The sequence below is a fragment of the Thunnus thynnus genome, chromosome 2 (genome assembly GCF_963924715.1).
Source record: "Thunnus thynnus chromosome 2, fThuThy2.1, whole genome shotgun sequence".
Classification (NCBI taxonomy): Eukaryota; Metazoa; Chordata; class Actinopteri; order Scombriformes; family Scombridae; genus Thunnus; species Thunnus thynnus.
In genome coordinates this window covers 28,762,747-29,035,899 of record NC_089518.1, presented here as the reverse complement: position 1 = coordinate 29,035,899, position 273,153 = coordinate 28,762,747, and the positions used below count along the sequence as shown (strand labels likewise).

At 39.8% G+C, this 273,153-nt stretch overlaps 6 protein-coding genes and 1 long non-coding RNA gene across 10 annotated transcripts; 4 read left to right on the top strand and 3 right to left on the bottom strand.

Moving 5' to 3' along the window:
• Positions 1-2,778: 2,778 nt before the first annotated feature.
• On the bottom strand, positions 2,779-17,241 carry LOC137200317 (E3 ubiquitin-protein ligase KCMF1-like). The gene is made up of 7 exons (XM_067615035.1): positions 17,071-17,241; positions 14,939-15,106; positions 12,652-12,791; positions 8,621-8,722; positions 6,279-6,459; positions 4,893-5,211; positions 2,779-4,396 (listed from the first exon to the last, which is right to left on the bottom strand). The coding sequence occupies exons 1-7, from the start codon at positions 17,084-17,086 to the stop codon at positions 4,069-4,071; spliced, it is 1,254 nt and encodes a 417-aa protein (XP_067471136.1). The 5' UTR covers positions 17,087-17,241; the 3' UTR covers positions 2,779-4,068.
• Positions 17,242-22,499: 5,258 nt separating this feature from the next.
• lipg (lipase, endothelial) lies at positions 22,500-28,489 on the top strand. The gene is made up of 10 exons (XM_067614966.1): positions 22,500-22,779; positions 23,890-24,080; positions 24,392-24,571; positions 25,422-25,533; positions 25,617-25,835; positions 26,127-26,369; positions 26,605-26,725; positions 27,163-27,390; positions 27,505-27,609; positions 27,739-28,489. Exons 1-10 carry the CDS (start codon positions 22,689-22,691, stop codon positions 27,749-27,751), a joined length of 1,503 nt encoding a protein of 500 aa, XP_067471067.1. The 5' UTR covers positions 22,500-22,688; the 3' UTR covers positions 27,752-28,489.
• Positions 28,490-38,820: 10,331 nt separating this feature from the next.
• Positions 38,821-41,831, bottom strand: LOC137172451 (uncharacterized). Its single transcript, XR_010924981.1, has 3 exons — positions 41,684-41,831; positions 40,612-40,708; positions 38,821-39,736 (listed from the first exon to the last, which is right to left on the bottom strand). It is a non-coding gene; the product is annotated as an uncharacterized lncRNA (long non-coding RNA).
• Positions 41,832-72,009: 30,178 nt separating this feature from the next.
• Positions 72,010-77,250, top strand: si:dkey-193c22.1 (uncharacterized protein LOC567837 homolog). Of its 2 annotated transcripts, none has more exons than XM_067614955.1 (9): positions 72,010-72,194; positions 74,032-74,059; positions 74,176-74,325; positions 74,415-74,535; positions 74,729-74,941; positions 75,144-75,227; positions 75,741-75,882; positions 76,163-76,325; positions 76,459-77,250. In XM_067614955.1, coding segments are annotated over exons 2-9 (1,110 nt in total). In that variant the 5' UTR covers positions 72,010-72,194; positions 74,032-74,057; the 3' UTR covers positions 76,694-77,250. The 2 variants fall into 2 exon arrangements, with proteins under 2 accessions (XP_067471056.1, XP_067471046.1); XM_067614945.1 differs by having other exon boundaries at positions 72,011-72,294.
• Positions 77,251-79,031: 1,781 nt separating this feature from the next.
• cspg4ba (chondroitin sulfate proteoglycan 4ba) lies at positions 79,032-105,927 on the top strand. The gene is made up of 10 exons (XM_067614934.1): positions 79,032-79,354; positions 84,892-85,055; positions 87,499-91,071; positions 91,557-92,030; positions 92,532-92,708; positions 97,153-97,351; positions 98,352-98,483; positions 100,736-100,908; positions 101,386-101,569; positions 101,669-105,927. Exons 1-10 carry the CDS (start codon positions 79,279-79,281, stop codon positions 103,720-103,722), a joined length of 7,206 nt encoding a protein of 2,401 aa, XP_067471035.1. The 5' UTR covers positions 79,032-79,278; the 3' UTR covers positions 103,723-105,927.
• Positions 105,928-119,357: 13,430 nt separating this feature from the next.
• Positions 119,358-132,259, bottom strand: snx18a (sorting nexin 18a). The gene is made up of 2 exons (XM_067614892.1): positions 130,366-132,259; positions 119,358-120,858 (listed from the first exon to the last, which is right to left on the bottom strand). The coding sequence occupies exons 1-2, from the start codon at positions 131,900-131,902 to the stop codon at positions 120,605-120,607; spliced, it is 1,791 nt and encodes a 596-aa protein (XP_067470993.1). The 5' UTR covers positions 131,903-132,259; the 3' UTR covers positions 119,358-120,604.
• A 5,296-nt stretch (positions 132,260-137,555) lies between these two features.
• Positions 137,556-260,148, top strand: arl15a (ADP-ribosylation factor-like 15a). 3 transcript variants are annotated; one of them, XM_067614906.1, is made up of 5 exons: positions 137,556-137,614; positions 182,492-182,636; positions 187,018-187,077; positions 201,599-201,807; positions 258,075-260,147. In XM_067614906.1, exons 1-5 carry the CDS (start codon positions 137,561-137,563, stop codon positions 258,225-258,227), a joined length of 621 nt encoding a protein of 206 aa, XP_067471007.1. In that variant the 5' UTR covers positions 137,556-137,560; the 3' UTR covers positions 258,228-260,147. The 3 variants fall into 3 exon arrangements, with proteins under 3 accessions (XP_067471007.1, XP_067471016.1, XP_067471023.1); XM_067614915.1 differs by lacking the exon at positions 137,556-137,614 and adding an exon at positions 138,730-139,123 and having other exon boundaries at positions 258,075-260,140; XM_067614922.1 differs by lacking the exon at positions 137,556-137,614 and adding an exon at positions 146,946-147,014 and having other exon boundaries at positions 258,075-260,148.
• Positions 260,149-273,153: the final 13,005 nt, after the last annotated feature.

Genomic DNA, 273,153 nt, shown 5'->3' with positions numbered 1-273,153 from the left:
AGATAATAATTCAGCGACTTGGCACAGATTGCGCTTTTACGTTCCCAGCACTGTGGCCGTCTGTGCTGGGTTTAATTTAAGGAGTCTCTACAGTAACGCTGAAAAATGCTGGTTTGATGCTGGCACACAGCGAGTGACACCACTTACATTCAATGGGATAATGGTTTCCATTTCTGGTTGGTTAAATCAGTAACCAACACGAAATGGAAACCATTGATTTCCCACAGTCAGGGGTCTGCAAAAATGTTTCAGTAACAGAAACATAGTTCATGCTTTATAAGAGGCATTTGTTGATTAGATTCAGTGAAGTGATTTCTGTATTTGTGGTTCTTGTGTTCATCTTAATGGACAACAGGCAGCTGGGAGAAAGTGTGGATCCTGTAAACTGTTAAAGGTCTGATAAGGGAGCAGACTAAACTGTTTAAAATCAGGGATCACGCTACAAGTCCACTTAACTCAAGCTTGAGGTTTATAGTGACTTCTGAAAACTTTAATTGTAAGTAATACAGCACATTTCCCCCGTGTGATACTCCTCTCCCTTGTAGATTAAACATTCAGGGCAACTTCTAATATGTAATCATTAAAACAATATTAACCTTTGTGTTTTGAGTGTCATACACAACTTAAATGATCACAATTTTCACATTTTTTTAAGTCTGTCCTAAAACATAGTCAGGTATCCAATTGAACATTGACACGATTTTCTTGCCATAATCATTCCTCCTGTTCATACTGAACATTAGAAGATCCCTTCAAAATGTACGTGATGGGGGACAAAGTACTCAGCCCTCCTTATGTGCAAAAATGTACTTAAAAGTGTATTTTAAGCTAAAATGGAGTTTCAGCCTTCAAAGCCAAGTAGATATCTTCTCTTTTTAGATGATCTTTAGATCTTTTTAGTGCCAAAGTCCCTCTTTTTGTTACTATATTTCGACCGCAACCCCACAGGGAAACACTTTCTGGGGAAACACAAAGAGGGAATTTTATGCTTAGTTTCCACTGAACTTTAAAATGCATTTTTACACAGAAGCAGGACTGCATGGATTTAGTCCCCTGTTTCTCTGGGGTCATGTTGTTAGAAAACAGTTCCCTCAGGCCATTATGGACAACAGGAATTATAACAGTAAATCCTTCAACAGACTGTACATATGGTGTTCCCTTGTCTTAGGGACTTACTATTAGACTTACTATACCTCTATGTATTATTGAAGAGCAACACTGCACAACTAATTTTAATCATGCCCTTAACGAGATCTCTGAAAATACTCATTAGCTCAGTTTTTACTGATGGAACCTGCAACTGAGGCACATCTCCAGGTGAGAAATGAGGATAGATAAACCGGTAACCTATTCATAAGACCTTTATAAATAAACAGCAGCCAATGACACCCTGACATACAAAGAGTGCAATGATGTGTAGTGTCCTGTCACTAATCTAGCTGCAGTGATAAATGGTCACCGTAGTCAGGACTGACAGAATTGCCTCTGCCACTCTGTATCTTCAGAATATAAGAAAACAGGCCTTATATCCATATAGAAAACTCAATTCATACTCAGTTTATCAATTAAAACTAAAATATGAGCTTTAAACATGAGTTTGTCATCTATCCAAATGTCCAAGTACTTATATTTGTGGAATTGTAAAATCAGGAAGGTCTGATGTTCACCTTGTAGAAAACATGTTTAGTTTTATCTGCATTTCAAACAACTTTCCACTGTGTGGAGATTGTTAAAAGCTAGCTGCTGCTACTGAGTTAAAATCCATTGATCTAGATGTCTGAAAGCTTTGATAACCTTGTGAGATCCCTGCATATTTTAATATCTAAATATGGAACATCTTTTCTGGATGAAAAATATTTTGACTGACCTCTTTTGTTAATCCATCCACATTAATAAATCTATATGTAATAATTTATCCCACCACTTACTTTTTAAGATCTACAAGAGGGACTTGTGTGTCTGCGGGGTCACTCAGGTCAGACTGTGTAATATAGAGAGAAAATTAAAAATGTGTGGTGATCCATTCTCCAGCGGTTACTTGTGCCAGAATGAGAATGAGATGTGGTTGACAGCTCTGAAAAACTATTAAGTGGATTATTTTGATACACATACTGTTCCCAAATTGTTGTTGCTCCAAGAATATTATGGAATTTTTCCTTCATATTTCAGATTCTTTGACCCTACATGGTCAGTTCACAGTCTGTCCTATGACAGCCAAATAAAATGTGGCAAACTAAATTAACTGTATTTAATTTGGTGTATGTGAAGAAGTCATGTAAGGGAAATAACGCAGCTGGACACTTTAAAGAGCATGCCATCCTTATGCCATCAGCTTGGCAGAAAGGGTGGATGAAAAATTTACAGTATGTGCTTGTTTGGAATTTGATTTACTGTGTTTTCCAATAATTAAAGTGCACAGTCTGTAAAACCTCAACAACCACAGCTGCAATGGCTCGGGGGGCGGGGGGCGGGGGAAAACACGGCTGTAGGTTTGTGGTGTTTTCTGACAATGAACAGAAGAAAACGTTTAGGCCAAATGAAGCTTAAATGATGCATGTCTGTGTTGCTGCCACTTGAGTTTCACCCGTTCTTTAATTAGTGCAGCATGTTAATCCGACTTTGCGCCGTTGCTGTGAGCGAGGAAATGCATCAGGAGAGGACAAAACTAACGGAAAATGACCTGTAAGATAAGTGTTTATTTTTTTTAAACCATACTCTGTACATGCTCGCCAGTAAGTTAGCAACTGAGAGAAAGAAAAAACAAACCAGAGAGCAGGATTGGGTTAGTTCATTTCCATCCAAAACATTTTTATTGTCCTCCAAACTGAAAGGTTTACCCTGTAATTTGGCTTGTTCGCTGAGCCAAAAACATACATTGCATTTCTTCAGGTAGCAGTGGAGGCATACAAAGATCTTTTTTTTTTTTTTTGACCGAGAGAAATTTCATGGAAAGAGCATACAGGATTCTCTCCTTCAAGTCACATGATGAGTAATCTTTGCATTCATGAGTAATGGAGAGAGGATTCATTTCAGATCACGGGAAGCTTGAGAGAGTAGCATCTGGTCTTTCCGAAAAAGAAAAGGGGGAAAAAAAAAAAAAAAACAACCGTATGAGACCAGGGTTGTGTGTTTCTTCCATGTTATAAAAGGCCTGAAAATGGTCACACTGAAGAGATAGTTTCATCTCCGTTTGCCTCCGAGTTGTGTATCGCCTTTATGTAGAGCATCTGTAGTGTACACAAATGGACACTGGATATGCAATTCAAAACCAAAGTGCCCACAGTCGATATAAAGCAAGGTCACATGACCCAAAACAGGTGGTGTCACACAAGGGGGAGGGGAAGGTTGAGACTGGACATGAATGTAACCAAACGCAGCCATCAGTCTGTTTGTGTGTGTGTTTGTTTGTGTGTGTGTGTGTATGTGTGTGTGTTTGTGTGGTGCACAAATGCCACCCATGTGGCAATCAGCACCGTTAATTTACAGTTACTCAAGTGTCGAAACAAAAGAGAAAGACCTCCCCGTCAGGTGACTGTGCAGTTAAAAATGGGCACATGGTGATTTAAGCTCATGCTTAAGTTGTGGTAAACCATCCAAGCACTTCTTTAATTAATAACTATAAATACACAGCAGCGTTTTTACCGGAGAGGTTTCTGTCTGCCGCCTCTCCCTTGGGTGAGTGTGTGACGTGTTTGTCTCTTAAACAGCTAACTACGCTTTTTGCTCATCTGCTAGAGGAAACACGGGTTATGTGGAAATTGATTATCAACTTTCATATAGATTTTTCTATAATATATTTATATAGTTATTTTCCTTTCTCTCACGCACCCACCACGCTTGCTTGCTTTCACATTCTCTCGTCTCACTACTTTTATTCAATGTACACAACGTAATAAACATGGGGTTGAGTGGGGAGCGACAGAGCTGAAATGACAATCACTGAGAAAAAAAAATAATAAAACAAAGCCAAAAAGAACTGCAGTCTTTTTCGTCATCCATTGGCAGTTGGACTGACACAGCAGTCAGCCAGTTACAATGGTGGTTTGAGGGGAGGGAGTGGCTATGTCATCAAAGGGGCGGCGCTGGGGGCTCTTTCTTCGTTGGTGCCGTTTTAGTCGTCGTTTTCGTCGTCTTGGTAGCCGGGGTCGTCTCCTTGAGATTGAGGTTCTCCAGTGCCACGTCCAAGGTCATGACCTCAACACAGCCCATGGCCTCGAAGTCAGCGAAATTCCGCAACGAGCCGTGACAGTCGTCCTCGTCTTCGGAGGAGGAGGCCGAGGCGTCCTCGTCTGGCAGCAGTGTGGACAGCAGCAGCTCCGTCACGAACAGGCTCCTGTCGGCCCACTGGGCCTCGCACACCTGCCGCTCTGCCTCAGACAGCCGCGGTTCGCTCAGCCTGTAGGAGGACAATTTATCAGTGATGAGACGAAGCTTAGAAGAGCAAGTAGATTTTGATAATGAGAAGGAGACGGATGGATGAAACATTAGGTGAGAGGAGAGTAAATTAGGAAGAACAGCTTAGACTTATAGCAATAATTCAACATTTTGGAAATACGCTTATTCACTGTCCTGTTACAAAAGGTGCAATATACGACATTCGGCCCCACTAGATGTCCCACTAGAGCACCAGCATCTCAGACCAAAACAAATGCATGTATCGTTTACTCAATAATGATCAAACTGTCAAACAGGGTGTTATGTGCCAGACTATTTCTCAGCCAAGCGTAGTGACTTTTACTTTCGGACAGAAACAACTTACAAAAGACGTGAGGGTGGAATTAATCTTCTCATCTAATTCTCAGCAAGAAAGTTAATAAGTTGATTTCCCAGAATGTTGAACTATTTCTTTAAAACATTTAAAAGAAATGCAGTAAATCGAGCAACAGTCAGACCTGCTGAGTAGAAACTGGGAGCTATGTGCAGTATGCTGTGTGTTGGCCTCAGGTGGACCCGGGTTGGGACTGGGGTTGGTATTGTGGTTGGCGCTGGGGTTGGGGTTTGTGGCAGCTGAATTGGTATTGAGGATTGCATTGGCACGGCCGCCGCCCCGGGTAGCGTTTCGGGCCGTCTCAAGCTGCTGTCGCGCCGCCTGTGCCTGCTGGCGCTCCAACTGGAGCTGCATCTGGAGCTGCTGGAGCTGGGAAGCCGAGGGGCCGGAGCTGAGCTGGCCGCCCGCTGAACGCCGCACCCCCGACAACTGGGACAAAAGTTCTAGAGGAAAACGGTGGAGACGACAAGGATGTGATGTCAGAACTTGTGAGGGAGAGATTGGAGGGTTTTTATAGTTCAATCCTCTACTACGCTGAACCTGCATCAGTTTTACTCCAACCGTTAACGGTGGTTTGTATAAAAGATCAATCAGTGCCGGTGCACCAATTTCCTGACAGTAGTCTCATAAAAACACCATCTTCCAGTAGATCATGGCAGTAAGGAAATAGTACTACTGTTTTAATTTTTTTTTTTTAATAATATAAGTTTAAAGTGGTAATATGTACATAAAAGATTAGTGTCTGATCAACTCCTGTAACTACCATTCATGAGCTTAATAAAAAGTACAGCACTATAACTCAAAAGACACACACACACACACACACACACACACACACACACACACACACACAGAGTAAAACAGAGCCTCGGCAGTGAGTGTTTCAGGCTAAAACTCGACCAGTCGGATCAACGGCCCAGCAGGTACAGCAGGTCATTAAAGGGGAGGGAGCACTGGCTGGTGTCCTGTTTATGAGGCACACTGAACAGGGACCCTCATTATGGCACAGCTGGAGCTGACATGGCGAATACCAAGCATTGAACCGGATTAAAATTGGGAACAGGATAAACATGGAATTGCCACAGCAACAACTCTGCCCACACATTACTTTAATATCCAAACTGCCTTGAAGTGCAGACTGAAACAAAACACACAGTATCTATAGTATCTATGTGCTTACAGGAAATCTATCTGTATGTGTGAGAAATGATTAAGACAACAGGTTTAAGTGTCTATTGATAAGTTGCCACGTGCCTGAGTGAGTACTGTGCACCAGTGTTTTGTGTGTCAGACCTCCTGCAGTTGCAGCTGGGTGATCCTAATTATTACAATAACAAGAAAGTAACTTTTCTGCCTGACTGCACCAATAAAAAAAATAAAAAAAATTCTCTGTGACCTGCATCAGGCTCCACAGCTTCTTCTCTTCAGAGAAAGTCAGTATTTTCTGAATAGGTTTATCCTGTAACCTCACATCTCTATGTGTGTGTGTGTGTGTGTGTGTGTGACTGACCTGCTATGGGGTCCATGGCCTCTCTGCTGTAGTTGGAGCTCTGTGAGGAGCTCTGACTGGTGGAGAGCCCCCCTGTGGTGCTGCTGGTGAAGTGCATGTTAGACCTGCGGGCTCTTGGACCCCCTAGCCCGCGCCCAGGGTGAAACATCCTCCTCACATGCCGCACGCCACTGGACTCATCGTGAAGCTTGTCGTTAAGAAACACATCAAGAAGCATGATAGAGCTACATTTAATGATTATTTGTTATTATTAAGATCATCTTTTTTGATTGCACTTTCAAGCTATAGACCATTAGTTCCCAGAACTCAAGCTGATTATCTTTAATTTGCTTATTTTGAGCGTCCAAAACGCTCAAATACACTAAAAGATATAACAGAGAAAAGTGGAAACATATTTGAGAAGCTGGAACCAGCAAATGTTTTGCATTTTGCTTTATGAATGACATAAATTATTTCTTCTGTGTTGAAGTATTAATGTATTAAATCAACTTGTAGTTTCAGTACTGCCACTCCTTTAAATGCTCACTACACACAGGTCTTTGGTACCTGCTGCAATCGGCTGATATATTTGCATGGTACCCTCATCTCACATGAACACTTGCACAACACACCACACCGGCAACATCCACAAACAAATAGCTATACCTGTATTTCGTGGAGCTTGTAATGCACTTCTGCATCTTTTGTTTCCTCCACAGCACTTAATTCAAAGTGCTCTATAAACCGACTGTCAGACTGCTGTCGTCAGTCCTCAGTGAGCTGAACTCAGTAGAAATAGTTTTGCTCATTCAGACATGATATTTCAACTCTCATATGCTGCTCCCTAGCTATTCTGAACAACTCACATGTATACCTGTATGTGGTTAATTCAGCTTAATTCCCTCTGAACTGCATTTTCAACCTCAAAGAAATGAGTATGCGTTTTTAGAATATAATTAAATTTACTAATACACTTAATGTCACTTAGAAGAGCCTTACGTTCTAAATAGATTCCATAATTTAGTAACATATAAGATAGGACTATTTTTCAGAAAACTGTCCAGAGATTTAGTTGACCGAGTTCATCCCCAACAGCTTTCAAATTAAATCACAGGTTAATGCGTTTCTTTCTTAAACGCTCACATCCATTTTTTTGGCTGCACAGCGCTCGTAGAGAGAAAGTAGAACACATCATACAAACAATGCAAACCATCAGGGATGCCCTGACCTAACGTCTTCTCTTAAACATACCTATTTCTCACCTCTGGGTATCTGTCAATCAAAACCAATCTCATACTAGTGCTCTCTTTTTTCCTAAATCTAAAATCTGTATACTTCCCTGCTTGAAACTCAGTGGAATCTATTTTATGTACGATAACATGAGGTGAGGGATTACAGCGGCACTAAAAACTGAATCATGGCTGTGACTGAATGACTATAACTGATAGCAAAAAAAAAAAGTTTTATGATGAAATTGACAAATCAACTGTATTTAATGTGGATCAGTCACATCATGAGCCATAACCAATACGCTTCATTAGGTCAGAAAAGGCATCAATATCGATTCAGTGTATTGGGTTGTTCCATCCCTACAAACCATCAAAACTGCAGTGTCACTTGTCATCAAAACCTCCACTGGATACTTTTAAAGCCTTACTTATAGCTTAAAAAACAAAAAACATACAAATGGAGGGCAGTAATACACACTGCATTTCATCTGTTACTTAGCAACACTAAACAACATATTTCATGATGTACTTATTGCACCCTCATCGCTCTCTTTTTTGAGGGCCACTCCGAAGAGAGACAGAGATTTATGGAGGAGAAATTAAACCAAAGCTGAAGCAAGTCTGAATAAAAACACCGAGATGAAGACTCTTAGCCTTCTGGCAAACAGTATGCAACTGACTAATCAATCTGAATGAACCCTCTCACCTGAGACACCTCTTTTTTTTTTTTTAATCTGCACAATGACAAAGAAATCATTACTGAAGAGATTCTCTACCCACTATTGTGATTTGGAAAACTACCACCAGAGGCTTTAATGTTATTAGCAAAATGTCAACAAATGTCAGATTCAGTGAACAGAAGCCGGCTTGGTGCGCTAATCTTTGAAATGACAACACAATCTGGATGACACAAACCGCACCGGGGTTCCTTTGGGTGAGACATGAACCACATCTCTCAAGAAGCGTAAGAATGAATATCTAAATAGTCTCCACACAGAAACCTTCAGATAAATGCTTCAGATGACAAACCACAAATTCAAGTTGTTTTTGCTTGTACTGTTAGCTGGCAGTTAATGTGTTGCAGAGGTTAACAGTGGTATTTGTGGAGGTGGGACTTATTTTTGCAAAGGATATCAAGTCTCTGGGTGCTCTGTGTTCAAGTGTGAGATGAGCAGCAAAGTCATCCGTCACATGATTCGGGTCTCCACCTGGCAGCGCTGCACATATGGGGCAAATCTAGAGGACAGGAAGAGAGAGCGTGAGCATCGATATCAGCACACTTCACTGAACATTCAACATTCACCAGTTGGTGCTGGATGCTTTTCAACAAACACTGAGATTAGTAAATATCTACTGTACAAATGCTGTATTCAAACATGAAGAGAGAAGAGGATGTGATGTGTGTAGAGCTACGGCACTGCTGAGATTAAACGCAACTGAAGGCTCAGACTGATTTTAACTTTTTGACAGTTTGGTCAGTTAATTTGCTGGTGGGAAGCTCCCCCATTAAAAATTTGACAGTCATCTGCCAAACAGCATCACACTGATGTGCCGGGCTGTTGTGCGGTCAAACTCGGGACAAATAACCATTGTGACACTATGAAAAGAGTTGTGTGGATTTGTTAGGTAAAAGCCTGTAAATGAAAATGAGTTTGGATGACTTCCAGTGTTCACTTAGTCAAAACAGGTAAGTCAAGTATCTGTCAAACATCCCTTTTTCATACAAAGGACAGTGAGTGTCGTACCCTGAAGGCTGGTAGAACGTGACACAACCGTTTGTGATCGTGAACACATTATGATATTCCCTCGCCTGCTGTCTGTCCCAACTGTAGCTGCTAACTGTGGTTATTCACTCACCAACTTGCATCATTAATTAGCTTCCCTGACAGTCGCCAACATCCTGTTCAGTAGAGCTGCTGCGGTTACCGTGGTAAAGTAATCACGTCATACCCACCGCAGAATCAAACTGATCACTGCTGAGTGAGCGAATCACGTGATTCGGGACATTAGTTATTCTCTCAGGCTTTACATAAAAAGAATGACGTGCCTGCCGAATGCCGACGAATATTCCTGCTGCAAAGTTGGCCTCTTAATGACAAAACACTGGAATAAACAGACATTTAGTGTATTCTTTATAAAGGCTATAAATAATAGACTACTACATGAATAAATGCATTTGAAAGTTTACCGTATTGGTCCAAATGGACATTTTTTTCCCCTGGAAATACGTCTGAAAAAGGGGGTTGTCTTATGTTCAGGGTCTAGACAATTATCACAATTACAATTGTCACAATTGTCACAATTAGCACAATATCAGATCTTCTTTTTGAATGGATAAAGTAGCGGTGAAAAACCGACTCCTACACAAAGTGTTGCATTACGGGTTGTTTGTAGCATTAATGTTGCTAGGCTAGTGAGTGTCTTAAGAGTCTGTTTATAGTGAGTGTGTTAGAGTCAGTCAGCACTAAAAGTGTTTTATTAGTCCACTTTAACCTGAAGGCTCGTGTAACATGTTTTTCTGCCACGGTGGAAATAAATTTATGACGAGTGAAAATGAGTCCAAAGCGTCATCCGGTGTCTCTACTGCAGAGACGGAATATGTCAAGGTGCCAAATACCACTGTCACCGATGATAAGGAGCTCAAAAAGACAAACAGGCGGTTGTATTAATACTAACGGCCGAAGAGAGTAATTTTTGACCTCTTCCGAGAGCCTGGTAGGATGAGTGAGTATGTAACTATACTATGATGTAAGTATTTTTCCAAAATAGATGTTAGAAAAGAGGCGGTCATCTTAAAATCAGGGTTGCCTTATATTCAGGCCAATATGGTATTCAGGAACCAATTATTTCATATTTTATAACAGCTGAGTTTTATTTTATTTATTTATTTATTTTTTAAATGGTGGTTAAAAAAAAAAAATCAATACTGTGGCAGCTCTACCATTCAGACCGACACAGCAACGCAGGTCAAACCCATGTCGGAGGTCTATCTGAACAGGTCAATGTGCTTCACCTGACCTCTAAACCAACAGTAGACACTGGTTGGAGACTGCTCAGCTTTGGGAAACTGGCGTTGTAACCAGGAATGGAAATGAAGTGAATATCTACGTTTAAAACATTATTTAAACAAACTTGCTGAAAACAGAGACGTGGGGAGAACGAGAGAAGAGAGTAAAAACAGAAAGTGTGAAAGTGTGGGCGATGCATGCATGCGTGCATATGGACAGACAGAAAGGTGAAGCTGAAATGTAACTTTTATCTGGTAATTATTCTATGTTTTCAGTGTAATTCTAGTTAAGTATATGAGATGTAAGATATGATGGACAATCAGTCAGTCAAACATCACAGAAGTGGGCATGAAAGCATTTGACTGGTAGTAGTTAATTCTGAAATATTTTAGCAACATACACAGTCTTGGTCTTCTTAAAACGTACTAGATAAGAAATACTAGAGCTATTAGTCACACTGTGGTTAAGTGCTACGCCTTAAAAAAAAAGGCAATATTACAATCATTTCTAAGCACGGAAATCATTTTGAATACATCGTTTCAACAGGCATGACGTGTTCACTGTAACTCAAAACCCATTAAATCTAGAAAAAAGGTCAGCACAGCAGTAATATAAAGTGTGCAGTAATCGGGCTACATTGTTATGGTAAGAACTTCTCAGTTCAAAACAATGTTTTCTTACTTGCTGTCAAAAGAGAAACAGTGAATGTCTATAAATAGAGCTGCACAGACGACCTGACATCACTGGTATTTCAGTTTTTCTTGCAGAGTCAGAGGCTGACATCGAGAACTAGGTTGGACTGTTAACATTGTGAGGCACAACAAATATAGGTGGTAAACATACAACACCATACATTCAAAACCTACAGTATCCTCCAACCTCTGGGACATTCTCAGACACTGATTCAATAATGCCAGGATTAGACTACACGATATTTTTGTCTTTCACAATGGTCACCATGTCAGAGATTAGGCATTCATAGTGCCATAAATTCTTGCCATGTCTTGGTCGGGAGACTGGCAACACTACAAGTATGACGCTGACCAATCATTGTTCACGAGCTTGCGCAAGTTCATAGGTTGTTGGGGAGGAGGATCAAGAAACTTTCAATAATGGCTACAGAAGCACTATGTGTGATGCTGGCGGTCTTGCCTTATGAAAAAGAAAATAAAGATCCTGTCAACAGTTCCTGGGTGTCACTAAGAGGACAGTATGAGCTATTTATCCTTCAAAATGCTAACAAATGTGTTAACACATCAAGAACATTACATAAAGCAACCAGGTTTGCTGTATGTAAACAGAAGGTCTGGTGGAGGAAAAATGGCATATATTATATACTCTGGTAAATGAAGATACAAAGATATGTTTTAATATCAGGTGGTTTCCTACTCTCTATAATTGAAGGTCTCTCTGCACATATGTAAACACCGACACAGAAAGTCAAAGCTGTCCAGCAGCTATCCAGCTGAGCTGAGCTGCATTTAGTGTCTCATACAGCAGGGAGATCAGTGGCTCATCTCCTCCTCTTCCACTGGCTGATCGTTTTCTTGATTTCAGTTATAACTGAAAAACTATAGTTTCTCAATTATAACCATCACTGATGACTGGCAGCAGGTTTTCCCGCCTGAATCAGCCTGTGGAGAAGGCGAAAATGAGCCACTGCTCTCCCTGCTGTCTGAGACACTAAATGCAGCTCAGCTTGGCCGAATAGCTGCAAGAGAACAGCTTTGACTTTCTGTGTCAGTATTTACATATGTGCGCCAGAGAGTACTCAGTCATTCTATTGGTCAACATCAAGGAAGACGTCCTTAGAGATGTGAAACCAGGCAGGAAAATACAAAATATTCTGGCATGCTAGACTTTTCGTTGGGGTGTCGTGAGGCGTCTCAGACGCCACATTGCTGTTCTTTGATTATATCACACTACAAGGCCCGTTCATTGTTCATAATCGGGCCTGGCTCTGAAAATTTGCCAGCTGTGACAAAATCAGGCAAAATTCATGTAGTCTGATCCCAGCAATTGAGAAAAAATTCTGAGGTATGTGAGGAAAAACAACCCAAATGGAAATGTTGCCTAATGTTAAAATCTCTTCATATCTGCAAACATCATGTGAAATTTTCATAGATGGCCAGGTGTCAAACTCCAGCACAAACATACCACTTCTGTGGAGGTCTCTGTGTGCTCTGCAGCCACGTGCTCCTGCAGGGAGATCTCTGTGTAGCCCATCCTGCCACAGTAGGGACATGTGAAGGCCTGGGGCTGCTCCACCGAAAAGGCTTCTCCACCGTAGTACAGGTCTGGAGGGAAACCAAGGTGGACATTTAGTGATTTTATTTGGTGGCAGCGGAACAAGCTGTGAACATAACACTGACATATCATGACAGAGTTGTTAAGGCGAACATTTTAGCAAACAATAACTTCACATTTTGTAAAGCACTTTTTAACTATGTTTTGAGTGTGCTATACAAATAAAATTATTATTACTATCGTTATTATTAGTATTATTAACTGCCTGTTTACACACCCACCAGACACACATTGGCATTCATTTTGAGTCGTGTTTTCCAATTTTCACTTTCCTACGAGATCTTTTTGGGTCTACACAGCTCCTGAGGGACATAACTTTGTCTGTCTGCTCTTTGAGGCTGAGCAGGTAGCTTATAGTGGGTTTATCTGCTGGAAACAAGGTTGATGAGAGTGGTGAGGCTGGATCAATATTTGAAGACCAAGACATCAAAACATTGAGTTGGAATACGCAAAAAAACACTCCATAGAGCTGAGGAAACTGTAGATTCAGGTAATACTTCTCTGTTGTTTTGTCAATGTGATTGAGCCCTTTCACATTACAAACACTCATTGTTGATATGAGATAACTGATTGGCGAAGCTTTAAAAAAAAGTGCTTTGTAACAAACATTCCCTTGTCTGCTGCACATGAAATCACCTAAAAGAAGCAAGCTTACCTGTCGCTGACATAATAGTCAATATCATGAATGCAACATACGGCTCTCGTTACAGCTTTTCCTATTTTTTCTCCATCAAAACAATAAAAAAATGTTGAATTCTACCCTTACACTGAGGTCTTAAAATTATACAATATGGAGCTCTTTGTGCAAATACTGAGATCTATCTTAAAACACAAGCTGTCTGTCTAAGAAGGACTTCAGCTATGCTGAAAAACAACACAATATGAAGCAAAGACAAACACATAATCGAGGACCTCTTCACAAGTTCACACCTTCCTCTATGTTTTCTGCGACAGTTTGTATTTTTTTTTTTAAACAGACTGTAAAACAGCATTTCCAATGTGTGGAAACATATTTCACAGCACCAATTCATGAAATAATGATTGAAGCAGACATCCAAAAGCAAAGGGAGTCACGCATTCTGTCCAAATTATAATTTTATTGCTGTTCAGCATGTGAGATGATACCACAAAAATGCCAAGTTGACCAAACATGTATAGTAGCTTAACGTGAAGTCTGTATGCTAAAGGATCTGAATATTTCTATCTCATCGCTGTCACAACACTTTCTCAGACAAAACGAAGCCAACAAGCCCAATAAGACACTCCCAAAAACTCCTCACGCTGTCTGGGTCAAATCAATCACAGCTAAGTCATTTGGGAGCAGCCTCCCTGTCTGAAAGCAAAAGCAAAGGCCAGTGAAAGATAACACACACTGTAACAGTTCAACTTGTGCAGGCTTATTTAAGCCAGTGGAGGGAGGTTTACTAAGACTGCCAGTATTAGTGGTTTATCCTTATTATGACATACCGAGAAATGCAGGTTCTTGATGGACTTTAAAGCTCCGGTTTTAGACTTGCTGTTTAGTAAATCTGTGACTGGGATCTATGCAACTATGTTTACCTTTTAAAACATAAAGTCACTGCAACAAGTTTGAAAATCTAGTCTGAAAAATGACTAATGACATTTATTTACGACGCTATTCATCCTCTTTGTTTTGGCACATACTGCCAACATGCCTGCAGCTGGACTATCACCCATCACACCACATGAACACTGGCATGCAGATAAAGTCAAACTTTTCTTTGATAGTTCAGTGGTGATACCCGTCTTGCTGCCAACAATAACGTCTGACTCAGAACTGCAGTTTCAGGTGATAAAACCACAGTGAGAAATCAGTTTATGGGATGATGTCTGTCTGGTTTAGGGGATAGCTCAAACTGTAGAAATGCAGCCACATTCAGACATCTGTGTTTTCTTGCCTGCCTGTTAGTGGAGTCAACATCTGTATATCACAATGAAGTGTTACCAAACGTCTTTAACCTCAACAACAAACACCGTATGAAAATGCTAAATCACAGGTGGCTCATAACCTCATGTAATGTGCAAACATAAGACAAATTCACACTTTTCATATTTCTTACAACCTGGATAGGCACTCAGCTGTAATTAGCCTGTAGGGAATATCGAATGTACTCACCAAAGTCGACTCGGGTTAATATACACTGCATGGGATGCTCTGTGGTGTGTCTGGTTGTGGTTGCACCGCTCTCATAGCACGATGCGCACAGATCGTAGTCGTAGCAAATTAAACATTTGTATCGTCGACCTCTGAAGTTGCCTTTTAAACATGCATCACAGCTCACACCTGAGGGAGGAACGACAAGAGAAAGGACAAAAAGAGAGGTCAAATGTTGAATATTTATGTCATCTTAATTGGGCTCATCAACACAGCATATTTTTTTGACAAGTGGAGTGCAGCCTATTTTAAAATTTGACGTGTCACTACTCAAGGTTAACTTTGAAGAAAAACATCTAGATGATGAAAACAAAAAACTGGTAACAATTTATTACGTCCTCTGTGTTCTTATTGCGCATTAAACAGGATGTTAAGACTTGGATTCCCTGAACCAGAAGATGATGATCTAGATTCACATTTATAAAGAATACAAGTTAAATACATCACACATTGAACCATATCTGACTGAGAATTGCGCAGAACAACTTGAACAGGAAGGTGACTGCCTGTTTGCAAATATACAGCTAAGATATTAAGAAGATAAATGGTTTTAAAAGTGACATTATCACAGGATGAAATGGCATCTGGTTTGACATCCGGATATGAGGCTAACGAATGATGCATCGTGTTTATTTCATTGCAGTTTATCAAGGATTTTGCATTTTGTTGCTTCAGTTGTTTATTTGCATTTGCTCTGGTTGTATAGTGGTAGGACTTGGGTGGGCGAGATTGGATTTGTGTTTGTTCTTGTGTTGGTGATATTGTCCCTTTTGTTGCTTGGTTATGAAAAATGCATTCAAATGAAACAGTGCAGCCTAAAAATAACCAATCTGAAGAATCATCGCTTCTTCTGACACAGTCCATCTAGATTTAAACATTAAACATGTCACATGGCTTCTATTCATGGTAAGGACACTGAATTATATATTACTTTTTTTTCTAGAGAAAACTAGCTTCTCTCATAACACCTGCCTCATCTATAAATCCTCATCACAATATCCCCACTGACGACATATTTAAAAAGCTTCAACGTCTGTCTCACATGCGGTAAACGTCAAGTCAGGTCCAGGCAATCCTTGATTGACCAGGACAGTCGTGCAGTGTCGGTGTCTTGCATGACACCAGGCTGTCTAAACTCCCTCTTATCTCCATTCATAGCTATCAAGCTGTAAAACCTCAGAGTCAACCTGATCCTGACGAGTAGCTGCAGCAGCAACGTCAGTGACAGTCACAACGATAACTTCATGTTAAACCTCAGAGCTGAGTAACTTGATGACTGCTGGCAGTAAAGTTGACAACAACACAGGCATGGAAAATAAAGGCCGCTCAGGCCTGACTAACCTTCGTTACTGGCCAACATGAACCACTTAACGAATAAACCAGCTGCCGTTAGCTAGCTTAGCTGCCAAGCTAGTCAGCTGTGACTGACTTTACCTAACTCTACTTTTTGGTGGTCGGTGAGCCGAAACAAATATTCGTAATGTAAGCTGACATCAACTTGACACTAACTGCGAACTTCAAGCCTAACAAGGTTGGCCACAAGGACGAGGTGAGTGTTGGTTTGCTAAATGTTAGCTTGCGAAGCTGCAATCTAGCGTTAGAGGCCAACTTTCACCAGGAAGGAGGCTGAAACTAGCTTAACGATGTGACAAGCCTCAACCGCACACCGCCAGCTGCGACTCGCTGCTCTCCACTGTTTCCTATTCTCGGCACTCCCCCTTTTCTACCCAGCTCGTTAACCTACATAACCTAGTGCCAGTTAGCTTGTCGGCTAGCTGCGATAATAGCCCCACTTAGCTAGCATTAACTATCTCCTTCCGCTTATTTGTCAGCGTTGTTTTGGTGAAACTAACAGCTGCCTACTAGCTGTTGTACACTGTTAAAAACATGACGTCGACTGCAAGGACCGTTTGGATTAACTTACACTCACATTTTGTGGCCGCCATAATGCGTCCCCAACGAAATTACACTGCAACCTTGCTGCTAACACTAGCCAACGCTAGCTAGGATGAGCTGCAAAACAAGAAATTGTCGGCTAGCGGTGCTCAGCCAACGTTTTCTATCTCAAACACTGACTCGAAGTGTGTTCTCACCTTCATGACGGGACATCCTACGAACACTAACGCAGCCCCTTGCTCGGGCTCCCTGGCTTGCAATAGAGAATAATATAAGTGAAGAGAAGAGAAGCCGGGGCTGGCTGGCTGTCCCTGGCCTCTTCCCTCATGAAGGATCCGGTGTGGCACACCGCCTCCTCCTCCTCCTCCGCCTCCTGCTGTGTCACTGCTCGCTGCGCCGCTGCTCCGTCCACACGATGGCGCTGCTGTCTCACTTATTGGCATGAAGATTGCTCTTCGTTACTGTAAAGATGACACTGACCCCACAGGGAATTTAAAAAACACTTAAAGATCCCCTCCAGACATGTTTTAAGATGTATATATAATACTCTACTTTGAATAATAATCTGTCTGATATGGTTTTCCCATAAAAAAAGTTAAATTATCTCGTTAAAATCCTTAAGATGACATCTTATTTTCTTTCATTCTAAATTCAAGAACCTATAAATAGGCAAATATATTTAATTTCAGAGGTTTAACTTGCTGGACACAAGGTGTATCAGTGTCACATCACACTTGTGTAAGTTGAATATTGGATCAGGATATTCTTCCAGGATGTGAACTACAGGGGAGCTCCTGCTGGCTCCTCTTAATAAGACACAAGCTCCCCTGAAAACATGATTTGTGAAGTTTTGAAAGGGTCTAAGATATTGACAATATGCTATTTTTTCTAATTTCCTGTATCTTCATCATCGTGTGTAAAATGAGGCTATTGTCGATGTATGATTCATGTACGAGGGTGATTCATCAATAATTCACTTTGATAAAGATACCAGCATGCATGCTATCCTTGCCATCACCATCGAAGTGTGGTGGCGCAATATCATAAACTTAACTCACTTTAACTCAAAGATCAGCAAAAAAAACAACAGCCCACCAATAATGAAAAATAGGCTCCCCTGACAACCATGGCATAGTTCGCATCCTGTTTTTCACATCACAAATCATGCTGGTAGTTCCACCCCTTAAAGTCGTATTTTCAGTGACCACAGAGAAACTTTCCACTTCCAGGAGATGAAAGTGAAAACAGCCTCTGAGTTTCAAGCTCTGCACATACATCATTCTGTACAGTGAAGCTCAAACATCCAACTGTAGGAACAATAAGGAAAACAGGGGGACTTTAATATTAGTTTAATTTAATAATTAATTGAATAGAATAGAATGCCCTTACTGTCATTGCACAGCAGTACCGTGAGATTAAGGGTGCAACTTTCTGAGAGGTGCCACATAAAAAGAGGATGTACTGCAAATACATTTACAAGAACAGATAAGTAAAAATAAACACTCACGAATATACACGATTCAAATTTACACCTCAGATACACATTGCACATTCACACATACATTCTTTCGTGCTTCCTCGACATGCACACGTTAATGCATACATACATACTAACTCCAATAGTTACACACATACATATCAAGTAAAAAATAAAAATTAAAAAACTAGCATTGATATTAAACATACAGACATTGACAGTTATTGGATGGTCAGTATTGCACATAAAACTTATGTTATGTCCCTGGCCTTAAATATTTTGACAACCTTTACTCTTAAATAGAATATAAATAAACTTTGTTGTTATTTGGCTTTGATAAAGGACTCCTGAGTATTATTAATACCTAGTGGATTATCAAAGTGAAGTAAACAGAATTGAATTGAGACAAACTTTTATTCCACAAACACGTCATTCTTCATAAGACAACTACTGAACAGTCGTTGACACCCATCACCTGTTAGCCTAAAAAAACTTACTTTAAGCACCAACTTGAGTCAAAAACTCCCAAATTTTTCCAACTGACAATATAAAATAACAGTTGACAAATAATTACAACAGCAGTGTGTTATAAAAGGGAGCAGTAAGGGCTTTTCCGAATTTACACAGTAATGAATCAAATCCAAGTCCTCTTACTGGAATAACAAATACATGGTTAAGTAAATGATACAAATGTTAAACTGTGCTAACCTTTGGACTATCTCACATCAACTCTACTGATCAAATGCACCGCCTGGGCTTGCAGATAGCAAAAAACAAAGTAAAAGCAGTCACTGTTCACCCCATAAAATAATTGCAAACCTATACGAAACAAAAATAGAGAATTTTTAAGAAAGCTCACCTTGCAGCACCCCTTGCTCTTTGTGAAGTGTTTCATTTGTCCAAATTATACCTGAAACACCAAGATTTGGCAAAACCTGTCAGTTTCTCAACGTGACACGATGTATTTTTGCAATAATAACAACATATATGGCATATATAGCCACTAGATAATTCCCAAATGATCATGACATGACATTAAAGTTATCCTGAAGAATCCTACAAACAAGATAATTGGAATGGAGTTTCAGATGTGATGGTCATTTCTAAAAGGAGAAGGCAGGAAGAAATATGATGGAGGGTATGTATGTAAGTAGCTCTAAAAAAGCTAAATGCTTCAAAAGTTATGGGATCTTAGACAATTTTGCATTAACCACAAAACAAGACTTACAGGGTATCCAAAACCTTTGTGTGCGTCCTCTCGTTCTGGCGTCATGGTTTCATACCTAAAATGTTGTACAATAACTTCAGGAATGAATCAGAGGTTGCTCAAGATAAAGATGTTTAGATTATGCTCTTTGTGGTCTGAAATCTGCTCTTTCCACTGAACAGCCTGCGTAGGTGAGTGTTTTAATAATTCACAGCACCTCGTTGTTGGGTCCTGTCAGCCAGACCTTGTAGGGCAAAATCAGGACAGTTCAGCATAAGGCAAATTCAAACTGGCACTCAGACTGGCCAGCTGGTTGAGGTACGGGTTGAGGACGGAAAGAATAACAACACCATTAATAATAATAATAACTTTTGTATAGCACCTTTCATTACACGCAAAAAAGTGCCAACGTCATCAGTCAAGCTTTCTCTTTCAATTTTACGGTAACATTCTGGGAAGTCCTTGATTTCAATTTGTTATCTGAAGAACAATATTTTTTCATTACTCTAATTTTAAAATAACAAACAGAAATTAAAGAGGGTGCAGACTATATTTAAAATGCAGTCAAGCTAAAAATATGTTGGTCTCAAAACAGAATCTAGGTCTAATGGAGACAAATATTTGTACAAAGTGAGAAAAATGTCTATCTTTACCCCAAACTGGAAGGTTGAGGTCAAACAATACTATCAACCGTGCCAATAAGACAGCTCCACTTTTTGGAAAAGTTCAGTTTTTGACAGCTAGGAAGCTCCTTAAGGATCTATCTTGTTGAAACTATTTTTGAAAGTGTGATTTTTTTTTTTATATACAGTGGGGTCCAAAAGTCTGAGAGCACTTTTCCATTCAAATGAATGGGAAAGTGGTGGGTCAGTCATATCTAGTCATAGGATATCTCTTGACACTACTGTGGATGGTTTTCTAAAAAACAGGTCGTATAAAGGCTTGACTTGAGATTTCATTCACTTGAATGGGAAAGTGGTCTCAAACTTTTAGACCCCACTGTATATATATATATATATATATATATATATATATATATATACTGTATATTCTAAAAGTTCCTCTCAAACACTATACCATCATGACTGTAACGTTTAAGCCAAAATTCCCCATGGGGTATTCAGTCTCATGGTCACTTGGTTGTACTTTGTCTTGCCTATTCTCTGGTTTCTGCCATTAGTTCAACAACATGGAAGTCAAGTGGAAAGTCTCCAAATTGGCACAGATATCAAATAGATGTGATGCACCAACCCACCGCTTTGCTTCTCTTGCCACGAAAAACAAGATATGCGTGAAGTAACGTCAGTCTTCAGTCACTCCGAGATCCTGTAAGCTAGTAAAGGAAATGAATAACTGGTTGAGTTTTCTGTTTGTTTCAGTGGGGCTTTCCACACATAAAATCATTTGCATGAAATTAAGTAATTACCTAATTAGGGGAAGCAAGAAAGACGGTTCATTTGAATCAGTTGATCAGACCTTTGCAGCTTTCACAACGGCTGCACAGTGCAGTGTCATCATCTCCGCTCTTCCATCCAGAACTAACTTCCGTGAAGGAATCATTTCTATAAGAGTGAGTGAGCAGGATGGATTTTATGCTACGTTGCATCATCTCATCATTTGAACTCACACCTTCTGCTATGTTATCACAAGCATATGGTTATTAATACATGGGTGCTTGACCCTGTTCTAAGAATAGGAATGAGTTATTTTGGATGCTTTGTATCACGCACAGCCTCACTTTCATCATAAAATAGATATTTGATCTTATTAATACTGTTTTTTAAAAAAAAAGACTATATATAAAAATGCATCATTTCTAGCCATGTCAGTTCAAGTCGCAGTGACACTGTAAGAGGCCTGATTGATATGCATTTGACAAAGATATTATAACTATTATTCCCATATAGATAAAGATTTTGGTCACAATAATAACCCTAAAAATACACTGTTGAGAGACATGATGGAGCAAGATCTGTCTGGCGTTACAGCTGATCTACTTGAGGAATAACTCACAATATAGACCATGATGAAAGATGTTAGGAAACACTGAATATGTAAATGTATTTTCGGCTTGTGGAGCTTGCAGTGAGCCTTAAACCCACTGACCTACTGCACAGTCAAACCGGCAGGATGACTTTGTTTTCGGACAGGCGCAAAGGATGTTTACAATCAAGGTAGCAGGGGCTGCTGGTGTGGCAGGTGACACTTCCTGCTGGGTAGAGAGCGCTGATATATGTACACAAAACAGTGGTGTTATTGTAGCAAAGACCCCTTGCGTGAGTGCGCCCATTCTTCGCCTCATCAATTGAAACTGGTCGGTGAGCTAAGCTGATGGTTTGGCAGCACGCCAGGCGGAGGGGACGAGTCTTTCAGCGGGGGAGGGAGCCTCGCTATCCTCCCCCCCTTCACACACACACACACACACACACACACACACGGGTCGGAGCCTTTTAAATATTCCCATGGAAGCGCAAAGAGGGATTGTGGGTTTCCCACGTATGATAATGAGCAAAGGAAGTTTTTTTTTTAATTTTTCATTGTTTATATCACACTGTAACGTAAAACATAATACAAAATACAGCAGTCTGAGCACCGGTCCTGCCTGCTCCGATCCTCTGCAAGCGCCTCCTCCTGTCAATACGTCTCATAGCCTCATTGACTGTTTTGCCTATTTTTACACATTGTTTGAACTAGGTTAGTCAACAAAGGTATGGAGCTACGACCTTCATACCAACACTGAGCTACTGGAGACGTTTTATGGCGCCTTGCGTCAGTAGTACACATCCCACAAGGGTTAAAGCGCAACGTGAGACGCCTCGACTACAACTTCATTCAACTTTGCCACGCCTTTTCAACGTAAACAAATGGGGGCTTGACCAATAAGATCCAAGATAGATCAGCCGATGATCAGATGACTGAAAAGGAAAAACTATTTAAAACTCTAATGAGACACTTGATGCAAGTTAATACATTTCTTGAGCGGCGCTTTCACAGGAGCGCACCAAAAAACGCACCGCCGGCTCTGAACTCACTCATCCAGGCTACCTATCGCGCTACCACCGGCACAACAGAAAGACATTTTATATTCTCAGCAAGCTTTTAATTCCTCCACACCCGCCTGTGACTGAGAAATGAATCATAAAACCCTTTTACTGTGGATTTTCCTACAGTGTGCCGCTGCGCTTTTCTCGCCTGCTCTTGGAGACAACGCTGTTCTTGAAGGTAAGAAATGGCTTTGTGTCTATTGTTCATTCATTTCTATCATTAATTTATTTCCCAGCCTCAAGGGGAAGTGTCAAAACAGCAAACGTGTAAATTAGGGGGGAAAACGCGCCTCTGAAAATGAATGAGAAGCCTAAACAGCCAGTGTCCGACACATTCGCTTGATTAATTAGTATTTTTTTTAGGCTATTAGTTAAATTAGGCTACAAATACGATCAAGTGTGGCGGGCAGAGTGAGCGAGAAAAACGGGGATGGATTTAAAAGACGGCGACGTGTCCTTTTCGGGAGAGCAGCAGGAGTCTCAAAGTGGAGGACACACAACGCCACGTCTGTGTGGACTATTTGGAAAGATGTTCTGCTGAATCCGCGTTTTACCACGGACCAGCTTACGAGCCTTTTTTTACTACCCAGCTGAAGTCATTTTCGTCTGTGTGGCCCATCACCAAAGGCTGTTGAGTTCACCATTTAAATTCAGATGTGACGTTTCAGCTGTGCGCCACGGGATTCATCCTGATTGGTTTTAATCAGTTTATCCAAAATACAATTACAGCAAATGCATGTCTCTTACAAAAAAATCAACTCCGGTTGTGTATTTTTAAAATACCCCTTTTTTAATTGGCAATATATTCATAATTAAATGATTTTTCTTAACCTGTCAGCATCCTCTGAATGTTTCCAAATGCTTCAGACAAACGCTTTAATTTTAGCTTAAGGGTTAGGAGCAGAGTGTGTTAACGTCAGATATAATTACACAAGCTGTGGTTGCAGCTGTGTGAAAAGAGAGGATGAAATAAAAGAAGAGAGGGGTGGTTTGGCTCCGTGCCTGCATCTTCGGTATGACTCGCAACCAACCGGCATTATTGTAGCAGATGTGTGCTGTAAAAGCACTTGATTGGCTGTCTCAGCCACTCCCTGTAGTTTTGAGGGATGATTGGCTGGATGGTTTCTCAATTGTATTTGAAATTGAAGCAATTGATATGAGATTAGTGTTTAATTTTTTTTTTCTATATGAGATTATAGGCTTAAGAAAGACTGAAGAGACAGTAAGAAATGCATTTAATCAGAGATTTCCTTCTATTATATCTAATATCCTGTTTATTTTCCCTCAGGTGCAGACAGTGGATTGGATGAATTGTCAACAGACAGCAAGTCTCTTGCTGGCACGGTTAAGTACAGCATGAGAAAGAGTTTAGATCTGGACCACGAGGGCTGCAATCTGAAGACTGGCGAGAAGGAGTGTCTAGAGGAGTGTGGCTTCAACGCCACAGCCAAGACCATCTTCATCATCCACGGCTGGACGGTACAAATGAGCACACAATGTTTTTAGATCACCCACATCTATTTTGCAATTTCTCCCCCTCTTTCTCTCTCTATGTGGGTCACTCTTGACAAGATGCAGCCTCACTTCTACCACAGTGAACAGAGCTTGTGTGTGTGTGTGAGTGTGAGAATTTGTTGTCTCTCTGGATGGATTTGTTGTCTCTCCAACCAGAGTGCTTTGATTGATGGAATGTGACATAACTGTGTGAGTGTGACAGAGGTCACCAGGTTAAAGTAGTTTAGCTGAATGAATGACTGACTCAATCCTGTTGTCCTTTTTTTTTTCCTTAGATGAGCGGGATGTTCGAAAGCTGGATGCACAAGCTAGTCTCTGCAGTCATGCAGCGTGAAAACGAGGCCAATGTGGTGATCGTTGACTGGTTATCAATGGCTCAACAGCTCTACCCTGATGCAGTCAACTACACTCACACCGTCGGCCTTGATATTGCCGCCATGCTCAACTGGCTTCAGGTGTGTACAGTCAACTTTGTTCCTCGTATCAGTCATGTTTGACTGTATTTCTTGAACTGACTAATCAAACCTTGCAAATAACTTTCCCCTCACTCAAAACTGAACCAGTTAACAATAAAAAAACCCCCATGAGCACTACAGAAACCTCAGGCAGGTATCGTCACTCATTCCCAACTTGCTTGGTCTTAAAGGCGAGGTTTCTAAAGTATTTAGGGTGGATGTATACATGAATGTCATAGATGTTTTGGGATGCGTTGAACAAATGATTAATGAGGTGTGTGTATGTGTGTGTGATCTGAGCTATCTTGACAGCTAAGTTATTTAGGCTGAGTGACAGAACACCTGAGTACCTTCAAATCCATAAAACTTGTCCTCCTTCTGTCTTTCAATTGCATTGTGTGAGCATGACGGGCCCGTCAGAATGAGTCTGCAGAAGTAAAATATCATTAAATTATCTGTTAGATTAGAGTCCATTCTGGTGAGCTAATTTTGGATAGTTTTGGATTTCCTAACTGGTCCAGCCAGATTCTTGTTTGTTTACCTCACACTTCAGAAAACTTTATATTTTGTCACAAAATTGGACCAGTGCACTAATGTCAAGAGAGTAGAGATTCGGGCATCCTGCCACGTAGTTGTAAGTGTAGACAAAGAGTATTTAATGGAGACAAACTGAGACAGATGGTGGAGGCGCTGTTGCATGGAAGGGACTGTCAGTAGACTGTGCTCGAGTTAACTGAGCTTGGCTCGGTTGCAGGCACGACTGATCATCACTGGCTGAAATCCAGGATTTGTTCAGTATGGGTTAGTGTTCATGGTAGCAGCTGCTGATGCAACTTTTTTGTCTTAACAGGACGAGCGGCAGCTGCCTCTGGAGAATGTGCACCTGATTGGCTACAGTTTAGGCGCTCATGTAGCAGGCTACGCAGGAACATTTGTTGAAGGGACCATCGGCAGAATTACAGGTAAATTCATTGAGAATCGGCAAAAAACTCAAAACAAAATTTGCTACGTGATTTGCCTAATCTTCTGTCTGATTTTTATTTAGGTCTAGACCCAGCAGGGCCAATGTTTGAAGGAGTAGAGGAACAGAGGCGCCTCTCTCCAGATGATGCTGACTTTGTGGACGTGCTGCATACTTACACACGAGAGGCTTTGGGTGTGAGCATTGGGATCCAACAGCCAATTGGGGACATTGATATCTACCCCAATGGTGGCGAAGTGCAGCCCGGCTGTGCATTGGGCGACGTGCTGGCAGTGGCTGGAAGTAAGTGCTCATAAAAATGTCTGTCTTTGTTTGAAGGCTCCAGCTGTCCAGATGAACAGTTGTCAATTAAACAACATCTGCAGTAATTGGGGATTTTGCAACAAATGTTTTAGTGTCAAGATTTATGCCATTTTCACCTTAGTGTTTTTTTTTGGGAGGGGGGCACAGTAGTTATGGGATTATGTTCAGCCTTTTGCACTGACTTTATCGCTCATACATTTGCTGTTTAGTATAAACTTGTAGTCTCTATCAACTGTTGCTTATCTAACATACCTTCCTCAATTTCTCCAGATTTCATGGAGGTGATGAAGTGTGAGCATGAGCGAGCCGTGCACTTGTTTGTGGACTCTCTGATGAACAAGGACCACATGAGCTTTGCTTTCCAGTGCACTGGCCCAGATCGCTTTAAGAAGGGCATCTGCCTCAGCTGCCGCAAAAACCGCTGCAACAACATCGGCTACAACGCAAGGAAAATGCGCAAGAGGCGCAACAGCAAAATGTACCTGAAGACACGTGCAGACACTCCCTTTGGAGGTGAGTAAGGACATGACACTTTTAACCTGCTGTTGGTTTTATCTTTTACTCCTACTTTATTATTTTACTACTTATCTGAATAAGATACTGATAAACAACTACCGGTTTCTTATCTCTATCATATCCAATTCTAACATGTTTATGACTCCACACTTGCCAGTCTAAACTACTACTGTAAACAGCTCCATTGCAGATCAAACATTAACTCAAATTTTTTTTATTTTTTGTTTTTAAGGCTACCACTACCAGATGAAGATGCACGTGTTCAACAGAAAACAGGCAGACAACGCAGATCCCACCTTCTATGTCAAGTTGTACGGCGCCCATAACGATACAACAAACATATTTGTTGATGTGTAAGTACAAATCCTAAATACTTCCTGCAAAACAGAGTTTCTAACAACACCTCAGCATGACAGCACCTAAATCACTGTGCACTGGCTTGTGATTATAAATTTGGACTTGTTTGTGCACACTTTTTTTTTTCTTTTTCTATGTACATCCAGTCACATTACAGATTTGTGATGTACAACTAGCTCAAACTAGGAAGGGAACTTCTCATAACTTCCAGTTCAAGTTTCCAGAGTTGCTAATTTAACAGAACAATTTGACAGACAGCTTTCACTAGAAATCTTGGTGCAGCTGAAACTGTTCAGCATTTGATGTCTGCTTCAGTCACTCACTACTTTTTGTTTCATGCAGAATAAATGACTAAAACACAATTCTACTAAAATGCCCATTTTCAGTTGTCTTGATACCTGACTTAACCTGATCCTCCTTTCTATTTGTCCAGCCATGATGACACTGTCGGTCTGAACTTGACCAACACCTTCTTGGTGTTTACTGAGTCGGAAATCGGTGACCTGCTGAAGATCCGTCTGATCTGGGAGGGAGACACTGAATCCTGGAACTCCGTCTGGAAGAACATTAAGAAGACATTCTGGGCCTGGAACACAAAACCTCCCAAACCTGTGCTGGAAGTCCGTCGAATTCGTGTGAAATCTGGAGAAACACAGAAAAAGTAAGTTGAGGAGCAGCTGAGTAGTCACTGCACTTCTGTAATCATGCAGAATTATGTTTTTTTTATTACTCTTTTTAAAGATTTATTAAGTTTGGTTTTTTTATGTTATCACAGGTTTACCTTCTGTGCCCAAGACCCTTCAAAAACTGAAATTTCTCCAGGGGAATCGATATCTTTTGTGAAATGTCGTGATGGCTGGGAAGTGAAACCAAGAAAACGGTACAAAACATGATGAAATGTTGGATGAATAATCTCTTATGAAATGACATTTAATTATAGTGTAAATGAATAAGGAACTGCAGCATGGTGTATAATTATTCTTAGTAAATTACTGTTTTTGATCAACAGGCTGCCCATGTAACAACTCAGCACTTCCAACAACCAATGCACCGTCACCATGGGGACCCAACATGGCTAAGTGAGGAGCACTGCCTTCTCTTTATTTGAGCACTTTTCGTAGGAGGATGATTGATCAGCGCACGGTGAGAGGGTCTTGATGTCTCAGACTCTGAGCTGCACCTAGATGGTTTCCATTGGTTTCTGGAAACGAGGACTCTGAGGTCTGTCCGGCGTTGGAAGGAAAACGGGGCGCAGGATGGAAGTTGGAGCAGTCTTAACCGTTAAGATTGCCGAAGGAGTTACAGAACTTTCCTTTTGTGTGAAGTAGAATATCAATCTGTGTCAATGGACATACACCAGCAATTGTAGTCGCTGTACTGTACATTTTTAAATATTTTTTTTTTATTTATAAAAAAAAATGGAAGCACTGCAAGACCAACGTTATTTATCAGAGCACATCCCATTATGAAGCATATGTTGAATGCATTTCTCCTAGATGCAGTACTTGTGTATGTTAAGTGTGTTGTTGTTGTGTGAGTGATTGTTTGTGTCTGTTGTGACCAATACGTGTGCCTTTCTGCTGAGTGAGATTACCGATACACTGTATAACTGAAGGAGATATCTGATCTCATTGCACATGATCTTTGCGGTTCTGTGCATAGTGTTACTGTTACTGTATGTGGCTTTTTTGGGGTGTGTGTTTATGTATATAATGTAAATAACTTTTTGGAAAAATAAATTCACATGTTCTTTGTACTAACTTTTGCCTTGTCTATGATTTTCATTCTCATATGTTGCAAGATCTCTTTGCTTCTTTTTATTGCGTTCTATCTCGGTAAGGCTGAAATTATAGTCACTCAAAATACACAAAACCTCTGAGCATCTACACAGAGGAGGGTGTTATGGGTCATCATCTGTAGGCCTTTTCACAGCTAGACAATAGCTCTGTTCTGTATTATTCAAGTCTCCAGTAAGCCATAGCTGTGAGCAAGTATGCACAATACCAGGACCCTGAAACTGAAGCAGCTAGATAGAACTCAGCCATCATTAATGTTATTATTTATTATGTTTACAACCCTGCCTGTGCTTTTTTTCCCCCCTCATTTTGGCCACACCCAACAGTGCATTTCGCCTGACAAATTGAGGTCTGGCTTTGCCTTAAGCAGAACTCACAAATCACTTCTTTGAAACGGTCCTTTGGAGTGTCAGCCAAGCAGACTAGTTTTATCCAACTCCTGCCAGGAGGAGGGACTGTAAGGGAAAACATAAAGCCCACTAACGTTATGCTTAAAATCTATAGTATCTAAGAAGTATAAAAGTAAAAGCCACATAAATGTATCCATTTGTCTGCCACACACATTCACCTACATGCTGCCAAGAGAAGCATGTTCCAGCAGCCTTAAAATCAGGTCTCAACAAACAGATCAATTGTGCTACGTGTGTACTTCTTTCAAAGTTTCACTGGGACAGAGACAGTCAGCCACCTGAAACCTCACTTGTCAAACCTCAACATTGCTTCCTCTAAACTGGAGAGTTTATAGAAAAATATACCAAAACTGAAACACCTTTTATGTTATCTAGAAATATTAAGTACTGCACACGTCTGTTTTTTGGGGGGTTTTTTTTATCTTTTGGTTTGTCGCCACATGTTCTTACACGTGTACTGACGTTGTTCAGTATCTTTCAGCTAAACCACAACTTCTGTTATGTACCAGTCAGATTGTGAGGCGTAATAAATAAAGAATGCCACAAACATGCCCGATTTGTAATGATACATTTGTTGCGGCATGAAGCGGTAAAGTGGCAACATCCTGCTGAGCCTCTAGTCCCGCTCATGTGCCTTTTAAACCTCACGCCAGAAAAACTGCATCACAAAAACTCAAATAGTTTGTGTTACTCCATCCTTTGCCCTGTCATGTTGAAATACCTGGAAGCTGAGTGAGAGGAGGTATGTCGCAAGTGTGTTACACTTAACATCAGGTGGGTGTCTAAAATTCTCCAGTTTTAGTTGTTGTACCTCTGTTAGCGAAAACGATTCATGTCTTTTTGTTTCTATCAACTCTCTAACATTATCCTCATGTTTCCTGATTGTAATTATCTCCAACACTCTGTTCTATTTTGTCCTCATTTCTCACTGCAGTATGTGACCCATTTTCCTCAAAGCAGACAACCTACAATAAACCCAGATGTCTGTTACTGGGAACTTGGAGCTGTTGTGCCCCCACAGTAACCAACATACTACCCAGAGTTGGTTCTGTGACTCATTTTATCTCCATAGTCTTGAAGTATCTTAACCCCCTTGATTCCATCTGCCTCCAGCATTTAACAAACCACAAACTCTTTAGTCACCGTCTCCTTTGAAGTCTATAACTTGGACTTCTGGGTCTCTTGCATTAGCCAGACACTAAAACATTTCTGGATCAACCTCACCAAAGTGTTTTAGATTGTGGTTTGACAAGAGTAAAAAACCTCTTAAGTCAAGGCCTAGCTGACTTTGTTCTGGAGGAATAACTGCATCTCATGGTGTCCATTAGCAGGTGGAGTTTGCTCAGTTGTCATCTCATGATGTGAGTTGCTGTGACTGGTTTTGGTCTGGTGTTCCAGGACAGTCTGTTTTCCAATTTTCCCTCAGTCTGTTGTCCAGGGTCCTTGTCGTTTCACTGATGTAGTGCTCCTTTAGGTGGTTGTTAAGTAGGAGATAGCCATTAGCTAAAATCAACACGTTATGATCAAAACCAAATCTATTACAGAACAAAAGCCCGTTCTAAGAAGCAGGTTTATTGAACTTTCTGGAAAACTTTGCAGATTAAAAACCAGCTCAGGTCATTGTCCATCAGACCATGTTCCAGATTTGAGAAGGTTTGAGTTTTAATCTGCAAATTTATTCACATAGCTTTTTGAAACAGGTCCCTGGTGGACATTTGTGTAAAGGCACCATCCAAGATTCAAATGTAAACAAAAATTGATTGATTGAGAGCTAATTTAGTACATTGACTATCATCAGACAACCACTCAGTCTTAGCTATTAAAGGTTTCTGATGCTGGTAAAGTTTACCTACACTGGTAACATACAGTAAAGCCGGTCTTTTTTTTTCAATTATGACCAGCTAAGAAACAAAAAACAATCTTACTGTGTCTAAATCAAATCCTAAGAGATTACAGAACTGTCCACATTAGCTATGACAATTATTCAGACTTTTATATGCAGCATGAGCTTTTGCTATATGCATCATAGTCTACCTATAAACCATCCCAACTGTATCATTAATGCAACGTTCTGTTCCAAGTGAATGATAAAATTTCAGGGGAATTCTACAAAATGACAAAAACTGAAACTGGGCAGACAATATGGTTTTGTTTGCTAGCTAGAGAGACGATACATTCTCACCTTTCCACTCAAAAAGGAACTGAGTATTCACAGAATCACTAATATGCTACAGTGCATATGTAGCTCTTCTGAGAAGAGGAATCCATGCTGTTACCATAAAGCCTACAAAGTGGAATCACATAATTAACTTTAAGAAAAACTGGTCCTACATCTGCAATCCAATGGTAAATTCATTTGTGCATGCCCTGCGGGGGAGTAAATTAAACCTGAACAAGGTTGCAAATCTAAATGTTTGTCTTTGGAGGTGCCTCATGCAATGTCTCTTTCATTGCTTCCAGATCGTTTGGCGCAGCACGACATGAGCAGTCCTGTGTTGTTGGTTACCCCGGCGCCACGTGCCTGACAGATTAAAGGGTGGTAGTGCACACATTGCCACATGTTGGGATGTTGGCTCAAGCGCCACACCAGCCTCTGCCCTGTGGATCAACAGCACAGGGGGGGGGGGACTCACCTCACATGATCTGAGCAGTCCCTGCACGCACTGATGGAAGTCCTCCTTCAATTGAGAGGAGCCACTTGAAGGATGTGTCTCAAATGTTTCATGACATGACAGCGATCACAGTGGAAAGTCTGTCAGTACAGGCAGCTGTTGACCTCCCTACACCCACTGGGTCTACTGTAGTCAGTGTGATGCCAGCTGAGTGGTTGTGGCATGCCGGTTAGAGTCTGGCGTGAGTTGAAAGCATTGTGGTCACATGGATTCTCGGTGTTTCCAAGTAAGACGTCCTCTAAATTTTCTTGGAATGTAAGAGGCCAGAAGGTGGACCCTCTTGTTTCCAGGAAATATGTTCTTACATATTATTATCTGAACAAATAAATCACTGGACATTTAATCTGAGAATCGTGTTTTTGAAGATGTGTCATGATAATAAAACTGGATGAGTAAGACATAAAATACTCTTCTCTTTTACTTGTTTGTTTTCCCTTTTGGCGATAATGGAAGTCAAACGGAGTCATCTACGTATTTGGCTTTTTATCAGTCTTTCCATTTAATGCTAATCACATAATTTTGTCATGTGGGACATTGGCAGACAGAAAACACTGATTAATAAGCAGATGAAAAGCATGCGACTTTCGCTTTGTTCCCACCAGGTCAAAGTGGAGCATCATCTGCATCATCTGTTAAACTATAGCCTGCAGATGATTACCACCTTAAATACATGGCTACCTGTTCTACATAGTTTCCAAATATCTCATAGTCTTATTTATTGTTATGCCCTTGTACACTGCACCAAGTTACATACCTGAGGAATGTCATGACGTCCAAAGGAAAGTTGAGAACAGTGCTCACATGCAACAGAAGCGTGCTGTTCCTATGACAGCAAGTGAATATTATTATTAGCCTATCATGAAATAGCCGGTCAAAATGAATATCCAATCAGAGATCACATGCTTCGAGATCTATGCTTATGTTTTGACAGAACACACCATGTTTGTTTACAGGCGGCTATAATTACACTGTCACCTGGTCTCTGTATACATATGTGAGTGCTTGTAGGGGAGTGAGGGGGGGTTATTTTCCATGAGATTCCTCAGTTCTTATTGGTGCGTACAACAAAACTTGACACCGCTTTAAGGGTGTCACATTTGTTTCCCTTTGTGCCTCTAACTGTACATTGTGTTTGGGTTCAGTGCTGTGCTATGATATTATGATGTCAGGGCCTCAGAGGCCTTCAGTTGACTTTTACGACTAGCAAGAATTCCTAAGGTCAAGTTCATAATCAGAGGTGCCTAATGAATCATCACGGTGCAAAGGAGAAGTCTGAGGTCATCAAAACAAAGTAAATGATAATTTGAACCAATTCCCTGTAAGGATATCGGCGTTCCTAAGTGACAGTCCTTCAGTATTTGGTGCGATGCGTATGGTATGATCATCACTTAAATTAAAGATCTTGTGTCCGGTGTTTTGGGGTCTGGCTTGTTTTATACTCTTGTGACAACTCTGTCTATTATTAGGAGATAAGACTTATCATATACTGTATTTATAGTTACATGAGATTTTATTGGCATCACTTGGAGATAAGCAGACAAGGGCACACGGCTTAACACATGATCTTATTATTATCTGTACACCAAGAGGAAGCACAGATGTCAATAATTGAATTTTATATAAAATCCTGCTTATGGGTAAAGTGTTGTTTTGCACAAAGAAAGAATTGCAATTCTATTCAACATTATTTTCTATGTATATACAGTTATGTGTGATTTGTGGATATAGAAACAAACAGAAAAATCTATTGAAAAGCTGAGTGACCTCATGTTTTTTCAATCAAAGATCGTTGCTGTAGGTAAAAAAGGGCCAAAGAACTTAGGATGTAAAAAGGATTTTGTTTATGCACATAAACGTGTTATTTAGAAGTATGTAGAACCATATAATAATATATATGTATACCTGATGTTTTACCAGAATACGTTTGATATTGAGGGCTTGGAGCCAAAGGGGTGTAAGTGCCATGTGGGGCGAATATGAGTTTTATATATCAAATGAAAGTTCTCAGTGAGATCTTGTCAGTGCCAAAAGGACACAACTGAAATGATGACCCATAGGTTGTAATTAGAAGAAAACTGTAAGGCGTAACAGTAAAAGTGGAGTTTTGGTCAGTGCCAAAAGGGCGTAAGCTCACTTGCGCCCTTTTAGCACTGAACAAAAGCATTGTGGGTAGAGCATTCTAACAACACTTAAGTCAAAATGGCTGAGAGGAAAGCATGGTCAAACACTAAAAATAAATATTTGACAGCAGAGGAGGTTTTAATGAGTTTGATGGAAGATGAACCAGATGAAATAAATGATCTTGATATCGATTCAGAGCCAGAGGGTAAATTCTTTTATACCTTGACATAATGACAGAATGTGTACACTATGTTATGCATATATGCTATGTACTCTACGTACATGTTATGTAAAAGAAAAGCATTAATACATTTTTATATTTATTTATAAATTGTTTATTTAGGAGTGTATCTGACTGAGACCCAGGAGAAAGAGCAGCCAGGAAACAAGGGAGAGAGAGTTCAAGAAATAGAGAAAGAGAATCCAGAATATGAGAGAGATTGAGCTCAAGAAAAGGGGAGAAAACAACCCGGAAGCACGGGAGTGAGAGCTCAATGCAAAGAGACAGAGCAGCCAGGAAACAAGGAAGGGCAACTTGGAAAAAAAAGAAATGGGGAGAGAGAACAAGATGAGGGTGAGACTGAGGAACAAATCCTTGTGCTAGAACCAGTGCTGATGGAGGATGTTGCTAAAAATGTGGAAGAACTCAGCGACAATGATACGCAAAGAGGAAGGAAAAGAAAAATACTAAGATACTGAGAACTGGGGGAAAAAACAAAGCAAAAAGACTGAGAAGTTTAGGCTAAAGTTATGTTAACATAGTTAATATCTGTGTGCCTGCAAAAAGAGTAAAGAAGAAGAACTGTGCCTCTTGTCGGTACAAATGCAATGACAATTTCCCCGTGTCACACAGGTTGAAAATATTTGAGCATTTTTGGTCAATGGGAGATTCAGCCAGGCAAAAGGATGTCATCATTAACCATATATTGAAAACAGAAAAGAAGAGGCAGAGAACTAAAGGAGACTCAAGAAGACAGAGCACATCTGAATATCATCTCCATGGAGCAATGAGTAGCCTGTACTACTCACGCAAAGTGAGCACATACAATCTAACAGTATATGAATTGGACACTAAAGGAGCATGGGGGGGGGAAGGTGGTCGTGGATCATCCGAAATAAGCACTTGTGTGTTCGAGTATCTCTCTGCACTTTCGGATGTAAATCGTGTAGTTCTATATTCAGACACATGTGGTGGACAGAACAGGAACGCAGCTTTCTGCTCAACGCGCCTTCATGCTGTTAAAACCTTTCCCTTCTCTGTGATCGACCATAAATACATGAAGTCTGGTCATAGTCAGATGGAATGTGACAGTGTCCATGCTGCTGTAGAGACAGCAAGAAGAAAAGTCCCTATCTACAACCCAGATGGTTACTACACACTAGTGAGAGTGGCAAGAAGAAATAAGCCATACCATGTTCATGAGCTGAGCCACAAGGACTTACTTGACTTCAAGTAATTTTCAAGTCAGATAATCAAAGGCAGAGTGAAAGATGAAGACGGAGAAGTTGTTCGCTGGCATAAGATCAAGTGGTTTCGCTATGTAAAAGAGGACCTCAAGACAGTTTACTTCAAGTATGAGCTCTCTGACCAGTCGTTTAGAAAGATGCAGGTGGCACAACGAGCAGCCAGAGGAAACCACTATGTCACAACACCACAGCAGATGTACACAAGTCCTTCAGAATTAATGCACAGAGTAAAAGCAGCTGACACTGTGCAAAAGAGGAAGTATCCCACAGTGTTATGAGGAGTTTTATAGCTCTTTGAATGTGTCAAATGAGTAAGAACACCCAAGTCCCAGGACACATCAATAAATGATAAAGGCAAAATGTATTAAAAAAAGGTTGATGTACATGCAGTTATACCGACAATGAGATTAGCTTATGTGTTTATAGAGGTTTTTAAAAGTTTTAAACAGAAAAATCAGTATCAGTTGTGTATGTTCCTTGTAGCCTAGAATTTTAAAAGCCTTAATGAAAGTTGCAGAGCATTACTTCAAAATGATGATATTTGTTCTTATCTTTTTTCAGTGTTGACTTACTTACATAAGCCCATATTCTGCATTAGTCTATCAGGAAAATGTTTGTGCCAAAAAGGCGTATCTCCCTCTTTTGCCGTTTTTTTTAAAAATGTTAACCCAGTGAAAGAAAATTTCTCCAATTAACTATTTTGATTACCCATTACCTCCTAAAGGACTTATATAGACTGAAGATTTCTTTCTTGTATTTTGGGTTCCTGGTATCTTCATAGTTTGCTTAATTGACCAAATGATAAATGAACTGCCTGTAGCTGAGACTGTGCTGTAAGTATCATGAATTAAGGGTGAAGACAGGTTAATGGGTGTAAAACAAAGACAAAGTTAAGTACAGGAAAACTGAAAAAATGAACCAAACGGAACATGGATTTCAAGTAATTCACATTTCCCATGGACAAATTAATACATTGATGTTTCATGATAGCAAGTGAATGGTAATTCTGCTCCAAATATTTGAATTTGATATCTCTCTGATTTATTTTTGGTACAATGGAAGAAAGAGAAAGGAAAAGATTGGAATGAGTATTCAGAGTGATACTGTTCAGAATGACTTTAGGAAATATGTTATTATGAGTTCAGAGCACCGGGTATCCAACAAAGAGTGACTTCCCCTCTTAAGACTTCTGGTTAGCTGTGTGTGCTGTTGCTGTCATGTTTTTACAAAAAGCTTTATATCCCAGAATTAAATCACGTTTGTTCTGGAAATCCCCGGTAGCCAAATAATTACAGCGCATGCCACATAACTGCAACGTCCCTGGTCCCTGACTTTGCATGGGACCCTTGTTGCATGTCAAACCACTCTGTCTCTCTCCCCTTGTTTCCTGTCTGCTTCTCCACTATCATCTCTCCATTGAAGTCATTAAACTCATCTATTTTATCAAACATAAAGAGGGAGAAAGAAGACAGGTCGAGCAGGGGTCATTGTCCTGACGTGCAGCTCCTACACAGCTGGACCTCTTCCTGGCTCTGAGCTGCCCACTCGCTGCTGTCCTCAGTCTCCCTTCATTGTCTGACAGGGAGTTACTTGTATCATACCATATCCAACCATGACCACACCCCTACCGCTGACTGCCAACAGAAGCACAACTGGAGAGACTGGTTAGCCAATGGTGGAAGAGCTGGCCATCTGGTAAACCCAGTTGACCCAGTCAGCAGTGAGTCTGCATCAGCATCGCTTCTCATTATTTTCTCTCATGGAATTTGCTCATTTGAGAGATTTATTAATGTTGTCTGAATGTCACATATTGTTCGAGACTTTTGCTTAGAAATGTCAAGTGGAAATTACAGAGTGATTTCCCAAACAATAACTCACACAACTTTCACATGTTAAAGTAATTATATTGTGGGAAAAAGGGACTTGTTGCGGAAGCGAAATGAATCACATTTCCACGTGCAGGGGAAGTCTGAAATATGATTGCACGTACACGCAGAGCTTCAGCACAACCTCCAACCGAGTGTCACTCCATGGGATTTTTAACTGTTTTTTGATGCAGTCCTTAACCTTTTAAAGGAGTGATCCTAAATTGTGGGAAATACTCATTTTATTTCAGATATATGATTAGATCAATACCACTCTCTTGTTAGGCACAGGAGATGATTAGTCTAGCTTGAAAGCGAGGGGAAAAAGCTGGCTTGGCTCTTTCTCCAAAGTTCATTTGCCTCCTAGCACCCCTAAAGGCGCCTGTCGACTGTGCAACAACAATGATTGTGAAAGTAGGTGAAAGAAACGCCTGTAATGAAATCTTGAAATCTGGTCACGAGCTGTGTCATACTGCATAATATCAATATAAGGCATGTCAGATCTGTTTTGGATTGCCAATCAAAGATTTTACCACATTCATCTCATGATTGTCAACTTTCATCTCAGACAGCCCAAAATCTCACAGTGTAAAGGGGCCTTTCAGCTCACTAGTTAACACGTTGTATCTTGTTTGTTTAATTTGTACACAAACAGTAATGTAAAAACAAGAATTTGTGGTTTCAGGAGGATATAGATGATGTAGCTATGAACAACAGTTTATCCATCCGCCCAGCACTTCTATGTGACGTCTCCAGCATTAGCGTTGTTTGCCTGTTCACTATGGCAGCAAAACTCAGGACAGTCACTGCACCCACTGTTGTTGTGCTAAGAAATCATTTATAGCATATAATCCCCCCCTGAAACCACAAATTGCCATTATTACATTTCTGTTTGTGTCACTATGAAACAAATAAGACACAACATGTGAATCACTGAGCTTTAAAGGAAGATAGCTGTTTCCTACTCCCTCCAGTGCTTCAGGTTGATATCAATCTTCTTGTCGAACTTGCAGAAAGAAAGCAAATAAGTGTATTTTCCCAAATTGTTGAACTATTCCTTTAAAGTCCCCCTTCACTAAAAAAATGTGTTTTGTTTTTTGTTCTTTCACATGGACATTTGAGCTTCACTATGCAGATGTGCACTAGATTTGACATCTGCTGAAAAGGGGAGGGTTTCTCTGTGTTCAACTAAATCTGAGTTTATGTGTTCTTACAAGCTTGATTTGTGACATCACAACTAGTTTGAAGCTGATCATGGTCGAGGACACAATTTACACAAGTGTGATGTGGAAACTTGAGGCATCCACTGCACATACACTGAGAAGTATCTTGCATCTGTGACCAGGAAAGTTCCTGAAATACATTTGGCATTGCCTCAAACCAATGCCAGACTCCCCGATGGGATGGGTCAGAGATAACAGACGAGCAAGTGTAACAGAGAGCGCCCTCTCATTCGTTTACTCAGTAGCTCATGAAACCATTCGGTAAACAAAACTTTTGAGTCATAGTGGGTCCAACCCAAGATAAAAAGGTAAACATGTGACGCCTGTGTTTTGGAAACATTAGCATCCATGCGTAGCTGTACATGTTCACTGAGTTCACAAGTACCACATGAAATGTAGAGATTTAGAGATTATTGAAATAATCAGACAACATTTATACAGTTCCTCTGTGTGTGGTCGTCTCATGGATTCAACTGGAATTATATTTAATGCTTAATTTTTAGATATCAAGAATTCAAAGCCAACAGGGGGTTTTAATAAACCTATATGAACCACTACAACATCACTTACAATTTGATTATGAAGCTTCAGCCATCCAAATTAATCAAATCAATTAGATATCTTTCAATGTTACAGTCTTTTTAGTGCCAATTTCCCTCTTTTTGTTACTATACTTCCACTGTAGCTCAACAGGGAAACACTGTCCAAGGAAACACAAAAAGGGAATTTGATGCTAAAAAGACTGTAAATGTGGCAGATATCCACTTGATATGATTAACTCAGACTGCTGATGTCTCAGATAAGCTTCAGATTAACTTTTAAATACATTTTTTTGCAAATGGATCTTTTAATATGAACTGGAGGAATGATTACAGCGAGGAAAACCTCTTTCAGTGTTTACATGGGCATCTGACTGTTGTTTTCAGACTGACTTGAAAAATTGTAAACCTGTCCTTTAGCTCTCAAAACATCCCCTTGAGGAGGTCAGCAACAGGAAAAATGTCCAAACATTCAAGGTCTAAAGCTCAAATTCCCCCCAAAATAGAAATAAACAGACAAGATCAGACAGAGACTGTTTTCCTCTTCTTACTCAGCATCACACAAACTGAAACTATCCCACAGTATCACAGGGAACATCACTGTTAACAGGACAATACTGGATTGAAACACCATGATTTACTCTGCTCCCACACTTACCCACCCGAACACGCACACACATACACATACACACACACACACACACACACACACACACACACATACACACACACACACACACACACACACACACACACACACACACACACACACACACACAAACAGAGCCTCTGATGCTGGCCTGAGCATTATCATTTCTTCTGAGGCCGTTTTTTGGTGTCAGGAGCGTAGGCTGAGACTTTCTCATGGGAACAAGCCAGACAAGTACGAGGAATGCAAAGAAATGCCCTTCAAGCTGAAAGAAAGTGAAAAAAAAAAAAAACTATAATCTGCTGAGAATAGGATTTATGTAATTCTCACATGTTACAAAAGGATACATTCGGGTCTCTGTCTACGGTGAATTTTTAGAGCAGGCACGTTGATTTTGTTTAATTCCTCCAGCCATACCGCCCGAAATCAGCTTATATTTAAAGTCACAAATACATTGTGGGCACAAGAGAGCAGGTCAGCATCTCAGCACCCTGTTGTGTTTATAGCAGAATTACAAGATTATTAAACTACTTATAATTTTATTTTTCTGGATTTTTAATGTGATTAACTATGGATATCCATATTTTGAGAAGAATTTTAGGACTGACATCTGACAAAAGTTAATGTAGAACTGATGTGGCTGTGACCTGACTTGCTGCTTTGGGTGTGGATTTATATATCAACACTTTCAGCCTTCTTACTGTTTGTTTTCACACATCCCGATAACACTGATACCATTAGTTTGCTGCATACATACTGTAAATGATTTAAGGCGAGTCACTTCTTTAAATAGCTGCTTTGTACGTGACTACTCATGATTATGGCATGTATGTCTGCGTAACACAATAATCAGCTTTATGACGACTAAATAAACCAAACACTTAGTATTCAGTTTAATCTCCATGTGGATTGTTTTGTAAACATGGCCATGTTTAGGTTTAAATAACACGCTCAATAAATGACCAAACTCATTATGAGACTATAAACAACAACGGTCAAATGAACGTTGGTCTTTTATGGCATGGATTCAGGTCAGCACAGCATTGTGTTTTTGCCGAGCCAAATCCATCAAGTGTATAGAAATTATTTGACTTTGAAGTCACATGGTTTAATTCATATGATGTGAAGATTGTAACTCACTTGTACAGTAGATCAAACACAGCCGAGTGTCTACAGCCCGACTCACAGCAGCACCAGACAGATCCCACCTCAAAGGAAACTTCACTTTTCATCAGAGCTACAGTAGTGTGGAATGAGGATTTACTGTTAATCTTTTAATACCAACACCATGTTCCAAAGAAACATTTTTTTCTTGGGGAAGACAGTGAGAAGGGGCAGTTGTAAGTGAATTGAGGCCATCCACTCATCCCACGCTCCACTCCTTTAAATGTAAAACTTACTTAAAAGGTTTGCAATTTCCTAGTAAAATCCAAGGAAGTTTCCTGGAAAGAACAATGCACTGTAATTTGTACAAATTGTAAGAAAATAGACACAGTGCTCAATTGGTCCATTTTGATATGATTAATGCCAATTAATTGCTAACCTAGAGTGGCTATTTAATCCATTAGAACTGAACACTCAGTGTGTTTACCAACCAGGAGCTGGTTGCACCAGTTGTTCTTAAGTTCAAACATAGCCTAGTTATAACACAAGTGTTTCCTAAGTAGGGATTTATGCATTACAAACAGGTTTCACCACACAAACTAGGTCTTATGTTGAGATTAGTTCTTACTAAATAGACCTACTAACTGACAGTTCTAACTGTGCAGCTACCTGAATTAACTGACAAACGTTAGCTTACTAACAACGTCATTTAGGTTTGCATAATCACATTTTTTCACTCATTCATAACTGAATTTATTAGTAAGCTAACAGCTAATGTAGGTCAGTTCTTTCAGTTAACTACACAACAATCAACTGAACAAACTGACAAGTGTTAGGTTACTAACATCAGTTAGGTTAGCATGATCAGATTTTTCTTTCATTCATTTATAAGTGACATCTTTGGTAAACTAAAATCTGTCAGTTCGTTCAGTTAGCTTCACAACTGACAAACATCAGTTAGATTAGCATAATCAGATTTTTTTCACATTCAAAACTGACATTATTAGTAAGCTAATGTAAATCAATTCATTCAGTTAGCTACACAACTGACAAACATTAGTTAGATTAGCATAATCTACGGGTTTCTAAACCATGCCCTCGTACTCACATTCTGTACGTATGGATTATATGCCCTCTTCTGTTCTTCAGCGGATGGACCTGCCTTGCAAAGATTGCAGTAACCACATCCACCCAGTAAATTCAGTTTTATCTAGATTTAACAGCAGATTAGCAGATTTAGCTTTGTGTTTGTGGAGTTTCACAGCTTTTACGTGTACAAACTTACAAACATGAATCCAAGGGCATGGTTTAGAAATCTGTGCACACAGTTTACAAATCCGTTAGCATGGATTTACACATTAAGTTTTTTTTCCATCATGTGACCCTCCGTACTGATGTTATTAGTGAGCTAATGCTTGTCAATTTGTTCAGTTACCTACACAACGGTTAACAGAACAAACTGATAAACATGAACTTACTAATAACGTAAGTTAGGTTAGCATGATTGAATTTTTTTTTTCACTCATTCAAAACTGCATGAATACTACTAACTCTGACACACATATTTCTCCATGTATGCAGATATAAACAAAACCAAGTCATACATGTACAAGTTGAAAATGTTGTTGGGCCTCCTAAAATTGTTTTTTTTTTGGAAGTTATCACTTCCTGTTTACACTGAAGATTGCTTTTGATTGGATGGGGCTTTCCTAGCAATCAATTTACACATTACTAAAGCTTTTATTAGCTATAATATCTTTATTTATATAGCACCTTTAAAAACAGAGTTTACAAAGTGCTTTAACAGACAAAGCAAGTCTGACATTAAGAAGACAGTGGAAGGCAATAAAAAACAATAGAGATGATAAAAAGATTAAAAGATGATAGAAAGATGATAAAAATACAACATGAGATAAAAGCAAGTCTGTAGAAATGGGTTTTAAGAAGTGATATAAAAGAAGTTACTGATTTTGCTAACCTTATCTCCTCAGGCAGGTCGTTCCAAAGCCGAGGGGCCCTGATGGCAAAAGCACGGTCATCTTTAGATTTAAGCCTTGACTTTGGAACAGCCAGAAGGGCCCCACCTGAGGATCTAAGGCTGCAGGCTGGCTCGTACAGGGTCAGCATTTCTGTTATGTAGCTTGGAGCCAGACCCAGACATGCTTTAAAAGTGATCAGTAAAATCTTAAAATCACTTCTAAAACGAACAGGATTGGGGTGATGTGATGTCATCTGTTAAAACCAGTAAGAAGACTAGCTGCTGCGTTCTGAACTAGTTGTAGGCAAGAGAGGGATTTTTGTCTTATGCTGGAAAGGAGGGAGTTACAGTAGTCTAGTCTGGAGAAAATGAGAGCATGGATGATTTTTCCAGGTCAGAGTGGGAAAGCATTGGCTTAATTCTGGAAACGGTTCTTATTTTCAGGAGGCAGGACTGGACAACTTTTTTAATGTGTGGTTCAAAACTTAAATCAGAATCAAATAGTACTCCTAGATTTCTGGCAGTGGGCTTCATGTTGGTGGATAGGGGACCAAGACTGATGGGGTTTTTTGGATTTGGGGGACTGAACAGTATGATTTCTGTTTTTGAGTTGTTAAGTTACTGAGACAATCTATAACAGCAGCTGGGCTTCTTAGGTCACCGGGTCTCAGGGGACAGTATATCTGTGTGTCGTCTGCATAGCAGTGAAAAGAAACATTGTGTTGTTGAATGATTTGTCCAAGTGGAAGCATGTAGATGGAAAATAAAATTGGACCTAAAATCGAACCTTGAAGTACAGCTATGACATTCTTTAAGCTGTGATAGTGATTTAGTAACTCACTACTGTGAAACTAGCAAGTAGTACTAAGAATTTTGGAAGGGCGTTATTCACAAACTTAGTAATGGATTTATGAATAGCTGGTGCAACCCAGTCTTGGGGCAGTTCAATTGGGCTGATGTGAAAACAGCATACAGCAGCTGCAGCGTCCAGAGACAGCTTGAGAGAGGTGGTCTTGGTCCATGTCCAAGGAAACCCGAGTACGGCATTGCAGTGAAAACACAATACAGGCCAGATTGAACCCTAATGTAGCCATGGGACATCATTTGCCTCCGGCTCTATGGTCTTCTCAATAGTGATTTCTGTGCTCACAAAACATTTCTTCCTCTAAAATTCTGACCAATGGCTTGGTTATTACAATTTCCATTGCTGCACCTTCTCACAGGTACTTAGCATTTTTCTTTTTTGGTCTGCCTGTCCAGCTTAAACCCAAATCGTATCAAACAGTAAGCTAAAAAAATAATTCAGACCAAGTTAACAGGTTGATAGGTGCAGTATAGCCCTGCTTTGTCAAGGACATAAGTAGTATAATATTACAGTTTTTTTCCAGGAAACTTTGGGGAAATTATTAGGAAAAACATACTTTAAAAACTTTCTGTCCTAAACCAAAGAAAATAAAAGACGAAATGTGTTTTAGTTTAATTAAAACTATAAAGAATAAATCATTCAGAGGACAGCAGTGAGACAAAAAGGAAGACAATCCTCTTTGATCCAAATATACAACAAACATCTGAAAGAAATTTTCCAAGATAAAAAACAGTCATCAATGAGAGGAGATTGAAGAAAGAGGCAGATGTGTGTCTGCATCGTTTGGACTGGCATTTCTGCTTGTCTTAATTAGAAACAGGAGAACATGGAGGAACTTGATTATTGAACTTGGCTAGTGCCACTATGAGTTGCAGTCTCTTGGACCGACTGCAAAATTATACCTATTGCTTATAGATACTTGGTCTCTTGATAACCATATAGCAACAGCTTAAAACCTCTGCTGTTTATATGCAAAGAAGTCCCGCCCTATATTGTGCACTTTGGACTTATTGTATGAATCAATCATCAGTTAAAACCTCATACATGCATTCCAAAGGCAGACATATACCAGGTGACTGTTTTCCAGTGCGCATTATTCCATTGTGGTGCTAAGTGACTGAAAAGTAGCAATAATCAGTATTTTTATACTAACCATGGGACTAAGTGTAACGTGAAAAGGGTTACTCATAGTCAGGGGAATTATCATCTAACTCTGCAGTTCCCCTAAGCTCTATAAAGCGTTTTAAAGTCTTTCAGTAGTTATTTTGGTTTTATGACCCACAACACTTTGGTTCACTAGATTCCCTGATCAGTGCTGTTTCCAGCCATGTTTGGCAGCAGTTTTATACATTTAAATCAACTGTTCACTACCTGCCCTGCACCAAAAGGCAGACAGACTAAAACCTAAAGCTAATGCTAATGTTGCTCCGTGTCTTCTGCATGTGTAAATAGGCAACACATCAGCCATAACGTTTCAATGTGTTTTTACAGTCTATTTCTCTGTCTCCAAATGTCTAAAAAAAATTAATTAAATTTATAAATGAATACTGCTTTAGGTGAATCAATTAACCCTTTAAAGCGCTGCTGCCAGTAACTTATGATGTAAAACATCACAGACACTAGTGTTTGTTTCATTTTAAAGGGAAATCATTTCGAAATCAGAATTTAACTGAGGTCTAGCCACATGAAAAGTTTGTAACTTCTGCAAGATTAGAGTTTCATTTTGATAGGGAATTGTGCCATCAAACTACAGTAAACTAGTACTGGTTGCTACAAATTCACTTGCATTGTTAGTCATCTGTCATTTTTTCAGACTGTCACTGATTTTTGCATCTGTGTCAGATTAAAACAAATACAGGTTTGTGTTACTTTTCCCCCAAAGATTCCCTCCAAATAAAACAATGACTTGTTATCAAGAGGAGTTCATCCATCAACCTTCCCACCTTCCCGATGTATGGGAATGGACCACCTGAGCTTTACTGTATGTTATGGTATTCGGTGGGAATCCGTGTTGAGTAAGAAACAGAAACAGCTGGTTCTTAGCTTGACATGGATTATGCAAGGCCTGAAGGCAGATGACAGTGTTCCCACCTCGAATTACACTCGCTGTGGGACATCTGCAGACATACCTAAGTACACTAGCGCTCGCACACAGCTCCGAACCCGACTCCTAACCCGACCACAACCTTTCCAAAGAGAAGAGGATCAAAGGTGACCATAAACAGGCGACACTCCTGTTCAGTGCAAACACAGACATAGTCATGGGCAAAGACTCAGAGGTTGAGGGATTTCCCCTGGTATTGTGTATTTTGTGAATGAATGAGTAGCACACAATGGTGTGGCAGACAAGCTCAAGAGATACACGGACAAAAGCTTTAGGGGAAAAAAAGCTGACTGACTGGCACACACGAACAAATCGTAACCATTTCCGCCTCTGGGGGTTGTGAGTTACTCATGAAATAGTATTTCAGAAAGAATGAAAAGGAGCTGGGAAAACTGAAAGAGAGAGCGAGAGGGGGGGAGAAAAAAAGCACAAACGTGTTGATTGGCTCAGGGCAGGGTGCCTGATTCTAGACCCATTGTGATTGGCTGAGAGGTATGGCCTCACCTTAAAAGAGGGTTACTCCAGTTCAATGACATTGAGATTTCCATGGTGTGTGTGCGCATGTGTTGGCGTGGCTGGAAATCTACATTCACTACAACAACATGCTGTTCAAATCAACTACAGGCATGTCAGAGAGAGATAACAGCATGTGCAGGCATTGATCTGCGCATTCCTGATCCCTAAGTCACGTCATAACACAGCTGTATTACTTTCACATCATATATTTGTCAAATCAACTGTCAGAACACGCCTCATAAGTCATGATCAAACAGCAACCGATCCGGGCTCATATTCATAACAGAACATCTAAAGATATTTTAAATGAAAGCTCAAAGACCTGATTAAAAAAAAATACTAAAGCAGTTTGCTTCACATTAGCAAGGTTCAACAAATAACTTCCTTTTCAGTTGCACCATTCAGGCATTTAAATGTGACAGGCAGCGTGTCAGCGTAATCAGCAATGGCAAGGAAAGTAATCGCTTGGAAAACACCACTAGGTACCATAAAATCAGCATTCAAAGTAGATTCATTGGTAGGCATGTACACATTCCTACTCTGTGTAGTGGAGCCATCCCCCCATGCCAATTCTAACCTTAACCCTGACCCCTTCCCCGCTCTCCTCCACCAAACCTTTAAACTGACCCTAATCCCTGGACCGTGACCCTGTGCTCACTTTGAATGTTAGCCATTGAATGTGTGGCACTTAGCCAAACAAAGGGACTTTGTGTCAAATCCAACTCGAGCGCTTGGTGGGAAAGTGGGTGTGATGAGTTATTTCCCTACTTTCTAAACTTTTGATCTTAAATTTATGGTTCCGCCCAGTATTATTCCAGATGAAGATTTCCTAATCTGATTCTGGTTATTACAACTATGACGCCCACTTCCTTCCCAGTTGAGACTGAGTAAACTGTAATGATTGAGTTTTTTATGACACATGGGGCTGTAACAAGCTGTAAACCAACAAGTCCATCAACTTCAGCAACTACATACGTTTGACCATGTGCACTGCAGAACAACACATGGGAGCATTTTCTAATCAAGCGCACCTATCAGCAGTAATCATCAGGAAAACGTCATTTGTATGCACTGTTAAAAAATAATGATGTTTTATGATGTGACAATGCTATGGTTAAGGTCTGGTTAGGTGCAGGCACAAAAAAACACTTGATTAGGTTAATGGAAACTCTTCTGCCACCACATCTCTTCTGATTGAGGAAAACTGTCAACTTTTATATCAACATGTGAACTGTGCCACTGCTTCGGGTCATAATTACTACAGCTGCTAGATGGCATCTGTCACTCAAATGTAATTATATGTCATTTTTGGGTGACATTATGACATATTGTGTCATTTTTCTTGGGGGGACAGTTTCCTGTAAACACTGACATATTATCTATTTCCTTATTAAGCTGATACAGTGAACGTGCTAGCAGACATTTTCCTATTTTCACATTCAGCAGATATGGTTTAACATTCATTTGAAGTCGTGTTAGTGGACAAATGTGAATCTAATACCACCTCTCTCTTTAGCTCTGTTTGTGTGTTAACCAAAACTTGAGGGAAATTTCTGACACTTCAGTTTCTAGTTCACTAGCTAGCCATAACTTTGTCATTTGGTGTTAAGCAGGTAGTGTAAAGTGGGTTTATCAGCGGCTTTTTGATGACAAAAGCTGTCTGCTCTAACTTGAAAGGGGGTTGATGAGAGCAGTGAAGTTGTGGGGCTTGAAAACCGAAAGACGATAAAACAGTATGTACAACCTTCTTCCCTGCAGGAAAACAGGATTCTTGTAAACGGAGTCTGAAATGACGCATTTGGCTTGGAGATTTCAGCATAAGTTGGACACTGCCAACACCCACAGGAGACAGGCTGATTGACGCAACTGCAGACATGATCTCAGCCATCAAAGTTCAACACAAAACTGAAAGTAAGTATCTCATGATGGGTGGGTGGACCTGAGTTTACCTGAGAAGAGTGTTTATTCTGTCGCCTCATAAACACAAGTTCATCACAATTTTAGGTATTTACAAGAAGTCTGAGCTTTGGCAAACCGGTCAATGTGGCCTCCCTGTGTTGTGTACTTAGAGTAAATTTGGAAATAGAGTCTTATTTAGTAAAAAAATAATGCTGGGGTATTTCCCAGAACACACAGGAAGCCGAGTCGAGCTCACAGAGCACCAGACAAAAATAATCTGTTTGAAAAGATGTAGCTTTACACTGAGCGCAGGCAGCGTAACATGGTCATGTAGAGTAACATGTATGACCATCAAACATACCCATGTGTGCAAATGTGAAGATGAGAGGAGGTTGAAGAGGGTTTTATGTCAGTTGAGGAAAGTACAGCCTGCTGTACTTTCAGGGCTGTTACCAGACAGCTGGAGAACACATGAGCACACACCTCACCCAACAGATGATGCTAAAAAAAATATAACAAAGCATGAACGTTTGTGTATTTAATTCCATCATTCCATGTGCCATGACAATGACCTGCAACATTTTACAGAAAATGGACCATCTAAGCTGTAAGGAAACTTTCTTGCCCAGACTTCAACCTCTCAGGAAGACCTTTCTCTTGTAGGAATCCCAGTGGTAAACCCGTACCCCAACCACGGCCTCTCAAATTATATTGGTGAAGCTTGTTGGGGGTTGGTAAAAAACAAGCATTGAGTGAAAGGTGCAATTTAGGGAGAGAAATGTTCTAATTATTGTTTGATACCATTTTATTGTGTCTTTATCTTAGGATGACTCATATTGAACAATATGTTGTCCTTAAGGTCAGTTTTGTGACAAATCTGACTGGTGGGAGAAAAAAAAAGGTCAAGGACAGCAAATATTTCCAAACAACCTCCAAAAAGAGCAAATTCCTCTGAGCAACAATTGGCTCATTCACATTTGTCACAACTTGTTCTATTTGCTAAAAAGCTTTATTGCTTTTTCATCCAAAGTTGAAGCATTTTCCTCTCAGCCCACTGTAGCGCCCACCTTCAGATACAGTCACGATGCCCTGACTGAAATTTTGAATTCCTCATAAGTGTCCATGATTTGTGTTTTTATTGTTATTGTTTATACTTGATTTTCAGTAGAAAATACAATAACTTTGATATGACACATATTTCTTGTTAAAATTACAACTTGAGAGCTTGTCATCATTTACACTGAGTTTACAGTAAGTTTACAGTATGCAAAGTTAAAATATTCTTCAGCTTACATGTTTTTGTGTGTTTGATTCCAATGAGGGAGCACTTTTCATAGGATGCCAACTATTGACAACCATGAAATATAGCAGAGCACCTGTGTTGAGTGAACTATCACCTAAGGGTTTCTTGTATGGTGAGTGACAGTTAGTGACAACTTTGAAGTTCCTAATAAAATTAAATTGTTCAAGAAGTTGTTCCAGTTTTCCACAGTAAGACACTGACCTTTTGAAAACAGTGACATATTGCTCCAAAATGATTCATTGTAAAATAAATAAATAAATAAATAAAAATACATTTAAAAAAAAATGAATAAAGTTGATCAACACACTTTTAACGCCCACTGCAGGGTTAATGACAGCAGGTCATAAAGATGATGGAAGTTACCAGGGGCTTAACTACAACTTAAGATATTCAGCATGTGGTTGCAGAGTCAGTAGTGCTGGATTTGCACATCTGTTACTTCACTTTTTTTTCTTTGAGAGACAACTTTCCCAGCAGCAATAAAAAGTCACATTTCAAAAATGTTTTTGATTTGAAAAACCAGATATTACAACTGTTAGCTTTTTATTTTCATGTACAGATTTTAACTTCTGACTTTTTGAAATATAAGATAAGATAAGATCAAACTTTATGGATCCCATGAGGGAAATTTAGCATTACAGCAGCACAAGAACGAACCAAAGAGGTAGATATAATATATGTATATATATACAGATAACAACAAAGATGAAAGTTAGAATGCTATATATAGTACGTTCCCCATTTTTCCACCCAATTGTGATCCATTTCCATTTTGACGCACTGCAAGTAAACCTTAGAAAACCTTCTGACCTATTTTCACCAGAACGATGAATTCCAAGACAGAACAAGTCACATAGGAATCTGAGTTAAACTATAAAAAGATCCATAAATTCAAAAGTAATTAGAGGGTGGGGATGATATCCTGCCTCTTTCACTATGCACAATTATGTGCAATCAGATCAACAGTAAAATGCAAACATTCAAAGAACAGACCTAATTCAGACTAATGCTTGCACTTAGTGTTTTAATGAGTAGGAGAGGCATTTCACAATAATTACATGGTAAACCTGTCTATGTCTGCCTACAGGTATGACTTCACATGAATGCTGTTGGAATGCTTCGCAGACATAAAGACCAAAGGACAATTCCTATGGCTTAAGTCTATCCAATCCGTCCAGATCAGGAATGCAGCAGCACAGCCGAGCAGCTCAGACACCAATTTCCTAAGCTCTTCCTGAGGAGACATACGCGCCACACAGGAAAGACAAAAGCAGCAGAATTGACTTCTGCCCTTTATGTCATGACTTAAACAATCTTAAAGTATTGTAGCTAAACTAAATCTAAAATCTTGTTTCACCTCCTGCGTGTGTTTCAAACTCAAACTCCAGAACAAAGTGTTGGAAAAAGGATCCAAATTCCCAGTTTTTGTATAACTTCCTGATTTAAATCCTTTCATTCAGTTCAGATTAAAGATTCATAGTCACTATGTTCACTTTTTTTCCCTAAGATAAGCGATTGCATCACTGTTCATATAATGCTGTGATGCTAGCTGGCTGTTTCTGAGTGTATTTAGTTTAATAGTAAGTTCAGTTTTGCTCATTTCAGGACAAAACTAGGCTCATATAAACACTGCAAACAACACAGTTATCACATCTTAATTTTTTCTGTTATAAAGTTTTTAGCTAGAAAGTAATGTACTGTATATCACAGCTGAGGTAACAATGCCTCTTTCAGTCACCAATGACAAAAGCTCCAATGCTAAAACCTACTGATCCAGTCAGTGACAATGATGATCAGTATACACTCAGCTAAACACCTCTAAGATGATGAAAGGTTTATGACAATTTGACCACTTTATTTTTTTTTGCCTGTGGTATGTGATCATGATAAAAGCCCACACACTGGCCTTCACCTGATCCCTTCTTTTTAAAAACTCCAAAAACAAGCATTGAAAATTACATCTGATGACATTTATGGTCTCGTTCCAGAAAAAACAAAGTTTTAGTTTCTCAGGATAAATGTGCATTATGTAAGTGAAAACTTTGCTATACTACCAACAGCAACAAAAACACATGTAGCATTTTGTCCTTGATTATATAACGAAGGCAATATCGGCAGCGGAAAGGAATGTGCTCATCAGATCAGACTGTTCAGAGAAAAATTGGTGTGCTTAACACCTTTGTTCTCCATGACAAAACGTTTGGCTGCAGACGAGGGTTCCCAGCAGACTGTAGTTATCACAGTGAGTGTGTGTGTCTCCGTGTTGTCCGAGTGAGAGAGTGTGCTCAGCCATCTGAAAGATAGACTTGATATCACACCACTCTGTCTGTCTGTCACGTAATTTGCCATGCAAAGCCCCTCTGACACCACCCACCAACACGCAACAACACAGCTTGGTCTCCTCTCATACAGCACATACACACACACACACACACACATACACAGAAAGTCACAGCCCAGTCACCTCATACACATCCCACCAGTTCTCACCAATAAGATGTCAGGGAGTCTCCAGTAACAGGTGTTTAGTGTGTGTGTGTGTGTGTGTGTGTGTGTACCGCAAAAGCTGTCACTCTTAACATTGAGAAAAGCTGTTGCTTTGCTCTTTCCACTGGCTTTAATTTATTTATTTCCTTTTAGTTTTCAGTTGTTTTGTTCAATTTTCAAGGGGTTTGTGGGGTTTTTTTGTCTTTGTTCATTGCCATTTTTACCTTCTCCATCTTCTTGACACCTACTCCTGTCTTCAGTTGTTGCATTGTTCATGCACCCCTTTGAAGTTTTCCACCGCCAAATACCACATACCGCTCCTTTTTTTTACAGTGTGTATACTGTATGTGTTAAACATGCCCTTTAGAATTACTACACCAGTGTGGGTGTGTTTCAGTACCTCATTTGCACCCTCCCTTGAGCCGCTATGTATGCTAGGATGAAAAGACTCTGTTCATTGCTGTTGTTGTAAATAACAAAAGTCTAGTCCTTCTGTATGACTGTTTTTTTCCCTGTTGGCTGTACAATGTGGCCTGTTGAATAAAATGAGTAGCTTTCGGTTTCAGAATAGACAAGTTTGGTTTTGACCTCATTGCTTAAATTGCTGCCTACACCTGTTTCATTTTTATTGACTTCTCGTGCCTCTAACCGCATTCGCAGACAACAATGTCAGTAGACAATGCTGACAGTCTGCACGGACTGAAAAAAAAAACCTACAACAAGTCTTGAATGTCTTGCAGCTTTTCAAAACAACATGAAATATCAGGTTTTGGTGTCAGACCTCAGACCTTCAGAATTAAAAAGCAAGGCTCTTTGTCAGACTATTTTAAGTTGTTCAATAATCCCATAAGAGGAAATCCAACCCTGAAGAGTCTAAGATTTTAATTTGTCTACTGAAAGTCAACACACTGACTCCAAATGCAATGCAGTCTCACCATACAGGAGTTTTGTGTTTGGAGAAAAGTGCTCATCTATAATCAAAAACACAGTAGATCAATAGATCTCATTCACAAATATGCACAGCTTCAGCTGAAAGCAATCAACCATTCCTTAGTTGTTGTTTTCTTTCCTTAAGTAAATCTTGAAAATGTAGAAATGACTGACTGTAGTGTAGCCAACTTCAGAGAGAGTGGATATCCAAAAACACAATAAATGAACTAACTAAATCATAAAATGACTGTTGGAATGCAGTAAACACCAAAGACGGACAAACAGTCTAAGGAAAACCATTTTGTTGGTGCAGTCAACATATAATTAACATAAACAAACAAGCAAGGGCAGAGATACCACAAGTGTTACAGCATGGCTAGAGGCATCAAATGAATAAATTGTTTAAAATTATATGATCTATCCTCAATACACTGAGTGATAGGCGCTTAATCACATCCTATTTTAATTCTGCTATAAGTCAGTGTTATGCTACATTATATGAGCTAATGTGCACAGTATGATATTCTAGTAGGTAGTATATAGGGAATTAATGCTCATTACTTTTTTATAGTAGGTAATGATTATGTGACCTTGGATCATTTGCAATCATAATTGGTGAGCATAAATGTTTTCACATCTTTTTCTACAGTTATTATTGTGCACCTTTTTTGCAGATGTATGTTGCATCCTGGACAACCATCAACACCACTCAAAAAAAAAAAAAATCAAGCAATTTTTGTGTCATTTAAGTATTTTTAAGGATACTTGATCTTGTTAGTATTCTAGTGTGAATGCAGTACATACTCAAAACAGGATAGAATTTATATACATTATGCAAATTAAACATTGTGACATTGTGTATAATAAAGGCCGGAAGGTCTTGAACACAGGCAGGAAATGTCAAACAAAGTAAAGATCACAGAATTCAGGATTGAAGGGTTAGGAGTGACTGTAAGTATATAGCTAGTGAGAGTGTAGTGTATAGTGTATAGTGTATAGTGAGAGTGGAAAAGTGTTTCTGTACACTAGAGCTGATGAGAGAATGAGCAACGTGTGACTCACAGGTGTGCAGGGAGGAGCAGGATCAAACACACTTGGGACATTTCCAGAGTGATGAGTTTTACTTCACCCTGTTTCACTGACAAGAGATGATGCAATATGCTTGCCTATAGGGCAGTAATTAAACAGACTTTTAGACCGACACTGCTGCGTATATTTTACAAAGAGAAAGAAAAAATGTTTTTCCTAAGATTTAATTTGGTTTAATTTCTTTCCTTCTTTTCCAGAATCCAAGAGCTGTCTCATCACTATCACCATTAATATTTGTTACATACTAACAAACAAAGCTAAGAAGAGACTAAACACGGTCCTGAAAATAGGTCTAATCAAGTGAGGGCCTTCACTATGTTTGCATGCTAACCTTTTTTCCTGTTTTCCAGTGAAAATATACTCTAAACATGCTTAGAATGAGTATTTAGTATGTATTTGGGACACAGCTGTGGTCTGAAAAGTTCATAATTAACGCTAAACTATAAGTACAGTCACATTATGTTGCCGTTCAATATTATTTCATTTTCAACCCGAAAAAAATATGAGATCACACCTCTGATGATGACGGTGTTAGTATTAGTGGACTGAGCACATCCGGCTGGTCAAAGTAAAACAAAGGTGAACCCTGACCTGCGAAACCATGTGCTTTCTGTTTCGGTATGATCCGGAGATCATCTTTAGCCACATATTGTTTAAACCTGGACCATCTCCATTGGTAGCTGCTTCCTGCAATATGTACGCTTGTTTCGGTATGATCCAGAGATCCAGAGATCATACTGAAACAGAAGGGCTCATGCTTGGATTCTTCCATTGGTCAGTAGAAGCGAATGGGAAATGGATGTAATATTCATAGGACAGAAGTGTAGTGTGACTATACAGGGACATATAATGCACATTTACTGGTCTGTATTTTTTTATCTGGCTATACTGGAGTACCTATGCATGATTTACAGTAACCCAATGAATGCGTCTTGGCTGATTTCCAGCAGCTACATCAACAAACAGTAGAAGTAGGATTTCACATGCAACACATGGAAAAACCCTCGAAACAAAGTCGCGGCTGTAATGTAGAAAAAACAATCACAGCAGGTTGAAGCCTGGGCTTTTGACTTGCAGGGAGCATTTCTACTTACAATATGTTCACCTCAAGTTTTTGTACTTTGACCATGTTTAGCATAGATATCTGACATCATAACAGTATATAAATAAGAGAAAATCACAAAAAGCATAATATGTCCCTTTTAAGAAGGAGAGAGGTAGGATGCTGAAGATGGAGAAAGGGAGACAGCAGGTGTTGTCATGAATGGATGGGTTTTTTTCTATGATGTTGTGTGCATGTAAACAGCTACGTCTTTAGCCGCATGTTGTTTCCATTCAAGCATAGACCATTTCCACTAGTAATTGCTTCCTGCAATGTGTAAACTTGTGGCATTTTACAAAAAGGAAGTGATATTTCACTAAAAGCTCCCTAACCGTATGTCATTCTGCAAAGAATGGAAACTTTCTTTGGTTTCAGTTCTTCTTCATAAGCCATCATTTATCTCTCCAGCACTCTGCAATGCCCCCTCACAAGTACCTTCTTGGTATGTGATATGCTTTTTTTCTTGACTGCACTGACACTTGACACTGATGACACCTCACAGTGTGTCTGCTCTCAGTTTCCATCTCTCATCTCCAACATTGGTTTTGGTCTTAAAATATACATTCTGTGTGGGTCATATGAGTTACCTCTGTGACGTTTACCTCTGAAAAGTGGATAGTTTATTCTTCCCCATGTTGTTGATTTTAGATAGCAAGCAGAGCAGATATGTGACAATTTTATCATATAAAGTTTATTTACTCAGCATGTCACCAAAACTCAAACTCATTTTTCTGGATTCATGGGAGCAATTTGGCTGCGCTGTGTCAATTGTAAGTCATACAGTCATACAGTCATACATCAACAGGCGTGAGGGCATGACCTCACTTTTAATACGTCATTAGCAGATACTCCTACAAGAATCATGATGCTATTAATGGAGTCACACACTACATCTCATTTTACATTTACTTTTTAGGCCTTTAGTTGACACACATCCAGAGCCTTTTAAAATGAGTGAGCAAGTAAGGGGTGTGTTAGCAAAAACTATGGCTGAAGTATGATATTTTGGAGATTTTATTGACACATTATTTGATATTTGCAATTTGTGGTGCATGGGCAGACCTGCTATCACAGTGTATAATATGTGTACAGGGTCCCATCATACCATGGGGGCACTTGCAGGTGGAATGATAAAAAAATCAGGCTAAAATCTGTAGCCATGCTATCAGTTGCATGAGTCTGTTACACATCAGAAAACAAAACTGTTGGGTGGATACAAAAATGACAGACAGCTTTTCTTTTCTCAGCTCCTTACCACTAGTAGGGCAAAAAATACTAAGTTTGGCAGAGGTGGTTGTTACCTAAATCGAAAAGGGTTTATTATCTTTATAGTGGCCATTTTCTGACATCTGAGACTTGTCAGGCTCAGCTCTACATGCTAAAGGCTGAGTCAGTTGCTTCTTTTAAATCTAAGCTCAAAACGTACTTTTATTGGTCAGCTTTCCCTGATTTTATTTGATTCTAGTTTTATTCTGTTTTATGGATCTTACTATTCTTATTTGTTGTCAGTCTAGCTAGTTTATGTTGCTCTTTTGGTTCTTTTATCCTTTTATTGTTGTGCGTACATATCTGTGATTCTATGCGAAGCACTTTGTAACTTTGGTTTTATAAGTGCGATATAAATAAAGATGCTCATTTCCATATATATTTATACTATATTTTTCTTCTGGGGCTCCACCAGAGTAGCTTTGCATGATTCACAATTCAAAAAACTACTTATTTATCTTATCCTGGTCTTTTATGAAGCCCCTCAGTTCAATCTTTGTCTCTTTAACAGGCAGTCTTATCTCCCATCTCTTCAAGGTCCCCCTCCTGATGAACCCACTCTGTTCTGATTGGCCAGCTTCAGGAAGCCTAGCGAGGGGTAGCACGTATCAGAAGTGTGTTAAGTTATTTCCAATGAAAACCCAAGATGTCCTGTTACATTGCTTCATATTAAAAGCTATTAAATGACTAAATAATGGGAGACTTTTATTGTGAAGAATTTATAATAAATTAAACATGTTCACCACTTAATTATTAGAGCTTCATAGGCAGTGCTACTCTTCAATAAAAACAGTTCTGCAAAACAAGATGTGAGATATTTGGAGCTCTTTGTTCAGTGGCTCAGTTAGAAATAATGCATGGGGGAATAGTACAAGCAGGAACAGCCACAGTGATGATGTTTGATGACGAGCTGCAGATGACCAGCACACCTCCAACAACTAAACAATTTATTTTACTTTGCCCTGCTGTGTAATGGAAAAACACTCACAGCGTGCCTGCATTACTCGAGTCATGGCTCGGCATGACTACCCCCAAAATAATGGCAAAATGCCATAATGTTAGCAGAGTGGAGCAGTGAACTCATGCACTGTGTGTGGAGCAGATCACACAGATCAAGATCAAGAGTTGACGTCAGCCTGGTTTGAAAGTAGAAAACGCGGGAAACCAAGCACTCGGAGCAGTCTGGAGCCGGTGCTTTTTTAATCACAGGGATTACTTCTATATACATTTACCTCATTATTTGACAGACCATTCCCTGACCTAAACCATGTGGTTATTATTGTAACCATCACGACAAAGTTCCCCTGACCTTAATGAAGTAGTAATTTTAACCCAAACGATGCTCTTTCTCTAAACTTAACCAAGTTGTCTTGTGCCTAAACCATAGACTGTATATAAAGATGTAGCAAGGTGTGACATCACCCATTGGTTTGCAATGGAGCGAGTTTGAAGCCCAGAGTTGCTGTTTATGGTCAGCGCCATCTTTTCCATTTGGAGCCAGGACCTTCCAAATAAGGAGTGCAGGATGTTGCCTTCAGTGCTCTGGAAGCACACCCTGCCACCTTGGACTGAAGCTAACACGAGCTTACTGAACTCCGAGTGGTGCATAATTGGGCTAAAATTACCTAACTAACACAGCAGGTACAGTATTGTTATCAAGTAACATTAAACTTACCGAAATATTGTAACAATAGTCTGACTCAGTGCGAATCCAGGAGCGGGGCAGAGCAGTAGGTGAGCAAACTGTCAATCACAGCTGTAAGTTGACGTCCACACAGCAGACATCAAAGCTATGATTCGTCTTGGAAGGGTTTTGGAAGGCACAGACAAGTGATACTGTTCTGTAGATTGTAGCATTGGATCAAATGCTTATATGTGTTGTTGTAGATGGCAAGGACAAACAAATTTTGTTGTTTTATTTGCAGAACTTGTGGCTTTCATCAGTCTAAGCAGTACATTGTCAGCCTCAGTTGTACAAGTCACTAGGGGTGTAACTGGGATATTGTCTAGTCTGCTTCATTTCCTTGATAAAGTTTTTTTCTACTGCCTTTTATACCCCACGTACATTTAGCTGCCAACAAAATATTCAAAATCGTATTTTAACCATGTACCTGAACTTATTAAATAAAAAAGGATTAACATGCTATCAAACCTGCAGTAATTATATTAACAAGCATGTTTTCATATGAGTTTGGAATCAATGGCAACTTAACTTTAGGACAAAAAGGGAGGTGGGGTAAGGCTTCAAGAGAGAATTAAATGTTTTGAAAGTGAGAAGAGTCGGTTACTCTTCTTGGCCTTTTGATAACCCTACTCAACATGTGATGAAACAACATAATGACCTCTGTGTTTCTGGTAGATATAATAAACCATGTTGTGTTATTTTAGCAGTGAGAAAACGTTTCAATATCAGTTAGGTGATGGGAAAATGCACTCTCTGGAACATTTGGCATCATTTCAGTTCATTGTTGATTCTTACAGTGTCTAGTAGTAGGGAAAGTTGACGTTCTGCAAAGGTGAAACTATGCAGTTGGACAAAGACATCTCTGTGAAAGATAACTCGGCACACCCGCAGACTCACTGGGAAGTTTTACCTTCATTTAATCCAGCGCATTACAGCACAGGACCTTTTGTGAACCTCATGATATGACTTTCTTACTGTTTGTAAGACCAGTGTTAGGCAAGTTTCTTGAACATTGTAATAATAAACACATTATACATATTACTAATTTAAAAAGTAATTATATTTCTTTACTAATAACTCAACAGCAAAAGTAATTAGTGACATTACACAACCTCAAAGCCTCCATACCCTCATGTTAAATCTTCTCTATTTAACACATGTAGAAAAAGCAGCGAGCCAACAGTTTGGTGGTATTTACTACCATCAACAGTTAGCGCAGCATTAGCCCCAGTGATCCTTTACCAGTGGTTAATGTTAACAAGCCAGCTAAGAAGACAAAACATTCAAATAAGACAACTTTGGAGTTAGCTGGAGTCACAGTTCTCCTCTCATGAGAGGTGTGACTTTGGTTTGTATTGGAGCCGGTTTGAAGCCCAGAGTTGCTGTTTATGGTTGGCAACATCTTTTCCGTTTGGAGCCAGGACCTTCCAAATAAGGAGTTTGGGGTGTTGCCTTTCATGCTCTAGAAACACACAAATCTACCTTGGAATGAAGCTAACACAAGCTTACTGAACTCCGAGCAGTGCACACTTGGGCTAAAGTTACCTAACTTACACAGCACGGTACTGCAGCCAGCATCTAGTGGCCATCGGTGGCATTACACTTTAAGATACTTCCACATTGGCTTCAGCCTCAAGCCATGGTGGTTGCCGCTTGGTCCCCACACCTCCAGCTCCCGTGTCAAGCTAGCATACACTGGACCAGTCTGTCCACTCAATGCACAGAACAAACTGATATCAACCCTCCATCAAACTGTAAGGTGGCAAACAAATCAACCCCCAAACTGTCTAATTGTCTATCTAATTTAATTACAGAATTTCAAATTGTAATCCCTATAACACTACTTGTTATTGAAAAAAGTAATAACATTACTGTAACACATTCGTAATGAAACAATCTGATTTCTAGCGACACCAACATTGCTTATTTTATGAAGAAAAATCTCTCTTGCTTTGAGTCCACATTCCATATCTTGATAAGAAGACAAAATAAGCTTGCAGGACACTGCGGGAAAACAAATGTTTCATCATACAACATCATGTCTTGGTGCAAGATGAAAATGTTCCCATTACTTCCTGAACATGTTGTCTGTAATAGTTTTGAAGAATCAACATGTGAAATGCCCTCAAATGTTCTAAGTGTCTGAGGAAGAACACTGTGTACAACGTCAGGTGTGACGTGGTTAAAGATTATGAAAATGCACAATGATACCCTGTGTGGCTTTGTGAAAATGTGTTAAGTTCCCTGGATAAGATTCCAAGGCTGTGAGAAACCTCCAGAACATGAGTCACAATGAGCCGGATTAAACAGTTACCTATGTTTTAAGATTTTGTAATGTTCTTATGTGGGATTGGGTTGAATGTTAAGCTCTCTCAGCAAGATAAAATCCAGCATTTTTCTCTAATAACGTGGTTTGCAAAACAGAGAGGCGTTGTGCCCATAAAGATAATTCTGTATCTGTTATAAGGAAGCAATTTCTGACTTTCCTGCTTTTCCCTGTCACCTGAGCTCCACACCCATTTACACACCTGCTCCTTATTCCCACATCAAGCCACGTCTCTCATCAATCCCATCTGCTGATGAACCTTGGCCAGACTATTATTGTGCTACCATAGCGTTCATGTGCTTGTTCTGTTCTTTTTGCCTGTTTGTTCATGATCTGTCTGTTTTATTAGGGGTTTTGATGCTGTTTGCCTTCTCTCCTTTTGGACTTTTGGCCTCAATGAATGACCACCAGTTGCTGATCTATTTTCTGAACATTAACCGAATGTAAACCTCTTTTTAACCTTAACTCCTCTCCCTTTGAGTCCACATGACGTTTATAAGAAACATCACAGAATACACTTGTGTTTTTTATGTATGATAAATAAAAAAATCAACTGTAAGCAGTTTGATTGAATCCATCCGAAGTTTGAAACTACCTTTCATGGCCTTTGAATTATAATGTTCTATCTGACATTTTGTCAAAAATTGGTCACATGAAATTGTTCTTTAAGTTAACATTTTGGGTAGGTTTATTTGTTTATTTTTTGTTTTCTGCATTATTGGCCCTAAAATTTGAGAAAAGAAAAGGTTATATCTCAAAAATTCAATCTCTAACTTGGTGCTATAAGGCTCCAACTGCAAAGCACCGGTCAGCACTAGAAATGTAGGTGGACCAATCAGGTTCCTGCTGCTTTACCATGTGACCTCACTGCTCTGTGACTGTGGTTAATGGAGCTGAAAAGATCATGAAATGTTGCTCAATCTTAAATTTTGAAACCTCAGAATTGATTATTTTATGGAAATTTTGATGAAGGACACTGTTACAAATGCCAACTGTGTTAAAAGTCAGACTTATCTTGTTTGGACATTTTCGTGACCTGATGATAACTGAGTTTGTGTCTGATGATATAACTTGTGTCCTGCAGCTGACACAATGATGACATTCAGAGCTCAGACACCAACAGCAACCTCAGTTTGTCCAGACAAAAAAGAAATAAATTTGGGAGAAGAAAAAGACAAGAAAGACTCTGGAAAGAAGAACAGACAAAGAAGACAACAACAATATAAAGTTGAACAAGGAGAGAAAATATCAGCAAATTAATTGAGAGACATTTTTTAATGTTCTTTCAAATTGTCTTTTGGTGTTGGAAAAACTTTATAACTATATTATCAGTTCAAATCTGCATGTGAAAACCAAATGTAGTTATGTCTACATTTTAAACACGCAGCTTAATTGTTGTCTGTGCCCAAATATCTTAAACCATAAACTCCCTTCAGTAGTTCATACTTTGATTTTGTGTATTAAAACAAAATCAGATTAATCTGTCTACTTTTTTCAAACAAAATCATTGCCTTCTGTGAAGCCTCAGCAGATAAAATTTTTAATCCCAAATGAAAAATGAGTTCTCAGAATCAGAAGATTCAATCTGAAATCCACCTGATATAGAAAACCCTATTTAAAAATGTGATAGGATGGTTGAAAAAAGCTAGTAGGTGGACCTTGAGTTCAGATGTTTTTTGGCAAGCTTCTGCTCAGCAGTTATGAGTTGCACTAAACCTTAAATGGTAGGTGCTGATTAACATTTGTTAAATTTGCTTTACTTTAAATGTTTTCTATTATAATTTTGCTTTTTAATGATGAGTGACAGGTTGCAATGCATGATGTAAGGCTCTAAGATACAATGAACTCCTCACATTGTGTCTTAAAAGCCTTTAATACAATATAAGAAGAAAGCAGGTTCAAATGTTAACTGAGGTCTGGTAAGTTAGTAATACAAAATATGAAAGACATGACAGGTGATTGTAAGGACTTGGCCTAATTTAAAGCCATTTACTAGTCATTTGGATGCAGATATTGTCATCACTTTACATATATGAGTAGATAAAAAAAATCCTGGTGGATTTTTTAATATTTTATTTGGAGTTCAATAGTGCATGATTAACTTTTCATCAGTGTGAAACACTTACTATGTATGATGGTAGAAAGTGAGGCTCCTCTCTCTCTGCTCTGAGGGATTCATATACCTAAATGTCAGCATGCCTGAGACAGAGCTCAGTCTCTGAAGTGTCAGCTCTGTCTCTCGTTGTTAGCCTTTACGGTGCGCGCTCCATGACAATGCAGATCAAAGAGTACAGTGCCGGAGTCATTAACTCGCTCCCCCTTGTTCTCCTCACTGAGGCTTTTGTTCCCATGGAGTTCTCTGAGGAATCTAGTCTCTGGACAAATGAAGAGCCGTGTCCAGTTCTGTTCTGTGCGAGGCAGTGTGAAGGCCAAGCCAGAATAGTTTGGTGAAAGTTACACCGGTATTTATGCTGGAATTATATACTGACATTTTTGTGTAAAGAAAATCTATAAAATACATTAGCTTACCTCAATTTGAATGTTTATGTATGCCAGCTCCACAGTATTTGATACTGGTACAGACTGTGGAAAGAATGTCTTAGATCTTAGCTGTGAACGCTGCACGCAGTGAACTGAAAAGCAAACAAAAGAAGCTGAATTAAAACATACCAAGCTCAGACTATTCTATATTATTGTTACGGCAGGTGTGTGTGTTTGTGTGCGTGTGTGTGTGTGTGTGTGTGTGTGTGTGTGTGTGTGTCATACCTTTTTTAAACAACCAAAAAAAAAGGAACTGAAATATGGCATCGAAAACATATATCAGCTATCGGTAATTTGTTTGTTGGATTCCTACATGTTGTTATATGGTGATGTGCGTCAGTGAATTAATTTTATAAACCAGTTGTCCTGTTCAAGGACATAGGAGACTGGAGCCAATTTCAACATGTACTAAGAGAGGTGACGTACACGTTGTACAGGTCACTAAACTTTAATGGGTTACATGCAAGCAGGCAAACAGAAACATACACTCGAATTAGTCTCCAGTTCAGAGAATCACAACTAGAAAACTAACGCAGACACGGGAAGAACATGTAAACTCCACAGAGAAAGGCCTCGCTGGTTCTCCTTGCAATGAGGATGACTGGATTAACCTGCTAGGGAGGCCTGGGGCGAAAAATGAGCTGCTGAGCCGTTAATCCCTTGTTCCTCCAGCTTTCTGTGCAATGTGTACAATTTTTGTATGCCTCTGGTCTCTGATTTGCAGGTGTGGAAATTTGATTAAGCATATTAATTTAGGAATATGCAACATAAAACAAAATGTTGACACCCTCTTCAAGACAGGACAACAAGATCAGAAAACGCATTACCCACCATAAGGCCCTTATCGTGTTGATTATGCGCATTAGTGCTGCATGTGCCCAAACTAACGAGCCAGTTGATACACAATGAGCTTGGATGCTTTTGGGGCACTCAGTTGCTCACTTTACCTGTTTGGTAACAACCTTGGCTGTAAGGTGACTAAGCCTCTAAGTACTAATCCTCTTTGGTGATGCATTTTCATGTGAATAACTGGCCAAAAATAAGTAGGACACTCTTTAGATATATCCAGTGCAGCTACAATAAAGTTTGATATCAGGAAATGTGAGAATCATGTCTTTTGTTTAAGTCTCAGAATATTTAAAGGCATACAGGAGGAAACTCCTCCATACAAGAGACAGAAACAACAGGTTCTAACTTTACAGCAGATTCAGTAGAGCCCAATGTAATGCAGCTGTGAGACATGTTACAGTTTGAGTAAGGAGCACAGCCGCGTTCTTAGACACGTAACACACACAGCTGAACTGTCACCATGTCAGCCTATTTATATGCTGTTAGTAGGTTCACCTTTTGATTTAAAGAAATTCTTCTCTGCAAAGGGTGTCAGAATTCACAGTAACTGAAGTAAAAGAAGATGAGACAGGTTGAAGGCAAGGGGAACATCACATCAAATATTGATAATATATGACAGAGTAGGGTGTGTTTTTCTTCTTTTGAAAGGCTCGGTCAACTGGTTTTCAAATTAGGATGTTATCCTTGGATGTGATTTTTTTACATATAGGAACTGAAAACTTGACATGTACATTCTTCTCTGCTGAGAAAGGGATGTTTTCATGTGTCATTCAGCATTTCTCACAGCTTTCAGGTGGCTGTTAGGTAACATGTCTCTGCATGCATGTGTTTTTTTTGTTTTTTTTTTACTCCGCTCCATAAGGTGATCAGTCATGTCAGGTTCTGAATATTCCAGAGTTTTTGGAGGGCTGCAGATTGGAGGGAAGCTCTTACCTTCTGTTGACTCAGTCAGTGCTGGAAAGAGACATGACGCACTGAAACTTGACTCCTTGCACTCCGCAAAGAGCTTGGACTATATAAAGACGAAACTGTTGCCACAAGGTACATCTGAACCCCCTCAACCTGTGCACTTACGCGCACACACGCCATCACACACGTGCACATCTACTTATCATTTATTTGCTTAGTCAGTTTCCCTATCAACTGCCTTATCTTCCCAAACATCTTCACTCTTTTTTTCTAAAGAATGCACTCTTGAGCATCCTCAAAGGCTCGTTAGCATTCATCTGGTGCATCTGACAAGAATGGCCACTCTGTTTCTCTCCAATCAATCAGAGGGCCCCCTGAAAAACCGCATCGCCCTCTGAGCGCCAACACCTCTGTCTTCGCTGCTCTTCTGGCGTCTGCAGGACTCGGGGTGTGATTCCGGGCACTGGGATACCTAGAAACTGGGCCTTGTGGTCAGTGCCAGTTTCCATGGTTCCCCCCTGTCAAAGGGACGTTCTTTTCTGGGTCTGGTGTGTTTGTGAAGTCCCCGTGAAAAGATGGCTCTGTGTCCTGAGGTCCCGAGTCCACCGGCAGCAGAATTCCTCTGTGACTCTGGCTGAGTTGGGGTTGTGCAGCACAGCGGATGGAAGGGAAAGTGGGGGGAGAAAAACAGAAGCAGCATGTTTGGGTTCTGGCTCCGTGCCACGCATCAGTTAGCCGCTCCGGGGACTGGGTCACAGAAGGGGTTCACAGGAGGGAAGTAAACAGGCCAGTGTATACACATTTACACCAGCAAACACACATTCATCAGTGAAGACACAAGTAGATATCTGTGCATGTTGTGCATCCTGCCATTTAGAGTTTCCATTCATAATCTGTGAAAGATTGAGCACCAATTTTCACACAAGTGAACAAACAAACCCCCTTTAGATATATCATAATATTCTTCAAAAATCTTTCATATGAAGATTTATTCACATCTTAGGGCTTAGGTTGAATTTTTTTGCAGTGTAGTTTGCTTATTTACATATTTTCACAGTGTAGTTTTCGTGAGTCATTGGCTATTGGCACTCCCTGCTTCATTGTTTTGTCACATGTGAGGGTCTATATACACACAGAGTAGGAAGCTTCTGTTTAAACACCCACAGTGACTCACAGGAAGGAGAGGCGGAGAAACCATCCATAAGTGAAACTACACACATTGGATTCCCAGAAATTTGTGAAAATATTTCTCATGAAACTAGGAAAACTACTATCTCTCTGATATGTTTCACTGGGAGGAATAAATCCACTCATTCTCTCATGCTTAGTCACAAAACATGATACCAGCAAATCACTGCACATCAGATATCTTCGTCCCTGCTTCTTACAGTAAACGGAATATGCAGTCCCAAGTTTTGAATAGCAGCTGACTTGACATCCTTGTGTTACAAAAGCACAATTGTCCCAGGCTGGTATGTGTCATAGAGTCTGATTTCAAAATGACAACCAGTATCACTTGCCCATCCAGTTACAGCAGTGAACTACTCACACCTTACAGCTCTACAAGCTCCACAATTAATTTCTTGATATTTTTGAGATTTGTCTATTTCTTTTCAAGTGTCAGGTTTCATTATTAATTGAATGTGCAGTTCAAACACAATTACCAACAGACTAAACAATACTGTGCTGTAGTAGTACTTGGGAATTTAACATCATGAAACCTCAGCCACCTGATGGCTGCACTGATAATGGGCATAGTCATGAAAGCATGTAGGAAACCTGTTGTGATTTCGGCTTCCTATCTTGATTCTGTATCTCAATTATGTGCGGCCAACATGTGTTAGTAATCGCCAAGGAGACCTGCGCCACAAAAGACTGTTTCCCTTTTTCCTGCTGACGTTTTCTCTTGCCATTGTGATCTTGAGAGGATATTTAGTGGTAAGATTATAAGAATTTTTAGTCATTTAAACTGGAATCGAGCTGCAATGATTAGTAAACGAAGTTGATCAAGAAAAAAATTAATCAGCAACTATTTTGATGATTTATTTCTTTCATTAGAATTTAGAAGAAAAAATGCCCAAATTCTCTGGTTTCAGCTTCTTAAATGTGAATATTTTCTGGGGTCTTTATCCCTCTGTGATACTAAACTGAATATTTTTGGGTTGTTGTTTGACTAGAACAAAATATTTTAGGTTACATTTTGGGCTTTGAGAAACAGTGATTGACACCTTTCACCATTTTCTGACATTTTGTAACCCAAACAACTAATCGATTAATCGAGGAAATAACAAGCAGAAGAATTGATAATGAAAATAATTGATGATTGTTGATTGCAGCTCTTGACTCCTGGAGTCAATTAGACCAAAAAAGGTACATAACTAAACCATTAAAATCTCAATAACTCATTTCAAATTATACTGTCAATCACTATGGAAGATCTCTGACTGACTGATGCTGTCATTGATAATAAAAAAATATTATATCCTTTTGTATCTCAAAAAGCTGAACACTGATGAAAATGACAATGAGTTTTCTGAACGATTTGACAGCATCAGCTCGTCTCGCTCCGGGACACTTCAGCAGGACAGTTGTTTGCTGTCACGGTGGCCTGAGGCTGCTGAGCTTTCCTGTTGAAGGACATGAAGTGTGATGGTTCACTCTGCTTCCCTGCAGCATCCGAGGTGTCACTCAAGCTCTGATTTGATATGAAAGGCTGATGAGCAAAAAAAAAACCCATGATGGATGTGACATTCTGCCACTGATTTTCAGCATTTGTACACTTTCCTTTAATCCTTGCATGCAGAGAGTTGCTGACGGTTGTTTTACAATCTACCTATTCTTTTTGAAATTTTCTTAAAATAAAATGATGTTAACACTTCTAATGCTTTTTCCACCATCACATGTTCCAAGTTCTCCTCTGTGCCTACACAGAAAATAGGCTTGTGTACGTCAATTGTTATTATCTTAATACCACTGTGCATACAATAACTCCCTTAAGGATAATATCATTCTTAAACAGGCAGGGGAAAATGCTGTGAATTTTCACCACAGCGTTCAAAACGGGCTGACTCCGCTCCTACTGTCAGCTGAATGCCTGACTTTGCACTCACTGAACGGCTCCGTTTCCACTGTGGCTTCTGAAAAAGCACCTGGGACTCCCCACATCGTGGCAGATGGAGGGAACAACCACACACCCACTCAGGGTTGGAGGCTCCGCTCCGTGGGGCCAAACATAACAATAACCCTCGGATTGGTCAGCGCTCCTGTGCTGCTCTGCTTTCAATGAATTTGCAGTGTTGAATCCAAGGTTTTCCGTGGTCAGAGCCAATAAAACCTCTGTCCAGAACTACACTACACACTGTGACTTTTAAAGAGAATTATTTATTGGAGCAACACCGCCTTTCATTTAAAGTGGGTATCTAGTGGGGCCACCTGTACAAAACAATATCTGTATTACTATATTGCATGCATATTAGTGGTTTTGCAATAAACTTGAAAGTTGCGTGCAAGGTGTAGACCAGTGTGAACTTCAATGTAAAACAAACAATCCTCACATATTAATTCACTATTTGTTTTGTGTTCAGTCCCTTTTTCATAAGGTAGATACCATTGGGCTGAATTATTGCGGGCAAGACATTGAAGTGCAAGTGACAGAGTTCTTCCTCCCTCTGCTGGACATGTGCTGGCTGTACTGCTACCTTCTTAAATGTCACATTATTCCTGGGCAGTGGCAGTTTAGTAGGGTTGGGAAGGTTATTCTGTTGCTGATTATAATTATCTCTCTCTAATTGTAATCAATAGTATCAAGTATTCGATTGGATTATTCTAGTGCCAATTTTGTTTAATTACTTAAGACTTACAGTTTTAAGGATCCAGTGGTGAACTACTTTGCAGATTATAAGTTTTTTTAAGACAGACAAATACAACAAAATACAACCACACACATAGAAAATAACAAATCACACAAAATCAAACATAAATCAACTCAGACATAATAGTCACACATTTACAACCAAACCTGAAAACAAAAAACAAAAAAAGAGGAATTCTACATGTTCATTGTCATATATAAAATAATAACATTATGTGGAATATAAAAACAAATATATTTATAACAAAACACTTCTTACCCATTCTCAGCTACAATGAACTTTTCCCAGTGCTTAAGATAATTTGTGTCATTATATCTACTTGCTATATACCCTTACAAAATGAAGTAACGTTTTGGAAACATCCTAAATTGATTAATATTCACAGGATTCATCCGTTCAGTTTTAAAAATAAACATTTTAACATTATAATAACAATAATTTTGCAATTTGTTTCTGTAATATCACCCAGTACAACTGAGAAACGGCTCGGCTGGAAGTTGATTTCTGAACATATCTTTATTTGAATCTCCCTCCAAACGGCAGAAACAAAATGACAGAACCAGAACAAGTGATCTGTTGATTCAGATTCCAGGAAACAAACACAGCATTCATCCGACTTTGTAATGCTCCAAATCTTTAGCATTTTTCTTCAGTCATCAGTTGACTGTTACTCTCTCTCCGCAGTCATCATTAAAATGAACAAAAAAAAAATGTTTTGGTAATACTCGTGTCCCACGGACAATATTAGTAATCTGAAAGTAATCTCCATTTTTCAAAAGCACATTTAATTTAATCTCTTTGTTATATAAACCTTTTTCAGCTGCGGACATTTTGACTGCAGACACACTGCTTATAGGACTTAATCATGCCCACCCGCTTTAATGTCATACACCACCACAGTAAGTATGACCCTTATAATGGATCAGAGTCCTGTGAAACACAAATTAAACAAGCTTGTATTCTGTTTTTGTATTACCCGAATGAAACATTAACAGATTTATTGAAATAATAGACTGATGTTAATTATCTAACTCAAGCTGTTGATATTGGGATAAGAGAACATAAGCTTAATTTCCACAGCTATGCTGATGACATACAGCTTTATATTTCATTGGACCCAAGTGACAACCAAACCCTTTGCCATTTAAAAACTGGTCTGGCTGCAGTAAACAAGAGGACCAACTTTCTTAAATTAAATGGTGAAAAAACAGAAACATTATTAGTTGGTCCACAAACAAAAAGAGAACTAGTTAAATCAGAACTTATGAACCTGGGCATTATCCTAGAGTCAGACTTAAATTTTAAATCTCACATAAAGAAGGCGACAAAAGCAGCTTTCTTTCATTTAAGAAATATTGTAAAGGTACAGCAGTTCATATCCCAGCAAGATGCTGTAAAACTTGTTCATGCATTCATTTCAAGTAGCTTAGATTACTGTAATGCTCTTTTCAGTGATCTTCCAAATCAATCCATTGATAAACTACAATTAATTCAGAACTCTGCTGCCAGGCTTTTAACTAGAACAAGAAAGAAAGAGCATATCACCCCAGTTTTAGCTAATCTGCACTGGCTCCCAGTGTCTTTTAGGACTGATTTTAAAGTTTTTTTACTTATTAACAAGGCTCTTAATGGTTTGGGACCAGCTTACATAACTAATTCTTTGTTGTTTTATAATCCTTCATGGCCTCTTAGATCCTCTGCTGCCAGCTCTGCCTTTTTCAAACTATGAACCAAAACTTTGGAGTTCCCTGTGCAAGGATATAAGAGATGCAAGCTCTGTGAACAATTGAAAACTTATTTATTCAACATTGCTTTTAACAAACTGTCACTCCTCCTTTGTTTTATTCTTATCTTTTACATATTTTATTGTTCTTATGCCTTCCTTTGTTTTATTTCTATCTTTCACATACTCTATTATTCTTATCATACTTGCTCTTGCTATTTGCTGCCTCTTTTGTTTGCTATTCATTTAATTTCTTGGATTAATTGCGCAGTATTTGCACTTGTTTTAGTTTGCCTTTTTTAATTTATTCTCGTTTCTTCATTTTATTGTAAAGCACTTTGATCTACACCCCTTGTATGAAAGGTGCTATATAAATAAAGTTGATGATAATAATAATAATAATAATAATAATAATAATAATTATTATTATTATTGATGTTGTTGTTGTTGTTGTTGTTGTTGTTATTATTATTATTATTATTATTATTATTATTATTATTATTATTATGTATCAAATACATGACTATACACATGTATTATCTGTGTGCTTGGCATACATAGACAGCCCACATAAAGTCTTCCTTGTCCACTGAGATGTTAAACCTAATGGACCTTTTTTACAGCAGTTATTTTGATGTCATAGCAGGAAAAGCACATTAATAACAGTAATAACGACCGCTTTCACTAACATGAGTCAGTTCCAGGACTTTGGTACTGTCTTTAATTGAAAAGGCTTAATGGAACAGAGTAATCATTAATAGTTAATAGTTACACCATTTCCTTCTATGTCAAGTAATAATGATTCCCAAGGGAAAAGGCTGGTTTCTTCAGAATGATTTACAGGCAAAGGAAGGATAAAAGAAATTTCTAAATTGTAACCACCAGACCCTCTGCATAGGTTACACATTACAAATCATTCAAAACCTAACAGGTGACTATTAAAGAAAATATTAAGCAAACCCGTGGTGCTTGTTGTTTCTCACAATTGCACTGCTTCAGTAGGTCTGACTATAATAACAAACTAACAAATTGCTTAAGAAAAAAAGAATACATTAAAGAAATATATTCTTATTGTAGCTGATCCACATTTATTTATATGTATGTGAAGATTCTTAGTCATCCTGGTCATGGTATATCCAGAGGAGCTTAGTCAAGGGCAACTGGACTTGTTTTAAATTCTTCAAGATGTTTCACCTGTCATCCTTTTATGTAGCTGTAAGCAGATGATTATTAATGTATTTGACAGTGTGGAAGTGGAACCTGGCATATAAACAGCTAATGAATGACAATATAGTGAAACACAGTTGTAATAAAATATGTCTTAAAAAGGAGAATAAACACTTTAAAATGTCATATCTGCTAATAAATAAATTATAGTGTTATAAACATTAAATGTTAAAATACTGCTAACAAGTGCTAGTGATATATTTTATTACTGTCAGTTTGTAGTATATTTATTCAATCTAATGAACAATTCAAATTTGAAAGTTTAAAGTGACTATGCTTATAATTTCCATCCTCTTAACCTATATCTAGAGATTGTATTCAATACAAGCCTTTATCATGAGATGTGGGCCCTTAAAAAAAAAAAAAAAAAAAAAAAAAAAAAAAATATATATATATATATATATATATATATATATATATATATATATATATATATATATATATATATATATATATATATGTGTGTTAATAAAATTAATAAAAATTAAAATTAAAAATTTGAATAAACATACTGCTGACAATCATTTCTATCTATATGCACGTACAGTCGGATGATAACTAACAGCTTGAATTTCTGCCGTTTATATGAATGTGGATCGTTCTTTACTATGTAGTTCCGGAGTACTGCTGGAACAAAGATGTTGATGACAAGATAATAATCCCAAATATAATCTAAGTATAATGTTCATGGGCACCTGTGCGTTCAACTAATAAAAATAAAACGTTTTTTAAAATAATTATAGATATAAAATAAGTTATTCGGCTACTCACTAGATAAGATGTGAGTTACTTCTGACTATATTTCTTGGATAAACGCCGAATCGTTTTCGTGGCCAAACCAGAAGTTAACAGCGCTTAATTCTCTCGCTTCGCCGGTTCACCTCTGCGTGTGTCAGGCCGACACCTGACCGGCTGTTGGAGGACATCCAAATACTCCGCTGAGGCTGAGGTCAGGGCATCGTCTACCATGAAACAATGAATTTTATAACAAAACCACGTTAGTCCGGGCATTGGCTGCGACGTTAGGTGCTATATTTGATTATATTATGGTATGTTGCCGTTGTCTTCGAGTGTGTTCCTAACATGTCTGCTGTTCCCTAAACAATGAAGAAACACAGAGCCGCAAAACATATAACGTTACGGAAACGGTGCGAACTGCAACCGTTCTTCTGACTGATATGTGTGTTCAAATTGAGACACAATTGTATAGCTAACTTAGCTTAAACAGTAAACGGCAGCTGACAACAGATCTACTCCGCTTTGATACCAATCTAGCCGTACCTTTAGTGTGCAGCTAGCTAACATCACGCTGTACTGCGCCGGTAACGTTACCGTTATAAGCCTAACGTTATATCGTCGCGTTATGTGTTTTCTTTGTTATTTTTAGGCGGAGGATGAGCAGCACCGATGTGGCTTTTAACAAAAAAAAAATGAAAACACGGTGTAAGTGTGTAAAGACACACTAAGGGGCGCTCTGGCACACGTAAACAAAACCGGGCACCAGCTTATAGTAAAGCAACCCCGTAAACCAATTTTTTTTCATAGGATGGCGAAGTTATGACCCGCCCTACTCTGCTTCTGATTGGCTAGATATCGTTGCCTTCGTTGTTTTGATTGGTTAGGTTTAGGTATGAAGAGTGAGATTGGGTAGGGTTAGGGTAAGAATATCAGGTTAAGCCAATCAGAGGCAGAGTAGGGCGGGTCATGACTTCGCCATCCTAGGAAAAAAATCGCTACCCGTAAAGGCGTGTATTTTGTAACTATTAGCTGTATTAATATTGGTTAATACTAATCTTCATAGTATTTTTTACAGTCTATGGTTAAAAGCGAATTTACTTATGCTTTATATATAAGTCATAAGCCATTAATTAGAGCAACTTTCGGGTTTTTCAGGTTGTGAAAAATCGTTCTTAAAGTCATTAAGTTATTAATAAACTGTATCAAGTGTCTCACTTTCTAATAAGCCATCATGTCTTCATTACAAATGCTAATATAAGCCAACACTGAAAAACTGTATTTAAACTGTAATTATAAATGTTAATAATATTTTTTATAACAGCCCATCAATTATTTAACTGTAAATGGAAATAAATAGATTTTCATCGAAAAGCTCTGCAGCATTTTTCCAAAAGGTCAGGGGTCTTAGATTCCATTGAAGCATCTACCTGATCACCTAAAGGGCTAAGAAGACTAACACCTTATTATTTTCATAATCTATCAATCTGTTGATTATTTTCTCAATTAATCGATTAATTGTTTGGGCCATAAAATGTCAGAAAATGGTGAAAATGTCGATCACTGTTTCCCAAAGCCTAAGATGACGTTCTCAAATGTCTAGTTTTGTCCCGACCAACAGTCCACAACCCAAAGATATTAGTTTACTATCATTGAGGACTAAAGAAATCAAAAACTGTTCCTATTTGAGAAGCTGGACTCAGAGAATTTGGAAATTTTCCTCATAAAGAATGACTCAAAATAATGAATCGATTATAAAAATAGTTGCCAATTCATTCAATAGTTGGCAACTAATTGATTATTTGACTAATCGTTGCAGCAGTCAGAGGTCTTTTCATAACCATTAATAATGCCATTAATTAAAACTTACAAACCCTTAGAAAGGATGCTCTGTTAGAACATGAGCTCAAGAACTGCAAATATAGTATACACCTTACTTCAGATGCATTATCATTTTACAATTTACACATCTTTTGTGTGTCTGACAACTATATAACATCAGATTTTCCTGTTTCTTACATTCTGTGTCCTTAATCTTTTGATTTTTGTAGGTGAGGCACCCAGACTGAACTACAACATGTAAGAGCCTCATATACATTTTAAAGAAGTTTGAGTAACATTACATTGAATATTAATTTCCTAACCCTAACCTTAACCCTTTTTAAGCTAATGTCTTTTGTTTTTTATTTTTGAAGGTCAGGGTTGAAATACCACGTCTCTCTGCCTGTGGCTGTGGGCGCCCTATTGGTGGGTCTTCCATACTCCATCTCTCTAGCGGCCCAGTGGCTATATGGCTGGCCCAATAAGCCTGGATATAAGAAATACGTAGAAGCTCTAAAACCAAGGTAACTTGTGAAATACTATATATCTGTTTTTTCCCTGTGAAATACAATTTGGTTACAAATTCTGACTCACTGTTTCCCTTCTCAATCAGGCGAATATACTGTTTGACCAGAGCTGTGCTGGAAACACTTAAATACCTACAGTATGGGAGACTTTACTTTCAGTGGAAGTCGTGGTACAAGAATGACGAAAACCGTAAGCATTATGAGAAGGTGTGTTAAGGATAAGTTAGAAAAACCTGCTTGTTGTCATGTATGTGTCTTTATGTAGATCATGTATGTTAGAGACCACACATTCCAGTGTTATTGTTTCTAGAAAATGTTGTCAGTCTATGAAACACTTTATGTAATACATGTAACAGTTTGTGATAAAAGTCTCCATTTTGTCTGTCTGGATACTTGAAAGGGCATCACATTTGGTCGTCGAAGCAACAAACTGGACCTGTACCATCCGCCCAGGTTGGGTAAGTCTGAGGATGTGCGGGCACCATTGGTCATTTTCATCTACGGAGGTGCATGGGGCTCTGGAGAAAGAGCCATTTACTGTTTGTTGGCCAGACAGATGGCTGAAGAACTAAGTGCAACTGTCATATGTCCCGACTACTGCACATATCCAAAGGTAAGAGTTTAGAACAACACACAGTAGTCTTGTTGGCATTTGATAAGATTTCTAGCTCATACTGTATGACTGAAATATGAAACGTTCTTCTCATACATCCGTGAACTGTAGGCTAGAATTATACCCACATGATAGATAAGAAATTTAATTAGAAATGTTAGTGTGGTATCTGAACTGACTTCTACTTTCATCTGATCGCCAGGGGAATGTTTTAGGGATGGTACAGGATATTGCTGACTGCTTGGTTTGGGCCCAAGAGAGTGGACAGAAGTTCAACTTTGACAAAGTAAGAAACATCTTTTAACTGTTCTGTAGAAATTCAGGAAAGGGCTGATTATAATGGCAAGATTGACCGTTCTTTCTATGTGAATCCTCAAAAGAAGAAAATCTTTTAAACCTTCTATGAAATGAGACTCGTCATGTCATCGCGTACATAAAGCCTACAGGCACAGTATCTCAGTATTTCACAATCCCTTTCAATATCACATAATCTTTGCAGATAACAGTCCAATCTCAGAAGAAAATTATGATCTTAAAGTATTTTCATGGGACATTTTTAAGCCTGAGGTTTAACATAACTAATTTCTAAAAACTCTTCAGTTTAATAACACTGACCCATATATTTCTAATGTACTAACATGTGAAAATATTTATATTTTGTTGGAGAAGTTGGGTTCTTTTTAGACATTTTGCCATCATTCTGCACATCCATGTTCACCCAGTGTTACTGCTGAAGGTTGCTAACATGTCAGTACAAGCATGTTGTTCATTCTCTGTCTCATTCTTCATTCTTTTACAGGACAACATAGTGTTAATTGGCCATTCAGCTGGTGCACATTTGTGTGCACTGACCACACTCTTTCTCACTGACTCAAGAGAGGAGCTTTTCATAGAGGCAACCAAGCAGCAGGACATTACACTTGCAATAAGAGGAGTTATTGGTAAGTAAGTTTGTATTGACAACAGTTTTATGCTAAAAAATGTATGTGTGGCTCAAAGATGTTTTCTGCCTTTGAATTATTTGGTGGTGGTTTTTATCGCCTTTTCCATGACCTTAGGGCGTTTGACAACATTTCTAACAGCTGCTCAAGCTCAAAGCAAAGTTCTTCAAATACAGTTTTTCAAAAAGAAAAGAATTGTAGATTTGCTTTTTTCATATTTCCGTCAAAACCGATGTTCATGTGAATGAGTTAGTTCGTCTCTTTTGCATTTCCTGAACAGGTCTTAGTGGCGTCTACAACATCATGGACCATTACGAGCACGAGCAGAAGCGAGCGATTGAATACGTTTCCACCATGCACAAAGCCATGAATGGCGTAGAGAACTTCCCGTACTACTCGCCCACACACATGCTGCGGAAGTTGAGCCAAGACAAACTGAACAGGTGTGACGATGCAACAGCTGAGACTTTATTTCTTATCTTCAACAGCAATGGAAGCATTTGGTTTTTTATCTATTTTTTACAGTATCGATATGAAAATGTTTTAGCTATAGTCTTCTCTTGTCTCCATTTACAGGGTGCCTCCATTCGCTTTGCTCCACGGTACCAGTGACATTATCGTACCCGTTGAATCTTCCACAAAGTTCTCTGAGCTCCTCACCTCACTGTCTGTGCGGGTGTCGCTCTACCTGCTGCCCAGAGTCGACCACACTGAGATCGTCACCGACCTCATGGCGTCAGACAGACGCTTCTACCATCCCATCTACAGCTGTATCAAACAGGAGTACAGAAAACTTCTGGGAACCTGCTGACGTCCCATCAGATCATCCGTTCATCATTTATATTTACTGATTGTGCCATACACTTGATTTGTTTACAGTAACTGCTCTAATACCTCAAAGTGTATTATATTTAGCCTTGATTTCAACTTGATTCTTTTCAATTGTAATTCAATAATTCAATAATAGTTCATCATTTAGCCATCTGGTTGTGTGTGTGTGTGTGTGTAATTGAGTAAATCCAGGAGTCGCTTTTCTAATCATTTATAATGTATGGTCTGGAATCTCTTTTTTCTTAATGGATGGTAATCTGGATAACATCATACTGGATAACATCATACTCAGACTTTATAAGTGAAAGGTATCATGAAGTAAAAACTTTATAATGAAAAATACATGAATACGTGTAGTATTAACATTGAAGTCCTGCTACTGAAGTCTTCAATTGAAGTGACAACATTTTGATTCATGAACTTGCCTGTTTATTTAATATAAAATATTTTCCTGACTGTAACATCTTGTTCTTACTATTTATTGATCTTTGAAAAGAACAGACATTAAACCCACCAGAAGAAACTGGTAACACTTTTCTCCTCGCCTTGGGTCTTTTAACTGTCCACAGATCTCTCACAATTTTATGCTTAATAGATCAAGGTGCAGTGTTTGACTTGTATTAAAGTTGTATATCTGATCCGTGTTGTACATACATACAGTACTAATCTACTAGAGTAAGAATTTGGAATATGTAGGCAGTACAGCAAACCCTGAAATACACATTGGTTTAAAAATAAATGGAGGCAGTAACATGTAAGACACAATGCACAAATATGCATTTATGAGCATCAATTAAAGATTTTTCTACTGGTACAGTCAGCTTCCGGGGCTGATCCAGCATTACAAAAGATAGTAATCATAATTTTCCTTATTCATAATTCATAATTTTGACTTATTATAGTAGCAGCAGAAGTAGGAGTAATAGAAATAGTGCTAACACGAGTAGTAATGAAGTTAGTAACACTAGATGTAAAAGCAATAGTATTAAAAGTAGTAGCTCTTGCAATAACAGCAAGTAGCTAGTAATGTACAACAAAAGTGATAATAGTAATAGGAGTTGGTATATTTTTATCTTAACTTTCTACTTACTTTTAGTGGGCTCAACCATAATGTAGAAATATATTAATTTGCCATAATTCCTCTATTTAAACCGTCCCACCACCTTTTACTGACATTTTACTACTATTCTTTTATGACTATTGGATATCAACCTTGCAGCAAGGCCTGGCTCATATATATTTATATATATATATATATATGTGTGTGTGTGTGTGTGTGTGTGTGTGTGTGTGTGTGTATACTGGCTCAAATATATATACTATATATATACAAATATATATAAACCCCTCATCCCAATAGTGCATGACACTTTAAATTGGGACCCATGGCAAACATGAACTCAGTTAACAGTTCCATCTATTAAAACTGCATAGGCGGAATTAGGTGCTTTTGACTGGGGTCCCCTAGGACCCCAATACATCGGTATTTTTAAAAAAGCACTAATTGAAACAGAAATGGGAAACAATATCATTAGGAACAAATTCATTAACAAAGTCATGAAAAATTGGAGTGATAGAATAAAGCACCTGTGAGATATGACAAAAAGTATACCTCAGGGGTCTGCAGGTACCCCAGTCAGTAGGATTAAGTTTAAAGTCATTTAGAGCGGTGGTTCTCAATGTTTTTCCCACCAAAGAACCCTAAATTAACACAAAATATACCAGACCCCCATTTGTTAAGATTTTGACCTCGGGTCCCCCATCAGGTAAGACTTTTGCTTTAAGATGCTTTATTACAGAAAGTGTATGAAACCCATGACCAAAATAGTCACACATTCTGTCATTGTGTTACTTATGGATGGCATTATAGTGAAAATAAATTATTCTCCTTTTTGCTGGGGACCCCCTGGTACACCCTTGAGGACCCCTGGAGGTCCCTGGACCCCACTTTGAGAACCATTGATTTAGTGCATACTTTAAAAGGCTTTAACTTTGGTTTTATAACTGTGACTTTTATTTGATATTAATGATTGTTCATTATTTAGGCAAAGGTAATTAATAAGCCTACTAAGCTTTTTTTCCCTCTCCCACATTTATTTTTCTTGTTTGTGTTGTATTTTGTTTTTGTTTGTAACATGTGCCAACAAATAAACTTAGACTAAGAGCTCATTACATTTATATTATTAACACACTTATTTTAACATGACTGTTCCTTTTTTTAGCTTACATTTTGAAAACTGAGATTAACCTTCTGGTTTTTTTCCTTTGAGGAGAACACACGCGCGCGCGCGCTCACACACAGATACATGCACGCACGCACGCACGAGGCGGAGTTTAGCGAGGATCTGCTTCAGTGGTTTAGTTCAGCTCAGTTCAGTTCAGTTCAGGGTCTGCGCTGCATACCGGTGGTCTAATACTGCGTCTTGGGGGGGCGACTAGCTGAACTCCCTGTGTTGTTTTTTTGGAGACGTTACCGAAGCCTGAAGAAGTGAAACCCGGTCTGTAAATATGTAACCGTTACCGTTTTGGTCTGTTAACGTTACTGTTTCCACCGGGAGAAGGAAGATGGACACCAACAAGAAGAAGTTGTGTCTCGGCGGTTTGCTTTGCTGGTCGCTCCTGGTCGAGCTGGCGTCGGGAGGTAACAATGCAACTTTTTTAAAACAATTTCAATTAAAACAAACAAGATTTAAACGAATATAAAGGTGCGTTTAATGACGTTTTGTTCATACAGGAGCAGCGTCACTCTGTTGGTGAATTTTGACGAGTTTCCCTCAATGTTTTGTAGTTTACTGAGGAAACCCTGAATGCTACTTAAAACCCAGCACCTCAAGAGTTACAACATCCTAAATAATATAATTAATCTTTTTTTTTTAAAGCTTGTCAGGGTATTTGTGATTTCTCTCATACAGTATGGCTACAGCCCTATTTCTGTAACATCATGAGCGAGTCTATAAAAGCAGGCTAAAAAAAGCATGAATTGGCCTTTAGTATCACAAAGGAATGTTAAATGTTTTCTGTACGTGTTGTTGAGTCGCTTCAATGGTCCACAGGTTAAAAAATGTTGTTTTCAGTCAGTGTAACACTCAACAGGATTAAAAAAAATGTGAATACAGGTTGGTGTGTGACACAAAGGAACAAATATTTTTGATTCAGTGTCACTAGAACTGCCTCGATTAGTCGATTAATCGATTAGTTGCCAAGTAATAAATGAATTGCCAGTAATTCTGATAATCGATTAATCATTTGGTCTTTTTTTTTTAAAGAAGAAAATGTCCAAAGTCTCTGGATCCAGCTTCATAAATGTGCATGTTTTCTGGTTTCTTCAGTCCTCTATGACAGTAAACTGAATATCTTTGAGTTGTGGGCAAAACATAGACATTTGAGCATGTCACCTTTGATTTTGGGGAAACAGTGATCAATGTTTTTCACCATTTTCTGACATTTCATAGACCAAACAACCCATCGGTTAATGAAGAAAATAATCAGCAGATTAATCAATAATGAAAATAATTGTCACTTGCAGCTTTAAATGTCACGATTAATTCCAGCAACAACTGGAATAAACATTTAGTTAAATTAAAAATCAAAACAGCATGATTCTGCATTATTATTATCATTATTATTATTATTATTATTATTATCATTAATATTATTAGTGACGCATTAAACTATGGATAATCTATGCATGCATGGTGCACACAGTGTACCATAAGACGCCAGAGTGCATCACCTTATCAGAGGTGGCAGCAGAAATGGGACCGTGATGCCCACTGCACTGGAAGAGCTATCTGACTATGACAACGGCACACTCAAATGAATTCATAGGAAAAGAACAGTCGCTGTGTTGAGAGACACATGTTGACAGATGTATATTATTTACATCCATACGGGCATTCATTCATTAGCCTGTCTGGTTGATTTGATCCTGGGCATGTGTCATCTAAATTCAGCTTCATCCAGGCTGCGCTCCTGGGGATCATCAGGAATTATTTCACCGTGACTCACACTCGCCATATACTTCACTGAAAATAACTATATAGTATAGGCATTTGCTTTACCTTGTTGCATTTCTGAATATGTGCATCCTCTTGTCTCTGCTTACCTTGAATTATGAAACAAGCCTTTGCTAAAACAGCCACATCCCAGGCTTCAACAATGCATCTGCAGCACAGTGGCTTGACAGTCAACAAACCAAAGAGGCACTTCAGTCAAGTTGCATCTCCGTTTTGTTGTATAAACTGAGCACACAGGCACTGACAAGCACTGGTCCTGCCTTTCAAATTAACTGTAAGCGGGTGTTCACTAAAAGTTCACTGGCTTTGTTGTTTGAAAGAGCGGTTTGTGAAATCTCACAAAAAAATGTCCCTGTCATGCAGAAACTGCCCTGCAGACATGTAGATTACAGAACAATGTTCAAACACCTCCTGTTTATGCTTCTCGGGGCACACAAGTCAGGTGTACGTGGGTATGTTTACTTGTGTGCATTGTTTTCTGGTCTGCTGCACTCTTTCATTTACATACCCCCAAAATATCCACGTTTCAGCACTCGAGTGTGCCAAAAAAGCTGAAACAACCTAAGTTTTCTTCCAAAAACAACATAATTACTATCTTTTACAGCTTTGCAGGAATCCAGCTCCTTATAGTCGAGCGCACTATGGGGAAGACCCGTGTTTTTAACCACACATGACGTTCAATCATTCGAGTTAAACGTCATTGTGATAACACCAGAATACAATTGAGCGTGCATGCCCATCCTTGTGAATTTAAGAGAAAAATGTCATTGCGTTCCTCTTGGCCAGTTTTCAGAAAAGCTTCCTTCATGTTATGCACACAGAGTCAGTCAGATGAATGAACATGACGTTTATATGAGAAAGGACAATAAATTCAGTCAGTCCGAATCAGGGCCAGGACAAATAATCCTGCTTGCTGTGCACCTCTGAGTCAATCAATTTTGTTTATTTTCATCTACATTTAACAATTTGCTAACTGGCGCTACAGGCACTTTACACCTGACTGAGAATCACAATTTAGGACGTAGCTGGTCAGTTAATGACAATTAATTCAGCTAACACACAACAGGAATAACTGAGATTGACAAGCACTTCTTCAGTCCACTGCCTTTGCTAGTACTGAAAGATTTGTTATATCATATATAAATGATGATGTAATAGGTATATACTGTATAAATATCTAGGCGTCTACGGTATATCAGCAGGTGGAGCTTTGAGAGGAATCATTAGTAAAAGTAAGACCATATTCAAACATGTTGTAAACTTTTTCACGCTTGTCAGTGTACTTCAGCTGAAGTTTGGGGCCAGTTTTTCAAGGTGTTAATCAGTGAAAAACAGTGCTTTCGATATTTTTTGCGTGTGCATATATATGCACCAAAGTTGGCTATATTGGTGATAGGGGACTGGAACCATGTGAAGTTTGCTGGGAAAGATATGTAAATTAAAATAGGCTGATGTCTGTTTGGGATAAACAAATTAGACGTGTGCACTTTGTTTAACAGCTATGGGTTTGGTAAACTAGATCAATGTCAACTAGAAAAGATCAATGTTGGTTTGTTAAGAGAATCTGCGTTGGCTGACATATGGATATGAATGGATATGACACAATGACAACTGCGTACATTTAGGATGATGAAATATGACTATGGTGCAGAGAATTAGGGTTGCAACTAACAACTACTTTCATTATCGATTCATCTGCAGATCATTTTCTGAATCGTTTTGTCTATAAAATGTCAGAAAATAGTGAAAATTCCTATTGTTTTCCAAAGTCAATGGTTATGTCTTTAAATGTTTTGTTTTGTCTGGCCAACAGTCCAAAACTATAAAGACATTCAATTTACCATTACATATGACAAAGAAAAGCATTAAATCATCACAATTGAGAAGCTAAAACCAGCTAATGTTTTAAATGCTTAAAAAATGACTAAAGCAAATATTCGATAATCAAAATAATTGCTGATTAATTTTCTGTCGATCTGCTACTCGATTAATCGTTGCAGCTCAACAGAGAATTATGTTGTATATTTGATCCAAGGTGCTATATCTTTATGTGCCCAGTTGAGATTTGGTATTTTACCACTCAGTGTTGAAACTCAGTCTGGAAGAAGAAAAGTGGATTTGTTCAATGTGCCAACTCAGTGATACAGAAAATTAGTTTCTTTTTGTCTTCTACTGTCTTTTATGCAATACCTTGTTTTGTAAGATAAAAACAGAAATTGATTTTGTAAATGTGGTTGTTCACATACAAAACATTTGAATTAGTTGGTCACTTAGAGAAAGCCAGAGATTAGGAAAAAAGTTGATACTTTATCAGGATAAACTTTAGACTAATAGCATTCCTTCCTCTGCTATTCGGAGTGCAAATTATTTGAAATTTTGCACATAAACTAATCAGAATAACAAATGATTAGTCGGTTAATTGATTAGTCAATCGTCATAAAATACATCAGCAACTATTTGCTATTCATTTATCATTTCAGTAATTTTTTAAGCAAAAATGCCAAATATTTGATGGTTCCCTCTTCTCAAATGTGAGGATTTGCTGTTTTCCCTTTTCATATGACAGGCCTCTGAGAAAAGTACCATATTTTCACTAGAAAATAACTAGAAAATAATCATCAGATTAATCAATAATTAGAATAATCATTAGTTGTATAACTAAAATATATGCTGTTTGAAAGTATATACAAGTAAATGTAATGTAACAGATGTTTGTCTTTTGGTTTATATATGTGTTAGATATTCTGCTGTATATGTTTTTGTTGTTTTATTGTGCTGACTTGTAATCTCACGTGGTATTGGTCAAATGTTTGGCACACATATTGATATTTTTGATACACTGAGGTTAAACTAAATTGTCTGTCTGCAATTAGCTCCTGTTGATTGGTGAGTGGGTATTGAGATGGCTGAAGGGCTATTTTCCATGGTTTAGTGGTTTAATTGTGTTACTTTACACTGCAGTTTATATAGATTGGATTTGGTCAAGCAAACTACCCATTAGTGCATTAACCCTTTTAGGAAAACAATGCATTAACTCACATTAACTTTATCAAGCTTTGTCAGTGAGTCACTCCGGCCCATTAGCAGTAGGCCACCCTTGCCCCTGGGTCATGAACTACAAATAAATCAAACGTGGACTGGACACGTTTCCTCACAGAGGCGAAGATGTTTATTAACCTTTGAGTCTGTGTGGGACTCTCAAGCTCATTAAAAACTAAACTGGTGATGCCCGGGCATGAAGGCTGAGATGAGAAAGCTTCAGAGGGCGTTAGCCCAGATTACAGGGTGATGTGAAATGGCAGGGAGGTGAGGTAGAAGAAACAGCTGGGTTCATCTGCCACGCTGCTTCTGGAACATGGGGCAACAGACAATGCGGGGACGTCAGAGCCTTTCATGTTCAGGTTGAAGGTTCCTGTCAGGGCATGGCAGGCCCAAACATGTCTGACTCCCTCCAAGCCACTTCCACATCCAGTGCCTCACTTTGTATACCGCTGTTGTGGCATTAAAGTCAAATACTTTTAAAATTCACATATGTCATTTTGGCAGTTTAGGACAGTCCATGAACAACTTTCTCGCAAACCTACAAAGACATAAACCTGCAATTCTGCCACGATGCACAGGCTGGAGTTTGTTTCATCCTAAAGGTAGTTATTATTCTATAGGTAAAGTTTTAAAACTCATAATTGTGCTCTTGTCTTACTTGAATGCACGTAAATCATAATAAGCACATAAAGAATGAACACAACTGGCCCACCAGGAAGGCTAAGCTAAGCAGAGAATCTTACAAGCATACTTTTAAATCAGGTGAGGTATAATTTGTGCACTGTGTGTGTTATAAAGCTGTGTGTGTATGGGTGGGTGCGCTTACCTCTTACACGGACTCTGCTCCACTTGTAAAGAACAACCAGGATGATAATTAGCCTGGCTTTTATATCTAAATGTCACATGTTGGCTATATTAAGACCACAATGCTTGACTTGACTTGCTCTGTGTTTGCTGTATTCACTGCCACTGTACTTTCTGTTCCAGCTCTCTGTCACACTCAGCTCAGTTTGAGTGAGTGTTACAAATTGGTTTAACAGCCTGCAAAAGACATTTGAACATATACGTTCTGTCCCTTCAAAATCAATCTCTTACTAATATTTAGTTTGTCTTTCTCCAGCTTCCTTCTATGGCGATGGCTTTGTACAGCTCAAGGCAACAGAGTCGTCCGACCATAACACGCTCCGCATTCGCTTCCGAACCTCCAGCACCAGTGGCCTGCTGTTTCTTGCCACTGGCCATACTGACTACTTCCTACTAGAGCTCCATGCTGGTCGCCTGCAGGTGGGTACATCCATGTCCCCAGCACATGAGCATATGTGTTCAAGCATACATGAGCATACACACATGTACACGCACATATATATACATCCACACGCACATATATATACATCCTCATGCATATATACATATTTCCACACAGATTTTTGTGCTGGACGACACACTGACCACCGTAAGCTATTTCTCCATCTCAGCTGACAGTGTCAGTCTCTCAACACAGTAACACAAGTAGACAAGCCTGCGTGGTATGAACTGAGTGTCAGCTTCATACCAGTCACTTCTTGTCACAGGATTATGAAATCTTTTTATCATTATTATTTTTTTTTTTATTGTGTTTGGATTTAGTGCCAGATGATAATCACTTGATCACAGTGCAAGGCACATCTACCTCGCACCACCTCCAATCAAAAATGTCATATTTTCTTGAATTGTCAAAAACTGTTTGTGTTCACTTCACTTCACTGCTGTTTCTGTATAATTCTATGAAAATGTAATGTAACCATCATTATTACTTAGTCTGTTAGATGTCAAAAAAATTGTGAAAACATGACTATCACAGTTTCTGAGAGCCAAAGTTGATGTCTTCAAATGTCTTTGTTGTTTTTGTTGTCTTTGTTTTTCCAAAAGTCCAAAAGATATTTAAATTACAATATAAAACAGAGAAAGGAAGCAAATCTTCAGATTTAAGAAGCTGTAAACTGTGAATGTTTGGCATTTTTTCTTGAAAAACAAATTAAGAAATTTTCAACATGAAAAAAACATGTACCACTTGTTTTGTTTTTTTTGTTATTCTGTCATCATGGATAATTGAGATGGCCAATAAGAGATATCAATGAGAAGCTCACCCTAAATTACATTGTAGAATGATCTTAAATTGCCAGGTCAGAGAAATTATGAGAACCTGGCTTTAACGTTAAATTCAAGTTAAACAGTAAAAATGCTCATATTGTCACTATATTTTTCTGTCTTGAAATATGCTGTAGAAAGAAATTTAAAAAAAAAAAAGCTCAGACATAATCTTGTGCATTTTGTCTAGATTTAATGCCAAAAATAAGGGTGGGTTGGTGTCCCATCAGGGTGCACTATTTTTAGCCCACAACACAAGCATCGCTGAGAGGATTTAGGGATGAAATACATTTGTCTCTTCAAGACTGCCTCTGGAGTGTCCTGTAAGCAGCTCTGCCAGGCTAAATCAACATACAGAATAGACAGATGTATGAAGACATTTTAATATGTAGACACTTTCAGAAGAAAAACAGGAAGTCCTGAGGTATCCATTATTGTTTTGTGATCAAACTCCACAAATTTTTGTGACTAAGCTTCTATTCATGTTAGACTTTTGCTGCCGGGAATGAATCACACTCACGTACTTCAGTGAGCACGAGGAGTGAACTGCTCGTCCCTGTTCCTTAAACTGGCACAGGTCACCAAATAATTTTTTTCGCACAAGTTATCCTCGGGCTCGGGGTCTCATTCCATGTGAGTCAGACATGAGCGTCTCTCCCTGGAAACCCATGCATGAATAGCAGGGACTCAACAGCAAGCCTTGACAAGCATGTCATCTAAATGCAGCATTAGTCTGAGATGGTGACATGATGCTCCGAGGACATACCAGAAGGCGAAGGGATAATAGTGGTCTTCCTGCTTTAAATCACAGGCAAAGCCCACTGTTATAACAACAGGTGACGTCATGGAATGTGTGCCGTTGAAATGCTGTTTCTCTTTCCAAGTGTCATTATGTCTGTAGTTAATCATTTAATTCATAAAAGTCATAACATCATAGGTTATATAAATAATTATTTCATATGATAAAATGAAAATGTTTTTGTATTTATTTTTTGTTTTCATGCCATACAATTTTTTTTTTTTACTATATCATTAAAATATTTTTCAAACAGTTGTCTTAATGACCATTTTAAATAGTTGCAATCCCTACCCTCATATTTAAAAAAAACAAGAATAAGAGTCTAATGCCACTCTAGCTGCTCTGTGATGCTTAGTTACAGCAGTGCTCTGAGCTAAATGCTAACATCAGTATGCTAACACTCACATTAACCATGCTAACATGCTGATAATTAGCAGTTGTGGTGTTAACCATGTTCACCATCTTAGTTTAGCGTGTTAGCTTACTAACTTTTACTAATTAGCACTAAACACAAAGTACAACTGACTACTTGAGTTATTACAATTCATCTATAAATGTCCCGAATTTCATGGCAATCCATCCAATAGTTGTTGAAATATTTCAGGCTGGACCAAAGGGGTCGACTGACGGTGCTAGCATGGCTAACAGTAATTATATTTATTGTGGGCGTCACAAAAATGGTCTATTCTAAACCGATAAACCCGAATTTAGATTGAATTGTTGCTTAGTTCAGTGTGTCTTTACTTTTTATTCCTGTACTGTGACAGAATTTGTAATCCAGTTGTTTCTTTCTTCTCCCAGCTGAAACTGGACTTCGGATCTGGGGAGCAAGTGTTACAGTCAGAAAGAGGCACCCAACTCAACGACCTGGCATGGCACTCTGTGGAGGTCCGCCATGTGCAGATCAATGTCACTTTGACTGTAGATAAGAACTCTCACACAAGTGTAAAGATGCTGGGCTCCCATCACGATCTTAACATCTTGGATGGTCTTTATGTCGGAGGGTCAGGCGGCCTGGACAGACCTTACCTCCCTAGAGACTCAGTCGGCTTTCGAGGCTGCATGGATGACGTGGTCTTCAACGAACACGACTTGCTGTCATCACTGAGGCCGTATACTGGATTCAAGAATGTCCATGAGGTGTCTTTAGGTTGTAGTCCCCAATTCTTTGCCACTGAAGAGGACGCGATCAGCTTCTTCAGCTCCAGGGCCTACATTTCCCTTCCACCCTGGAATGCCCAGCAGGAAGCGGTATTCCAGTGTGTTGTGCACACTTCAGCCAAAGAGGGAATAATCCTGTACAATTCTGCCAGAGAGGGGGACTTTGTGGCTGTTGAAATTCAGGAAGGTTTGCCAGTTGCCATTGTTGGTAAAGGTGGGACCAAAACAGAGCTTCGGTCACTCACATTTATCAATGACAAGAAATGGCATACAGTCAAGGTGCACTTCAGTTCTAAAGGTCTTGAGCTAACTGTTGATGGAGAGATGGTGAAAAGCAGCATTAGCTCTCGTTCAAAGGGGCTGCAGCTAAAAGGCTACCTTTTTGTTGGAGGTATTGATGACAGCACCAGATCAGAAGTCAGAAAGGTGGGGCTGGTGTCCGTGTCTGGAAAGCGTGTGCGTGGAGGCTCCTTTAAGGGATGTTTGAAGAACATTGAAGTCAACGGAGTGAAGATGGGTCTCTCCAATGCTGTAGTCACCAAGGATATCTCAGTTGGTTGTGAGCCAGAGAAAGAACTAGAACCATTGACCACTGTGAGTCCAACGAGTGCTCCAGGATCCCTATTTCACTTGGTGACACCAACACCTTCACTACACATGTCAACACTTGCAAGGGGCTTGGACAGAAGGTATGGCTCTAATTTTGTGCAGCTAAAAAATCTTGTGGTCCAAGAGGGTGGTCGAGCATCTCTCGAGGCCAAACACATCAAGGTACTCTTGGACTTCAAGAAGCTTGGCATTCGACAGTCTCAGATCATGTTCCGAATTCAGGATCAACCAATGCGTGGTCAAATAAGGCTTGATGTCGATCAGGACCAAGATGAGAACACCTTCAGCATGTTGGACCTTTGGCATGGACGAGTAATGTACATCCACGGAGGCTCTGAAGATCCAGATGACTTCTTCATGTTTTCAATTTATTCCAGCAGCAGAAAACAAGTTCCTGATTATCTGAAGGACAACAAATTGTACCGCTACAATATCACTGTCACACCCACCAATGACGCGCCTGAATTGAGTCTTCCTGAAGGAAATCTTTTTGTTCTGTTGGAAAACTCAAAGAAACGCCTCACCACGGATGTTCTGAAGGCCACAGACATTGACAGCAATTACACTGATCTTGTCTTCTCTGTGCTAGGTAACCTGAATGCAGATGCAGGATATTTGGAAATTGAAAACAACCCAGGCACTGCAGTGACCTCATTCTCTTATTCAGACTTGGAGGAACTGAGGGTGTACTATGTTCACAAGGGGGTTAGAAACTCAAGGATAGTGCTTAGAGTTAGCGATGGGGAGAAGGTCAGCAACACTGTGGTCTTAAGGGTCATGGCTGTAGCGCTTGAGTACAAGATTGCCAACAACAGAGGCCTGGAGATCATTCAAGGAGAGACCGCTATAATTGGATCAAACCAACTGGCCGTGCAAACCAATGCTGTGAAACAAATTGTAGACATCCGTTATGATATCATTGAACCTCCGCAGTATGGAGAGCTCCAGAGACTTCACTCAAGCGGTGAATGGAGATCTACCGACTCGTTTTCCCAAAGGCTTCTAGAAAAAGAGCGCCTGAGGTATGTTAGCACGTTTCAAGAAATCCAGACATCTAATGTCACAGATTACTTTAAGTGCAAAGTCAATGTAGCTGCAAGGGCAACCACTGAAATACTCTTCCCAATCACTGTGAAGTGGGTGAAGTACCACCTGGTGAAGAATGCAATGATAGACATGGATAAAGTTAGAAAAGTGACACTGGACTCAGAGAATCTTTTTGCTACAGCTGAAGGTGTGGTCCTCTCAGAGGATGACCTTTACTATAGGGTTCTCACCACACCAAAGAAAGGAAAACTCCTGCTGGACACCACAGTTTTAAAGAAGAACTCAACCTTTAGCCAAAGCAATGTCACAGATCTCAAAGTACATTATGAGCTAGTCGACAGGCCCTATGAAGATACAAGTGACAGGTTCAAATTTCAGCTGGTTTCCAAACATGCTCAGTCACAAAACTATGATTTCCAGTTCTTGATTAAAGCTGATGTTAACAGTGTGTTTATGAGAAATGATGGACTCGCTCTTCAGGAGGGAGAAAGTAAATTGATCACAAAAGATGAGCTTTTCGCCGAGACGTTGAGCACAAAGGATATGTACTACACTGTCATAAGCAGCCCCAAACATGGAAAGCTAGCCCGTATTAGTCAGTCCAATTCTAATGCTAGCTACAACAACATCTTAACCTTCAGTAATCAAGATATATTAGAGGAACGGATAATGTACATCCATGATGACAGTGAGACTACTCAGGATGAGTTCACGTTCATAGCCTCCACCAGCAAAGGGTTCAAATCTTCCATCGCAGAGGATGAAATAGGCACCAAAGAAGGAACGTTCAACATATCCATTCAGCTTGTCAACGACCAGAAGCCAGTACGTGTCATTGATAAAGTTTTCCAGGTAGTAAGAGATGGACAGAGGTTACTCACTTCAGATGATTTGCGTTATCATGATTCAGACTCTGATTTTGATGACGGCCAGTTGATTTACACCCGCCGCGGAATCCCAATGGGAGACCTGGTGCTGGTGAATGACACTACTCATCGACTTTTCCAGTTTCGCCAAAAGGATTTAGAAGAAAAGCGAGTGTTGTTCATTCATAAAGGTGTAAGCACGGGCAGGTTTGTGCTCTTTGTCTCTGACGGAAAACATTTTGTATCAAGTCTTTTAGACATCAGTGCACATGACCCTTTCTTGAAGGTTGGCAACAACACTGGCTTACTGGTTCAGAAGGGACAATCAGTGACGTTTTCCACCACTAATTTTAGTGTCATATCAAATCTGGACATCAGAGATGACCGGGAAGTCACGTTCAAGCTGATTGAGGCTCCTAAGTATGGAAGACTTTATCGCAATGAAACAATGTTGGAGTCATTCACACAGTCTGATCTCAAGAATGGGCTCATATCTTATCAGCACAATGACAGCAAACATCTGGCAGACTCTTTCAACTTAACAGTGAAAACTAAAGGCCTTCAACTTGCAGTGAGGATCAATGTGAAGGTTTACCTGGAAAGTCATCAGAGGCCACCCATTGTGCAGCATCACAACACCTTACTGGTGGAGGAGGGAAAACCAGTTAAGATTGGTGAAACTAAACTAGAGGTGAGTGTGTGAGAGACAGTGTTACCTCAATTCAAGAAATATGTAAACCATTTTGAAGGTCAATGTCACCATTTTTATCAGTTTTTAAGTATTCAATATTATGTATTTGAAATATCATTACAGTTTGATAATTCCCTTGCCACAAAAATCTAGAGAATTAATTTCATATTTTGTTTTTTAAGTCAGTTTTCTAAACATCTCTTTTAAACACATAGCATGATTATAAGAATAAGAAATAAAATCTTAATATAGTAGCACCACATTTAATTAGACAGAATTGAGGCTACAGTATTAATTATCAAAAAGAGCAGTTTTTACTGCTCTGGTATTAAAGGCTGCTCAAAGGTTAAAAACTGCATGCTGATGGGTGTTTGTACATTTTACAATGATGTCATGTTACACCAAGAGCAAAATGAAAAATAAACCTTAGTGACACATGGGGCATGTCAAATTTAACCACTGAATATGGTTGCTGATTGCTGCAGGTCACTCACGAGGACAACCTGCCATCTGAGATTGTATTCACAGTCAAGGCGGCCCCCTCTCATGGCTTTCTCCAGCGTTTTGTGGAAGTGGAGGAGCGTTACGTCGGAAGCAAACAATCTCCTGTCAAGACATTTACCCAAGAGGACATTAACAGCGGGAACATTCAGTACATGCAGGTGGATCCCAACAAAGTCAACGACACCTTCATTCTCGATGCCACCAACGGGGTCACTGACGTCAACGACATTAGGGTGTCTGTTGACATTATCCCACGCCTCATCCCACTTCTGGTCTCCAATTTCACGTTGAACGAGGGCGCCTCCAAGGCACTGACCCAGGAAGTGCTAAAAGTCACCAACCGACACTTTTCTGGAATCAACTTCCTGTATAGTCTGACCGAGCCCCCGAAGCATGGTCACATTGAGCACTCTCGACATCCCGGAGTTCCCATAACCTCTTTCACCAGGAGACAGGTGAGATATTCGTACAGACAATCTTGTCATTATTATATAGCAATATAGCAGTTGACTAGCAGTTGGAGTGTTGGATGGATGGATAATTAGATTTATTACTGCAGCTACTATTTTCACACTCATACCAAACAATAAATACACAGAGGTCCTTCCTCCATCCTTCTTTTTTGTCTATTGCCACTTTACCCACAAGCTGATTTAGGAGGGAATGTTTTCTGTAATTTGACACAAATTTGCAGATATTTTTACAATGTTTGTTACCTGAAATACATTTTTTTTAAAAGAGGATTACCCTGGTTTGACCGCCCTTTCACCTAATCGTGCTTGAATCTCATGACCTTGCCACAAATTGATTTCTAAAATCTTACAAAGCAAAAATGTGTTATGTAAGAGTAATGACATATTAAATAAATGATGACTGTGATTTAAGAGTCACAAATTATTATAATGTGTCTTGATTTTCTAAGGTTCTCTCTAATCATTTTCATGTTTTATAACCAGGTGGAACATGAATTCATTTACTACGTACATGACAGCAGCGAAACCTTAGCTGACAACTTCACTGTGGTGGCCAATGACACAGGCCTGAGGAAGCAGAGTGCGGCGCAGACGGTGTACATCCAGGTTACAGCTGTCAATGATGAGCCTCCTGTTATTACAGCCAACAGGGTCCTCAGGGTGAGTCTGCACTGCCGCTCTATATTTATACTCTGGACTTTTTTTTTTACTAGCAGGTCTGGCACCATAGCTTACTGTCAGACGATTTTCATGTGGGCAGTGTTGCAAGTTGCCATGGCTGGCTGGCTGGATGAGGGAAACTATGTTTGCTATGTGGAGGAGGGTCCAGGGGGTTTGGCAGCACAGAACAGGCTTTGACATACATTTTGAGGTGCAGCGGGCTTGTAAGAGGAGCTGTTTTGGTGCTAAGATGTGAAGCTCTCAAACCAAATCCTCTTTTTATCAAAATATACAGCATTACTGCATTTTGGTGAGCTAATTTAAAGCAATGTTGCTTCAGTGGACTGAAGAGAATCTGCTGTTTAATATAGTCTGGGTTGCCTCCAGGCATTAGTCAGACATAAGGTCTTGCCGCTGCAAATATATCGCTTGAATTAATCCATCCCAAAGCATCGTATTGTTGAGTGACATGATGGCATGGCCCAGAAATGGCAAACACTGTTACTGCACCATTCAGTTCTATTTCCTCTACTTCACATCTATCCGCCTATCCATAAAAGAAGAAGAAAAAAAATCCTGCTGCTTATTTATGACCTGTCCATAAAAATGACTTTTACTAACATATATTTTAAATATGTTTCTTAAATCATAAGTCGTAAATCAGATCAAAGCTGTCTCGTGTGTCCATGTGCTGAGCAGTACTGACTTGTCAGCTTTAGACACTGGAGTTGGGAAAGGTCCAGCTGGAAAGACAGGCTGAAGTATAGGTCTCTGTTGTCCAATGCAGCTTTGCCCCAAATGCCTCAAATTCCTCTGGGATTCTGCAGAGTCAGAGGAGAGCTACTTCTAAATTGCACTGCATTGAAGAACACTATGAAGCAGGTTGAATCTCATCAGTTTTTAGCTGAGTAGTTTTGGAAGGGTGCTTTTTTTGGTGGTCACTGTCAAATTAATATGCACACATCATCAACCTGTTTAGCTGAATGTGATCATTAGTCATTATATACTGTTTTACTAGATGTTAGCAAAAACATTAACTGGGTTCTCAGTGTCCACAAGGTGGCTCTCTGCTACTGCTCTTCTATTGTGCAGCATTTTCAGAGATTTACAGGTCTTTAAACACACGATTGTGTATTTCCCTACGTGATTAATCAGAAATTAACCTTTCAAACAGCTTTGATGTTTGGTAAATAAAGCTTGAAAAAGGACTTGCTGGGACTGGAGTTCAACAGATTTATATCTATCATGTCTGCCTCAGGGATTGTGTCTTTTTAAATTTTAAATCGGCTTGGTAAAGAGTAAATATTACAGCAGCAGGAACCAAAAAATATTGTATAATGGAGGAGTCTGTTTTAAAGAAACTATATTTTTGTCATCATCCAGTGGTCCCTAAATCAAAGGACTTTAATTGGTAGAATTATAATTTGCATGCACAAGTAATAAAGCCAACAAATAACTGAAATTTATCTGATATCTTTCATATTCTTATGTCCAATCCAAAAAAATGTTATCCACTACAAATGTATTAATTTTCTAATCATTGCAATGACATTTTTGACAAATGATTGACATTTTGTTTCTGTTTTCCACATTCTGTGACAGACATATAGAAGTAATGTTATTAGTTTAAACTATAGGGACTAAAATCCATCAGTTCCTCACAGAGATGTGAGAAGCGTTTCCTCATAATTGAATTGTTTTGAAAGTCTCTTCTCTAATATGAACACAACAAGTACAAGTCTTCAGTCTGAACAGTTTCTTTTACATCATCTTTTAGTTTTTATATCTAACATGTACAGTGATTAAAAAAGGGAAAACAATGAGAAAACAGTAGAGAAATAACTTATTTTATGCAAGTGAGATAAAAACAAGGCTTATTAAAGAAAACCTCAACAAATAAACAACAAAACTGTTGAGGTTTGCCACTCAAGACTATAAGGAATTCAGTAAAAGAGGATCAAAGATGTAAATAAGGTTAAGTGTTGTTTGTTCGTAGACTTCATTTGAGCTCTATCACTAAAGCCACAGCTTGATGAGCAGTAGACACCCCATCCTGTTTGAGGAATAGATCTCAACACCAAGGGGCAAGTTTGTGCAAATTGATCTCATGTGTCTTTCCTTTGCATTTTGTGAGTCACACTGATCCCGTTCATCAAACTGATCCTGCTGTGACTTCCTGTCAAGTGGGGGATTATTTGAGGTGCAGTCATTTCCCACCAGAGGAACACACACTTGCATGCGTGGCGAGTGTTCTCACATGTGGAGACTTTCTGCTGTGGGACCAATGAGAAGTGTGTGATGTCCTGTGTTGTGGGTGGTTGTGGGGTTTACAGGTGCTAATTGGAAAAGTACCCCATGCTTCTGTTCCAGTAAGAGCAGTGCAGTTAAAACACTTAGAGCCGAGTGACAGACCAGCTCGCTGCCAGTTAGACCTCAGCCTGTAATTTTGCCATTTTAGGTACAATTTTAGGGCCATTTGGACTCAAGTGTCACCTAAAATGTAGTCATTTTGCAAGGTAAAATTCAACCTAAGATACTCTGTGACCTTTCAGCAGCTGTTTTGTGACAAACTGTTATGACGGTTTTTTATACCCACTTCCCCTCACCCTACTACGTGCACTTCAACAGTCTGTGATCGCAAACATTTCTCACAATAACCAACTTTTAGAGAGGAGCAGAGGGAACTTCGTGGTAAAATACAGCCTGCAAGTTTACCAATGTGTGAACACTGAAATATTACTGTGATCACACCCTTAACGTAAAATGCTGCATGTCATGCAGTTGCATTGCACTTTGGCCCACAAAAAGTGCTCTAAGGGGAAATTTGCACTACATACTGCCTGTCTGTAAGTGACACTATATATGAATTATAGACGGTAAACACTGGAAACAATGAGCTCTAACCAGAGTAGATATTGGAAACAAACTATGACTAAAACTTTTTATAAACCTGATCATTTGTCAATTATTTTTGCAAATAATCATTTATTTAAAATCATCTAAAAAAGTTAGAAAACAGTGAAAATTCCAATCATGCCCATTTAACAATAGGTAGTTGCCAGTTTTCTGTCATTCAAATAACCAATTATTCAACTAATCATTTTCAGCCCCTATTTTAACATCAACAAGTTTTTTTTTTTATTATTATTTACTAATTTGACTAATAATTTACTAAAACAAAATCCTAGTAATAACACAAAAAGTGCGACCATCACTTAGAGAAGGGATTAGTTTACCCTATAGCCACTGCATGGGCATGAAGTGCAAACATTTTTTTTTTCATATACATGCATCAGTGCAATGAAATCACTATAAAATACAAGGTATCTATAAAACTATCAATTTGACAAACAACCGGCAATGATTGAAAAGTACCAATTCAAATGATCCAGTATAATTCTCATGATTTTCATTTTAGCTGCAGAACTGTCAGTAATATTTGGGGAATTACAACCTGCGTGAGGGACTGTGGCATGTTATGCAATTGCTGCTGTGGCCTGGAGTATAGAAGCTCATCCTGTGTTGTCAAGTGTCTGCACGGTTCAGTAGTTTTGTGTACTGTGTGTCAATGAATTCCTCTGTTCCTCTGTGGAGAAGTTAGACTGCCGCGTTAGCTCCAGGCTTTTGAATTTACATGGAAGGCAGGATCTAAACTGTGCCCCTCCGACACTCTGCAGTGTATTCAACTGTTTACAGTCTGCATGGCTATATTTAGTCCCGAGTTGTCCTTCATTTAAATTACGCTGCTGAATGTAACTTGAGTGATGCCACGACTGCCATTTTTCCATAGGTTGTTATGGTCTTACTGTCGTTTTCGTGCCTTAGTTAGAGATGGTTTTTATAGCATTTCTGCTTCATTGGATGATGTACAGTGGAAAAAGGCTGAAGAGGAGAAAGAGAGAGAAAAACATGTGTAATTGCCTCGGAGCTGAACTCACACCCACAGCATCCTAGGTCCACTGTGTGCGGTAATGAATGACAAGGACACGACAGTTGTTTCCATGTTTTTTTTTCTGTCTCACTTCCTTTTCAACTGTGTACTATTTGAATAGAGAGGAGGTGTTACACAGTTGCCCTACAGTGCATTTAATTCATAAAAAAGGAAATGAGAAATAATACTATTCTCCTCTTACAGACTTTTTTCAGTATACCTGTATCATGTGGATGTATTCAAGACTGGCATCTACAAATCCATCAAATAAGCTTTAATTTAGCAAGTCTTTTGTGCCATTGTAATATCTTGTATTTCATTTCTAACCATGAAAACGGCATATGCACAATTTCAAGAGAAATGTCAAAATTGCATTCAGTTGTCAAATATGGTTCCTACACATATGACAAGCCCTGTCAAACCAAACATCTCTGTTCCCATGTTCCTGGAGGTCTATATTTTCATATTGAGTACTGATGGCACCTGTTGTGTCCTTGTCCGTCATGTATCCAGGTTTGGGTGTCCTCAGTGACAGAGATCAGGCTGGAGGACCTGAGAGCGCAGGACATGGATACACCCCCAGAGGAGCTCCACTTCATGGTGACCCCACCCAGCAACGGACACCTGGCCCTGAAGAGCGCCCCCATGAAGGCGGTGCTTAACTTCACCCAGGCCCATATAGACCAGGGGCAGCTGCTGTTTGTTCACAAAGGTAAAGTCAGTTTTTTTCTATCACTGAATATTAACACTAAGTACTGGAGAAGACTGGAAAGGAAAGAAACTTTTACTATGTGTAACAGGATTTTTGTGTCAGTGAGTAGTTTAAAGATCCCCTGCGGACATTTTTAATAGTATAAAAATACTGAATTTTGAATAATAATCAGTGTTTGATATGGTTATTCCACAAAGACAAGTTCAGTTACCTTAATATGCAAACATTCTGTTGAACACAAGATGTCACCTGTATGAGCACCGGAGGCTTCAAGTTTCAACATCACACTTCTGCAAGTTGTATACTGCACCACAACTGACCCCAAACTAGTTGTGATTTCACAAATCATGCTCATAGGTACACACATTAAACTCAGATTTTCAGTGAGCATCGAGAAACTTTACCAGATGAAAGTGAAAGCAACACATTTTTGAGTTGAGGGGGGCTTTAAAATTAAAAAAAAAAGAAATGTAGCTACAGGAATATATTTCTAAATATTCCTCTGCTTCTCATCAACTTTAATTTATTCTCTTTCATGCTGTTGATGTATTGCAGTCCTTTTCTTACTGTGTTGTTTTGATCCAAGATAACTTGCTGTTGTCTTTCTTCTTGCGTCCACTAGAAGATGCTATTCACAAATTCCAAACCCTTTGATTTGCTCACTGCCAGTGTGACTCAGTGAAAACAGTCAGCAGCAGAAACAACATGCAACACTCTACATTAGCCATGAAATTACATGAAAAACACTGATATCGTTAAGACAGACTGGACCGAACGCCAAAGTGTGGATTATTCTGATAATAATCAGAAATGCTGATCAGAAACCTTTTTTTTAATGTGTATTTTACAGAAACCAGATGCAGCTTATTTGTATTTGTGCTCCTGCCAAAAACAAAATGAAAACCTATACTCACAAAACTCTGTTGTTCTTTATTCACAGCTGCAGGCAGCCAACAACTGTATTTCATAAATTTCATCTTTTGTTTTATTTGATGTCCAGGTGCCATGTCAGGAGGATTCAACTTCCAAGTCAACGACGGTGTGAACTTTACTCCCAGGCAGATCTTCAGCATCACTGCCAGAGCCTTGGTTATCACTTTAGAGAGAAACCGTCCACTCAAGGTGTTTCCAGGTAAATCACCCCCTCTGAGTTAAAGCTTGTGAATTAAGGATAAGGCCGGATTTACAGTATTCTACTGTTTTTTTTACTTATTATCAACAAATCCCATGAAAATCACAACCAGTAGCGCCTTACTCAATCTTTTAATACCCACCCTATGTTTGGCACTCAGGCCTACGATGTAAATCTTAAAATATAGGTCACAAAAATATAGTTTCATGTGTTCAGCTGCATCTTTTTTTAGCAAATAGGCTTTTGTGTCATTATGCAACTGCACAGCTGCTTCTTGAAAATGAACTGAAACATGTTTTTTTTCTGTTTCTCAGTCTTACACTCACAGTGGCTCTTTCTAGTTGTACTATTATTAACCATAGGCAAAGGTTTGGCTTCCTCTTTATTTTGTTTCTTTTTTTAGGCCTCAGTTGAACTGTGTGTGCTCTTAAAGCGACATCTTGTCCTCTCAATTTCTGTATTTTGAAAGATTTAACCTGCTCATATTTTCATCCTGACTACCGTCTCTGACCAGAATTCCTTTGTTTAAATAATTCAGTACCTTTCCTGCAGAGAAGTCATTACTTAACTAAATAGCAGACTGGTGAATCAATTCTGCCATTGCTCAGTGTTTTGATACGCAGTGTGCTACTTTTAATACTCTGGAGCTAAAAATAGTCTGCATGCTGTCTGTGTCTGTAAACACATTTCAAGGTTTCCTGAGATTTCCAGTGGTCTGGTTTGTGAGTTAGGAGGAAAAGATATTGGGAGGGTAGCAAACTGCCAACTGGCACGCTCTGCTGAGCTTCCCAGCCACAGGGTGAGTGGCTACTTGAAAAGCTGTGCCACTGTCTGTCTGAGGCAGCCCTGTTCGTGCTTTGTGCCAGGCGGGGCAGAGAAGGGGGGGGCGGGATCGGAGCTTTAACTGACAATGTGAGGTTTTTATGGTGTGAGGGGTGACATGAAGCACTTTGTTTTTGCTCTTCCTCGCAAACTCCTCAAATATTTGGGTGCTTTGTGTAAAACTATGCAGAGACTCCTCACTAAATGGTTGGATATGCCTAATTCAGAAAATCAGCGTTCACCTGAAAGCATTCTTCATGTGTCAGATGCAAATAACACACAAAACTTTATAAGTGGTTCTTAGTGTGGGGAAGTACATTCATGATTTCTTTCAAGATTTTCATGAATTCACATAGCAAATTATTTAATACAATAAAAATATAACCAAGTATTATTACATTTGTATAATGGGAATCTGTTGCTGTATTCACCTGTTTAATTAGAATAATTTCATACATTTGTCATTATCCCATATGCCTAAATAACTCTGTAAACATTTTTCATAGTGTTTGTCTTACATCAGTCTTAAATTTCCAAAGCAGCACACAATTTTCTCATTGCCCAGGCATGGACTAACCAAGCGAATTTAATTATGTTCCTCTGAACATTTCTACATTTTACATGTGTACATACTGTCACAAAAGGCTGCACAAATGTATCACGATATAGTAAAACCCTTTCTTGTACAGAAAGAGAGAGGTGGAGCAAGACCTTGTAGGTTTTCATTGTTAAAAGAGCAGAAAGCCCATTTCTCCCTCTTCCTGTAAGAGAGAAATTTCCCATGAGAGACAGACAAGGATAGTGGGAGTGCTTGCGAAAAGTGATGAATGAATTTCACTGTGCTTTGACCCCTCTTTCCCTCTATCATTGCCTTCCATCATTTGTCAGTAGTCTTTTTTTAGTATTCTCACAATCCTGACAGTGGCAGCAGAGCTATGGAAATCTATGTAATTCATCTTGGGAAGAAAAGAACCTCTCAGAAGCCAGTCCCTGTCATCTTGCACAGATGTTTCTACTTCCCCAAGTGGAAGATTTCTGCGCCTTCAAGGAACTGATCCACTTTTTAATTTCTTATTTTGTTTTTATGTAACACCCCGCACTGCAGTTGGACAGTGCTGTAAAAAAGTCTGTGATGTCTGCAGTGCAGCTTTAATTTGACACATCAAAGGACTCTCATCGGGTCTATTCCAGACCTTGTTTTGCATAATTTGGAGTCAAAAAGATGTGAAATGCTTCCAGAGGGAAAACTTTCTGCATTTGATGCAGCCACACAAGCGTTTTAATAATGTGGTCACAGCTAAACTGAATACCAGATGCAAGGAAAAACTCTTTTTCTTGACAGATACAGTCATTAACAAATGTTTAATGATCATTAATCTAAGCCACTTCATCTGTATTTTTCTTAAGTCAATTTCATGTCTTTCATCCAGGCTCTTCAACACCAATCTCAAATGAGGATTTACAAGCAGTGACCAATGACATCAGCAACACCTCCAACCGCATCATTACATTCAGTGTGATTCGGCAACCTAAACTGGGGCGTCTGGTGTTGAGGCAGCCTGACAATTCCACAGTGGACATCTCCACTTTCACACAAGATATGGTGAGTGAAGAGCTGGAGGTCTTAGCAACACTTTTGTCTCATTTTACAAAAGAATATTTTAAAATACATTACAAAGGATGCAACTAGAGTAAGATTAAACATCAGAGTTCCTCTATTCATGTTGAAAGTTTCCAGATTTCCATTGTATGAATAATAGATGTTATGCATCTTCATTCAGGAAACCAACTATGCACTTCTCTAGCTTAATGGAACATGCAAGGCTTTTATGTAATCAATTATTTCTAGTAAATTATTATCTGACATGATTAAAGCTGTGATGCGCAGTGTACTGTGTTTACTGCTGAGAAAAACTAATTTAAAATAATGAAATATTGAAAATGTGAGTCAGAATAGCCAATAAATATTGAAACCACTTATCTGTTCATGTTGATTGAATTGTCAGCTCACTTTAGGAAAAGCTGGATCTGGATGTTGTGCAAATTTGTTGAATTATTTTGGATCTATGGTGTTTTTCAGGTGGACAGGAAAGAGGTTGTGTACATTCAAACCCCCATCGAGTCAGTGGGCTGGGAAGCCATGGACTCCATGACCTTCTCTGTGGCATCACCGCCTGCTTCTCTGGACAGCCAGACCTTCAAAGTAGACATCTCCTATGAGAACACCGGACCTGAACACAACACAGTCCTTCTTGCAAACACAGGTAACAAAAAACACCGACTGACATGTTGATGACTTTACAGTATAAGTTGGAAACAAAGATTAAACAAAGTTGTCCTTGGTGATGCTTTCTTGGTACTAGGTGCTGAGGTAACAGAAGGGGAGAGTGTTGTCATTGATGAGTCCAAGCTGGACGCCACTAACCTGATGTCCAGGCTGCCGACGCCTCAGCGAAGCTCCCATGAGGTCTGGTTCCAAGTGACATCTCTGCCTCAGTATGGTGTCATTGTGGTGGGTGAAAGAAACCTCACCAAGGAGAAACCTAACTTCTCTCAGTTCATCGTCAACAAATATGGTATCACCTACAAGCATGACAACTCGGAGACAACTCGTGATTTCTTTGCATTCAGTGCATGGATAAATCCAAAGGGCAAAACAGCGCAACGTCCTCTAGATGACAGTGATGTTATTGAGGAGCGTTTCAACATTACAATCACACCTGTGAATGATCAGCCACCTTTGCTAAAGACCAAAGCGCCGAGTTTGACAGTTGTACAAGGAGATACAGTCGCCCTTAGACCTGAGAACCTCAAAGTTGAAGACATAGACAATCCTCCTGATGAAATAATGTTCTCTGTGATTAGCAAGCCAAACAATGGCTACCTCGCTCTTGAAGGGAGTTTGAATGAGTCGACTGTGGCCTTCACTCAAGCCCAAATCAATAACGGAAGTGTTTATTTCATCCACGATGGAAGCCCTGCCTCAGGGGTGTTCTACTTCAGTGTCACAGATGGCCATCATAAACCAATTTACAAACTCTTCAACCTAGAAGTGACAGAGATCACCATCTCTCTGGTCAATTACACCGGATTGACACTAGAGCAAGGCAAGACTTCAGTATCACTGACTGGAGACAATCTTGCTGCCAAGACTAATGGGAAAAACACTACAATTCACTACCAGATTACCATGCCTCCACATTTAGGCAAACTTCTAATGGACAACCAAGAGGTTACGCAGTTTGAACAGGAAGATTTACAGACTGGAAGGCTGTCCTACCATATGACTTCCCTTTCCTCTGCAGACAGTTTTGAGTTTACTGCTTTCACTTCAGAGGCAAACCTGACTGCCCAAGTGTTTAACATCACTGTCAGACCTTTGATCCAAGTTGGCAAAGGATTGAGGATACCAAATGAGATTACTGTCAAACTAAACACTGGATTCCTTAATGCTTCTAAACTGGCTAATATCAGCGGTAGTGATCCTGTATTTGAAATTATCTCCCATCCAAAGTACGGCAAGGTGATTCAGACAAAACCTAAAATGTCCAAGAAAGCTGTACCCGCTAAGTCCTTCACTTTTAAGGATGTGATTCAAGAGAAGGTTGCTCTGGAGCTAAATGCCAACATGACTGGAGTTCAAGAGCTAAATGATTCATTTGTCTTTGTACTGAAAGCTGATAACGTGCAACCTGCTAAAGGGGAGATCCACTTTACCATTGTGCCATATGATTCGGCACTTTTTCCAACCACAAAGACTCCTAACCCAACCACATCATCTGCCCCTCAGACACCAATCCAAACATCCAGAAATGGAACTGCTTCACCGGTCCTGTCTACAGCTTTCCTTTCCACCCAGCAACCAAGCAAAAACCAACAGAAGTTCAATGGACGTAACCGCTGGGGAAACTCCAACAGAACTAGCATCTTCAGTACGACTCTTGGCAAACCAACGCGTGGAGCGGAGGATTTTCACTTCAGGAACACACCAGTTCGTGTGGAGTCATATCCTCAAAAAAGCTCCAACCCACTCCTGGTGATCTTACCACTGCTGGCCCTGCTGCTGCTTGTAATCATCTTTGTAGTGCTGGTTGTCTTTCTTCGACACCACAGGCAAAGGAAGCAGAGCACCACCACACCAAAAGAGCCACCTTCTGGTTTTACAAGCAGTCAGTCCCACCAGGGGCAAAGCCAGACAAGTGCAACAGTTCCTACAGTAACTGTCACTCCGTTAAACCCCAGCTGCCCAGGTAGCCCTTTTCTTGATCGGTTATTGGCACCAAATCAGGGCTCGCCATATAACACCATCGATTCAAACATGCTCGTAAGTTCCTGGAGTAATGGTGCTCCTGCTGCATCTTCTCAAATTATTAGAACCGCCACTCCCACTCTCCAGAAGAATCAGTATTGGGTATGATCTTCCCCAAACCAACTCTTAGCTGTATGTGTCAGAGAATATTGTATAACAGAGTAAAATGTGGTCGTTTACTTGATGAGGCGGAGTAGGGATTTCTTTCACAAGTTCACCTTGTAGTATAAAAAACAACTTTATTATAAGTTGAACATTGTTTTGTATACTACAAGTGTTGCTGGGGTTTTGACCTCTTCATACTTGATGAGGCTGCAATTAATTATGACCTATAACAAATAATTAGCTTAAAGCTACATCAATCAATATTTGTGTTTTATATTGAATTGACAACAAATGACTGAATGAGTGTTACGTGAAAGATATTGCTCATAGTGACAAACTCACAGTGTGTTATCTGCCAACTCTGCAGCTTTATGATACATTTTAGCTTCTTTTAGCTTGTTGTTTTGGTTTTATGGTACATTTTCTGTATATTTCAGTCTGGGAGGCACCAAAAAAGCCATAAACATACTATTACCTGTCCAGCACCTAACGGGAACAGTTAGCTACAAGCTTGTGAAGAAAGTCAAATGTTTACCAGCTGAAGACCCGGATTTTTTTTTTGTTGCTAGGAGGTGGTGTAGACCAAATCAGAGCTAAAAGGCCAGTGAGTATTGGACGTAAATTCGCCATGTGGCCAGAATCACAACTAATGCTGCTCCCTATACGACGGCAATTGTATGCTAATAACAACCATAACAACTTTATGGCCACAACACTATATTTGTGTCCGTTAGCTTGTTTTGGAGTTCTTCTGCCTCCTAGTGGCCTAAAAACAATTAATGCAGCTTTAAAGATGGATAAAGAATACAACCATTAAGTCCTTTTGCGGTACATTAATTAACATGAGGACAGCTTTGACTTCCCTGAGAGTCACACAATCCAATTAAACACTACTTTACAGTCCAACACCAACCACTGTTGTACATTGGGTTGGTGGAACAAACTATGTTCATTTGAACATTTGCAAAGCAGTTATCATTGTGGTAAGTTATAACCTATGTTTGGTGCCTAATGTATGTTAAATCACTCACATTGTTACGTCTTCCTCATGCACGTTGAAGTCTCTCCCGTTATGGGTTATGATCATCTGAGTGGAAGCTTCTAATAACAGCTTGAAACTGTGAATTACTAAGACTGACACTGGCACAGAGATGTATTGTCTAAGCATTTCAATTGATTGTGCAGATTTTATATTGTTATTATGTATTATATATTATAGTATAGCTTACAATTTTTTGTAAACTCAGGTATTTTGTCATTTACTTCATGTTACCTTTATGAGGGTTGCATGTATCACCAATAGTTGAGGTCTTTGTTTAATGTTACAGGTTTGAATAATATAAAATTGAGGCAGAGGCTTCTCAGCATGGCTGTATATTGATATGGGACATTAAAATGGCTGCTTCTGTGCCACTAAACAGTTTTTTTTATTTATATGCCTGATCAAATCACACTGGTTAAAATATTAGCACTGTTTTTCTTATGTTTTTTTTATTTTATTGTGCATAGTATTTTTATATTCTCAACAAGCATGTATGAAAAATCAAGGCACTGATCTTAAAGATTACACAAATGCACACTGTATTCTGCCCACCTTCACCTTAGTAATTAAAATTCAAATAGTATAATTTTGTACTTAATTCACAAGCTCCCCTATGGCTGAAAAGATGGTGGGTCGACCTACTTTTTGGGAGACTGAGCTGCTAAACTGAAAACACTCATTATTCTAGGAATGACGTTCTGGGGTGAGTCATTTTATATTTTTGTAGATTTTTGTAAAAATTAATTGGATTATTGTCAACAGGACAGGTTGTTAACCTGTTTGAGCAACAATTTCACAAGAAACCAAGAATTTCTTTGACTGAAATGAGTGCCGATATTTACGTATATAGATTATTTATCACTGTCTAACTTGTGTCCTTAAACTCTTGACATCATCTGCTGTAGGCCTTTGGTGTTTGACACTTTAAGAAGTGTCTGCTGTAAATGAAAGGTACTGTTCTGATGTGTTCTGGCAAGCAATGAGAGAAAAGAAACTGCTGTTACAGAAAACCACTGTAAATTCTACTGTATGTCATTAATTCATTTTTTTTACTGAACAGAAGTGTTTGTCCAGTGTATTCCAGTCTCATCTGAATGATGTAACCTACTATGTAAAAGTGTCATATTTATTTATACCATATTTTTAATAAACCACTTTAAAATGTTTGCAAGGTTTATTTATTCATACTTCCCTGCCCTGTCTTACCTTCTGCTATGATAACATAGTAAAATCCTACAGTGTGTGTTTGTGTGTACGACCCATGCAAGTCTTTTTGACTCAGTATCCGCATATTTCTCCTCTAACAAGATTTACTAGTGTCCAAATTGTCCCTTATTTCTTCCACTTAAGCAAATTTTTGGCAGTTTTCTGTATCACTATAATTTCAAGTGTACTTGCAGCTTGTTTCCCTCCTCTAAATGATACTTCACTCGTTGCAACAAAAAACACATTGCACCAGAGGACTAATTAGAAAAGGATTAATTACCATTATCATTTCTTCCTGTTTCCTGCAATTACTTTAATTGTGGTTTTCTCGCATCCAAATGCAATACAATCAAATGGTGGATTTTGTCACATTATCTGCACCAAGGTGTTGTGTGTTATCCATCTCAGTAAGAAAAGTATTGTTGCCAAAGCAAACGCTCTCTATTAATGTCATGGATACCCAGAAGGTAAACATGTAATGTGATTTGGGATAGCACAAAGATTTTTTTCTGAAGCTGAAACTTCACCGCTGTGAGTCAGCCCACATGACTGATGGTATCATGCAAAGAAAGCAATTACTTGTTTTCCTGACCCCACACTAAATACTGGGGACATTAAGAACCTATGTCACATGTGCACAGGTGTTTATTAAAGATAACGATGAGCTCATAAAGAATGCAAATAGTTTCACAAATAAAAAAATGCACCCAGTTCAGGACTCATACACAATGCTGCTATACCAAATGGTCTTGTTGACAGTAAATGAGCTTATAGGAACAGTGAGGAATGGCATCACATGTGAGTTGCAAACTTAGCACAATGATGTCAAGCGACAAAGTCCACAAACAGGAACTGCACTGGGTTACTGTTGTTAACCACAATATTGACATTTATAAAAAGGAAATTCCAACACAACTCAGGACAAACAGAATCAGATTGTTCAGTTGAGTCTTTGACTCACTGAAAGTGCAAATTACAAAATGTACTTCTTAACAAGAAGTGGAGGACTTCACTGCAGCTGATCTATTTCCACACTTCCTCCCCACAAGCCACATAAAGTGAAGTCTCACCGTCCACGTAGCTCACTGAGTGTCAGAAGTAAAATCCATCAACTAAACAGACATTTTTTCAACACACTTTAATCTTTTCATAGACTCAGAAGTCAAATAAAACCCCTACAGCACTTTCTAATCTGAGAAGCATTTACTAATGTAAAGCAGCGTAAAGAAATGAACGTTATCAGGAAATATATGAGAAGCTCGAGAAGCAGTGCTCACAAAGTGCAGATATTTTAAAACCAGAAAAGGTTCTGGATACATTTTGCAAAAAAAGAAAGGAAAAAACAAGATGAATAGAACAAGTTTTGTGAAGAAAGACCTTTTTTCAGGTATTTATTATTTCTAATATTATATTTAAATGTGTCCTTCAAATATGAAATGTAGACAGTACAGTAGAGAGGTTTTAAGGTTGTAGATACAGTTTGTATATGAGGGTTTTCAATAGCTTTTGGCAATGTTGACTGACCACTTCAAGTGTGCCTGCAGGTTTATTAAAGAACATTAATTATTTTTAACAGTGTGTGGTGAACATCAGCATCCATGTTAAGAAGTATAACATGTCTCATCCTGAACAGTATCTTCCCTTTGCATGTGTGTACAAATACACAAAGATATACACATGCATTATGGTGTCTTTTCAGAGTCATGCATGTATTACCTGCCATTTTAAGGAAGTGCTTGTGCTGACAGTGTGGTGTGTTATCTTACTATCTTGAATCGCTGCCCACATCTCTAATTTTTCAAGTGATTTAAATGAGTCTGTTGTGCTTTTATAGTCTGCGGCTGATGAAACAACCAAAGCTAATGAGAGCTTTGCAGAAGTGAGAGTCTCAGTCTGGTTATCAGCCTGGTGTCTCACCACAATCTGAACAATCTGTCAGATCATTTGAGGATAAATAAACTGTCATGCAGCTTCAGTATAGATCAAACTTAGATTACAGCGTATGAAGCATCTGCAGCTTTTGAATATACACAAATGAGTGGAAGGAAGTGATTTAGATCACCCAGTCACTCCTTCAAACACACAAACACATAAACAAACACATACAGCACACATCTGTGTACTTCCTCAATTTGAATCCAAACTGAACTCCAACCTCAATCCCAAACTGTGAAACCAAAATTGTTTTGTGTGGATGAAAACAACTTAAGTGATTTTGTCATCACAGAGGTAGAACTGAAATTATGCATTCACGTCGACGTACACACACACACGCACACTCTTCAGTGAGACCACACACACGGTGAGATTGACTATTTGTTTTTAGGGATGTTGATGATCTGAAAGACTGAACTAAGATGATCCAGAGACTGAAACAAGCCAGCTCACACACTATTTATTGTCTGAAATCATCTGCAGACATGTTTTGCACATCATGTCAGATTTACAGTCTGGTGGAACACAACAGTCTGGAAAAATACAGAGGCAAGAGCAAAATGGTTTAGATACAAATAATTTTCAACATTCAGTAATAAATTTCACTGCAACGTCACACGATAAGTTCAGGCTTCAACAGTTTCTCAACAATTTGGTCTTATTAATGTCACAGTTTTTAAAATGACACTTTCTTCTGTGGCATTTTCGGGTGTGGAAAAGTTAAACACACATTGTTGCTCATCAACAAAAATAGCAGCGCTTCCTCAAACAGCCAAAGTCACACAAGTAAAAAAAAAAAAGGTCTATGTCATTCAAAAGATGGTTTAAAAATGACAATACGGGGCCTTTGTGGAGTTGAAGTGACAAAAATAGTGTTTCATTATGTCTGCAGCAACGCACATTATCAGCTTTACATCATTAGTTAATGATATCTTACAGCTGTCATGAGAAAATAAGGTTTTATTACACATTTATTTATTACAAATGTGAATTTATGACAAGCGTTGTTACATTTAGAGCTCTTGTAAACATATGTTGTTGCATCACAGTTATAAATGAGGAAACAGTAACCCATACAATTATTGGTTTGACATCTAATTGCAAAATCTTTGTCTGGCAATTTCTCTTGTCATTCTAACTGATGCTGTCACCATGAGCAGTGTGTACTCCTGTGAACTAAAGTCAAATTATAGCCATGAAAAAAGAGGAAACTAGTGTAGAGAAAATGCTGACATCATGGTATGCAGTTACAAAATGTGGATGTCTGGCAGGAAACATGTCACATGTTGGACACTCAGAGCTGCCAGGGCTTAAATTATCATTACACTAGCTGTCTGCAATGTTACCCAGTCACGAGGTCAGCCCTGGACTTTTAATGCAGTTGTCAGTCCAGCCTCTAAATTACGACACCAAGATTTACTAGTGAGCTAATGCATGTTGTCATACGGCTAATATAAGTTCCCAATATATGTATGTGTGTGTGTGTGAGAGGGAAACTGAGACAGAAAGTCAAAGAGAGAGAGAGATAATTAGCCAAGATGAGCTCTTGCCCTCAGATATAGATCTCAAAGTGATCATTGTAATTTAAGGGTTGGTAATTGTGGGGCAGAGGGTTAAAGAACAATAGCACCCTGCAAGTCAAGGACAAGAGAGACAAAGCAGTCTTGGCTCATTTGGTTTAATAAGGTTCCACAAAGACAAACCCAATGAATCACTTAAACCTCTGGTTACATTTTACAGACAAAGACAATGTTTAAGTTCTAAAAAACACTTTTTTCTTTTCCCTCTCTGCCATCTTATAAACTATTAGAAGGATAGCAACGTCTCTGCATTTGAAGCACAACTAACATGTCCTTTAGCTTTTTCATAAAAGCTAATTAACGCATGTAAAATACTGCAAAGGGTTTCAGAATCTAACATGCTAGTGTTGAAAGTGTTGGTGGTTGCCTTTTAGGAGAAAGCTGTTGCGCAAATGATGAAGTAAAACAAAAAGGAACTCGAGGTATTTCTTCTTCCTTCTCAGAACCTTTGACCCAAGTGGTATCAATATCAGACACTGTTTTATCTGCTACAAAACTACGTTGTGCTTTTGCTCATCTGTTTGGGAGAGGATTAGCTGCTGGATTCATTGATATGAATCTTCTCTCTGGTTTTTTTGGCAGTGAGCAGAGTTTTCTCTCTCTGTGCTGCACATGGCAGATGAGATCTGAAATGGTACCAAAGACAAACAATGAAAACGAGAGGCTGTACCGCACCAAAGTATTTATTGCAATGTTTCAACCTGCTAGGTCTGTGTCAGACCAGGCAGTCATGTGACCACGAAACAAGCTATATATATACAGGCAAGTGACAACTCCGCCTACAATTTAGGAGATCACATGATACAAAATGTGTTTGTCTGACAGAGACCTTGCAGGTTGAAACAATTCAATAAATAAATATAACTTCTCTTTTTCCTTGTTGCTGTTTTTTATCCTGCATCTGAAGGCAGCTAGGGTTGGATGTACACACTATCCAAGTTTTTTGTACTATGCATGCATGGAAAGTAATATATAACCAGGGAAAACTACGATATTTACTTGTCATATTTAAGTGTCTCTTGGGATAATTTTGCAGGTGTAATTGACGATAATATTTGACTTGGTTTGAGGGATTGTTGCTACAGATTGTGATGAATGGCACACACAGCCATTTAAAACATGTACAGTGCTTCTGCAGTTCATTTATCTCCTCCTGACTTGTCCCTCTAGGAGTACATTTTTCACTAAATTGCTTAACAACCCTATTTTTGCTCTTTTATAAAATATAGGTATCTCTCCCCCTCTCTCTCTGCTCTTGATTTAGCTGTTTTGCTGCCTGTAATATGCTCCAAATTACATTTCACTTCTGCAAACTGATGGCAACATTTTAACCATTAGGTCTCATTGGTAGCAGTGTCTTTCCTAATTTTGAAACCTGGAACTTTTCCTAACAAATAACACCAAGAACATGAGGGCACCCTGGGTTGTGACCCAGTCAGTGTTCCCGTATAATCTAATATAGACAACCTCTTTATTATATTAGCATCTGATACACACATTTACACAGACACAACACACACACACACACACACACACATGCAGTCCCACGTGCCCTACTGTCCATTGATTTGGTAACTGTAGGTCAAAGGCTGTCAATAGATTCATCCACAGGGGGATCATAAGCAGATGTCATGCAGCAGATGTCCGTCCTGATGTTGTGCTTCCCATGAACCCTGCACAGACTCCTACATGAAGCATATTGTCTTCATTGTCTTCATCACTATTACACAGTGTGATGCAAGATGACTATTGACAAGTAACACGGATCACGAGCCAAAAATCAAATCCTCAGCATCACTATCACACGGAACTACACTCGACTCAGTTTCATCTTAATAATCTGTTAAGCAGTGATGTTTCTGAACAATGAACCTGTACAGTAAGAGGTGTGTGTGTGTGTGTGTGGTAACTTTAATAGAGGTCAGACCACCAGTAGTCCGTGTCAGCTGCTCTATTTGATGACTGTGGTCGACTGCAGTCTGTGGGTGGCAGTGGACAAAGAGGGTGGTTAGCTGGTCAGCACAGTGTGTGTGTGTGTGTGTGTGTGTTTGTGTGTGTCTGTGTGTGTCTATGTGTGTTAATGTTAACGTTAATATTGATATTTTTATGTTTTGCCTGACCTTGTCCAAGTCTTCCCAGAACAGATGAGTCAACCAGTCAGTCTGGCTCTATATTATCATTAAATAGCTCACAGTTTTGATTTAATTTAAGCAAATACAGCTTGAAAACAGAGATGTTCCCTGCAGGGATCATCACATGTCATCTGATTTTAGGCCCTGATAAGCAATGTGCGCTTCACCACTAAATCACCATCACATAGTTTAATGTAAAAACAAGAAAATACTCACAAAAACACTCAGATTAGTGTGTGATTGACAGACATTTGCGAGCATCTAGTCTTGAGTGAGAAAATCATTGTGTGAATGGGGGAAGTGGCCTCTTCCCTAGTTGTTCTTGCTTGTTTATTGTAATTAGAGCTATAAATGAAACTCTCTGATGGGGGGGGATGGGGGAGGGGAGAATGCACATTGGCCCACAAAGACAAAAAAGTGTGTGTATGTGTGTATGTGTGTGTGTGTGTGTGTATGTGTGTGTGTGTATCTTGGAGAGCAGCCAGAGAGAGGTGGGGGTGGGAGGGCAGTCAGCGTTTTTCAGACAACATGAATGAGGCCCCACCGGAGAGAGCTTCCTGTGTGAGGGCTATAAAAACAAAACCGGGGCTAAAGAATGCCGAGTGCTCCCACATTCCTGAACATTCTGCCAGGTACAGGACACGCAGCATGTCCTCCGCTCTTTCCTTGAACAAACTGAAAAATACAACAATTCCCATGATGCCTTGCCATTGTTTGAGAACAAGAAAACCAAAAAAAAAAGCACATCTCCAAAGCTAAAAGCTGCACCAGGAGAGATTTTTATCTAAAACCAAACAAAATGTTGAGAACCCAGCTGGTGGTCCGCAGAGGCCAGAAGTTGTCAAGTTTTTCTGAATTGCACTAGAGGGAAAAACTTATCAGGTCATTGGATCAAGCATGTTTATCCCGAGACCTGTAGAACAGCGCTGAGCTGTGAGGCAATTTTGGCGACTTTTTCTCTTATAAAAATCAAAAGGAGCAGCTGTAACACTGAATACAATTTTACTGAACATCACAAACACCCTCAGACTGAAATGAGATTTTGAGGGAGCCGGCAGGAAGTCCGTGGAAGACGTACGCCACTCAGTACATCCACTGTTTATCCCCTTGAGAGGAAGAATGTACTCAGCCAATTGTATGGCAATCTCTATCCATTCACTCATTCCGTAATGTGTGAAAGTTATGATTTTGGCTGGAGAGTGGTGCAAGAGAAAAGCATGAATATGCTCACTGAATGTCACACACACGACTATTAGATTTGGATATTTCTTTGGCCTGATGGTGGTGATAAACAAGAGTTCAGGGAAGTCACTGATAACATCAGGAGTCATTGTCTGACTGTGATGTCACTGTGATGGAAATCTGTTTTGGTATTGTTGAATGAAAAGATTTGTAGCCGCTACAAGAAAGTGATTCAGTGATGGAGAAAAGCTGAAAAGTCTTTAATTAAAAACACTTTTTGTCGGGCAAAAAATATGAAATGAGCAAACGTGTTTACTCCTTTCCTGCAGTTTTGAGTAACACTAACAATGGGTCTGGCCAATGATAACATCTCTTATAGTGTTTCTTCTCCTATTTCAAACCACAGCCACCAAGACAAACTCTAAATCAGATTAAGACCTGTGCAAAATTTTAGACACAGCAAATGTGATGTTAAGCTAAAATAATGTTTTTTAAGCAGGGGTGTAGCACGTCTGAGCCCAGTTCTTCTTATAGGCCTTGCCTCCGGGAGTGGGCAGGGTGCTTTCCACTGTGCTGAGGTCAGTCAGGATGATCTCATGGGAGCTGCTGACCGGGCCCACATGTTTGTCTAATCGTGCTTCCTGCAAAATCAAGACCTGCCTGTGATGCCACTGTGTGAGAGCAAAATAATATATATCGAAAGAGAGGAAAGTGAAAAATGATTCCGGTTTGTTTCTGTGTGTCCACTCAGTCAGTTCTGCTTATTGATTTACAGGAACAGAAAACAGGTTGAGGTAAAAACACTGATATATTTTGAGGGGAAGTGTAGTTAAGTGGTAAGCAGTAAACCTCTAGCCTAGCATACTGATCTCTTGGGAGTGACACAAATGCTCATTAGACTTAATTAAATTTCAGCATGATACAACACACACACACACACTGGCACATACTGTACATTCCAGACAGCTTTTATTACAATCAGATGCTTTCAGTTTCTTTCAAAAACATGTCAGAGTGTAAATATTTCAGGCATGTCACATGCTAAGGAAACGTCAGAAGAACGCTGATGTAGTCTTTTAGATTTGAAAGAGAGCAACGTGTTTGACCTCACACCGCCGGCAACCGTTAAATCTTCAAATGTCAGCAGATAACCACAGCAGACCAAACTTTCCAGTTTCACCTCAGTTATGTGAACACGTCTTGTATGACTGAAAAAGGTGAAGTTGTAATTTTCCACACCTGTGGATCACAGTATATGAACTGTCAGTTGTAGATCTTTACTATAATGTTTATGTTTATTATTATAGATTATCTCCTGTACAGTAATGGTACAAGGATTAAAGGATACGTTCACAGTTTTTCAAGTCTGTCTTAAAACAACACTCAGGTGCCCGTATGAACACTGAAAGAGGTTTTCCTCACTGTAATCATTCTGCCTGTTCATACTGGCCATTAAAAGATCCCCTTCAAATGTGCTTTCAATGTCAGTGATGGCGGCCAAAATCCACAGTGTGTCCACTTTTTGTGCAAAAATGCATTTAAATGTTTATCTGAAGTTTATATGAGGCTTCAGTAGTCTGAGTTAGTCATATCAAGTGGATATCTGACACATTTACACTCTTTTTAGAATCAAATTCCTCAGACAGAGTTTCTGCGGTGGAAGTATAACAACAAAACAAAGTCAGTCAGCTTCAGGTAAACTTTTAAATACATTTTTGCACAGAAGAAGGTTTGTGGATTTTGGCCTCCATCTCTTATAATGTAAGTGCATTATGAAGGGATCCTCTAATGGTCAGTATAAATAGGAAGAATGATTACAGCAAGAAAAAAAGACACTTGACTGTTGCTTTAAGACAGACTTGAAAAATTGTGTACCCGTCCTTTAAGATGACGTGAAATTGTATTGAAAAATTCACAGGGGACTAACTTATAATGTGTCTCAGGGGGTGGCCGCACAAACACACACACACACACACACACACTGTTTTTCATAAAGAGATTGTACCATTGGGACTGTAATGTGAAGCCAGAGTCTAAGGGAGTGGTTCTGTGATTTTTTTTTTTTTTTTTCCCCAGAGACTGTGAATCTGTTCAGCCCAGGGCCTCAGAGCTCAGTATCCCCTCTGCTGCTCCTGCGACAGTCAGCTGTGTCAGGACAGCGTCTCCTCTCTTCCTCAGTCGACCCAGACTCTGATCAAAGGCCAGTAGAGACCCGGCTGTGATTGAAAACAGATCCAGTAAGAACCCCCCCCCCCCTCCCTTCTCCAGCAGGAATATGCTGAATACAGGCAAACACCTCACATTCCAAAAGCATGAACTCTGCAAAAAAAAAAAAGAGAGAGAGACAGAATCCAAACAGCACTTGAAGTTTGCTTCTTCCTTACATGTGCAGACAGAGAGGGAGGGGGTTTCATTTGTGCTAGAAGGCTGTAAACCTGCAGTGCATGATTTTATCTGTCTCAGCAACTGCACACAATCGGGAATTGATAAAAAAAAACAAACTGAGACGTCAGTAGATTCCTGAAATGCTTGACCCGTTTGATCGGACATGCGGGTAAGTTTAAATGCATGACACACCAAGAGCCTGAACTAAGCCTGAAGCAACACGCAAAGTGTTACTTCAGTCAGCTTTTGAAGGTACAGGTGCTTCTTTTTAAGATGCAAACATGAAATAATAAATAAGTAAATCAGCACTTCTTCACTTGCACATCATGACAACACTTCATTTGCAATGTTACCTTCACTTCCTCCTCAGGGTGACATCAGACTGTTCAAGCATAACCACAAACCACCGTCTGCTCCCTGGTCTTTGTTGCAAAGACTGTTCACCTTGTCCGCTTGAATATGTCAGATCAGATTTGAGGTCGAACACGTACAGATCTATTCAAGGAGTTTCCATTTTGAGCAAAAAGCGGCAAAACTTGTTTGCTACCATCAGTTTCATGATGTAATCTATTACAGTAAACTATTACAGGATTAGTGTCGACAGTTTGAGAAATACACTTGAGAAATAAGGAGTGAGAAACAGTTTAATCATCCATCCAGCAACTCTCTGCAGCATCCATCATGTCATCACGGTGATGACAAGACTCGAGGTCACTACACCCAGCGGTTGTTAGCCAAGAAATAATTACAGTGAAACATGTACCATAACTTCTCATTTTGACAGTTTGCTTCTTGTATGGATTAAACAAACACGATGTCATGACTATTGAGCTTTAAAGATGTTTAAGCTTTAAAGGCGTTTTTTTTTTTTTACTCTGGAGAGAGTCAGAGCATTTGATTCACCCAGCTTCCAGTATTTATGCAAAGGTACGCTAATTGCCTCCTTGCTGCAGCTCCATAATTAGCGTACAGACATGAAAGTGCCGTCAATCTTCCCACATTGCTCTATAGGCGAGAAAGCAAATAAGTCTATTTCCAGAAATGTTCCCAACTCTTCCCAACTATTTCCTCAGTTTAGTCAAATGTAAATCTGAAAATTTGAATTTGAAAGAAGTCGATGACTGTGCGGTGCAGATGATAGGAAATTGGAGCAATTTGACATTTTAATTTGGGCTATTAGGCAATCCCAGCTTGGCAGACTGAATGTCATGAAATCAGATCCAGTCAACAGCTCCTCTGCAGTTTGATAAATCTAAAGAGGAACAGCTCTTAGTCTGCATTTGACCTGCACAACACTATTAACTATGTAATAACAACAACATCTTCTGTTTTCTCACACCTTGACTTGAAATATGGTCCTGCCACCTAAAACAAACCATTTCCTTGCGACAGAAATCCTGTGTTTAGTTTTTCACTTCCTCTTTCAATATTGGAATATCAAAAGAAGAAATATGAGGGATGAAATCTTTGTGGTTGCTCTCAGGGCATTTCCTGGCATTATAGTGTAACATTTGGAAAGCCTTAATCGGCTGAAGCAATCAGAGGAAGTCAGGGTCAAACTATCACAGTGGCATTTAGTGTAGAATTATGTCCTGGAAAAAGAAAAACCAGATACACACAGGTGTTATGGTGATGCCTGAGTAGAGATGTGAGACTTGTGCACAAAGTGAAATCAGTCTGAACACTTTGTTTCAGAAGTTTTTGTCCCCTGTTTTTCTGTTTCACTGAGAAATCAGCCATGAAAGTTGCAGAGGGTGGGTGCAACAGGAATTGGGTGTAATCTACACAAAGATCCGGAGACAATGATTCAGTCCTTTATGAAAGCAATGTGGGCAAATGCGGCGTCAGTGCCAGGTCATTAGTGGGGAAACCCGGCTCTCACAACTACTGTTCTGCTTTTCACTGCCAACAATGGAAACTGATGGAAACAGACCCATTTCTAGATAGAGGACGTGCAAACCTGGTCTTATGACAGGGGGGAAAAATACAGGAGAAGAAAAAACAGAGTGAAAAAATGATATTTGTGCAAGATAGAAGGGAAAATAAACTGTTTAAGTCTCAGTGTTTGTTTTGCGTGAGAGCAGCTGGAAGGAGGTTGAGCCAGACCTTCTCATTTTTGGTCGTCACCATACTGACGACAGAGGTACAGAATGTTTCTGGGTCACATGCGGTGGATTCCAGAGAGCCACTGTCCAAAAAGGAAGAGAGCCAAGTCTCAAGACAACAGTGACGACATATGATTTCGGTGCCAAATCTCTCAATCGTTGAAATGCTACGACAACAAACTCTGCCAGAAAAATCCCACAGAAAAATCCCACTCCATCTCTATGTTTTTCCGCTCTTCGGCATTTACACTTGTACCGTGCCATGTCACCCCCCCCCACCCCCCCAAACAGCATCTGGAGGGTATTTCCGGTGCTGCTCTTGTGGCTGTCAGTTTCACACACTTGATGTTTGTGTGTGTGTATGTGTGTTTGTGTGTGTGTGGAATGTGGTCAGCTGCTGACACTGCTCTGTCTCAAGAGAAATCCAAGTTTGAGTCAAGAGCTGTTGTTTCCTGCCCACCAGACTGTTGTGCCAAAGATGACGATGACATGACTCAAAACATTTGCACACTGCACGCTTTTGCACCACATTAAGCAATAACTCAACCTTCAAGCAATAAATCCCTATGAGGTTATTGATCTAATCATATGTGGGGATAATATTACATTCATCAACAACAATCATGTGTAGCAAAAAGTAGCTGTGTGTAAACTTTCCCAACCAAATTCTTCTTCTTTTGGGCTTTATGCGCCTAACATTTATCAGTTTTACTCATTAAGACCAGCCGAGTCTTCAGGCCTGGAAGAGCAACAATACAAAAAAAACAAAAAAAAACAAGAGCACCCATTTCCCTGGGCGTTGGCAGTATTCTCAGATGGCCTGAAGGATGACACTGCTGCAGGCTGCATGCATCTTGTTAAATTAATGTAGAAAATGAAAACCAGCGATTACAATAGAACGCAGAGGACAGGAAAGGGAAACGAGATGGAGAGAGTTTGCACTTTCCAAGCATCCACGTGACAGGATATTACAGGAATTAAAAGGCATCCTCTTATCCCTTGGGAAATTGATTCATTAACTGCACACTAAGAAGCCGTAATGTTTCGGTCTTTAAACGCACATTTAATTAATATCAGTTATAAAGTGCCTTCAATTAGACATTTCAGCAGGAGAATATATAGTCGGTAACCATTCTGTCTAGTATTTCTATGTGTTTCTGTATTCTGGCTTCTAGCAGTAGGAGACAGGAGCAGCCGGGGATGTCTTCATAGGACAGCAGCTCCTCTCTTCCTCATGATCTGCTGCTGGGAACATATTAACATATAAACATACTTAGAGAGCTGGGTGGTTGCATCTTGAGACCCAGCGGTGGTGAAAGCAAGCCATTATTCGTCGTCTTCTTCGGCGGACCTGCTCGCTGTCACATCTGTCAAGCTGGATTCTCATCTGACAAAAACAAACTCTGTCCCTTTGTCACACAAGGACAAGACTGTCTATTCGCCTCAAGACAGAGAACAAAGGGCCAGCTTTCGTTACAATTGTGTACAGGCAGGAATTTTTCACACGTATCAGGCAATCTGCTCACGAGGAGGAGAAAATCTTATCTCCGCTAGGCATTGTTTTGCAACTTTGTTATCTTAGGTGGTGGTGATGGCAGCTAATGAAAACCTCTCCCAGCTGTTTCTGACCTTTATCCTGTTCACTACATGTTGACTGTCATCCGCCCCGCCACTTTTTAACAGTGGCCAGATGTCCCAGATGGCGGGCCGGGCTGTGCGCTGTCAGCAGATCTGTGAGCCAAGCGTGAGCTTAGCATGAAACACTGACACGGCACACCAGTCCTCCAGGGACACAGCAGAAAAGCAGGCAAGGAAACCTGCAGAGCCGCTCAGTTCGTTCTCTTTGTCTCTGTCGTTATAAAACGGTCAGGTGACTACGTGACATTGGTTGTATACGTGCTGCAGTATGCATCTGAGGTATTTTGAAAGGCCATTGAGAGGTCAAATGAACCTGTCAGCACATATAGAGTTGAACTTTTTCCATGTTGTTCACTGTATTCTGAATGTGATCAGTCCAATCAGTCAGTTCAACACTCAATACTTTGACACAGAAACACACAGGACCAACAAACAGCTTTCTGTGAAATTTATTTTGCTTCTCTGCTTCTACATCAATCTCTTCATGATGCAACCAACATCATGAAGGTTAAAAACGGTTGAACTGTCTATTAGAAAGACTGCATTAATAAAAACAGATGAGGAACCCTCTACCCTCTAAACAGCCTTCCTCTGACACTATCCCAAAACTAACCAACGGTTTTTTTTCCGACACAAATTCAGGTATCAGGCATAGAAAGTGTTCATTACACTCATCCCTACCATTCTGAAAGCTTAAAACCAGCGACAGTACTGGCTGTGCCATGTGTAAGGCATGGGTTCCTCTCGTCAAAGCAGGTAATCCTCTCTTGATCCTGACTTTGTCACACTGTGTGCGTGTGTGCGTGCGCTGAAAATCAAATCCCGGGGTCCTCTGGGAAAACGGCACAATCGAACAATATTATCTCCCAACACTGCTCTCGTCCAAAGCACAGTGCTCTTTTTTTTTTTATTTTCAAAGACTGCAAAATTTGTAGCTTTGTAAAAACAAATAGAATATATTTCTACATATACAGTATATAAAGCTTTTTTTTTTAGTAACTAGTAACAAAAAATGACCAGAGAGACGTAATCTGAAGGCACAGCGAGACAGTGGTGACGGTGGCTGCTCAGCGTGGAGACTGTAAACATTTTGTCCTGTTTGTCGAGGAGGAGAGAGAGAGATACCAGGAAGGGCTTGAGTGTTTCCAGAAGGCAGTGTGGTAGCCACGAGAGCATGGCTGCTCCTGGAGTGGCAGTCACTTCAATAGTCAGTTAAAAACAGTGTTATAAGGCTTAAAAAAAAAACAAAACACTTGATATATGAGATCTTGCAGCAGCGGATAAAAGGTTCTCTCTCTGCAGGTCATAACATTGATTAGATTTTATTCCCCAAGTGGTGCACCATCATTATCATTGACTCCTATCAAATCTGAAGGCATAAAAAGTCTTAAAAGTTGGCCTGACTTTGTTGTATTAAGTGTCCTTTCTTAATTAAGGACATCCAGCCCCCCCCCCCCCCCAAAAAAATGTGGCCAACACACACAGAACCCTGGATTTGGTTGAAATTTTATTATTATTGGAGTGTTATCTCCTTGAATGTCCCTCCCTGCTGGATGAACAGCATTCAGCGGTGTGTGATTTCTGGCTGTTCTCCGCCAAACGACGCCACTGGCTGGCCGAGGGAGGCGCATGGCCATTGATCACCAAGGTCTACACCGACGGGCTGCCGCGAGCGATCCGTTACGCGTTGTCGTATTTCTGCAGGGCCTCCTCTAGCTTGCCGGTGATTTTCTGGAAGAAGGCGATCTGCTGCTGTAGGTAGTGCTGCATCTGCGCCTTGAAGTCGCGCACACGGATCTGGTGGAAGTGCTGGATCTCAGCCAGCGTGGCGCAGGAGATGATGTTGCAGCGCTCGTTGATGCCTTCCGCCTGCGCCCGGTCCATCTTGCCCTCCTCCACGTGCTTCTGGCTCTCTTTGACCTTCGTCAGGGCTCCTGTTTGGGGGATGAAAGACAGCAGAAACGGAGAGTTAGCTAATGATTTCCTCTCTTTCCCACGTGTATTACTGTTATTGTGTTTCCTTTTTTTAAACTCCTTTATGAGAATGCATGCTCTATAAAAGAGAAAACACCCACAACTTTTTATTTATCACTGCTCAATCGAAGGGGAAGTCCTCTTTAGACATTTTTATCCAGTGTGGGAGAACAGCCCAAAAGTAGGTTCCTTAAGACATCAGATTTTATTTCCCTAAGTTTAACCTTTAACTTTTCAAAGTTATGCAACTTTCAGACTCCTTAACGGGAAAGTTAATAATAAGCTGAATATTCTTTGCTACACAGAATCAAGAGCTTGACAGTAAATCTATAACTTTAAGGAACAGACCAAAATAGTTTGAAGACTCTTAGCATGAACAATTTGTTCCAAACTCCCTGAGAACCAGAGCCACATCTGTGTCTATAGTTGGGAAATGTGAGTGGGCTCTGACTCTAAAAATACCTCACATTATGTCACTTAAAAGGCTTTTCTAAACAACCTTTTAAGGCAATTTTGATACCATCTACCAAGGTTGTTGGCAACTTCAAGGACATAATATTAACACGGGCAACTGCCTACCTCATGTGCACAAGTCTGTTGGCTATTCTTGGAGTCTGACATTTTCAGATCATTCAGACATCATTTTACGAAAGCACAACTCTTTAAAGGTTTACACTCTTTGGGGGATGTTTGATTCTAAAATTTCAGTTACTTTGCATATAAGATATTTCCCATTATAGTCACTGAGTGGTTATTACTGTGTTTCAATTTCATTTTGAATGCAGTTGACATAGCTTTGATCTCTGTCTTTGTATTAGAGAGGAGGAGCACTACCGGAAAGGTTAGTTGTAGTAAGTATTTAGATCCTTTACCTAAGTAAATGTAGCAACACTACACTATAAAAACACTCCTTGACAAACAAAAGTCCTAGATTGAAAATATTACTTGAGTAAACATATGTAAGTATTATCAAAATGTACTTTGCTATAACTGAAGTATCAAAAGTAAAAGTACTCAAAAGTACTCACTCCGGTGAGTGATAAACTATAATATATTATTATTGAATTATTATTACCGATGCATTTTTATGTAAAATGGCATTTTACTGTTGTAATTGGTTGAGATGGAGCTAATCAATTACATTAAAACTCTATGCTAATAATTGGTGGTTTAATATATAACAAAGCATCAGATTTTATAAACTCATTTTATATTTTATATGTAAAACCTTAATTACTTCAGTACCTGCTTCACTACTGACAGTAAACTCCACTGTATCACACATCGCACATGTAGTTTCCACACCACCAGGAAGTTGTCGCTGTGGTGGACTCTTGTGGTGTGAGTGGACTAAGACATGATTCTTAAAACCTCCCATTTTCACACAGTCAACTGTCACTGCTGCTGCTTCCTCTTAAAAAAAAAAAAACCCTAAAGAAAACCCACAATGCCGAGTTTTGCTTGCTGCAGAATGAGCCTTCGGCCATTTTGGTGCCAAACCGAGAAATTAGCCTACAACTTTCCAGACAGATGGTTCGATGGGAGCGGAAGGCAGGGTCAACACACCAGGAGCTCATGACAGATGACTTATCAAACTGATGACATTTTCTGACTAAGGAAAGGAAGAAATGTCATGAGCAATAAGTATTAAGTTGAAACGCGAGAGACACTGACAGGACACGACCTCCTGTCTGAACTAACTACTTAAAAATATTCATATGTCACAGCTGGAAGCGGCGAGGACAGCCAAAGAAAGAGACACATTGCTTCGGGGATGTGACATGAATGCTAATATACTGTATGAATGTTTACATCCTTTCTTAGTGTTTATTAAGGTTCTTAAAGCGTGTTCTTCTCAAAAGCAATTATACGCTTCACAACTTGATTTCCAGGACAAAGACAGGATGTTTGAAATGTGTTTCCTTTTTTTTTTTTTTAAATTAGCTTTGCAGCCTTTGTGATATTCCAAACACATACAGGAGGTACAGACAGAAGTCTTGTTGCTCGTGTAACAGAGAAGCGAGTGCAACAACAAGACTGTTAATCAAATGTTTAGAGCTGAAACAATTAGCTGATTAACTGAGTGACAAATGACTCTTAAAAATAATTGATTCAGTCATTTTTAAAACAAAAAAAAACCTGGACATTACTCAGTTCAAGCTTTTAAATTACTCAGATTTATTGTTCGTGTGTTTTAAATTAAATTTCAAATGACACACTCATAGTTCCTTGTTCATGTGGTTACAGCTTTGAGGGGCTCGATGTGTAGTAAGACAGAAACCGACACACTCTGGGTTTTTTTGCAGGTGTGATGTTAAAATGTGTGTGAGTGTCGACATCGACGTGTTGTAATCTTTCAGAATGACACAGACGACATGCAGTAAGATGAGAGCAACGCCCTGACAGACAGCGTAATCCTCCCAGTGATGGCTTTAGGGCGGGATGCGAAGGTGGGATTTGTGCCTTTAAGGCATGCAGCAAAACTTCCTGTCATGAGATTTTCTAGTCATTATGTGAGCTTAGTCATAGCATCATGTTAAAGGTCTGATTCAGACTGATTGTTTCCAGAAACACAAGACCACAGATTACACACTGACCCAGCCGTGCATTTATTTTGGCTTCTGACTACCCTTAAATTCAGCTTTACTAATTAACTGAAGCAACATCTCAACGTCCAAGCCAAGTTCACAAAAAAAAATCTTAACGGATGCCTTTTTCTTCAAAACTTGCAACACTCAACATGTAAAGGCTTTATATTACAGCACACAGAGAAAAGGAATATGCTGACAAAAGCCTCCAAACTGTGCCCAGTCTGCCTTCTGGCTATACTGTAGCTCCCTCAGCTGCAGTTTAACCCAGATCTTTGAAATTCTTCTAATGCAACACAGATTGAACATGACAGAAAAAAAGAGGCAAAGATAACAGGGGAAGAGAGACAGGGGGTAGAAGAGAGAGAGACAGAGAGAGAGAGAGAGAGAGAGAGAGACAGGAACAAACACAGCTGTCCAAAGACTTAAATGCCAATCCCAAAGGTGTTTACTGTACCTTAAAGGTCTCTGGCTTCCTGCATTTTAAAAGCTCACTAATGGACTAAGGAGGAATAATTGTTACCATGGAGACTTTATGAGAAAGGCAAGAGTTCAGTCATAAAATATGGTGTCAGCAAACTGTAACATACAGAGCCTTGTCGTTTTTACAGCGGCTGTATGTAAGCTACGCAGACCTGCTGCAAAAACAGAACCACCGATAAAACGTCGAGTCTGTCGAGTAGATTATTTTATTATTGATTCATTGGCTGAATATTTTCTTGATTAAACGACTGTGAATCAGTTTCCCAGAGCCCAAATTGAAGTGAATCTTATCTCGGCTTGTTTTGTCTGAACAAAAGTCCAAAACCTGACGACATTTCCTTTTATTTTCATTTCATTGTCATATATGACAAAGAAAAGCAGCAAATCTTCACATTTGAGAAGCAAATGTTTGGCATTTTCCTTTTAACAACTAACTGATTAACTGACTAATTGTTTCAGTCGACTCTTTTCAAGTTGAACAAGAAAGAAACAAACTTTTTCAAATGTTTAAATACAAAAAAAACCCCAATCTTTTTTTAAAAACCTTTTTTCAATTCCAAACTAAATTCTTTGAAGCTTATTTGGCCGGACATCTTGGAGCCATTTTTGCAACAATAACCAATTTAAAAAAAAACATTTCTCTACAATAGATCCTCTTTGGGATTATTAAGTCATGCAGTATTGCATTCAATGTCTCATTGAACTCTTGCTTCAGTCGTCTTTGCTTTCCTGAGTCACAGCCAGTATTTCCCCTAAACTTTTATCAATTTAAACTCTTTTATATAAACCTGTGAAGATTTATGATTGGCGTCCTTTCGCCTACAGTGATATTTTGCAGTGTCACAGTAAAAGCCTGATGAACGCCTCAAAGGAAATCCTCCCTGGGTGTGTGGAGATGGCACCGAGCCGTGCTGGGCTCACTGGAGGCAGCAGTTTCAGCTCTTACGTAATCCCTGGTTACACAACACCGCAGCTACTGGGAGCCTGTGACCCGAACAACCGGCGGCAATACCCATCTCATCATTCTCCACCACCTCGGTCGTTCCACTTGCGCATTAGAGGACATTTAAATGGAACTATGTAACTATATACCAGACGGACCCGCAGCGTTCGTACTGAAGGCTGCTGACTCAGCGGGAAAACCTGACGTCCTTGTAAAATCGGTGCTTTCCCTTACTTGCCAGCCATTGTTTTATCATTTCATGTTGTGATAAAACTGTGATGAGATCAGACAAAACAGAGCTCTTTGTAATGTGCTGAATAGAGAAAATCAACATGGGAAAGAATGCTTTTACTTACTGGGTTTGTACTTTAGAGGATGTCGTCTCCTGTATGCAGTCTTTTAAGAAAACTGATTAAATTACAGGCGTTAAGTATGTAAATGTGATTGAGTTCACTCATCTTTGCGTTCAGGTTCATCAGTGTGTGTTCTTTCCTGAAAATATGACCTTTAATTTAACTTTTTGTCGGTTTGATTTAAACACAAACCATCTCTAAAACATAACACCTGTCGTCTGAACATTTTTACCGCCTAAAATAATCTTCTAAGCAAACTTAAAAGTGGGTGGTGCTCTATTATTGTAGCTAAAGTGAACATATGCGTCGGTCTAAAGTCAACAGAAAGTTTGTCCTCAAAGTAGCACCGAAGGCAAGATCAATATTATCACACTGAGCGAGTGTTTGAACAAGAATGTACAGCGCGGCATAACTGGTTGTTCTACAATATTCTCGAGAAACAAAGACGGTGTGAGCTGTGTTTAAAAAAAGAGAGATGTGTGTTTTCACTTCTGCATATGTGCACCATTTTTAGACCAAACCATACGCAGTCAAAGATATTCAATTAACTTCTCCTTTGTGCTTTAATAACGCAGAATAAGAGCATTGTTCTAAAGAAAAGTTACTTGAAAATGAAAGCTTTCTCCTCCCTTCCCTTTTTTGTCAAGAGCTTGAAATAAGCAGAGAGCAACAAAAGCTCCTAATGCAGTTAAAGCCACAATATCAGGTTAAGATAAAAATAAAGGATGTGAGGCTCAATATGTTTTTGAAATGTATCATATCTGTGCTAGTATTGTCCCAGCCAAACTCCACGCTAATGGCTAATGGAGTCCCTGTAGAGGTAGAGATCAATAGAGTTATGTTCAATGTCCCTCTGTGGGAAAGCTCACATTTCCCTGCTCATTTCCATGAGGACATATTAAAAAAAAAAACGTCTGTCTGGAGTCTGAAGTCCCAATGAGACAGATACAGGCAGCTAAAAATGGAAATCAGCTGTTGATAAGACCGATAAGAGCCGCTTTGACGCGTTTCTCCTAAATAGCTGCGATATGACTGCAAGACCACCGCCACCAGAGACACAGATAACCTCCTAAATAGGAGGACCTTAAGCTTATTAGCCTCAACCTGTACTTTCAAAGCTGCCATGGTAACCATTTCACTTTCTGGATGGCTTTAAAATTTTAATTAACCAATGCAAGAACACAGCACTATTTCAATCCCACCTGACCTACTTGGGCCAAACGGTTTTCTGTGTGACCACTCGTGTAGTGGAAACGTGCACTTTGGTCTTTGACAACAGAGGATGTGGCCTAGCCTCTCTACAGGTGTCAAACTGTAAGAGTACAGCAATAAGCCTCACTTCATAATAGAAGAATAGCACTTGTGGATACTTCCTCCAGATGTTTATCAAGGAAGGTGTATTAAAACCTGGCGACACATGGGATTGACATAAACAGGGATTGTATTTTTAAATATATAAAAGAGGGAGAAGAAGACACCAGCAGACTACGGGAGGTGATACTGTCTTCACACAAAGATTTGCCAGCGAACTACAAGCTGTCAGTGTTTATTGTTTCATCAAAGGTTGCAAATTCTTTCAGGTACCTGTCTGCATAATTACAGTCAATGAATTGCAGTATTAACAGCTGTTAAGCGCCGCACGATCCCACAAGACCTTGAGCCGAGCAGACTACAAGTAGACTTTAGAAGGTGAATGTCAAGTACCTTCTGCAGCAGGTATATTTGCATTTAACACTACCTGGAAACATGCAGGCTATTTGTGTAACAAGCAGCCATTCATTTGTCATGAAAGGGGGGAATTTTTATGATATTTAACTCGTCGAACTGTGCACACCTCTCGTAATTAGTCTGCAAATCTATTTTTTTGTTCATAAATACCTTATCGGTCATTAATAAACAGGTGATGAATCCTTAATGGAGCTTGCAGAGAGCATCGTGATTTGAATAAATGTAAATGTGAAGAACACAGCAATAAATACAAATAAATACACTTCAGATTTAACCCGGAAAAGCCTCTATGTACAAAAATATGCATGAGATGCATAAAGAAGAAGTTGACATGTTTTCGTTTTTGTATATTCTAGGCCACTTTAGGAGAAGTAAGTTATTAAATTTCTGGCTAAAAAAAAAGGTGTTTACAGTGTTTTTACTGCTCTCAAATGTAAAAAAAAAAAGGGTCAAATTTGACCTGAATAGAATGTTAATGTAAGGGTTAATCTAGTCCAGGCTCATTAACTGCCCCAATATATCACGTCACTATGCGCCATAATAAATGTTTATAGCCTGGAGCAGACAGTAGCACAGTATAGACCAGCAGAAGGCCCGGTAGTGTGAGTGCTTGCACCAACATTTTGCTTGCAGAGGTTTTGACGGAGAAGGATAACCTGGGATGACTATGTGTTTTTGTCTTTTACTTTCCATAAAAATAAGAAGTCACTAGGAGTGTATTCATTGCTTGCATAATGATTAAGTGAAAAAGGAATGCAAGCGTAAAAAAAAAAAAACTGGCTCAACCGGGCTAAAATAAATAGAGCCTCAGTCCATTAAATGCAAGATGAGATCAAAGTCATTCTGGATTTCAATATGCAACATGTGACTCTCCTTTCATCTGCTGCATGCTCTGCTTTTCCCGTCAGCTTTGTATCAAGTCTCTCGGGCTGTTGAAGCCCCGTTTCACTGCGCTCTGTCATCTTTTCTCTACATTTAGCCTGCAGCAAGGTCTTCTGTATTGCGGTATCAAATCAGAGTTTCTTATCTGCAGAATTAGCCTTGGCTTATCACACCAGATTGAGTAAATGGCTCTGTCACCTTATTTGGGCTATGTGTGGTTCATGGCGAACTTGATTTAAGCTGACTGGGATGTTTGTGGTCCGCTGCAGCCTAAACACAGTCCGTCCTGTTTTGCCCACTGTTGTTTATTGTGGACTGACAGGGCCCCAAATCATTGACTAAAAAGTCTACTATAAAGTTCACAGAAAAACTGCAAACTTCAGATGCGGCTCTACTAAAAGACACACGTTGTGGCTTGAAAGTCCACTTTTTGAATCCATATACCTGGTAAATTAAATACCGGACACCACAGGGGGACTCACTCTGGCTGCTGGATGAAAAGATTAATTTCCCATCCTGATCTGAGAGCCATGTGATCGTAGTAAGGTGGAGCACTGGGACTGCACATAATTCATGGTATGAGAGGGATTAGTTCACATTATCCTCTAATCTTGCAATTCTGTATAGGCCTGTATGGTGTCCTACATGACACTGGTTCAGTCAGGACTCTCAACATCATGTTAGAGCTGCAACGATTAGTCGGTTAGTTTCCAACTTTTAAATAAATCGCCAACTATTTTGGTAATCGGTTAATCATTTTGAGTCATTTTTAAGAAGAAAATTGCCAAATTCTCTGATTTCAGCATCTCAGATGTGAATATTTTCTGGTTTCTTTAGTCATCTATTGTAGTAAACTGAATATCTTTGGGTTGTGGACTGTTGGTTGGGACGAATTTGAGACCTTTTAAGTTGCATCTTGGGCTTTAGGAAACAGTCATTAAAGGTTTTCACCATTTTCTGTCATTTTATGGATCAAACAACTCATCAATTAATCAAGAAAATAATAAACAGATTAAGCAATAATGAAATGATCATTAATGCAGCTCTACTCCATATGATTCAAATAGAAACCTACTAAATGAAAGCACTAATGCACATCAACCATTTAATGTTGAGAAAGCAGTAAGTCAGGTTTAACCTGATCAGAGGTGTTGGTTTGAGCTGGTTTTATTTATATATCATTTTCCCATCAGAAAGGAGCAATTGTGCCACATTCTCATATATGGTAAACAACAGTGAGGGCTTCTCTCTAAACAGCATATGCAATAAATGCTGTGCCTCTTGCATAACAGTGTTGCCTCTCATGAGAGTGACATTTACCACACAATGAGAACAATCATTGGCTTAGGGTCATGTGGGAGGATGGCCTGGATAAGTCTAACATTGACTTTCTGGACAAAAACAATTATTTATAACCGATTCAGCTGCATGAAGTTTACATTTCCGACAGCGGTGAGATCAACAAGTCAGGTAGGACATTCTCCATCTCCCAAGCATTAATATAATAGTTCACCAGTAAATGGAAAATCAAACACAGCATTCAGTCAAGTGGGTGTCGCCCCACTTGACTCAGCAGGTGGGACAAACCGGGAGCTACATGTAAACCAATCTCCCAATGCAAACACCGCCTATTTGTTTTGCAAAGCGACATAAGCTACTATTATGACCTCACTGCTAAAACTTCCTGCAACAAATTACACAGTTTATTTTGTTATGGACAGCAAACACACTTATTTCTTTACTTTATAACCTGTTGATTGTATCTCAGCCAAACTTGTGGTAGAAAGGAAGGTTTGGAAACTGGGTTTATGATCCCAGAGGTGGCATGTTTTTCATTTTATATGTGCATATGTGGTGAATTGTAAATTGACTGGAACCCTGGAATTATAAGGAACATAACTGGCCAAGTTTTTCAAGAGATTTGTCTCCCAGTGTAGATCTGAGCTTTATTCCAGTGGTGTGTCTTTTTCATGTTGCCTTATTTGTTTTTTTTAGTATTCAGTGTTTTTTTCAGTTCAAAAAGATGATTTGATTAATCTGTCAATTATTTCCTTGATTAATCAATTAGTTTAAAATGGCAGTAAAAGGGGAAACATGTCGATCACTGATTCCCAAAGCTCGAGGTGACATCCTCAAATGTTGTTTTGTGCTGACCAACAGTCGAAAACCTAGATAGATATTCAGTTTCTATCATAGAAGACTAAAAAAACCAACAAATATTCACATTTAAGAATCTGTAACCAGAGAATTTTGGCGTTTTTTCTTTAAAAAATGTCTCAAAATGATTATTTGATTATCCAAATAGTTGGCAATTAATATTCTGTCAATCAACTGATCGTTGCAGCTCTAAACAAATGAAACTAAAAGAAAGGGTTGGCCACAAGTTGTACTGATGTCATGTATGAATAGACTTTACAAAAATACCAGTTTGGCTTCTGTGAAAGCAACTTTTGAGAAAATGATAAGGTGATGACAGTGTTGTTATTTTACCTTTCTGTACGTGGATGATGTCTGGGTAGTTTGCCAGGTGACCCTGATATAGAGCTAACAAATCTGTGATTGGGTCAAGATCCTTGCTGGGCTGCTCAGCAAAATACTCCCCAATGGCTTCATACGCATCCCCAGTGAAGGAAATGGCCTGGTTGAGTCCAGCAGAGTACGCCTGCTGGTCCATTTCAAAGGCTTGGCTGAGGACCTTGAATGACATCCCTACTTTCTGATACTCCTTCTTAAAGCCGCTGATCTGCTTGCGGGCGAACTCGCCCACAGTGGCGTTGAGCTGCAAGGTGCTGTCGTCCATCCTTTTGGTGAATGTCTTGAATCCGTCTATTTTGCTCTCCACCTCCTGAAAGTCAAGCGGAGCCGCGGGGGTGCTGATGGTGAGAAAGAAGTTCGCCCCGACCATCTCGTCCTTCTCTGCCTTCCTCTTACCCTGCTTCCAGGCCTTCTCGTCTGTGCTGTTGCAGGTGAGGAAGTGCTGGAAAACATCACACTTGGCCAGGACAGGGTGGCTGGTCATGTGGCTCATCCACCATATCAGGCCTTTCCTCCTCTTGGAGATGAAGTCCTCCTCAAAGCGCCCGGTGGCCTGCTTCTCCGGGATATGGGGCACTGAGATAACTGGGAATTTCTCCACCAGCCGAGCGTACAGCCAGTCAAAGTGCTTATACCTCCTGTTCACTTGGTTCTGCGTGTGGGTGGGTGTCAGCTTATAGGAGATGTAGCTTTTCATGCCCTTGAACTTTGTCTGTTTGGTGGGGTCGTCAATTGTACAGGTGAAGGGGTACGGGTTCTCCTGCCACTCTGGACCATACTGACCCATCACCACGCAGATCTTATCCCCGTCCTTCACAAATCCCGATGCCTCCCCGAGCACAAACGCCTCCCCTCCTGACTTCACAAAGGTGGAGAACCTGTTCAGGTTTCTGCTGACTGTGGCAGAGCTCTTTGCTTGCTGTGCGTTACCTCTTTGCATCGAGGACGTTGACACCCTGTAAGTGGATGGCCCGTTGCCTTCAAAGTCATGATACCTTCCTCCCACAGTCCCCGGCTCGTCCGCCACAGTGGAGCTGTCATCCCAATCATCATCCCAGTCATCATCACTGCCTTGGCTGGGCTGATGGTAAGAGTGCTGCTGCTGTGGAGGATGCTGCTGTAGTTGTTGTTGTGTGGGGGCTGGGAAAGAGGTGAAACCAGGAGGAGACGGCTTTGGAAAGTTCTCAACTTTATTCTGAGGCTTATAAGAGCCGTCAAAACCTTCTGGTGGGATGTTGGCGTAACGGGAGTCCGGGTAAGTGTCCCCAGATGTGTTGCAGCTGTTGTTGTTGAACGTGGAGGCGGCGTCGCTCCTCAGCACCTCCACGTAGGAAGCGGGGAACAGTCCCCTCTCTCCTTTGCTGTTCACCCCCTCAAACCAGCCCTCAATGTCCTGTTCGCTGTACAAAGTGAGGACTTCGTTCTCCCGCACCGACACCTCTCCGGGGTTTTCGGAGTTGAAGTCATACAGCGCCCTGGCTCTGAGCGCCATGATTCACCGCAGCTGGCAGGAGAAGAGCAGGACAGCGGGCTAACTTATGGCAGGCTGGCCGGGGGCAGAGAGAAGCGCAGCGGGCAGCCCACCCGAAACTACTCCTGAAACTCCGCGAACAAACTTCTCGCAGTTGTGAGGAAAAAATCCCCGTTTGTATCCCCCGTTCAATGCGGTCCTCCCCTCTTGGTCCAGATCCTGGAGGAAACTGCGGTGTTTTTTAATCCAGAGGTTGCCGTGTGTGGAACTGGAGCGACGGTATTTTTCCGCTACAACAACATTAATCTGTGCTCCTCCAGCCTCCCTCCGATCCGCCTCGGACGCTTCTGCCTTCGCTTGCTGCGCAGCAACAGCACGTCGGCCAGGCTGAATAATCGAGGGCGGAGCTACAACATGCTGCAATCATCCAACCCAGACAACACAAATCAACCGCCTGTGTGTACTCAGAGAAGCTTTTCCAGACTTTATAGGAGCTTCATGCCCAAGTATCACAGAGCTCCCTCACCAGACTATGAGGAATTTCTGTCCCTAAAAGCCTCTTGTAGTCATTGCAGGCTGCTAATGCAAACTTCAAACACACTCGGGGTTGTACCCAGGATTTTTAAAAATACTGATACATACACGTGACTTTTATGGTTTTTGTATGTTTTGATTATGATAATGACTAACTAGAAGGCTTTGAGGTATGCGATTTCATCATTAAAGGGCGTGTGCACATTTTTTCCAAGTCTCTCTTAAAACAACAGTCAGGAGCCAAAATGAAAATTGAAACAGATTTTTCTTGCCATAATCATTCCTCCTGTTCATACTGACCATTAGAAGATCCTTTCATAATGTATTTACTATTTAAGTGATGGGGACAAAATCCACAAGCCTCCTTCTGTGCAAAAATGTAGTTAAAACTTTATCTTAAGCTAATGTGAAGCTTCAGCCATCCAAATGAGTCAAGTCAAGTAGATATTTTTCAACGTTACAGTCTTTTTAGTGCCAAAGTTCCTCTTTTTGTCACAATACTTCCAACGAAGCTCAACAGGGAAACAAAAAGAGGGAATTAGATGCTAAAAACACTGTAAATGTGGTAGATATGAATACTTGATATGATTAACTCAGACTGCTGAAGCCTCATATAAGCTACAGTTAAATGCATTTTTGCACAAAGTGACTGTGGACACACTGTGGATTTTGGCCCCCATCACTTACATTGAAAGCAGATTTGAAGGGGATCTTTTAACAGCCTGTATGAACAGAAGGGATGATTACAGTGAGGAAAACCCATTCACTGTTCATATGGGCACCTGATTTGTTTTAAGACGGACTTGAAAAATTGTGAACCTATCCCTTGATTGATACTATAAAAAGGTATTATTTTTTATAAAGGTTACAAAGAAAGCATGTCCCTTAAAACAGTGTTGATGCTGAAGTATAATGTACAAAATTAATTTCATCATATATGGCATCCATGGCTGAAAGAAGGTTTCTGTCCACGACACAAATTTCAAAATATGCCTTGAAAGAGAGAACTCACTGTTGTCACACACGCTAAGAGGAAGGCCTTTTGCGTCAGCAGATTTGTCAGCCTAGTGATTGTGAATAAATTAATCTAAAAGATTAATACATGAGGTGATTCTTTTTGCTATTTTTTTTAACTATGGAGTGCCGCCATTTTTCCTGATTTTGTTCTGGAGAATATACCTTGATGCAATCAGTGATCATTACCCTAGAAGACTATTTCCACACCTGATTTCCACCAAAATTGTAAGCATCACATAGTGACAGGCTGCTAAAACCCTCACATTCCCTGAAATACTGAGGACATAACATCTAAGTGTCCTCCCCAAAATGAGGATAAGTATAATTCCAGTATGCTCAAGGCCATAACTACCTCAAGACTTGACCCGATTCTCATTTTGGGGCTGATCCTTGGATACTTCTCGAGGAACCTTTTGGGACCCCAACTTGGACACCAGAATCACATCCTGGATTTTAGGAAAACTAAAGAATTATGAGTTCAAGTCTCCAGAATGCATTTTATTTCCGAACACAAAGGTCTAAATGCTGTTTCGAAGCCTTGTCCATGTGCCAGGAACAACATTCTGGTGGGGAAATACCGGAATCCGCCTATAAAATACCTACAATGTCTAAGATTTTAATTGTTGTGGAAATCCCTAAATTCCAAGAAAATATACAGAAAATATGACTTCAGTGTCCCCAGTTGTAGCTACAATCTTGTTGGAAACCACTGATCCATGTTTACTCTCATGGCTAAAATACTGTATAGGTACTATAAAGTGCACCATGCTTTCAGACAGTGAAGCATGAAAAGTTATTCTTAGGCATTGACTTTCTTCCTTAAATGCCTATCATACAGTATTAATCTTAAAATGCGCAGCCCATCATACATCCACGTCTTTCAGAAAACATTTCCTCATAAATAATTTAGAAATGTAAGCTTTAAACAAAGCAATACTACACTGGATACTACACTTCTACAAGCCAATATCATATTTTGTAGTCATAAAGGTCAAATCCCCCACCTTGTTTATCAATTTAAGATAAGAATGCAACTGGAAGATGGTAGATTGCATGTCAAGCTAACCTGGGAAATTGTCTTTGTCATCTTCCATCATCTAGAAAGTATGTCATCTGTAAAACGCTGACATCATGCTGACTACTTCACATGTTTAAGGACCTCAGCTTGTCTCTTTTTCAGTCCAGTGTTACAGTATGTAATCAATGATTTATAAATCACTGATCTAAAAATACATGAGTACATATATTGATCATTTAATCAGGCTGTCATCCTGTCTTAATGGTTTAATATCTGTTATTCAGTCTCCACCAGAAACCCTAAATGACGTAAATGGCCCTCCAAGTAAATATTTGTAACTATGAAGGATACACATCAATCCTTGCTTATGTGCGAGGTGGATAAAAGAGATTTTTTTTTAATCTAGCAAAAGATTATCTGTCATAAGAATACAGGAATGGTTTCCTGGCCATCAATATATTTTAAAACTTCTTTTTTAAGTGATAGATTTTGTTTTGTATGGGATGGTTTAAAGGATAACTTCACAATTTTTAAAGTCAGTCTGGTGCACATATGAACACTTTAAAATGAATTTAAAAGTTTTGACTTGATTTGACTATTTTTGGACAGCTCTGATATTAGCTTCTCATATTAGCTTCATATAAACATTTAAATACATTTTCATACAGAAGGAGGACTGTGGATTTTGTCCCCCATCACTTATAAAGGAATCTCTTAATGGCCGTTATGAACAATAGGAATGATTACAGCAAGAAAAACGTGTCATTGTACAGTTGGGCACATGACTATTGTTTTAGGACAGACTTTAAAAAAAAAAGTGAACCTAACCTTTAACAAGATGCACTGAAGTTGCCAATATAACATTTTTAATCAGATGTTTATCTGTCTCTTGTAATTAACAGGAAATAGTCACTACTTTTGACATGGATCTCTCTATACTCCACAATTAAGTATGTATTAGTAACTGTCATCTATATCTTGAAATGAGATTGGAGTCTGTCCAATCATCTTATGTGTTATACTATTCAAAAAACATGAACTGGTGACTATGACATTACCCAGGATGCTTTTCAGGGTGATAAAACAACATATTTTTATATGACAGAGTGATAGAGTTAAAGTCATTTCTTTATTTCATCATTTAGATAACAGTTGAGACATTTCTTTTAATGGTCTAATGGTGCAGTAAGGCTAGAGCTTATTTCAACAGCTTCAGGGCTGACAGTCTATAAAACCTGCAATGAAACCTGCCTTACGGAGCCGCTGACTAACTCCTAGCCATTGCTTTAAATGAAGACTTTTAGTGTCCGACAGTCTAAATGCTGTTTTATGGGCTTTTGCATCATATAAATGAAATTCTTGTGAAAGCACTGAATCCTCTATATACAGAAGGAAGTTTAAGCATGAAAGTGCAATCATTTAAATATCAGCACAGATAGTCATTTGGCTGTGGTGGTGACCATCTCATGTTTACAAATTCTGTCTGCTCCAAGAATAACACAAAAATCCTACCTTGATTGTAATTTCCTTGGGTTTTCCCCCCAAAAAACCACCAGTTTGTGCATTGCTGACATCCTGTCTCATAAACAAACTATTTCCTTTGGGAAAGATGCATACTTGACTGTAATAATGATGTTCTCTGGTGGATACTGCCCCCATGTGGCTGTGTTTTGATTTTTTTTTTTTTTGAAAGATTAAACTCAAGAATTATTTACATTTGGTATCCATAAAAGTAATGGTGATATATGAGTGTGAGACAAAGTTAGCTTGGTTTAACTTTCTATTGAGAATGCTTGTGTGATGTTTCTTTAATTGATCGAAACATTCTAGAACACATCTGACTTTTTTGATGCAAAATTAACACCTAAATGAAGCAATAAGATAAGATAAAATGATATATATGATAATGATATAATGCTATAATGATATAGTACTCATTATGAAATGGGAGCTATGATATGTGAGTGTATGGCCTTATAATCATGTAAATCATGGGGGTGGTGGTGGCTGTAGCTTAGGTGGTAGAGCAGGTTGAGCATTAATAGTAGGTCGGCCCCTCCTGCCCATATGTCGAGGTGTCTTTGAGCAGGACACTGAACCCCCAATCGCTCCCTATGTGTGTGTTTATGGGAAAAAATGTTACTAAAGTTACTTTAGATAAAAGTGTTTGATAAATGTACTGCAAACCACCAATAACCCCAACATAGCATTCTCCTAGAGGCCACCAGAGGTCTCTCCTCTCACATTTGACTGACCTAGACACCCTGAAGAACACTTACTTTATTCAATTTACAAATGTTTAAATACTCTGCATATTAAAGTAAATGCAATTAGTCTTCTTGTGTCTTTTCAATATCCTCCATACATGTCAGATCTGTGCAGAGAACATCCAGTTCACCTTCCATTTAACTGTGTTCAGGGAGACTTCCTTTATAGCACAGCACATGAAATATTGAAGAGGATTGTGGTCTCTAGAGAAGAGGAATTACTTCAGTATGCAGCTTGCATCACATTAGGAGACTTGTGATTTATACTGTTCCTCTAATCAGGATGATATCACATAATTGCTTCGTCAGGGCTCCGTGTTTGCTTCCCGCTAGATAAATTTGTGCTCATTTTTGTTCTGTTAATTTGGTCCTATCTGGTATAATGGCTTTCCAAGTCCAAAGAGGGTTTTGTATGATTGTTGATGAAGCTAATGTGAGCAATGAAAGTCAGATTATCATTGTCCTGAAGGGTGCCATAGAGTCACAATGTCACACCCATTTGATTTCAGTCAGATTTGTCTTTCGTGGCTCTTTGAGACAAAAAAAGCATAACAATTACTGGGAGCTTTAGATACCCAAACCCACTGTAGGATGACACAAACACTGTTGTGACAGGTAACGCACAGTAACACATAACATTTTGTATTCATCTGACACATCTATATATATCTATACACATCTATGTATATCTTTTCCTTTATCCGCCTTTGTCTCTCTAAAAGATCTGTTACAAGGCCTACGTGCAAGAGAGGAACCAGTCTTTGACTTTGAACTGTGTTTCTACTTACTGTGTCATCCCCTTTCATTCATTATGTATTGTGTGATGTATAATGTCAGAGGTTGATGCATTTTGTGCTGTTCCAGGCTTTTGAAGCTGCAGCTATGTGTCGGCGCCAGGTCAGTATCTATACCTTGATACGTGTTCAAAGAAAGTAACTGTAATACGTAATACTGTGATTTATTGAAAAGTCCCTTTGATTCGAGGCAAGTTTGTGATTTGTGATATTGGAGTATTTAAATTAAATTGACATGACTTGATATCCAAATTCTTTTTTTTAATATGTACATAACACTGGTGGTATGTATCTCATGTATTGTGCTTGAGTACAGCTTTGAGATTCTTGGTCTTTATTTGAGCATTTCAGAGGGAAATCTTGTACTTTTCACTTCACTACATTTATTATAGTTACTAGTTACTTTCCAGGCTTAGATAATATATATAAAAAGATCATGAGTTAATAAAATATGATGTATTGCTATAGATCTAACCAACCAACACTATATCAAGTAGTTAAAAGTAGCTCCACTTCAACCGGCTATGACATTAAAATGCTGCTTAACCATGAATACATCAGTAATAATAATAATAATACAATATTGTAATGTATAATAGTAAGAGGGGGGCAATTTGTAGGCTATAATGCTTACTTTCACTTTAGATACTTGTACATTTTTACAGATAATGTATTTTTCCTTGTAAGATCCCAGTAAGATTTTGAATGCAAGACTTTTTAACTGTAATTGAGTACTTTTATAGCGAGGTACTACCTTTTTAATTCAAGATTTGAATACTTTGTCCACCACTGATGAATGGAAAAAATGACAGTTTCAGATCTGTTGACAGATCTATCAGTCATGCGACCAGTTTGTCAGAAAGTCCCTTGATTTTCTTGAAGATCTGCTACAGCAGAGTCACTTCTCCAGAATCTGAAGATTGATCATTGTAGATTTGTACCCTGGTGTTACATCACGGATCAGTGGACTTTCCTTTCTGGGGCTACATGAAAGACATTTATCATTACTGTATAAAAATAATAATTATTACAGTGAGCATATAAAACCCACAAATAATCCCTGATATCTAAACTAAAATTAAATTAGAGGCTGTTAGGGTATAACTGCTTATAAATCGATTTTAATAGTAACTGTTTAGTTTCCTCTCAAAATGAAAATAGCCACCATGTGTTTGGTCATGTGACCACGCTACGTGAGCAAAACGACGTGCGTGACGTAGCGTTGTAGGCTTCGCTAGTTTCCTCAACCAAACACTCAACTGATATTGTGTGATACAAAAAAAAAACCTGGAAGTCAGCCGGTGGACGAGTGGCTATTTACACAGAAAAAAGCAGACGAACCGAGCGGTCCACGTCGTGATAAACAAAGGAGGACGTTGCTGCTCTGAAACTTGTCTATCTGGCGGAAAAAACTGGCGAAAATTCCTGCTTGTAAACCCACTAAAGGCTGTTTTTTTATTTCACTGTGGCTGTCGGAAGGCGGGGAATACAAAGCGACGTGTGGTCAAATCTATTAAAAAAAATTTTTGGGACTCGTTGAAGCAAAAACGGGATCACTACAAAGACAGTTCGTGTTGCTGTGACTGGTCAGCGATAGTACATGGATTATCTGGTGAGTACATTAATCGAAATGCAGTGGTGCTGCTTTCTCCAATCAAAGACTCCTCTTAACGTTTGGTTTCTTGTCCGGTGGGCTCCTAATCAGATAGTGGTGTCACTCAGGTGTGTGGAGGAGCAATTAGGTGAAGTACTGGTTGGTTTTTTATGCTCATGTGTCAGCTGTAGCCTGTAGCTTTGTGTAACTGGTTCACCCAGACCCCGATCTGTTTACATGTGAAACACGATAACTAGCCAACTAGCTACACCCCTTTGAAGTGTACTGTTAGCTATGTAATAAGCTGCTATTTCCCCTCAAAACTCACTGTGAGGCTGCTGAGGATAAAGCTGCACTGTGTGTTGGAGTCGAGATGTCATTTGGGAGAGAGAAAGTGTATGAAAAGAGAAGAGGTTTGAGATATTAGTCACATACTTCTTGTTGTTGTGTGTGTGTGAGGTTTTTTTTAAAATACCTGTGTCTAGAAGAATGTCACAGTGCAGGCGACTGTACCAGCTTTGGCCTGAGAGATTATGGTTTTTGGGCCTTTGCCCACATTGTGGGGATGGGATGGGTGCTGCTGAAACAGTGCAACAATAGAGAGGAAGCTGTTACTGAAGGCTTTCCCTGGGAATTTATAAAGCCAGAGGAAAAACAGTACACTGACATTGTGTTGTCATCAACCAGAGGGGGACACTCTCAGTGTTCAATCATTTTTATTTTAAGTGCAGAATCACCATGCAGCATGATGATTCATACACTTCATAATTAAAGAGAATACATGGGACAAAACATACAGGAAGTAAATAAAATAATACAAATTAAAACAAAGCAACCACATTAAAAACATCAATGTAAAGGGATGTTAAAAGGTGATGGATCCGACTAATTTCTACGGTAAGCTATAATGAAGTGAATAAAGGTGAACGTGCTTCTTTAATATGTAATGAAAGACCATTCCAGTGATAAGTGGCATGGTAGGCAAATGCTCTGAAGCCAAACTGATTTTTGTTAATGTGATGTAATGACCAGGAGACTCGAGTGTGAAGTGGGCGTGCCGGTGTATATGGTATAATTAGCTCAGATAGGTAAGGTGATGCAAGTCCATGCAAGGCCTCATAAGTTAAAAGAAGAACCTTAAAATCAGCTCAAGAGCTTGCAGCGTTATCAGCTTGTTTATAATAGGCCTCCCAAGTTGTGGGGCCTGAAAGGAACTTTGAGCTTCTGCTTCATTGGGACATTTCTTGAGTTAAGATTACAAAGTCCTGGCAGGCAACTGGCACCAGAACAGTTGTGCTATAGGTAGTACAAACTGATAAATGATATCCGGTCTAGGCGTAACAGATCTTGTGGGGAACAAAAGGGGACCAACGTCAACCGCTTCCTAGTTTAAAGAGGTCACATTATGCCCTTTTCCCAGTTTAATATTTTCATTTTTGTGGTCTATTTACAAACATTTGCATGATTTTATGGTCAAACAGCACCTTAGTCACAGCCGTACAAGCCATGGATGCAGACCCTCTGTCTCACTCAGCCTGAAACGGGCTGTTTTGTCTCTGCTCAATGCCCCTCTCTTCTAATTGGCTGACTGTTTTCTGAGTGACGCACACCCAGGCCAACCACAGGTAACGGACTGTGAAACACAGAGAGCAGAGGAGAGGAAGAGAAACTAGAGCGACCATAAACGACAGCAAAACGCAGTAGAGACTCTCACACTGAGCTGAAATGAACAAATGCATGTAAATTAGGGAAATAACATAAATAAACATGTTTTGATTCTCTCAGGAGTGGTGAACGGGTCTCGTTGGAGGGGTGGGCCGCCCCTTCAAGGCAATGGTAGGGGAAACGCCGAGTGACTTGTGACATCACAACCCTACAGAAGTCCAAACAGCTTGTTTAAAGGCACAGTTTCTGAATACGGGCTGTGTGCATTTCTCTATGGACCGAGAGTTATGATACTGTCACAGTATTTATATAGCACCTAGACCTGCTTTATAACAAAAAAAGTAATGGAAATCTCTCTTTCTACAACGTAGTGAGTTATTCTGTTATCTTAGTTAGATGGTAATAGAGACTTGTTGGTACCAAAGGTAAACACAGGAAGCATTGTTGTCAACAGGAGAACCCTTGTGACGTGATGAAATGAATGGAATTTAACCCTCAGTTCTCTTCTTTCCCTCTTTCGAGGTGCTACAACAAGAGGACAACTTAAACTCACTTACATTCACTTCCCACAATCAGGCATCAATTTTAACTACAGCCCTCAATGCTACCAATAGTTTTTGGTCTGTTATGAAATACGATTGTACCTAAAGTACGTTTAAGCTCTGTGTGCATTGTGAGAGGGGAAAAAAAAAACATTTCCCAGCTTTACATGCTTGAATAATTCAAGATTTTCTGTGACAAACAGTTTTCTGTGGAAAGCACAGCTGTAACTCTGTGGACTGTTGGAGCTGAGTGCTTGGCTGTCCTCGGAGGTCAGGCACTCAATAGGAGCAGGGCCTCCTTTCCTGCTGTGCAACACTGGAGACCTGGCACAAAACCCAGGCTACAACTATGTCTCTCTCTTTCCTATAAATCAATATGAACTTGTTACTAAACCTTTGAGCTCATTTTATGTCCTGTTCATGATTTTTACGTGAGGTTATAGATCAGGTTTGGCCTGTAAGGGTAGTTGGGATGAATAGAAATGATCGCTGCACGTCGCTGGATGATAACTGTGGTTTTAACTCTAACTGTAGTACAGGAGAGATCTGGCCTGTAGTTTTTGTTTTAACTGGCAGCTGGAGCATGTTGAAGGGACTTTACTCCTGCATGGTCAGCACAGTGTTAAAAAAGACCACACAAAACGGCAGCACCGAGAGAGGAATTTGGTGCTAGCTGTTGCCATGACACAGCCTTACCAAATTACAAGTGTACCGTGTGGCCAACTCTCGGACCGTAACTTGTTGCAGACTTCACCAGACAGGACAAATTGCACTTGTTGTGAGTGACAGCAAAGATATGAGTACTTTGTATACGAGGACACCAGACTATAGTTGTGTTGTATGGGTGTGTTGCATATAACACACCCATACAAGCACGTGCAGCATCACTGTGTTTTATTGTAGCAGATACTGTTTTGAAAATAGAGATGCACTGTTATTCTTGCACGGTTTTATTAACACTACAGCTGTTTCACTGTGTTATTGGCCTGTGGGCTATTTCTTCAACCTTACACATTTGCTGTTTTTTTTTTGAAGAAAAGACCAGCTATTTATTTTTCGCTCCACACGAATAGCTGAACCCTCAGGTAAACTGACATTCAGGTCATTTTTGTAGCTCTGCCCCGGAGGAAGCCAGATCCGCACCTTTTGGTTGGTGTAGAAACAACCAGTAGGGGTTTGTGTGGAATTTAGGTTATGCCAAAGATTCAGAGAGAACCACCACCGGACATTGATGTCAGACCACAGTAATGATGGGTGTGACGGACAACTAAACAGAAATTCCTCTGTCAGTAGGCTGGCCCACACCTCTTTTCATTGGGCTTTTGAGGAAGAATATAAGGGAAAATTGAACTGTAGTGTGACAAAGATTGTTTGTTTATCAAATTCAGATAATTGTCTCTTTATTTCAATATAGCAGTTACATTGAGTATTTTAATTTTATTGACTTCTATGCATTTTTGCATATTATCAGTCATGTTATACTTGGATTGGAACAATGTATAAACACTAAGCCACTCTGTTTGGAGCATATAGACCCACACAGACACTTTGACTTGTCAAAGCAGGAAAAGCACATTAACGACGGCTGCAGTCCATTTAGTCGTGTTAGTTCAGGCTCTGCCACTGTGCACTCGCTCACTCACATGGCTTACTGGGACAATAAATGGAATGGAGCCATTGTTAATGTTATCATTTATACCTGTGCTTTTCCTGCTTTGTCAAAATTTCTGCTGCAAGAAAGGTCTATTGAAGTAAATGAATAACATTTTGGTTTAACTATGACTCGTGAAAGCAGAAATGCAGGCTAATAGCTAAACCTTTTTCTTTTCTAGATTATATATAACTTAATCACAAGAATACACGTGGCTGTTCCCTTTGGAATAAGCGGACTTTCTCTGCACCTCAGCAGGTTATTAATTAAATATTTTGGGAGCGACGGCGAACACTAAACTCCTCTCATACTTCTGAAAAGAGAAGACATTTTAGACAACAGGTACACCAACTGAGAAGACTGTTATTCAGCTGTCATGACTAAAAATAGTTTGGTAAAGGCAAAACGACTAGCCAATCACCTGTTTTCAGCTACTTAGTTTTAAATTATTACTCAAGCTGTCTGCCACCTGTTTACTTTGTCTCCCCTTTTTCCTTTTTGTGTAGTTGTTGTAAGTAGAAAGTAGCAGAGTTTGATTTTTATGATGTTAAACTCTATTGTGAATAAAATCTGACCAGATATAATGGTTGTCAATAAACGTGTGTTTTCTATCTAACTTGATCAAATGGCAAACAAGAAGCACAGTATTTTGGTTGTCATTTGCACAGAAATTCTCTGTTTTTATATGTATATATATATTTTAAATCAAACACAGGACTGCAACAGTCAATCATTTTCATTATTGATACATCTGCAGATTATTTTCTCAATTAATCGATTACTTGTTTAATTGAGAAATGCCTGTTCTAATTTCTTGAAGCACAAGGTGATGTCTTCAAATGTCTTGTTTTGTCTGATCAACAGTCTTAAAACCCCAAAATAATAAGTTTACTATTATGTATGACATAATCAAAAAACCGACAAGTGGGTTTTGTTTTGTTGCAGCTTTAATCAACAACAACAATTTACCTCCTCTTTACAAGCTCCTATTTGGGAAAAATGAACATCTCATATGATGGATAAGCACATGAAGTTATCCTTGAGACACCTGTAGTTCTCACACTGAACATCATTAGTGTTGACAGTTTTAAAACATTACAATTACAGTATACTGTTCACAATCATTTCTACAATTCTTTCTGAATTAGTCCTTAGCACCCAGCCGCGCGTTAAAGCCCACAGTTAGTGAAGAAGACACATTCCCAAGATAATTTAACATGTGAGACCTCCACTGATGATTGCTGTCATTATACTAAAAGCATTTTAGTTCTTGATGCCAGTAGCTGACAGTAGCTGTTACTTGCTATGAGTTCATAGTTCAGAGGATGTTTTGAGTTTTTCCACAGATTCCTTAAAGAACATCGCTGCATACAACATACAGTATGCAGCGTTTTGGAGTCATTCTGTTGTGTATCCAGTCTGTACTATGATCACACCTTTTTTTTTTAATGAAATTAAATGGTCTTAGTAGAAGCCTGCATTTGTTTTTGGCTGAAGCTGTACTTAAGATCTCCTTTCCAAGGACACACAGCGAGCTATAGTAGATTGACATCTCACCTCCGTAAAGGAAAGCGAGCTGATGGGAAGTTCTTGGCAGCATATGAATACAGCGTGTGAGCCTATGGGAGACGAGGCTGGTGTTACTTTTCCTCTCAGTTTGTCCCCTGTCTGACCTTGTTCCACACCTCACTGGTGCTGGCAGAGATACAGGTACTTTTTTTTTTATATAGAGGCAAACAAAAATTATCTATTGTATGTAGATAAGAGTCCAACAATCTCTCAAAATATTTCAACAATATGTGTGCCTTTTTTATGTGGCTGGATTTTAGGCTAATCATTTACTTAATCCACTGGGGAGAAGCAGGTTTACTCAGGTTTCAGTTTGAACGGATATGAATTGATATGTATCTAAAGTTTTGGTCAAGTTGGCCACAGTTCCTTAAACCCGCCCTTTTATTTAAAGCGCGTAGCCTCCAGCTGTGATGTGAAATACCTTTCTGAGCACAACTGCATTCCTAAACCTCAACCCCTGATTTTCAGCCAGTTTTTTTTTTTTTTTGTCTGCTAGCTAGTTCACTGCAGTGATTCCCTTGCGTCTGTGGAGAGTGCTAGTGAGTCAGCATCTCGGGCCGGGGCAGCATCACTGTTTCTGTTGAAGATAAGGGAATGTTTATGGGGTTTGTTAATCCTTTAGATCATAATCAAGCACTTTGAATTCCTTTTATTTCGACATCCACATGCCTTGATGGATGATTGCTCTGAAGAAACATTAGTGAACTGTTCTCCTAAGTTTTATTGCATTTTGTTTTATTACTGTCTCTCAGGCCATTTACCACTCTTTGTGTAGGGCTCTATTCGGCTTTTCCTCACTAGAAACACATGTGAAGGACATGGTAGGCAGGTAGAAGCTCTTGTTTTGTTTGAGGAGTCGATCCATAAAAACCTTTAAGAAATCTTTATCAGGGACTCAAGACATTCATAGGAAAGCATATCACGCTGACCTACAGCAAGAGCGGATAAAATAGAACCAGGCTGCCTTGATACATAAGGAGTTGCATTACAAGAGGATATCCACTGCACACACTGTTCAGCACCGTTAGGATTTTATTTGAGAGAGAGAGAGAGCGAGAGAGAGTGAAATAGGTGGAAACGGAACAAAAGTTCTGGGCCGGATTTAGACACAGATGACAAACAAGACCATGTTTTGTTCTTGTTGTGACAACTGGGTGGACTGGAGGTACTTTTTAGCTTCCTTATCGTAATAAATAGGCTAATACAATGAGCACTTGACTTAAAAACAACCATGATGCAGTGTGTTGTGGAAAGTCTTCATGTTGCCAAATGATGGAGAGCATAATATTGACGTGAATACCAGTGTATAAAACTAATGGTTTTACAGTCATTATTTTTTAGTTTATTGATCTGTGGTATAATTATGTCATAACCAGATTAGGTAAGACGACAGACCAAATTCAGTTTTTTCCCTCAGTGGTTGAGTTTGCAGTCGTAAAAAACAAAGTAGAACTGTGTTTTAATGTACTGAGTACAGTGACAGTGGTCCTCTAAAAATAACACGCCATTGTCATAAGCCAAGCTTTTCCCATTCTTGATTTTTAAACTTTGTATACTTGCAATAGTGTACAAGGTGGAACCCAAACATGAATTAGTTCGCTTATAGGCACAGTTAAAATGTAATTCGATGTTGCACGTTGCAGTATGATGTTTGCAACCTTTCGAAGATGTAATCAGTCTGAACTCAAGGCTAATTGTTGCTGGAGTGATAAGATATCTCGCAACGTTATTGCAATACAGGTGAGTAGTACATATTATAACAATGGTTACGTCAGCAGGTGGTGGCAGCAACTATTACTAGACAGCTGACCAAAACAAGCTAATTCAAAATGACTCACAGTTCTCCCCTGAACAGACAGACTTCCGACAAAGCGTCCCACAACCAGTGACTGAACTCCCCACAACCGCTGTAAGCTCAGAGTGGTCGATCCTTTCATCCTCCTCCATGCACAGAAAGCAATGGTTTTCATACTTTGTGAAGCTGTGCGTACAGTACGGGCATAGTGTGTGGGTGTGTAATGGTGACTAATCCAATTTGCAGTCTTATTCTGGATCCCTAGTTGTCGCTGAGCCCTTAATCTCTGTGGAGAGAGAGAGATCCTCACAAACTAATCTCACGCTTGTGTCTGTGCGTTGATCCTTGTGGCAATAGTTTATCTTTCTATGAATGAATACAGAGAGTAAACACAAGACAACCTTCAATCCAGCTCATCTGCACCCTTACAGAACCCCTCCGTTAAGCCCAGATTGTAAACTGAAATTGCTTGTGAATATGGGCTACTGACAGTGAGACAGTGAAGGGCTGGACTCATGTTGTTGACCTGACACTGCTGTGTTCAGCTACTCCTGATCCTCCTCCATCCATTCACTTACTCCCGAGGCTTGGCTTGTTTGTTGCCGGGGGTTACGCTTGTGGCTGAGCACAATGTCGGAGCACATGCAGCTCTCCCTCGCCTTGTGCAGGATTGGGCTTTACACGGTAAGAAAATGCATACACGCTGCTGTCTGTGTGATAGAGAACGGCAAGGATGTGTTTGCGCGCATGCTGGAATGAATGCTGTTAGTTTCACCATGGTCTTATCTTCCCTCGTTGTGTTTTGAAACAGATACTGACCAACAGCGGCTGCTGCTTCACTGTTGCTTGTTCACTGAAAGGAGAGTACGCTCTGTTTCATTCGAGTGGGTGTTAACGCAATATTAAGGTGGAACAGGTGGACATCGATACTGTGAGATTGTAAATTAAACCTAGAGAGAACAAGCCGTCTCGGAGTAAAGGCTGTTTCTCTGAGAATAGAAACAAAGATAGATTAGATTTTTCTCCTCAGCTCCTAGCAACTGGCTCGGTCAATGGTTGTAGTTCAAACAGTCTGAAGTACAGAGCATTTATGAATGGACCCATGAATATTGCGCTATAAGTGGTCATGGTAGAAATATTGTAGAAGTTGCTTTTGTTTTGTTGTAGTGGTCAAACTTGATGGTGTAAGAGTGGTTACAAATGAATTTTAAGTCACACTGTGATCTTTATCTGTGATAACTACCAAATGTACTTTGTTCCATGTGCATTTTTAGGTGCTTTTTAGTAAGAAAAAAATAGAATTTAAGGCAAATTGTTTGTCCTGATTATATTTTGTAACATGTTTCAGTTGTATTTTAACCACAGCTGATGACTCATGTTGCGTATTGTCAGGTCTCCTGTTATTCACTGACCAGTTTGGTGAAGCTTCTCAAATGAACATCAGCAGAGAGGCTTATTTGGAACAGGAGTGTTGAACAGTAAGCTTTTGCTCGATGCACATAATGCACATTTAATACTGTATCTCATATATGACTCACCTTTTCAGTCACACTTGAATCAAATGAGTGGGAATACAGCAGATGCTTATTGTAAGTGGAGGTAGCAGAAGCTAGTTCCTTTTATTATTGAAGTCTTCTGGGGTCTTTTTGCGGATCATGTAGGCAGATGTATTTGACACTTTCCATGAGTGTACAGACAGCCATGTGCGAGCTCTGCCTATAGCAGAGCTGTTCATGACTTCTATGTCGAAAAAGCGTTTCATGGATATTGGCTGATAATATTAACAGTTATTGCTGGTAACAACAATAGCAGTTTCACAATCTCTTATGGACCTGTTTTACTTTTGGGTCTTACTTCATTAATTGAATCTTGACAAATGGGACAGTTGCGCAAAATGTCCACTGGATACAGCTGCATTGTATTTCACCTTTGAACCGTCTCTCTCATGGCTGAGGTCAGGTTGTCTTCTTGACTCTTCTGTTTTCTCCATCTGCTTTGTGTATGACGTGAACATGAAGGTGTTGATCTGAGAAATATTCATGGGAGTATAAATAGAGCTAAAAAAATGCCTAATTTAATCAAAATGACTGCAGTTTCAATTACAAGTAGCCCAGTTATTAAGTTCAGCTTACTTATTACACTATTGTGATCTCTGGTAACTTCTAACAGGACTTTACCATTATTTCTGACCTTGTATAGACTATATTTGTTTATTAATGCAAATGTGTATATCAAAAGTGATGCAATACTTGCGGTAACCAAGCAAGAAAATTTTCATCTACTCTATGGTGTTAAGATTTATGTTCTAGTGTACAATACACGACAGCAAATTGTGCCCCCCCCCCCAGAATAACATTAGATGGGTGAGGTAATGTGAGACTAGATATCGTAATATCGTGATAAGGAATAAGTGTAGTCTTTTCCTGCTTTTAAAGGCTGCATTACAGTAAAATTATGTAATTTCCTGAACTTACCAGACTTTTCTAGCTGTTCTAGCTATTATTTGCCTTCATCAGCTTAGTCATTATATCCAAATTACTGATGATTATTTATCAAAAAAATCTCATCGTGTAAATATTTTGTGAAAGCACAAATAGTCATCCCTACAACATTGTATCAATATCGATATCGAGGCATTTGGTCAAAAATATTGTGATATTTGATTTTGTCCATATCACCCAGCCCTAGAAATCTGTGGCTTTCATAAATGCGAGAAGGTCAAATCCCCTACTTGGACCTTTTGAGTATTCATCCCCTCATGCAGGATTCAAGCCGAGTTACTGAGTGCTTAAAATGGGGATCATTATAAGTATGAGGCTACCACGGAGAAGCTCAAAGGGGTGATTGTTTTTGTTAGCTTGCGGGCATTGAGATTCAAGCCCCTGCTGAGTCACCACAATATCCTGTACAGTGGTGTGCAAATAAAACCCCTCAACATGTGTGATGGTGTGGCAGAAGAATGCTGCGATCCATTCCTAGTGTTGTTGCATGTCTGTAATACAAAATATATAACTTTTTTTTGTGAGAACACCCAAATTTCTGAGTCACTCAGTGATAGATATTTGAGCTTGACAATCGTAGCGATGATGAAAGAGCTATGCTCATGGGAAAAATCAGGAATAGGTGTTGAGATGTGGCTGGAATCTGCTCTTTATTTCTTTACACTGGCCTAATATTTTGTGTCATTAGTAATTTCACACCAGATTTATGCTTTGTGGTTTAGGATTATGCTCTGAACTGGCTCTGTATGAACAACAAACTCTTCTTGTTATGACTGGATAGATTCTCTCTGTATTTGACACTCTGGGCTCTCCCATGTTCCTGCTGATTGTTCTCTGTAATGTCACCCACTCACACTGTGCACTCTAAAAATAGCAGAGACAGCATGTTAAACTTTTGCCAATAATTTACACCACTTCTCATCAATCTGCATAATGTCAATGTCAATGTCTGTCAAACTGTAGCAGAGGACTGGACAGCATTGTTGATGCCAGGAACCTATAGAACTTGCTGTACAGTATAGCCAGTGCTTGTGTCCTATCCACTACCATATCCAGCCTATTAAATTAAAGGTTTCTATACTTAAACAGGCCTGTGCAACTTTAAAACCTCACACAACAGTCATCTGTTCACCTCATAGTGTTCTGAGATGTAAGTAATGCTATTTGACGGCTTTCTAGCTCTTTAGTATCAATTAGTACAAACCCAAAATGCTGCCACATTGCAGCAGTTCTATTTTTTTGTAGCAACCAACTTGTTTGCATTTACCATCTTTTTCTACCTTTTTAACCTGAGGGGGAGCAGTCATGTGTCGGTACTGGAAAATAGACCTATCTTCAAATATTATGATGTACCTGCCCAACCTTTGTGCTGCTGTTATCATTATTGGTCCAGCAGGATTTCCTGCAGCGTTTTTATAGCAGAGGCTGTAATGGTTTCTAATTTCAGAAGAAATTATCACATAAAAGAAAATAAAACATCGGGCTTGTTACGCTTCAGGGAAGACGAGCAGTAGAGCTGCATCATACAGCGAAGGCCACATCTACCTGTCATCTAGTACCTGTCTGATTCAGCTCAGCAGGTGATTGACTGATCAACCAGATCATACGTTTGATTCGCAGTAGTTAATCAGAGCAGCACATCATAATGTCACAGGGGGAAAAAGTAAGCCTTCCCAGTATTTACAAGTTTGGAAAAAAAAAACAGCCCAGTCGGTCCCCAACTCTGCCCAGAGTGACTGCTTTATCGCACTAACATAAGTTTAAACACTATTCTTAGAGGATCTCCTTCACGCTTACATTTCCAACACAAAGTACAACATAAATCAGTCAGGCAATATGACTTTTTAGTGCAAGACTGCAGTTGGATTTTAGTTAATTTCTTGGTAACAGCAGGTGCCATGCGACATTAGTATGAATGACCATGTGCTGCTGTGGGTACCATAGCTACTGCTCTTTGGACCCTGTCGTTGTAGGATGCCTTAACCATTAAGGGTTTAAGTGATCGTATTAGGTACTTGGTGGTCACCTCATTATGTTATTAATGGACTGGAAAATGGCTGCTCCTCTGATTTGCTGGCTCCGACCCCCAGGCCCAGGCCACATCATTCAGACCAACAGTCCCAAGGCTGGTTCATGCTTAATTTGGAAAGAAACACGATGGAGTGTGCATATTCCTGAGTGACCTAATTGAAGCTAAAATATACGCCAGAGCCCTAAACAAGGTTGCACATTACAGTACAGTACCTAAATCCTAAAACAGCATAGATGCAGCACCTTCCTTCAGGATTGGTTGGACCAAGGATGATCTGAAATGACCTGCCAGTTTATGGTTTAAAGGTTATGGATTTATAAGTTATAGAAACTGAAAAATCCAGAGTAGTGTATCTTAAAGACTGTTGTGTCTTGTGCAGCTGCCACCACAGTGGTAACACCTGCATCCTGTTAAACCACATGAAGATAAAATCTGTCAGTTTGTTTGTATGTAAAGTTTTCTTGTCTCAGTTTTATACTTTATCTGCGTAGTTCAGTAAAAAATGTAATACTCAACTGTAGCACCTGCAATTAATGAACAAAATAGTCAAATAATTGCATTAGCAGAAAAAAAAGAAATATGCATTGCTGGCAAAAAATATTGTGTACACAGTACTGCCAACTTGAAAATTACTGCCTAAAATGGAAAAATCTGCTGTCCACATTTCTTTTTCTTTCAGAAATAGTATCACAATATCAGTTTCTCGGTCTCATTTCACTTGATCCATTTATCAGTCTCTTGGTGAAGACTTCATTTGAAAGTTAAGTAAAGGCACAGAGTCTTGAGGATATTTTGTTCCTTCTTTTGCATCCTTTGTCCCTGGTGTGTCGCCGCACAGGGCTTACTGTTTTCCTGTTACCACGGGCCTGATAAATGTTTGTCTTGCTCATCAACTGTGAACAGCCACCTCCTCCCTGTTACTTTTTTACCCACATGACAGTGGTTGAGTGGTGTGATTGTTATCATTCAGAGTCTCCTCCCTATTTTTTCTCTTTCTAAGCTGACATTTATGGCTGAAACCCCTGTGGTGGACAGCAATCTTTTACTGTTCTCTGACACTGTGAATCATTCATGGCTTTGATCAATATTTTTAATGGAGCTGCGAAATATAGTAACAGTTTGCCTGTGGCTCGTATCTTTTCCCTCAGTGTTAAAATTAATGGCTGCGTGATTCACACAAAAGCATGACAACAAGGTTGTTGTCGTTCAACGTTTCCATTAGATCAACCAGCTAACAGCTAACAGCTAAAGAGCAGTTATCTTAGTTCAACCCAGCTCACAACGTAATAACAGGATAGTCCTTTTAGTGTTGTTATTGCAGCTTGGTTTTGAATAGATAACTGCTAGATGTTGCCAAATGGCTTCAAAGTTCAGAAAGACCCCATGTGAGTGTACGAAGTGGGAAAACACAAATGATTGACCATTGTGCTCTCTGTGCTGTGATGGGGAAATTACTGGTGCGAACATCTCAATTTGTAATGCAATATGCGCGCTGAATTTAAAAAACAAGGGCACACTTCATATTCTATTCACATGGTGAAGGAATATTTGCATAGCAGTTTCTAGTTTTGTGCACGTCAGCGTGCTACCTCATTTTAAAAAGGTGTGTAGCAGCTAGGCTAGTTATGCTGTAAACATTGCAAATTATAAAAATGTGCTGAAATCTGATGAGAATTCTCTAAATGGTTTGAAATTTTAGTTAAAGTTTAGTTTAGTTAAAGTGATACATTGCCAGATAATGTAATGACACCACATTGTTACATTAACTGGCTGTTATTACTTAGTAAGGGGTGTATATTTTTAACTGATGATGCAATAATAATGCTAGTAATGGGCTATTGTGAGGAATACAAGGTTGGAATAAGAGCTTATTACATTACAAAATAAGTATTTATAGTAGCAGTCAAAAGTTTGGACACACCTCCCTTATTCCTTTGAATGTAAAAGTGTGTCCAAACCTTTGACTGGTCCTGTATATCATCAGTTAAATAAAATATAGAATTGTACTGCCTATGATAATCAGTAGTCAGTGTGATGTTATTGCAACATACATTTATAAGATATTGTTACATCTTCAACCTATTTCGGGAGCAGGACATTTTTATTATAGTTTGACAAGTTGCTCCGCTGTCTGACAGCTACTTTATTATCACTTCATAGAGAAGAGGATTGTCTTATTGATTAGGGAGATAGTTTCTTGACTGGAAGGATATCAGTTGATGCCCCTGTCACAAAGACATCCAATGTGTCAAAGTGACCAAGACTCTGAGAGATGGATTCACAAAGGCTGTTGTGCCAGTTTTTAGACATAGATGCGAGGCATTTGGTAACACGTACGATATTTCTCAGAATAGAACAGTCACAGAACGCTGGAGCTGCAGTCTGTGTGTCATTTGTCAGATGTGCCTCTAACCTTATTGCATTTAAGGGAGGATCATGGAAATAATAGGAGGAGTTATATTAACAGATATTTATTATGTATTCCATTGGATTTACTAAGGTCATCGTGCAATTAGTGACTGCTGTGGTGGCGCCTCTCTGTCAGCTCATCTTTTCATTTTCCATGAATGTATTACCTCCTAATGTACTAATAATTAGATCAATATGTTATTATTTATTTTCTGAGCCTGGTGATCTCATAGAAACCCCACTGCTGAACTGTGCCTATGAGCCATCCTTCACTGGCAGAATGTGTCTTTGAGGGCAGGACCTGACTGTAAAATCAGCTGCTGTCTTATTAGGCGTCGAACACAAGCAAACTCAATTAAAATCTCAGCGCACCATTGTGCAGTGTTATTTTTGTCAGTCTGGCCCTGAGTCTGTACCACCAGGAAAGACTGTGTTGTGTGATTTACATGAGCTTTGAGGAGTCTGTGGAGAGAAGGAAATGACTCTCATCTCCAAGATCACATCTGAAAAGAAAACCTACCGGCAATTTTTAAAGGAAATCCCAACATCTACCTTTGAATCAGTGTGTATTGTTAGACCGAGAGTCATCCTGTTTTTAGGAAGAGGTATTTTTAGCTCTCTTATCTTGAGGTACCTCGGGCGTTGGGTATAATCCACTCTTCTTTATCTTTCTTTATCTCACTGATCACAGCATAACATGAACTTTGATCTCTAAATGTTCCATATGATTTTTTTTCTGTTAAGATTGTGTAAACAATATGTCGCTCAATATGTACAGTATATAGTACAATAGTTCAGGTAAAAAATATATACATAGAGTAGTTTTTTTTTTACTTACTTATTTAAAATTGTGTCTTAGAGAATCATAAAACCTCTTGGAGCTCAGATTGACCTTTAGAATTAGATGCGATAATAGGTTTAGGTCCTTTTTAAAACCCTCCTTGTGACTCATAAATCTCTAAGAGTAATTGTTTTTGTGCCGCCTATTATGTCACAGAAAAGTTTTTGCACAGTAAATAAACCCCTCTCGTCACGGCATGTGAGCACCGTAGCATTTCCAACCTGCTTCCGTGCTTTTGAAAGGCAGGATGGGAGCAACCATTGGTCCATCCTGGGCAATGAATATCCCACACTTCAAAATAACTACAGGACCTGGTGGGATGATGATTGAGAGATCATCAAGGGTCACCCACCCACTATCGAGTACTGTTTCCTTAAACGCCACTGCCAGTCCTTACCGGTATGCTTTTTTGCGTCAAGGACATTTTGGGAAGGAATTTGGCCCTGGTTGTTTGGGAAACAACAAAGAATAACTTCCTGTTGAAGATGTATTGGCTGACAGAGGGAGGTGGAGCCACGTTTGGCCTTTGTGTACCATGTATACCAGGAACTCAGGGCAGATTTATTTCAGGACCACATCCTTTCTTTTTGTACGTATTATCAACTTATGCGGTAGTCAGGTCCATCAAGTTGTAAAATTTGTGAAATATGTGAGTGATTGTTATCAGAGGTGCAGCTTCAGTATATAAATTGGATTCTCTATAGGACACAACCAAGCAGAGAGGCAGTAAGTAGCAGAGCAGGTCCAGGAGTAAGGAAATAGACAAAATATAGTTTCAGAGGTGGGATGATGGGGCAGCAAGGATAGCAGAGCCATCTGGTCATGGAAGCAGGATAGAAACATGGAGGATAATGAGGATGTGTTCAAAACAAGCATGTTTATAGTGGCGAAATAAACTTCTGGTGCTTCTTCATTTCTGTCTTGTTAGGGCAGTTGTAAATGATGGCATTTAAACATTTAAACTGAGGAGAAGTTTGTTTGGACTGAAAACATTTGTCACATTATCAAACCACTAGAAATGACACAAGATTGGTTTTAGGTTTTAGGATTAGGTTTACTGGGTTAGGGAGACAAAATTATGGCAAAAATCAGATTTGGAATTGGGTTTGTTTTGACACCTCCAGCCTTTATGGCTGCCAAAATCTAATCTTGCCAAAACTCATATAAATCCAGCTGACTTTGTCCAGTTGAAAAACAAAGAAAAATACACTGCTCTCACATCACTCAGAAAAGCTGACAAGTTGTAGCTTACAGCTTTGCATAAGAATTATACGGTTTTTACACAAAAACGTTTAATTACATTGTTATAAATTCTTAAAATTGCATCCACCCATTCAAAAATCCAGAATCTACAAGGATGCAAATATTGTTCGTGTCAAAAGTTTAACTGCTGGACACAAGATGTCTCCTATTTCACTGGAAAGTCCATTCTCAGCTTGCGTGTGCTAAAGTTATTAAGTTTCTACATCACACTTGTATAAGTTGCATATTGAACCACGACTGGCCTCCAAACTAGCTGTGATGTCACAAAATCATACTTGTACACACATGTTTTAAACTGAGATTTAAACTGAGTACAGATGAATGATAAAACAGCTTTCTAGTGTCCATCTCTGAACAAACATCATTCAGCACAGTGACACTCAAACATCCAAGTGAGTTAACAATAACACAAACACATTTTTGGCTGGAGGGGGATTTTTAATTATGTTGCACCAAACAGGTTCAATTACAATTCAGATGCAGTTTCAATGCGACATTTTGTATTTGCTACATCTTTATCATAAATAAGCGTGTGTCTTTTTTTTTTTATACATCACATAAACATGTGCTGTTGGCCTACATTTTGAGAGGTTTCCCTTACAATGCCCTCGAATCTGAAACCTCTCCCTGTAGGCTTTTGTTGTGAGACGCCTTAAAGCGTCTTTCTGTGATACAATAGTCTTTGTCCCCATGACGTGACAAGGACCCATCTTCACACTGAGCTCAGGGCCTGAAGCATATTGTAATATGCTTATCCAGTAGACATTGTAATACATGAGTGGGCTGCAAATTCTTTTAGTAATCCAAGCTGGAGAGCCTCTTTCTTTTTTTACTATAAGACTTTTGGCTACCAGTCATTGTTAGTCCTCTAACCAAGACTATAGGAGACTATATCTGTGATCTGTGTTTAAAAAAAAAAAAAAAAGAAGAAGAAGAAGAAAGGAAACCAACAAATCTCATATCTCACACAGAATCTGTGTTTGATTGTTTAAAAGCCACAAGAATTGATCTTTTCATCCTGTTCTACACAGATTCTTTTGTTTGGTTTAACAATGAGGTTTAATCATAGTTATGATCTATGTAGTGTCTGTGCTGATATCAGTGATACTATATTGTCCTATAGTCCCCCACGCTGGTTGAAGTCACCACCATGCAGAGTCAATAAATAATGAATTTATGTAGTATTTAGAGGTAATATAATAATACTATTGTGATAAGAGACAAAATGCAGTCTGGTTAGGGAATTTTACTTATTGTGATACTATAATCTACAAACTTAAATGTGTATTTGCTGGTTTTGAAGGCTGCATTCACAGTTAAGAGACACAAATCTCTTCATTTTTGGAACTCACTCGTGTTTAAATATCAAATGAAAACACAGATGATTATCCCTGTATCGCTTAGCCATAACATGATAGCTCAGACAAGGAGGTAAAAGCTTGTCAAATATTTTGTTTGGTGAATTTCCAAATAGATTACAAAATGCATTACTACACTTAATTTGGTCGAGAGGAGAATCTGTGTGATGGCTCCAAGCTTCATAACATCCATTACACAATCACCACTCTACGTCTGACATCTGTTAAATGTCTCTTTCTCTTTTTGTGAAGGCCGCGTTTCCTTTAGCAGCAATTTAATGTTAATGCATTTTGTATGATTATCATACAGTATGTTGGTGATGAATCAGATTGTTCCTCTTATATATGTGCAAACTAATCTTTTGACAGTTTTTGCATTTGCAGCAAATCACATTTCTAAATCTTTTTTTCTTATCCCTCTGAAAACAGCACGACCTGCCATTTGAAATGATAAGCTTTAAAGAAAAACAACAACAACAACAACAACAAAAAAACACTGTGTGGGTGATAATCCCTGCTGTGAATCTACCTCAACGATGAAAACTTGTGACGCTGACAAATCTTGAATACTTGACAAATTATTACTCCGAGAAATGAACAGTAAGACAATCAAATTCCTTTTTCCTTTGAGGAACAGGGTTCAATGTTGGAAAAGAAGTCTTTCATCTGTTTGTGGTCTTTAGTCATTTTATGTCATTTGTTTGATCGACAACATGTTTTGATCTCGGAACCATTCCACAGGAACAGATATCGATTTGAAATGAAACTATTTTTTTTCACTGCTTGAGGTCAGTTTCCAGTGTTTTCTGTAGCGGCTCCTGAACAGCCTGCCGGAGGCCATTAGACAGGCTGGTGATGCTTTTAAGATGCACCTTAAGACTCACTTTTATTCTCTGGGTTTTAATTGTGTTTAATCTGTTTTTATGTTTATCTGTTTTCTTGGGTCTAAATTTGTGTTTAAATTGGTTTCTATTTTAATCAAGCTCTATTTTCACAATCATCTGCACATATATGTCCTTGTGCTTGTATGTGTATACATATGTCTGTCGTTGTGAAGCACTTTTCTTTTTAAAGTGTTATATAAGTAAAATAAACTTGAAAGTCCTGCAGGATGAGAGCTGTTTGTAGCTGTAATTGTGAGCATTTTATGTGGCATGATTAGAACTTGAGGGAAAATATGTACAGTTCAGAAAACTATTTTATTTGCCCTACTTCCACTTCCAAATATTTTGTGGGCTTGAATTTAAAAGATTCTGTCAGATTTAAAAAAAATATATATATATATCAAAGCATACTTGTCCAAGTCTTCATCTTTTTCCTGAATAACTTTTTTTTTTTTGGGTTGAATATTTAAAAAGGTAGTGAGTTTTTCAGCTGTTATAGTAAATCCTTTATGCTTGGTGTCTCAGAACTGTACTGGATCCAGATAAAGAAGTTCCCCCTTTCCTTTTTTATTCATGTGAATCATATGAATTCAAAAAAATCCCAGTGGTTAAGACACATCTTTGTATCAGACATTGAAAGCTAAGAATCTGCTCAAGTTCTGAAACCTTTAGGACTGATATAGACCTTTTGCTATGGATGCATGAGACCAAGAACGACAGCGCAATCTTCTCCTTTAGAAATTATTCATCCAAGATCTTGCATTTCCTTTGCCTATTCAGAAAACTCAAACTCTGACCATTATGTCCAGAGATGGGAATTTCCGCTCATAACCGTGTGCTTCAAGTTTGCCTTGAAAAAGTAGTTTAGAAAGTGAAAAGAAGAGGAAAGGGATGTTAATGAATAGTAGATTTATAAATCCAATGTCACACTGACTTGTGATTCAGGAAATATGCAGACCAGCCTTCAGTCCACAGAGGGTCGACTGAACCTCGTAAACAACTTGATTAAATTGTTCCATTCAGAGAGGAAATCCATTATTTCTTATAAACCAGTCAAATGATAAAAAAATGTCATGTACAGTAAATATTATGTCTGATTACTTTCTATATCTGGAATATCTATAAACCTCTGCACATGCTCACCCACTTGAGAAGACTCTCCATGTCTTCTGTCATTTGGGGATTTAGGATTTATTTTCTATCAACGGCCAAGGCAAGAACAAAATATCTGATATTAAATATTTGTGTTTTGACACAGCTCTAAACAAACACATTGACACTAAACTGAAATCAACAAAAAAAAACAGACACCTCAAAGGATTTGCGTTGAATTTACCTGGGATTACTACCAATGTACAATAAATAGGTTACAAGGGAGAAGTAGCATTGAGATTGCTACATGAAGGCGGTTATAAAAAGCATATCTACAAACGCTAACTTAGTTGGCTCATTAGCAGTCATTCTAATAGAGTCTTCAGGTCGTCAGGCATGGTTCTCCACCTGTTGTCTCACTGTGACTGTCAGCAGCACAGTCGATGCAATCTCCGAGGGACTCCTAATTATGAAAATGGAGCTGGTGCGGATCATGCTCCAGTTACTATTTCTGACAGCTCTATTTTGCAGCAGCATAAAATAGGCATCTCTTCTCGCTAAGTACAAATCTGCACCGTGATACCACAAGAACAAAATCAGATCATATGAACCTTTTTTAAACAACATATTTTGTAGATCTATGAACCCTATCATTGTGAAACAGGGGATTCTTAACTGTCTGTCCAGTAAGATGTAACATTTGTTCCCACACTATCGCTGTGCCTACTGAGACCTGTCCCGCCTCCAGATGTAATCCTTTTTGATATGAGCAACCAGAGACCCATTCCTATATGAATGGGTTTCCTCTTAAAAAAAAAAAATTCAATGAGTGTGGATATTTTTGGCCTTATGTGGAGGAAGTGTGACAGTAAAAGATGTTGACAGCTGTGTTGTTGATGTCTATATTGACATGGCCTGAAGCTTACACCCACATTTAATCATGTGTAAACTGTAAGCTTCCTTATTACTGTATATGTAATTCAGGGTTAAAATAAACCCTGCACTGACAGTTTCACACGGTGGTCCACATCGATATCCCGCAGGCTCAGTCTTACATTGATTTATCGTTCCTGTGAAGATGGCTGGGTATCCAACCTCAGTATATACTAACTGAAATGTGTCTGTAGCATCATTTATAGAAAACTGTCAACTACCGAAAGTTGGCATGGAATGAAAGTCAGATCTGTAGAGTTGTTTACTTATTGTTTTAGTCAAACATTTACTAATTCAAATCATAATTTGGTCAATTTCAGACTGTATTTTATTGAGGCAAAGTTCTTTGGCTGCTTGTATTTAGAATTTTGGCTTCTTTTGTTTTTCATTTTGTTTTTTAAAACTACATTTTTCATTCACCTTGCAAACCATTTCCACTATCCGCTACCTCCCTCAATTAACATTTTAACATGAAGAATTTTAATTGCTTTTTTTTTCTTATGGTAAGGGGTGCCCCTTCAGAATAACTGAAAAGTTGGGAAGAAAAGGAGAATATGCTGGATAAACACAATGCAAAACGTAACTCAGCATGACTTATAGCTCAAATAAAATAGGTTTTCAATTGGCTTTCAGGTGCTTAATTGTCATTTTTATCTATTTTTTGCAAAAGCACATCAGAACCTTTTAAACTACAGAAGTCAAATGATGAAGATTTCTTTAGAAGATGTCTGAAGATGCCTTAAGACATGGAAGCATAGTGGTGGCTCCGCTCCTGTTATCACTTGTGGAGCCATATGAGCAACAAAAGTCAACTATAAGCTCAGCTCATCACTCTCATTCCAACCTCCCCTCATTTGTGCTTTTGTCGCTTTAAGATAACACTTCCAATTAAAACGTCGCTAGTGCAGAATCACTTTTCAGGTCACATAGAGATCTAAACTTTACACACTGGTTCAATCCAAGATCAGTACTGATTTTCTAACACCTGGGAAATGCTGCTTCACACCAGTCTCATGGAAGTGAGGGTCATGCCTGGACATGCTTGATATGTTTGAATGAGCTTCTCATTTGAAGAAAGGCAATGGCGCCCTCTATTGTTATTGAACAGAATTGTCGTGTCAGATAAAGATAATGTAAGGTAACCCTGCAACTGCTGAAGTTGTTGAGGTTTTACTCGTTTGTGTCAGGTATGTCAATGCCACTTAATACTGTTGTTTAAATCACACTGCATACTGTGCTTTTTTTTGTTGGGAAATACAGGGCAAAGGTAAATGTTGGAAGCACTACATGAAAATGACTCAACCTCTGTAGTAGTTAATCCAGTTTTGCAGAGGTAGTAACACGGACAAATCATATTTAATGCCTTACAGTGCTATGTTCACTGTGTGGGAGTTTTCACAAGGCCGCAAAGGAATTAAGAGTTAAAAGAGTGAAAATGTTTGATACCTGAATCACTGCAGTTTTTGAGACTAATGCACCAAAGCTATTTTTTTAAATTGCAAGATGATTCACAAAGTTTACACAGCGTTTTACAGTGAGTTGTTGAAACAAGACACAAAACAGGAGACTAATGGCAACAACACAGCACTTAAACATCAGAAGCAGTTCCTTACTGTAAAAACAAGTCTATAAAAGTATACTTGAAGTGATTAAAAAGGATTCCGTGCTGCCTTCTGTTAGAAAAACACAAGCAAGCTGCCTTTCCACAGAGGAAGAATGGTTGCAGTTCACCTCACTGGAATTCAAGACTTGTTAAGATGCACACTGAACAGGATTGTTGCCAAACACTGATGTTTACACTCAGTTTGAAATTGTGAAGTAGAACTAACAAAAAGTTAGTAAAACATTTGTTCTGTTGAAGTTGATTGACTCCTCAGCTAACACACACAGAAGTATAAGCCAGACATGAAGGATAAAACCTGCACCTTTAAACATTTACATGAAAAATTGCTGCCCGGTTGAGTCATTTTTCACCTTTTTACACAGAGATCATGTTTGCAGAGAGCCAGAAAAGCTTTCAATCCAGTCAAGTTATTTGACTTCATGATTGCTCTGTATAATTGTGTAATAGACAAGAAATACGAGACTAATTTGAGGGCTCGGCACACTCATTGGTGCAAATACTTGTTCTCTCATGATATTCCTGTTGTCCAGAATGATTCTCCCATACATTTCACCAGACAAATTCAGGAGTGTTTTTATGAGACAGTTTATCTCAAGTTTGTCTCCCGTGTGGCTTCCAAAATTACTGGATCTACTGTTCGCACAACTCTTAAGGGATGTAGTTTAGCACAGAGTGTACATTTGGTTTCCAAATCCCACTCATCTGTCAAACAGCTTGAAATTTTCCTTCTTGAAGAACTGTCTAATATCCCACGAGACACAGTTTAGGAAATGAATGACAGCATTCCAATGCAGATTGAAGCGTGGACTTAATTTATTGGAAGATGCCTCCACTACATTGTCCAGCCAGTGCACCTTGTTCTTTTAAGGATAAGACAATATTTTTGTATTTTTCTTATTGTCAACAAATCTCATGTGCAGAGCCAAACCAACAATGAACTCATACTACTTTACAAGTATTGTGCGTGTATCCAAAGTCTGATATATCGCAATCCTCTGTGCCTAGACCGCCGTTGTTGTGCAAAAACACGTCAATCAGCCCCAGTGCTGCACTAGGTGACATGTGCCTTTGCCAGGAGTGAGATTCCTTGTATGGCAGATGCCACTGCGCATGTGTGAGAACGCAGTTCTGTTTACGGAGCTTCGCTAGCTTTTTGTGTTATATATCACAACCTCTTAACTTTGTACTGAAGTTCTTTGAGATATTTATAATATAGTACATAATTGGCTCTGTACATGAGCTTTTTCCTTTAATGTGTCAAAGTTATTGCTGCTGTTACCAACAAGTCACGTGTTACCACTATGTCTGCAACTAATTGATGAATCTATCAGTTGATTAATTGTATAGTCAAAATAATCACAAATGCCCGTCACAGGTTACCAGAGCAAAAGTGTCTGTTGGTTGCTTGTTTTTTAGGATCAACAGTTAAAATACCCAAAGATATTCAGTTTACAATGACAGGAAAACAGAAAAAAAGCAGGAAGTTCTTACATTTGAGAAACTTGGACCAACAAATGTACTTCACACTTTTATTTTATCTATAATCTTTAGGATTAATCCATCATCAAAATTGTCGTAAAATAAATTTCTGTCTGTCAGACAATCTGTTAAATGACTAATCGTTTCAGCTCTAGTTACCACTTGCACTAACTTTATGGATGCTCCTGTGACTAATACAACGGTAAGGGCAACAGACTTGACATTAGCATTCTTTCCTGATGAGCTCAAAGGCAATTTAACCACAAAGGTTTTTTTTTTCCTGGATGTCGCTACAATGTGAAACCATGACTTATGTAGTTGAAAGCTTTAACAGTTTGCAAATATGTAAAAATAAGCTGGCCTAACAGTCGTTTTTCCAAAACAACTCGCTTCATTATAAATTAGATGCAGATAATAAAATTGAATTTCAGTACAAAAAATTGAACTTAATTTATCCTGTGGCATAAATTACAGTTCACAAATTCACTCATGCGTCCTCTGGGTGGAGCCATGTAGCCACTGATCAGCTCATCAGCTCAACTGCAAATGCACTACAGAAGTTTGTTATAATCATTAGTCCCTAAAACAAAAGATGGTGTCTCATAGATGACATTTTTGATACCTTGTAAAACACAGCATCATTAAGCTTAGTGAAAATGGACTTTTCTATGTCCCATTGATATTAGATGAACACGGGCCATTGGATGCAATAACCATGCAAAGCAAATCATATGCTATTGTATTGAAAATTCCTTTTGTCTTTTGATAATTATGTTACATCACATGCTTGGCTGCGGTTTGTTTTAAGAGGCATGAACAAGCATGATCATAAGAGGTTGTATGGAAAACCTGTGGGCAGTAAAGGGCAAACCGAAAGTGGTGATTTTTCGTGGTATTTGAGGCAACATGTAATAGCATGCGAAACCCACATCAAAGAAGTGCACATTTTCAAGGATTTTGTCTGAAGAAAAGATCACCGTCTTTTGTTCGTGCTTGTTTATTGTGTGCTATCGTTTTCACTCTTCTAAAACTTTAGTGAAACGGGCCAGAAACATATGAAATATTTTCAAAAGCCCTTCATTGATGATCACGCACTGGAAGTATTTGCCCTGACTCGATTTCCAGTTCTTGATACATGTTTCATAAAATCAATTTCCTTTGCCTTTACATGGAAGTCCCACAAAGCAGAGCACTTCCAAGAGACCGGATCACAGTTAACGACATCTTCGAGGCTTAACACCAGTTTAGGATCTGCAGTCTGAGATCAATTCCAATATTTTTTGAAACGTCTTGAATCTCCCCCATCTTTTCATGGCGGGTTAACATCAGGTGCTTTAAGTTTCCAGAGCTCTCTGTAGTGCTTTCTGACATGCAGATATTTTCTCAGTCACTATCGTACTCGTTCTATCCACAATTGGTAGGCTGGATGCTCTCTCTCTCTCTCTCTGGGGAGGCAGGCCTCAGGAAGGGCTTAGGCTACCTCTGAATCAGGTTGCACTGCGCAGTGTCATAGGTAGGCCTGTGATGGATCATGGCACAGTTGGCCTCTGCCTGTTCTTTCCTGTCTTTGACTAAGTAAACGTTTCCCTCTGTGCTCAGTCGTTTATGAAAGCTCCTTTGCGCAATACTGCCATACGCACAACATCTGTCCATCAGCCTTGGCTCTTACTCTCTGTATGTGTGTGTGTGTGTGTGTGTGTATGTGCGCGAACGTGTCTTTCTCCTTCTTGTCTGGCGTCCATCTCTACTTCCGGTAAAGTATGATTTTGTCAGTAATGTGGAGTCCTCGTCTCGTGTTCTCTCTGGATCACAGCAGGCTGTTGCACAGTCTCACATAGTGTTAATCTGCTCTGTCTTTAATTATATTGATATTTAGCGTGGGCAATTTCACAATGAGTGTTTGCACAATTATGTTATAATAGGTAACATTCACATGTATCTGACTTATCCATAGCAGATCTTATTATTATATTGTTTATTCCCTTCTTTGTCTACTGTATATTACTAGAATTACAATTAATGTCAGTGTAGCCAGAACTCTAACAGAGAAACTGGGGTTGTTAGTGATACTATGCAATGGAGTTTCAATATACAGCTCCAATCAGTATTTCAGTGAGACCGCAAGAACGTTTGGCCATCCAGTAGGTGTCAGGATAATGCAGAGCAAACATGCATTGCAGATGGCCTCTGTGAAGAAGTGACTACATATAGTAGACCCTGAATGATATTGGTTCTTAAGCTTTTAAAGCTTCAAGGTTTTACACTTCCAGAATATTTCAATATATTTATTGTAGAAAATCAAGACTAAACGGCTGTTGTATGAGGCAATGAAGTGGTTAGCTGGGCTGTTTTGGTATATTTGTTTGGTATATATTGACTTTTATGTCTGTCCCTGTAAAGGAGGAGGATGGGTTGGTATGATGTGATATATTTTTTTGTCCCCTTTGAAGTAGGAAAGACATGTGGAGTCGATTGGCTTTAGTCAAACGCTCCCTGTGTGGGATTTAGTCTTACAGTTTGTATAGTAGTAGCCTACACACATGTTTTCCTGGTTCAGCTCATAGCCTTTTCTATCTGCACCATCTTTCACACACGTGTACTCTGCAGGCACAAAGTATTAGAACAGTGACACATGTTTTGTGGTGTAGGCTCCATACTCCAGCACATTGTTTGAAAATGAAACAATGATTATGAGATTTAAGTGCTGATTTTCATCCTTAATTTGAGAGTGTTTACAGGCACATGAGCACAGGAGTCATAACCTTTTTCATTAACACTCCCCTAAATTTAGGAGACCGAAAATATTTGTAACAACATAATAAAACCATAAAGTCAGAATTTTTAATATATGGTTCTAGATCCTTTGTAGACACTTGGTATCTTTGTGGTGATGATCTGCCAAACATGTTCTGCAGCCCTCTTCACTTCATACTTGTTAAAAGAACTTATTATGTTCAGTTTCTTCTGCAAATAAAACACATCATCAGTTGGATTGAGATCAGGCAACCGACTTGGCTTGTGAACAGTGGCGCAATTTGCGATAACAAAAAAATAAACTCCTTGGTCTTTTTTTCTAAAGTTTAGGATCACTGTTCTGATGCATTGTCCTAATTGGTGGACTATGTATAAAAAGGGATATGAGTCCCACGGTATTCAGCCAGTATGGATGTTGTGAATGACCCTCAAACACTCTTAAAACTGGAAGTCAGCACAATAGCGTCATGTTTACTGTTTTACTTTAAGTCCAATGTGCTAGAGTACTGAGTCAAAACAATGACAGCCATGTCCATCCATCCATCCATCGTCCATCCATTCATTTACCACCGCTTATCTGCTTATCTGGGACTGGGTCACGGTGGCATCAGACTGAATAAGGAAACCCAGACATCCTTCAGCCCGGCAGTGCCCTCCAGCTCCTCCTGGGGGATCCCAAGGCGTTCAAGAGATATGTAGCCTGCTCTAGGTCTGCTCCAGGATCTCCTACCAGTTGGATGTGCCTGGAACACCTCCAGAGGGAGACAAACATGTCCTCATCCTAATACTTTGTGGCTCCACTGCATTCACACATACAGTTCAGTTAGGTGTAGCTGAACCACACTGACCCTCTCTGTCTTAAGGCTAATGCTCAGCCCTCAACCACTAGTCGCATGTGGGTGTACAACAAATAACACCTGTGTATTAGACCAAGCACATGTTTAAAGGCATACTATGCAGGACTTTCCTTAAAAAAACTAAAAAATGTGTAGACTCATACAAAAGTAAACCCTCTTAATTATCACTCATGAGCCATAAGTTATGACCCACTACAAATGTGTGGTGGTATATGTATCTACAGAAACCAGTCTGTATTTTCTTATTATTTTGCTGTGTTCAAGGCGTTTCTGGGCGTCAGCCTTTAGTCATAGGATGTGTAGCCCCCAGCTAATAACAGTACGCAGGGTGTGAGGGCGGGACTAGTAAGGTGGTGACCAGGTTACATCTCTGTCTCTCTCCCGCAGGTGTGGGCATGTTTATTTGCGCTTTAGAACATGACTGCAGTGAAACAATCAGAAAATAACATTTTATTTGTCTGATTCACTTCTTTGTTCTTGCTAGCATTGCTCGCTCTCTTCGTTCACTCTCTAGCATGCTTGACCACCGCTGCACTCTCTCTCACACTCTGGTGTCCTTGAGCCGGGGAGGAGGGGCCAACTTTGAATGTTGTGTTTACAAACCCCAACTGACAAATCGTGCATAGTATGCCTTTAATGTTTATTTTGGAATTGGCTATGTAAGCACGAATGAATGATTTAAATGAAATCCAGCAGTTTGGCATCAGAGTATCTGCCATACTATGATTCAGGAATAGACTGCTGCGGGGTTACAGGGTCACTGCAAGATGTTCTTGCTTGTATCAAAAGAACACATCACACCTCTATTACATGGTGAACGAACAGAGCCCTGATCCCATGGCCCACTCTCACTTGGGTGCTTTGGACCAGTGAAGGCCAGAATCTGGTTCTGATTTACTATTACATAAGCACTTTGAGACTGTTGTTTTTGAGAAGTTTGCTTTGTAGGGAAAAAAAGCTGAGGAAAATAAAATAACAAACAAGAGAGTGATTCCAAAAGTAAATGTGGTATGTAAACAGATCTATCCAGCCACCTCTTATACCCCCAACAACGCTATCTCTCCACAGTTAGTGGGAGGTGAACGGGTTTATATGGAGGGTTGAGGGCGAGCTAGTTAAAACTGGCAGCCAAAGCAGTCCCCCTACAATGGAGAGGAGCCCCTCAAATGGTGGATAAACAATGTACCTAAACCAAACAGCAGGCAGTGACACACACTAGCAACCATGGGGTGAGAAGTAGGGATGTAAATTTTAACCGTTGACATGACCTATGTTCAACACGAAATCAGAGTAGGCTACCGTAGTAATTAGTTCAAAGAACAGATGAAGTAAACACCAAGTTAATTGAATGATAAATTAAATAACACAAAATAACGCCTTAATTTAAAATTACGGAACTCCCACTCTGGTCTGTCGCTGTCTATTCAACAACTGGCCTAACAAAATCCACTTTTGTGTTGATTTTGTTGGAAACATATAATTAGAGTCCTGTTTGTCCTGGATGTTAGCATTGTAGCGCTGCTCTCTGCCTGCATTAGCTGAGCAGCTGCTTCTGTTCAAGATGCTAGTTTAGCATTAGCATGAGCTTCAGATAGCAAAAGTGGACATCCGCCAAACAACAACTCCCTGGAATTTTCACAACTTTTTGCTTCAGTGTTCATCTCCCGATTTTACTACTAGTGCGGGCCTTACGGGCGGTCTCCAAACACACCTGTAACTCCATCTTATTTAAGTTTAAGCGGCTCCACCAAATCTATAGAATATTTCTGACAGTTACACCACATATGATCTTGTATTCTGCATTATCAATTAATATATTTTTAATCGGTTAAATTATTAACAGCAATTGATCGATAATCGATTAATCATTGACATCCCTAGCGAGAAGAGGTAGGTGAAAGTGGATTTGAGGTTTTTGAGGCTGGACCTACAAAGAATCCGCCAGTCACAACTGAGGGGCCCAAAGCGTGTGATTATTAATTACTGATGGCTTCCCAGCCTTTGAAAATCAGGGGGCCGCAGACATCAGATGTGTGGAAGAGGCAGAGGAGCGAAAGGCCTGTCATTACCATCACAGAAACAATGCTCGAATTTGGCTGTCATGCATTTTTGCCTAATTGACTGTTTTGATGCAGTTTTTTTCCATTTTGTTTTTGAGGGGGCACTGATGCCCCCCACTCCCCAGTCTTGATGAGGAGAACTTGGTGGGCTTTCAGCTTCACCCAGCAAGAACCTTCCGGAGGTTCTTTGATGGCAAGAAAAGCCACTGGAGACCTCAGGGGCCTCATTGGCCTCCATTTATGTATCACCACCATAACACTCCATTTTTGATTCCTGACAAGAAATGAGTGAGGAGGAAAAGTAATGTATGAAAGGCATACAGTGTGTGTAAATGAACATATGTGCTATATGGAGTGTGTGTCTGCAGGGTGGTACTTTTTGTGTATGTGAGGTTGCAATGAAAGGGGGAGGCCAGGGACCCAAAAACCACATGAGGGGTCTCCTAATTTGCATAATTAACTGTTGACACTAACTGTGCTTAATGAAGGCCTATTGAAGTCATTGACCCTTTTACACAGCCAGCCCCTGGGAATGAGACAGAGGCTCCTCCGGCAAAGGTTAAAACAATGTGTCTGGTTAACTTCCGACAAACGCGCCGAAACGCCCCAAAGTCTCAAAGATTCATGCTCAATCTAAGAGGTTATGGCACAGAACGACCTTTGATTTCCCAGACCTGAAATACCACCAGATGTTTGGCTTTGGTGACTTATCCTTCAGTATTATTCTTTGTTCTAAAATATGTGCATAGCTGCATCATTTTCTCTGTAATAAATGAGCAAATTTAATAGCGGAGTTGTGTAACAGTATCAGAGAGTTATTTTAGATCAATTGTCTCCTCCATAGAAAAAGATAATCATGCACAAATTGTTTTTAGGTTTCAGCTTTTCAAAAAAAAATTCTTCACACTTGTGATTTCTATCACAGTCTAATCTGTTTTTTTGAAAAATATGACTCACATACAGTAAGAAGGAAGGTTTTAGTTAGCCTTGATCGTCTCCTTGTTTCCTTTGTGTCGGTTTTGTTTCATTTTTAAGATTAAAGGCATACATAAAATGATACCAGCGTTGTTTGTATTTCAGACACTGTGAATATCAGCCAAACGCGTATTTATGGAGTGCATGTGGGTCACATACCCTCCACCATTGTATAAATCTAGGTCTATAGCATAAAGTATGTAACAACAACAACAACAACATAAACAGGGCCTCTGGGATTACCCTTGAATTTATTCGAGATAATGTTGTTTGTGAGGAGCATGTTGTATAAGTCTATTATTAGAGAAGGGCCATTAAAACACCCGAAATCAAGTGAAAGCCAACAGTGTGTAAACTGGAGGTGTGTGGTTAGAAAGAGCCGTGGCTGGTGCTACTGTTTTGGAAAACACTTACACACTTCCATACTGACAGACCACTTAGCATATGGCTGTGATCCCTTTATACAGCCTTGTAAATAGGCTCTTTCATGCTTTAGTGTTTCTGTTGAAACAAGTAGAAAATGTGAGCTACATTTACATGATAGTAAGAACAATTTAAAGGATGATTACTTGTTTATTTTTTTATGTTTTTGAGCTAAAATTAAAGCATATTTGAGCCAAAAATGAAACTGTCAGGCATGAAATGAAGTTGTCTGAAAGTAGTAACTTTTTGTGACACATAGTTAAAAATGTCAATAATCCATCACTGTAAAGACAGCAACATAATGTAGTGCATTTCTATATTTTGCCCTTCTAAGTAGGCCAAGGAAAGTTAAAAGTGATCTGTTTTTGTTTATATTTAACCACAAATATTAAGTTAAATATACATATTTAGTTATACACATATTGTAAAATTTGCACGGTGAAAAATTCCCTTCACAATTTCCCAGAGCCAAGGACCTACAGAGACCTACAGTCCTAAACAAAAAGATCTTCAGTTTACTGTCATACAAGACAAAAGAAAGCAGAAAATCCTCCCTTTGAGATGCTGGAAGCAGAAAATGTTTGGCATTTTGCTGAATTACTCAGTTACTCAAACTGCAAATTGATTATAAAATTGCTGACTACTTTTTTGTTGACCAACTAATTATTTACTAAATTGACGAATAATTTCAACTCTAGTCATGTCCCAGATCTCACAAACCGTTTCTCACCAAAGCGGGCCATGGACATATCAAAGAGTATGGAGTATACCTCAACAGACCTTCCGAACACAGGCAGATTAACATGTATTGCACTGTCCAAAGCTGAAGCATAGTACCGAAAGCCTCTCCAATGCGTCACTGGTTGAATGGCCTTGTACAAATGTGTTTGTGCTGTTTAGTAACGGTCACAGTTTCCCATAGATAAAAGGAAATCTGATCACAAGTGGTCACTCTGATGCATTTGAGACGCATTCTAGTGCCAGGTGTGAACTGGAATCTGTCTCAACCGGACACAGACAAAACCCATCTGGATACAAGACACTGAAAAGGGTCTTCCTGACTTGGGATGATATACTGTAGCATTTGTACGCAGTTAGAGTTTCACCTAACTGTACAACTGAAGGTCTCTTTATCACCTGTGAAATATTACACAAAATATATGCATGATAAAAAGAGTCACGGACGTATTTTCGTAATTACAAGAGGAAAGATTTTAAGACACTAGTGTATACTTTTGGGTTGTAAAAGGGAGACGAAAGCCATCTGTTACACAAAGTTGTCAAATGTCACAGCACTGTAATTGTCACCTCTCCAGAATCCAGCTGTCTTTGATGCGTTATGACTAATTTCTTCTTATGCCGCTGAAATCACTCGGTGCTCCCTTAATGTCTAACAATAGTCAAGGGTCATGACGCTTCCTGAGAACGTCCCTCTGTTCTCATCTTGGCGTCACCGTTAGTGGTTCACTCCTATTAAGAGCTTTTCCATTTTGTTGGTCTTAAAAGCCTCGAGAGGCCTATCTACCATCCCTGTACTGGGTTTGGAGGGATTCTCTCTGTCCATGTCTATAGTTTGTCATGGACAGCCAAAAAAAGCTTTTCCCTTGTCCTCCCTCTTAATCCGCACACTTTGACGTGTTCAACGAGGTCATCGGGGAACGTTATGAAAGATCATTGTGGACCGGCCTTGTTTGTACGACGTAATGTGAGGAATAGTTTGCTCTATTAAAGAGTCGTCGATTTTCCATATCCTGTGAGAATCTATTTGCATTGAAAAAGCTTTTCCAGTTTGGCCCCCTCTACCCCCGACTCATCAACCTAATTCTCGGCTACCGCACAATGTATAAAAACAGATTTATTGTTTGGTTGGTCCCCATCAGGTTTTTTTTTTTTGTCTCAAAGGGGCCTAGAAATAATTGATGGGGAGGGGTCTTTCACATTTAATGACAATGTCCTTAAGCTTGAAACTTTCCCACACTTGTTTCAGAGAGAATGGGGGCCCTAAGATTTGTTTTTTTATCAAAAATTGAGTTTGTCGTCGATAGATAGATAGATGCTGTATGAAAATGTGCTATAACTGATGTAAGTGGGACAAGTACCCTCCCCATCCACCCTTTTTATGTCTATGAGATGGGGCGCCCCCCACCCCCCTTGGTTCTTGCACACTGGTTTCAGGGCCTTCAAAAGGGGGCCCCTCAAGCTTTGATCCTCTATATGGGTGCGGAAAAACATCTTTTTGCCCTACACTGTGCCCAGGAAACCAAAGTTTTTGCCGCCGCCGTATGCTAATGCAGCCAAGCTAATCACCCTTCCCAATTACAAGATTTATATACCGTAATGGCGCCCAGTGGTACCCCTTCAACCCCTCATTTCAGTGGCCCCCTTATCTACCCTCCGGATGTCTCATGGAGCAAAGGTGTCTTCTGTCTGTGAATGCAGCTGCTATGCCACCACCTCAGCCTCTTGCTTTTCTTTTACAAAAAAAGAGGGTAACATGAAAACAGTCCTGTGGGTGGGCCCCTTAATGCTGTCCCTCTCATTCTCTACCTAATGTACGTTTCCAGTAAATGTCGTGAAACACACAGTAGCTCTAAGGTAGGCTCCAGACAGATAAATGTGTCGGGAGGGGGGGAGCTGTGGCCCCTCAGCATGTCTAGTAGACATGCTGTTTGGATTATATTTCTCCTATCAACATCTTACCAATCAAACCAATCTTTATGAGTGAGCTCCCTCAGTGTGACTGATTTCATACTTTTAAAACACATCCTCGTCTCTCCTTTTGCTTCCTTTTCTTCCTTTCAGGCTGCTAAAATTCCAATTTTAATGGTGTGGAAGGGTCATGGAGGCTATGAACTTTCTAGATGAGGGGACATTTGTACTTTTCGTAAGAAACAGTGTAAGTAGTAAGCTATAGGGAAAACACTGTGCAACTTTAGTCTGCACTGTGACCCACTCCTGGCCCCTCTGAATGGGACAAACGTGTAGCCCTTGCAATGCTGGCTGAACCCGCCAGAGTGCTTGGATCTGTCCCAGGTTCTCCTCAGGTGAACTCTAATCCTGCTTGTTGAAAGCGGGGACATGTTCTTTCCAAAAAAAAAAAAAAAAAAAAAAAAAAAGGCAGTATTTCAAAAGAAAAGTTGTATGGGTTATGGGTTGGGTTGGAGATAATGAACTTGAAGAATTACATTGTAAAAAAAAACACTGTGTGTCTACACACTCAAATCATTGCAACAGCATTTTTGGATTTGAGCAAAAGTTATTTTTTATACAAGCTTCAGAGAGAGAGTTGACGCTTGAGAGCATTTAAAAGGTTTGGTTCCACTCCCCTTACTAGATGCAGTCTTTTTGTGAAAAGCTGGCCTCTTAAGCATTAGTCTGTTCCTGATGTAATCAGCATGATTCAATACATGACTTCCTAGACATACTGTTGTTTGGAGAGTATAAGTGGTGTGGGTTTGCTTTGACTTGACAAATGACATCTTTAATACAAAATGGGCAGGTATCATGCCCTACAATAAGGTAAAGCTCATTTAACCGGGAAATAGTAAAACAAAAAAACAAACTTAAATTGCCTCAGAAGCCTTAAGACAAGGGGTTTTATTCCAGATTAACACTTTGCAATGGTGGCTTTGGTTCCAGTAACGTTTTCAGTTACTGGGACCAGTTACAGAATTGGGACATAAAGGTGAAATTTGTACTGTAAGCCTTAAACCAGAAATGTTTAATTTCTATGTAACTTAATGTAGTGTATATTCTTTGTGTAGCCCATGCCTATTTAGTAGATACAGGAGGCAGACAGCACAGATATAAATAAAATCAGACCTGCTGTTGTACTAGTTAAACCAGTTTTTAATGATCCTAGGAGGCCATTAATTAATCTAGCACCTTCAGTCTTTGGTCTGATGATTTCAGAAACTGTTTTGTTTTACTACTTCATGCTACTGTACACTTGTGCTATTCTTATACAGTCTGCATTGTATTTAATTCAAAACTCTAACAAAGTTTTGCTTTGTACAGGAATGTCAGTCATAAGATATTATGGGTAACCTGTTGTTCTAAGATTTCCCTGCAGTGATGCAGGGTATATGCTGTCATTGCATAACCAACATAGATGCATGGCAATATAAAGGTCAAAGCCTTTGCAATGGCTTTGAAATGGTGCACTTTGTATACTTGCTGTCTGTGTGTCTGTATGTGTGTGTATGTGAACCATAGCAGCGGACACTTACTGCCACATCCAGATGGTGCTGGAAACAAACAGGGCTACGCTGTAGGACCCCTCAATAGGACCGTCTAGACTGGTCCCTGACCAGACAGATACAGCCTCCCATCAAATTAGCGTTTGTCAGATTTATGGTAATGGTCCGCAACAGTCTTCCTGTCAGTGACATCAAGATTTACAGCACTGACACCCACCCTCCACCCCCCCCCCCCCCCGCCACACACATATACACCATCCTCATCCCGAGCTCTCCCTTTATCCCATCCACTCCTACAAATGCGCCCTCCCCTTCTCTCTCTCTCCATCCTTCTTTTCTTGTCCCCTACTCATTGCTACTGAACAACTCTTTCCCGCCACCAGGCCTTGTCTATGCAGTTGGGAGGAGAAGTTGTGGAAGTGGTTCTGTGTGTACATGTGGGAGGTTAGTGAGAAGGCTGAGGACATGAAGTCCCCCAGCCTCCACTGAAAGCATCACAAACCCAGTGGAGGAAAAAAAAAAAGACCCACTCGGGGTGGCAAAACCACCCAAGCCCCCTCTGCCTCCTTAACAATGGGTTGTGTCAGGGTTTCCTGTTAATCCTCTGTGATGAAGCTTGAGTGTTTTTGGGGTGAAGGGTTCGGTTAGGAGGGTGAGGTGGTGGTGGTGCAGCGAAGCTTGGGGGTTTAGGGGCGTGTTAGGTTTGTGCAGTTTGGGGGTAACACAGAAAGATACTGAGTGGTAGAGAGTTCAGAGGGTGAGGAGCAGAAGGAAAGAAGGGATACATTATTGGTGGTGGAGTGCGAGCGGAGGACAGAGAGAGAGCCCCATGTATGCGGATTAGCGTCACCCCCTCTTTCATGTCGGCGTTTTTTGGGTGGTAACCCGATCTCTGGGCCCTAGCACTAGCGAGCCCAGTGGGAAAGGCTTCCTGACAGATATCTCGTCCATTCTCAGCCCAAATGTTTTTCCAAGGCTGCTCCTCTGCCTTTGATCTGGCCTCCTTCTCAACCACACAGGGTCACAAGCTACCATGTCAGGCCATAGAGGAGAAGGCTAACACTGGAGCTGCTTACTGAAAAGGGGAAGAGAAGGAGAGAGTGGGAAGCAAAGAGGGGGGGGGGTGGGTCGCTCCAGTCTGTTGTTCAGATATCTTGCCCCAAAGTCTAGACTTGTTTTGGTTGTCCTTTTAAAAGTGGACTTTATGCTCCAGATGGTCAGTTGGTCACATCACCTCATTCAGTCAGATGATACTCCACCTTGCACCCCTGTTCCTAAACAGCAGGTGGTACAGGGCTGTTTTCCTGTTTTGTTTTTGGAACACTGTGTGCACTGTGATGAACAGATTCTCGTTTAGAAGATGCTAGTATTTCAGGCAGGCTAGATGTCCTTCTTCCTCCTCTTGTTTTTCATATAATAATGACCTCTCACAAAAGAAATACAAGTTATGGGGGACGCCTGGTAGTCTCAGGGTTAGGGCGCCGACCATGAACCGCAACATCGTAGTTCACATCGGGGTGGTTACCTGTAGTTACTTTCCACATCTCTCTCTCCTCTCATTTCCTGTCATCTCTGTCGATTATCTAATAAAGGCAAAACATGCACCCATAAATATATGATATATATATATATATTTAAAAAGAGGAATAGAAATTACATTCTGGAAATGCAATGTGATACTGTTTTAAAGTTCATTTGGCTCATTCTGTTTTCCCTTTTCTTGCTTTTTTTTTCTTTTAAATTATTCTTACAAGATGCAAATTCAGTTTACTGAGTTACCGCAATGCATTGCTCCTAACTGTGCAGTGTGTTCCAGCAGAAAGCTGGGGGGCGCTCTAACTTCACTCTATGGCTTTCTGTGTGTGTGTGTGTGTGTGTGTGTGTGTGTGTGTGTGTGTGTGTGTGTGTGTGTTTCAGCTTGTCTCCTTGTCCAGACACCTTAGCGTCAGGGCAATAGTGTTCAAGCTCTGAAATGAGGGCCAGACAGACAGAAGTGGGATGAATGAATTGGGTAGCGGGGGTGATAGGAGAGAGAGAGAGAGAGAGGGAGAGAGAGGATGTTGCTTCAGAATAAGGGGATGATGTGCCTGCAAAACAGTGACAAGAAAATCAGCTTTAAAACAGGGCCTCCCTGTACACACACAGACACGCAGGCATAATGGATTTGTGGGTTGTTTTGTCGACTTAAGTAAGACACGGTCTACTTCACCAGACGGGATGTTGAGCTGATGCAGACAGGGTCATCTTATTATTGCTGTATGTCTGTCATTTCAGTCCAGTAGGTCTCTGTGATATCGTGTATTAAGCTATTGAAGTCAACAGTAGACATATTCAACACTCTCTGCATCAAAAACATTCCACACAACTGGATGTGCATTGTCGAGGCATGGAATGGGAGTGACGTGTTTCCCCCAAAGGTTCCAGTGTACTCTTTCAGTGTATCTGTTTGTGTGCGTGTGTGTGTGTGTGTGTGTGTGTGTGTGTGTGTGTGTGTAGGTGTCTGTGTTTGTACAGGGATCTATTTCTGATGCGGGGGTAATGACTGGCACCTGTTTAGTGTCCTTAGTTGGCCATCATTTTCGAAGTGCAGTAAATCTTGTATTTCATCACCCGCGGCTACAGTTGAATGCATGTCACAGCGCTCGCTGCCAAATCCACATTTTGTTTGTTTTATCTTGCAATTAAGGTTTTAAGAAACCGGTCACTCGTGCCTGTACTAGTGGCGAGCATCGTGCCTCGGGTATTATATCCCCTCCACCCCCAGGAAGAAAAATGTGCTGCCACAAGAAGCGAGCGGTGGTTAAGAAAGCTGGAGGAGGAGGAGTTATCAAAACATCAGGAGGACTTAAGCAATCAAACATCCTGGACTGAAATATGTGTTACGTTATGAAGCAGAATAAGGGGTGGTGGGTGGGTGGGTGGGTGGGTTGGTGAGGTGTGGTGTGGTGGGGACCCAGGCTCGAAGCCGTCTGTGGTTGGCGCGGTAACAACTAAGCATGGGAAGAGTCCAGTGAGCAGCCTTGTGTGTCTAGCATGTCTCTCTCACCCCTTAACGAGAATGGCATGCAGTGCGCCCCACACACCCCCTTCCCTCACTGTACTGAACCACACTGTGTCCCACCGTGCACCCCCCAACCAGCTTCAAAGCGGCAAATAACAACAACAACTGAAGGGGGGAGAAGATGAATGAGGATGAATGAATGTGCCCCTTCCATCCCCCCTTTGCCTGCGCACCCCCTACACCCCCTGCCCCCAACTCCCTTCTATCCTTCCTTCCATCCCTGACTGACTGCCTTCCTACATGCCCTTCTTCGCTCCCACCCTCTGCTTTCCCCTAGTTTCGCAGGCCTGTGTTATGACTGTGGCCGGTGTGTATTACACACATATCTGTTAGCGCCACTCCTCCGTCGGGACGCCCATATAAAGGACTGTCATTTTCAAAGGTCAGGAGTGAGCCCTGCACACAAGTGTTGTCCCGACACTTCGTCTGGAAAAATAAAAACGGCCTGCTTGCCCGTCCATGTCCTGTGCCTGTCTGTGGTGGCTATGACTCCCAGAGGCCAGTGTCTCGGATGTCCTTTCCCTTTTCTCCTCCTCCTCCTCTTTTCTTTCCCTTTGCTAGCTCCACTGTGGTTGGGAAATCAAGATACCCAGCATGTGAAAATTGGCAGCCAAGCAGGAAGTCATGGTTTGCTTTTTGGTGTGCCTAGCTATTGGAAAAGCCTTGAGGTAAATGTGATACCACAGTTTTTTAACAGGCATTATTACACTCATTAGCACCATTGCTGGGCCGAGTGCAAACAGTTCAAGCATATCAGATGTGTAACCTACCTTTCAAGAGGAAGTGTGCCGTGCCACAGGCGTGTTGAGCAAGGACACGACCAACTGTGTCGGTTTTTACTGCAAGTGAACAGGGTTTGTGTGTCCCTGTGTGCTTGTGCTATTGTGAAAAACGAGCTTCACGCTAAGGAAGGTGTACTACACCAAATCTCCCTGAGCTGTAAGTTTCCAGATTAATACCCCTTTTTTCCAAAGTGGTGACTCATCAGTTATCAGGCACTTACTCCCAATAAACCAGAACACTATTATTATTATTATTTTTCCCTCAGCCTTGCAGGAATTTTTGGTTAACTCCCAAAGTGTCAAAAAGATGATCTGATGCATGATTTCATCCCACTGAACATCCCCACTTAATGTGTACGCCTTATGTGCATGCAGATGGTGAAGATGGTGATGAGATCTCAGTCAATGATTAACCATGTTCTTGAAATGAATTAAATTAAATTTTCCCTTTTTAAATACCTTTTAGTGGTCAAATTTTTTTTGAGTTTTTGACAGTACCACACATTGTGTATTCTGTCTGCTTCCTTCAGCTCTTTAATATCGTTCTTTATGGCTTACATCATTACTTCAAATGGAAAATTCACACGTCTTGCTCATCATTTTAAATACATTTCTCTATAATTCAGTCGACTTATTTGGTGTCTTTGGAAGAAAGGCTTAAAAATAAAGCTCTGTGGTTTTGAGCAACACAAATCTAACCCTAACCCTAAGTGCACATGGAGTTAAGAGTTAGCACCTTCTTAACACATATCCGCCAAATGTTATTTTTATCTGAACTCATGTAACAGAGCAGTTGTGCATATTAAGTGTAGAATTTTTTAAGTTTAAATATGTCAGCCAAACATCTAGATAAACAGAATACTATGTAACGATCCTAATGACCCTGAAAGACTGCTAACCTCTTCTGGGCAAAACATTGGATTAATTATGAGGTTGTCCTGAATATTCCAGCAACAGCAATAGTTGATGCTGCACACCTGTATAAATGTTTTTTTAGCATTGTGCAGGAACAATACTTATTCTGTTACTATTAGCATATTTATGTTCCTAAACAGAAAATCAGAATGCACCTACACGCAGCATATCACTCTTGCAGATTAGGCAGTGAATATCAAAATACCCAGCAGGAGCATTTGTAGGCCATATGTTACATGTGTTCTTTGACGACCCCAATGTTTAATATATACTTCACAATTGAAGCGAGGAGAAAAAATGTCCATAGAAATTGGAATCTTAATGGGGCTCCTCAATTTGGAATATGCTGTCATGCCCCTTCCCATTTTCATGGCCTGTGGTGTCTCAATGGTAGCCAGGAGAGTACGAGAGTGAAACATGAACTAGTCTGCTGTGGCGGTAGCGGCTTCCCTCTAACCCACATTTATTACATCTAAAAATACAAAGTGGTTTTCTAAAAAGAGCCGGGTTCCTGTTTTGTCCAACCACGTCAGGTGAATTTGCAACACGATGGGTCATGACTCATTGACAGAAAGGTTTTCCTTAAAATTTTTAAACTCTAACTGATCCCCCTCAGTTTATAATGGCTGAACTCTGTGCCTTCAACTTTTCCCATCTATGTACTGTCCACAATATCCATGCATATGTCATGTTCTAACAGTAATGCAAATCAACAGATGGTCACTTGAGGTCAGGTTCCATGGTGGTGTTGGTTTAGCTGGTATTTTGAAGGAAAACATTGGAGAAAAAGGAACTGCAGTGATTTATTCTACAATCATACCATTCATTGTCCTTTTTAACTCTGAGTTTGGGCTCCCCTGTTGTTTACATGAAGCTAACTGCCATTAAGTTCAATGTCTTCAGAGTTATGGTGCTGCTCTGACCTGGCCTTGCACAGCCCATGGTAGACCAGCAGTAGTGTCTTCAGCTTCTGTTCTTGTGTGCTTCAGCTCTGGTTCGCTGCCAGGAGGCCCAGTTATGTCACCCATTAAATGTCTTGACATCTTTTTCAAATTGGAAACTGGGGGGGCTGTTTTTTTCCCCTTTCTTTCTGCCATGCATCTTTTAAGGAGACATTTAATCTGAAAAAATACAGCCTGGCTATGTCTTTGTTGATATTTATATCCGGCTGTGTTTCTCATTTACATAAAGCCTAGCTAATCAGCTTTCACAACAACAATGAGGTAATGTCTCGGCAGGTCTTTCAGGGAGGCACAATTAAAACATGTCCAATCCTATAAGAGGCAGCCAATCAATAAAGTCTAGGAATGGCAGACTTTTTTATGGATAGTGTTTTGGCAAAGGGTTGCAAGGTTTTATTTGTTTTTCTTAAAGATTGCCCTCTTTTTAATGCACAGGTGGCCTCGTGGTAGTTTAATAGTAGCCTTAATAAACAGTTTTTGTAATAGCCTATATTAGTATATTTTCATAACTCAGTCACCTCCATGTTGTGTGAACATACTGTAAATCACTCAAACAGCATTCAGGCAACTGTTGACTGTACATTGAATTCAATTTCCAATTTTAATCTCAGCTGTTTTTCCTGAATGCCTCGGCGATTTATTGAAGTAGTCATCATAGGACTGTCTCAGAGTCTCAGTGACACAGCACACTGACTCTAAGATCATTGAGAGTGTGGTCAACAGGGGAGGGGCATGTTTTGAAGTAAGCAAAGGCCTTTGGACATATTTATTTTTCTCCTGTGAGCCTTTTGACCAAGCTCCCCTCGTCAATCTTGTGCTGTCAAAGAGGGCCAGAGGTGGGAGCTACCATCTCTCTCTCTCGCTCTCTCTCACAGGGGCCACTGTCTGCCTGGGGACCCCAGGGTCAGGCCCTGGATGCTTCTTTTCTAACTGTTGTGAAATCCACACTGTACGTTGAGGGAGAGGTGGTGGGAATTGTTCGACTCCCGCATGCCAATTAGGCAGCAACCTTATTTGTCGCCGCCTTTGTCATGTACACTTGATCCGATAAAATTTATATAAGAGAGTGAATAAATAATAATCACCCAACTCATAGCAACTTCATATCTACTGCTCCACTGCTTCCATCTTTCCTTACTTCTACCGCTTGCTCTTTCTGAAAGATCAGTTGTCAACTCGGAGGATTGACAGTTGAAGGGCGGATTTCACCCTCTACAGAAATCTTTACATGTAGCCTCAGGGAAGGTAGGTGGGGGGTAGAGGCAGCAAGGGGAGCAGAGAGCAAGAAGGAGAATAGAATGACCTCATCAAACCAAGTTTTTACATGTGTTCCTCCATCTGACACGCGTGTGTTTCTGATCTTACCGTTTTTCTGGAAGAGGAGAATGTTTCCTGTTTGAGCAGACTGGCGGGTTCACCAAGGAGTCGGGGGGGTCGGATTGCTCAGCCGACGTCTGGTTCTGTTGAAGCAGATTCCCCACATCTCCATCAAACAGCAGCTCTGTTTTGGCACGGCTCTGAAAACTGACCCTGGTGGTCACTGATGTCTGGGGGTCTGCGGAAGACTTGAGGCTGCAACACTCTTTGCCGCTCCCCTGTTCCTGCCTGATTTCAAAGAGGCAATGGTCGTATCTCATAGCAAGCGCTGCTAGTCTGAAGAAAATGCTTGTTCATAGTGCTTCATGCATCTCATGACAAGAAATGAGTTAAAATTTAATTTTCGAAAAGAAATTCTTGTTGTCTTGTATTGAACCTAAATCTTGAACATTTGCCAACGATACTTGAAAGTTGATACAGCATATTTGTTTATCCTCCCATTTGTTTATATCTGCTTCTCCCCACTGAGGTATATGTTTTAATGGCATGCCAAAGCACACCTGGAGAATGTGCGCACAGATGTGCTGCAGTTCATGTACACTTGTGCTTGTGTTTTCCTTCCTGTCAGAGTCTTTGATTGAACAGAGTAGCAGTGTGTTGAACAGGGTCGTCCCCTGACAAGAGCAGTAAGCAATCTTGTGTTGATGTTCTTCCACCTGAAATGTGATATAGTAGATGGGAGAGTGAGGGTGTGTGTGTATGTGTCTGCCCTGCCTTGTCCAGACTGGTTCCTGTCTTGCTAATAAAAGAGATCTCTTTTTAGTTTTGGATACTGATCTCTCCACACAAGTTTAAAGATCTCATTCACGGTTCACACTGCATTTGCTCCTTAATGTCTCACAGCAGGCCCTCAGTCCCAGGCCGTGATTCATTGAGTGTCAGGTCTGCCTCTGGCTGCAATAAGGGCCCAATCAGACAGGGTCCACACACACAGACACTGCAGACAAAAACATGTTGCGCCAGTGCTTAGATGTGTGCATTTGACACTCTTATTCTCCTTCACATCTTTTCTTTTTATGTAGACTATATGACATGATTACATTAAATCATAGATGTAAAAACATCTTGTGGTATTACATTCCTTTAAAAAAACAAAACAAAACAAAAAAAACCTTTCTGGTTTGCTCCTCTTACATCAACTGACAATCTGGAAGTGTTTCATAGACAGACACGTTTTTGAGATGTAGTGGGGTTTCCTGCTCCATCATATGAAGACAGCAGGGAGGCCCATGAGAGTCTTCCTGCAGAGTTTGAGAGATGCAAGTTTATGCCAAGAATATTCACTTTTAGGGTAGCTGAACTTGTTGTGATTCCAAATGTAGAATCTTAATCACTACCCTATCCCTCCAGTATTCATTCTTTTATTTGTCTTGTTTTCAGTGTTTCCGGGCACTGTGCTGTAAAGGACCCCCACCGCCAAGACCAGAGTATGATGTGGTGTGCATTGGCCTGACAGGTGCTGGAAAGACCAGCCTGCTCTCACGCCTCTGTAGTGAGGGCAGCGACGGAATTGTTCCTACCACAGGTATGTGCACATTACATATGGATCAGTGGGGAAAAAAGGGACATTTTTCACTGTAAAAATGTGTATACCTAAATAGAAGCATGCAGATAGACCTTTACTCCCTTCCCTTCTTGCATGTTTTCCAAGCTTCTGAAGTGCTGTCATGCTTCAAGAACATGTTGTCCTCCGAATTGGAATCACAGATAGATAATGCTATCCAGGTATTACAGCTCTCCAATAGGGGAAGCGTGTCTTCGGTATGTCTACCCAGTAGTCATGCCAGAAACACTCTGCTGTATCTCACCAGCCAATACTCAGCTTCTTTCTTCTAGTCAAGTGGGAGGCTGGTGTTAAGTATGTCCAGAAGAGGAGGCTTTAGGGGTTCGTACATCATTCTGCTGGTAGTCAATGCTCTGCTTTCAATATACGCAATGCAGTCCCTCAAGGACACTGACATTCCTCTTCCCTCCCCTGGCTTTGTCAGCAGTCAGCGTTGAACTGTTGCAGAAGTCCCATTTTAGATTTAGTCATTGTGCACTTTAAAGGTGCAGTGTGTCTAGTGGCATCTAGTGGAACGGACTTGGCAGAAATGGAATATAATATTCATAAGTAAGTAAATAAGTAAAAATAAGAATTGTTGTGTTTTCATCACCTTACAAAGAGCCCTACATATCTACATAGGGAGTGGGTCCTCTTCCACGGAGCCCGCCATGTTGCACCACCATGTTTCTATAGTAGCCCAGAATAGACAAACCAAACACTGGCTCTATAGAGGGCCTTTCACGTTTGTGAAAACTGAAAGGGTGCTCCTTTTGTAATAATATTTATTTATTTATATGTTGACAATTAAAAGGAATTAACTGGACCAAGCTCACACTTACCATTTAGCAAGAGGCAAAGCAGAATAAATGAGGTCCTGTAACTGATGAGGGTGGGTGAGGTTCTCTTCTATTGGTCTCCATGAGACCTGAGCATTGGACTCAAGCCATGTTAACACAGGGCGTAACATATACGACCAGAAATACAATTTAAAATTCGGGACAGCCAAGCCACCATCGCTTTTACTTCTGTGCAATGTGGACAACTTAGTACATGGCCGTTTACCACCCCACACAAACTTAGAAATTACTTTGTTTAATTAGTCCCAATAGTCATTTGGGGGAAGGAGGGGTATCATTATTGGAAAAGAAGTTTACTCTGGGGAGAATGTCCATTTTGATTATGGGGACTCGAGCTGACAAAGAGTTAGGTATGTTTGTCCATCTATCCAAGTCTTCCTCTACTTGTCTTAGAATGTTTTGGAAGTTCTTCCTGGAAATAGATTGTAAAGAGGGGTTGATATTAACGTCTAGATACTTGAAAGATTTAACCACTGGAATATGAGATGGGCATGTAGATGGGTTTAAGGACAGATTAAGAAGCATTAGTTGGGACTTGGACCAATTGATCTTATATCCAGAGAGAGAACTAAATTGGGCAAAGACATCCAAAATGTGAGGAATTGAAAAAGGGGCATTATTGACATGAAGTAGTATATCATCTGCAAATAAGGACAGAGAATGGTGTGTATTGCAAAAAGTGATAGGTTCAATAAGGGAATGTTGTCTTATAATTTGGGCTAGAGGTTCTAGAGAAAGAGAAAATAACAGAGGAGAGAGAAGACAGCACTGATGGGACCCTCTAGAGATGAAGACCGGGGTAGATAAGACGTTGTTGGCTGTCACCATGGCTGAAGGATTTGTATAAAGTACCTTAACCAGCTTAATGAAGCCCTAGCCAAGGCCAAACTTCTCAAGCACCTCCCATAGGTATTGCCACTCAAGCCGATCAAAGGCTTTTTCTGCATCGAGTGACAATACAGCATAGGGTGTTTTAATATCTATTGAAAAGTGTTATACATGAAGTATTCTGTGAATGTTGTCTCCCGGCCTGGGGCCTTCACATAGAAAATTAGTCCACAGGTTGTTACAGACAACCGAGAAAGTCGGGGAAAGCCACATTTTTTATGTTAAATTACTACTCGTTCACTAACTGGCAATAAATGATTAATACATGGAAATTGCTTCACAATTCTGTCTCAGCAAGCTCAGCTCTGAGTGTATTGCATCAATGGTTAACGTGAATAACAAACTGTGGCTCAGTGCTCTGGTTGGATCCACATGCAAAACCGGGGCTAACATTAGCTGGGAGGCTAGCAGAAGCTAGCTGGCTGTACTTCCCTCCAGCCATGCTGCAGCTAACGCTCCGCTAACCTCTCAGCTAACGTTAGCCCCGGCTCTCCATGTGGATCCAACCAGAGCACTGAGCCCTGGTTTGTTATTCAGGTTAAAGTGGGAAGAAGCAGCTGGTCTGACGGGCAGCTTGAGTGAAGTGAAGCCTGTGGAGGAAGCACCGGGACTGTCAGGGAGAAACAGTCACCCCTGGGACACACTGGATGCGTGAGCAGCGCGTGTGCGTCGCGGAACCTCTTTCTTTTCATTTCGGCGCCCATGTTAACAAGTTAGAGCAGCCACATTGCCCGCGTGAGACGCGTGTGTCACGTGAGGCTGCTGCGTCGCTTCATCTAGAGATTCGAGGTCTCGCCTATTTTCTCCGTGTGACGCGTGCGGTTCTCAGCAGAAATAGACAGGGAAAACGAGAAAGATAGTGCTGCCAGTGGCAGAAGCGCTGCAGCAGACACGCATCGAGTGTGGACGCTGCAAGCGTGAGAGACGCAGCAGTTCAGCAATGCACACGCACTGCTGAGGTTCATGCATCCAGTGTGTCCCAGGCGTCAGTTGAGGTGCTGCTAAGTTCGGCTGCACAGATAGGAAACACCTCGGCTGACAGGATGTACCACTCTGTTTGGGGAAAAAAAAATCTTTTTGGTTTATAATGGCAATTGGCAACCAGCGTATTAGGTGCATTACCACCACCTTCTGCTCCGGAGTGTGGACCAGAGATTAAATCCTACACATTAATCCTGTCTGTCTAATGAACTCAATGAAAACTCTACTGCTCCACCAATTTGGCAGGTTCATTAAAGTTTAAAGGCTTCCTAAATTCTTCCTTCATATATTGTCTTTCTTGATCATACTTAGTACAATCTGTGTTGGCATGCATAATAGTCTCCTCAGCCATCTGGAAAAAAATATGTGCATATGTCGGCATCTGCAATCGGCCATAGTTGGAAACATCGGCATATCGAATATCGGCAAAAAATCCAATATCATGCATCCCTATCTTACACCTGTTGTCAGTACTGGTCTTCTCTGTGGTGTCCATATGCTTAGAAAGAATGGAAGTGTATGATTGTTGTAAAGACACATCCTTTGTGCAGATAGAGATGTTGTGATGCATTTTGTCAAGTGTATCATTCAATTCTGTGAACTTGGATTCCATACACTGACGCTGTTCGGCCATGGTTAGCTTGATCGTACTTAATACTTTATCCTCCATACCACTGTTGGATTTGCTTGATGTTTAACTCAAATTAGTGTTGGTTTGCTTGGATGCCACAGTTGTTTGTTTTCTCTGACTGCATTATTGAATGTTCGTGTTCAGAAAAATGTTGAACTAATATGTTTAATTAGATGATTTGGGAAAGATGGGGCAAGAGCAACAGAGCTATGCAGCCATCTTGTCTTCAGGTCACGTGTCTTCTCTTCTCTGAAATTAGATTTAGCTGTCAGCACTGTCTCTATCTGCCAAATCTACAGAAAAGATCATTACGAACAATGAAGGGGAAGTGTCCTGTGGTTTCTCTCACTTCTTACTCCATGATTTTGGAATGTTATAATGCGCTTAAAAGCCACATTTAGCAGTTCATTCAAATGTTTAGAAAATCATAATCGGTTTTCTCTCCTATCTCTCCTCCTGTTTGTGAATGTTACCAAGAAAGAAATTCCCACCAAGACAATTTAGCATAATTTGAACAACATTAAATGTCTTTTGTCAGTGGGTTTCTTTATTATTTCCCACTGTATGCAACCACAGAAACAAACCACATAATACATGGTAGCACTTTAGACATTAACTTATTCTCCACCAGCTCCAACATGGAACAAAACACTATTCTGTTTAGCTTTTCTTGTTTTTCTGTTTTGCTAACCCAGACCACACAAAGTGTTCTTTTCTTTCTTTTTTACAACACAAATATGTTGTCAGTGCTCTTTGTGTTCATCAGCTGGTGGTTTGGAAAAGGTTCACTAAATATCCCAGGGAAACTAAATGATAAAGTAGATTTCTTAAGTCCATTTTTTTTGCCATTTTCTCACTATTGAAAGGCAATCCAGCCAACATTCCTTAAAGTTGACTCTCATCACTCCTAACACGTGCTGTCCACACATACACACACAAACTCAGATACACGTAAAAATTTCTTTGTCATTTCACTGATGGACTCTCATTTTTCTCCTCTCAGGTTTCAGCATCAAAGCAGTGCCATTTCCAAATGCCATCTTGAATGTAAAAGAGCTTGGAGGTAAGAAACACATGAGCAGCCTTGGTGTACAAGCTTTAAGAATTTGAATTTTACAATTTCCTCTTTTGCCGGGTGAAACTCACAATGACAATTTGTGGGTGAGTCTGTGTTTGTTGAAATAGAGTGGTCTAGCAATGACGTTTTCTTGTGGGTCAAACCAGATATTTGCAGGTTCATTGGCTGCAGCCTCAAGATAATTTAATTGGTTTTCTACATGTGGTTTTACACTGGAAAACTGCATCAAAGGCACTACGGTTGAGGGAAAAAAAAGCAATAACCACTCTTTGAATATACAGTGAAGTATTTATTTGAAAACAGTCGCAAGTACTAGGGTATTGATGTGCCATTTCTTTGCAATTTCTATTCTTTATTCGGACATATGTCATCATATCAAACTTATAACATATAGATTTTAATGGTTTATTTTATTTGACAAGATAAAAAGAAAAATCTCTATTGAGCACAATCAATTAATGTATGCTAACTTTTTAATAATTTTTAGCAGAGGCCTTGTGGCTTAAAAAAGGTAACTTAACTCCAGGTTTTAGGACTCAAAACTTGATCACTGATATGGCCAGTTCCATGGTAACATAGGCTTATTCTCTCTAATGAATAACACTTAAACAATACAAGCTTTAAAAACATTATTTGAGATTTTTCTCCTGCAGTTGTTCAGTGTTTAGTACTAGTTACTAATAGTCAATACTGATTTTCATGGGTTTATAACCATAAAATTCTCACAGTATCTTCTTTCTTTAAGTATGTGCATGGGTTGTTTTGGTAACATCACAAATCTGAATGTGCAGATTTGCCTTTTTAAAAACATGTCAGTTTGTTTCCCCTTTTACATGATAACACCTGTTTTATATCTCATTTAATCTCATCTCTCAATATTAACTGCTTACACAAAACAGTGTAAGCAAAGGATGCAAAAGCATGTTTGTTTTTACCTCCAGTAGCATCACACCTTTCGGTCATGGACTGACATTTGTGTACAGACGTCAGACCTGTTAATGTTTTTTAAAGTGGCTGTACAGTCTGCACACTGTTATTCCTGGAAATGTTCAGCACTCGAGGAAGCCGTTTAATAAGCACAGATGAGGGATCTTGAGGTGGAGATACATAAACATAACAAATGCAATGGGAGGCCTCCAGTCCTTAAAGGGAGCCTTAAGAGAGGGATAAATCAGTGCTATCCCTCCTCCTGCAAGCAACTCAGTGGCACAAGAAAATGTATTGTTTTGTTGAGAGTTAAAATAATTTATGTTTTCTGCACACTAGGCACTTGACAGGTGCAGTGCATATTTTGAAGGCTCACCCAACCTAGCCTCCTGAAAAGATGAAAAACATACACGCACAGACACACACACTAACACACACACAAAGAGGCACCGGGGGACCACCAACGAGAGTGCTACCAAATTTGGACAGAGCGCATTAGGGGGTTTTCAAAAGAGGTTTTTCTGGATTGGGTCAAAGCCAGTCTGGTGGGACATTATTGTGGTTGGAAAAACACTGGTCCCACGGATGACACGTTTGATTTAGAGAAGTTAGTGTAGGCTGCCACCACAGCAAAGGATGATGAAATCTGTTCTCTTTTTCTCTTTGCCCCCCTGCCTGGACCCTTACTCCCCTGCTAAACAGACACAGAGCAAAAGAATTTGAGCGATTTATGGTGCCATCCGTTATGGATGAGTTGCAGAGGGTAAAAACAAGCACATGATGTTTTGATGCCTCTACTTACTAGTTTTTATTTGGATTGCAGTAGCAGATTTAGTTTGAGGTGAAATGTTGACATGCAACCCTTTTTTGTTTGGCTGAGTGAAGGTGTACTGTTCTTGTTCCAAATGTATATGACGTAAATGTGGAGTCTTGAGAGTTGATGCTCTTGCATAATGTTCCACTGGTCAGTTTTCATAATGAGCCTTTTCCCGATCCTGTTCTTATTAAAGCAGCCCCTTTCTGCTCTGTTTGTGACTTACTCAACACTTCCCATTTTTTAGCATTCATTTTCCCCCCTTTCCCTATGGCTTTAAAACAAGCAAACATGCCTGGTTTAGTTTTATGTTATTTTGCACTGCATCAATGATGCAGAAAAATGATACAAGATGTGACGCACAAACATCAGTATTCCTGACCCCAAAAACTTGTTTTACACAATACCTTTGTGGCTTGTTCTCTTCACTCAGCCTTGACTAAGGCAAGGGGCGAAGCGCTTGTTGAGAAGCGTGAAGCACTTCCCATGTATTTCCTTCCCCTCCCACCGGAAAACCCAGTGAATGTCAATTAAGTATTCTTCCTTTGCACTAAGAAATGTAAAGCAAGTCTTGCATAGGCAGATGAACTTAAATGCAGGAGGTTGAAAAGAACATTTAAGACACAAATGCTGATGCTGAAATTAACTATTTGTTAGTATTTGCAGTTAAAACTAGATGTAATCCTTCCTTACTAAAGTTCTCGCCTTAACTCTTTTTTTATGTAGTTACTCTGTCTTTGCTGTTTGCTTGGCAGGATAAGCCTGATTATTTCTCAACCCATTTCATCTGGGAGACATAAGTGGTTTAAGTTGAACAGGAAGAGGGCACATGGGAGACAAGCGAGTGTTAAGGTCAACACCTTTGGCACGCAGAGAAATCTTGCATACAGCAAAGAGCAGGGAGAGATCGTAACATGGCACTAAGAGTTGGCTTATGAGCCAGGTCTCCTCTGTCATGAAAATGTTGCAAGCTATTAATCCATATAAATAAAGAAGTACCCAGCTGATCCCAAGGATCAGTATCAAGGCTGATCCAGGCATATTTTAAAGGATAAGTATATAAAGCCGATCAAATGTAGATCCTTTCATTACTATACTCTACTAGGGCTGCACAATATATTGTTTCAGCATCGACATTGCAATGTGAGCATGTGCAGTAGTCACATTGCAGGACGCACAATATCAAGTAAGGCAAATTAACTCAAACACATCATGCTACAACTTTTTTGCTGCTTGATCCAAAAGGAAACCTCGCAAGGTTCTCATTTTCCATGACTAATCTAAAAGAAAAGTCTGTCTGGTATTACATAATTTAGTCTGATTTAAGGGTTCTAGGATAAACAGTTTGATCAATTCCCAATGTGCACTGGTGAAGGAGTGCTCTTCATCAATTTATCAAACAGCCAAAGCAGGCCCCACAAGTTGCCTACCACAACCTGAAAATGAGCCTTTTTTGGTTGTTTGATAAACAGATCAAGTGCACCCCTTCACCAGAGCACATAGCAAACTAACCATTAATCAGTTAACCACCGAGAATATTTTTCACCACTTATGCATGTTGGTTTATAGGTTAATTTGCATACTAGGGTTTGTTACTAAACCCGTTACTTCATGTTATTCTCGTTTATTCAGTTGGTGCCAAATTCTGGTACCCTGCGGGACTGAGGATGGGTGCAGCGCCGCAATAAATTTTAAAAAGACACATTTACCAAGTGAAGCGTCTCACATGGAGGCTCCAACACGGACAGGAGCACCAACCCGAGGATACAAAGAGACGTGACAGATCCATTTTACTAACCTGCAGGGTGGCTAGCAGCTAATTAGCATGGCTAGCATTGTTAGCATAGTCATGCACCGCTGTGTGCTGTGTGTAGCCCATAGACTGTATAAAGATAAGGTGAGGTGTAGCTGCAGTGTTTCTGATTTAACAGCACCATGCAGGGCAGGTGACAGGTGTGTTTACAGCGTTTGCCATCGAGAGCTAATGTGACAAAACGCATTGAAAACACTTTGAGGTGAAGAAGGATGAGCTGAAAGTCAAGCTAACCAGGGCAGACAAGCTAACTCTTACCAGCAACTGCTGGACAGCTCTCACAAACGAAAGCTACATACACAACTTTTCTAAAAAATTAACCAGTTAATTACTGGTTAATAGGTGTTAGTCTATTGAAAGCAAAATTAACCGACACGGACACCCCTAATCCAGATTTGTCTGTACTTACATCTTGCCAGCATATAGATAAATCTGTTTGTTGCTTGAGTATGAGAGTTTTACCATCCTCAGCCGAGGCCTGTTTATCTTCCACCACGCAAATTAAGCATACATTTGAACATAGTTAGAAATGATAGATTACATGTAAATAACACAAATGTGAGACACAAGTCCATTCCTAAGTTTATTAAGAAACGTGTTGTTTTTCCCAAATACCTCTTCACCTATTCTCTCTCCACTTGTCAATGGGGCGTCAGAGTTGTGTATGTGAAACCGAAAGTGGAGGAGTCCAAGCTGATTTCTGGAGGGGTGGCAGAGGGCTGAACCAAGTGTGGTAGAAGAAGGAGGGAGGTTTTGTTTTGTTAGAAGAGGATAGACTTTTAAAGTACCCAAATGATGTAAATTATGATTGTTAATTGTATATCTGTACATGAATAACACACTGCATGTATGCAGTATACACTGTGAAATTTCCTGTATTTTTCATATGGCAACATATATATATTTCAGAAAAAGAGATATCGAAATGTCAGATTTTTCCAATATTGTGCAGCCCTAAACTCTTACTGTGTTGTAGGCTGACAGATCATATCAGCTGCTGCTAATTAACATAAATTTTGTGAGTAACTTGATGACAGGCCAAAATTAAAGTGAGCTGTTGTCAGGTTTGTGTGCTCTCTGCAAGCCGATGTCTGTACTTAGAGTGTTTCCATGGTTCCAACAAATCCAACAGAGTGATATGTCGTTTTTCTAGCAGTTCGCATCACGTCAAATTTAGGGGTTCAGTTAAACTTTCATCCATATCATGTCAATTATTTAAGATAATTTTATAGTTTTGAACCTGGATCTTCAGTATTTTTAGATTAAATTAATTTGGAAGGTCATACCTGTTATTTCAATGCGTCTCTGCTGCTATGTAAATATAAGTATCAAATCGGACATGGTGTCAGCAGATACCCAATATTAAAGGACTCGGATTAGGATCAAGAAAAACTAGATTGGGACATCCTGACATGTAAGTGTAGGTGACTTACAACTGTAACTTGAGTTGTTGCTAAGCCTGGTAATACATTTTTAACTCTCCCTGCCTTGAATGCGCCGGGCCAGATTGTCATGAGCGCAAGCTGTCTATTAAACCAGAGGCACAAAGCAGCTTATGTGCAGGAAACCCTGTTGTTTGATGCCTGTAATGATTTAGACCGAGCTATATACGTGTGTCTCACTCATGCATTTGTCACTGAAGTCCCTGCCGTCTTGTTTTCATTTTGTTCTCTTTCTCATCTTCAACTCTGGCTTTTGTCTCTGTTTTCTTCCTTTCCTTTATGTCTCCCATCTCCTCTTCTCTTTACCATTGCTTCCAGATTGTCCTAGTATTCGTCCTATTATTTGTTCTATCTTTGTGTCTCTTTTTGCCTCTCTTTCAATCTTCACTCCCTCTGTCAAGCTCTCCGTACTTATTGATTCGAACACATTGTCTGTCCTTGATAAAGCACACAACCTCACTATCATTACCAGACAGGACTTTTCTGTCTTGTCATTTGATGTGTCTAAGTAACCTAGTTATTGGCAGCTCTCTGCAATGCCCTGATTTCTTAAATATTATGAAAATGAGAAACCTGTTTCCTGTCATCGGAGTAAAGGATTTACAGAAACTTTGTTAATACAGCAGGATTTTTACAAGAGAAACCTGATTTATTGGGCATGTGAAAGGATAACAGGTTTTCTAAATGGGTTCCTACATGTGTGCATGTGCATGACAAAAAATTCAAGCAGAGAAAGTATAATTTTGACAGCAGTGTGGCAGGATGAAAGGACAAAATAATTAAAGCCAAAGTCTGACTGAAGCTGAAACTGAAATAAATATATCTAAATATGTTGTTTTTCACAGCTGAACAGCAGATTATTTGTAAAATTCAGACACATGTGCACACTAAAAGGCAAACTGTGTGGTCTCTTACTAAAGAGTCCTTTGTCAGAGCCGTCGGTCAAATGCTCAGAAAAGGCTGCTGTGCCACATTTTACTAATGCATTTAAAATGTATAATAAAAAATATGGTAGTAAAAAGTCTGGAGAGAAATCTGATGGCTGTTAAACAGTTTTACAATAAGCAGGTTACTGCAGCGTATTGTAATATAAACACTTTCTCTAATCTGAACATGATCTCCCCAATGACCTCGTTTCTTATATGCAAGTAAATGTAATGAGCCCATCTAAACACACATTCAGTTAGTAGCCAGTATCGAAGAAGGGGTTGAAATGATCTTGTGCTCTATCTCTTTAAGTGTGACACTGACACAGCATGGTGATGTCACCTGCATGACACATTGTATTACTTACTCACTTAAAAGCAATTAGAAAGGAATTGAACAAATACCCAGAGAGAATTTAGCATTTTTGCTCCAGCATGAAGAGATGGACATGTTATTCATTTTATCACAGGGTAGCGTCACTGCAGCAAAACTGGGTAGCAACATTGTAACATGACACCTCTTAACACTCATCTGAATAAAGTGTAATTAAGTGTTTTTATTTGGTTGACATTGGGAATTTTGTATCTGGCAATCTTTAGTCTGGCAAGCATTTGCTACTCAGCTGGTGCCAGGTATGGGGATTAGGTGGGAAGGGCACCTCCGGGGACACAGGGAGGAATCTATTAAGTGTGTGTGTATGAGTTTGTGTGAATGTGTGTGTGTATATGTCTGGACGGTGACATGACGTCAAGTCTAGACAGGCCATTTCACAGTGTGCATTCATGCCACGCGATGACAGCTGATGAAGAAGTGGTCCTAATAATCACCACTCATTGCTGTTGTTCTTTAGTGTTGTGGCTGTGGTAAAGAGTTGAGGCTTTAGATTGGATGTAGATATTTGCACATGCAGTATTCTTGTTAAAACACAGTCAACAACAGGCTTTCCTATTCTTTGCTCTATTCACAATGCACTAGAAATCAGACTATTTATAGAAAGATGTTCGCTTAAATGTGTCAATTTAAAGATGAATGTGCTTTTGTTTGTAGATGAGAATGTGTGTGTACATACAGATATGACAAAACGGATGAACTTACACCTGTGATGCACCTGAGGTAATGTGATTGAATTTAACCATTGTGTAAATTTGGACTCACGTTTGGGTTAATTACTGTGTCATATCTTGGAAGATGCAAGAACATCACAGAACACTCACAGGACCAGTTGTCTATGACCACCAACAGCCATAGGAGATATGTGAGCACGTCTCAAAACCAAAACCACATCGTAGTCATCACAGACTCAATGTGGTTCTTATTACTATCAAGTGGGACCACAGTGTGTGTTACTGAGTAAGGCAGGGAAGCTTTTCCTTTGCATAGGAAAAGACCCAACCAAAACTGAAATAATTTGTAAATTGTCATTCGGGTTTAAATATGGTGCTGGCAGTCACATACTGTTCTGATTTTGGAGTTCTGAGGACAGCTGTGTAACTGATCTCTATTGAGGCCTTGTTCAAGGATATTTCCCTGTTTGATGTTTGGGATTTTTGATACTGGGTGAATGGTCCATCACAGATACTATAAGGGACAAACCATTAATACCTTTACAGTGCAATAGCCAAACCAACTTTTGAAGTTAAGATTTCTAAAAAAAACCCTTCAAGGACAGCAAGCAGTCTATTTTGACATTTTAATTGCAAAGTGTGAGGACAAGTGTCCAAGGACAATAAGGACGTATCCATGTGGACTTGATATTTTTGTGCATATCGGCACAGCAGGCTATATGTGCAAAAGGGCTGGGTAAAGTGGAATATTAATAGCACAAGTGTGGTGATGAATCACACGCTTTCAACCAGTCACAGTACTTGTCTTTAACTATATACAACTCTGCCAATCACAGCAGCACATGATGAAAACGGACAAAAATACCACTTCTATATCACAAAAAGGCACCACATTTCTGGAAACTACAGTTCTCAATTATATGCATAAATGAGAGGAATGAATGTGTTTCAGGCTAGACCTCACACAGGAACTGTTTACTTCAAAACAGACACTGCTGAGACTGCAGGTTATAGGAGTATCAACAGCTGAAGTGTTTTCAACCTCACTCCAGCCCCAGCTCATTCCTCAATGAAGTAAGCAAACTTTACTAGAGGCCTCCCTCACTAGTCCCAGCTCTCCCTCCCATCACTGTATTGTAGCTGTTTTGTTCAGACAAAAAAAAAAAAAAACACTGTCTGTTTTTTGTTAAGGAGACATCAAAAAGGGTTGCTTTCAGTGTTTCAACTTCCAAGAGTGAAGAAAGACTTGATTAGCAACATGTTGGCATTTATTTCAAGGTGAAAGCTGGCCAGAACTGGCGAGGGATAGGAGGCAGAAATGTATGAGAAAGTGTTGTTCAAGCTTCTTGTGAATCTGAAACCATACCTGCATTCATACCCAACAGCAAACAGAGCAATTATCAACAGTAGCCTAATGGAGGCCAAATGGAAATATAGGGTAGTAGGCTGAAATGTAGACCATTTCATGCTGTTTGAATTTGCTCATGAATTTAGAAACACTAACCAGTAAACACTTGAACTGAAAAAGAATCTGAATTTAAGGAGAAGACTGTCTGTATTTAATTTTTACTGCATAATTGCTTTCTTATGTTTTACTGGCATTTGCCTCTGAGTTTGGTTTATTAACTCATAGCCACACTTTGGTAAATAAAAAGAAGTAACCTGATCAGGGAAACACTGTTGCCACTTGTGTTTGTGTAACCAGTAGATGTCTGTTTTTCTCATTCTCTTCTCTCCCAGCACTACTGACATCATGACTCCCACAGAATCGTAGATCTTACTGTTTTTCATATTTTCACAACTTGTTTTGACCTTCACTTTTTGGAATGACAATAATAATAATGCACTTGGACTTTTCAACAACGCAGTTACAATAAGACATAGTTACAATTTTTGTAAAGAGTGCTTTACAATAAGACAGATAAAACTTAGAACAATAAGAATATAATCAATCAAATGCTATTTTGTAAAGGTGAGTTTTTAAAAGTGATACAACATTTGCTGCCCTGATCTCCTCAAAGTCCAGGAGCCCTGACAGCAAAGACTGTATCAACTTTGTGTTTGAGTTCAGATCTTGGAACAATGAGAAGGGAAGCATCTGAGGATCTCAGGGAGAAAGGGGCACTAAAAGGTCAGACACATTACTTCAGGGCTTTAAAAGTAATCTGTAAGATTTTGTAATCACTTTGATAAGCAACACGCACCCAGTGCAGGAATGCCTGGATCAGTGAAATATGGTCTTGTTTCTTAGTTCCATTTAAAATTACATGTAATGAATGTCAATTGGATTATTGAATTATAGTTTTTTGTCTCAAAATGTTGTCATCAAGTGTCCCTGAGCCCAAACTCCTCGACCCCTGAACAAAATTGAACTTTGTCCAATTAGAGCAGATCAAATACACCACAACAAATACATAGATGTCCAACCCCACTATTCTAGCTTCTGGTGCACTGGCTTCTATTTCATGCATATTTGCATTTAGTGTCTCATTCTTCAGTTTTTTTAAAAGAAAAAAGAAACATAATACTGGAGGTTAAATAAATAAAGCTGCCTTGCATATCGTAGAGTTTGGGCATGCCGTCATTTTAATAACACGTTAACAACTACAACTACAGCTACAGTCCAGTAGTATACATAACATGAATTCAAAAACACAACGCTATCCGGAAGTTTACGGTCGGTGATTTTCTTTTCCGACAACAAAAAAGAATAACACTTAACACATCTACATACATACAATACCTTCATTAAGATTCATGTCTCCTAGAACTCAAACCATGCATAAAAGTTATACATTCATATATAGTATGCAGTGCATTGCATAAGTAATTAAACTCCTTGTTTCTGCCTGTTGTCATCTGCTGCACAGGGCTGAAAAAGTCTCACTTGGCTGAGTGGGAGAGGGAGGGCTGGGTTGGCTGGTGATGTGTTTTTTTTTCTCAGATCATATTTCTCTCCATTTGATTCCAGAGAGAGTTACTCTGACATCACAGACTGACATCACATGTTTTTTCTGTAGTGTAATACTGTCGTAATTGCTGCAATTATAGCGTGGATTAATATTTCCTTAAATAGCGGAAATAAAACACATACAATATTTACATATTTACAACTACAAATAATATGGTCGTTAGTTTTAAATTACACTTAAACACTTTCACAGTGGTATACATTTATTGGTTCAGTGTACTGCTTCTATTTGAATGGATAAATTGTTAAATATGTAAAGAATATGTCACGTCGAGCTAGTTCCAGGACAGCTGTAGTGGACTTTAATATAATAACAAATTAACAATCTCGCACACACACTGGTGTAAAACAGTAAGTAAGTCCTAAGTCTCTCAGTACAGAAGTAAAAAATACCCCATAACTGATGCACCATATTGTATAAATGTTTAACAACGCACACAGGGATTAAATTCATCTTGGAAAAGCAAGAGATACTAATTTCCTGTGCCAAGGGTAGCCTCAGTAGATGATTATGTAATGGAACCACAAGATAATGTTTTATGATATTGCATGCTAACTGGAATTTTTTGCTCTCTTGCCATTACTAACATGATAGCTTCTCTGCGCCTACACATTAAACCAACATCTAAATGTATCAGGTCCAAGACAGTCAAAAGGATGCAGGCAGCTATTCAGGGAAACGCAAGTCGCAAAAGTCCCCCTTCACTACATTTACTGTGCAGAATAATGTAGGCGCAGAGTTTGACACTAGAAGGGTAATTTCACATTCATTTGAAGGAGAAAAATTTCTCTGTGTACCTTTTTAAATCTGAGTTTAACACCTACAAGATGATTTTGTGACATCACAACTAGTTTGGAAGCCTCCAGGTTACGTACACTGAGAATGGACTTTACAGTGAAGGAGATATCTTGTGTCCAGCAGTTTAACCCTTGAAATTAACAATATTTACATATTCATAGATTCTGGATTTCTCAAAAAGGGAGGAGTAGATGTAATGTTTTAATGTTTAATAGAAGTTTTTTTGTGTGTAAAACCATATCATACTATTATTCACAGCAGTAGCTCATAATTCAGTTAGATTGTTGATTTGAATAGTCATTTATTCTTCCACTCTTACAGTCGAAACCCAGATAGTGAATGGAGGCAATAGGTCATCCAACTCATGAGGCAGTACTTAACAGGGTCTGTAAGAGACATGATTTTCACTTAAATGCTGTTTTTACCTCTTGTGTAGTGCTGTTGGCTTTGAGAATCTAAAAGTGGAAAGACATATTTCTTGTAATTACTATCTGCATATGGGGGAGATAAACAAAAGTGTTTAAGGGCAGAAAAGTAGAAAGGAAGAGAGAAAAACGATCAAAGGAATGAGGTCTTACTGGTGCACTTTTTTGATTAATGATATGTGGTAGGATTGCCAGAATTCCTAAGAATCATGATGTCATGTTTGGAAATCCTCCTGTCAGACCAATAGGTGGCAGAAGTTTCCAATGAGATCCAATGAGATGTGACGGACATTCCACCATTTCCAGGCAAAGATGAGAGAAACTTCCTAGTCAATCGCTCAAGTACCACTTTGTCTGATAGCTTTCCACTCCAGTGAGAGGTGTAAGTAGAAAGAGTGGGGGAGGAAAGAAAGAAGGGAGGGAGAGCACAAGGGAAGGGAAGTAAATGTCACTGCGAGAACTTTGTGATGTTTAAACATTTACCAGCCTCACATTTCGTCACTTCTTGGCAATTACCTTACAATGAGCAACAATAACAAAACAACAGTTCACAAGATTGCAAAGGAAGTAACCTCAGCAGAGGAGCATAATTTTAACCAGAGAAAGTACATTTTCTAAAATAAAAAGCATGTACTTGCACATGCAATGTGATAGGACCCTTTGTAGTTGTTTGTATGCAGTGCAGACGAGTTTGGCTAGCATGTAAAACATACATTTAGTATGACAACATGTAAAAAGGAAAAGGACAGCATTCAACTAATGAAGTGTAAGAAAGAGCAGAAGGCAGAAGTATTTTATAGCCATATCAGTGGCATGGCTGTAGGGATGGCAATGTCTGTTGGTTGGTTGGTTGTTCCATCACTATGGTCCAGACTGTAATATAATGATGACTATTGGATGGATTGCCATGAAATTTTGAACAGACATTCATGGTACCTAGAGGATAATTGGTGATCCTCTGACTTTTTCCCCAGCACCACCAGCAGGTCAAACTTTTCACTTCTTCAGTGAAATATCTGAACATCTACTCAATAGATTATTTACAGAAATGCGTGGTTCCTGGACAATTTATTGTAATTACTTTAGTGATCCACTTTTCCTTTATTGCCAGACCTTTATCGTGTGACCTTTCATCTAGGGCCATTATCAGGTCAACATTGCTGTTTGTCCAATACTTTGTTTATGACCAAATACTTGCACAACTAATGACATTCCCGTTAGCCTCTGCTGTGTAAGTGTGTTTAGTGCTGATAAGCAAATGCTAAACATGCTAATTTAAGATGGTGAACATTATACCTGCTAAACAGGCTAGAGTTATCATTGTGAGTATGTTATCATGTTAACGTGACTATTTAGCTCAAAGCAGTGCTGTACCGTACAGCATCACAGAGATGCTGTAGTGGCTGCATGGCTGTAGACACTGAGCATTGTTGCATATAACATGTTTATGAAACGTGTGGTGTTTCTACCTCTGTATAGAAATTTACACGCCATCTTAAACCTATCTTTTGATATTAAAAAAAAGTCACTTTTGGCTTCAAAGTTGGCTGTAGAAAATCTGTAGTTTCCTCAATCATAGTAATCAGCAGCTTTGATCAGCTTGTCTTCAGGCAGTCAGAGTGAATTCCAATAAGAGGACAACAAGATTAACAAGAAAGGAGCAAGATGTCCCAATACTAAAGGAGCATGAGTAACATGGAGGATATGACTAGTATATCATGGTTTGTGGTGCTGAGTGAGTTTGTCAGCATCAATGAAAAGAGGGCGACAACAGCAGCTGTCAGTGGGCAGTCATTCCTGACTTTAAGAACAACCAAGTCTTTTGGGGGGGATTACTGCTTGGAAAAGGAAGAAAGGTTGTAGATATGCATGTTAAATAGATGAGCATTTCCAGATCCAGATGAGCACTCTTGGTGTACAGTCTGCAGACAGGGCATTAAGCCAGAGTTTGTTCTGCAGCCCCAGTACATAACAGACTGATTCTTTTTTGAGTTTTGGATTATAAGATGGTGTTCAATGTATTCGGTATGAGATGATCGTTATTTGACAGGGGCATGGTTGCAGACGACTGTCAGGGGACTGAAATTAGCAGACAGAAAAAAGTCCGGGGCCATGAATTGGCCCCATTAAGCTCTACTAATCATATGGCAATGTTTTGCTTCTGGTGAGAAATAGTTATGGTTATGGTCAAGTCTGTGGTTGGGGTTTGGTTAGCATCTACCAGTCCTTCAAAGCTGACCCTGAGTCCCCTCACAATGAAAACAGTACACAAGAATTTGTCATGAGAATAATAGGAATGGATGTTAGTAAGCTTTTTTATATAAAAAAAATATTTCCTCTTCAAAAGCACTGCCCACACTGTCAGTAAGAGAAAGAATGGGCCAGCAGTGGAAGTAGAGGGAGGCTGTGGTGAAACAGACACGACTGACTCATTTTGTGAGCATGTTAGTCTTCCTCAAATTACTTACACTAACAAATGAAGTTGCCATGAACTAAACTGTTGTGAGTGGACATTGTTGCTCCAAATTAGCACACAAAAAAGGAACCAGATGTTGTTCACAGTGAACTCAATGTTGGGGTAACCTTGAGATAGACCAAATAATCCACTGAATATGTGTATTTACTGTAACAACTTCAGAGATAACTCCAGTGTTGTATTAATGAGTTGAGGACCTGCTGAAAAGAGGAAGTCGGATCTTCATACCACAATGCCCTGTGGTTTAGGTTTCACACAAAACCAAGGGAAATACTGTGGATGTTTGACTTTCGAAATTGTATGCATCATGATTAGTTTTTTCTCAGATGAATTAACATAATTCCAAACATTACAGCAGTAATTGCTTGGAAATTTAATTTTTTACATCTGTTTACCTGGAAAACATCTTCATGTTATGGTGAAAATCTACAGTCAGATTCAAGATGCTGTGATGCATAAATTGCAATACATGAATTAGACCAAGGACTAATAGAAGTGAAGAAAAATGTTTCTGCCAAAAGGACTGGTCAGTATTTATAACTGTCCGAAGTGGATCTATCACTATAGTTTCTAATATATAATAATATATTCTAAACTCAGATTTATTGCTAACAATATTAATTATTTATTTAGTTTATTTAGGAAAAAATAAAATGGGTTGTATTGGAGCACGTCTGTTTACAAACTTTACAATTACGAGATAATTATTTTTTGATGACGTACAGCATTCTATTACAGGAGCTGTTGGCATTTCTGTCACCAGGAGATACATGACAGCAGTAGCATCAGTTATGACAATGACTCCTCCCAGAAGTTGACACATTTAATGGTATCATGTCTTTCTGCAGGAGCCGACAACATCAAGAAATACTGGAGTCGTTACTACCAGGGGTCACAGGGTGTAGTCTTCGTATTGGACAGTGCCTCATCAGATGAGGACCTCGAGGCAGCGCGTAACGAACTCCACTCGGCCCTGCAGCATCCACAGCTCTGCACACTGCCTTTCCTCATCCTTGCCAACCACCAGGACAAGCCTGCAGCAAGGACGCCAAACCAGGTAACTTAGCCTGTTTACAGTGTTATTAATTCGTGCCGTCACATGCATCTCTAACTTCAGTTTGGCTTACATAAAAGCACTGCAGCTTCCACTGAGTCAATAAAAGCATTAAATAATAAGTATACACCTACGCATGGATAGCTCTTATTTGCACACTGAAATAACTGTCTTGTTGGAGACAGCACCCCAGGTCATGTCTCCAAAGGCAAATTGGTCCCTGGTGAGGGCTCAAACAAGAGCGATCAAAAGACCCCTATAAATTGGTGTTTTGGGGAAGGGAAACCTCATCTGGAATATGGAATACAGGGCCACTCTCTGTAGCCAGGACTAGATCGGGAGTTTGCAGGCAAGTCCCTTGTCTTGTTGCAGGCTGGCCAGGTAAGACTTAACCCCAACAAATGACACAGGACTAATGCCAGCCCCCTCAAAGTTTAGGTGTAGGAGTCTAGTATTTTGCCAAGTGGATGGCAGGCCAAGGAGGAGGCCATTGTGTGCTGACCCATGAAAATTGGCTCTTAAGAGCACCTTTCTGTTGAGGAAGGAGTCGAAGCTAGCACAGGACGTGAAGTGAAACCAACTAGATACCAAATAGATATTATTGGATTCACCTCTATGCACTGCAGTGCCTTGGGAACTTGATCCCTGGGCTGGAGGAGGCTTTTCAGGCTTGGTTTGCCCAAGGGTCTCATGAATCAGCAGACAAGAATCTGGAGTCTAGGAGGACTGCAGCTTCTGTTGTTGCAGAATCAAAACTTGAATGTGAAAGGAGTTTTGGGAGTTCATGAAGAACTTGTGGACTGTTTGGCCTCAACGAGGTTCTGGCAAACTGTTTGATGACTCAGGAAGGAGAAGTAGGGGCTTCTCAGTGGGGGAGGAGGACTCCTGACCTCGACTGGGGATATTACTGAGTGGAAACTTCTGGACAGACATGCCCACTGTAGAGAAGGCAAAGTTGTAACAATCTTTGCATATCTTTGGTGGCGCTCCCCAGGGCAAGGTGCCAGGGATGGATGAGAATCACTCTCAGATTCAAAAGGCTCTTGGATGACACGCCTCTTCAGTGTTACTTGGGGGCCTGGGACAGTGCCTGTGGGCTCCCTCATGGGGCTGGTAGTGCTCTTGTTGGTGTATCACACTGCTGATCCTTCTGGGGAAAGCTGGCTGAAAAGGAGGCTTAAATCGATTATTGAACTGTAGATACAGGGGGATTAATGCAAATTCCTTTTTATCTCGCAAGGATACTGGGGGTAGAGACTGAAAGAATGAGATGATGGATACAAGCGGCAGAAAGGCGTTTCTTGGCTCACCTTCAGGGACAGGGTAAGGAGTTTGAACATCTGGAAGGAGATGGAGGAACCATTGCTTGTCTCGAATTGAAACAAGTCAGTTAAGTTGGTTTGGGGATCTTAATCGGATGCCTGGACACCTCATTGTGGAGGTATTCTGGCAAATCCACCTGCCCTGAGAACCCACAAGAACTCAAGGGGGAACTGGATCACATTATGGGTAGATAGATGTAGTACTTTAATTCTTATTTTGTTTTGATGACACAGTTATGCATATTTTCAACAAATAACTGTACCAACAGTAGGGCTACACAATTTAATGAATCAATTCAGACTTCTATGCAGTCTAATTTTTATGTGACATCAATTCAATTGTGTTTGCATTAGGGGGGTGATTTGTTGCATCAAAACAAACACTCTTAATTTCTCCCTAATGTGCACCAAAAAAGACAAGTGTGTGTTACTCCACATGACAAACTGCTTTCAGGAAGAATGGGGCAGGACACTGATGTAAAGAAATCTAATGTGTGAGAGCGAGCAGAGTAAAATGCAATGAAAGAAAAAGCTTTTTGGAAATAACAAGTGTTTTAGAGTTGCAGAAACCCAGAGATGGTGCGGAAGAACAAATATATTTATCCACACCCAGTTTTGAAAAAAGTAAAAGTAAAAAAAGTTGTGAATGGAAAAAAAGTTGAGTGGAATTCAAAGACTATAATGGCTGTCAAAAGCACCCATGTTACTTTGAAATCAAAAAGAACATTACTAATTAGTACAAACACCTGAAACACCACAAAAAGTCCAGCCTGGACACTAAACTTCTACCTGAGCATTAAAAAAACAGTCACTACCACAAAACAAGGGGTTAATGCTTCACTAGAAAATTGCTACTCAATGCCTTCACGCATTCCTTCTTAATATTGTGCTACCTGCTCTAATGCTGTACCCTAATGTTAAATGTCGAGAAGCAGTTGAGGCGGAAATGCAAAAAATGCATAATTTTGAGGCCACAGCAGATTTATATTCAAGCTGAAAAAATTGTGATTGTCATCTTCACCAGAACCATGTAGCCCTAACCAGCAGTATATATATTTAACATAAATATCTGACATAACAATTGACCATCATCATTGGGGATTCAGAATTTGTCCGTTGTAGCTGTTTTTTTCCCTTCTCAGCTCTCTTTTTGTATTACATTCATCTGTTTCACAGGTTTAGTGAACACACAGGACATGTGCTTCCAAGATGCTCGCTTTTTTATCCTCGCCAGTTAATGGTCCATGAAACAGCTTTTGGGCTCTGGTACACAGATTCCCCCAATTTTTTATTTGCCCATATGTTTTTTTACCCTTATTGAAAGCATAGATTTATGCCTTAGTTTATTTGCTGTTTGGCAGGTCAATGTTTAGCATATAATTTTTAAAACAGAAAATGATTTATGAATAGCATAGTTCTAATTTCAGTAAGTCAGTTCATTTCATTTGGCAATTAGCTTGTGTCACTCAAGATTATTTTAAAAACATCTGAATATCTTAATTTATTATGATTTTGATTCCATATTTTATCATTATTTGACAGCCATATAATTTTGTTTGGGTAATTTCAGAGGTGAATTCTCACCCCAGAATCATTTATATTTTGTGAGTGAGTTGTCAGAGTCTAGATTGTGCTGGACAGGCTTTATTCTTTTCTCTAAGTCTCTCAGTGCATTGACTGAGCAGGAGCAATATACTTCAGACTGAGCATCACACCAGCACAGAACCCTATCGGTACAAATATTTTGTTGTAGTCATTTTCTTTTCTTTTGTCTTGCTTGACAGTTTGCCACTCCACCAACAGACAGGCTCTGATAGCTAAACGATAGTGCAAATGTCATGGAGTAGTCATGGCGTAGTGGGTCATGTCATCACCTCCCTTCAGGACAGAATTAATCACTGCTTGTGGAGGCAGCGATAAAAAAACAACCAGGGTAGTCTGTCTGTTCCACCCTTCTTTCTCTCTCTCTCTCTCTCTCTATCTCTCTGTCTTCCTCTTCGCTAGCCATGCTCTACCACTCTACCTCCCTCACAGAAGGAGCCTCTTGGAGTAGGATGTTATGGCTAGCATTCCCAGTGCAATGCTAACTCATGTTTCAAAAACCTGGAGCCTAATTTTCCTGCAAACTCACACATGCACACACACACACACACACACACACACACACACACACACACACACACACACACACACACAACGTATACACACATGCATCATCTGCAGTGGCCTATTTTAATGTTTCTGAAGGATAACTAAGATGGATGGCTGGAGAGAGGGCCATTTGCATTTCCTAGTCTAGACCACCGGTGTTGCTGCTCTTTAGTGATGCAAAATCTGCACAGGGAAATTAAAGGGAGAAAAGTTCTATACCAGATTCTCTTATTGTGACCCAAATTAAATGCATTTGAGGCTTACCTATGGCTCCACCTGAATCAGTTTAACTTAGTTTAACTGATTAGATGGATTGGTTGCACCTGAGCACAAGCCACGATAGTCACGGAAACAACTAATCTTATTGTTATATTAAATGGCAACTGTTCGTTTTAAGCCCGACAACACTGGGCTCTTTGTCGGCCCTCATAACGTAGCCAGTTAATCCAGTCTGCAAGCTGCCCACACTTGCCCACTGGTCTTAGCGTGATCTGTCCTGCCATATTTGACCCGTCATTGCATAAGTCTCGGGAAGTATTGACTTTTCTGAACTGTTTGCAAACACTGATGACACGTGAAACTGGCTTATGGGGATGGAGGGATGAGATGGATGTCGCCCAAAGGCATTTTTTGCACCACGTTGGGAGGGCCATTTCAGTTCATAATGAATGACTTACATAAAGTGAGTTGGTTAGGATAGCTGAGGAAGCTGGTGTTATTACTCATGCAGTTGTTTTCATACTGCATCTGCTTCCATCAGCTTAATAAAAGTGGGCATACGGACATGTATGCCTTGTCCAGGTTGCTATTTTGTATGTATTTATCTGCACTCTCCTTCTGTCTCAGTCACACATACACCTACAGTAAACACATTGAAAGAAATTCATACATGCAGATTGAAGTGATTTCTAGTTTCCAATTGTAATAGAGCTAATAACAAATTCTTCTAAATTCAAAAAAGGGGAACATCCACATTCACAGATTTGTCTATTCATGATAAGCTTTACATAAGGCTTTGAAATCTGCTGTCAGTGGTTACATCTTTAATTAATTACATGAATTTCACTGATGGTCTCATTAAACACTTTTACACTTGTGCCAGTGAAACTCAGTTGTGGGTACAAAAGATTAGGCATGGTTTTCTTAGTGTGTGTTTATTCTTTGTAATAAGTTTGGTCATGTTCATTATGAGTGTTGCCATGCCTGTGTGTGCATATTATCATCTGACTCATGACTGTGTAACCTGGTGGTCAGTGACTCACAAGTAAGCTTTGCTAAGATGAAACCAAATCTGAGCCCACCTATGAAAGAAATCTTTGACTCCACCTCTTCTCTTACAACAGGTTTCGTTGCCTCTATACTGTACATTCAGCTTATGAATGAAGTAATAACCCTTGCATGTTCTCATCAATGATAGTCTGCCTTCAGGTAGTATCATGTCTCATACAGTTTAAAAGGAAAAAGGGGGGAATAGTGAGCTCACTCAACCACTGGAGAGTGCAAGAAGGCAAACTCTCTCTATATGTTAACCAAACATTTGCTCAACATCCGCAGGGCTGTCTTCCTGGAGTTTATTTTCACTTCTCCCCGGGTTCCCAGGCTATCGCCTTTACTTCACTTTAAAGGGGCTTTCACTTCCATTATAGGGCTTGGACTGCACATCTAGGAAATATACGTATATTAAGAATTAAATAAGTTGTTCTCTGATAAAACATTATTTATACAGCATGCCGAAAACAGGTACAGACCCTCAAGGATTGAACACATAACTTAACAGGTATTTATTCATGCAGAGTGGTACTTAAATGCATATTGGATGGTTAAAAATGGCTTTGTGTGTTTCAAGGAAGTACATTTCAGTGCCACTGGATGCAGATAGCATTCCATGGATATTATAGAGCGTTCATTTTTTTCCAAAACAGGGAGAAAATGAAAATTCCTTACCTTTTTGTTAATACACTACACTTTACTCTCCTAGAAAACCTCCCAAATGAAAATACTAACTATATCTAATGCTCATATGTTTTCTAAGCATACATGTAGGACTCTTTTACAACAGTAATAGTTTCTATGTCATCACATACCACATTACTAAAATGTTTATTTCCTCTTAATATTCAATTTAGATTTGCTTGTTATTGTTAATTACTAACAAAAATCAAAGGGTCTTCTCAGAAGATACAACTTGTAAGGTACATTGTTCCTTAGTCCCCTAACTTCTGTGTGTCTCGTCTTCTGAAGGTTTATGTGTTCACATTACTTATTGATAAAGGTTGTCAAAATGCTCTACTGTAGAGCTGAAGTGCTTAATATTAAATGAAAGTTACACTAAAAGTACCCAGATACATGTCAAAAACAGGTGGCAAACCAGTACTGGTCTGGTTGGTCCAGTATAAGTGCAGTGTGTCCCCTCAGCTGAGGATAAAAGCACAATTAAATATATGTCATTTCCTATTTCCAAGACTTGATCATCCTCAGCAGCAGGGTTGTTGAAGCATCGCAGCAAGGCCTCACAGTGAACCCTAGCAAGTGTTAGGTCATGTATAATGTGTCACTTACAGTCATCACTTACAGTATCACTCATTTATTTAGGCTACCTGGAAACAATCTGCTTACATTGTGAATTACATCTCTGAATGTGTTGCAGGAGTGCTTTAGATTTTTTATTGAAGATGAGATATTTTATGATTAAGATGTTGACAAGTTCTTAGTTTATGCATATGTACAACACAGAAATTAATTTAAAATGGTTGAAACATACAACAAAGAAGAGTAAATTATGTTATTTTGACTTATTTTGACTTACGCTAACCACAAGGAAAGCATAGTTAATGTTATTTATTGTTCTAAACAGTCATTTTCAACTTGTCGAATTGAAAGAGTTTAAAGAGTCTTTCCCAACTCCCACATCAGCACCATAAAAAGTAGCTACTTCAGTCATGTCCAATGAACCCACTTATAGCCTTGTCTTTTTTCGCAAGACCCAAATCTCACACGCACATGTATCCTTTAAAGGTCTCGTATAAGACACCATGTATACCCAGTATGTTATGTATCTTTTCATTATTTATTAGAATTTCCATTAGCTTTTTCCTAAGTAAACTCAAGTCCTGTTAAGGGTCAGTGAACATTGCTTTTGAGATGTTTTGGGCTAGTGAAGGTACTCCAGTGAAACTTTTGCTTCATAGCTGCTTTACACTCTTCATAAGGTCATCAACATGTTAGGAGACTAACAGTGTACAAATACTGTAATTTGAGAGAAGGTGAGAGGGTTTTTTTTTTTTAATTTTCTAGCCATCATATTGAATGTCTGAACTGTAAAAAGTGGTAAATTGAAGAGGTAGATAATAATACTACCAATGTTACATTCTCAGTTGGAAATAAACCTCTCTTTAACTTCATATTCTGCAGATATGAAAGCCAAGTCATCTAAAGGTAAATAGTTTAAATGACTAACTACTTCAGAGAAATGCAGGTAATGAAAATAATAATTTAATTTTTTCTGCAGGTACAAAGTAAAGATTATACTGTAATCCATAAACAGATAATGTTTAGGATTACTGTAATCTGTAACACTTTGAAAATAACCCTTTCAACAAGGGTCATAACCCTTGAACCACCATAACAATTTGCTCCGGAAAACTTAGTCTGGTCACATCCTTAGTAATCCCTTTGAAATGTTTAAATGATTTAAGTATGTCTAAATGTTTATTAGACAGGTCACTCTAAATTAAAACAAGAAGTCATACGTAAGGTTTTGTATATACCATATGTGATGCATGGATATAATTCTGCAGGTCTTGCCACAGTGTTCCTCTTCAATTCCCCAGGTCAAGAACAACAGAATGACATTGGGTACTATCTTCAACTTTGTTGTTTTCCAGAGGCATGTGTGGACAAAATGAGATTTATCTAGCTGTCCTAAGATTAAACTTGGCATTCCCTTAAATGTGGTCACGTCAGTGCTCTTGTTAAACACATGCTAAATGTTTTTAGTGGCTGACTGTACCCATCTGATAGCAACTCAGAGGAATCCCTACAGACGATGTTTGAATTACTGGAAACAAAAAAAAACAAACAAAAGAACAATTCACTTTTTCTTCTAAGTAGCACAAACACACAAATACATAATAGCATTTGAGTAGATTTGAAATGAAGATTTATGCTTCTAGGTAAAAATAACAGTGATGTAATATGTACTGTAGCTCTCTGATTGAGATTTCCAATTGTTATATAACTGGAAAATGGAAAATCACCAGAATGCTATATACTGTATATTGAGATATTAAAAAATATTGAAAAAAAGCTTTGTCTTGTCTATTGGCTATTGGATTCCAGAGTAAAAAACTATCCAAACAGGGATATTCTAAAGCACATTATATTGATTTTAGCTCTTTGTTTTATAATTTGCTTTCATTGATGCTTTTGTCATCTCAGAAACCACCTTCTGCAAATTATGTTAAATGTCCCTTATGAAATTTAAAAGGATGCTGTATGTAAATATAAAGGCGCGCATTCCCTTACACAGACATTATATGGTGTATAATGTTACAGCCATTGATGGAAGTCTGTAGAGAAAACCATGTAGTGTAGTCTGTCGCTGAAGGTCCGCATGTGACCCAGATTGCAAAATTAGATTAGGCCCGCATATGAATGAAGTTAGCCTATATATTGTTGCAGGGTTTTATTGGAACATGTATTGGATTTTGCAAGTGTCCCGCTGCAGACCCCTGACTCCTGCAACAGGTTTCCGTCTGAACTCCACTAACCTCCAAAGACAGCAGCTGCATTACAGGTTCTTGTGAATGTTTGACAAGCACCACCCATGAAACAAGCCCAAATTTAGTTGGTCTAAATTCTATTGGCAGCTTCACTGGCGACGACACTATATACAAATGACGTCTCCGTATTGGCCGCCTTCTCACAGCAACCACTCTGTTGACAGAAAAAGGTGGCCCATTTCCTCAACACACACATATGCTTGCATTTGCTAGTGCTGTTTTCTGGGGCACTCCTTGTTAACAGTGTCGCGTTAGTGACTTAGGGTGTTTCTGACACTGCTACAGCGAGGGGTGAGAGAAGGTGGTGGTGGGTAATACAGCTCAGCGGGCCTGTTAAGGCCTCACTGGGGCCCTCTGTGCTGGTGCAAGTGTTTTTCAGGAGCAGGGTGGGTCTGGAGGAGGTAGAAGGAAACATGGGACAAAATTCCTTGTTGACATCAATCTCCTGCCGTTGGGGGGCCCAAGGAAGCTGGGGAGGAGTGGAGGGGAGGTCACCCTGTTGATATAACACCTCAACAAAGCAGGTCTGTTTGGATGGCTGGGCCTAATGGACTGCGTCCACGAGGGGCTCTTGTTTTAGAAAATGCTGTCAGTGTTAGTGGGCAGAAGTAGAGGTCTTGTTGGTTCTATTAGCGCTTGTGTTAACTGAGGAAGAAAAACTGTAGAAGAGAGAATGAAATTGATGATACACTATATGAAGAGGAGAAAAACAATAGAGCCCAGGAATGAGTCATAGAGCTGGAGAAAGAAAAAGGGGGATCACAAGAGGTTGAGCTGGCTTATGTGGAAATGGTAAGAGATTACAAAAAAGATTAAAATAAAGCAAAAATACTTTAAAACAAAGAAGAAGGAGTGGCTTCAATATCTAACCTTGATATCCATGACAGTGGCTCCCCTCCAAAATTACAGACTGAAGAATCGAAACATTATCAAAGTCTCCAGATGACTGGACGGGAAGGCGCCCCCTCATCCTTTCTTTCTCTCCTCTGCTTCTGTCACACTCTCAATCAGTCAGTTATTCACACACACACACACACACACACACACACACACACACACACACACACTCAAACCCAAGTCAATCAAGTCCTGAACCATCCCTTCAAAATTTAGTCCATTGTGAGGAAAACAATGCCTGGTATGAATTGGATCACATCTGTTTTCAGTGTACCAAAGCTAAATCTGATATTGCTTCTGCACTGTGACAAAGTTACAACGCACAGACAAGCAGCCACTCAAATGCGTCACTCGCAGGTCCTTCTCTGTGCCAAACCACCAGAAAGAATAAAGTGAATTACAAATGGGGCCAACGGTGGTGTAAATTGTTAAATTGTGTTATATTTTTAAACATTGTTTCAGCTATAGTTATCTCAACTTCCGGACAATCAAGGCAACTTTACCAAGAAGCAGAATGGAGACAGAAACAGATTTTCACCTCTTCACAACCCAGCATGCAAACATATCATTAATCATCAATTTGCCATGTTTTGACAGAAACAGTCAGACAGATGCACACATATACTTAGACACACACGGGCACATTGACACACACATTGTTTCATATGTGCCATGTTTTCTGCTTTCACTCATCCTAGAATCCTCCCAAAAATGACTGTTTTCTCTCAGCTGCTCTTGACCGCTGTTGACATAATCACAAGCCAAACTGAGAACGTCTCCTCATTTGTTGTCAGGACCTGCATAAACAAGCATAATTTCTAAATTGGGTCAAGGGGAAAGCCTCTGACTTCTACTGTAAACCACTGTGCTCGCCCACAAACTTTCCTCACCACAGTGTTTCAGAGCATTAAACTGTAAATTATCATTATGCCTTGAATCCCTCTCTTATAAAAGTACTTTGTGTCTGGATTAGCTATAATCTGACATAATTGATAAAGGTGTAGTTGGTGTATGTGAATGACTGACTAGATGGGTTTTGGACTATGTTCATGTAGCATAAAGTGGAAATCACACTGTCACCAGGTGTTCTGGCCTTTTACATTCACCTAAATGTGTCTGATCTATACTCTGCATTGTAACACTGTGTGTATGTATGCTTTGTATGTGTCAGAGAGACAAACTTACTGGCTAGATGAAATAGATCACTGTTGTGACAGGTGTGATTGCAAATTCTTGTACCTAATGGATAAATTGTGTGAAGGTTTGCACTTTTACATGTTGCACTATGCTTGTCTAATAACTTTACATCTTACTTTGTAATAACACATCATACAATAAGAATATTGCATTTTGTAGACAACGTTGTATTATATTTTTGGACTCTTTTCTTTCACCAATGTCTTTGGTAATTTCGCGAACACTGACTGACCAGTACAAATTTGTATCTGTTTTACTCTTCCCACGTTTTTTGGATCCACGCCTAATTAATGGAGATGTTCTGATTAGGGATTGGTGGAACTGTCAGTGACAGCTATAGGTGAGACCACCACCAGAGATTATGAGGGTGGTTGGGTCATGGTTTAGGGAAGTAATTGTTAACCAGCTTTTTTGTCTCTATTATCAGACTTCCTGAAATAAAGTGGGTGGAGTGGGGGGCATGGGGGCTGGGCCTGGCTCTCTGTTTGATCATTGATCTCCAATGACCCTATTTGAGGGATCTTAATCTTTCAGTTGACCTCCTCAAGGATTTTTTTGGGGAAAGGTGACAGGGGTTGATGTTGACTGGGAACTATCAAGAGAGTGAGGATGCTGTGGGGAAAGTGATTGGGGTGTTTTTCCACTTGAGTGGAGAAGAGTGTAATGAGCCTGGAAGGTGTGTGAATACACGCATGTGTGCACATGCACAGTTGTATGTAAATCTGAGATATGGACCTTACAACAAGTACCAGCTGCTTGTATTTTTCCGACTGCTTAACCACAGATACCCACACCTCAGCAAATTTCACCATCAAAGTTTACATAGGCCTAGCCCAGCCATGCTCAAGAAGGTGGAGGCATAGTTTTGTTGTCTAGCACAAGCATGCCTTTTCTTTTTTTTTTTTTTTAGACACTTAATAGATTTTCAGTTTACAGAACAAAAACAACCATTGGCAGTATAGAACCCCCACCCCACCTCTCCCCACCCACCCACTACAAGGCATAATGGAAAAAGACAAATAAATGAATAAATAAATCCAGTACATACATATAATATGGTTGCAGACATTTCCGGACATGTGCATTATTTAGCAGTTTTTGGGGTAGGAACATTGTGTAACATTATGCATCATTGGATCCAACTGGCTATCTCATGTGTATGTAGGTGTGTAAGAATAAATGATATCAAGTGAAGGGTATCCTTTTGACAAATTCTATAATGGGGGCCCAAGTTTTAATATATCTATCCCACGGGAGCTATTCCGATTATATCTCAAATTCTCTAATGGAATCATAGAGAGTACTTCCTTAACAGGGAGTTAAAATGAGGGAGGTTTCAGTGACTTCTATTGCAGGCCAGCAGCTTTACAAATGCTATAGCGTTTGCCTGAAGAACAGCAAGTTCTTCTGACGGAGACACCCCAGAGACAGCAATTATGGCGCTAGGATCTACTGTCCCACCACAAATGTAGGAGATTGCTTAGAAAATTCTCACCCAGAAGTTACCTAGTGAATTGCAAGACCAGAACATGTGACCTAGCGTAGCTGGACTGTGGTGACATCTTGGGCACTCAGGGTTGGTGCCAGGGAGAGCGGTTAGCTCCGGGTCTGGAAAGTGAAGCCAATGCAGAAGAGACTTAAACCTGCTTTCTCACTTATGGCCAGCAGGGGGCAACTCCACTGGCTCCAAAAAGAAATTAGATTGTATAGAAGCCTATGAGAAAATGACCCAACTTCTCACTTCTCAGTAAACAGTTTCGTAATTAGTTTATGGTCTCAATTGTCATTTTCAAGTCCTCTTCAATACATCATGATGTTCATTTTGTAAATTATGGTCCCATTTAGAGTAAAGTAGACGTTAAAGCAGGGTATGCTTTAGGGCGTGGCTATGTTGTGATTGACAAGTCATAACCACTACCACAGCGACAATGTCGGTTAGGTAACATAATCATAGCATAATTCCAGATTCCCAGAGTATAGACATAGCCGTCACTATTTGATTGTGTTTTCAGTTCATCAAAGTTAATTGTGACATGTTGGTCGCCTAAAAAAGTCTTGTTCAGCATTTGGCTGTACTAAAAGACCCTCTAAGGAGTCAGATGCTCAGTTTTTCTGGTAAGTATATTTTGTTTTAATGGTTCTAAGCCTGTTTTCTGCTAGCAAAAATTAGCATTAGCATTATCACAATTAACCACAGACTGTAAATGCACCGGGTGAACCAAGCTAGCAGCTAGTGTTAGGGTCACTTCCATCCTCTCATCTAAATATGGTCACTTCTGGTTCCAAAATTCCGAGATGATGACTGTCAAAATGCAAACTCGAGGCTTCAAAACGGGAGTCCACAAAACAATGGGTGATGTCATGGTGGCTACGTCCATTTTTTTTTTTTTTTACAATCGATGTGCCAGGGTATAGTTCGGCCAATTTCTCATTTGAATAGTGCAATCGATGTATGACTTTGAATTGGATGAGACCATGTCTTGTGCAGAAAGAGGTGGTATGTATGCGTTTTAAACTACGTTGCCATGTCTGATCAGAGAGTACAACATGCATGAGGGGTTGCTGATGTCTTATATTGTTTTATAGATTTTAGGTACCCTCCCTTTCTCATAAGGGTCTAATTCCAGTGTAGAATCTATTGCATCTGTAGGTGGTGAGGGGGGAAATGCGAAGTGTTTCTTAGCAAAAATACGCACCTGTATCTGAAAAAAAAGGTTCTTTGGAGTATTGTGACCTTTCCACAGTGTGTCAAATGAAGCGAATGTGCATTGTGACATGTTAGTTGCTCAGTAGTAAAATAAGCAGGCTCTTCTGATCCTCTTTTGATTGAAATTCTGTAGGGAATCTGTCTGGACCGGGTGGCTTCCCACTCTGCATGGAACTTATTGCCTGCATGATTTCCTCATTTGTTATAGGGCCATCAAGGATGGAGGTTAATTGTTGGTAATTCTAGGCAATCTAAAAATGTTTGGATTTCAGCAGTATTTGTGGAGGTTTGTGATGTATAAGATTTGGCATAATATGAATTGAATTGGTCATTTATGATTTGGAGATGTGAGGTTGTTTGGTGAAATGCGGATTTCAGGAATTGCATTTCATGCCACTGCTTGTCTGAGTTGATGACACAGTAATTTTCATGCTTTTTCACCGTGTTCATAATATGAGTGCTTTGTTTTAAGTACTAACCGTTTTGTTTGTCTTATGGAGAAGTTATCTAATTCTGTTTGAAACAATAGCTGTTCTTTAAAAAGTCCAGGTGTAGAGTCATGGGCTAGCCTCTTGTCAATGTCCGATATGTGCTGGGTTAGTTCCGTAATGTGCTTAGTTCATTCTCTTTTCCTGTGAGCTGCATATGAAATGATCTGTCCCCTGAGGTAGACTTTGAGTGACTCCCATATGATAGTATATGACATTCCAGGGGTGCTATTGGCCTCCACGTAGTAGTTAATTTGGTCAGAAATGAGCTTTTTGAATGAACTATGTGTTAGTAATAGTGGGTCAAGTTGCCATGAGTGCTAAGGTATGGGACTGTTTGGAAATGGCGTGTCTAGTTGGATGGGGTAGTGGTCAGAGATCACTTTGCTTTGGTATTGGCAGTTAGTTACAAAGGAAATGGTCCTATGGTCAATCAAATAGAAGTCAATTCTTGAGTATGAAAGGTGAACTGGTGAGAAGAATGAAAACTGTTTGGTAGCGGGATTGGAGTGTCTCCAAGGATCGAACTTGTAGGACCCGATTTGTTTTGTTTTGTCTGGGATAATAAGTAATAAGTAGCATTAGTAGAATAATAATAGTAGTAATAATGGTAATACTAATATCAATAATGATGAAAATAAAAACAAATTATTGCAAACTGCAATAATCGGGGTCCAAGCAAATTGTGAAAAATCGCATAATTTGATATTTTTAGAGCAGAAGACCAGATGCAGATGAGATTAAAATAATGAAAGAATTTTGACTCTAGGCCAAGCCGTTTTTCCAGATTATTGCAAAAACATAAACTTGATTATTACAGTGTTACCTTGAGGTCAATGAGTGTCATTATATGTGCCTAAGTAGTGGGTGGAATTTTCAATCCGCTTGCCAGTTTTTGCTGTTTCAAGGTCTCACAGTTTTTACTGCACAAACAGTTTTGGCAGAGAAAAATAATAATAAAAAGAAATGTTCATGGGGTCACAATAGACAACCTTCCACTTAATATGACCTCAATAAACACTTGAAAACATACCACATGCCTGAATTGCTACATTGTTGGCAAGTAGGACTTGGCCACCTGGGGATTCGAACCCTGGACCCTTGTATATCAGAAGGTGATTTACTGACTGCACCACTGGGGAGACATGGTTTCCACACACCTTCTCAGAACTTGAGGCAATGACATCACATGTGCAAAACTGGGTTATTTATGTCTAAACAGGCAAAATTATGGTTATGAAATTCTGAACAAAATCACACTGGTCTGCTGATTTCGGGTGTACTGTCAAATACTCTGGTGAAGTTTGATCAAACATTTGGTGAAATAGAAAATGTTTTGCATACAGTATTAATTACAATAAGACACTGAATTTCACTGCGGACTCACTGTTTGACCAATCTAAACACCATTTTAAACATGTGATATCTGGTATCCAAAGAAACAGGAGGATGCTGATTCACACGCCTTGGTGCCAAGCTGGATTCATACCGTTGATCTTACAGTTACAGGGCATGTGTTTAGACCACTAGACCATCAGGACAACACAGATGTCGCTGACAGCAGTCGACTCTAAATATTAACTTAGTTATGCATACAATTAGTAAATTACTGCATAGAAGTCAATAAGAGTGAATAACTTGGATGAATGAAGTGTATGTGATGCATTAAAACAAAACACAAAACCCTAACCCATCTAGCTAGTGGAGGCCTGGGAGGAATAGAAGAAAAAGAGGTTAGTATGGAAGCCACCCAAAATAGGGTGAGGCCTAAACAAACCAGGTGAGAGTAATTTCCTGACGCCCTCCCCACCCCACCCACTGGCTCCTGAGCCAGGACAATTTAACCGTTGGGGATACAATTCTGAAAAAAATCACACATAAACCAGCTTTTTTCAAGTGTATTGTCAAATTTGTTTAAAATTTAGATGAAATAGAAAGTTGTGCATACTGTTCAAATTACAGCAAGCAAACTGAATGTCACTGCAGACTGTGAACATCATTCAAAACACTTGATATCTAGTATTCAAAGAATGTCTTTGTCAAATTTGGTAGTATATGAATGACGACTTCTGGAAATATAGATGTTAATTGATTTTGCATATTTTGAAAAATATAGAGTGATGGACTTCTGAATTGACCATAGATTGCAGTGAGGCAAACTTTTGTCACAATTCAGTGGATAAGCTGACAAAATTTGAGCTCTGGACGTACGGGTTATTTGTTTTGATTTGAATTTTGACACTAAGCCAAGCTGTTTTTCGAAATAATTGTGAAAATGTAAACTTGATTGTAAGGGTGCCACTTTGATGTCAATGAGTATCATTTTATGCGCCTGAGTAATAGGTGGAATTTGCTACCCACCTCCAATTTTGGTGACTTTTGGTCTTACAGTTTTTGCTGCACATACACTTTTAGCTGAGAAAAATAAAGAAGAAAGAATAATGAAAACAAAAACAATAGGGCTCCAGCAGTGAGTTTTGCTATTTGGGCCCCTAACAACAACAACAACAACAACAACAACAACAACAACAACAACAACAAAAAACAACAAAAAACAACAAAAAAAGAAAACACATGTATGCATTCATAGCCACACACACACATGCACATATAGACACTGTGCACATTACACACACACACACACACATATAAAATAACACAGTAGACTAATAAAGAGTAATAGTAATAATGATGATAGGAAGAGTAATGGAAGCAATTATATTAACAGAACTGGCAATAGGAAGAACTCTGGAAACATTTCTAATGGTAGAATTGTAAATGCCATTTCGTGAAAGGACTTAAATGGTCTGAGAACAGTACTCACTCTGACAGTCTATGGAACGGCACTTTGAAGGCACTGATTCAGTCACAGGGCTCCATATTAGGAGCTCAGCAGTTAGTTATTGGGAGTAGCCCTATGTGTAGAAATGTTCTTTGTGATGTAGGACTGGGCCTCCTCTGGTGTAGAGAAGAACTGCTCTGGGTTGCTATGAGTGATTCGGAGGCTGACTGGGTAGAGGATACCATATCAGACCCCCTCCAGCCCCCGAAACTGTTGTCTCACCCATTGTACCCTGCTCAGGCTCTGGCCACTCATGTAGTGTAGTATGGGTAGACAGAAATAGTCATCCTGTCGACTTTGACCTGTTGCTTTTCTCTGGCAAGGTGAAGGATGTTGTCACAGTCTAGGAAGTAGTTCATGCATGGTTGGCCGCCCTGCCTGGATGCTGGTAGTAATGATCGGTGGGATCTGTCCAACACTGGTGCCTCCGTTAGGCTGAACACCTTCTGAAGTAGCGCTGACATAGCAGCAATGGAGCTGCCTTGGTTCTCCAGCACTCCCACAATACTGATGTTATTCCTCCTTGACTTTGATTCTAAGTATTCACATTTGTTCTGTAGTGACTCCTACTGAGCCTTGAGATGTGCCACTTCACACTGTAGAGTAGCAATATCATCTGTGCATGATGACAGGCTCCTCACCAGTAGTACTTTTTAGTGTGGCTAACTGTGTAGCAACCAAGCTCTGATAGGATTGTAGTTCAGTCCTTACTGCATTAATGTAAGCCCAAACCCCTCCATCTCCTTTTCCAGTACACTTCTAATTTAATTATGCCTCCGATATGTTCACGTAGTGATGTGAGCAACTCTTATCTGAAAGCTTCAGTGGCTAGCGCTGTAGTCGCCTCAACTGAGGCTGGTGATGAGCTGGGGGTGCTTGGCCTCAGAGCAGATGAAGTTGTGTTACGGGTTTTTGTCAGCTTGCCAGCCATGTCACACTTAACTGATGTACAGATGTGTAACGAAACATAAAAAATAAAATAATATATTTTGTCAAAAAGTGCCTATTTAAAACTTTTTAAATGAAAAGTTCTGCAGAGTCTTGTCACGCACATGTTCCTGGTATAGACTGATTTGTGTCACATTGTTTAGACAAATGTACCTCCTCTCCCTTTCCCCCCTTTGTCTTTCCTTCCTTTCAAAGTACTTTAAGCTGTAAATTTATTTTTATTAATTATTATTATTACTATTATTGCAGCTGAAGAAACAAAAAGGAACAAAAATATGTACCAGTGAATTCATAAATATCTAGCTGGCAGAAAGGTGATTTTCTATCCTAACCCCACTGTCTGAACACAAAGCCTTCCTCTGAGGATGTTCTTCCATCATGCAAATGTATAACTCTATCCCCAAAGAAGATTTAAGGCTAACTTTCCTCTAGCCTTTGTGCCTCAAGTCTCCAAGGCACTACTCTCCATCACAATAAGAGGATAACGCTGTCTTTAGGGCTCAAACTGAATGTTGTGACAAGACAACCAGACCGCACCCTTTCACATACATCTACACCACAGTTGAGCTGCTCTATACACTAAACCATTGCCATGGTCCGTCTCCTCATGATGGTGCTAATTGACCATGGTCCATGTGAGATATTGCTATTATTATTTTTTGTCCTTCGTAACAGTTCCACATTTACTTATCCAAAAGAGTTACCCATGAAATTCTTTCATTATTTTCAAATAAAAGTTAACAATTATGCATCATTTCATCTTTTCTTGTCAACTATCTAAAATCTCTCAAAAAACAATATATTAATTTTTTGGCTAAAAGGCTATTTTTTTTAATGAAATGGTGAATAGCAGATGATGCAGTTCCTAACTGTTTGTATTGTCCACTTAAATACACTTGATCCAAAACTAAAACTAAAGTTGGGGAAGTTGGTTTTTCTTACAAACTAACAATAGTTATGTTTACATTGAGTGTTACTCACCAAAACGCATTGTGTGTATCTTCTAGGTCTGACAAATGTGTTGAATACATTTCCTTCCTTATTAAACATTTGCAAAGCTGATCTTTTAAAGTATTTTAAATTGTGCATCGTTTACGTTCATGTACTAGCTTGTAGTCTTCTTCTTCCCTGCCTTTTCTGGCACACTGCTGCATTACTTGGCGCATTACAGCCACCTTTACATCATTGGAATAGTGTGAAACCACTGGAAGAACTGTGTATCATGTCACCAGCTTACATGTACTACAATACGCTCCTACAGTTCAGGGACTCCACAGTGTACCTTTACTTTGTTTGAAACAATTAGTATGCGAGTGACTACACATCCTGAACCTGATTCAATTGAGCCACAATATTTTCCCATTATCTTGAATCGTTTTTGGATAGCAGAATACAAAAACAACTGGAAACAGTGAGTCAAGTTCACTTTTGTGTTAGCTGAGCAAACCTGTGCTCAGATAAGACCATCATGTACCAGGGATCAAGAGCAAGTATAGTGCATTTTGAACACACTCTTTCCTCTACCAGACATAGGATGAGGTCATTGTTTGCGACTTATTTCCAAAGCAGTCTCCTTAGTTTAAAATCATTTCAGCATATTAAACATCCAAAAACACCCGGGGGCTGCAGCAACTGATTGATTCAGGTGGTCCATTCGATTTGATTACAGGGGGTAACTCACACAAAGTTGTTTTGAAACCACGTCCTCTGAGAAAAGATCAAATTTGCAGTCTCCTGTCTTTGATTTTTGCTGACATAAATCACAGTTTTGCAATACAGTTTATTGAGGTCACTATGTTTTCCTGTCTTTGTAACTACTCTTTTCCAGTGCAATTAACAGGCTGTTGATAAGATGTTTTGGTGCACTCTTTATTTTAAGGCTTTCATGTGGATTGCAAACATCTACCTGTTTTGTGAGAAGAAGAAACACCATGACAGGAAGAGAGAGGAGAAGAAGAGATGGGAATGTTTTCATGTCTTTGTCTTTGGTATTCAGGCCAGATAATTAAGTCGCTCTTTTAACTTGTCTCTTCTTCAAGTCCTCCAGATGCGCCCAAGTGTTGTCAGACAAGGTGTGTCGCTCCAACACGCCCATCCATAAGCAGCTGTGCGGATGTGCTCATTTACGCATGCATGCGCGCCCTCGTGTAAATCAAACAGTTGCATTTTACATCAACAAACCTTTCTGCCATAATCTCGCTTCCTCATTGTGTCACACTCCCACACGCACCCCGGTGTTGTGTGGTCAATTCACTGCTTACCCTCAGGAATGCAGCTGCACACCACACCACATGTAGGTACACACATACATAGACACAGTGGTCTCCTTCTCCTTTACTATCCTCAGCTGGAAAGGTTTAAAAAACTAACTTACACAAGATCCCTGGGAAGGAAACCATAAAGAATGGATTTGATGTGAAGAGGAAAACCACAGTGCTGGGTGAATTGTGATAATGACAGACGGAACACTTCCTGGCTTCTTGTTTTGAGGGGAGATACTTATCTCAAGCAGTGTTACCTAAGATACTCAGTGTAGCCAGGGACAGAGATTACACGGATGAGGCTGAGGAAAAGCGAGAGGGCCAAGGAAACATAAAGCTGCAAATGAGAATGTTATTGTGGCAGAACGTCTTGCCCCAGACCTCCCCCTCTGCTTATCTCTCTGCCCATCGTCTGGGCCTTTTATCAGCACACCAATAGTATCCAGGCCAAGGGTTCTGCCTGTGTTTTCATATGTAGCCATACTTGGTAGACGTGTTAGAACATGTTCTTATCAAGGTTTTGCATAGTTGATGAGGACTGATGGAAACTAATTGCATTAGCTTGTATTATAGGGAACAATAAGGTGACATTTTTGCTTATAGACCTTGGAGGCAATGATCACCAAACATGGTTGGTTGTGGCCCTTTGTACTGTTTCTTTCATGTTTGTAACTGTCATCCATTGGAGGATTTTTATAGTTAAATGTAAGTGTTGTCTATTTGTGAAATGACTTTGACTGCAGTGTGGACCTTTTTTGAAGTCCATATCTTCTTGTGGATCTTAACTTTAAGCTCAGATTCAGGATTGGAGATCCTTCTTCTGGAAAGCAGCACCATTGAGGATGGTGGTTCACCAGTGGTTCTTGACCTCCACATTTTCCCGTTACAATTTACAATTTGCAATTTTCATTTAGCAGACACTTTTAACCAAAGGGACGTCCATCTGAGAGCTGATACGTTAGTTGTTGATGGAGATTTAGAACTTCTTGAGTGTCTCTCTGATGTTGTATTAATGCTGTTTTGATGAGTCACCAGGGTTTTCCTCAGCTGGTACAAGACCTGATCATGAATCGAACATATGAATAACACTGACTGGCCTATCAGAGTTGTTGCTGTATAATGCAGTTAGTGAAGCTATATATGTTGGCCTCCTCCAGTATACTGCTGTTGGTGTATCATTTTCTAAGCTGTTTTCCTATACAGTATAAAATGTACACACACACAGTAGACACACTCACATTGATGTAATGATGCTCTGCACTCTGTCCAAAGCCTCTGTCTTTTTAGCGTCTGCATTCCTTCATGGCACAACCACCTCCAGATGTTCACCTCCTATACTGTACCCATGTACGAAGTTCTTTCTCTGAAAATGCAGGCAACCCTAGCTTGGGTTGGATTTCCCCCCATAAAGCCACTTTATTTGCCAATGTTTTTCATCTCTTCAAAAGACTTTGACATGGGAGCCCCTCAACAGAGCATTCTGGATAAAACATTAAGGGAACCAGGCCTTACAAACAAACTCTTTCCCTGACTTGAAAGCACACATGACAGCTTAGAATACATGACTGTGTAGTTTTATCAAAACCAAGAGAAAAAGTCAACAGGTCCATCACATGAGCAACACTTCAAGGCTTTCTGTTATCACACTTTGCAGCAAGGGTATACCTGCTATACCTGCTTGTGTTTCACACTCCACTTGTATCCGTCTTCTGAGCTGCCCTTCATTATTAACTAATATGCATATCAGGAATGGCACACCTTCTCTACTGCTGCAAGGTGGAAATTATTCGCCAAACAAAATATTTTTGTGCACTCTCCCCATGTGTATATTGTTGTTTCATATAAGAGCTATGTATTTGTTTTCCTCTCCATCCTGCAACCAAGTTACCCCCTGTGATGGCAGACATGACTGATCTGTGGGCTTGTCAGGTACCATCAGTGCAAAGCTGGTGCCATGTGACGCTCCCAGCGGCTTGCCAAAAGCTAATTGTGCTAATTGGCGAACGCCAATCCTGTAACAAGGCTTTGAGGGGCGACCCACCGACACAGATGAAAGCGCTCAGATTTGTCTTGTGTCAAGGACTTGCGGGTAATCGGCGCGTCTGCTGACCTGCAGGCCAGGAGGGCAGGACCACATTGCGACCAGTCTGTGTGGACAAGGATGAGAAAGGAGACATTAACTGAAGAATCCACCCACTGGGTCTTGCCAGACATAATGATCTGAAGATTAAAAATGACACTGTTACAGCTTGTATCTGAAACTAATAATTTCACCTCAAATCCCTACATACATAAAATACAATATTTTAATGCATCTATTTAGTTTTTGGTAACAGTTACTTAAGAACATATGTGCACAAAGATTTATAAAATGTGGAAACAGCACTAACCATAGACCACATTCTAAAAATCAGAGTATGTCATTCGTTGAGTTGTGGGCATCAGAAGTCAGTCCAATGCTTTTGTCTGTGCAAAACATTGCAGTATATATAATCCTGTCTCAGGATTGATAGATGAGCCCAGAAACCAGACATAAATTCTCCCAAGAGCTTTAACAGTCACCAGGTCATTTGACTTTTGCAGCTTTAGTTGTCTGATAGCCTTAGCTTGGGGTGGAGGGTGGGGGGGTGTTTGGTGTTGGCTGTCTACGATAAAGAATTGGTTTAAAAAAAACAATTAACATAACCTCTGTTTGTTTCTTCATGTGGTTGTTAGTTGTGTCAAGCTAATTCTAATGGGTGTAACATTCTATTTCCAAAAATCCTTCAGTCAGTTTTCATACTGTCTAGAAACCTGTTAAGTGTTTTCACACAGCACTCAGAGAGCCTTGTGCAGGATTGTCTGTCTTTAAGACCTCAGAGCTTTATTCAAGACTCAGACAAGACAAGTGCAGTTTGTCATTTTTGCACATTTTAGGACATTTGCCTGTCTTGTTGATGGATACTGCACACAAACAGACTCTAAATCATGTCAAAATGTAGGGATTGTGGCCCTGTTACTGGTTATGGATTTGTGATCCACAATGCCCATGTGCATCCACTATAGCTGCTGCGGTATTGATTTTTTACTTACTGCACAATTTAGTAAAGCCATTCAAACCATTTGGTAACATTAAAATAAGAATTTAAACCTCAGGTGTATAAAATAATTGGTTCTTAAATAGCATCTTAGACCAAATATAAGGCAACTCTGATTATAAGATGCCCCCCCCTTTTCCAATACCTGTTTTTGGAAAAATATTTTTTGAATATAACTTACATCATACTGTAGTTACATACTCACACACTGTCCTACCAGGCTCTTGGAAGTGGTCAAAAAATATTTTCTCAGGCAGTTAGCATTTATATGACTACCCGTTTGTCTTTTTGACCTTCTTATCATCTTTGACAGTGGTATTTGGCAGCTTGACATATTCTGTTTCTGCAGTAGAGATGTCAGAAGACGCTTTGGACTTGTTTTCGCTCGTCATAAATTTATTTCCTCCGTGGCAGAAAAACACATTACACGAGCCTTCAGAAACTCCTGCGGGTTATGCTGGACTAACAGAGCACTTTTAGGGCTGACTGACTCTAACACACTCACTATAAACTGATTTTAAGACACTTGCTAGCCTAGCAACATTAAGGCTACAGACAACCCATAATGCAACAACACTCCGTGTAGGAGTCGGTTTTACACCTCCACTTTATCCATTCAAAGAGAGGATCTGATGTTGTGAACACGTAATTGTCTAGACCCCAAATATAAGATGACCCCACTTTTTCATATGTATTTCCAGGTCTTATATTTGGACCAATATGGTAAACTTTTCAATTGCATTTATTCCTGTAGTAGTCTATTCTTTGTGGCTTCTATGGTCTAAGTATCTGTCTTTATGTCTTATGTCTCTAAATGTCTTAGCACGTCATTCAGCACATCATTCTTTATGTTGCCTGAGAGAATAAATAATGTCCCATCACTTGAGCAGTGGCTCCATCATCCACACTGGTCATCATTCATCCAATAACAGTGGAGTATATTTACCAAACAAGTTTAAGCAGTCTTCTGATCACTATAAAATGGTAATGATGTATGCCTAAAGAGGTAAATGGTTTTATGACTCAAAACTTGTGACTAATTCCTGCTTGACATCAGGTGAGAGACTTTTTTGACTCCTGTTAGGCAAACTGATTGGCACCCAGCGGCTTCATCTAGCAGAGTCAGCATGCAAACACACCACTTAAGTTTCTGTTTGTCTCATCAATTCCCTTCAGCCCCACAGATATTCAGGGATGGATTAGCCTCCACTTTCCCGATAGATGGCAGCCCAGAACCCAAATAGTAAGCAACTCCACTGGGTTAGGATGACTCACAGAGAAGTCATGGAGTCTGGGTGTTGCTTGTGTTGTTGAGGTTGTAAATGAACCCTAATCTCTTCGCAGTCAATAAACAATGCAGCACTTTACTCTTTTAAGTCCATTTAGTTTATCTCATACATTCATTCAACAGCTTTTGCAATGTAGGTGGTATTCTACTCCAAGTTACTGTAATATACTGGCACTTCACCAGAGGGTTTTGCAATCCTTAATTATGATGTGGCTTACTGTACTTTACTGTATTTGATTGAAAACATGTTGCATTTCATCATAGATTATTAAACCTCAGCTGTCAGTGATCTGAAGTTTTTGGCTCGGATTTTAGAAGATTTAATTAAATTTTGAATCTAAGTGATTGAAATGTATGTTTCTAGTTGTCTTTGTACTGTAATCAAGTGTGAAATACAATATTACCTAATTATAGCAGATTTTTTTCTGCATACCTGGGTTGAATAATGTCTGGAACTTGATACACCCCTATACCTCGTATCCATTCATCCACGTAATACAGTCATTACTGTGCTGCTCAGCAGTAACATGAAGTATATGTGCTGAACTTGGATGGCAATATATGTATATAAAATATCCTTTATTTAAACTAGGAGGCCCATTGAGAGCAAGCTCTGTTTTACAAGGACACTCTGATTACAGTACATATAAAAACAATAAAAACACAGTTATCAGTGTACATCATATTAAAATGTAACAAAGCAGAAGACTCAGAAGAGTCAGTCAAGAACGTTGGGATTTGGTTGTCATTCCCTGAACTGAATGAAAGATCACACACACCTCCCCCTTTGACTTTGTTACACCTGTGACAGCTCATGTTCGAGGGGTTAAACTGTGTGTGCCAGAAATCAAATGAATGCACAGAATACTTGGCACGTCACTCTTTCCCAGTGCAATGTAGCTACATGAACATGTAAACTGTCTGAGTTTTGCAGACATTGCTGCAGGGCAGAGGGAATTACACTGTCACACAGAGGATATGGAGCTGCCGTGATATCCTCTTGGCACATAGTTGAAGACCATCCAGGTGGAAATTGGTATGCTCTGCCAAGAGGGAGGTGGGGAGTGAGGTAGTTGCGTGGGAGGTGCTCATCTGCATCAGCAAGCATCATCTTTCATGTAAACAGTATATGGCTTTACCTGTTATAGCTGTCAAAGGCAGAGGAGGTGGTTTGTGATAATGGGTGTGGAAGCTAGCAGATGTTTAAGCTTTAGTGTATGTGTTTTAGGTCGTGTACACCTGTGCATTTTTGGCTGGACGGCAACAGCGCGATCAGCCCTATAACTTCAATCGTCTGTGTCTGATTGAGTAGCTGAGTAGCTGAGTGATGAAGTTACACCATTGGTCGGCCGCCCAAGTGTTGGCGTTTTTTGTATTGGCTGTTGCTCTTTAAAAATGAATCGGCGCAAACAGTTTTCTATTATGTCCTCAGGAGGCGTTTACAGTCGTCCCACTCACTGACTGCAGCTCATTCCAAATTTATCGCACGCTAAGAGCGCCCTGCAGCTGAACCAGCAGATGCCCCACCTAGGTCTGCACCTTGACTCCCACGCCATGATTGTAAGACTGTCGGAGGAGCGTGTGGTGACACTGTTGCGGGTGCGTAAGGTCTGTGGCCACAGTGCCGGCAGGGAGCATCATGTCGCTCCTCGGGATGATGTCGGCAGATCACCCTGTGGTGTGCCTGAGGCTGCTGCACATGAAAAACCTCCAATGTTGGTTTGTGCGGTTCCAGCTGCACCCAAGCTGGGACAAACAGCACAAGCTCACAGAGTAGGAGAGGAGAAAGCTTTCCATCCGTTGAAAGGTATGAGGGAGAGTTAAAGCACCTCAAATAACAATCACTCTAACAAAACACTCAATACAGAGTGAGTCTTTGAAAAACGAGAGAAATCCACAGATAGAAACAGATGAAAGAGCTGGCAGAGTTAACAGATAATTAGAATAGTTACAATTAGAATTAAAATAAGTTTTCTTTCAAATCAAACATCAAGATATGAGTGGAAAGTATTGTTCTTGCAACTGCATCTATACCATGTCATGTGATATGTTACTTCAGTACATCTTAACAACAAATATTACTGGGACCACTACAGAAAATTGCAGATGAACATAATATCCAGGAATTCACATTATAGACACTACCACTAACTATTCATATAACAAACTGGCCACAGTTTCCCACATTGACCCCACATGATCCAGCCATATACTAGGTTTTGACCTAGTCTGGTTATGATTCATTAATTTGTATGCATATCTGTCAGAATTGTAATTGTGCCATGCAGCAGAGACACATGTCAGTCAGGTATAATTTGTAAAAAAAAAAAAAAAGCTGTTCAGTAGTGTCTTAATTTTGCTTGTTTTTGTGGTTATTGAAGGCATACTAAAGCCATAAATTAATCACCTTTTTTATTGAAACTAATCATGCATATGGGCTCCAGTACAGTGCATTCTGTGTTGCAGTTTTCTACATTCAACGGGACAATGCAGATCATTACATTGACAACTTGGTAGACTGCTAGCATCTCTAACTTCAGAGTTTGAGGCCCCTCTCTAGGTTACAGTCAGGCAAGCTCAGCACTGTAACATGATGTAACCTAAAATTAGACGCCTGCATTTGAAAATGGCTGCTGAGATAATTTTGATGACAGTGTTGGCTGAAGACTTTCTAATGATAGAAATACCATATTTTCTATATATAAGGGTAATAGGTGGTCTTGTAGTGTTGTAGCTAATTCTGTCTGGTACAATTCAGACCTGCCTCATCCAGTTCGACTGACTGTGGTCTTTGCTTTACTACCCTGTCAAATGAACAGCTTAGTCAGTCAATCAAATCAACTAACATTGAGTGCAGTGTCTAAAGAATATTCAACTTGGTTAAGATAAGAAAGGCTGATTTTAATTCAACTATTCTTAACCTGCTCATGAAGAGCATAAAAAATATGATTTAATATGATTAATGGAAAATAATTACCTAATTTTTCTCACACAACAAATAAACATTCTTCTAAATTTTACCAATCACAGTAGTTGTAAACTATAATTTTATAAATGTCATTTTTAAAAGTTATCGAACTGTCCTAATACAGTAGTTAAAAAAAATAAATGAATGTAGTGCAGGAACTGGTGTTTGCAGCGCTTCATCAAATGCCACTGGGAGTTTTGATGAATTTCACTCTTTTTCAAAAGCAGCATTCTTCATGCCTCATGCCCCAGCCAAAGCTGGTAAACAGCCATGGCCACCCTGTCTGCAGACACAGACCAAGGCACATTTAATGGCTCTGAAAAATGTCTACCAAAAATGGAGATGTGACCGACAGGATTTGGAAGCCAGGTGCCTAGAGCACCACAAGCGTGCCCGGGTATGATTAAAGCTGCAGCATTATCTCAGACATTCTTCAAGCGAGATAACATATCGTGCTAAAAGGGTTACTGAACTGTCCTAACTACTGCTTTTACTGTAGTAACTGAGTGTGTGTGTGCAATTGACCAGTTCTCACATCATTTCCAGTCGGTGAATAGGTAGGATAAAGTTGCGTCATGTAGACTTTGATGACAAATAACTGGGAATGTTTCTATATATAGAGAGAAGATCAGTGTGGTATACTTGCATGTGTTTTGTGTTTTCATCTGGCCAAAAAACATGGACCCTATACACCCTCAGGACTAAAATATGTGTATGGGTATGTTATTTATATTGTTTGCTTTAATCCCTCTATGCCACATGTGTTTATATGTTATTCATGTGTTGTGTTGTCTGCATTGTGTCTGCATTGTGATTGTATCTTGCAGACCATGAAAAAAGGTGAGCAGGGAGGCGGTGTTGTCGACAAGAATAGACACGGCAAATAGAGGTTCATTAAACAAGATACTGTACTGTCTTTTTTTTTTTTACTTTTCAGTTTCAATGGAAAGAGTGATTTGACTCTTTCATTGAAGGAAACAGAATGGATTATTTTTGCCTCAACAATGCTTACACTTGTGGCGCCACCACAGTAAGGAAGAGCAATGATGACTGGTGGTAGACAGGGAATGTGAGCAATGCTTAGTGGAGCTAGACCAAAGATGAAGTTTGCACAATTTTGGAGACTTTACCTACCACAAATGACGGCACTGGACATTATTTGATAATTACAAAGAAAAATGCAAAAAGAGTATCACTAAAGCATGTCAACAACCAGCATAATAAAATACAGTTTCAGTTTCCCTTTCTGTCTTTGTTTGTCCCCTTTCAACTATGGATTCAAATACCACATTCACATTACAGTAAACAGCAAAGAACAACACAATGACTTTGTTGTTCTTTGTATTGCTTGCAAAATTCACGTCTTTAACAAAGCCGATGCTTTTTAATCTTCAAGAGTAACTTTTATGTAAACAGTGTCACGGCTCTTGTCAATCAGATGTGTTTGTGCCTAATCTTCACAGTTTTTTTAAGATACAGTGGAAACCCTAACAGAACTTTTAGTCCCTGATTTGAGTATGAGTTCCTTGGAAAGATCCACAACAGAGAGGATCCTAGCAGCTGATAAGTCAGTATTTTCCCCTAAGTCACTCCCACACATCTCAGTGCCTTACCCTCACTGCACTGTTTGTAGTGCATGCTGCATTGGGCAGTTTCACTGTTCCAGCTCGATTTGCGTCTTAATCGCACCAGATGACAGACGAGTCCCCTGGGCTGTCTGGGCCACATGAGACGCTCTTCCTCAGCTTCCTGTGATCTGTGTTACCCTCCCACAGTGCTTAAGAGCATAGTCAAAAGAAGCCTGAAAAATACTATGGTAGTATTACCCTAACAGATAATTTAAGGTTGAATAATGTCTTAAGCTCACCACACCATTAACTCAATTGATTCTCCAAACACAGCGTCAGTCATTTTCATTCAGAAAATATCAACAAAAAAAGCCTTTGATGTAACAGTAGCAGTTATACAGTTTAAATGCCTAGAGACAGCAACATGTCATGACTTGTCTCATCACATTTGTACCTCTGTCATATCTGCGACGTATTCCAAGATTTTATGCAAATCGTATCACCCCATAAATAGTACATCAGTTTTTTGTATATAAGTTGTGACTTCCACTGAGTTTGACCTTTTTTTTTCTCCACAAACTTTACCCTCTGGGAACAGTTCGATGCTGTTTGTTGGAGCTGATGTGGGTGGTGTGAGCCATGCAACCCTGCCACCCTGCCCCAGTGTCCTCGTCTGTCCCTGTCTGGCCTGCCCACCCCTCCACCTCCCTCCCGCGGTGTCCTTTCTGAGGGCCAGCTCCTCTGAACCCAAACAACAGTTCCATTTGTTCTGCCAGGGCTGGGAATGCACTCAGCCATCTTTAGCTGTGTTTCTGCCAGCCCCACTGGATGCCAAACCTGTGGACCTTACTCATATGCCAGCTCTTCTCTTTCTTTCGCTTTCTTTCACTCTGTCTGCCTGAGTCTGTGACAGTGCCAATGTCTAAGTCACTGGTGAAGGGTCCTGAGAAGGGACCATCTGTGATAGTGAACCTATTGCACTGTGTACGCCACAATCAAAGCACATATTACTGTAATATGTTGTATTCCACTGCAGTGAATGAACAATCGAAGAATCTCTCGGTTTGTTAACAAACAGAAAAAAAATATGCAGATTACTGATATTATTTTAATATGTTTTCATTTGACAGGGATGTATTAATACTAGTGTGGCTGATGCATGATTGGATGAAGCGAGGCTTGAAATGTTCAGTTAAGCGCGAAACCCCACATTTTCAGCCATGTAGAAGGGTTGTCATCCAGCTCAATAAATTCCACCATTTCCTCCACTATCAGCTTTTCTTTGTTGCTCTCTGGATGTAAGATAAGATTCTCGTGCTTCTTCATCGCTTCCAACAGTATTTGTTGCTAAGGCAAACTTTCCATCTTAGTGCTTGTTGCTTGTACAGTTTAATTACATTCTTTTTTGCGTAATGCTTCTGCAAGTTTTTGTTATCATGTTTGTGGTATTGAAACTTTCAACACCGATTCAGCACCTTTTTTAAGCTCTCATTTTTACATCTATAACGTCCTGCCATTTACTTTGAAGGCAGGCAGCCGATATCGCTCACATGCTATGCTAGAACGGCTGCTGTCCTTATCACATGAGGTGTTACCACTTCTGTTTGTGACAGGTTATAGAAAGTGTGACTGCTATGCAGGGTATAGTCAGTCAATATTTATTGTTTATTTGTTTTTTCATATATCTGATCCATATATACTGAAATCCACACAGCAGACACTACATATCAATCAATGCTTATTTCAGAAAATGATCATATTTTTGATCTGCTAAATATTTTTTCACAGCAACATTTGCTTTTTAAAATTGATTATGTATAATACATCTGTTGTTTTTAATATTCAGATTTGATCATTTTTGACACGTTATGTTTTCTGGTTTAAAACATTTCCTCTCATGGCATGTATACTCACAATACTTCCATTAATAGCAAGGGAAGAGAAAATACATGTGACACTTTAACAATTACATTTTTATATTATATAAATTCAAAACACACACATACTGTACATAAATACATTTTCAGATTTCCTTCCGCATTTTTACAGCAGCAGTATTTTTAGCTCGCCTGAACTTAGAAACAAGTAATGAATATATTTTTTTTCAGCTATTTGCATCTGAGCAGCCACTGCTCATTGGAGACAAATAGGCCATGGACTGGACATGAATGCCTCATTGCCCAACACTCCTCCATCACTATTGTGTGTGGGATGGATGAGTGAGTGTATGTAAACACTGCATAGGGTCCCAACACTGCTCGCAGTGCCGAACCAGTGTGGAACTCTTCAGATTGCTCTTGAAGAACTTAAGAAAACACAAAGTGGCTGATAACTATCACTCAGTCTCAGAGATCCAGCTGTTACCGTCACTTTAAACAATCCATGATGCAGAATTGTTCACTCAGAGGAACCGTGGGCAGAAGTCATGGAGCGAGATCAAATGAATAGTTTGTTCTAACCAAAAATCAACCCTATCTTTTTTTTTTTTTGTTTGAGCAAGCTTTTCTCAGATAAGCGCATCGGATAGCGTGGACCACATGGTATGAATATTAGTCTAATTTAATGACCAGGAGATGAGGTGAAACTAAATTTAATCCAGATGAAAAAAGTTAAGGAGCTTATGTTCTTCAGATATATGAGACTTTTTGCGACTGAAACACCACCAAATTACTTAAATCTTTTTTTCTAGAAGTGCTGTACGTCCGATTTCAACATTCCAAATTCAGGCGCACTAGTGGCGTCTCTGTCAACTTGAAAAACAGGACAACAGAAAAAGTGGGCGAAAAGGCATGGACAGGGAGGGCTTCCTCGGCTGAGCGGAGAGAATGAAGAAAGGGGAGTAATCTGCTCTGTCTGGTACATTACCCATGAATGAGGCCTGAGCACGTTAGGGGACTCATAGAGGATGCACTCTGGCCTTAGGACACAAAGAGAGGGCATGGCCAGTCACTTTGTAGCACTTAAATCCACCGCTCCTGCTTACACACATCATTCACTTCAGTCATTTCTACGTTTTTTTTTTTTCAGTTTTGTTTTTTGGACCCACGTCACTTCCTCAAACGAGTGCGTGACCCTTAGACATTGCAATGTTCATACTTGTGTGCTTTAGCAATGGAAGGCATATCTGTGAGTTATTTCTCAAGCCTCTTTCACACGTAGTTCCCGGTAAATTACTGGGATAACTTTTCGGCACTGCTTGTGATTTTCACTATTCACACATGCAGCTACATTCAGGAACTTGCGCCATGTATGCCATGGCAATGCCGGAATAGATGGGTGTGTGATCTCCTCCCTGGGTTGTGTGTGTGTGTGTAGCAAGTGTGGTAGTGAGAGAGAGAGAGCGCTCCATAAGAGTGGTTAACGTAATGGTGATGATTTGGATTGTGATATTATTAAGATAAGATAATGATGTTAAACAGGTGCCAATGTTCTTGTAACGTATTTAATATTCAGCAAGTTTGCGGTCAAATGGATTCAAATACGTCATCAGCGGAGTCTTGTGATTGGTTTGCTCGCTCCACGTGAAAACGTCTTTTGTCAGACTAACCTTTTACGTGCCCTTCCCCGCAATGTCGCTTCTTTCACTCACAACCCAGCCGTAAAGGCATTTTCCCTGAAATGTTACTAGGTCTTGAAGTGGGAAATTGGCGGTACAGATTTCCCTAAATAGCGATCCATGTTCCCATTCACACATGACCCCGTGCAGGAAATGTTGCTGAACATTTCAGGGATAGACTGCATGTGTGAAAGGGGCTTTAGATGGCTTAGAAAGCTTCCTGTGACTTCAGCAATACTTAAAAGTCGCTTAACATTACATCTCAGGCATCCTAGAAAAGACTTAACACTTCCCAAATACCAGACCAACAATCTTCTCCCTGGCGCATACTATTCAATCAACCCAAGAAATTAATTAAAATGACAAAACATACAGGGGAGCCCACATTCCTGACATTTTCCCATATCTCCTTTTATATCATCCTGTATTTTTTTTCTTCCCCTGATCTTAGTGTCAGAGCAAGCATCACCTGCTTTCTTGTTCCCCTCTTCAAGTTGTTATCTATGTTAGTAGGCAAACACCTTGTAAACAACAGGCCATTTGATCCCTGCGCCCCATCTCTCTCCACTTTTAGAAGCAAGTGGCCCCTTAATGGGGATGTCCCGGCTGGCATGGATGTGTCCAGACTTGTCGCACAGCCTTTGCCCCCCCCCACCCCCCAACAACAGGGGCCCTCGCTGTGAATCATGGAGATGTCTTAGAAGGGATATGCTCATCTTTCAAGTAAATTGGGCAGTGTTATCCTTGGGGCCTTATTCTTGACAACAGTTACCATGTAGGAGATCTGATTATAGCCCCAAACATGGCTTATTCTGTGGTTATGATGTCATGAACATAAGTGATGTCCATGACCTCAGTGCAACCTGTTTATGTGCCAGGCTTAACCCAGGGCACCAGCAGGGAGTGTAGGGTCTGCATTCCTCTATATGTGCATTATGATCTCATTACATGTTTGACTATATTGACATTAATTCGGGTTCCCTTGATCTGTCCCTGATGTGTATCATTAGAGGTGATAAAATGGCCCAAATTACCCTGCATCAGAAAAAAGAACAAGTTCAAGAATAATTTATAAACTACTAATATCTCGCTGTCTGAAATGACTAATCGGTGCGTGTAATCCCACAATTCAACAAATTATTTGGGACTTCCTAGTCCAAAGTGGGTTTGGTCTTACACATAAGAGTATTGCACATAAGTGTAATTACTATAATAAAGTGGGAAGCAATGCTTCATACCGTATCAAAGAGGATGACCTATTCTTAGGATGTGATTAATGTATTCTGTAGTTTTACTGTTTTCATTTAAACAGTAGGTAAAAGGTGAGTTACAGTAGGGGAGGGTGAAAAAACACTCAATTACAGTTCACTGTCAGCCCCATATAGATTTACATGTAATTCCAGATGCAGGGGTTTTAACCACAGCACAATATCTGAGCAAAACTAATATTTCTGCAAGGAAAATATTAAGTTGCACGCAAGGTGAAAATGCACAATTGTTGGCATTCAGATGGGTAGCTTTGGACTGTTTCAGTAGATTTGATCTGCCTTAAGAATATGCACCCAGACGTTTTAAGATATTTTGTTCTGCAGTGCAATACAACTGCAACACAGACACTCACTGCAGACAGTATTGTGTGGGACTTGGCAGACACCCCCTGAAGCGTCTTTTGAAAAAAGGTTACCTTGTTTGCCCCTTGAGCTATTTTCACTCTGCCTCTCTGTCTGGACTCGCCAGTCTGTGAAAAGTACTCCTCACTAACCTTACCTCCTCCTTTCTCCCTCCCATCTTGTGGCTGTCATGACATCACCAACATCAGGTATCCAAAGCAGACAGCAGTAAACGGGCGTTTGTTTAATAAGCATTATTAACACACCTGCTTTGCAGCACATTCCTGATTACATGGTCTAATGGGACGGGCACTTCAAGTAGGATTAGTCGAGCCCGGGGGCCTACACCTGAACCTCTGTCCTATAGATCAGTGTTTTTCAATCCTGGTCCTGGGGCACCCCTTCCCTGCATGTTTTACATGTTTCCCTCTTCCAACACACCTGATTCAAATGATCACCTCATCATCAAGCTCTGCAGAAGCCTGATAACGACCCATTCATTTGAATCAGTTGTGGTGGAGCAGGGAAACATCTAAAACATGCAGGGCACGGGTGCCCCAGGACCAGGATTGAAAAACACTGCTATAGATGCAAACATCTTCTAGCTCAAACACGAAAGGTTGCGGGAAAGTCTACTGTAACCTACCTCTGACAGTGTGTTTGATCAAACTGTTTACCCATAAACACCAGAGGCTGTGATCCATCCTGTTTATCTGATATTTATTTTTTTTTAAATTAAAAACATGAATCCAAAACTGACTTGAAAGAATAATTCATCTAGAAACCAAAATCTTGTCCGTCTGTACTGTAAACATTGTAGTTAGTAATCCACATAACACACAGCTGGATAAATAGCGAAGTTCCACATCTTTGTGTTTGGTAAATGTGGAAAATGAATGGTTTTGTAAGAAATTTAGTTTGTGCTCTTTAATCTAAATGATCTGAAACCAAATGATTGCGTTGCCCCAAACAGTCATAAAAACTGTACTTGATCTGACCATGTGACTCTAATTAATCTGTAATTCTGCGGTGGTGTTTTGCCATTGGCTAGCTATTGTTTGCTTACACTTGGTTTGGAGATGGCATACATAAAACTAAACTACACAATAAACTTGCTGAGGACTTAAAATTTTCACCAGTGTTGCAACCGCACGGGTGCTTCAAATGTTAAGTGTCATTTTGAGACGAACCTTGTTTTTTTTTTTTAAATAATCACCCCCTCATCCAAAAATGTGATCAAGGTATTGCTGAGCCACTGTGATATACATCAGAGTCAAAATCTTAATGGCGTGTTTGTTTTTGGTAGCACATGTTTTGTCATGCCCAATATGCTATTTGTCCTGTTGCTAAGTGCAAATATAAAAGAAAATCTGTCTCGTTTCCCACACAGAACATTATTCTTTCCAGTCCCCAAGTGGGTGGCAGTAATTGTTGTCAATTTTGCCTCTTAAACTGTGGGCATAGCGCATAATCGTTTCTGTACCATCGGCATGTACCAGATTTGCAAAACCACCTATTCATCCTTTTTTTATCGTTGTGGGTATGTGAGCACCGATTTAAAGCATTTCCCCCAGTGTGCCATGTTGCATTATACCATGAAGGAATTGTGGGCTGGTAGTATGGCTTGTTTTTTGGTGTTGGTTGGCAGAGTGGAGGCAATTTTGGAAGCAGGCACATATAAGTGTTAACTTTTCTTTTTTTTTTTTGTATTTGAACAGACATGTTCTTTCCCACTATCTTTTTATATAATAACAAATTATAAAAGCAATTTACATGAGACCAGTGAATCTGCATCCCTGCATGCATTCTCCTTGCACGTGGCCTGTTATATCAGTCTTAAAGTCTAGTCACTGCCCCTCAGGTTTAACCAGTGATTGCGAGGGAATGAACAAAATGTCCAGGGATATGACTAAGCCCGCTAAGACCTAATGAGGGCTAATGGTGAAATGTTAAAGGTCTCTGATGTGATATGACCAGAATGACCCTACATGGGTTAGCTTGCAGGGAGTCTGCCCAAATGTCTGCTCCCTACGGCATAACCAGTTCTCAGTACTGACATTCTCTCAGAACACTGTGTTTCTGCTGATTTGTTTCGGGCACTTACTGTCTGGAAGTGAATCAAATGATTTTGGGTGTTTGAGTAGCAGCTGTGTCATAGCCTCCAGATGAAGCCTGTGTTAGCTCTGCTTTCTAAGGATGTGGATGCAGACGCACAAACAGGATACATGTCCTTCGCTTTTATTCTGTGAAAAGAAATCCCCTATTTTTCAATATTTGGTACAACTTGTTAAAAGCTTCTTTCCTCCTTCCTGCTCTATTTAAATTACTCCTTTGGTGTCTGTTGCGCAGAAGGGGCTTTCCGCTATACAAAATATATGATATTGTTTCCTCTTTTCTTTGGTAATCCTAGCCTGTGGAAAGATAGTGTGTTTTTTTCACCTGTGGAAACGAACTGCCATTCATTTACAATAGATAGGATGGCATTCCAACTCTCACAATTACTGCTGAAAACTGTATACATCCGGACAATGGCATGTTTAACGGAAACGTTTATGTGTAATAATCTCTTGTAAGTGGGGCCTTTTGTAGTAATGTATGGGTGCTGAGGGCCGTATTGTTTCCTTGACATGCACACCTACAGTCATGCTCACATTTTCAGTTGAGTTACCTCACCACAAAGCACCATATTGAGTCATATATATTTTCAACATTGTTTTTTTAACTGTTAAAAAGATGCAGGTGATACCTCTGTGGTACTTCTGTGCAGTTCACATGGTTTCAACTGAAAGACCCAACAGGTCTCAAAGAAAGATGAAAGAATTGCAAGTAGGGGTGTAATGCTACACAAAATACACGGTTTGGTATGTACCTCTGTTTTGCTGTCACGGTTCGATTTCGGTACAGCAGTAAGCATCTAACAATGCGTCATTGGCCAAAACTATTACTAACACAATTTAGTTGTGCTCAGTGGAAACTATTACTCAAACAGTTTAGTTGTGCTGCAGTGGAAACTTACTGAAACAGATTAATTGCCACATTGGAAACTATTACTGTACTGAAACAGTTTAGTTGTGCTGCAATGGAAACTATTACTGAAACATTTTAGTTGTGCCGAACCGTAACGTCCATACTGTGATGGTTCAGGACGAATACACGTACCTTTACACTCCTAATTGCAAGGCAGCCAGACAATGAAAATGAACAGTTCTTTGCACAACTGAACAAGCCACTGCCAAGTTTTGGAACAGGTCCAACCAACACAACAATGCTCACTCAGCAAACTGTGCTTTATGAGCTTTGATTTGATTTGACTTTGATTTAGTAATTTACGTTCATTTGACTCTCATCCAAAATGTACTAATTTACTCCCCACGGTGAAGGCTTCACTTAATCACTCGGAGGTAATTGGCCGGCAACACTACAGAAGAGTACTTTCTCAAGGCTCACCTCTACTACTGATTAGGTGCCGCAAGTGTTGCACAGTGATACAGTTACCTCTAACCGATAACCTCTGCCCTCAGAGGCATTTCGTTAACCTCGTGAATGCCTGATTCATGTGATGAGTCACTCAAAGTAAGTATTAAAGTGTGTGTGAACAGCGTGTGCAAACATGATTTCCTATTCTCTACTCATTAATGTCTCTTAAACCATCCTAAGGCTGTAACATTGTTATTTTTTTCTACAGCTCTGATATTGTAGAATCTGGTGGAACACAAAAACAAAATGATGGTGCAGTCTTCTGTCAGTATATCACAGACAGCTTCCCTGTTTTCTTTTGTTTAATACACATTCAGGACGTTTGTTTAAACAAATTCTCAAGATCCTTAGTCCTTGGGATTGATGATAATGATTTTGAGCTTCCCAGCATTGCTCTGACATTCAGTGACGGTTTGTGTTTCGGAAATCTCAATGATGTGATAGTATAATTATTTCTCTTAGTTTAGATATTTGTTTGACTTACTCATTCATTAATAGAGAAGAATATAAACACCATTAACTGGAGACATTTCTCACCGTCATAATTTAGAGCATCTTCAGGGATTTCCTCCAAAAGTGGATCGATGGCGCTGTACCGCAGCGCTCTGTTGTAACACTTTTACAACTCGTTAAATACCTGCAGTGTTAGAAAAATGTTGGTAGTATACTTAAATTATTTAATGCAAGGTCATGCATGCCACGTTTTCAAGCCATGTCTTAGTTTAATTTTGTTTTGTTTGTGTTCTAGTTTGAGGTCAGGGAAACCCCACCATTTTTTTTTTTTTTTAGAATTTGAGAAAAACAGAGCTGTGTGTACTGTGCGTTAAGGATGTGATAATTCATTCATCTGAACTTGTGCACTGGGCTGCAGCTCATATGGGGCTTCAGTGTCATAAGGCAGAAAATTTTAACAACTAATAATAAACGCTGCTCTTCCTGCTCTCATCATGTATTCCCCTCAGTGGACTCTGTTTATCTCTTCCTCTGCCTGTCTGTGAGTGTGACGGCTCACACACACGTCACTGCCCCCCTTCACCCCTCAGTTAAAGAAAACACAGACTTGCCTCTTTGTACCCACCGATAGTGTGCCGGCTAGAAGAGTTTGAGCGCCGTAAGAGATATTCTTAACACACGACGATCCATTCATTTACCTAAAGAAAAGCATCAAGAGAGCAATAACTGCAAGCACTGTAGAAGGAGTCAGTAGATGCTACAAAGAGGCTAATCCTACATTTGCAGTTCATTTCCAAATTGTCACTGCAATTTAGGAAAGTTTTTTCTGCATAATTATTGAAATTTCTGTATTATGAATTATGAACAGATAGATTTCTTTAAGTCTTTTCTATTATTGTCTTTCTGTCACTTTATTAAACACTGTCCAATTCACAGAATTTCCTTATTTTCATGTCTGACTAACACAAAAGTATTTATAAAAGATGGAAAAAATCAGCTAGATCTACCTTTCCTACAACTGGAAGGAACAAATGTGCACCTTTTTTCTTAGGAGTTCTTCTCATAAGCACTTACGACACTACTTTGTTGCTAGAGTTGCAGTTGAATCACATTGTACCACACTGCATCATATTACATCCTGACAAGACTCAAATCATCTCAATTCTTTGGCTGCTTAAAGGTTTGATATATCTCATTATGTGCATAAATAGAGATCATGACTAACAGCTTAGACAGGCATTGATGATACCCGGGTTAATGGATTCACAGGTGGATAATATATGAATAGATAGGTTGATTGATTATTCAATTGATTTGATAAGAAATGTAACTACTTGAACTATTGTTGTTATGGATAAAGTTAGTAAGATCAACTGTGACTTTTTGTCTGAAATATGACGCATCTCCTTCCTAGCCACATAATGTTCTTAGTCACCCTCAACAGGTGGTAGACATCCAGATGGCTACTTGAATGTTACATCCGATAGACCACTCGCTCCATTAATTAGTTCATAAGTTTTCTCAGCATGTAGCACGTAGGTAGTTACACTGCCAAGTAAATAATGCGTTGCTGCGTGTCTTACCCTGTACAACTTATGGAGCTCAGCACATGCTGAATCTTGCCTGCCCTCTTTGCACCTACAATATATGGTGCATTAATGTGTTCCAAACATTTGAGTAGGTTAATAATAATGATAATAATAATTGCTAGCACACGATCTGGAAGCTATGATCAAAACAGGTAATTTGTTAAAATGGAAGCCTTCCAGAGAAGTCTCTCAGAATGACAGGCAGCATATACAGTATATCATGTTTTGGTTACCATGGAATTGTAGGAATTTCTAAACCTTGTTGCGCCTCTTTTATGAAATTTATTAGACCTGCTCACTTTATTTAAAACTCCAGCCACCATTGTTCCAATTAAACCTGAGCGGCTTGATTGTTATGTGTAAGTGTAAATACTTGCTTTTCAGAAACACTAGAAAAAGAAGTGTCACAGCCTGGGGGGGTCCGGATAAATGAATTGAGCAAAATTATCTGCACTGTCGGTGAATCCAACAAAGTGCAAAGCATGTTTTCTTATGCTCAGAATAACATTGTGCTCATGTCTCTGTGTTCTGCTGTTTGAGAAGCTACTAACCCAAAGAAAGACTCCCATAGATTTTGGATTTGTCACGTAGCTCCATTGTGTCCATTGCAGGCACTTATCATTGCAGAAAGTGCAATGATACTGTAACTTTTGATCAAACTGTGTTGGGAAGGATCCAGGACGGAAGTGGCTAGTCAACCACTGTCCTCTGTCACATTTTGCACATGGTGAACTTGCAGGTCTTGGCAAACATTGGGTGGTGGCTGTGCTCAATGACTCATGTGGCGCCCAGTGTCTGAAACTTTCGTCAAACGTCTGGCACATGGTGTGTGTGTCATTGTGGCCTGTGACGCTGGTGGCTCTAAATTCCCCAGTGGCTGCTGATTGGTTATGTGGAAGATGAGGCACAGGTAAGGGCCAATCAATGAACCTTAAGAAGGAGACAACACAGTGTGAGCAACTCCGTTACCAAATGGCACTAATTAACTTGTTAAGATCACCCTTACAATACCTTGCACTTGCGTCATTACTGACTGGAAATGTTTCTTAATTCATTATCAACAGGGTGAAAGTTGTAAGTTAGTCACGAATAAAAAGTTGGGTGATATTTTTTGGAATATTTGAGGGAAATAGTTACTGTAACTGCATTTGTGTTCATTATATCTCTCTTTTGTGTTAATTTCCTTTTACAAGAGTGTATAAATGATGTCAGTACCAACTTTCTTTGACCTTCTGATTTCTGTTTTTTGTAGCTTTCCTCAGAAAAACAGTCTGTAATTGACAAAAACAACAAGGAGAAGATTCTGTGACTGCATGCTTGAAACTCTCCTGGAGTAAAATGTTAAATTAGTCATTGTAACTGCGGGAGGATCACATCTTTATCCCTTTGCAGAATGCAGTCATGTTCAGTTAAAATGTACTTTATTAGAACTGAAGGATCATAATTAATATGACATCTTTGCAGGTCATTTCTGAGTAGAGACAAGGCAAACAAAGACAAATATTGAAACAGAATGACTGGTTTGAACAGAAAAGAACATCTCATAAAAAGAATAATGTCAAGTCTCTCAAAATAAAATGTTTTCGCAGAACTCAGCTGTTTATGATATGACACCAACATGACGCTTTGAAAAAGGAAGCTTTGCTCCGGTCACAAGATGTGATGGGTCCTGTTGCGCTTGTTCCGTCCTCCCTCTGCTTGTTTTGTAATTTTTTTTTTAGGAAAGGAAGGGCTGGTGATATTAAAAGGCCTGGAGGGGGGAGGGGGTGTGGGGGGGGCATGTTTGCTCACCTCCGCTAGCTCATAAACACTGATGCTTACGACAAAGTGATGCTATGCTTAATGCTGCACAGCATGTCACTGTTGCGTCGGCTTGCCCTTTGTTTTTTCGCATACCTCATCGCCGGAATAAGCTCCGGCCAGTGCTTAATCATCATATAGGCAGTCTGTGAGCTATAACTTCTCTTAGTCTTTATATTTAATCACCAGTAATAAGCATTCAGACCCTCAGACCATCAGTAAAGTGTTGCTGCAGCCCCGTCAAATGATTCAGCAGATGTCAGTATCCTTCAGTGGGTTACTTTTGCCTTAAGAGAGTTAAGTAATGTTGCAAAAGTTGAAGTGAGCCAATTTCATCTTTCTTCTTCTCTCTGCAGAATAATAATTAAGAGAACTTCCAAAAGGGCTCCTTGCCAGTCCTGTAAAGATGAGATCATTGTGCAATGTCAAATATTTTTTATCAGCTAGACTGCCAAAGATTGGGACTAATGAAAACTGCAAATTGAGTGCAGTCAGCATTTCAAACAGACATTCCTTTTGGATTCTGCTAATTTCCCATTAAAGCCTTTCTTCATGATGCCAAATGAAGATGAATGTGCTCTAAACTTTAAAGGTCCAGCAGCTGGAGAAATATTTCTGGTGCAGAGTTTAGACACAGCATCAGCAATGAGACCAGAGTATTTTCATAGATTTTGGGAATCCTTCATACAGATCTGGATCTTTTAACTGTTTTTTTTTTGCTTAATTTCAAACAAAAAGTATAGACATTGTGAAATACCTCTTGTATGATGACAGTTAAAGCTACTAGCCTTTAGAATATTTCTGCAATCACTGAGATCAGATTCTCTCACTGTGTATGCTGAGTGAGCAGACGAGACTGATGGAGGTACTGAGGGGAAGGACAGGGGATGAACAGCAGGAAAGCAGACAGGCGGAGAGGGAGGGGGGTCAGGTGGCGTGACTTTTTACTCCGCGGCTCACTGACCTTGACAATGGAGCCACAGCCAGCGACTCGGATAGCTCTCTCCGATAGCGTCTCTCGCTCCCTCTCTCTCTGCCTCGCTGTCTGTTTCTCTCTCTCACTGTCTCTCTTTCTCTCTCTTCCTCTCATTCTCTTTTTCCTCTCATCCCCTCTCTCTGCTTGCTCGTAGCGAGTCTAGCCTGCCGGCTGTAGCAGCCAAAATGCACCACCACCTCTCTCTGCTGCAGCTCAACCCCCTCTTACCTCACGTCTGCTCTTTTTCCAGACAAGCGGGTTTAAAAAGTCAACTGCGTATTGAGCCGTCTAGACTGAAGCCGGTCAGCAACCAACCCTCCCCACCCCCAACTCCCCTCCCCAACCCCCGACTTGTGACTTGCTGGCTACAGTGGAAAAACGGATGAGGAGCAGGTGACCTTGCGGAGCTCTGTCCCTCATTTCTAGCCAAGTGCAAAATGCCTCTATGGCCACATTATATAAACATACTGGGCCTCATGCATGAATGATTTCTTATTTTTCTCTTATATTTGTTCTTGCACATAGCAATAAGAGGAAAATAAGAAAATCCTACCTGGGATTCAACAGACTCTCTTAACTGCCTGAACTTGTCGTAAATCGCTCGTTTCAGCCTGATGAATGCCACCTGTTCATGAGGAGGTGTGCGTTTTGTGAGATGTCATCATTAGCACAATGCACTCCCCTAAAATTGCCATATAAGGCTCCTTGTTCCATTTGTGGGCGAGTTTCATTCACAAAAAATTCCCAAAGAGTAAAAACAATGCGCAACATCAAGTCCAGCTTTCAGAAATCAGAAGACAAACACATAACAAATTTAGGAGTGACAGTAGGAAACAATTAAAAAAATATGAATCCAGCTAACATGTCATCAGAACAGCTCTGCACTGTGACAGAAATAAAGAGGGAACGATGTTGACGTGAGATTAGATGCTAAAAAACATCTTTCTAAAGCAAAGCGCTCCATGATGTGAGACGGTCAAGGGATGTGACAGTCACAGAGATATTAGAGTCTACAGGTGATGTTACACTGTCAGCTGCAACACAACATGATACCAGACAGAGACCTGCAGAGACACACAGAGGCAGCTGTCACAGTGAGAGAACTTTCCCAGCAACTACTGAAATGTAGAAGTTGCTGCACCAATATATGGCCGTAAAATCTAAAAAAAACCTTTTAAATAAATCGGCAGCCATGATGATGAAAATATGGTAAACAAAATATAAATTTTGCATTGTTTGTTTTACTTATATATTAATTTTTGTTCATATTTAAACCCCAAATTTAATTCAGATTAGGACATTATAGTTATAAGTCAAACAACTGTTTCTCCTCAGTGACGAAAGGCAGAGATGATCTATTCATGACACGTACGACAGGTCTGGACCACTCGTAAATTTCATTCATACCTAAGAGGAAATACTAAGCATGAGAAAAATTGATGAATGCCACAGATGTTCTTAAATCACTCGTACGTGCATTTTAAAAACAAATCTGCTCATACGAGAGCTTCTTGCATGAGACTCTTTGGCCATAATGTACTAAAAGCCGAGCTCAACTTGGCTCCGTACGTGCCGACAGCGTGAAAGAGATGCTCTGTCACTCTGGCAATAAAAATATCCAGTGACAGTGTTAATTGCTATAATAATATCTGATGCATGATACCATTTGTTTTTTGTGTGTGTAACTCCTCTTCAGAATACATGAAAGTCATTGTTTTCAGCACACTGATAAAAACGCATGTCAGTGTTCTACTGTTTACACATAAACAAGATAAATCAGTCCAGTGCCTTTATTTTTTCTTTTTCTTTTTCTTTTTTTTTTTTTTTTTTTACAAGGTGTTAGCCTTTTAAATGAGGGCACACTCTCCTCAGATTAAATACAAGTGCCAGTGCCAGAGTGAACTTCCCACTCTGCCTGTTTACTCTTTTGATGTTCGTTTTATGAGTAATTTTTAACTTCCTGTTTTGGAAGCCAGCAGCAGCTAACTGATTTACTTTACGCATGCTTGCCATGATTGTGGTTCGTGTTATCTTAAAGTGCACAAACAAATCATTTGGTTGTTGAGCCTTGAGTCTGAATCAGAAATTTGGAAAGTACAGTTCGTAGCATTGCACAGGTCTTATGTTTTATTGACACAGAGAAAAAAAAACACAGATTTATTCATCCCAGTGTATTATTTTCTAAAAAATAGATATCTATATCGCACTAAATGAAGGATTTTATCAAACAGATGTTTATAGAACAATTCATACATTCTGCAGAAGATCCAGTATAGTTTGAGTGTGTTTTCTGTTCCCTCCTGTCAGTTGACGAGGTGTACTGTATGGCACCCTGAAGTGTGACATTCCATGTAAAGCAGCGCGTGATAGTTTTTTAAGAGGTGTCTCCAGCCAGCGGCCCCCGCCATGTGCAGTTAGATGACTTGATCCTCCCTGGTAAAACACAGTGTTGACAGCTTGATTTTCCAACAGGACATTAAACTGTTACAATTAAGCTGTCTTAAAATGTCTGCCTTTCAGTCTTGTGTTACACTTCACCTTTTCATTGCCCCCTGATTGTGTGATTTAATCGTTTAATAATGTAACTCAGTATCGAGATGTTTGAAAGTTGTTTTTCACATTCTGTCAGGTTTGCAGTTCTTGGTTATTTCTTCTCATCGAGTTAGAGTTTCATTATGAATACCACAACTATCATCAGTTATTTCTTTTCCAGTGTGAAGAAAATAAACAGAGATTGTTGAAAGAAATCTTACATATTCAATCTCTCATCCCACAAAGTCTGAGTTCTGGGAAATTTCTGTTTCGTAACAAACAGGACAACAGACCGATCGCCTCGGTGGTGGCTGCAGAGTGAGCAACACCTTTGCATTTTGCATGTGACTCATGTCTGGTTAACACATCCTCTCACAGTTTGTGGAAGGAAAGGTAGCGGGAAGGTTTCAGTTCTACCGATGGTGACTGAAAAAGGGGTCGCGAACATCAGTCACTAGTTAAAAAATGTGAACTCATACGTCCATGCAAACGTGTTAGGTGGTCTCATGTCAGACTGCGCTACTAAGTGATTTTGAGTCCAGATGTTTTAGCTAGTAAATGTATCTAACTGTTTCATACATGGTTAGCCACTTTAAGAGGTAAAGTAGCGTAGAATTCCATAGCACCTATTAACCTATGTGTGCGTGTCTGAGCATGAGTGATTACAAAAAAGGACTGCAGACCCTCAGTGTCAGGAGAGATCTCACAGACGTGTACCCGGCGTTTCATCCATCCTTCCTTGGGAGGCAAGGGTTGGAAAACCAGTCAAGCAGCACATATTGATTACCCTCTAGAGAATGTGCGCTAGACCTTCGAAGCGCAATATGTGAAGCTACTTAGAAACCTCTCATTTCTTTGATGGTTTATCTCTCTTATATCTTTGTCTACCGTGCTAGCGCAGCCCTCCCCGCCCATCTTCATCTCCGCTTTCTTTTCCTTTTCCCACCCATACAGCCTTTTCTCATCCTGTCATCCCTGGGCCGGTGGTCTGTCCCTTTGGTGAGGTTAAGGGGGACCGTGGGTGAAAGGCAGGTTGTGCGGGCACCGTTCTCGCCTTTTTCCCACAGACCGCGTCAAATGCTGCTGAACCCTGACCCCAGTGGGTCCTCACTCTCAAAATCGGCGAGGAACGCAATTCAGCCAGCCAGACCCTATTGAGAGCTGGACTCTCCATTGGAGGCAAAAAAAAGAATTCCCCCCCCCACCCCAATCCCAATTGTGATTGGTGCCCTTCCTTTGTCTGCTGGTCAAGCAGGGTCGGACGACCGGCCGCCACTAGCCAGGACAAGACTTCCGAAAAGCCTATTCAGCATGTGATTTGACCCCCAGGTTCCATTGCTGACTCACAGGGATCAAACGCTGGGAATCTTTGCGGGTTCTCTGCCATGGAGTTTTTCATCAATTGAAACTTACCCTTTTGACAAAACTCAAAATGACTGATTTTTTTTTTTTTTCTAAAAGTTTCCTTGACTGCATGATAATGTTTTACAAATGTGGGATTCCCTAGAAATGTTTCATGCAGGCTCTACAGAAGCGGCTAGGGAAGACTTCTGTTTCAGTCTCCTTTGTTCTTCAGTTCATAAATACCTCACTCTTGTTAATTGAGTTTATGCATAATTAACAGAAAACGAAGATGCACATGGGACATCTTTCATCCTTGACAGTTGTGGTATGAAAATGTTAGTCAGTGCTGTGGTTGCGGCTGCTTTTGCTTGGGCTGGGCTTTTGCTTGGGCTGTACACTCCTGGTTTCCTGGTAGTGATTAAAACCAGTCAGCAGCAGTTCTGTAACAGAGGGAATTAATAGTGCATAAAAATAAACACATTTTCTAAAGTACACCAAATTTCACTTTTGATGCTTAGCCCAAGGAGCGCTGTAACTATGCGTATACATACACCGTGATTAGTAGAAATGTAGAAACACGCTTCAAACAGCTGGAAAAGGCGGCGTGGAATTTGTGTGTATGTGTGTGTGTATGTTTTAAACAAACATGACTTGGTTTCAGTACTGTATGTATTTTGTTATATGATTAGGTTCTCTGGTTTATGATTAGTCTTTGTCCCATTTGTCTTGCCGTCTACTGTAGGGAACCTATCTATGATTAATTTACAAAACGCATACAAACATGTACATTGACACAAAGAAACAATGTGAAGATGTGGTCATGATTATGAATAGGAGAAGGTGTACGAGGCAGAAAAGGTAAGAAAACCCAGGAACTTTGAATTTCAAATATAATGATCCCATGGCATATGAGAGAGTGTGTGTGTCTCTCTGTATTTTTTTTGTTTTGTTTTGTTTTTTTTGTCTGTGTGAGAGAGTGTGTGTGTGTATGTATGTGTGTGCAGACTCCAACTGGATGCATGGTTTAAATCTTTTGCAGAAGGGGAGCACTTTGATTGTAATGCCGCGTGCTGTGTGCTAAAGCGGGGGCCTGCTGCAGCTTTCAAGCCGGTCAACTGTCAGGACTGGAGCGTGAAAGGGGGGCCTCAGAGTGAAAGGAGTGGAGGGTCCCACTAGGGGGGTCTTGGAGGAGGAGGGGTTGCTTGTGACGGACCTCCTGGGCTTTGAGGGCCCTCTGTGTGGGCTGCTACAGCATGGCGGCCCTCTTCACAAGAAATAGGGAGGGAGGGCGGGTCGAGTGAAGGTGCTGGCGCATTGGCCCCTGCAGCAGGGAGCATGGGCAGGACGCCAACTCACCCGTTCAAGTCCCACAGACCAGATGTTCCTTGTCAGAGGGCTCTTGGCTTTTAATAAATTGAGTTACTGTAAATCTGTAATAAGGCAAGGCAAACATGGGCACCCCGCCTCCCCCACTACACACACATCCCAGATATTCTGCCCTCACAGACTCTTCTTAGTGTCCTAAGGGTCAACCCCTGGTGAAGGGGCCATGGCCCAGCTACTGAACCTGCCAATTATTTTCCAACCTACACGAGAGGATGGATGTTTTCCTTCCCCTTTGCCCCTAACCCATACTCTAACTAAAGAAAATGTCATTCATGCTTCTAGATTGTAACACCACCAGGTTTCTGACCTTCACTCCTCTTTTAATTGATCAGTGGATTTACAGAAAATCTATCAGCAGGTTTCATTTTCAAGTAAAAACACCAAACATTCCCTGGTATCAGTTTCTCAAATGTGAGGATTTGTTGATTTTCTTGGTCATATCTGATAATACATTTTTATATGTTAACGTTTTGGACTATTAGTTTAACAAAAGCAAAACTGATGACATGATTGTGAGGAATGAGAAATTGCAAATGCCAGGTTTTCACTGTTTTGTCACATTTCATTCATAGATTAAACGATTAACTGAGCGAATAATCGGCAGATTAATCGATAATGAAAATAATTTAGTTGCAGAGACCAAACTACATGTATAAAATAGAAAAAAAAAAAGTTTAGTTTTCATCATATCATCACAGTATGCCTCTGCTAAAAGTTGACCAATATTGAATTATCAGTATTTTTTAAATATGTTCTCTGCAAACACACACTGCATCTGCTGTTGTCACTGTTAGACTCGAGACACGGGTCATTTACCCAGGTAACAGCAGCCAGTGTTTTTGGAAGCCATCTGATCTGCTGCAAGAAAAATAAAAAATAAATGATTCTGTGCTTGTAAAAACAAAGCAAAAAACATCAACCTGCTCACTGTCCAAATGGGAATCTTCTCAGGCACATCTTTTAGATATATTTTCAGAATGCCTGCCTATATGGAAAGGACATTATCACCGTGTAGGCTCTTAAGTGCAATAGCATTGTTCCAAGGAGCACACTGAAAGGGTCGGCAAGAATGTCCCTTGTGCAGTCTATCTTAGATTTACAGCACCTCTGAGGATGGCTCTGATCTGGCAGTGGTCAGTTGGCTTTGAAGAGAAGTGCACCGCGAGTGAATCACTTTGAACCTGCACTGAGCTGAGCCTGAGAGAGACCCATGGTCCCACCAGAGTGCAACAGGACAGTAAATCTAAAGGCAGCTCAGTTTTGCACTGTGACATGGGGCTTAAGTCTTAATTTGTTGCCTGCTGGTCCAACAGTTCTACAACTGTGGCTTGGTTCCAGGGTGTCCTCAACGCTTTTACTTGCTGGCTAGGACGGGTTTCTGGCGCTCACACTCTCCACGCACAGACTTCAGGTTTATAGTTTTTGTCTTTTATTTTTTTGTCTCCATGATTTCTTTAAAACTTCTACATGCATTTTCTCCTGCATTTGCACTGGAGGTCTGCTGCATGGTATGAATGGATCTCGTGCCGGTCTTTGCACTCTTGCGCACACTGGCAAACCTCCACAGAAATTTGAAACATCGAGATGCCAACTATGCATGGCTCCTTGGTCTGTGGTACCCCAGAGCCGATCGCTTCCTCTTTCACCTCCCTCAAACACACACTAGCAACTAGATAGCCAATGTATTTTTACAAACGAGAAGAGTGAGGAAACGAATGCATGAAATAAACAACATTTCCTGCTTTCGTTGACTTCAAGAGCGACCTTCCTGTGTGCTGGTGGACACAAGATGAGGCGCAGTTTGGCATGGAGACCGTGCTGAGCCATTTACACTCCCTTCTTTTGCCACTGCTAGCTATCCCAACAAAATTTGCGGGCCCTGGAGTCTTCACATCTTGTAATCTAGAAACAAAGGTAGCCGTGTCATGTGCCTACAGCTAATACTTTCACTTAACAGATGATCAGATCATTATCTAGCTTGGGTAAGGCTCGGGGACAGTAATCCCCTCAGATGCAAAACCCTGAGTCCATTGCCCAAGGTGTTACAGCCTTGCTTAAATAGGCTTTAGGCTTAACTTACTGGCCAGTGGGCTGTTTCATTTGACACCTTCCAAAGTTTGTGGTGCAATGTTTGTTTTTTCACTGGCTTCCCAAGTGTTCCCCTCTGGGGGACCTCCGGGCTTTCTCATGTCTTTAAGACTCTTTAGGTAAGCCGGAAAAGCAAACAAAGGCATATCTATTATATGGTAAGTGGATCTCACATTACCCTCCCATTTCAATGCAGTCGCCAGTGTGGGCCACTTTCCAGGTGACTGATATCTTCACAGGGGCCAACATGTCAAGGGATGGTGTAATTGATTGTCTTGGATATTTGAGTATGCCACTTTCCCTAGTTCAAAGACCCCCTAATGCTTCCTTCTCCAGTTATATAGCTTACTCGTGTGGTGAGGTTTTGACACATGACAGTGTAGCGTGATCATGTGGTCATGGTTTTTATTAGGACAAGGGCATTGGAGGCCTTATCATCCATTTTAGAAGGCACAGTTATTTTAAAGCTAACACTAAATTAGAAATTTGTTTTTGGCTAAATATACTGCAACGACGTGCTTCGGTCACTTTCTGCTGCCTCCCCCATAGGTCGCTTTATGCACACATGCTCTTAAGTATCCTTTGAACAAAGGATGTTATTTTTGTTGAAAAAGGGCCCCTGCTGAAGTTTATCCAAATGAAAACCTCAAGGCTGAAATCATCAGTTCTCCAATGAGTTTATTGAGTAAAGCTCTCGTTGCCCCACAGAGGAGTTTTGATAGTTGCCTGCAGGAAAGCAGTGTTTGAAGAATAACTTATCTGTTTGAGCAAGCCTTTTATCAGCTTCTCTTTATGTTTTGGCTTTTTAACGCATGGCTGAAAGGCAAAATCTTCTCAAGTGAACATTTCCTGTTCTTCCTTTTATGATCTTATTACTTAAACAGGAAGAGATTATTAGTATTATTTGATATTATTGAATTTAGTTTCGATATTTTTCTCAGACTTTTAGAACCTGAGGCAACTACGAGAGCGAGACTCAACAAAGAAAATTTCCCTAGATGAGAAACTGAGAGTTGACAGTAGAGCTGGGTGATATAACTGAAAGATTTATCACGATGAAATGATTCATTTCAGTCAATATTGATTGACTGAATTATTGATAGTTTTTAATGTAGTTTTTAATGACCTATTTTTTATAAAGATCAGGAGAAAAAAGGTTGAATTTAACCCAAAAAACTGGGGAGCTGACCTGTCCTTTTTTTTTATCAACAGTTTCTTCACTGTCTGCACTCATTTTCTCGCTCCACTCTGTTTCTGTTGTTGTGTCACACGTCGATGGTGCAACTGGACAACAAACCTGTTAAATGATTGGCTTGTTTGCGTGTCACTTGTAGCACGCGCCATTATTAAGGGATATGATGAAGGCTGTTTATAAGCCAGGGAAGGGAGCACGCTTGGAGTTTGTTCATGCAACCGAACTTTGCGTATTCGTTATGTGCTTTCATGGCAGTTTGCATTTAATGCATTTAAGTGAAACTATCGAACATTCTATCAAACTATTTTTTTATTGCTATCGATGAAGTGTCTATCACTGGTACATTTTGCTATTGTTTTATTGCCCAGACCTAGTTGACAGCGCAGGTCATTTAACTTTATTTTATGATACTGATCTGCTTCAGGAGAGTATCCAACATACCTGCATGTGTTCCATCTGGCTTTGCTGTTAACCTCTGCAAGAATGCTAGACCTGACTTTAGATTTTCCAACTATGTTTGTCAAATATGACCAGTCTTTCTATCAGGAAGATCATGAACATGGCATGTTAACTGAGTGTACTCTGTTGCCTTGGACCTGTGCCATTGCACCCTAGAGAAAGGCACTTAACCCTAATTACTGAATGGCACAAACTTAACTGCAAAAATGACTGTAGGAAACACACAGGGTACAGATACACACTATATCTTGGGTATCCAGAATACAGATAATGATAACACTATGAAAAATAACTTCAATTTTGAAGTCAGTAGATCATCATTGCAAACACTGCAACAAAGATGGGTCTTATTAGGATTTTTTTAATGTCATCTTTTGTTATACAGTCTGTTTCTCTCAGCATTTTAATTTACAGATACATGTACAATTTTAAGAATAAGTGGCTTGTCATCTTTGAAGCTGTTTTTTTCATGATGCTGGTGGTACAACAACAAATAAATTCTTAGGCTAAACTATAAATTAGTTCCTACACTGGAACTGTGGACTGGAAACCTGTTGCACAGTGCATGTTGGGATAGACTGCAGCTCTAACTATGAGCGTAAATAGGTATAAATATTTACTTCAGCCTAGGTTGTAATTGTACTGATTTTTGTTTTCTTTTTGTTCTTAAATACAGGCCATCATTTAATAAGATAGACATTTGGGCACAATACACCTGCTCTCTGGTTTGAATCCTCAGTTTTATTATCAAACTGAACACCACTGCCAAACAGACAATATAAATTTGTGAGGGATATAAATTTGTCAGGGGGTTTTCTGACATGTTCTTAGTAGCCAACATTGCGCACCTCCATGACTAGAACTTGGCCTCAGGCATCTTTCTCTTCTCTGTCATCCAGTCTGTCTTTTTTTTTTTCCACCCCTGTCTGCCTCTCTAGTGTGTTTCATTGGTCAGGAGGCCAGAGCAGGGCTCTGCTGGCAGTAGACAGCCGCCAAGACTGACAGGATATCCTCTTGACTTGACACGGTGCCAACAGTGACCATCACATGTAGTAATCTGGCAGTGACCAGAGAGCAGCCGGGTGCCATGCATGCCCATCCGCCATCTTAAGAAGCCTGAAGAAGGCTTGCCAGAGTTGGAGCTTAAGCTTAGCTGACTAGCTGTACAGCCATTCCCTGCATACACTGGATAATTGTCAAACCTGACGTTGTACAGTATTTATAATGATGTGGCATTTCCTCCAGACTCATTTTCAGCCTTCATGTATTCTCACTCAGGTCTACAGTGAAAATCAGCCCAACTATGACTGCTGAATTGTCAGATTGTTTTAATCAACATGTGAAATTTTCGATTGAAGTTGGAAAAATCTGATTCTTTCCAGGGGAAGCTTACAGTTTTGTTGACCTTGCTGTCTTATTGAAGCTGATTTTTCCACTAATAGCCTAGATACTGATTTCCAGTAGTGATTAAAGAAACGTACCTAGAAATTACTCTATGTACATTTTCCCTCCCTGACCAACATGTCCCTCATCTCTCATTCATCAAATCATGAGCATACCATAATATATTATATCAAATTATATCATCCATCATCAGTCCATTTATCATCAAATCTCACTAACTGTTACACTTACTGTATCTGTAAGTTATTGTTAAATGTCCCGCAACTGAAAGCCATTATTTTTACAAATGTTTTCCACTAAAACATTTACCTCCTTGTCAGATATTGATGCTGACAACCAGCTTTTGATATTTTACTTTAAAAAATCTTCAGAATTTGATCAGATGCATAAGACAACTAATGCAGAGTTGTGGCTTTTTGGTGTTATTTTGTATCTTATAAGTACTTCAATCCACCATCAACCTCCATTTTGCATGCATCACAAAGTTTGGCCTCCAGAATTAATTGAGAGGACATTTATCAGAATTTCTCACCACTGAAGCCCTGGACCTCTCACAGCAAAACTACATTGCTATGATGCCTCTTGGCCTTGCAGCGATGCTCTTCCTACAGAACGAGCCTCCTACAGAATTTTGCAGCATTGTTAGCATTACTTTTAGCTTAGTGCCTTCACAGGTCTCATCTTTTCATATTTAGGAGGTGAAAACAGGGTTTAACAAATGTGTTATATGCGTGATCCTCAGTTTGATAAAACTGCTATCTTCATTTTGTTGAATACTCTGGATTTTCCTTTAAACATATAATATACTGTATAAGGAGAAATGGACCTCTTCCACCTTGCTCAAAGTGGTTACAAATCTCATGTTGATCAGTTATTCTGGAAATAGAATAAAACAGGAATGCTGATGACAACTGTCTGGGAATAAAGAACTGATGTAATAAAAATACAACATAAAATCCAGCCTATGCAAGTTCTCAGTCATTGCACTGTCCACTCTGCACAACTAGTCAGACTCAGAACTCACTGTAACTATTCAGGCCTGTTGCCAAAGAGTTCTGCTTTACTGAGCTGTACAGCTTTCCCCACAACAGTATACCCCTGTGGCCAGTGTGGCTGGATTCCAGCAGAGGGAATACAGTTGACACAGACACAGGTGATTAAAGATTTTTTGACACCCTTATGCATGTATAAGCCGCTTTCTCCACTGCACAAGGCGAGGCCCCCGGTCTGTATGACCTAGAAGAAGCTAGACTGGATGACCCAGTGGTCATCCTAGGAGCCATCTGGCAACCACGTCTTGTGTGGCTTACCCTTCCCACTGCCTCACGCAATTCCTTAAGCAAGCATAAGTGCGCTTAGGAGGACTTAATCTCAGAGAAACTGGTTTGGGCCATACTGCTGACTGCCAATGTGGATGCACCCAGCCGTTAGGTCATGGGGTTCCTTCAGTCATATAACACTAAAGCAGTGTCTTCCTCTCCGTCTGTTGTCTGATTAAAATCTTTGGATTGGATGAACAGTGTCAATGAAATGTCCCTGGTATGAAGGGGTTTATACCAATTAGGTATCATATAAATGGGGAATTCTTTGGTATCTTATACTACTCGTGTTGTTGTGCGTGCCCAACTGTAAACTGCACTGAGAACATAATAAGTCAACTGGTTTCGTTGGTAAGATCAGTTGTCTGGTGCATAGTGCTAAAGAAGGCATTTGCCGCTCTGTGAGATGCCCTTGGGTATGTTCTTGTGGCCTGTGAGGTAAGGAAGGGAAGTGAAAGAAGCTTGAGCCTGTCTGCACTTGCACAGAGGTCACTGCTGGCCTTTTGACTGTCTGCCAGTGCAGGGGCCAGGGTCTTCCAGAAGAGGGCCTTGGCTACAGGCAGACAAGTGAGCCAGCCAGCCAGACAGGCAGCCAGCCGCATCGTCTGCAGTCTAGGTCTGGATCTAGTGCCTGGACTAGGGCAGCTCAAGTTACCCAGACAGATTTGTTAACACTGTTTGGGTCCGCTCGGCTTTCTAGCCAGGCCTCTGAGCCAAACGCGGCTGAGGTGACTTAATCTGTCATTAAACTCACATTACACCCGGACAGAGACTCGGCTCAGGGGGGCAGAGACAGCGCTCACTCTCCCACTCACTGGCATGGCTGGCTGGATTTGAGCAGACACAAAGAATACCCCCCCCCTCCTCCTCCTCCCCATCCTCTTCATGCCACACACCATGGCACAGCTAGACAGCCCAGCACGGTCTAGACAAAAGCAATTTCACTTGAAGTTGAAAAGTCATTTGACTGTGTGACGGGCACCGGTGTGGATTTGGTGGTGTTTCCAGGGTGCACAAATCTATTTGTCTTCTTGCATTGGCAAAGACCTATTCAGAAGGCTAAGCTTATCTGCTATTTTAAAGATTTGTTCAGTCACCAATCTTTGTTTTTTTATTTGCAGAAATATGTAGAAAAAAACACCTTAAAACTAAACAAGTTGTGATTAAAATTAGTATTGTTGAAGTCGGTATTATAATGTCTCCTCAGCATTGGTATTTCTGCAGTGATTGATGAATGTCACCTCCTCACCTCAGCCTGTGTCCTTAAATGTGCAAACTGATCATAGTAATTAGTATAATAAACTGTTAAAAAACAAATCTGGTTTTGATTTCAAATTTGGTATCACTATTGCATAGAAATTGTGAGTATTTTAACTAAACTATGATAAAATTATTGATCAATGGGATAGATATATTTCTTTAAACCTTTTACTAACAAGCAGACATTTTGTATGGTGGGAAGTTTTGCAGCTTTATTGCATCAGGGACATTAGCGGCACTTCAGATTGCTTTCAGAGCTGCTGACGGTACACATTTGTCTTTGTACATTCTTCACTGGCTGTCAGACAAACAGGAGGAGATGGGTGAACTTCGTTCACATCGGGCAAGCGAAATTGCTTCCATTACTCTCAGCTTGAAAATGTCAGAAACCCTAACAACCTGCAGTACCTCCAGTGGAGGTCTAAGACATTGTTTCCCTCTGCTGAGATTTGTTTTTACGAAACAGCTGGTTCTGGTTCTCCCCCCCCCCCCCCCCCCCATCCAACATCACTGCAACCAACTGTCACGAGCTGCCAAAAGCCAACATATGAACTTTATAATCAACTGTTACAAAGAGCAGTGCCAATTCAATAAGCCACATGTTTCTCAGACAAGAAGAATATTTTTTTTATTTCATTTAGTTTTATTTATTTATTTATTTTTCTCAAATTTTGTACATTGGTTATTTGGACATTTTCACGGCTGTGACCTCATGTGTTTGTGAGTGATTATGTGAAGAAAACACATTGTCCATGGAAAACTAATTGCAGTGTGGATAGGGATGAGACACAAGGTTATCCCCCCTCACCCCCCTTTTTTTTTTTTTTTTTTTTTTTTTTTACTTTTTAATATTCTTGGCCTCAGAGGACAGAGACTGTGGCCTATGAAAACTGCAATGCAATAGTAAAGCCAGGATTTTCTAACATTTAAACCAAGGTAGAATTACAAAATGATAACCTGGTCCTCATTTCTATTTGGCCCAGTTATATACTGACCACATACTGGTCTAAAAATACCCCAAAGGTTTACCATGGAGGTCCAATAATCTGCAGAATTTACAAGATTAAACTGTCCTCTCAAATGATTTAAGGTCACTTAATAACTGAAATCACATGGTGTAGTGTTCATTTGAGACGACAGTGTGCAGACTATTGGTCATTAATGCATATGGTTTCAGACAAGTGATATTAAGAAGAATGTGTCAGCGTGAAAATAAGTTTTGTAGGTGTGGAACAGAAGCCTTATATATACTTAATTTGATCATTTCTGAATGTCTGGAGTGACGGTGAATGTTCCGACTGACCAAACTGTATGTTTTTGCCGGCAGGTCAAGAAGTACTTTGAGTTGGAGCCGCTGGCCAGGGGGAAGCGCTGGATCCTCGAAGGCAGCACCACCGACAACATGGAGGCAGTGAAAGAGAGCTTCGGTCAGTTCATTTGCCTGTTGGAGGACAAAGACACAGAGCCTGCAAGGATTTGATGCTAATGCTGCTAATGCTAAGAGACATTAGCATCTAACGAGAAGGAAAACACCACATCCTGCTGGTGCCCACGTACACACACTTCACCCACAGACACAAACATGTACACACAAGCAAACACAGCAGATGTCGGCCTCTCTCTTTGAGATGTGTATTGTATGTTATTCTCCCTTCACTGTGCTCTCATTTTTCAAATTGGAGGAGTGTGCACAAGCAACAGTCAGCCACTACAACCTGACAGAGGAGAGCCGCCATTAAACCTGTCTGACGTAAAGCAGTTTGTCAAGAAAAAAAAATCATTGAACTTTGCTGGAAATGGAAATCTTGTTTACTACTGTTTGTGCCATTGTGATAAAACCAGTGGCATTTGGGATACATGGCATTCCTTCAGTCATCATTGGACACTAACACATACATTCTCACTCTTACACACAAACACACACACACACACACAAAGTGGAGCCTAGGTCGTCTGTAGATATGTTTAACATCTCCACTAATTACTTTAGCGGATGTTCGGGTGAGCACGGTTGATGTTCTTTCCACTGAGAAGTACTGTACGGCTGTCAAGTGTGCTTCTCCTTTTGACTTGCTAACAACGAATGTCGTTGTGTGATTGGAGTGCATAGTCCAAAGCCTTGTGTTATGTACAGTAGTTACATATCGGTGTGTCACACCATGTCTGAATATCTAATCTGAATATTGTAGTCTGAGTATCTCATGGAGTATTTTGTACAGTACATGCAAACAAGCATAATGCTGTGTACCCTCCTGTGTGGCCATACAGACGTACTACTAATCATGTGACTAAGTGCTAGGCGACTTAACGGAGAGTCCATTCGGAGTAAGTGGGAACAAGTCTGAATGCTTTTATAAATGTGCATCTTAGGATATATTTTATAGCTCTGTATGTTAACCTTGTAGAGCTACATTCGGATTACAATGATTTTTTTATATTATCATACCACACTTTCAATTCTCTCAAATCAATGAACAAATAAATCAAAAAAGTGTTGATTGACCGGGCTGGATGTATTTCGCAAGTTGAAAAAAAATGTGATGGAATTAGTTTGTGATGGAATTAGTTTCATTTCAGTGTTTTAGCAAAAGTGTTGTTTGTTTTTTCTACATTTTTTTTTTTATTTTATCTGGCATAATCCCTCTCGGCACTGGCTTGCGACTCCAGTTTCCCATCAGGGTGGAATACAAACTCTATCAATCAGCCACAGCAACAGCTGCATCTGACAAGTCCCTGTCCGACACCCTAATGCCTTCCAACTGTCTGTGAAGACCCCTCCCTGTCTGCTGTTTATCGCGGACCCCCCGCCCCACTTCATCCCTACCAGTCCCAACCAAGACTGCCCCTCCACTCCACTCCACTCCACTCCAGCTGAATTACTGCTCAGTGTGGTTTTTATCCCAGATGCCCTCATGTGGACTCCACACCTCTGAAACGAGTCCTGTTCAGTGTGCCACAGGTGTGTGTGTGTGGTCGTCCCCAAAATGTGCTTCAGTAACGGCGGACGCACACACCTCCTCCATGTGTGCTTTGTATTTCTGTTGTTGTTTTGTTCAGTATTTGGTCAGGTTTTTAGAAATGGAATCACTTTTTGTACCTGACATACGGTCTACCTTCTTTTGTAATCTGCGTGGCTCGGTGCATTCAGTCACTTACAAAATAAATCTGTCGATTAGCAACTATACCAGTGCTGGACTTCGCATATCTGCTTGAACTTAGGTTTTAAAACATTCATTGCGGTTTTTTTTTTGTTTTTTTTGTTCCTGTTGTTGTTTTAATGTATTTTTGTTTGTTTTTTTTGTTTTTTTTCAATCATGAGTTTTGTCTATAATGGCAATTAAAGTTTTAAAAATCAAAAAATTGTCTTAGTTGTCATTCATATTCTGATTACTTTTGCTTGTTACAATGTTGTAGTAAAATATTTTTTTATATTTACATCACTTAGTGGAACATAGGAAGCCATAATGCTTCTTTATCTTAATGTGTAAATGACAGTATGGATGATAGTTTGTAGGTTTGTTAAGCATTATAAATAATATCTGTATTCTGCCTTTACAGAACAATCCTTGAACTGTTTAGCTCATGTTTGTCATTTTATCTGTTTGTAAATCTAGAAATTCAGCTAAATTAGGTTTGAATTTCTGGGACTGGATTGGCTTTTTTTGGCTGTTTTATGTGAATATTCATGCTGTTTGCATCAGTATGAAATGCGTGATGAGCTGGATGTTTGTCTACCCTTCTGGAAACATTTTCTTCACAATGTCTCTGATTTGTGATTTAAGGTGACCTGTGGAAATCTGAGATGCTGGAGGATAATCGGGAAAAGGCAGACCAGCCAGTGGAGGTCGAGCCAAAGTTTAAAGAAAAACGCTCAAAGTCAAAGTAGAGCAGTTGAAGAAAGTTTTGAGTGGAAAGTTAACCAAGTGAGACAGGAGTTCCTGATAAATATACTCTACTCTGTGCTACCTCTGCCTCCCCTTTTCTTCTCCTTTTGCCCTTCTTCCCTCTCTTTCAAATTAACCGTGTGGCTTTAATACAATGTGTGTCATGCAGGTTGCCCTGGCGACTCTTTGATCCTGTTTTCCAGTCTCTGCCTCTGGGGCAGACGTGCTTCTCTTCAGTCTGCTGCACACCAGCTCTGGAAGCTGCTGCCCTGAGACAAACCATGGGCTGCTGCGCTCGTCTCGCTCCCCCTTTTTCTCCCTGTCGCTCTCACTTTCTCCCTGTTTTTTGAGTCCTCTCTATCTCTCTTTCCTTACCACTTTCTTTTTTTTTTTTCCTCTCAGGTTCTCTCCAACTCTGTCTCTCTCTTACTCGCTCTGCTTCCCTTTGGTCACGCCAAAGGAGCCCTCCCTCAGCATGGGCATCCAGGGTGCCCAGGGGAAAGGAAGAGGCCAGGACCTCAGCGAAGCAGCCCTCCTGGGAGAAAACAGAGAGACGGGGGACCTCTCTCTTTCACTCCTCCTCACTCTCTCTCTCTGTCTGTACAGTTGATTTTATTCCCCTGAAAAAGATGCAGCCAGTCCTCCCACACTGAACCTTTACATGCTTTACCTGTTTAATTGCTGGTGTCTGTCTGAAGTGCTCAGGGAGTTTCTCGTGCCCTTGTTGGCAGCAGAACTGCAGTGTGGCTGACAGATAAGCAGCTGCAAAGTTACATTATTGTTATAGTGTGCTAACGCAGTCCAGACTTTTCTTATCAGTCTGTGCACACAATGGCAGTACCATGAAACAATAACAGAGACATGATGTTTACTGTGATGGATACAGTATCTTAAGCAAGCTTCAAGTCTCTGCAAGTTGATTTTTATAATTCACTAAAATGAATGATAATTAATGTCTGCCTGGAAGGCAGGAAAAACACTTAAAGAAATCTAACTGTGCCAAACCTAATTGTTGGCAGTAATATAAAGTGAAGTTGTGATTTGTAACAAAATCGTGAAATATACAAAAATGCCATAACAATTCTTTGAAGATAGTGAAGATATGACATGTAGAGGACTGAGAAAGACGGTACATAAAAGTAAATTGAGCTGACAGCACACAATAGAGTGCAAAGCTTTGCCAGCCACAAATAATTCTGCTTATCTGCATCCTCCATCATAGTTTATGTATCTCTTTGGTTTTTGTTTTTTTTTTGGTTTTGAATTTCTGACATCAAAAGCTCTGCATTCACGTCATTAGTGGTCTTCTCTGCATGTACAACCTGGTTGCAGTGTTTACAGGACACACACACATCACAGTAAATGAGAACACTGCAAATTTTCCATCATTGAATTGGATTCAAACATATTAATACTCACAGTTGTACAGTGTAAGAAGTAAACTGACTTGAAATCTGTTTTTTGGGGGTTTTTTTATCATTGAGAAGATAGTTTATACATAATTCATTCATTTTTTGTGTGTTTGAAGTAGAATCTCATGATGGACATATCAGGTTTGATGAAGTCAGATATTAGATGTTGCACGAAAGTAAAATGTCAACAAAAACAAAAGAAAAGGTGTTGGCATCATAACATCAAATGTCTAACATCAAATTAGGTATTTTTGAATGTTTTAGATTCAAAAATTCGGTTGATTTTACATCATGACAGAAAACATTCTATTTTATTTAAAGCTAGATTTTAGCAATTTAATCGATGCACATTAAAATGGGCAAGTCAATTATGGTTGGTAAACATTAATATCTGCTTGATTCAGTGGGTTTTGAAATATTTTGGTGTTTGTAGCATCAAACAATGGGGTCAAAAATGTGCCACATACAGTATAACGACCTACCAGAAGTATAAACAAATGCGATCACACACAACCAGATGAAGCCTGTGAGCTTTGTGAAATGCAAATGCGCGACCCGACAGGGAACCTAACTTTCGTTTACAAGACAAACAAAAGCAGGCATGTTTTCTTAAACTCTGCAAAGAATGCCGTTTTCTCTGTCTTCTCGCTCTCCCGTCCAGTGTGTGTGGCAGTGTTTCAGCTGATAAGACCGAGCCAGGAGGTTGAACAGATGTTGCCCTGACATCCATCTGGGCCTTGTACCCCTGCTCTCTGCCTCCCACAGCCAGCCGATGCTCCACTCAGGACACCCCACGTTCCCGGCCCCTCACAGCGAGGAACTCCTCCAAACGGTCCTCAAGCAGTGACGCAGCACAGGAATCAGCCTGGATGCTGCTTTCAATCATGTCATATGTGTGAGATACCAGTCAGTTATCAGACGGGATCTCTGGATACATTCAAGGTGTTTCCTCATCGTTTCAACACCGTCCTGCTTCCATGACTCACACACACACACACAAACACACACGCCCCTTTGAAAAACAAACACAAATGATGGAAATGCACCGATATGATGTAAGCTTGTGAGGAAATGTTCCCTGGTCCAAATAATTATTTCCAGAGCTGTGAGACAATTGTTCCACAGTCACAAAATGTGCAGTTCCTTGACAACGTGACTCCGCATATTTTTATTTGTATAAATCGACAAACAAAGTCATACTTTTGTTTGTCCAAAAGGTGAGAGACCGCAATCCTCCAGCTGCTTTCAAAGTCTTGTACGTGGACTTTCATCAATTTCATTTTAATTAGATGGATTAATAATGATGGAAAATCAGCTTTGGACAAAAAGCTGCATTTTTGTGGTATTAAAACCTCATCAGTATGAAACAGTATTTGCAAATAATTCCAACTTTCTGCTCTGACTGGAGCACCACATTGTTAGAACTTCCAATGTTAACTAAAATCATCATTTTTTGATTATTTGAAGGCAATATTCACATACTTTTGTAGGATTTAAAGCTTGTTAGAAAATAATACCGTTTTAAAAGCCTTAGTTGTTCTAATATTAATAAAACTAATCCAGTGAAGTACTTGTCAACATTTTTTTAATCCTGTCTGATATGGACTTTTGTCTTCTCACATAAGCAAATAACTTTCATATAAGATTGTTTTAACTGTAAATATTACGTCACCAACAGGTGTCGTTGAAAACATTCACCGATACACCGATATTTTACTGGTGTTTCCTCACCATCTTTGTGCTTTCAGATGTGCAGCAGGAGATTCCTCAGAGCTGACGCCCCTGACTGGTGAAGGCGGAGGAATCCCTCCCGTCGTGCATGCGATCCTGCAGGTTTGTGGTCGAGCTGTAAAAGTAATGAATGGCTCTCAAACCTGATAGAATCTTAACGAGTTACACCCCTGCCAAGCAGTGAGCGCACTTTGCAGCAACATGCCACAATGATTGTTACCATTAATTAAAACTTGATTTGATCCACTTGAATTTTCCTACACAGTGTTTTATGAGTCACTTTTTTTTTTTCTTTTGAATTTGAGTTTAACTCTTTTTAAACCTTGCTTCACCTTAATGTTAAACTTGCCACAACCTTCGAGGCACAGGTACTTATGCAGCATATTAACACAGTCATCTAATCAGAGGTGGAAATTGAGGATATCGGGCACTGAACCAGACAGCTACCACCATCATTTCTTTATAATTATTGCAATTTGGACAAAGACTTACTTACACTAACCCCAGCTTTTATTACTGTCACTTGCATTCATTTTTGTGTAAGAATGAAACTGTAAACTCAGACAAAACGTATTCTATAACAGATTTGGCCTGTTGAAACCTGTAACTCTGCAGTCCCAAACTTCATCCACTACCTCCCATTCATGAAGCAGGATCTCAGTGGATTCAGGTTTGAAAAACTGGAATTAATATTGATCCACTGCAGGTAAACTTTAGCGAATGTTAAGTTTCACAGGTGACGATGAACCGAGTTTATCAACTATGTTTATTTCTCTGATTCTCTATTAAAGCGGTGAAAACTTTTCAGAACCATTTCTAAAAATAATAGCATATCATTTCCCACATGGCACATTGATTGCTGTTGATTTGTGATCATTAGCAGTCAATCACCATTTACCTCTCCTTCCTTTAAAAACCTTTAAGTCAATTTTGGTATTTATTATTGTGTTAGTAATGAGAAAACATCCTTTAATCGTCTGCGAGTTTGACAGGAGATGAAACTCACGTGATCCTTTCAGGGTTCTGTATGTTACAGATATTAAAGGATGTAAACATTCAAACTTTTGTCTTCCAAAACTTCAGGGAACCATGCAGTGCAATTCTACTCTGGCCCTTTGTGGCCACCTAAACGCCTCTTGTTTTTTCTACGTGTTTGAATGCCTCGTCTGTTGGGTGACTTCCGTGGGATTCCAGCAGGCTTGTCACTCTGATTGTTTGTCCTGGGGACGAGATCTGTGTGAGTCCTGTTTCTCTTCCTCTCTCCTCGGGCCCGAGTGCTGATGGAGACCCGCATCCCAGGTGGCCCACACATCAAAACAAGAGGGATCGCGGCTCTTGGTTTTCAGACAAACATCACTCACTTTCTTTGTTGTCTGAGGGACAGGGGGCATGGCGGTTTATCTCCTGAGGATCTCCCCCCACTATCGCCTTCCACAAGCCCACCGCCCCATCCCACAGGAGCCGCTAAAAGCAAATGTCAGTCAAGGAGAAGGCGTTGCATTCTTTCAAAAGGTCAATTAGTGGTGGCCACTGAAAGATCTGTTGCATTTTTAAGTCAAAATACGGAGACTATTTAAAAATCTCACACCTTCTTCTCTTGATCGTCCAAACAAGTCACGAGTGTACTTCTCTGGTGCAAAACAAAGCCACACACGGTGATTTTTTCTTCTCCAGTTTAAATCCCTCTTTACGGTGACACCTCCGTCACGTTGCAGTCCATGTTTTGAAGATACCTGCCCTGCCCTCCCTACATACCTACCGCACACAGCCCAGTTTAGTCTACTGTGAGTTATTTGACGCTGAGCCTGATTCACGATGTGCCGCATATGAAACCTATTGCTCTCTCAGGCCGTGTGATGGGGCCCAGTAGCAGCTCAAAGTGTAGCACCTCCTGACCCATCTGTGCAGGTGATTCCTGCTCCGGCTCTTCCCCTCCAGGCCTATAAGGAGCACCGTGTCTAGGGGACTTTTATGAGCGTGACCTTAACATGCCCGTCTCGAGTGGTCTAGACTCAGTGCTCCGTTTACTGGAGTCCCCATCCCACTGATGGCTATCAGACTTTTCGCTTTTTACTAGTGACTCTCTCTTGTCATAACTCTTTGAAGACGGACAGACATAACGCTTTGACCATCCTTTTTGTGGACTTTGTAGAATTTACTGTCACGACGCTGAAAAACAGGGAATAACAAAGGGGAGGGCTCTGACATGCACTGCCTCTCTCTCTGCAGGAGAGTCAGATGAACATGTGGAGAGTACAGCTGAGGTTCGGCTGCACTCGGAGAAGGTGGTGAGGCAGGCATCAGGAAGAACATATTCAGTCTATTAGGACAGGTCATCACAAGCTGAGGTCGAATCAGAACATTGCCTCAAGTGACATTATTTTAACACAAGTCAGATTTACTCCAGTTGACCTTTTTTCTCGCAGTTTTTATGAGCCTTGGCCTCTGATAATCCCTGTAATGAGCTGACAGTGAATGTTTCATAAGAAGCCACAGGTGATTAATCAGTTGCTAATACGTAGTAAATATTTAATTGCTGTCTCTAATTTTCTCCTTTTATACATTATGGTCTGTCTGGTATGCCGTGTGGCAATGAGCCAAACACTGTAGGTGGATTAGCTCATTGAATCCAAACAGTTTACGGGGAAAGCAGCTCTGGTGACGACACTATGTGGGCAGCTTGCAGTTCTCAAAATACAAACGTTCCGTGTGAAAGCCAAAAAGAAGAAAAAGTGAGTCTTTCACAGGGACAGTCTAGTAAACACGGTTGCTGCGCAGAGAGAGAACACCTGTGTTTTTACCAAAGTTTTGGCACGGAGCAGTTTGACGACTGCCTGAGCCATATTTGGTCGAGTGCAAATTTAATGTTGCCCTTACGGTTATGACGAAACACACTCTGACTCACGTAGGAAAGTGCAAAGTCAGTCACAGATAAGATATATGCGTGAACAATAACGACAGAAGAAGGTGAACAGCGTGGCGCTGAGATGAGTCAGCTCTGCTGGAGTAGCAGGCTGCAGCCAATGTGTATATAACACAAACACGGGTTAGATAGTGGGAATAAGCTTAGAGCTGCGGCCAGAAATAGTGTTTAAGGTTTTGGATTAGGGTTAAAAGTCAGAGAGGTCAAGTAAGAGACCTGTTTAGATTGGCTTAGAGAGGTTAGCTGGAAGGAGCTCGCTGGACAATTGGTCAACTGGCAGCTAGAGTTCACGTTAACGGTGGTCAATACTGTACAGTATGTGTGTTATATTTACAATATAATGTTAACAAACCTGAGCCTTTTTTTGCATGAGGTATTTCCCTGATAAACCCAAAGCTTTTGCAGAAAACTGTGGCAATTTAGAGACAATTAATGGCTCTGAAACATTTTTATTTTGAGTTAACGTAGAGAAAAATCTGCAGCATTAAAACCTCAGTCCACGTTTTTATTAAACATATTAGCTATTTCATCACCTTCCAAATGATGACGTACATGACTAAATAAACCCACAGCTTCAAAACACAAACATGTTTTATGCGCATTTGTCACTTCTCTGTCAAATTGAGAAATATTTTATGTCTCCAGTCCAGTGTTTTGGGATCGCATGGCAGTGCTTCCCCTCTGTTTACTGTTGTTCTGAGGATTGAACCTAAACATCCTCTAATAGGATTACCCAATAGGAGAAACCCAGAAGAAAAAAATATGTCCTCTTTCTCTCTTTACGTGGAGTATGACTCACTGATCAACAACCGTGTCATCGTTTAGTCCCAAAGCGTAGTTTCTTTTCAAAACATTATTTTGGATTGACGTTACATTCATAATAAACAGATGACACATCTTTAATGAATACTTTTTTGACCTATTTCAATTTCTAACTTCGAACTTCTTTCTAACGTCTGACAGTGTCACATATTTATTCTATATCAGCGTTTTTCCAGCTCTTCATTTAAACTCTGTGATATTTACACGGACTAAATTATTCAAACCCAAGACTCCGATAATATTCTTGATGTTTTGTGCATCAGTTTAAACACTGATGCACAAAGTATTTGTACAAGTATGCAAGTATTTGTACTTGCAGTTATTAACAAACATCCAAGTAAAATGTACACAGTGTAATGTATAAAATATTCTATTTTATAAGCCAATGCAGTATATTTGCCTTAATTTGGTTCCATAAATTCTAGCAGGTTATAAACATCATTTAATTGATTTCAACAGCCATTAACAACCTGTTGGCCAAGTTAAATAACATTTCACATCCAAACTGCAACTGTAAAATCAGCTTCATATGTACAGAAAGCACAACAACAGTCCAGCTGTGTAAAGAAGTTGAGAAGTGAATTAAATACTTTTTATGGCTTTTTTCACCTCTCGGACAAAATAAACAGAAATTAGCTGTTGAAAGTTGAGGGAGTGACATTCTTTCATTCTCTTCAGTATGTCTCTCCTGTTGCTGCCCGGCGGACAGCCCCCCAGCCCCTCTCTGAATCACCCTGGTTCACATACACAAGATTAAGTAGCAAAAGTGACATCCAAGACCAATCGGGCCACCCAAGAGAACCGCAACCAGCGGAAAAGCTGTCAGAGCCCCCTTTTGCAACATTAATCTTCAAGCCTCTCCTGCACTGCCAACTCACATCTCCCTCAAACAGGACAGGGAGGTAGAAAACTGAACTTTTCCCTCCCTGAAGGTTTCTCCTCTCCATCAATTAACTCTTTGGGGGACAATTCATCGTCACCCGCCATGTGCCAGACAACTTCAAACACTGGCAAAATGAATTACTTTTCCAGACATTTTAAAACCTGCCTTTAATTTGGCAACAAGGAGATTAGTGAGGACGTTAGTTTAATTTGTAATCGACCTAAATGCCTTCACAATGACATGAGGCAGAAATTACACAGAACCTGATGCTTTAAAGTGATTTATGCCTGGGAAAACTACATTTAACTTGTCTATAGAGACATTTTTATTGCATCTTCCACCAATTAATAAGATGTTAACATCCAGCAATGCAATTTATCTTAAACGTCATAAGGCCGTTAAAATAGACATCGAGGGATCAATCGGCTCCTTTAACCACCTCAGCTCACCCTTTTGTCTTCTTTGCTGACCGAAAGCATCTTTGATCTCTTTCAGGAGGGTGAGAGGATAACTGTGTGGTGTGTATGGGCGTGTGTGTGTGTGTGTGGTGGGGGTTATCCTGACCTTCTGAGGGGGGGTGGTGTCACGTCCAACCTGATAGCGGTGTGAATGGGGAAACAGAAAAGATGAATACAGCAATTGATAAATAGCGGAACATGAGTGTGTTATGCTGTGGATGCCTTCAGTCCCAGGAGAGGGCCTTCCTAACCCCAACCTTTCTTCTGCCCGAGACCTGAGAAGCAAAGGGGGACGTCGCGCCATCTAACAGTGTTCCTTTGAAGAGAGCAGCGCTGAAATCAAGCAGCATGCCTCGAATACTTTCTGCTGGTTTTCAGTGAGACTCTTTGCACATGGCTGGAAATCTAATCTATTGGAATATATCTGGTTTAAGGGATGAGGCTGGTGATATTTTATGTTTTCACAATGTTTTCATTATTGTTAAAAAAAACAATAACATAAAAAGACCAAAACCAATAATGAATCAATCCTGCTAACATGTATTGTCTGTATATTCAAAGCTTTAAGTCTGAAAACCATTAAAAACATAATGATGAGCCACACCACTGCTGTAAATACTCATGAGTGAACCAAATGTGTGTTAATCCGCCGTTGAAAATAGTCCCCAACAAACGCACTATTTACTCCTCTATGATTAATGTTAGCTGAAAGCGTCAGCGCCCAGCTGTTATGGGAAATTATTTAGTCTTTTTATAAAACGAAGGTATGTTTGTGACCCATTTTTAAAGAATTACATCTTTAGGAGGACAAATGGGTTTAATGCTGAGTGACAGACAGACTGCGGAATAGGAAGTATTGAAAGATGGACGAATGCATGGCTGATTTTAGACTTTTGGTGATAATATCAAAAATATAGAATACTTCCAGCTTTACCTTTTGATATCCATTTAAATTACATGCTTCCTTCTTACCCCAATCTAGCTGTGTAGTTACAGTAGTTTTGTTTTTATTTGCTAAGGTTTTGAGATATCTGCCTTCAACTCGATACAATGGAGAGATGTATGGGATTTTTGTTGTGGTGCTCACGGCATTAAAAAGCTACAGTTAAAAGAATTTCTTTCCCAAACTAACTTCCTCTTTTTTTCAGGATCACCCACAGACCTGACTGTGAGCAGTTTTCATAAGAACTATTAAGAAACAGTTCCAGTAAAAACTTTTGACTCTGAGTTCTGTTTTTAATTTGTTCAAATGTTTTTAAAATGTCTTTTTTTTTTTTTTTTTTTTTAGTTTTTCTGAGCACCACAACTGAAATACCATTCATATCCATTGTTTAGTCTCCAAGCCCAGTAGAAAACCCTGATGACGTCACTAGGGGTTTTTCCCAAGATTTGGAGGAAATTGGGCAATTTGGATTAAATCCTCGGTCACGTATGTGTAATTTTATACATATAACATACATATATCATGATATAGTAAGGTCTCTGAAACATCTTGTGAGAAAACGTTTAATCTGTTTTTGGCTAATCCAAGTGGATTAAATAATGAAGAATGAAGGTACATCATCGCACTCATTCAAAAATCTTATATTACCATACAGCAGTCCTGCTCATTGATTTGCCATCAGTGGTCTAAAACACTAAGAGATGTTGGCTACCATGATAATAACAGTACAGCAGTAGACAAAATGTAAACGTTCCATGCTATATGTTACACATCTTACTTGTGGTGAGAAAATATAATTTATTTAGTGAACAAACACTTAAACAAAGTTGGAAAGATAACTGTGATCATTTGTCCTTTCAGCCTATATAAACCCCCTCACATAAAAATCTGTGATGAGAGAAATAATATGAGAGAAAAGGCAATAATATGAAATAGCTGTTTTTTTGTTGTCTCACTGTACGGAGGGTAATAAATGGTGCAAGAATAATAAACAGTACACTTTAGGTAAACAGGTTCTTTTCAGTGTTGCTTGCTGTCAGCTTTTGTTTGGATAACCAGAAGTCATCATCAATCTGTGATCTGTGCCCTTCAAAACAAGTTCCAGTCCACACAGTGTGCTGAAAACACACACACACACACACACATACACACACACAGAGGGAAGCAGGTCTTTGGCTGCAGACGAGCTGGTTTTCGTGCCTCATCGCCTGGGTTGTGGAGTTCACAGTAGTGAGCGACCACAGAAAGCAGTCATCGCTTGGTCATTTGTGTGAATGAAGGTGTGTGTTGGTGTGTGTGTGTTATTTAGTGAAGCATCTTTAACATCAGCTTGGTTGGCTCACGTTCAAACTAAAACTTTGACATCAGGTCTTCTGTCCAGCTGCTGAGTCCAAGCAGGATGCAAGTAAAGCCTGTAAGCTTCCCACCACAGTGTGGAGGTATGTTTTTAATGACAGGAGGCTCTACTGCGAAGTAAAAACATTAAGTCACGATTGAATCATCAGTTGTAGACACAGAACTCCTGCAGGAATTTCTTTGTTTTTACTATCTAGATTACATGTTGCACTATGATTAAATATTAGAGCATTTTTTTTGCGTCAGGACGATAAAATTTCAACGTTAAGTGTGACATACGTGGATTGTTTGTACTGATGGTTCGTTTCTGCATCACCCGCTGCAAAGTCTTTTATTGTATCTTCCAGCTGGTTAGGCTAATTATTACTTAACCCATAAAACAATAAAACATTATGACACTGTTAGTGACTGAAAACACCATAATAATGAGCAGCTGCTTCACTGTATGTTGTATATATCAGATGTGGCAAATTGTGTATGGGCTCCAAAAATCTACTTGGCACATATGCAATCCATGTGCTATGTGGGAATACATTAAACATGCTAAATACAGTCTGACACGCATGAATTAACTGTCCTCTTTAGTCCTTTTCACACAGAGCGGTTAGCAGGCTACTTTTATTAGCATCTTTAAAGGGTTAGTTCACCCAAATAACTAAAGAACATTTAGTCTCTAAGGTGTCTGCTGACACCTCGTAATGCTTGAAATTATATTTTAAGCCCTTAAACCCTGTTTCAAAACTTAAATATTTCATTATAACATTAAATAGTCATGACAGTTAAGACGTAACGGAAACATCCGTAGGTCGATTCAGTCCACGCACCTTTATCGCATGTCATACCCCTCTCTTTACCCGTTTCTTGTCTCTGCACTTTCAACTTTCAAATGAAGGCAAAAATGCCAAAAAAATAACCTTAAAAAAACATCTTCAAGTGTTGTTTATTAAGAGTTTAACACTCAAAAACTCAACTAATCTGTTTCATCAGGTCTTTACTGGTGTTGTTTGATCAGATGTGATTAAGAGTGTTGGCAATATAAGCAAACTGGCCATGACTACCATGACATTTAGATTCAAACGTTGCTTAATCGTGATTGCTGAATGGAAGTTCATGACATCACCTTTTTTTTTTTTTTTTTTTTGGCAAATTTGAGCAGACAAAAGAGATAAATGTAGAAATCACTTATGTAAAATAATCAAAAATGTTTGGCTGAAGCTTTTGTGTTGACTCAGTTGTTCAAAGTATGAAGCTGATTTAGAGAAGAGAGAAACTTCAGAGAAACAGTGTCTCAACTCATCTGGATAATCCACAGAACACACTGTCAACAATTTTCAGACTATTTCAAGTAGTTCCAATGAAAAGTGTTCACAGCGACGTCTGGTTATCATCAAGAGTATGGTGGACATTGTTTTTGGAAATGGTGTAAAACATTTTTTTTTTTTTTTTTTTAATATGTGATTTTTCAACACTGAAATCCATTTACTTCCACTGTATTGGCGCAACAAAAATCCCCCGCAAATAAAACATAACGATTTGCCTTCCTAGATACTTTAGGTTAGAGAAAAATGTTTATTGTTGGGTTGAACTGAACCTTTCACTATAGTAATACTGAATTCAGTACAAATAAATAAGTTTCTACACATGATGTCAGTATAGTTAATGTGATATGTATCCTTGTGAACATGTTTTTTCCCCACCAACAGTAAATACGATGGTATTTATGGTTATTAAATTCTCAGGACTGTGTGTACCGTTACACGCTTAAAGCCCGTGTTTATTTGACTGATCACAGCAGTTGTCTTGCTGGTGTTTGCGTTGTAATGATGATTTCGAACAATGCCACCGCGCCGCCATTCTCATTTCACATACATTATTGTGCTTATAGGCCAAGACGGGCGGAATGCTTTCAACTTTTATGATACAAAGTTGTGCCAAGAGCGTTTTTTTCCCCGCTGCTTCTCTCCGAGGGGATTTCAAAGGGGAAAAGCAACACA

What these genes read in the sequence shown, in the direction of transcription:
- LOC137200317 (XM_067615035.1), bottom strand. An exon ending in GGCCATGGACCCCATAGCAG is followed by an intron (nt 5,212 to 6,278) that starts GTCAGTCACACA and finishes GTTTTCCTCTAG; the next exon opens with AACTTTTGTCCCAGTTGTCG. An exon ending in TCCCAGTTTCTACTCAGCAG is followed by an intron (nt 4,397 to 4,892) that starts GTCTGACTGTTG and finishes GTCCTCCTACAG; the next exon opens with GCTGAGCGAACCGCGGCTGT.
- lipg (XM_067614966.1), top strand. Translation starts at nt 22,689, where the DNA reads ATGAATCATAAAACCCTTTTACTGTGGATTTTCCTACAGTGTGCCGCT. An exon ending in TCATCATCCACGGCTGGACG is followed by an intron (nt 24,081 to 24,391) that starts GTACAAATGAGC and finishes TTTTTTCCTTAG; the next exon opens with ATGAGCGGGATGTTCGAAAG. An exon ending in TCTGGAGAAACACAGAAAAA is followed by an intron (nt 27,391 to 27,504) that starts GTAAGTTGAGGA and finishes ATGTTATCACAG; the next exon opens with GTTTACCTTCTGTGCCCAAG.
- si:dkey-193c22.1 (XM_067614955.1), top strand. An exon ending in TGCAATAAGAGGAGTTATTG is followed by an intron (nt 75,883 to 76,162) that starts GTAAGTAAGTTT and finishes TTTCCTGAACAG; the next exon opens with GTCTTAGTGGCGTCTACAAC. An exon ending in AGCCAAGACAAACTGAACAG is followed by an intron (nt 76,326 to 76,458) that starts GTGTGACGATGC and finishes CTCCATTTACAG; the next exon opens with GGTGCCTCCATTCGCTTTGC.
- cspg4ba (XM_067614934.1), top strand. Translation starts at nt 79,279, where the DNA reads ATGGACACCAACAAGAAGAAGTTGTGTCTCGGCGGTTTGCTTTGCTGG. An exon ending in TCCATGCTGGTCGCCTGCAG is followed by an intron (nt 85,056 to 87,498) that starts GTGGGTACATCC and finishes TTCTTCTCCCAG; the next exon opens with CTGAAACTGGACTTCGGATC. An exon ending in TTGGTGAAACTAAACTAGAG is followed by an intron (nt 91,072 to 91,556) that starts GTGAGTGTGTGA and finishes TGATTGCTGCAG; the next exon opens with GTCACTCACGAGGACAACCT.
- snx18a (XM_067614892.1), bottom strand. Translation starts at nt 131,902, where the DNA reads ATGGCGCTCAGAGCCAGGGCGCTGTATGACTTCAACTCCGAAAACCCC. An exon ending in CATCATCCACGTACAGAAAG is followed by an intron (nt 120,859 to 130,365) that starts GTAAAATAACAA and finishes TCCCCCAAACAG; the next exon opens with GAGCCCTGACGAAGGTCAAA.
- arl15a (XM_067614922.1), top strand. Translation starts at nt 146,961, where the DNA reads ATGTCGGAGCACATGCAGCTCTCCCTCGCCTTGTGCAGGATTGGGCTT. An exon ending in GCAGGATTGGGCTTTACACG is followed by an intron (nt 147,015 to 182,491) that starts GTAAGAAAATGC and finishes TCTTGTTTTCAG; the next exon opens with TGTTTCCGGGCACTGTGCTG. An exon ending in GAATGTAAAAGAGCTTGGAG is followed by an intron (nt 187,078 to 201,598) that starts GTAAGAAACACA and finishes GTCTTTCTGCAG; the next exon opens with GAGCCGACAACATCAAGAAA.